Genomic DNA, 252,436 nt, shown 5'->3' on the forward strand with positions numbered 1-252,436 from the left:
ATGACCAGGGGCCTAAATCACAAAATCATGTTTCTTACTTGGCCAGATAAGTTGTCGGATTTAAGATACCCCTGTTTAAATGGACTATGGGTGGGTTTCCCAAAGCCTTCTTAACACTACATCGTTCATAAGTTAAAAGACAGAACTCACGAACAACATAGCATTAAGAAGGCTTTGGGAAATTCACCCTATGTTTTTATTCAATTATATTTAGCCCAGACTACCTTAAATCTGACAAGTTACCCGGCTAAGCAAGAAATCCTGTTTCATGTAGGGCGCTTTTCCACCGTACCGGGTACCGTACTTTTAGTACTTCAAGAAAATACTGAAAGTGCGGTATTTCAAGGTGTTGGTTTTCCATTGCCGTAATAACTGGTACCAGTGCAGAATGACATCACAACATGAAGTGGGGTATTTCATACTGAATTCAAAAAATGGCTGTTGTATATTATAGGTCTAGATGATGTGCAATATTAATACCAACATCACATGTTATGCATATGCAATTCTTTACAATGCTAGTCAGCTAGATTAAGATGAGGCTTGTTCATACCTTCATACTGTACGGACATTATAATGGAGGGGATTTAAGTTTTGCAAAAATTTTTGATGATTATTCCTTTTGAAGATTATCTAGTATATGTTTAAGAAATCAAAGTCTACCTCCACTGTTTTCGCATGAGCGCCGTATGTGTTCTCCAAGAAAATCATAATAATTTTCATCCTTGCTGTTTAAATGTTTGTGAGAAATTTGTTGAACTTCTTTTTTGCTTTATAACTACCCCAATATTTATTACAACAAAATCACATTGCGATATTTGGGCATTTCCACATACAAAATACATTTTATTTCTTGTCATGCCATCCCGATATGTTCTTCCAACCAGATCACAATTAAAGCTTGAATCTCTTCATTTGTCTACACATTATTACTATCTTTCTTAAAAAAAAAACATTTATCATTATTTTCTAAGTAACTTTTTATCAAGATGGCAGTTGTATTGTGTTTAGAGGCATACTATTTGCATAACCAACTGATGAAAAAAGCATTTGCAAGTCCCACCCCAAAGTACCGAAGCACCAAAAAAGGACCCCAGCTGGTTTGGTATTTTGGGTGCTGGAACGTTTGGTACTGGCACTCAACCAGAAATCAATGGAAAATGGAAAAAAGCAAAAGCACCGTACCATTAGGTAATGGTGGTGGAGAAGCAGCCACGCAGGGCTTGGGTGTAACTGGAACTTCTGCCCTGTTCTCCTGGCCATACCTTGAAAATGGCCTCACAAGAACCTTTTATTATACATAATTTTGTCGTTTTATTATTATTGGAAGTGACTCACACCCCAAATGCACCTGGATTCCCTGTCCATGATCACGGTGCTGCAGACTCAGTCTATGAAGGACTGCAGCCTCTGTTCTCAGACTGTGAAGCCTCTGACCTGTCTTCCCTTGTTTGTTTCCTTGCTTATCTTCATTAGCTCATTCTCTAAGTGCTTAATAACTAACTTTAATTACTGCAACCAGTTTACACTTCTTGAATTTTCTTTAACACATTTTTGAGCTAGACAGTGACACACAATATCGAATTATATAACAGGTCCCCATCAGGAATCCTAACGGATCCTCAGGACCAGCTTACCATGGACTGAGGGGGAAACAGAGCAGAGGCGATGGGGGGGGGGGGTGGTCAGCCCTGCGTGTTACCTTGGAAAGCGATTCCCAGCCCTGGGCCTGCAGATAGCACCGTTAATCAAACACAGCTGAGTCTTTCTGGCTTCAGTGTCTCTGCAGGGTTACATATAGGGTCAGGTGAATAGATGAAGGGAGAGAAGTAGAGCAGGTTTGGGGAGCAGCTTTTCCATACGATCAGAGTCTGGCACTCTGGTGAGGGCTTTCCATTCTTAATGTGATATCCCGGGCTTTTGTCAGGCCTTACGGTAGCTTTTCACCCAGAAACCAAACACCTAAATCAAGAACTCCTCCCCGTGTTCCCTACACGTCCTCTCTATCCCCTAAGACTCCCTTAATGTTTTATTTCCACTCCTCTCACAGACTGATATCCTTTATGTTTCTGACATGCTGTGCTGCTCCCTTTATTACTTTCTGCCGTGCGGCATCCTTGTTCCACAATCCACTTCCTTACCTTGTTTGTGCTACCCTGCACCCCACCTCCCTGCACCCCGCCTCCCTGCACCCCGCATCCCTGCACCCCGCCTCCCTCCACTCCGCCTCCCCGCACCCCGCCTCCCCGCACCCCGCCTGCCCGCACCCCGCCTCCCCGTACCCCGCCTCCCTCCACTCCGCCTCCCTCCACTCCGCATCCCCGCACCCCGCCTCCCTCCACTCCGCCTCCCCGCACCCCGCCTCCCTCCACCCCGCCTCCCCGTACCCCGCCTCCCCCCACCTCGCCTCCCCGCACCCCGCCTCCCTCCACCCCGCACCCCGCCTCCCTCCACCCCGCCTCCCTGTACCCCACCTCCCTGCACCCCGCCTCCCTCCACCCCGCCTCCCCGCACCCCGCCGCCCCGCACCCTGCCTCCCCGCACCCCGCCTCCCTCCACCCCGCACCCCGCCTCCCTCCAACCCGCCTCCCCGCACCCCGCCTCCCTCCACCTCGCCTCCCTCCACCTCGCCTCCCTCCACCCCGCCTCCCTGTACCCCGCCTCCCCGCACCCCGCCTCCCCGTACCCCACCTCCCTCCACCCCGCATCCCCGCACCCCGCCTCCCCGCACCCCGCCTCCCTCCACCCCACCTATCGATTCACGGGGCCAGCGGGCTCCGCTACACATCGCCTTCCATGGGCGCAAGGCTGTCCACACTCACCCTGCCTGCTTCTATTTTGCAGTGTGTATAATCGCTTAATGTAAGTTTAATGTTCGCTGGTGATGTTTGGTAACAAAGCAAAATAATAATCTCAGATGGGAAAAGAAAGCTCCAAAAACAGTAAATATAAAGTAATAATAAAGGTTATATGAGGCATACTGAGAAAAAAATAATCAAAACACAATCCCAATCCTAGTCCATCCCAACTCACCATAAATATGCTCATATAGGAGCCTTGGAAGAGCATGTATTTTTGGGAGATATATACAGTGTATAGGAGTGTAAGGGGTTATGATGTTGCCTCATGCCTCTAGAGCTGGAGGTGCAAATCCCACCCTGTGTGTTTCCATGCTGTTGGTTGAGTTTCCTCTGGTTTCTTTCCTCACAAAAATGTGCAGTTCGGTGAACTGTTGCCTCTAAGTCGCCCTCAGTGTGTGAATGTCTTTCTGACCTGCGATAGACTGGCTTCTCTTCCAGGGAGTACCCATGATGCAGTCTGGGATCGGCTCCAGGCCCTGCCTGGGACTCTTAACTTGTGTATAATGAGCAGTTTAAAATATTTCTGTAGATGAGACCTTGCTTGGATAGCAGATAGCACTTCTGCCGAGGGGTATTTGCCATGGCCTCCCGATGACCCAGCGTGTTAGACATACAGCAGATTTTAAATGAAGAATTAACAAGAATATTAATTATTTAACAAAAAGCTAATTACACCAAAAAAACAAATATCCTAATGGGTCAAATATTTAAAGGCATGACATAATAAATGTATAAAAGGAAGATTTCCAGAAACGCCATGGGCAGAATGAATGCAATATGTAATATCAGAATGTTAGAGTCCACATCACCGTTGATGGTGCAATAGGATGGTAATGGGGGTGTCTACTCAGTTTGCCTGTTACAAAATCACTCACTATTCAGTACAGGGTTACAGGGGGCCTGCAGCTGATCTTAGGCAGCAAGGGGCACAAGGAAGCGGAGCACCCTGGAAGGGATGCTAGTGCATTGTAAGGTATACAGACAGACACAGACACACATAAGGGCCAATTTAGAGATACCTAACTGTATGCATTTCGACTGCAGAAGGAAACTGCAACACAGGGGGAACACGCAAACCACAAATATACATCAGAATGTATATATCAGGTACCGGCTCACATCAGTAACCCCTAGAACTTTACTGATGCCAGATTTCTCATCATAATTAGGTTCTCATCATAAACAATACTTAGAGCAAGAGGAAAAACAGAACTATTAATCGATAAAAGAAATGACATTTCAATGAAAAGAAAGATCATTGTAGGTGGTACTAACTATTACCCTGTATTATCACAACCCTTGTCATATATATTCTTTTAGATTAAAGGCTTTTTAAAATGATTCAAAAATCTCCAGCAGGTTTTCTCTTTCTGGTACAACAGCAGAAGAAGAGACCTTTGTCCTTTCAAATGGTTTCTCAAAGGTTTTCTTTTTGATTGGGCTCAGGGCGGTTGGGTGCCGTGTTGCAGGGTGATGCTGAATATTGTTTATAGTACGGAGTAGAATATCCTGGAACATCGCCGAAACACATCGATTCAGTCAGTGTGAGAGGTTCCTGTCAGACTCCGTGTCGCTTTCAGTGTGGCTTCAGCGTGGTGTTCGTCTTTTCAAAGAGGGTGAAACGGCCCCCGCGATAAACGGAGCACATGGGAAAACAAGACGCTTTGAATGACTGCACCCAGTGAAGGTGCCGGTAAATCCAGCCGCAGTTTAAACGTGGTACTTATTGTGCGTGAAAATGCCTGGGGATTCTTCGCACATGCAATCACGGCATATTGTTTAAGGTCGGACCCGTGCAAAAACCTGCTTGTCTTAAACTCACAGACAGCCTGTGATCTTATGCGTTGGCTAAAGAAAGATGGGTGGGTGGAGGGAGTGAGGGACCTGGGAGAGAAAGAAAGAGTGAAAGACAGAGACTCAGGGCAGCTTGGGGAGATAGAGAAGCGAACCCAGAGCCCACTTGTATGAATCACGGAGGAGAGGGCAGAAAAAGATGAACATGTATTCTTTTCATTAGGTAGCAGCCGACTCTGAAATCTCCTCCGGTGAACTGTAGCGTGCCGGAGCTGTAATCATCCATGCTGTACGCTGTGGTCTGCTCTCCATCAAAGGAAGCTGCTGTGAAATATTAGTCTTTGAACTACCTCAGATACAAGAAAGAAGAAAAAAAAAAACGCTCACAAATATATATATAAAACCAAGGCTAACCAGGGTTACTCATCACAGATTCTCTGTGTACTTACCAGACTTATATACACAATAAAAATGCGATGTATTACTGGCTGGTTATGTGCTTAGTGACAGTATATGGAGGTTGATGCGATTTCATTTTAATGAGTTTGATTAAGGCTACAGTACGTTGCTAACCCCACGATGATTAAAGTGTTTTTTTTTTTTTTTGGTTTTGTTGGGAAACACTGCACAGCCGTATCCCAGCGCTAAGACGTCCAATTTAAAGAAACCGACAAAATTAGCACAAATTTCAAGTGAACATACTGTGTATGTCAGTAGAAGGCAATTAGAAGGCAAAAGCAGTAATTAAATATGGAGTAGAGAGCATACGTGAGGCAAATATCATGTTCGCAGCATCAAATTGAAATGCTGTTGACTGCGCCTAAGCTATGTGTTTATTTCTGACTGTTTGGCATAACGACCAGATCTGGGAGGATCTCCAGGACACATCTGTGCAATCGGCACCCTTAGTGGAAGGATTAGCTCTATAAGGAGCAAAAACCAGACCACTAAGATTAAAAAAGATAGCGGAGCTGAAGATGTTACCCCTGGAAAGGATGTGAGTGTGAAAAGCAGAGATGTGTGTTTCTGGTATAGCAGTCACTTAACCCCAGGGTTGGGAAGAGGTAGTAAGCGAATTGAAGTCGCATTACCTGCGGATTGTGGTCAGCGGGAGGTCTGTGAAGCCGCAGGCTTGATATGGAAATTGTCCACACTAGTCTGTGAAGTACGTACATTGCAGTGTTATATATATATAAACAACAAATAAAAAAGGCTCCCTCTTTAAGCTGCGCTGACACCATGTTTTCACAAAGCACAAACATACATGTTTTTTGGTTCTCCGAGCTGCGGAATGGAGACAAAAATGAGTAACTGAAGCAGAGATCCACCTGCCTGCGCTTCTCAAGCTGCTGTTGAAAACTCAGCCAAAAAAAAAAAAAAAACACATAACAAAATGCACATCCAACTGTCCAAATGGAGTTTCCCTCTTGGGCTTTTCGTTAATCAACATCCCCCTATTACTTTTTACTGAAGGTCCCCTGTGACATCACAGGCTGATTAAAATTTACCTGCGGTGTCTGTCTGAGAAACCGGGTGGTCAGAATTTGGTCTGTAAGGAAAACACAGTGCCCTTTTGCTTTTACTGCTGTTAATTAAAAATCAAGCCAAATGAGATTTTCGCTCTGCTAAAAATGATAATAGGTCATTTCACAGTAGTTATAGTAAGAAGACTTAATCTCACTCATTTATAATGTGAGTGCAGCTTTGTTAATGGATAATTCTGTCACTGTTCATCTCATTATGAACACTGGAGCAGTATTTTTCACACTGCTAATGACCGCAGTGTGTAGTGTCCTCAGGAACCCAACCAAACACTTCCACTCATTTGTGCTGCTTTTTTCATGGGGCAAACATGCAGCTGTGAGCACTGCATTTAGGCAGTATCTCCTGTGAGATGTTTTGTGCTGGACCTTGTCAAGATAGCAATTTTGTTTAAAAAAAAAATGTCAGATAATTTGTAAAAGCCCGACACAGCCCGAATCCGCAACAGGCCATGGGGGATGAGTATTGAGTGTCCCTGGTTAAACATAATAATTAAAAAAATTCTTTTCATTTGCAATTAAGCACCTTGCGGCTGTGCGGCGGCTAAAATGGACTCAGCGATTTCACCAGAAGATTTGTTTGGTAGTACTTCTGGAGTTGCATTCTGAAAAACGCTTCTTGTCACCCACAGCTGTCACTTCAGCACTGAAAGATGCCACACAATTATGGAACAATAACAGAATAATGCACGTACTCAAAGTTTTGTCACAGTCATTTCTGACAATGGATCCTGGGACGACAGGAAATTAACATTACGGTTGATTTTATAGGGCGTGGTGATTGAAAAAGGCAGGTTTTTGCACACCGTCCTGGTTGTACCCCACCTGATGCCCTATGCTCCCTAGGATAGGCTACAGCCCCCCCCAGTTGAAAGATAGATCCGGCCACTCCATGACTCATCCATACTTACCTAAACCTGAGGGTGGATTATGGTGAGGTAACTGAAGATTCCTCCTGAAAAAGTCACATATGTCTAAATTATCCCTAAATATCATTGACCAAATTAAAGAAGCTCATTACCGCCACTTATTATTTGACTAAGACTAAATGATTAATCATTGTAGTTTAGGTGAAGAAAAATATTTTCAAATAATAACAGAATTTGCTGTTGTCCTCGTCTGTTGACTGCAATAAAATCAGCACATGAGAGGAGGAAACTGGAAATGTACTTTGCAGTAAACAATTTTTTTGTGCCAGTTAACAGTGCTATTAAGGACGCTTATTTGTGCTTGTCAGCGGCCCCTCACTGCGTGTATGTACATATCTGACAGCAAAACCTAAACGCGGGGAATATCATCACAGCACCAATGCCTTTTCATGATAATTTTATCTACTTAAAAAATAAACATAGTAAACTTTCTGTACTGTAACAGCGTTCATTTACTTCTGAACTTTGGTTGTTTGGGAATTAGTGATTGTTAATCCCCCCCCCCCACCCCCCGAATTTGTTACAGGGACTTTTTAAAAATTATTTTAACACCTCTCCCACTCTCACTATTGTCTTTTTTTTTTGGTACAGGGTCTGCACTGGAACGGAACAATTAAAAGCAACGTGCTGTTCGACACTGCATGCGGGTAAAGGATGGTTTAGAATAAAATGTTTTACCGTCGTCGCTCTCCTCTCACAGAATAAGTGACGAGCGATTAACCGAGAGGCGGGGGGGGGGGCACGCGGTGACATCCCGGTTACCTGTGCCTCGCCGAAGGTAACACAGCCCTTAATACAGTCCATAAAGGTGACATACTTCACAGAAACATAAAGAGCTTTTCTAGCTGTGAGGATTTCCGATTTCAAGGGGGGGGGGGGGAGAGAATTAGACTGAGGAGAGGAATGGGGTACATTAGAAATTACGCCCATTCCCATCACGCCAGGCATTCCTTTGAGTTAGGCTCAAAGGCAGACCGTTTAACCACATGGGTCTCAGGTAAACACAGCCTTCTTTATAAATAGTCACTTAACGAGTGTTTTGAATCAGACTGACTTCAGAGCTGCATTTTTTTCGTTTCACAGTTCAGGTTAGGTATGTCACTCAAAAGTATAACAGAAATGATCTCCTACTGTAATTAACAATAATAGGTTTTGTACACCTGGTAGAGTAACAATTTAAATGTAGCTAAATCCATCCATCCATTTTCTGAAACCGCTTATCCTGTTCAGGGTCACAGGGGGTCTGGAGCCTATCCCGGAGGCTACGGGTGCAAGGCAGGGAACAGCCCAGGATGGGGTGCCGACACATTGTGGTCAAACCTTTAGATAGATGGATGGATGGATGGATGGATGGATGGATAATCTACCAGAATAGCAAATAACTAAGTGCAAGGAGAGCAGAAACCAGTGCTTTTATATATATATATATAACATGACACATGAGTCATTGCTGTATGCACAGCACAGAAAGACAGGCTGGTAGCTCAGATGACAGAAGCAGACCCGGAGCCCATTTCGGTGAATGGCGATGGGACACTCTTTGGGAGGATGATCACTCTAAAGCCTGTACCTCCCATGTGTCATTTTTACAGGTCTTGAACCAGTATGCCACCCAAAAACCACAACGTCAAAATAACATCTAAAGAATTACACCCCCACCCCCACATCACCATCACTGGTCATAAAATGGCATTTCTCACCATATAGACACAAACTCATTTATATTATATCTGACTGCAATGCCTGCCATCTTCTTGCATGACTTTGGTTTGTTTACTTTTATACATGAAAACTGTCGGAATGCATAAAGAACGGGCATTCTTAACCTAGTTAAGGTTACATTCTACAGAGGGTTCTCCTTGAATAAGAGGCTTTGTGCGCAGTAACTGAGATAACGGATGGTCTGTAAACAACAGAGGAGGAGAACATAACTCACAGGGGTGAGCAGAGAGGCAGGACACCCTGTGGGAATTAGCACGCAATTCATTCTCAAGGAAAGAGATTAAACTAGGGAACACGCAAAGCATACACAGGCTGAGGGGGTGGCGAAAGGCTCTGTTTCATGAATTTATTCTGTGATAACAGTGTAAGAGACTGAGACGGAAAGGAGACATGATATCTGAATAAAGGTATCGATGATGGGTGCCACGTATCAGAACTGCTGCAATTATTCCTTTGTTCTGTGTCCTTCCAGAACGTCTATAGACGAGTCACCATCCCGCCAAGTAGCTGACATGGTGGCACTCGTGTCATAGACACTGACGGCTTTCGCGGTGATCCGGTGAACGTGATGTCCCATGGTGACCCTCAGCCTCGATTCCGTGACCTGTGCTAGGAGCTCCTCATTAACCAGAGGGTCACATGACCGACAGGACTGGGCGCCGAAGTCCAAAAAGATGGGCGGCTGAAACCGAAGCGGTGTCATACCTGATAAATCAGCCGATAAAAGAAACCGAATGTGAAAATGTAACACATGCTGTTATGACAGCTTGGAAAAAAAGGGGGGAAGATGAAAAAGAAAAAACAAAAACAAAACACAGATGTGCAAATAGAAAACTAGCAAACAGTGGGTAATAAAAATAAGAGAATCAAAATAAGATCACAGAAAGATAATAGAGCCATATAAGAAGAATATGGCAGAGGGACAAACCCATTTCAATCTAAATGAAAGGACTAAGTAAGACCAATGCAGGACAATATCAAAGGAATCGCACAGCAGAAGCTTAATATTCCACCCATATACTTAATCTGTGTAATTTTGTTTAGTATTAACAAATACACAAACAAAACCCAGTTATCTGAAGGCGCAGTAATAAAGTATGATTACATTTCTTGGGCCAGGTTTTGTATTAATGGACTATAAAAGAGTCCAGAAAGGTCACAGTAATGGCACCATTTTGGGAAATGTTAGTCAGAGCCAGGTATCCATAAAGCCGCTTCAAAGCAGCCGGGGGACATATAAGGGAATACAATTTGGTTAAGATGCTTGAATCGGCTGCCTGGGATGAGCCAGGCTGATCCAAATCTCTAGCATATAGGGAATGAGAGCAAACAGATGATATATACACCCGAAATGAGCCATGTTTCTGGTGCCAGAATGACACGTTATAGAGGGGACCTCTTCTTGATCAGTACGGATCGATATTTACCGGGTCTGGCTGTGCAGCAGGCTCACGGAGCAGTAATGGATGGAGCCAGGCCTGGCTGGGCACATGTGGTTCATTAGATTTGTCCCAGCGAAAGCCCTCCAGATGTGGGGCTGTGACTAACTGGCACAGCAGAAAGCCATCTGTGTTCTGTCCTGTACCTGCCCTGGCAGCGGAGCCAGATCTCATTTAAAATCTGGGGGGCACCAAACACCTTGACCAGGTTTTGCATTTCGACCATGACGCATTCCAGTATTAAGCTAGTTTCAGATATTTATTAGACACTATGTTACTGCTAGATTCTCTCAATAAGTAGCAGCACCTGGGTGTAACTTTCTTCCATTCATTTACTTGTCATTTACTGGATGAGGAAAAACAATAACAGTTGTTTCATAGAACAGTGTCAGCAGCTTGCAGAAGCTTTCAGCTAAATAGTGTCATAGTTAAGACCTACCAATAATACACAGCGATTTATTTCTTCATTTTAAAAACTGTACTGTGCAGATGACAGGAAAATGAAATTTTAATATGCAAAGAAAAGGCTTTCAAATTCAGCACTGGTGTAGCAGTGATTCATCCTCCCACACCAGTGTGTTAAAGACGTCCAGGCTTGATTTTTCTTGGATGGCTCCCCGTCAGCAGTAATTGCTGTATGTTTTTCATGACAGCTTGCTGGTGGCTTGTTGTGAGATTGTTGTCTTCCCATGAAATTCCCACTCTGAGCTATAACTGAAGCCTTCCTGTCAGTGCCACCCTAAGCGCTCCTGATGAGAGCAGGCCTGTTTTTCCTGTTCACTGGGGTCTGTTTCTAACACAGTATTATACGCTAAGTACCGAAAGCTAAATTTTCACCCTATCTGACCACATCATCCTTGATCACACTCATACTGCTTTGCTTACATGCCATGCTTTCACTTTCTATTGACCATGTAGGCCAGCATTGCTATTAAGGTATGGATCCCATAAGGAAGATAAAATCTTTATAAGTCATCAAGTCATTGCTGTCTACACTGGGTACCTCACACAACCATTAGCTCCCAGTCCAGGGGCTGCATCCTTCTACGGCTGCATTCGAAGACCGGATGCGTCACAGTGGCATGTCAAGGCTGCCCCATTTTGAAGGCTCCTTCAAATGCAGCCACGAAATGCTTCCTTCCTTACCCAGGCCACTAAGGATGCACCCAATGGATCCTCCGCAGCCCAACATATCCCAAGATTCACTGCACAGATTTTCAGAAGGACGTAGCCTACAAGGGCTACATAGATAGCGTCCTATGAATGATGCAGTCTCTGAATTGGGACGCAGCTAGCATTTCCCCTGCCCCATCCGGAACTGGAACTTGTCTAAGCTGATTCTGGGTGGCACGTAGCACATTGTGTTTTGCCAGGAGCCACACAGCTGGGATAATTAGCAGCTCTGAAAAGTTCTGGTAACCCTCTCCCGGTCCGCCGTTTCTCCAGACACGTTTCCAGTCTGTTCCGCGGGCGCTGTGATCACTGAGGCTGATTAGCATTTTGCTCCGAAGGCAACTTCTTTATGTACAGAGAGAAATTATTTTAAATAAATTGTGTGACCTTTTAAGATAATCATTTTCACCTGATCTGATTTGAAGTTGTTAGGGATGGAATTTTTAATAAAACTAAGGGCTTTATATTTAGAATCTGCTGTAATCAAGTCTGCCACAATTATGATCTCAGAAAATCTGAAGACTTTGAAGGTTGGGGGCGATGAGCACATCTCCCAGACACTATCGGCAACATTATTACAATACTATGATAAGGCATAACCTTTGAAGTTTTTTTGGTTTTGAGTGTTGCACCCTAAGTTGGGTCCTTACCTGAAATAGCCTAGTAATTCTACTGTATCAGACTATAACTTTCACAACCACATCTATCCCCAAACAAGAAGTTTGACAAAACCAAAGCAAAAAAACAGAAGCAATACTATTGTTCAAAGCTGATTAATTGTGATCTATTGATTCCTTGACTCTATAGACACTGGGTTGACTCTAGGTATCGGATGTATAACCTAATTCACAACAATGCAATGCTTGCAATATGAAAGTTTAGTGTCTGATTTGCAAAAACAGGTATCTTTTTTTTTCAAAGAAATAATGTGTTATTATATTACATTGTACATTTTATTATTGCTATAAGAAACACTATAATAATAATCAGCCATGTAATGAAACAGAATAAAGAGCAGAAAAAATGCCTCAAGCCTTGATTTCTATGGCCATTGTTGTAGCCAGAATAATTAATCTTTTACATGCTGTGCTCTGCTGCAGTGTAATCAATTAGCAGATGACAACTTGGGCTCCTCCAGTGTCCCTCCCTGCTTCTGTAAACCAGCATGAGGGACCCCCCCGTCCGCTGCTCCCATATAGCATGTGGAGAAGGGGGGGGGAGGGGGTACATGCATTTGAAACACAATAACCAACAGCGTTCTGGGCCACAGGTGATAACAAACATCACGGCGGTAACAAATTACCCTTCCCTCCGTCTGATCTCAGTTGCTGCCTCTCTGCTTCCCCTGAAGGCCGTCCAGGGAAGTGCAGGGCGGCAGGCCAGTCCACCGCTGCGTGTTTGCATGCGCACCTACAAACACACACAGCCACGTATTATGGGGTCGTTTCTGTGGGGAAATGTCCCCACAAGGAACATACACATTCATAAAACAGACCTCATGAAGAGATTCCCACAATTTTTCCTTTTTAAAATTTTATTTACATTATTTAGCAGACGCTTTTATCCAAAGTGACATACATTTTTTGTTTTTTGAGAAAGTATGGTCAGCCAGTCCCTGGAGCCAGTGGGGGTTAAGGGCCTCGCTCAGGGGCCCAACAGCAAATCCACTCTGCCACCCCTGGGATTTGAACCAGCAACCTTCCAACCATAGGCAGAATGCCCTAACCCATTGCATCACAAACCATTTACCAGCCTTGCTTTAAGCGAAAAGTTACAAAACTGAATTTTCTTATGAGGTTTTATTTCTTTGTTTGGATTTGTTGCTGGAGTTAAGGCAAGTTAATACACTGAATTAAAGTGAAATCTCCCCAAAGACAGCCAAACAGGTGGGCATGCGCATGTATGTGTGTGTGTAAGCGTGACTGTGTGTGTGCGTGTGCGCGTGAGTGTGTCCCTCCTCACATGTTCTCCTTCCAGATCTCGACAACCCTACACATCATAAAAGTTTTTATTAGTTATAAGTGTTGCAGTTAATATACATATTATTACTATATTGTTGCTGCTGCTTTTATGGCTGCCTTTTTATATTTTTTATGCTCTCGTTTTTCTCCCTGTGTCTAGAGACGATACAGTCTGCTGTTTTCCTTGCCTTGGATAAATGCCTGAATTCGAGGAAGCCTTAGGGTCTGGCCCGTAAGTAGCTATTTATTAGTGGGGAAGACAGAAAAGGCCCGACTCCGAAAATGAAGAAATTGAAATCGGCGCACTGATTAAATGTCAGCTGAGCTCATCTATACGAGACGCGAGCCGTAAATATTGCAGCCCAGATTGTGTTTCACTCGATGATCCCACCATGACATTCCCGTAATAGCTTGCACATTTATCTGTTTGCCACCCCAACCCCCCCCATCCCCCACCCCCAATTTTTGCCTTATTCCCAATTTAGGCAAAGTATTTCACCTTCCCTCAGGGGGCCCAAAAACATTCGAGTTAATCAGAGTGCTGCAAGTAATTATCAGAATAGATTTTCATCTGATATTATTTTGTTACGGTGCTTCACAGGATTTACATTTTTTTTCCTTCTGTACTTTTCTATTTAATGTTATCGATCTGACTCACGCTGGTAGCTGAGGGACAGGAATTCCCGTGGCGTGTCGGGGAGGTGGATGGAGAGAGAGAGAGAGAAAGAGAGAGAGAAGAGAGAGACAGATTTAGAGAGAGAGTGAGCGCATGGATAAGTAAAGGACAGGGGCACGGCGGCAGGGAAAGGGGTCATAGTTATATTCTATAAAAACTATAATAAAAGTACAGAGACAATTAAATTAACAAAAAAACAAGTAGGCCTATATCACTTAAATGGATAACTGGTTCCACTGTGACCCTAAGATTTTTTTACACAGCAAAGTTGTCTGCAGCAGCGAGACACAGGCAGAGCCTGTGATCAGAATATTGAAGGTCAGATGATGGTCGGTACCAGTCATGCCAGTGACGTGTGCTCCGTTTCGAACACGTTAGGCCTAGGGAGGAGTGCTGCCACTGAGCTGCCGCCCCCCCGGAGGTACGGGGGGGGGGGGGGGGGGCTCTTTGGGGTGGATAATGACCTTCCCTTGTACTCCTTCATTAAGATCTCAGGCACTTTCTCTCTGTTCTTGGCTTGGCGTTAAGTGCTTCAATCAGATGTAATCTCTGTCTCTCAATGCCCTCCTGACATAGCGTTCACTAAAAAAATATAAAGAAAAAATGCCAGGGTTGGTGAGAGCACAACTGGACACATCTACCCCTCAATTACCCGCCCCCCAGTGCTCACAGATACGGACACAAAACTCTCTGACTCCATCAGACAGGAAGGACGACATCCAAGGCAAATGCCTCCTCACCACGCAGCCAAGCTTCTCACGGGTCCGACTCCAGCATCCCCGAGGCTTTTGGGCGTGGTTTTCCAACTCCGCATCTGAGAAATCCCACTTTGGCGCCCCAGCTGGCGGTCAAGCCAATCAGCAGCCCCCCAAGAAAAACTCACTGTACACAGTGTCGTGCCATTGGCCGGTTTTGATGCAGGATGGCACAAAGGGCCTCTGTGTCTGTCACCCGTGCACTACCCGGGGGGCAGGATTGGGGTTTATTTTGGGAGTGGCCCTTTGTTATTGTCTCTGGAAACCTCTTTATCGCCTCCAAGTGCCTGGTGGCCTTCGCGATCACGGCGCGCCTTTCGGGGGACACGGTACCCGTCACACACGCCAGGGCACACCGCCACGATCCCTGCGGAGCCCCTCTCACTTCCCCTGCTCCCCCCAGTCAAAGTTTATGCCAGGATTAAAATGTGTCACTGCCCAGTTTGCTGGAGGCAGGAAGGAACCCTTATTGCATCTTACTTAAAAAAAAAAATCAGTGTGGTTGTTACAGACAAAGCAACTGGCACTAGACCCCACATTCTAAGAAGAAAAGCGTGCAGATGGTTTTATTATTAGGTAACTGGGGGGGGGGGGGGCTGTCTGGCTAATTACATGGGAAAGTTTCCTTTTTTATTCTATTTTCTACTTTATTTTTTATTCAGCTGTGTTCAAGATAAAACATCTTGCAAATATATGGACTTTATTTTTATCTCCTTTCATACCCAAACGCTGCATGGAAAAGGAGAGGCCTGCTTTGCACTTCACAGGACGGTGACTAAAGCGGGTTTATCTCGCGCTGTGTTCCGGCCCATTCTCTGTGAGCGTCCGTCCTTGGAAATGCGAATTTGTCCACACAAGTGACGCTGCAGTCAGTATCAATAGCCGTCACCTGGCACTCGGCCGCTGCGGTTCTGCGTCGCCGTTCGCTGGCCATCACAGGAAACGGTGGCGTTAAGAGGAAGGAGAGTGAATAAAGTGCATCCTGAAGGAGCTGCTTGGGGGGGAATGTCTACTGCATTTGCATTATAAAGTGTTCAACCGGAAGACATACAGGGAAAGAACAAAGAAAAGTAGAATTATATGAAACAGCGACTTCAGTCAAAAAGACATTAAAAAAAGCAAAAATTGGTTGGAAGTCTTACCAGCACATTTTGGGCTTGATGACCCTCATCCACCATGTGCTGACTATCAGCACTGGTCACTGTACTGTCGCAGTGCATGCATACTTCATTAGACTCATAATATTATTTACAGGTAAACAAACATAATTCCAGATAAACAGTCCATACCAATGGGAGCATACTGGATTAATAACTGTTAGCCATAGAGTCATTCTGGATTAATGATGGGTACCTGCACAGTCATTCTGGACTAATGACGGGTACCAGCATATTCTTCCTGGATTAATGATGGGTACCCGCACAGTCATTCTGGATTAATGATGGGTACCTGCACAGTCATTCTGGACTAATGACGGGTACCAGCATATTCTTCCTGGATTAATGATGGGTACCCGCACAGTCATTCTGGATTAATGATGGGTACCTGCACAGTCATTCTGGACTAATGACGGGTACCATCATATTCTTCCTGGATTAATGATGGGTACCTGCACAGTCATTCTGGACTAATGACGGGTACCAGCATATTCTTCCTAGATTAATGATGGGTACCCGCACAGTCATTCTGGATTAATGATGGGTACCCGCACAGTCATTCTGGATTAATGATGGGTACCCGCACAGTCATTCTGGATTAATGATGGGAACCTGCACAGTCATTCTGGACTAATGACGGGTACCAGCATATTCTTCCTGGATTAATGATGGGTACCCAAACGGTCATTCTGGATTAATGATGGATACCTGCAAAGTCATTCTGGATTACTGATGGGTACCAGCATGTTCCTCCTGGATTAATGACAGGTACCCGCACAGTCATTCTGGATTAATGATGGGTACCCGCACATACTTTCTGGATTAATGATGGGTACCTGCACAGTCATTCTGGACTAATGACGGGTACCAGCATATTCTTCCTGAATTAATGATGGGTACCCGCACAGTCATTCTGGATTAATGATGGGTACCCGCACATACTTTCTGGATTAATGATGGGTACCTGCACAGTCATTCTGGACTAATGACGGGTACCAGCATATTCTTCCTGAATTAATGATGGGTACCCGCACAGTCATTCTGGATTAATGATGGGTACCCGCACAGTCATTCTGGATTAATGATGGGTACCTGCACAGTCATTCTAGACTAATGACAGGTACCAGCATATTCTTCCTGGATTAATGATGGGTACCCAAACGGTCATTCTGGATTAATGATGGATACCCGCAAAGTCATTCTGGATTACTGATGGGTACCAGCATGTTCCTCCTGGATTAATGACGGGTACCCAAACAGTCTTTCTGGATTAATGATGGATACCCGCAAAGTCATTCTGGATTACTGATGGGTACCAGCATGTTCCTCCTGGATTAATGACGGGTACCCAAACAGTCATTCTGGATTAATGATGGATACCCGCACAGTCATTCTGGATTAATGATGGGTACCAGCATGTTCCTCCTGGATTAATGATGGGTACCCAAACGGTCATTCTGGATTAATGATGGATACCCGCAAAGTCATTCTGGATTACTGATGGGTACCAGCATGTTCCTCCTGGATTAATGACGGGTACCCAAACGGTCATTCTGGATTAATGATGGATACCCGCACAGTCATTCTGGATTAATGATGGGTACCAGCATGTTCTTCCTGGATTAATGATGGGTACCGGCACAGTCATTCTGGACTAATGACGGGTACCAGCATATTCTTCCTGGATTAATGATGGGTACCCACACGGTCATTCTGGATTAATGATGGATACCCGCACAGTCATTCTGGATTAATGATGGGTACCAGCATATTCTTCCTGGATTAATGATGGGTACCGGCACAGTCATTCTGGATTAATGATGGGTACCGGCACAGTCATTCTGGACTAATGACGGGTACCCGCACGGTCATTCTGGATTAATGATGGGTACCTGCACATTCTTTCTGGATTAATGACTGGTTCCCATGGAGTCATTCTGGATTGATAACTAGTGGCCAGAGAGTTATTCTGGATTAAGACCCGTAGATAAAGAGTCATTGTGGATTAATACCTGGTAGCTACAGAGTCAATGTGGACTAATATCTGGTAGCTGCAGCACCATTCTGGATTAATCACTGGAAACCACAGAGTCATTCCAGATTAATGACTGGGATCCACAGAATCATTCTAGATTTAAAAACTGTTAGCTACAGAACAATTCAGGATCAATAATGGGGAGTCACAGAGTCACTCCAAATTAACGACTGGAAGTCACGCAGGCTTCCCAGATTGCATGCTAATTCCACTATTCCCCCAAGGTTACTTAATGCCCCCTGGGACTGTGCAGTGGAGACCATGTGTCGAGACCTCTGCTCAATGTGCTGTTAGCATGATTGCTTAGAGCCCAGATGCTCAATAAGTGCTGGATTAGGCTGTGTAAATAAAGAGTTGATGGGTTCCTGCAAGTCCCACGGGGCTAGTGTGAGCTCACATCACAATATACCTCACAGGAACATGGAAACAGATAAAGCCAATAAAGCAGATTTTTTACATGTTAAATGCTTTCTTCCCGAAACAGATCTGTATTCCAGTGCTAATATACTTGTGGGAAAGTCCTCTCCAAGTTTTACTACAGTGACAGCTCGCGATGCGGCCCAGCGGCCCAAAACCACAGAGCCAGGAAAATAAGCAATTATGTTGTGCTTAGCATTTCTGGTTGGAAAGGCACTGACAGCATTGCGTCGAACTTGGCCGGGACCACACTGTGCTTCGTATACGTGGGGAGGGGGGTCTAAGGTCACTGAGTCACGGAGACAGAGGGGTAATGGATCGTCAGCTGATTCATATGCAATATTGCCTTTGGATCAAGTGCAACCATAATCCATACCGTAGCACAAATGCCCCCCCATCCCATTGTTGCCAACTCCTCAGCAAGGAAACTCGCTATTGGCCATCCCAAAAGTCGCTAGAAGTCGCTAAATGACGCCATCGCCTCATTTGCATAATGTGAATGTAATTGTAATGGACACTGTAGGAGAGAAGAATAATGTTGTGGGAGAGACAAAAAGTGTTTTTCCATAGATACGTTTATATCACCGGCAAAAGTGACCCCAAAGAGACACTCTGGCAGAGTTACTTTTTTAGGTTTGCTTAAGTGTACAAGTCACAGTAAACAAGTGAACCGTTAACATTTTTAACCATAACATTTTTTGTATAAAATCTACATTAACAATCTAAACCGATCAAAAAAGGACAAATGAAAAAATGGCAACGTGAGAAAATGATGCACATCTCCTGCTGTGAGCCTGTGACTGCAGCTGGGCGGGGCTGCTGCACGCGGACTGGCCACCTGTGAGTGCTTTGGGACGGGAGCCCACGGCAGCACCCGCTGCCCGGTGAGAAGAGTAAGGATGATACGTGCTTTCACGTCAGAGTCTCCAGTAACACCAGAAAAAGTCGCTAGATTTGTCGCTAGTCGCTTTTTTGAAAACGAGTCGCTAGAGGGGTCTAAAATCTCGCTAACTATAGCGACAAAATCGCTAAGTTGGCAACACTGCCCCATCCACGATGCACGCGTCATGTGACACGGTTCAGCCAATTATTGCCGGCACAGAACATAATTTCATTGGTCTGGTCATATGGTACTATGGCTATGTTGTCTTTAACTGGTCTAAATTATAACATTTCTATAGGAATAAAAAAATAACTAGTTTACAGGAAACATTTCTTTCACAGATGAGAACGAACTGTAAAACTGATGATGATGTTGCACTAACGAGGCAGTTTAAACTGGTGAGTAAACCATAGAGCTCTCATGACGATTACCGAAGTAGTACCCCAAAGCCCACAGAATCAGCTATCACAAAAAAAGCTAACAGATTTAGCACTGCTACCCTACCGGGTTGTCAAGTCACATGTCTTTAAGCCATTGATTTCTATAAATACTTTGGAGATCCTTGACATACAACACATACTTATTAACTGATATTACCAACTGAGTAATAAACAAATTAATTTATGATATCTATAATAACTTTTTCTGCCCAGTTAATGATCAATGATTCATATATATCTTGAAATAAATGCGAATCCATTTTCAACCACACAGAAATTTACACAACTTTATCTGCATCACGAACAGCAGAAATTAGTTACAGTAACAGTTGGAATTCATTTATTTACTTAGTTAAACTTATTATAAAGCTTAAACTGAAGTTTTCTTTAAAATGAATAACTAAAACAAATAAGCATTTTAAGAAAATTATCTTAATAAAAATTAAAATCTTAACTTCTGTTCAAAATCGGCAGCGGTAATCAGCATCTAGAAGCTTAGTAGTTAACGCTTGTTTTATTCTTATTGTTGACAGAAAGACAATGATTCTAAATTGCACGATGAGTTCTTACACATTTCCACTGAGTACTAGCGACTTCTTTGAACCCACAACGTGAACCGGGATACCGCTGCCGCTTCACTGTGCGCCAGCAACCGGCGTTAAAATTAGAATGTAAAATAAAAAGGAAGGGGAATTAACCTGTTAACCGTCCGTACCACCGCTCGCGGGACATCTGTTTAGAAATAATTATTATCACAGTAATGACAAAAACTCTGGATGTGCTGCTTTCCCTGCAGGTTACATGACGCCGAACACGCAGCGTGGGCGCCGTCCCCGACGAGCGGCGTAATTGGGATCCGCTCTCGCCGATAGCCCTGCGCTTTGGGCTGCTGGGGGAGGCGGTGAGATTAAAAACGGTCCCCGCAGGACCGTGACCAGTCACACCACGTGCTTGTTTAATAACCCCCAGCCCCAGTGCTGCTGACACCCACTCCATAGCCGCTTCGCTCTTTGCATTAATTACGGCAAGACAAACAAAGGACTGACTGCGAACGGCGGAAACCGCGCAGCGCCTGCATGCTCACAGCTCCGGATTCATATCGCAGTTTGCTGGACCAAATCAGTTACCATCAATGGACGTCTATCTTAATAAATACCATTATTACTGTTGACGATGGTTGCAACAACAACAACAACAATAATAATAATAATAATAATAATAATAATAATAATAATAATAATAATAATAGGCTATGCACCCAGCCGTAAACCCGACTAGGATACCCAATCAGAAGGCAGTAAAGGCGAGCCAGAATTCTGAGACGCCCCTGAGCACTGGGATATCATTATACTGTAGTTGTAAAATACAAAACAGTATTGCATAACCAGCTGAAGGGTGGATGGGCCACACAATGGGTCTCCATGCCTGGTGTCTGTTAGTATTCAAAGAACAGGATTTGAACATGATATCAAATATCTTTTGCTTCTTTTGTAAGATTGCTAATTAGTTAATAAATATTCATTGACTCAGCCATCAGAGCAAGGTGTGCATCTGGCAGACACTACTGTAACCAGAGCTACAGGGCTAGCTGATACGTCACAGGAATGGTGTGAGAGTGGAGAAGACAATCAAAGCCTTCCTCCTCATTATCCTCATCACCATTAGCATCATTCGTAAGTGTCCACACCAGGGGCAATTCTAAGATTCGGCCCTTAGAGGGCCTCAGTCGTCAGTAGGGCTCCACTTTCTAAGGCAGGGGTGTCAAACTGCAGTCCTGGAGGGCCGGAGCCCTGCGCATTTTTTGGGTTTCTCCTCATTTAACACACCTGATTCAGCACCTTCTGCTAATTACCACACAGCTCTTGAGCTGAATCCTTTGTGGTGGAACAGGGAAAGAACTAAGCTACACAGGGCTCCGGCCCCCCAGGACTGGAGTCTGACACCCCTGTTCTAAGGAGTATGGGACGCTGCCCACAATAAAATTTTTCAAGCACAAGGGCTATGAAATCTATACAAAAATATGGGACAACTGATTTAATGGATTGATACTAATCATTTTTGAGGAGGGTTGAGACAAAAATAGTGTCTAGAAGTGCCTATGGTCCACACTACCAGGTGGCAGAGGGCAACAGAGAGCCGACCCCTAACTTACAGTAACAGGTGGCAGCGGTGCCTGCTGATTCAGTGTGGCATACACACCCTCTGAGAAGTTGCCCCCTGTCACACTGGGGACAAACAGAGCCACACACCCCTGGCAACAATGCAGTCAGCGCTGAGTGGCAGCTTCAGATTACATTTACATTTCGCACATTTACGTTCTGCATAGCTGACACTTCCAACGCGGCTTCATGCACATATCCGCAGGAAATCTACAGGAGTAGTTCAGTTTATGCCACTGCTCTCTAATATATAGAGAAGTGACCGTCCTGGGAGCCCAGCCCCTGTCATGAACCAGAGGTAATGGACTACACTACCCAGAATGCCACGCTATCACCTTCCTGTCCCTAGAGGTTTACAGCGATTCATAATTATGCAATTATGCTGCTTTCTATTTCCCTCTGAGGTCAGAACTTGGTACTGAGAATGACATCACACCTGTTCCAGTACAGAAAGTCAGAATGCCATTTAGCAATACCGGGGACCTCTTTCAAATTTGTCAGATTTAATTTAGCCCAGTTTCAATCATTGTTCACTTACATTTCACTCAGACTACCTTAAATCTGTCAAGTTATCCAGCTAAGCAAGAAATCCTGCCTTCTGAAACAGGTCACAGTTCTAGCCAGGTTCATTGTTAGCCATTGTTACCAATATCAGTTGATAACACATTATGTGGTAGTTTGTGCATAAAAACACCGCACCAACACGTCCACAGATAGCGATTGGACAGTACTGTGTGTACGACTGATTTAATGAGAAACAAATAAGACGTAAGTGCTAATAAACAGTATAAAACTACAGCTCTAAATTCTGTTGACAAAGGGCACAGCCATCTTGCATTCTGAGCTCGGTGGTGTTCCGAACTTCCGACTTCAGGAGGTTGATCCAGTTGAAATTTTTGACTAGGAACTCGGAATTTCCGAGTCACAAGTTCAAATTGAATACAGAATTACCCTGTTCACTGAATCATTATCCACCTTTTTATATTGACCTGTTTCGCCTGCTTCTGTTGGGGATACCGATAGCTTTGTCTGGCTCGAGGTTTCGTGATTCTGGTCTTGTGATCGGGTTTTGGTTACAGATTGGCCTTTTTTGGATCTTTTGCCTGTTTCTCTGACAACTAACATGTTTTTGCCTGCCGCCTCTTCAACAACGACCACAGCCTCCCACCCCTATGATCATCTACCAGCTCTTGTTGCTGTCCATCACATTGTTCAATAAACTGACTAACGGTCAGCTTGCATGTAGCTCCCTCTTTTCTGCTATGACATGTATCCATTATTCTTACAGTATAGACACTTCCATGACCGTTTTGCTACGCTCCATTCCCATTAAGGTTTATCCTATTCCCTGAGACTTAATTAAAGCTAATTGTGGCGACATATTTGAAGATGTGTTCAGTAGATATATATTAAGGTTTTGGTACGGTAACTGAAGGTACAATACTGAATTAGCTTAAAAGTCATTCATTAGACTCAATTGACATCTATTTCATACTTCGCTCCTAATGAATCTGTCCACTTAAGCTGTAGTCGAATAGCCACTTTCATTTAGCTTAATTTTGCTTAGTAAAAACGAGACGGTTGGTTTCCTAAATTTTTCAAGTATAGCTGCCCCCCATTTAACGTCCTTTCGCGTTATCGGCCGTGGCCTGAAAAATGTAAAATATATATCTATCTTTTAATGCCGGACGTAGCGGCAGCTGTTTTTTAAAACGCGCGGGCAGGATGTATACCTCTGAGGGTAATAACTGAATAAAAATGTGTTGTCTGTATGTTAGTGTTAAATAGCACAAGATGTACGGAAGAGGATTAGGGCCACCATGAAAATATTATTTGAATTCTGACTTTAATCTCAGAATTCTGACTTTTTTCTCAGAATTCTGAGATTAAAGTCAGAATTCTGAGTTTAGAAAAAAAAGTCAGAATTCTGAGATTAAAGTCAGAATTCTGAGATTAAATCAGAATTCTGTGAAAAAAGTCAGAATTCTGATTTTAAACTCAGAATTCTGACTTTTTTCTCAGAATTCTGACTTTAATCTCAGAAGTCTGACTTTTTTTTCTAAACTCAGAATTCTGAGATTAAAGTCAGAATTCTGAGAAAAAAGTCAGAATTCTGAGAAAAAAGTCAGAATTCTGAGATTAAAATCAGAATTCTGAGATTAAAGTCAGAATTCAAATAATATTTTCATGGTGGCCCTAATCCTCTTCCGTACAAGATGTACCAAGGATGTTTTATATATTTTTAAAGAAAAAGCTTGTTATACAAAAATTAATGTTCTATTTCATATATAAAAAAAAAATCTTTCAATTCGAAACATTAAAATTGGCAAGCTACTACACACAATATGTGTTTGCTTTGCACAGTAAGGGTTTCATGTTTACTATGTACGGTGTTTTATAAAACATAGAAAATAATTATGGTGTTTAATTAGTTTCAAAGCTCACGCACATAAAAACCAGGAGGACATTAAACGCCATAGATAATTATTGTGCTTCACTATACTAAATGTTTTCATATTGTGCTTTAATAATCCATAAAAGTTTAAAATACAGCACTACCTGCAAAGTATCTAAACTACTTAGTACATTAATTAAATCCATTTCGCAGTACGACAGTGGAGAATAGCCTAAACTTTCTAAGTGTCCATGGTAATATTCGAGCAATTTCCAAATCGCTTAACATCCTGTTTTACTGAACTTAATGCGGATGTTAAACGAGGGTCTTTAAATCAAACATAAAATAATTAATTGTATGAGTCTGTTTATTGTACACCTTTTATAGACCGAAAAACCTGGCATTATTGGTAGACTGTCTTCATTGAGGTGTGCTGTCTTATACTTTGTCAGTTGTGGAAGGCAATAAAATGGATTTCGATCACTGATTTCCCCAAGTCCAGTGGATGACTTTTTGTCCAACTGAACAATCAAATGTCGCTGCTGTACCAGCTCTCCCCAGGTCAAAATGTAAAAAACCAAAGTAACTGACAAACCATATTCTATTTCTAACTCTCTTTATTTTTAAGGGCACAATGGTAGTGCTCCTGTAGGAAATTGAGTTACGATTGGAAGACATCCACATAATCTTCTTTGGTACAGTTTGGGTTCTGGTAGATGCTCATGTCCTTCAAGAAGACACCAGTCAAGAAGTAAAATAGCTGCTCCTAAGGATGGGACACAAAAAGTGTTCCAACCTTATATGATATGAGGGCTGAAATAAAATAACTTAGCTGTAAGTTTTGGGATGAGACATTACTATGACTATGAATATTTATTCTTTCTGCGATATTAGGATTTAAAAAAATCTAATTAATTCCATAGCTCTATTGCAGGGGTATTCAACTAAAGAGGTCCAGTTAGAGAAAATTTCTTGAAGCAAAGGTCCAGAAGATCATAATGTCTAACTATTTAGTGTGATGTATATTTAAGTAGCCTATTAGTTGTATCGACATTGCATTACAATACCTGACTGTCAAATCAAATTAATTCAGTACAATTCAAAAACTTTTTGACAATATTGACAGAGAACTTCAGCCAGCTGGCTTCGTGACTTACCCATGCCGTTAGTTGACCAATCACAGTGTGATTGTCAGAAGAGATGTATATTCAGTGAGTTTAATGATTAATTTATTAAGAAGCGGCGAGAGAGTGACTAAAAAAAACGGATGCTGAAAAAAAGTGAAGAATTTGATTAGTAGAAGCAAAAATACAAAGAAAAGGGAAGAATTGAAATCAAACTCCAGGGGGAACCCTGTATTTGTACACTGCCCGTGCAAAACTGCATGTCGGCTCCGAATCCAAAAACCTTCAAATTGACCTAAATTATATTAGATAGACTTTTGTGGATTGTTTAAGAATAAGAACAATGAGACATTTGTTAATTTAGCAAAAACACCAAAAGCGTTGTCTACGCCACTTAATTTAATTTGCATTCCTTGACATTGCATGTCCTGCGATGTGACTATTGAACGTGCCTACATCGTGATGACGATGCCGAAACGATATATCGTGCAGCCCTAACACATACGAGAAGAGTTGAATGTCTGACAGATCTTACCTTCAACAGCAGGTCATCAGAACAACGGACTCTAATCACCACTCTCCAACTGGGATTATTCAAATCTAACCTCCACCCAAATTATAAGAGCATCAGGGTCCTCTAGGAAGTCAGGGTCCAGTTGATCTGAAACAGAACATTTAATTTAAGGACTCTATTGACTCCTGGCTTCTCTTACCAGCGTTAAGGATTGCAGTGACATTAACTGTCATGTCAGCTGATGTTCTTTGTGAAACAGCTTTGGTCCAAGTTGTGGGAACCTACATGAAATATCAAATTTAATTGACCTGGAGGGATAATGGTGCGCAAATCTGTATGCACAATGGTTCTCTGAGACTTAAAAATGTTCCACAAATCTAATATGAAATTAAAGTGATGATACTTTATTGATCACCGGGGTAGAAAATTCTCTTTTAACCTACCCCATGTTGCCTTCCATGACACACGGACACGTATGTAGGTGAGAGCAACAAATATATACATATTGTGACAGGGCGTTATAAGTATATTGCATACATATTCAAATACAGCTATTAGAGGCGTTAGATATTTAATACATATTAGAGAGACTATAACTATCGAGGTACCGTCTTCCTGCATTGCCGATTCGTAGAGGTTCCAGGCGTAGTATGCCGTAGTGGCAGCTGCACACAGAGTACCGCCTAAGAGGAGACAATCGACTACGTCGAGATTTTTGAAGTAATTCAGAAACTCCATTCTCCAACTCCTCGAGTATTGCGAAATGAGCGTCTTCTTCTCGGTTGTCGTATTTATACGTTCTAAACGACGTCACTTTGCGACTCTGACGAATCAGTGCAACAGCTCAAGTATAGTTCTAGATTCTAGAACGGCGCTTTCATTTCCGAATTTTTTAAATACGGGGCAAAATACGTGTGAATATAATGTGATTATTCGAAACTGAAAAAAGGTCTGAAGAGATTAAACTCTGCGTGAAAGCTTGAAATATAGCCTAATAATAAAAAGTCTTTCAAGATCGAAACTAATCTTTGATGTTTTGGTAGTGTTAGGAAATTCAATGTGCAGTATTTTATAAAGGTAAGATTACATTTTGTGTTAACCAATGTTAACCATATTTCTGACAAAGTCTGACCATTTATAATTAGCTTACAGGCTACAGTAATTTTTCAGTCAGTACGAGCGAGGCAGGCTGTGTTGTGAGGGCCAAGTCATTTCGCTCATTGTGAAAAAATGACACCCCCTACAAAACACATGTATTTGGGTAAAAGACAAATAAGTTGATGAAAATGGTTGCCGATGTCGTGGTAAACTACGGGGAAAAAATCTTGCCAGTTATATTGCTGTTTCAGTTTGTTTCCAGGTTGTGTATCAGTACTTAGCGAACATTTGCAGCACATTTTAACTATACCGCGATAATACCGATAACCGTTACAATTCAATAACACGATTTTTGTGATCAACATTTTCATACCGTTTCACCTCTGCAAATAAGTGCCCACGTGAAAGTTCATCCTGCTCAGTTTTGCACGAATTTGCTTGCAAAACGTTATGACCTTAAGCATCCATTTCCAACTTGACTTACTATAGGCATCCCATGGTTTGTATTGCTTTGCTCTGCCATGAAAACTGTCTCCCAGGAAGCAAGGTGTCATTGGGCAGCATACAGGTAAAGGCATTTATTTCTATAGGCCTTTCCTGATCAGCAGAATTAGCCTTGTGTTCTGGTTTTGGGACATAACAGATGTATGGAATGGCTGGAGGTCTCAGAGAAGGTATTAGAGGACCACGACAATCCACTGAAGCATTTATAGAACTGTGTGGTCCATTACCTACAGCAGGCAATGCTCTCCCTGTCAACCTGGGCCAGACTAGAGGAATTTGTTGTGGACGAATGAAAATGGAGTCCCTGGCTGACTTCTCGGTCTCCTAATGTCCAGTGCATATAGAACAACGGAGCTGAGAGAGAGACATGCTTGTGAAGGAAAAAGGAGAATGCCAAACAGACAAATGCTCAGAAATCTGAGAGTGTTGAGAGGGCACTTGCCACAAAGCTAGTGTGATGTGAAATGAAAATAGATGACTGAGAAACGGCATTATGGGTTTTTTAGAGCTTGTGGCCGGAACACATTTATAATCCACTCCCTCTATGGATCATAAGTTATTTTGACAGGGAACAAGGAACAGTTCAGGAAACACAGGGTTTAATGATGTATTTAACCTGCGAGTCATTGACCTCAGAGCTAGAAAGAGGGTAGGGAGAAACTTCAAATCTCTGAATAACACAGGTGTACAGTACGGTTCCCCGGTCTGTTACACCTCACATTACTTTGGATCAGAGTAGAGCCAGGAAATTGCAAAAAATAAATAAATGCATAAATATAAGAACACATTTCATAGATGGAAATTGATGAGCTGTCAATTTATAAGTGCCTTTCAAAACTCATGCTAATTACTGGCCTGCACCAGACGACGAGGTTTGCTCACGGTCTAATGAGGATTGACTGGCGAGGAGCTCCTCCGATTCGCATCACATATGCACGTATATTATATAAAGCATCACGTTCATTTATAATTCAGTGCAGGGGGATGAGGATAAAGACAGGAGGGGTGAAGGCACGTACTCAGCTGGAGAGGATTCACCCCAGCCTGCAGGAACACGGATCACAGAGTGCTTGTTTCACTATAATTAGACTGGTGCATTGAGGATTGCTGTTTAACTGGGGGGGAGGGGGAGTAGAGTGAAGCAAGACAGGATGTCTGCCATATGCCTGATTTGGGTGAAACCTCAAAATTGAATTCTCTACTTGGGTAACTTGGCCAATAAGTGGGAATATCTATTGTGTTGTGTGGGTTATGTTTATATTACATTGTGAGGATCAAATGTCCCCTCAGGGTGATAAAAACCTGTTATTTTGATGTTGTGGGGATCGTTTATCAAAAAACTAAAAATGCCAAAAGTCTTGTATTTAGTTTTATTACTTATTGTTATGGTTAGGGGTTAAGGTTGTCATAGCTGGGATTATGTTTATGCCCATAGAAATGAATGAAGAGTCCCCACAAAGATATACAAGGATTGGGCAATGAAATTGAAACACTGCCCAAAATAGTGTTTGAGGTTTCACTCCTATAATTACAAATTGGCGGTGTGCATCTCACTAGGACGTCTGTGACCAGGACAGCAAGTCTTTGTGGTGTATCAAGGGCCACGGTGTCCAGGGTAATGTCAGTGTAGCGCCATGAAGGACGGACCACATCCAATAGGAGTAACTGTGGATGCTAGAGGAAGCCGTCTGAAAGGGAGGTCCGGGCACTAACCTGGATTATATCCAAAACACATAAGACCACAGCTGCCCAAGTCACTGCAGAATTAAATGTGCACCTCAACTCTCCTTTTATCACCAAAACTGTTCGTTGAGATCTGCACAGGGTCAATATTCATGGTCGGGCTGCTATAGCCAAACCTTTGGTCACTGGTGCCAATGCCAAACGTCGGTTTGAATGGTGCCAGCAGCGCAAATCTTGGGCTGTGGACAATGTGAAACGTATTGTTCTCTGATGAGTCCACCTTCACTGTCTTTCCCACATCTGGGAGAGCTATGGTGTGGAGAAGCCCCGAAGAGGCTTACCACCTGGAGTGCAGTCTGGGGGTGGATCAGTGATGGTTTGGGTTGTAATATCATGGCATTCCCTAGGCCAGCTACCTGTTCTAGATGGGCGCATCACTGCCTAGGACTACCAAACCATTCTGGAGGACCCCTCATTCACCCAACGGTTCAAACATTGTACCCTGAAGGTGGTGCCATGTATCAGGATGATAATGCACCAATACACACAGCAAGACGGGTGACAGAATTGTTTGATGGACATAAAAGTGAAGCTGACCATCTCCGATGGCCTGCACAGTCACCAGATATGAATATTATTGAGGGGTGTTTTAGAGGAATGAGTCAGGAAACATTTTCCTCCACCAGCATCGCAAAGTGACCTGGCCACTGTTCTGTGAGAGGGATGGCTCAAAATCCCTCTGTCCACTGTGCAGGACTGTCATATGTCATTTCCAAGACGAACTGATGCTGTATTGGCTGCAAAAGGAGGCCCTACCCCATACTAATAAATTATTGTGGTCTAACCCCTGAAGATACCTGTGTGTGTGTGTGTGTGTGCATGTCACAACACACTCCGTAAAGATACCCTAACATATCTTAGGGTGCGATGGCATGTCTTGAGCCTGAATATGAAGGTAGATCATTTGCACCTCCATTGGGGAAGAGGTGCACCCTGGGAAATGAGACATGATTAGTCCATTGTGGTAATAGCCCAGTGTTACAGTACTAAAGACGCCCCATGTCATCCAGTCTGTCTATCTGTCACACAATATCATGACCAGAAACTGTCACAGGTTGGTAAAGTTTTCTGTTGTTGAATGAAAACAGCAGTAAAAAAAATCATTTAATCCACAAACTATAATTTTAGATCATATTTGCAAGAAAATCTGGTAACTGGATCAGTATTTGAAGTATTACACACAGCATTAATCGTGAAACATACTTTTCTTCATATTAACAACCCATTAAGGTGATTTAAACCAGTCAGAACATTACTGGGTAGAATGAAGTGTATCATTGTCATTGATTAACTGTGTTTCAGCAACAAATGGAGACCATTAATAAACTCTGGAGAATTGTGTGTGGCTAGAGGGCTTTGAGACTAATTTTCTTACTTATTTGTCTTGTCTGCAGGGCCAGTCAGCCACTGAGGCGACATAGGCAGCTGCTTAGAGCGCCATCTTCTGTGGGTTGCCAACTTAACTTTCGATTTCAGTTGAACCTCCAGAAGTACTCGCACCCTTTGAACTGCGGGCACATCTGGGCAATTAATCACATACAAGCAGCTCATTCAATTCAATTCAATTCAATTCAATTATTTTATTGTCATGTGTACAAGTATGAGTACCATGTACAATTAAATGATTGCTTGTATATGCTCCTGCAGACAATGAACATAGACAACAGGACGACAAGTGAATGTGAAGGTAAGTCCGATTTACGTAAAATTTGTCTTACGTAAGGGTTTAGTGGAACAGATTGCTTATATAAAGAACTGCCTGTACAGTCATGTTGCAATACCATCAAAAAAAAGATTTTATAGTCTGTATATTAAGTATAGAAATTAACCTCTACTAAAAATCTTTGCTCATACTGTCAGTTTCACCATGCAGCTGTGTTTACAGAAGGGTTTGTAAAATGTTGTGGGTTTTGGTATGTGGAAAAAAATTTATATCGTTATTAAGAGAGTGAACGCCTTGAGGGAGCAGAGGTATGGTGCTTTAAATAGCAGCTCTTCCTAAAATGGTCTCGGATTTGTGTGTCAAGCTTTGGAGCCTTACAATCCCAGGACCCACGAAGCTGAACTGCCCAGTAGCCTCAAATTAGCTGCTGGTTTTAAGCTTTCTATCACACATCACCATTCTGTTAAAACGAGTTTCAGGCCAAAACAATCCTGCCAGTATGTGTTAGCAGTAGGGGAAGGCTAGAACTTAGTTTATGTTTTATGTGGCAGTCCATGATCGTAAGGTCACTGGTTCAAATTCCATGGTTTGTCGTTGGGGCTCTGAGCAAGGCCCCTACCCCTCTTGTGCTCCAGGGCCAAGCTGACTTCCTCAAAAATGCACATCGCTTGGGATAAAAGTGTCTGTTAAATAATGAATTAATATAAATGTAATGTAATATAGAATGTCTTCTCTGACCAGCACAGGTCTCAAATAAGCTCTCATAACCAGTTCATTCTGTGCATCCCACACTGGCCATGATGCTGCAGGGGTGTCAATTAAAAAGGTAACAAGGTATCTGTGTGACAGTCAATCTGGGTACTGTCCCTTTAAGAGCAATCGAGTCCACATTAGCACTCGAGCCGTGTCGCTCTGCCTGCTGGGAGTGGGAAGAAGATGGCGGGCAGTGTCTTACATGTTTGTGAGCCTGTTGATGTATATATTGGTAACGCTTGGAGCTTGGATCGGTGCATACTTCTCTTCATGTGTAAAATGCTATACGACGCGATTTTGATTGTACGGCCAGCAGAGTGTAACCATTAAACGGCATTCTTGTATGGACACCGTCAAAGTGTGTATGCGCCGCTCTGTGCCATTCGGGGTTTGCTTGCCAGACTGCATGCATGCATCAGGCATACAAGTGTCACATACGCAGAAATGCAGTTTGATCATAATCTGTTTGCAAGTGGTAGGCTGAAGGCCGCTTGGCCATTTTCGGTCTGCAAAGTCTCGTTTCTTGTTCTTCTGAATGGCATTTCATTCTTATGCACAAGATAAGTTACATCTACAATGCTACTATATGTGCAGTTGCAATATAGCCCTGCGGTGCAGGAAGCCTCAAGCTCCATGGGACATCTGAGGTGGAAAGGGCACTATGCACGTATCAGTCGGACTTAGATTGATGTACTTCCCGGCAGATGTGAACTTTGAGTCTGTTAATTAATGTAGAAAACATGTGTCAGCTTTTCTGCAATACTGTTGACATCTGCCAATCACCAGATTACTCAAAGCCATTGGTTGGCTGCTTGGCCACACCTCCTGCTCTCTCTGATCAGTGGCCTCCAGTTCCCAGAAAGCTTTGCTCTAGTATGTAGCTGAAAGGTGGTCCAGCAAAGTTAGCAGCAAGTGACCAGCCTACCTCCACCTGGCCACCCCCATGTACACCCCCCCCCCCCCCCCCCCGAACCGCTTAATCCCATGTCCCAGGTCCGCTGCTTCTATCTCCTCAGTTGTCCCTTTTCTCATCTACGGCTGTTTACCTAACCGGAGGATGCCAGTGATTATCTGCTTAACAGGCAGCGGCCTCAGCTTCCACCAGCATGTTGTTTTTCACCCAAGAGAAGAAAAGAACCGTAGGAGTCGTTCATTGTCAGTGGATCTTATACAATCCTCTGGTCCACCAGGAGCAGGGCCAGATTTGCCTTAGGTGTGAAGAATAATTACCACAAGCCAGGAACCCGGCGCGGACGGCGCATTCAGGAGATCTGGTAATTTTTTGTGCTTGACGCCACCATGTGTTTGGCAGGGGGGGATCCACAGACCAAGCCGCATTAATTAATTTAGCACGTCTAGCCATGAGAACTGGAACCGGCCGGCTCCGGCTGTGAGTTAGTCCTGAATTTCTCCTGCATACCCAAGCACAATGTGAGCCTTGTCAGTGCCGACGGCAGCCGGCTACAAGCTAATGGTGAGGATTGTTCTCGTTCCTTTTTTCCTTTTCTTTGAGTGTCTTTTAGTCCATTCCCTCTGCAGAGAACATTTCAAAACAAAGGGGGGAGCACAAAGCAATGATTCAGATGTTTTGTAAAGGCCCGCACAAATCTGAGGAAATTCCAGATAGGGTGAAATTATCTGAAATGACTGAACCACCAGAGATGGATTCATTATAAACTCAAACTAAGGCGTCCTACTGGATTATCAATATCCATTCAACCCAGCATTTTTTTTGTCTATATATTTGCATGTGAATCCTGTTTCGGACACTGTCCTGCAGGGTGAAACAGCAAAATGAATGCAATTATCAGGTTAGGAGATTAATAACATTCGCATTTAAGGATTTCTTTACTGATACACGTGAAGTAAGCGACAGCCACGTAAATGAATTTGTGCTGGCTAACTCGGTTCATCCTTTTTAAGCCTTGTGCGCTTTAGCCCAAATTGTTCCTTAAACCTTCTGTCAAGGGCAGAATAAAAAGGTTCCTGGGAAGCAGAGTGGATCGTCGGCAAGCGGAAAGTCCTTTCCGATCCGAGGCGGACTTATTTCCCCGAACGCGGGTTACCCATGCGTAAACCCACTCTGGAAGAAGACGGCGTACTAAAGGCTAGGGGGGTGGGGGGGGGTCTAAGTGAGGGTGTCCACCATACAAATTGGTGGAGGTGCTCCAGTCTGGGACTCAGCAAAAAGAACAGACTGTTAGAAATCTCTGAATAAAACCCAATATGTCAACGGTGCTCCCCCCCCCCCCAAACACACACCTTATTTGACATCCCATAATCAGCTTTCCCGGGCATCAGTGGGGCTCTGTTTCCATGAGCTCACACCTGGCTGATGGGAGAAGGCCGGCTCAGCCTCCGACTGCGGGCGGAGATACCAGCGGAGGCACGGTGAAGCCGGGACACGCTGCGATCCAGGCGGGGGGGGGGCTTGAGGAAGAGGCGCTTGGATGGCCACCTACGCCTTCAGCCCCAAGGGGGCGAGGAAGTGTGAGCCAGGAAGCGATCTGGGAGTCCGCTGGGAGGGGGAAAAGGCTCAGGGACTGCAGCTGTCTATCTCCGGCAAAACCAGCAGCAATCGCGGCAGGAATCCCACCGGCACGCCTGCAGACGGCCGATGGCTGGGAACTAGCAGAGCCGCTTCTGCGGTGGCCGGCACAGCCTTCCGCGCGGCGCTCCGGCGCGACTCCTCACTCCGACAGCCATTTAACGCAGCAGCGGCTAAACTGGGGACGTGTGCACTGCTCGGAAAACTCTGCGTCATTCCGGGAGAAGCAGCAACCTTGAACCCAGAGAGCAAGACCATAAATTAAAAGCACCACTAATCACAGACGTCATCTAGGGGGTGTCAGGAGGGTCAGTACATACTGAAGAGGACAGCTGTGCTGCTAAATATGAGTAAAAATGCATGGAAATGTGCAGGGAGCCCAGGATGTATCAAGAGGTAGAGTCAGATGAGCAGGTCTGAGTTGCCCCAGTCCGTTTTGCTTTAGAAACCCTTTACACATGGGTAGGAAACCCCGTACCCCAGTAAGCTGGTCCTTCCTTATGTATCACATGGTTTTCATCACCATAGTGACCAGAGCGCTTCTCACAAGGCAGGAAACAGAAACACTCTGAGTATTAATAGGAAATGAAAGAGAAACGTTATGTAAAGCAGGACAACATTTACACTTAAAATTGAAAAGTGTCTAGGGCATATTTACATGCAACACTAATTTGAGTTATGAAAAATAAGATATTTTAAAATATAGTTTGGCATGACCATTTAATTCCATCTACACCATTCAAGAATCATGACATAAATTCGGCATATGTTCCCCATTTTTTTCATATGATAATATTTCATTTCATTCTTTTTTTCTGCACATTTGTACATTTCACTGGAGCAAATCAGGTTAAGTACTTCAGCTCAAGGGTAAAACAGCAGAGCACATTCCTAGGGTTATAAACAGCAATGTATAGGTCTATGTCCTTAACCGCTGTACCAGAAAAGAAGCAGCTTTCCTGCATTCCCTAGGGGGGGGGGGGGGGGTTCACATGGCCCACTCCCACCCTGGCCATCAGGTTCAGCTGTGGAGGTTGAGTTCTGAAACCACCATCCCACATCCCAAGTCCATCCTGGCACGCCATCCATCCTGGGCCCCACCGGACTGTCATCTCCGGCGCCTTAATGAACAGCACTGGGGGGGTGGGCTGGGGGGGCGGCAACTCTGCCCCAGCTACAGCACGTCTGCACAGGCCTCGTCACCCTACCCCCACCCTGAAAACGCTGTTCCCGACTCAAGGTGACTGTGCCAGTAAGAAAAATTGCCAGCGAACTGACATCCGGGTTCCTAGACTGTGTATAGTGATCAATCTTACAGGTTAAGTAAACAAAAGCGTTTTTGGTCACGCCCCATCTAAAATGGTTTATTCGAAGAGGAAAGCCTTTGCCTACCTGGAATCTGGTTTATTTTTAACCGCTGGGCCTGGTATGCAGTAGTCGCGGTGATGTTTGCGGGACTGCAGTGCTCTCTGAATGCACCGGCGTGTAGCTCAGAGCGCAGCCAAAGATAGTGACTCTGTAGTACAGACTCCGAGAGTGACAGAGCAGGAGATTAACATCAGTATGAGCGAAAGGTTATCCATCATGGAGGAGGGGATGGGACCAGCACTGGGAGAGTCTTGGGGGCCACGAAACTCAGAGCAGGGCCTCCTGGATGCTAGTGGCTTTGCCCTCCTCTACATCGACACCCTCCTCTTCCTCTCTACTGGCTTCCTGCTGGACTATCTTCATCGCTACACATATTCTAGCAAGTACCTAAAGCAGCCGTAACAAACAGGCCTTCCCAAGCGCCATGGCAACCGTCCCTTATGTCTCTAATTTACAAATACAGAAAACACTGACATTTAAGAAAAAAAAATTTTTTTTCCTCTGCTTAATGTAATTTTAATTAACAGGACATGATCAAACATTACCATTAATAAAAAAAAAAAAAAACAGGATTAGGGCATAAACAAATACTTGTAATTAAATGCTCATGATTACAAAGCGACTGTTAAAAAAAAACCAAGAATTCAGCAGAAAGGAGGTTCCAGCTCTCAGCACCCTGAAGGCACCAGTGGCTACACTGGACCTCCTTACGGTGGCCCGGTGAAGGGAGCCAGCCTAACGAGGCCGCGGATCTCATTAGACTGTCCTAACGACACTGTTTCACAAGGTCACATCATATTTTGCCAGGACATAATGAGCAGTGATGTCATCACTGTTTATTTTTCGTTGTTTTGTTTTATACTTTAGCTTGTCAGGAGGTCAAGTGGCACACAGAGGATTTTGGATCAATCTGCAAACAACTTAATTAATGCCAAAAATGTGTTTTACACAGTGTTTTTTTACCCTTTAATTCTGGTATTCCATCAGAAGGGAGCTTTTTTTCTCTCCCTGAATTGGTTTCTGTAGATTTGCTAAAGTGTGTCTCTCTATCGCAAAATGAATTGAAACTAAATTTAGCTTTATTTGTCACTTGCACAAGTACAAAAACAGATACGTTGGGATCCATTTTTCACATATGCCATCTTGCTCTCTCTCTCTTTTTTGCTCTTAGTTGTACATGTCTTATACTGTATTTACATTTAACTGATGGAGTTATGTAACAGCTTACAATTATAGCTGTTTAGAGTGCTGGATATTATAAATTATGGTTATTGGCAGACTGCAAATATTTCACGCCACGGCATCTGCCGTCCAGCGCTTGGTGTTAAAGTCCTTGCTTAAAATGGTGTTAAAAGGGTTAAAATACTGCCAGCGAGCCAAAGAAGTGGAGACAAGACAGAGGTACGCTGCATATTTTAACGGCCTAATCAAAAATTCGGAAACCTTTTCGAGGACAATCGATAGGTCATTCACCGTGAAGGGTTGTGGGCAGCGTCTGAAAAATGGCCTTTAAAAAAAATCTCAAAAATGACTTTCCTTCCCTCGCATTACTTAAAAATAAATCATAGCAGGAAAAACAAAATGTACAATTAATTTGTGGGCTGAACATGATCGTTTGTCTTGTGTAGGGGGCCTTTGATTTTGAATGGATGAATAAGAGCCGCAGTAAAATTCCCAGCATTCCCGAACCGCTGCCAGGAATGTGAGCTTGGATGTACATTTCATGGTCTCCTGGTCACATGCCTTCCAGTACTGCTTGTAGGTTTGGGGCCAAATGCCCAGTATGCCAGTGAAGGTGGGCACATGTGCAAGCCAGTCTGATAGATTAGCTGTAACAGAAGAAGATAATGGCTAAAGTAATCTGCAGAAAGATCTCCACTTTCAGAGACGGAGGTGGCAGAAGAGAGGAGCAAAAGGAAAGAGAGTCCCCAAGAAATGTGAAGAGGAAGCAAGAAAAGTGAATGGAGGGAATGGAGAAAAAAAATGAAGAAAAGCCCCCCAACGGCATTTCAGCTTCTGCCCTCCATGTCCTTATCAGTCCGACACTCGCTTTCATCCCATTTTCCACGCTACAGAACTGAGGTTTTGACGGCAAAAGAAAAAAAAAATCTCACCCAGAAGGCCTGATTTAGGGGAACAAAGAGCACCGGGGGTTTTGCTGGAAATGCTGGTGGTGTCTCTGTCGTCAGGAGGAGTTCAGGGCAACGATGGAAAGATGTCCTTTTCGGGCCCCTCTCTCTGCCCCAAACGTGGGCTCCAGCCACCGCGAGAGGTAGAATTCCCTTCTAATCCTGTATTCCAGCACGTGGGATTATAATGATTTGCTGAGATTTATGACAGCAGAGCAAGTTCAGATGGGCTTACTGGTGTAATTCATTGGGCAAGAGTTTTTTTTTTATATAATGAAAACCCAACGAGTGTGGTCACTTAAGCTTGTCAAGTATTTAAAGGATCCACATTCTTCTTTGAACATTTTTAATAATTAGAAGCATATTTTCACGTTCCTCTGTATAGGATAATGAGCCAAACGAACACAGTTCAGGTTGCAGGCCAGCAGAGACAGCACTTGACAATGACCTTCTGACCCTAAGGGGTCAGAGGTCAAAGTAGGAGGATACACCCATGGAGTCAAGGGAGTCCCATTGACAGGAACCAAACCAGCAGCCTCTAAAGAAGTAACAACCTACAAGCTGGCATGGTGCTGCCCTCTTCCTGTCTGAAATCCCCCTTGGAACCAAGCAGAAGCAGGTCAGGAAGCAGGTTAGAAAAACAAAGCTGTAGATCAGCCAGCAGGCTTTTTTATTATTGAAGTTTGTGGGATATGCCAAAGATCACAGCAGGGGTGTCGGAGGGGCATGAATACCCTGGCAGATTCAGGGGCCCCAAAATCTACTGTCGGGGGCCCCCACCTCAGCAAAATCTATCTACTGTGGGACCCATATTTCTTCAGACTGAAAGTTGAAAGTGCCAACCCAAGCAATTGGCCCAAGGATTTGGTCTGGGGGGCCCACAATGTCTTGCTACTCCCCCTGGTCACACTGCTCAGAACATCAGCCTTGCGGGGACGTGCAGCTGTGAGGGGGGGCTCAGGCCAGCCCCACCATGCCTGACTTAATGACCGTGTCTTATGGCCCATATCAGGAAATGTTTGCAATATTTAGCTGGATGCCACCTTTCTCAGGCGACACCCGTGACTAACAACAGTCTTTATCTATTCAAATGATCTGGGTATCTTTCATCCCACAACCAAGACCTGAAACGACAAGGAAGGTTATTCCGGGTTCGCATCACACCGCCAGTGCGTCGACCCGGATGTGCCCCCCCCCCCCCATCCTCGAGCCCCCCGGTGCTGTGATCAAACGGGTGCCATCCTCAGATGTACCGCGGCCCCACAGATGACCCGAGGCCCCCCGCCTTATCTGCGGCAGACACACGGACACTGGCGGGAAGGGGGGGCTACCTCGGCGGCCCTGCATGCGGACGGCGCGCGCATGCTAACGCGCATCCCTGAAGGCCGCTTCCAAGCTGCGCCGTCCTTCATGTTAACCGAGGATCAAATGATTCCTTCCCCCAACCCCCCCCCCCCCCACACCCGACCTCGTTCTTTTCATTTTCATTGTTTTTGCCTCCAGCCTTGTGGGCCTTGCATCATTCTCAGAAGGACGAAGCCAGTCACCTCAGACTCGCTCGGTGGCGCAACAAAAGGCAGAGAATTAAAAAATACTTACCCTCCAAAGACGTCAGACTACAGTCACACATTTATGACCCCTCGACTTCCAGGATTATTGCAATGTTTTTGATGATCGGGGCAAGCAGAACTCAGAAAGCATGCGTGTGCGATACTGATCATCAGGGTCATAGGAACCAATGAGTGTGGGGGACACCTATACCCCTAATACTTTAATTTTTGGATTAATTCGCGCCCCCCCCCCCATAAATTGACATTTGCTTTTATATTATTAAGTTGCCCGCCTCCAATATCAAACTCTCCTACGCTGTTGCTGTTTCCGCATTTGTGAATAACAGGAAGACTATCATCCGGCTGACTCCAGGAGAGCAGAATCGTGGTGGGTGTTCATTTCCGAAGGGCAGCCAATCAGCCGCTTTACTCCTGCCCAGGCGCCTCCCCCAGGCCGCTTCGTACGGGAATGTCATTCTCTCCCGCCATCATCCTCGCTCTAATAGCCAGGAGGATCATAATCATCGCCGTCACCTCCGCCACTCGCACCCACCCGTCACCTCCGTCGCTGGCAGCTCTCCCCACCCTTTCTGGCGAAGTCGCCGGGATTCAGACGCTCTTTGGGTGGATGCGGGTCAGCCGTCACGTCATAAAAAGCCCTCACGTATTCCGCGCCGCATTAACGCCTTGCCTGATCCCAAGGTCAAGTTAGCTGAAAAAAACACGTCACCCACAACTCCAAGCTGAGCAAAATTTCAAATTAAAACAGAAAACATGGATCCATACCCGGGTTATTATAAACTAATACATGCATTCAGTTGCCACTTTAAATACACTGGCTCATTAAGGCATTAAAGCCGGCTTCTCCAAACTGCAAATCATATGGCTGCGGCTGAATACATACAACAGGCAGACAGGGCCAGGAGGTTCACTTACTGCGCAGCTAAGAATCAGGGCAGCGAAGATCCCTGATCAAAGCCATTTTGAAGGTGGTGTGGCTGTTGGTGCCAGACGTGGTGGTTCCAGCATCTTAGAAGCAGCCACCCCCCCCTGGGTTTTCACGCATGACAGCGTCTGCAGAGAATGGCGAACAAAAAATATCCAGTCAGCAGCTGTTCTAAGGGCAAAAACACCTTGTTAATGAGAGAGGTCAGAGGAGAATGGCCATTCATTAAAACTAACAGGAAGGTCACAAGTGCAAAAATAACAGCTCAGTACAGCAGTGGTGTACAAAAGGACACAGCGTATATACCCTTGCAGTGGTGTACAAAAGGACACAGCGTATATACCCTTGCAGTGGTGTACAAAAGGACACAGCGTATATACCCTTGCAGTGGTGTACAAAAGGACACAGCGTATATACCCTTGCAGTGGTGTACAAAAGGACACAGCGTATATACCCTTGCAGTGGTGTACAAAAGGACACAGCGTATATACCCTTGCAGTGGTGTACAAAAGGACACAGCGTATATACCCTTGCAGTGGTTCTAAAGGGGAAAAGCGGGTCTATTAGGTACTCGTTAACTGTACCTAATAAAGTGTCCATGAGTTCATGTAATATATTTAAAAAAACATGCCAATGGAGTCTAAGGATCCCCGCATGATGAAACTGACATAGACACTGTCCACCACACCCCCTCACCCATCTACACACATACCCCCCCACCCACCCCCACATAGACACAGACACACACCCACCCCTGACACACAGATACAGACAGACAGAGAGAGACACACACACACAGGTTTGTAATTATCTTTGTGGGGATTCCATCCATTTCTATGGCCAAAAATCCCTAATCCCAACACGACGACCTCTACCCAGCCCTAACCTTACACATAAGTAACCAAATGAAATGCAAGACTTTAGTCATTTTTAGTTTTTTGATTGCAGTGAGATTTTTTAGAAAATTCAGTTGACTGAAAAAAATGTCCCCACCATGTAATCTGCACATGACAACGCACACACAATTATTTAGCATAATGTAATTAATGTCACTTATAGACATATACAGCTTTTGTGAGAGAGTCGTTATTGAACAATAAAGTTTAGGATTCCTTGCAAATTAAAACGCTGTGAATTTGAAAGCATGCAATTAGGGATCTTTAAAATGTTACTTTTTTTGTGTGGAAGAGAAGCCTGCTACAAGCAGCCAGGGGCCGTAAGGGCCGAGTCAGCGAGGAGAGGCGCTGCGGGAGATGTAACTGAAGACCCACTGCAAAGCTTAATCAGTGCAGCCATTCCCTTTCAGCCACTGATTGCTAAAAAATAAGCCAGACGGAAGTGCTGGCAGCCGTAATGTTCGTAATACGCGTTGCTCCATCGTTTCCAAGCGCGGCATTAACGGAAATCGAATTGGCGAGGGCAGAATAGCAATGAGTACCAAAGTGAGCTCGCCATTTAGCAACCCCCCCCCCCCCCCCCACACCCTCGACAGGTCACCAAACATCTGCACGAGGCGTGAAATACAAAAAGAAGCTGATTATGAATTCACATAGGAATTGATGTAAAATGAACATGCAAGTGGGTTTTAAGTACTGTGGTGAAAAGCACTGCGTCGGTCCTACAAATGCCTTCTGGGGCACCCATCTTCTGCCCAAAATGGGCACCTCCTTCCATGCTATGAACGTGACCGGATCCTTCTGTGCTCTGGTAAAAATCAGAGGCAGAGAGTAAAATAACAGGCTGAAATGACCCCTGATTTAAACATCTTGTGTGCTGCTTCTATCGTAGTCAAACACAGTCACTCCGTCACATATGACTTAATGATCAACCAAAACTTATGTGCAAAAAAAATGTTTTTTTTATTTTTCCAAAGTGTTGACTAGACAGCCTAGACCTATTTCGACTTGTTACTTAGAACAAAAAGGTATTCTATAAATGGTAGCTTCAATGCTGTTGGGAGGGCAATTTTTAAATGGAAGTTAAAGATATACCACAGCGACAATACCTTTCAGAAACAAACACTTGGCTTTTCAAGGAATGTCTTTTCAAAGTTGCATTTCAAATGCATTAAGCAGCCCAGCAACCAGATGAAAACCAGATTTCACAGACAAAGTCAGAAGAAAGCAAGCCTTCTGTCAGTCGCTCTCTTTGGAGCAAGAACGTCGCTGCAAGTCTGAATCTTTCTACCTGTCATCAGGTTACAACGCTGCGCTGATGCTACTTCTGATTTTGGTTATTAAGGCTGCATGAGGGGTCGCTCTTCCAGGAGAATGCCGCTCGCACTGGCGGATGGCCTTCGGAGATCTTCCAGACAGTCTTGACGTTCCTGCAAAAGTCACACCGGCTTGTCATTTCGCACGAGCAGGCTTGGGAGCAGCACACGGGCCCAAAGTGAGCTGAAGAAAGTGTGCCGAACACGACCGGAATGCAAACTCATGGCTTCAGAATTAGAAGTTAAAAAAAAAAAAAAGTGGAATTTCCAGGCATCCCTTTTCCCGTTTTAGAAATGTGCTGTCCCTGTGCTTTCTGGGTCGTCTCCGCGTCAAGCTCGGGTTGCCATCGCCTCCCTCGGTACGCTCCGCTATTGATAACGAATGCAGGAGGCCCTTGGATACGAGGAGCAGCTGTCTATAAAAAATTGATTCCTCTCAGCTACCGTCGCCACGGTGATGGACAGCTTAGTCGGCAGGCCTGCTCCCGCGAGGTTCTGCATGAAGGTTTCGGGAGCAGGTGGGGAGGAAGCCCAGTGACCAGTGCGGCGGCTCCTCCCAGTGCGGGGGGGCCTCGCTGTAAAGCCGGATTGCAGGTGGCTCATTGTTGCAGCGTCCTGATCCGTCTATGGCTGTAGCTATTCCCAGGCCTCCTCGGAACGGCCCGACTTGCCCATATGCTGCTGGCTCCCCCCTGGCAATTTCTTAATAAATCCATCTTGTTGCAGTAGATCCAAAGCTCATTTCGTGACAGATCTAGAATGCCAAATATATTGGAAAAATAAGGCGGGTCCAGCAGGTGTTACTAGAGCGTCACTGCCGTCCAAATGTCCGAAAGTCTGCGCCCAAAGCCAGCTCGATAACACAGGTGTGATCTGGAGATACAACCATATCAATTATACTGGTTCAGACACCCTGTGCTTCCTCTGAAATGAAATCACTTATAAGAACTCATGATCATTCCAGAGAAATGACACAGACTACACTGTCAATTCTGCTGTTAACAGGAACATCCATTTGCCGTTGTACAGGCCAGCAACCACAGCGCACAGAGCCTCTATGTCCCCCGTGTTTCCATCTCACATTCATGCTTAGTCCAACTGCATTTTTGCACTTTTGTCTATCGTCATTTTTTATTGTTTTAATTGTATTTAAATGTCCCTAGCTGCCAATTTCCCTCCAGAGATGAATAAAGTCTATCCATCCATCCATCCATATCACATGCCTTATTTTAGCACAGGTAGAGGCACACATATTAAGATAACAGGAATATGAGGAATGAACGAAAGCCATTCCTTGGAATGGCACCTTTAAACAAAGGAATGAGACTGAGATTCTAAAACTATAAAAACAGCAAACCAGAATTATTCAGTTACAGGCCTAACACTCTGCCTGGGGGTAATTTTTCCTTATTAACTGTGACTAGGTGTCTCGGACAGCCCAGGATCTCAGATACCGGAGCTTCACCTCAGCACAGACACACACCTGCTAGCTGCAGAACTCACCTGCATGACATTGGATTTGTTCTTTCAATGATCTGCATCAAACTTTTTGAAGCAAATGCAAAAACGATTAAACATCTGGGTTCTATGAAGGACTGATTTTTAAAAAATATAGATAAAGAAATCATATATTTGGAAAAGACATTTGCAAGTTAGAAATCATCCGTACATCAAAACGTTTGTGGTTCAAATAGTCTCTGCTTTCTTGGTTGCTTGACAATGATTGTTTTACTATAAGATGCTTGCAGGGTGACACAAGTCCTTTCATGCTAACACTCTTAAGGACCATTGGAAGCATCCTGAAAGCATGAAGTACACAAACTAAGCCCAACCATAACCATGCTTGTTGCTCACTTATGCTTCATGCCATCAAGCTGTCTAAAATAAAATGACAATAAATGTTTTTATTTGCCGGTACATTGCAATGCTTTTCTTGACTGAGACCATCTTACTCTCCATAGCTTGGGGGTCACTGAGCAGGGTCAGCCAGTGTGCAACACCCCAGGAGTTGGGGGTTAAGGGCCTTGCTCACGGACCCATGGACATGTGACTGTTCTGCCAAAGTCAGGCTCCCACTGGCAATCTTCTGATCATGGGTACAGAGAACCTGCTGAGTCACTCGCCTCCTCCTAATAGGAACATTGTTCACAAACGGACAACCCAATGCAGAGCTTCAAAAGCCCAACAGCACAGAGGTGGTTCTCATGAGTGCTGTGAACCATCAGAGATGTAGCGACTCAGGTAAAGAAGGTGGATGTGGAAGGCAGACGGACAGATGAACGGATAGATGGATGGATGGAATGATGGATGGATTAGATGAGCTTTGGCTCTTCCTTCTCCAACTGTCCCACCCAGTTGGCCACACAATGGTGCCAAGAACCTGTCACAGGTTTCACCCCAGAGTAAATAAGACCTCGAACACAAGCACAGATCTCGCTTGAGTACATCTGCTGGCTGAAGTCCCAGGGGCCGGAGCCAGCAGAAGCCAATGAATAAGTCATGAACCCGACCTCCCTCCTCGTCTGATCCTCCATGAGATCTCTCAGGACGTGGGCACCACTACAGCATTTCTCCACGTTAAAATGTAATGGAAATATAAATATCTCCCATTTAAAAAAGTATCGATACATTTAATTTAATTTTGCCAGCATGTTCCTGAATCGGTGTTTGAAGAATGTCTCTCAGACATTTTATTTTCTTTTGATTTACCTTAAATGGCATAAAAATGTACAAATCATGGTGTAACAAACTTTTTTTGTAGAGATTAATTTTTTAAAAAGGCATTTTTAAAGAGGTCTAAATCAACTGTAATACAATAGTTTTGTTGCTTGGGGAGATCAGCCTTTTTACTAAAAGTAGTTATTCCTGCAATTCATTTAGGTTTTAATGTATATTTACAATTAATAATTAATATAATAATAATAATAATTAATACCCCCAAGGCCAAGCTTCAGGATAACCAAGAAATGAAGGGTTCTACACTTACGACACAACAATCTTAAATATCAAAAACACAGATTTTCCGCCAGCATGTAATTCATCACTCCTCACGTGTGAAAGAAGGGGGGAAAAGATCTGATAATTATGCTACTGAAATTGTCACGTGCGCTTGTGAGTGCACATTTACAGTCATGAAAAGCAATGGAATCAAAGGCTGAACAGATTCTTTACCAACATCACACTGAAACGGGCTCAGGAAAATTTTTAAACTTCACGGCTGAAAGGAATTCATGGAAAAAATGAGAATATTTGTGAACAGCACAGCAAGGGTGGCTCTCTGCGTGTAGTTGGCATGTTCAACCATGTTTGTGTGAATCATTTTTTTTTTTTAATCTTCCATTTGTCCAAATGTCTCTGAACTGTTTGATCTTATGAGTATGTCTCTCTGCTGTGGGCCAGCTTTCCTCCCTCCACTCCCTGGTAAAGAGCTTTGGAGATGAGGTCAGATGGAGAAATTAAATACAGCCTGAAATGGATATGGATACATGCTTTGATTAGAAGTGACATTTGTAATCAAAAAAGATCTGGATTCTTCACAGTAAGTACTCCCCAAGTGTGCTGAAGTTCGAAAGACGCTCATCGCAGGTCCTAACTGTCCAGGTGACTGCAGGGTAAATGTGACGTGACCATTATCCTGACAAAGATGGAAGACTGCAGAGGCATGGCGATTCCAGAAAGGTTATGGGACAATTGCGGGAACAATAATGACCATTTTTGCATCGAATGGCACTTAGGATTGCAAAGCTCTTCTCTCATCTAAAGGCTGACACAAGGAGAAAATAAAACAGGAAAGACAAGGAAATGGGATCACAGCACTAAGAACCAGCCTTCAGACAGAAAATGAATCTTATTCTGAAAACTGAACCTCATTAAAATTTCATACAGTAGCTTCTTTTAACACTCACATTTGGTCTAGCTACATTAGCAGGAAGCCTCGCGCTCAGTTGCTCTCACTGAGCATGAGGTTCCCCGCATCTCGCATTTATACTCTCCTTATTGCCGTTCTGAATTTCTCTCAAAGCGGGATGACTCTTCATTTCTGGTGTCTCCTGGCTTAGGGGCGAGTGTCAGGTTCAAAACAATTTTTGTTCCACCAGCTCGAGGGAATAATGGAAGTATTGTCGAATGCTCGTCGGGGAAAAAAAGCACGATCTCACATGCCCTTTAATTGCAGGTTTGCCTGTCAGACACACGGAAGAGCTTATGTCCGAGGACAACTGTACAGGCAGCTTGGATGTTTTAACACCGAGAGTTCAGAAGCAACACTTACAACAGACATCAGCCATCAGACAAGGGCTGCATAACAGTGGTTCCTTCATATTCCTCGTGATTTCCTTTACAGAGATTTACATATTTTTTTATTTGCGAAAGAGAGTCCACCACTTCTACGGATATGGTAATGTGACCCCCAGCCCTGGAAATATCCAAACAGATTTCACTGGGGAGTACCCAGGTTTTCGGTAGGACTGTTTTCCAGTGACAGACGTTTGCTAATAAATGAGTGTTTTCTGGAGCTGTGACAAGCAAAGGAAGGGATGCAGGCAGCCCAGCACGTTTGCCTCGCCAGGCAGCAGTGCGATTTGCAAGCGACTCTGGGCATCGCTGGCCCTCCCGACTCGCCGCCCCTCCCGACTCGCCGCTGAAGAGGAGGAGGGTGTTGTGAGCCTCTGGGTACTGCGAATGCTGCTCAGAGCCAAAGGAAGGGGCTGACAAATGCAAACTAGCAGGGTAAATGAAACTGCGGCCCTTTGTTGTGTGTAATGAATGCGGGGGACACAAAGACACACATGCGTATGTCTGAGATCCCCTTTCATTCGCTTCCACCCCTGTCTCTCTCCCAGCCTTCCAGACAAAAGCATACGGCAGACCCCTTTAATACGTGATCACCACAGCTGATGCTAAGAACCGAGGCATCTGACAGCAACAAGCTCGTGTTATATACGACCCAAATAACACTCGGTTTTATGTATGTATAAAACATAACACGAACTTGCGTGGTGATTGCAGTTCATAAAATATAAATCTGCTAAGTGGCAAACTCCAGAGGCCAATAAAAACAAGCCTAATATGGATACAATGCACGGCTGGCATAAGACATACTTAAGGCATACATTAAACTGTATGAATCATGTTTGTAACCAAAATATGCAAATAGCTAAATAAACGGAACTATGCAAATAACAGACTACGAACTAAATGACACAATGATTAAGCAATTGCACATGTTAATAAGGTTAATGTTATAGCAGCAAGTTAAATTTGTGTTTGTTTGTTTTTACGCCTTTTATTATTATTATTATTATTATTATTATTATTATTATTATTATTATTATTATATAAAATACCTGCGGCTAATTTGGCGAGAGTTCCGTGACCGACACCCACGCGCATATTTTAATTAATGGTTTTAAAAGGAGCAGCAAATCCATTGTTTCGGGAAAGAGTGCGTTAAGCCTGAAAAGAAAATGTTCCCAAAAATACGAACATGAATGAATGAGAATGAATTTCCCCTGCTCTTTACAGAACTTGTATAGCATGTTATTTTCATGCCGGCAAAAGAGACATTGTTATATTCTAATTTTAAAAAGCATTTTACGAGATGACGAGACAGCCTGCTAAATATACAGTGCTAGACTGCGGTTATTTTCATGCCCATCTGGGAGTCCCGGCTCTGTGCGCTAAATGATGGATAGTTGGATTACTGAAAATGAGCGTCCCTATTTGGAAGACAAAATTAAGTAATGTATCGCAGGGTTTGCGCTACTGCCATGCAAGAATGGGCTAATAACCCATCTACGGTGTACCAAACCCCATGCCGTCGTATATGGGTAGGGTCCCCCTGGCCACGATATAGTAATGGATGGGTTATTTATTTTTGCATTCCCACAATCCCGGTCCACTAACAATGACAAAAACAACGACAGCTCGAGCGTAGCCTAGCCAAAGGCTAGCTAAATATGAAGATGTTTAAACAATGACGTTCCTTACGTATCGTATGCAGCATTTTTAACGTTATAATCCAATGTATGAACGTCAGACCCCGACTACCACACCGTTTAAGTTTCTGCATGCGGACCAGCTGATCTTGGAAATGTACCCCTGTTGGTGATAATATGTAACCATTTAAATAAACCCACAGCAATAATAATAATAATAACATTAAATCAGCATCATATATTAACAGCCCGTTTCCAAAACTTCATTTTGCATATTAAGTGGTGGGTAACTAGTCTGTGCATGTCTTCTCTGATTTTTGGATGACTGGAAAGGATCAAACTTCAAACAATCTGTTTTAAGAAGTAATTATTTTCCAGCAGCAGGGGGCGGTGTTTTACATTCTAGTGACAAGGCAAAAGCAAGACGTAATAAAGTGTAATAGAGTTTACCCCTATTCGTTAGAGCACAACATCGCATGTCACATAGTTTTTATTTTAAACCAAAGTATCGTTGTACCATTTGCAACTAAATTGTTGTATGACATTCCTAATGACTAAAACTGTCCATAATCATATCCATGACAAACCTTAGCCATATTTTAGCGCTGTTCAGCACCTATAAGAAGGTCAAGATAGTCAAAAACAAACAAAGAGGTAACCTACAGACTAGCAGATGAGTTGTTCTGATGATGTAGGGTGAATTTGTGCACCAATTTCTGCAGCAGTGACATCACATCTACACTGCGATGCCCAACAACGCCAGTGTGGCTGAAACAGAGATTACACAAGAGTGCACAAATGAAGAAAATGCAGTGTTTACTTATTATTACAGAGAGGGCAAAATCAATCCACAGGGAATTTTCAGATCAAGAAGCGTGTTACAACTTTTGGAGTGACAGCAACCTGAGCTCTGGTTGTAGATCAAACCAGTATGTCTCTGATGAACGTGGCAAAAAAGTGAGAGATAGAGGGACTGAATTTGATCCAGACCACCTAAGCAGCAACATCTCCACAGGGTTTACTGTGAGCTTTGATGCTAGAGGGCAATAACGCAAGCAGTCCAGATGTCGGAACAAGCAATTACACCAGGCTGTGGAGTAAGGAAACACTTTAATAGACCATTTGCTAAAGGGCCTTTTTCAGCCCATGTGAGAAGGAAACCAGGGAAACTGCAGAATGAAGGAAAAGCCAGCAATCTAGCAGTATCAGGTGGTAGAGCGGAAGAGGAAGACCAAGGAAGATCACAGCCAAAGCAGAGTAAAGTCATGGAGGATAATCACTTCACTTCAACTGGAAGCCTATTCACAAGGAATCCTGTTGACATCCAGGGTGTCTCCTGTCTGATGCCTAGTGCTTTCTGTGACAGGTTCACTGCAATCCTCTACTGCAGTGTTTTCCAATCCGGACTTTGAGGACTCAAAGACTGTCCATGTTTTCGCTCCCTCCCAGATCCCGGTAGGGTAAAAATGTGGACTGTCTGACAGGGAGCTCGGAGGGAACAAAAACGTGGACCGGCTGTTGAGAAACACTGCTCTACTGGATAAGTAGCTATCGCAGAGGGTGTGTGGATGCATGCAGATTTATTAATAGCTTTTAACGTACATGGCCACCCAACACCATGTTAATTAAGTTAACTAATCATACAGCAGGTCATTAATTGTTTTATCATTCATTTAATTTAGCAGTAACAAGGTGGGAAAACAACAAATATGTCAGGTGTAAATTGTGTGTAATAGTTATATGTTAAATACAACTTCACCTACAGCAAAAGGAAAAAAGATGCCAGGTGACAGAGGTATTACACACTTGTATTATGGAAAGTATTAAGTGTCACAAGGCCACCTGGAGTGGTGAAAAAGAAATGACCCCAGTACAGAAGGCCACTGGTCTTTGGATGTGTACAGGTAAGTGCATAAGACAGAATAATACTGTGTGTAATGCAACTGCAGCCTTAAAACAAAGTCCGGTCTTAGAGGTCCAATTATAACAACAGTCATTCCTCAGCAACATCACTTTCTAACACCCCCACCAACAATTTCATTTCCCCTTTTTAGCAGAAACGCAATCCCTCTCTAATTCAAGCACCCCCGCCCAACTCCAGAGGGATGGCGCAGACTAACGTGACGATCCCATCCTGACAGCGTGTCAATACAAAGCAATTTACAAGCACATGGAAAATCGACCCCTGGATAAGAGGCAATTTCTCTGGTCCGCCGGTTCAGATGGAGAACGGGCCAAAGGGGGAAATGGGGCAACGGAACTGGCCCGGCCCGATCGGGGCAGACTGTCAGGCGGGAGATACCGTGGGGCGTGGGGGTGAGGCCGTGTCATGGATGTGAGAGGCAACAAGAGACGAGCCATAACGAAGAACGATGGGGGTTAGTGTCCTGGCAGCTGATAGCGCATGATAACATCACACAAAACGCAAACATCCCTGGGGCAAAAATGTGAAGTATGAGCTCAAGATGTGGGAACGGGGGCAAGAAGCTGGGGTATGTTAGGGCTATTAAATTTGAAATACAGACTTTTAGGCAGTTTTTGTCAAAAAATGGCACATGCAGAGGGAAAAATAAAGAGGCAGCATTCCTTCAAAATTTTTTAAAGAAACGATCTGGATCAAGTTTTACTTGCGTTGTCGCCAACAGGCACCAGGAAGCACGAGTGAGCGCACAGGTTAGAGAAAAGATAACGACCTCATTTCTTTCTTCCTGCGCAGATACCCTTCCTTGGTCGCAGCCATTCATCACACTCTCCTCTTGCATCACCAGGTCATGCCCGAAAGCCGGCTCTCTCGCACATGGGCGCCGAGATTACCGCTGGAGTAAGCCTACATGCTGAAACGACCACGCAGCACCTCAGAGATGTGTCAGACCCTGATCAAGCCCTAAATCAAAAAAGAATTCACCGAATGAATAGCGGGGTCATTCATTTTGTAGCTTGGTGTTAACTTCCAACAAGCAATAAGTTTCTCTACTCTGAATACATATAAAAGATTATCTGGAAATCTCCTCTGTCGTTGAGGAGATGAAGGGTGTGGGAGTTTAACTTACACAAAAACGTTCTGAGGGCAAAACGAAAAATGATTGGTTCAGAGAGATAACCAATCAGATTGTACAGGAGACATCTGACTGGTTGGTCCCGCCTCCTCAAGTTGTTTAGTCCCACCTTCTCCACAATCTGATTGTTTCTCTCGTTGAACCAATGACTTTTCATTCTGCCCTCAGAATAATTTTGTGTAAGTAAAACTCCTATGAACGGAAAAGAAAGGCAGTGACCTGCAGGCTATATTTGGTGGAGGATCTGCAGAGAGGATGACAGAATGACTGGAACGGAGTAAAACAATAAAAAAAACATGAATTCTGCCTCCATCACACATTAATTGTCAATGTGAATTTGTTACATTTTATTAGCCAGAATTCATATTACAGAGAATCCCAAAAACAGCACAGCATAGGAACAAGGCTTCATAAGACGCCGTGAGACTCTGCTGATGCCACTCAGACATCGACAGAATGTCTCTCTGTAAGGCCAGCAGCGACAATGAGCAAAGCCCCCCCCCCACCTCGTTATTAATCAGCGTCGTTCTCACTTCCCTGCCAAGATCGAATGCTGCGCATCTCGTTATGATAGAAGTCGGAATGTATGCGGCGTGAAAGTAGCTTAATGAGTGATACTTTTCCTGCTTTCTAGGGCAAATCTGTGCCGTGTCACGACACAAGGCTTGAGGTTGTCGTCGTTGTCGTCTTTCTCCGACCGCATTTAGCCTCCGTGGACACATTTCCGGAATGTCCTTCCAGGATGTGGCGCCGAAAGGCAGCTTGGTGATGGATAGTGCAGCCTGTACAAGCACGGAAAAGGCCCATTCAACTTCAGGCTTGCTTAAGGGGCCACACCTGCCTGTGCAATCACACTGTTCCTGTACGGATTTAACAAACAGGAAGCAGAGGTGGAGATGGCATACAGATGTCGAGTGAACGGGCCAGAGAGGTTCGTAGATTTTGCAGGGTATTAGCTACAAACGGGTTCATCCTGGTTTAGCTGCATGCACGTGAATCACCCTTCTGGAAACGTCTTCATGCTGCTAGGATCCCCTCGTCACATGCTCCGCCCAGAAAGCGACCTCTGTGTTAGTTATCTAAACGTACCTACACAGCTCATTAGTCTGCAGCAGTAGCTGCATGAGCAAAAACCTGATGCTTCATTGTCTTTCACCCTTCAGCTCTTGCTGATATTTCCAATCATTTCTGGACCATCTGTGGAGCAATTTTTTTTCCCCAGGTTGCCCAATGAGCTGGAAATGATGTCTTATCTGAAGGGGGGGAAAAACATTCAATTAAGAGCTTAATGAACAGTATTTAATTAGGAGGTCACTTGAAGCACAGCTGACAGGCACAAACCGTGAATTTAGTCTTTGTTTTCATATGTAATAAATTTTATCAGCATAAAATTTTATCTCTTCATAAATGGTTGGTGCTTTTGAGGAGAATGGTTAAGATTAAGAATTTAGTCATTTCTTATTACTCGAGTGTTCTGGCTCTGAAGGTCTGGTTCAGAGATGTTCCTTCCCAAAATGAAGAATAGACAGAGAGTTTTGATGATTGCTGTTGTGTGGGTGTTGGTAGACGGCAGAGGAGAGCAGGTGACGTGTCACGGAGCTGTCCAGGGGTCCCTCTCTGTCATTACGTGACCTCCTTCCTGCTGGTGTCTTGAGAAACTGCTGCAGAAGGAGAACATCAGCACTTTTTTTGAGAACAATAGTAAGGTCAAGATGGGACATCGCATTAAGCATACTGGGTTTGTGCTGATTTGATATGTGTACCCACCTGGGGGCCTGGAGAGAACATTACTCAGAGAAATGTTCTGCTGCGCTGGAGGACGGAGTTTGGACATCCATCATCACTCGGATAATGTAATGTAGCACACAGTGCTTAAGCATTCACCCTTAATATCTTAATTAACAGCCAAAGGACTCTGTAAATAAGACAAAGTGGTTTACGGTGGCCAGTAGGAAATCCCACAATATGATCTGTTGTCCCATTGCCACATAAACTCCAAAGGCCATCTGAGGCATCACTTTACCCAAAATGCACCTGTATTCAAATGTCTCAGGCAAACCCCCCCCCCCCAGACAGGGAAACGTTGGTGACAGGGGCCAAGGGTTGAGGGCCTTCCTCTTCCTGAAGGACATCATGTCCTCTCTTTCACGGCCAATTGGCCCCTCCGGGCAGAGATGGTGCCACGCTGTGATGGATTGACAACGCGGCGTAGTCAGGAAGCAGGATGAGGGTCGGCACCATGGGGGGGTGCGGTGGGGGGGGGGGCTCGGTGCAGGGGGGGCTGCGACTCTGTGGGACGTGGGAGCCGCGGGGGCTGTACAGGAGGAACGCTGCCCATGGCGCATCCCCCTCCATTTGTCCCCCAGCAGCAAAAATGATCCACCCTTAAAAGAAAAAAACCAACGTGGCAGTACCTGTGCCCCCCCCCCACTGCCCCCCCCCAGCACACCTGAGATATTTCACAGGTAGCTCTGATGTGGTGATTCATTCACACTCTGGCTTCAGGTGCTGCCTGTAAATACAGTATGTGTGTGTGTGTGTGTGTGTGTGTGTGTGTGTGTGTGTCTGTGTGTGTGTGTCTGTGTGTGTGTGTGTGTGTGTGTGTCTGTGTGTGTGTGTGTGTGTGTCTGTGTGTGTGTGTGTGTGTGTCTGTGTGTGTGTGTATGTGTGTGTGTGTGTGTGTCTGTGTGTGTGTGTGTCTGTGTGTGTGTGTGTGTGTCTGAGGGATAGAGACGTGGGGGGGTTGGGGGTGGGGGGGCTCTGTGTCATTAATTCAAAGCCTGCATGTGTCACTCAGACAAAAGTCAGAATTCTCAAGCTGTAGCTTCTGGAGATATTAATAAGTAATTTAGCTGAAAAGTTTCTCATTTTTTTCAATTTTATTCTCAGCCTCCTCATGAAGTTCTTTCTCTTATTTCTAATTCCATCTGAAAATCGTAACGAGGCCCTTTGATGAGAAGTTTGGGACTCCCTCAAAATGCGGCCCCACACACCATCAAGACTTTCTCTCTTCTATCCTTCTTCCTCCTTCTTCTGTGCATTTCCCTCCATCCCTTTGTTTTCCTTCATCTCTGCCTCTGTTCCCCTCTTCCCTGCCCCTATTCTGAACCCCTCTCCATTCCTGCCCTCCTCCCACTCATTTCCTTTTCTTCTCTTGCCTCTTACTCCTTCCCTCCTTCCTGGGGAGGTTCCCCCGTCGCTGCCAGTCCCCTCCGCTTTCATGCTCTGGTGCAGCTGCGTTCCCCTCATTCTGAGATTATCACGCCCCAGCAGCGTCAGACACGAGGCCCCCGCCACAGCCGCGACGGCAGCGCCAGCCGCCCCCTTCATCAATGGCATCGTCATCCCATTTTCACTCTTCCGCCGTTCTTATGCAACACGGAGCGAAACTTTGCTCCCCATTAACAAGACTGAATGTTCAAGCCAGACATTCCTGGAGGGCCGAGGAGGGGAAAGGCTGCATATCCTGGTTAGAAAGTAAGAAGCGGTGCCTATGGGGAAAGACTGAAGTCATACTACAAACGCTAGACAGGATCTGAACTCAAGAAACCGCTGTGATTGGTGCAGGAGCGAGAGAGAGGTTCCACCTAAACACGGCTTACATTTTCAGCGTTACGTCACCTAACAAAACACAATATAATCCTTCAAGTGAACAATTCTCCTTGCATGTGTTTTCACTTCAAACTACTTTTTACCTTAATGTGTAACAGTCATCCTTTCGAGAGGCAGTCGTGACTTTTCACTTTAACGCTTTCTGTCCCCATCGCTTGGCTTGCCTTAAGATGCTTTTAATGTGGGCTCTCATCAGGAATATAAATCACGTGGGCATGAACTCAAAGAACAAACATCCAGGGATTTCAAGGGATTTCTGTTGTTTGTTCTTTATTTAGAAAACATAAGAATCTGTAAATCTCCACACCGGTAAGTCAAAGACAAAAACTATGCAGTTACAGTGCTTATATGTTTATAATGTTTAGATTAACCTGGGAATTATATTTAGATTTGTAGTGAGACAGAAATGTTTTTAGATTGTGGGAGGAAATTGGAGTACTTGGAGGAAATCTGTACGAAACAGAGAACGTGCCAGCGATGTACACAATGGAGATGGCATTCGAACCCTGGCCCAGGAAGCATAAGCTAACTGCTAGCCACTGAGCCAACATGCCACCCAAGATCTCAGAATCAGCTCATCGAAACAGTTGTTGTTCTTTTTCCATTTCCCAGTCTTGTAGGTGAAAACGTTACATTACATTAGCTGAACAGAAAGACAAACATGTGCGTTAATTACTCAGTATGCACACATAATTATACCACTCTGTTGTCTGAAATCCAGACAGGCCCCTCTTCTACAGTATGGGGCAATTTTCCACCAGGGTGTGGGCAAAGGGCACAGGGATCGCAGCTATGACCTGCTCCAGCACACTGCCCCGGAAGGACCCGGAAACAACAGGAACAACTGGACAGTAATGATCACCTTAGTGCAGCACGTGCTGAAAGCCCATCTGCATCCTCCTCCCAGGCTCATAGTCACTGCCCCAGACTGAGAAACAGGTACAGTACTCCGTCGATGCCCATTGCACCCCATGATACACACAGGGTTGCCAACTCTTGCATCTGGCGTGACACTTACACTTTCAGACTATCACGCTCACATAAGGAATCTTATGGCAAATCTATATTACTTCATTATAAACCTACCATTTGCTACATCAAATGTGTTGGGGTAGTTTGCAAACCATACAGGCCATTTACCAGGTAATAAACCTGTTACATGGATGTAAATATGCGAGCAGACTTGCCTTGAATTGAAAATCTCACGCCAGCCAGTCAACCAGAGTTGGCCACCCTGCACACACGACAGTTCACCTCCAGCAGCAAGGACACACTGTGCTGACACCTTTGCTGCGCTGGGGCATCGATCTGAGGATGCTGAAAGGTGTCTCCCCCCCCCCCCCCCAAAATTAGCTGTACCATACCTCCAAGTCTGAACTGAACCCAGATGGCTGCCTAATAATGACACCTGCTCATTTGAGATGTTTAAAGAATACTTTCATTAAAATTATTAATGTAATTAATTCTTTATCAGGGTAACACCATTCAGAGAGGGACGAACGATGCAACAGCTGGGCCGCAACCGCGACTCAGAAAGACTCACGCAGATACACTGCCGTCTCCTGCGAGTGGAGGAACGTGGAGGAGCACATGACCACCGGCAGACGCAGAGCCGCACCCTCAGCCTCCCTCCCCAAGCTGCTGATCGATGCCCGTCTCCGCACGCTGCCCTCTTCTCTTCCGCGCACCTTGCCAGTCGCTGCCCATGACCCGTCATCCGCCCAAGCGTAGTGGATTTTCCGCGCCCGACGCTGTCCTCTCCGCGCCCTGGGATTAATTAGGAGGAAAAAGTCATCTTGGGCATGGGCGCCCCAGCTGACAACAAGAAGGATGGAAACTCTGAGCTCCTGAAGTGCCTTCAAATAAACTGTCACCGCGGCGCTTACAGCATTATAAGGTCTGAAAATGTGTCCGGGCTTAAAAAAAAAAAAATCGGGAAGGAGGATTTTTTACCTCACCAACTTAAAATTGCCAGCATAAGATTTGAACCATTGTTTGACATTTTCTCACAATCCATCAATTTTTAAAAATAATAAATTTCCCAATATTTTATATAGGCCTAGTTTATGCCTCTCGACATCAGCGTTGGGGAGACTTTGGTCAGTTTTTGAATGGACTTTCATCACACTTCAACAACTAACCACAGCTACACATTCCTCTACTTCTGCTAACGTACAACCCCTAGCGACAACGCAGACGTTTATAAAATATGTAATTTTGAAAGCACACAATTGAATGACTGAATAGATACCTGATTCAATTCAACCATTTGTCCCCGATCTCCAGTAATGTGTCTGTATGTGTCTTGGACTAATACCCAAGTAAATGCGGAGACTGTCTCTCAGAAGGCGAATTGGCCATAGGTTGCTTTTGCGAGGTCGTAACCCTGGTGAGAAGGACTGTGAATAAAGCCTCTAGTGACTCTAATTTTATCGGTTTGGCCCAGTCCCTCAGGCGAGGTACATCACTAAAACACTTAAAACTAGGGATGTCCCTTAACCAGTCACCCAGAAAGTCAAGCTGAAAGGGACGATCCGATTCAAATCGAAATCGCACAAAGCCCATTGTACTGTGAACCTACGCATTGGTTCTTTTTTGCACAAATACATCATTGTGGCAGAAATATAATCCGTATGGGGAATTGCATGACATTATGCAAGCAGAAATTTCCTCCCTTTAACTCTTAATTTTGTGCTTTGCTACATTTAAGCAAACAATACGAATCTGAATCAGATTCCAGGCAAATGAATAACTCGTGCTTTCACTGACTAATTTGAACAAAATATATTAACTTTTTTCTTGATAAATTGTATTAAAAACTTGTGCATATTTAATGCGTATATTTAACCAAAACATACATTTGCGCCTAACTGGGTTCGAGTCTCTGCCGTGGCTCTGTGTGTGGAGTTTGCATGTTCTTCCCGTGTCGTCATGAGGTTTCTTCCAGGTACTCTGGTTTCCCCCCACAGTCCAAAAACATGCTGAGGTTAATTGGAGTTACCAAATTGCCCATAGGTGGCCATGTGTGAGTGACTGGTGTGTGAGTGACTGGTGTGTGAGTGTGCCCTGTGATGTGTTGGCGCCCCATCCAGGGTTGTTCCCTGCCTTGTGTCCGAAGCCTCTGGGATAGGCTCTGGATCCCCTGTGACAAGCTGTTACAGTAAATGGATGGATGGATGGATTTTTACAACTATGACTGTCTGTAGAGGGAAAGTTTTTGAATTTTGCTGTTTATAATGATGGATGCTCAGGTTTACATTAGCCTGACCACCCCCATGCATCGCACCTGTTATGTGGATAACTCATCTGCTGGTGTCGGCAATATTAATAACTCCAAAATGCTGATAATTTTTCAAAAACACTATTTTGGAATTATAACTGTGTAGCATCAGTAACCCTGTGTTTAGTTTGAAGATAGCATCATTAAATGCCAAGGTTTGCTGTTGAGAGACCTGCTCTGTTTTCCCTAGCACTGTGCTTATTTAATCAAAATGCCGTCTGAATAAAACTGGGCTTTGCAATAAATGTAATTAATTTCATTCTTGTCTATTTTGTGCACTGTCCATTAACAGAATTATTACGTTGGACCCGCTGAGGGCAAATAATTATTATCCAGTAATTATTATTTGTTATTTAAACAGCATTTTAGAAACAAGTCATTTGTTTAAGCACACTATCTGTGTTAGCTGAGTCTCACATTCTTAATTTCCTGCTTGCGGTGGTGACATTTCGGAACAAATTATAATACATTCAACAAAAAGTGTGGTTCCTTTTGCAAAGTTTATGCCACTTTCTTTGCCTGGAACGAACAATGGGCAATATTTTATGATTAAAAAGGAATAATATATTTATTAAGTGTAAATAACACTATTACATATACCATTTTTTGTTATTTTTAACAATTGTATATAAAAAGGTTGTGTACATGGTATATAGATAGAGTGCTGTGATGCTGGATATCTTGGCTTCAGTGTCGTTGTCACAGACAACTAACCTTGCATCTGCCGGCTTCCTCGCCTCCGCTGTCACCCCTATCTGTGCTCTTCTCCAGGTGGAGCAGACCGATCCTGTGGGTTTTCCCAAGTGTCTGTCAGCCAGGACAGTTTTCTGCTCCAGCTCTTCATTACCACCCATCACCCTAAGCCATATCACCAGATCAGCATCCGAGTGAACCTTAGGTCTTTCGAAACGGATGCTGGGGCGCAGAATTAAATCGTTTTGTGAGATGCACAAAAGAAATCATCCTTTAAATATCACAAAATGCTTAGCTGGATCTAAAAAAACTATTCTCGGTGGGGCTTTTATTCCCAGTCCAAACAACTCAAATAACATCTTGAAATGTTTCAAGGATATCTTCTGCTGACTTGCCTAAAATATCCATCTTGCATGAGATTTGCTGACTTATCTCATTTTTGGATTCATTTTTTAGGGCAATTTCTTTAATAGGAAATTCTGGAGGAATAATTTAGCCAATAACGATACATTACTGAATAAAAAGATTTTTTTGTGTGATTTATTTTTCGATACTGTTGAGAGGGTTCCCCCCAGGACCAATAAGGTATATCTATCTAAGTGTGTGATTACTAGGAATGGGCGATACCACAGATTTTCAATCTGATCGAAGGCTGGTATCACCGATACCGATATTTGATGCCCATATGGCCAGGTCTGCAAGGTATTAGTTCATGTTTCAGATTTCCAGCTTCATTCAGCTGGCTGGCATAAGATTTTCAATTCAAGACAATTCTGCACACACATACACATGCATTTACAGGTAAGTAAACACCTTGAAAATAGTCTGTAGCGTTTGCAAACTACCCCACTGCTTTTGATGCAGTTAATTTAACATTTATTATGGAATAATATAAATTAGCCGTAAGATTTCTTGTGCAAGCCTGAGAGTCTACAAGCTTCAGTGTCACGCCAGGTGCCAGATGCATGAGAGTTGGCAACCCTGTAATATAAACTCTTACATTAACTGTTTAAAATAGATACTTTTACATTAGAATTGATTCTCAAAATTAAAACATTCAGATCAAAAGAATCAATATACCAGAATTAATCCACACATTCCTGGTGATTACAGCCCATTCCCAAGTGGAGTTACACTGGTCTTTCAGGAACCAAACCAAATTGCATCACCAAAAAACATCTGCAAAAATTCAACCGGACTTGACTGTCATTTATGAGTGAGTGATTACAAATAAATCCCCTACTGTCCCACAGTCTCTTAGAACAGGAAGTCAAAGCTATGGCAGTAGAATTGTGAGATTATTGGCTTTGCTTAACCTGAAGTGGAACCACAGACAGTGACATCATTCCAAGGTGAGAACCACACAGTGAAAGCTGGGTACATGTTGTTTTCTTACACTTCTCCCGACGTGAACAGAAATATCACTGCATTTTCGAAAAGACAAGGCTTAAAGGTGACTTTTTTTTGGTGGGCTAGAACACCGCTGGGGCGACAAAGCAGGATGTGGAACAGAGCTGACAGAAAAACACCTTGCAAAAATGTTGTGTCAGGTTTGCTTACAAAAAAGGAGAGTTGACCTTGAACTACCAACATATGTACCCTGAACGTAATGCTGCAATTTTAATTCTGAACTTAACCTTAAATGTTAACTTCAAGTTTTCCTGCATGAAGCCTCTGTACGGCTTTAACTGGGTTAAACTATGAAGGACAAACGGATCGATGAGCCAAAACCACTTCTTCCAGGACAGGGAGTTTTAAAATGTGCATCATCCTTGATGCAGTCAACCAGGCCTGTCACCTGCCCAGTCCAGAGACACAGGAAGGGAGCGAGTGTCACGTACAGAGACGGATGACCAGCCTCACTCCCCCCGCCTGTCAGGAACCAGGATGGGTCAGAATTTCCCAAACCGCAAAATCCAAAAGTAGGACGAGCAGTGCTGCTTGTTGGAGGTTCTTCTGCTGCATTTCTAATGATGTTCTAGGCATAATTCAGGAGGCACCAATGCAGATACCATGAAAGCAGACGGAGACCAGTGATACATTCACTCAGTTAAATGTGATGCTCCTCCACACACAAGTATGAGTGAAGGATTCCTTCCCCTAACAGTCGGAGGAGCTTCTGATAGGTTGCCTGAGCTTGTTGTTGTTTCACGTGGCCCATGTAACACGTCATACCAACACGAAGAAAGTTACAATGTAAATACAACATAACAAGAATCACTTCTAGTAAATCATAATTCTATGCTGAAATCCCGTTTTTATCTCCCATTTCCTAAATGGTCCTCTGCTCCACTGTAACATAGTGGACATTTAATTTTGCAGCGAACAATACCTTTCACGAAATGCCAATTACCTCCCCGAAGGCAGAAAGTAAAGATGAAAGAAAAAATATGCCCCTCAATAAACAGATAAAAACAGATTATTTTAAATCTATTTTAGAGAACTCTCTATAAATATCACGGGACAACTTACTGCCTTCCCACAGTGAACTGGGTAAGTGCTTCCGACAAGCTGCCTGAAATCTTTCATGTGACATTATCTTCTCTGGTCAGTCTGGTCCACATGTACAGCCGAGCCCAGCGTCCTCAGCCTGAAACACCCCAGAAGGAAGCTGTTTTGCCTCCTGATAAGTCCTTTGGCAATATTTTTTAGTTGCACACTTGCCAGTTGTAAGGCTAAGAATGGTCTTGTCATTAATAAGGCATACAGTGCAACCGCGACACAGTGACAAGACTTAATGGATGTTACATGTACGACATTATCAATGAATGACGACTCTGTCGACATACCTAACCCTTATTCTTTGAGAAGCCTTTATCTCCCTTTGATAGGGCAGCTTTTTGCTGCAGAGAAACGCTGCATCATTTCCTGGTATTCAAAAACGTCGTCCCTCCCTTTTTTAGTTATTAATTTGGCTAATTTAATCTGCACTTCAGCTCCATCACCAGTAGTATCTGTGTCATATCTTTGGCTCGTGATACAGTTAATTGGGTTGCCCTGTAACAGCAAATTAATTAAGGATAAGTGACAAGCAGGATGTGGCTCACTAGCGGGCGACCAAAGAGTGGGAGCGCCGCCCTGCTGGCTGACGTTTGCCAATCAGCCGGAAAGTCCATTGCCAAGGCTGTTTCTGAGACAGCCTTGGGAAAAGAAGCAGGTCGCTGCAGTGGGGCCTAACAATACAAATGTCTCTCGCAATGTTCAAAATCAGCGTTTTATACAATGGAGTCGTGATGTGAAGCAGGAGAGAGAAAGCTCACATATGTAAGACAATTTAGGCTGGAGAAAAGTCTTATGCAAATTGCTGTTAATTCTCTATAGATCTGTCTTTATTGATAAGTTCTTTTTTTTTTCATTTGACAATGTATGGATCCCAGACGACTTCTGTGCAGCAATTTGCTTCAGTGTCTTCACACAAAGGCCCTATTGATCGCTGGCGTATTTAGTAGAAAATGGCTTAATAGCAGTAGCAATCGAAACACTTTCCCATAGCCAAAACAAAACAGCTTTGTTAAAGCGCGACTGCATGACGGAAGTGTTGCAGAACCGTGAATTATTATTCCAGTGTGGTGAGCTGACCTGAAGTACTCCTAAAATATGGTGCCACGTCATCACTTGGCAATCATCGCGAGCTTAACGTGAACGGTATGTTGGCCGATTAAGTGTTGCGGCCACAACTCAACCAGCTAAATAACAGTAGTTCATTTGATGATATTTATAACATTAATGCAAATTATGTCTTCTAAGGCCTGGGAACATATTTGTTTCAGATGGGGTGTGTGGATTGACTGCTGGCTAATGGGTCTTTTGACAAAATGGTCCTAGATCAGTGGGTTCTCAATCCTGTTCCTTGGAACCCCCCCCCCATGCCAGAATGTTTTCATTCCAACCCTACCTTAATCAGGTTTATATAGTCCTTAACAGGCTAATAATGAATGTGGCAGGTTGAAAGCAGTGTGGGTTGGAATGAAAACATTCTGGTAGGGGGGCGTGGTGCCAGGAACAGGATTGAGAAACACTGTCCTAGTTTAAGTGTTGCTGTTGCCCCTCAGCTCTTTAGCGTGAGTTGCTCCAGTGAATGGTGAGCTGCATTAAAAGGCTAATGGGTGTAATGGAATGGAAGAGAAGACGCGGCGGCACTTTAGCGTTTAAGATTTTCCAAACAATTCCGACAGTCGGCGACGGGCAGGGTGCGCTCTTTAGCCCACTGAAAAGCCGGCACCGCTTTTCCGTCTGACGTCCCGGGGGAGGTGCTGGATGGCGATGGGTCCGCGTTTGAGGCACCGCAATCCCGCTGCCAAGTCGTGCGGAAGCGGAGGCCAGCGGGAGGCCGGCGTGGATGACCTTCTGCTCTCCGAACTGAGAGCAAACGCCTCAGCTGCTTAAAAGTCCTATTAAAACACACATTGGGCTAATTTGGGTAAAGCTCTGGGGAAAGGAGATGTGCAATTACCACCCAAATGTGTCTTTCTCTAATTTACATCCAAACCTACGCCACAGAAACAATACTGCTACCCAAATGTCAATCTACTTGCATGTGCCTTATCATAATATAAACTAGTGTTTAAAGAATCACATCTCAAAATCAGTTGTGTTTTTCCCACAAATGCTGATTCGCTCTCCCATAAACATTGTTCCCCGTAAGCATCTACAGATTCTACGGATATGAGAGCTTCCTGGTCAGCTAGGCCCATAAACAGCAACATGGGTGTCCCTTATCCTGCAGTGAAGTGAGACTTGCAATCGGACTTTCTCTGGCTCGCAAACCCAGCTTAGCGGAACAAACTGGAATTGTGGTCTGCGGGAAACTTCTCACCAGAAAGAATGAGAGATGGAGGATAAGAACGTGAAGATCATGAGGGTGTCTCCCTGGTCACTGGTTCTCTGCAGTCTGTCAAAGACAGGAGAAAAATTACTTTTCGAGGAGATAGATCACAGGGCATTAGCAAAGACACTGCTGATCAAGAGGTCTAGAAAAACTGACATTTTCAGTTAAAAGATGGAAAAACACATCCAGCCACATGACCTTTGACTTTCCTTTCTTTCATCAGTCCTTCAGCAGGGTTTAATGTTCACAAAAACAAAGTAAATGTTTCTTTTGAGGCTACAGAAGAATCAAAAATATTCAAGTTTCAAAAGTCAACTGGAAAACAGATACAAGCTTGACACTTGTTTCTCCAATCTAATCTAAACTGATGACCTCATCTTCGTCACTGACTTATGTTCTAAGTTGAGAGACACGCACAGCGTATCTGTCAAAGTGCTTCTTTATGTGCTCCACAAAAACCAGGGCATTATAAAACATTAAGGGCTCTTTGTTACAACTTTATCGCCCTTGTATCTCTCACTATCATCATTGTTAAGGGCAGGTCAACCCAACTGTTTTGCTGACATAATCCCACAATATAATTGAATGAGTGCTTCTTGCAGATAAAAGGTAAAAATATTATTGGAGAGAAGCCTGCAATGATTTATTGTGAAGGAGTCACTCTCGTTTAACCTGAGAAGGCATGTGTCCCCCAAGATTTTTCCTGATCTAGTGCAGAAAAGTGGACATTTAAGTTAATTGCCAATTAGTTTGGATCGCTTGTTCTTTCCAGTATTGATTTTTTTTTCCTGCCAGTTAAAAGAAAGGGCACTGGTACAGCACCAAGTCTAGCGAGCAGTGAGGGGCAGTGTGATAAATATCGGTCTTGCCCCGATTCCCTACGAATGGCTAGATGCCCTTAAAAAGAAAGGCTGAGGCGACTTATACTTCCGTCTATCGGAAGGCCGGAGTGATGCCGGTGTGCAGGACAGCAGAGAAAGGAGCCCTTTCCTGACAGCTTCTCATTCTGAGACACGAATCTAGGCTGTGCAGTAGAACGAAATGACAATGTTGTTACGCTTCTTCATCGACAGGCACCATGCCCAGCTAGCTCAATAATGCAGGCTTCAGTTTGTGCTTAGCTAACTCAGCTAAGCTAATACTCATCAAAAAAATGTCATTACTGTGTGTATTTGTAACAGACGTTTAACTGTTAAATAATTGGAAATGAGATGCAACGAGCAGTTATTATAGCTGGCCCTGGAAATTACTTGGTCCATGAAGCCTCCTGCTAATTTCAGAGCTTATTAATGAAGGTCCAAGGTTCAATTACAGAGGCAGATTTATTCTGTGCTCCAGAGGCCTGTTGTCTTTAATGTCAGTGACCATTTAAATGAAAAAATTTAAAAACCATTCAAGTGAAATACACTAATACTCTTGTTCTAGTGAGATGCACAATGAAACCTTTATGTTGGTGCCAGGACTGAGGAGGCATTCAGTATGTGCAACATACGAAATGAATGAAGAGCTCTTACCTATAATGCAACATCCATCCATCCATCCTAAGGTGTTTCTCGATTCCAAGAATGCAAAGAATGTACTGGTGTACTTGGGAAGAGCGGTCCAGTTAAACTTGGGATGCAGTGAATCATGGGATTGCTCTAGCTGGCAAGGATGCATCCGATGTATACTTGATAGCTGAGGATTTTTACCATTATCTGTGTTATCTGCATTATCTGTTCTTGAGTATTTGAACTGTACTTTGGCAATGGAAGGTGACATCAAACGGATAAGTGAGAACATAAGAATGGTCAAGTACGGATATTGGTAAACACCCCTGCTCAGTGTTGCTGAGGGGCATCGAGCCAATCCTACGCGGCACAGGCATGGGATGCCAGTCCATCACTGGGCACATACAGACACACTCTATGGGCAATTTAGAGATACCAATTACCCAAACAGCGTGTCTTTGGAAGGAACCCACACATCATGGGGAGAACATGCAAACACCACACATGCACAGTGGAGGTGGAATCCAAACCCCCGACCTCTCATAAATACACCCACCTTGGGATGATTACACAACAGATTTCACTCTGGGGGGAAGTTTAATTAAATTTACCTGCATGATTGGGGGGCGGAGATAAGATCACAAAACCATGCAGGAAAAACAATGCTCCTTCCACCTTGGTGGTTTTCACATTTCACATGCAAAAGTTGCCATGGAAATAAGATTTATGAAGGGGATAAACTGCCAAGTAAATAAGCGAAGCGAGCATATGACTACAGACTGAACACAGACAAGGCGAATTGACCATGAATAAATTGCGTGCAAAAATATCTAGTCATCCAGACTACAAATGATGCAGCTTAACATTAAGTCAATGAGCAAAACTACACACAGAGTAGGACTGGAAAAAATTGGGAAAAGGCAGCAATATTTAGCAAAAAATGTTTAATCTCTTCTTGATGTGTGTTTATTTACATGTAATAAATCAGCAAAATAGGAAATAGCAGAATATTTACACAATGAGCGTTTCGCAGCCAACTCGTCACATTTGCATCAAGTCTGAAACTCTTACAAATGCATCAGAATTACTATAGTAATAAAATTGCTTGGATGTCAAACATGTTGAACTGACCCCCTCCTCCACCCGACACTCTTTTTGTCCCCATGTATAAATGACGGCTCCTCATTTTGGCATAACAATAAAACAAAACAAAACAGGGGCGGGGCCAGGGAAGCCTACGACAACAAGATTGGATGTTGGCAATTCTGGAAAGTTCTATGGGCAGCCATGAGCCTGTGGTCTTCAGGAAGAGAACATGGCAGGGGGTAGATTTATATGGGGGGGGGGGGGGGGGGGGCAGGAGCTGGCAAGGCACAGTGTGCAAAGCGAGAGCTCTTGGTAGTAAGAGGATGAGAACATCTGGCCATTGTTCTTCCATCAGTCGTGTCAGAGCCGACACCGACACCTCCCCCCATCCGAGTGGGGGAATGTTGCACCATTTCAAAGAAATGAGCTGTACAGTTAAATTACTGTCTACCTCTATACAAGTGGCAAAACACAAGGCTGAGGGGATGGTCAGAAGCATATATATCCAATGAGTCACTTGATCTACACACTTTAGAGCAGTCATGCAAACAACTACACAGGCCTTTCCTCACCTCACCCCGGCAGCCCTAACAAACCAGGCTTACCGTCGTCCCGCCCCTAGATAACCTACACAGAACAGCAAAAACAACATTCAAGCAAGAAAAGGGTAAAGATACAAATCCTGAGACTATGGAAGTCAACCAACCAAAATTCAAATCCTGACCAGCACAGCCACGGGGTGGCCCACGCCAAGAGGCCCACCCAGTAGAGCTGTTGTAAGGAAGTGAGGTCTACATTCGCCGGTAACATCCGTGGAGGTGGTCCTAAGCAGTCTGCTGGAAGATGACACGGATGCAGTCTTGATGTGTGGCTGCCGGACACCATCAAGGCCAGCAGCATAAAGCTCCAGTTTGGCAAGGCTCTGGTTCAGAGCCGACCCTGTGGAGTTTCTTTGCCGGGGGGGGGGGGAGGGGGATGTTAATTTTGACCAAGTTTTAGGGAAATAACGACGATCCAGAGGGATCTAAAAGCAAAGAACCCTGTGGCACCTGGCAATGCAGCCCCTCAGTCCGGTTTATCCCCATCGTAAGTGTCCGTGAAAGACAAACATGAAGTTCACGTTGCTCGATGATTTTTCCCCCAAAGGGAACAGGCCAAAATACAATTATGGAGTTCATTATTCCTGTCATGGAGACCTGTTATTAAATATACACACATGGGAGTAGAGAACTGCCTAATGAATACAATGATCAGAACTTAAGGATTCATCATCAGTCGGACGCTGGCAAAGAAACTGAGATTTAGAGAGAAGACTCTTCATAACACAAACATTAAGAATATTCAGAATTTTTCACCAAGATGCAAATAGCAAGTACTGAAAATAGAGGCACATAAAATATAGAAATGTTTTTGTTATATGGGACAAAGTTAGATCTTACAACTTTTGTTTTGCCCTAAATTTTAACAAGAGAACAAAAACTTTGAGATGACTGTCACATCTCTTACCGAGGAGGAATAGGGGATCAAAACCCTCTTGATCCAGTTTAAACCAGATATACTGTATTTCATTTTTCAAATTTCCAAACCTGTATTACTCTCGAAGGATTTGGTAAAAAGAAGACAGACTTTTCATCTGTTTTTGAGGAAGCAGGCAGACAGTGACAAAAAAAAACACACACTAGGTAACAGTTTAACAAATCAGGTAAACGGAAATCCTTAATCCACTTAGAGATGTAGTAATTTACTGTCACGAATACAAACACGTTATTTGAATGCCTTAATATTATGTCAAAAGCTTAGGTCTTAAAAAGAGGTAAACAAACAAAAGGGGTCATATGTTTATCTATGGACTAGACAACCTAACCAGTAAATGAAAAAGCAACAAAAACAAACTAGCTACATTTCACTGCACTCCACTTCAGGATGGAAACATCTACAGCCCCATAAAACGTATGGTGGGTGGGGGGGTGGGGGGGGGGGGATAGTTAGGGTTGGAGCATAAGTTAAAAAAGGTAAAGAAAAAACAGACTTAGAAGCATGGAAAGCTTCTGCAGTTTACAGTTGTCCATAACAATTTAGCATTTGCCTGCAGCTCCTTCTTAGGATCGTTTGGTCCAAATTGTGATTTTAAGGGCACCTCCACTGCTGACATATGCATTAAAAAGCTAAAATAAAAGAAATAATAAATAATTTAAAAAAAGGAAAAAAAAAAAAAAAAACAGAAAAGGGCTGTGGGTGGCAAAAGGAACGACAGTGCTTTGTTCCAGCCAGCATCCGCTGACCCAGCTGACCTCATTACAGAGTTCCATAAAGAGGAGGACAAAAATCACACTAAGCGGCATTTAATTCCACTGGCGAGGCTTAGCCAAGGAGATAAGGGCTACAGAAAGAGGAAGGCGAACTCAATTCCACATACAGCATTTTCAGAGGTGGGAATCTCGATGTGCATTATGAAGTTAAAAGCTACCTCACTCCCAGAATGAAGGGATTTACCAGAGAGGTTAGGAGTGTCAAATTATGCAGTGGTGTTCATCCTAGATTAAAAAAAAAGAAAGAATAAAACATTGGTCGGACACCAGGGTTTTGGGGAGTGGGCACTAATGCGATTTTCTTCAAGTAATGCGACATTCTTCATGTGACACCAGCAAAGACCGCAATCTTCAGAGGATGTAAACAAACACAGGTCTCGGAGACGGACGACAGCTGGGAGGTGGCCCCATCCTTATCCAGGCTCCAGCTGAAGTGAACCCGCTCATAACTAGGCTGAACACAGCTTTTTCTCAGGTTAAAACCAACAAAGTCGTTTCTACCAGTTTTGTACAGACCCCAACATCATCATAATTTGTCCATCCAGTCTTCAATACTTTTGTTCCTTCCCATTCTGTTGTATATTTGACTGATTTCATCCTTCCAGTCCTTAAGCATGGTCATTTTTAAATTAAAGCACATTTTATTTTACAAAATGCTTTTGCACTAAACAACATTCAAATAAATCATGGCACAGGACAAGTTTTCGTTCGTTTCTCCTTGTTTTGCTCGGAAATATCAAAACCGTTTTCAGTGACGTCCGTTGTTCCGATAAAATGGGCCAAATGATTTTTTCCCCCCCACTTGTCTCTTTAAAAATGTATCCATACATCTATAGTTTTATTTCCTGTAAATTGTGCAAATTCAGCAGTAACACACTTGGCAGGAGACCGGAGGAGTGGGCAGTTGTGTAAAGTTATTGGGGGGGGGGGGGGGAGAAAAAAAAAAACGCACGCGCACACACACACAAAGGTTTACAAATAAAATAATCCCAGAAGACAGATGTCCAGTTCAAGGTCTGTCACATGGTGTCATGTGGCCCACAAGGTCTTCTCCAAAAGAACATCTCCCTAAGCCTATACCATTTTTCGTTCCTCCTTCATGGTTCGAAGACCAACACAGCTTATTCCAGTCCTGTCTGTGTAGGACATGATTTAATACACAGACAAACACGGGGCGGGGGGGGGATCAAAAATAAAACCACAATAAGAACAAGCAAACACGTTCCATGATGTGACTCTTGCATGAACCGAGACCGACCCCCCCGGGCCCAGCTCCACGGGTTCTCCGGTGCACTGCTTCTGTCCTCGCAGTCCCAAAGTCTGTCGGGTTTCAGAACCACGCCATTAATGGTCCTCAGCTGGCCAGCGCCATGGTGTCGATGACCTGCTCCAGCCTGCTGCGTAGCCTCTGCCTCCGGGCCTGCTCATCCTTCTCCAGAGCCGACAGGATCTGCGCGGGGGCGAGAGAGTGGGCCGGTGATGGCGCGGCGTCAGGGAAGACGGTGTGATGATGGTGCGGACGCAAACTCGGGCATTGAGATCACGCCGCTGACTTCAGCCACATGACAGAGGCGGTTAAATTCAAGCATTTAAATTAGCATGAGCTGGTGATAGCTTCGGAAAGCCATCTACGATTGTGCCGTCATTCCATGCAAGCTCATAACACGCGGTTCCCTTCGCGTTCCGTCCTGGGAAACAATGTAACGAACCAGGCGGGATGCCAGGCCACACCCACTCAGGTAAATACGCATAACAAGGGAGACACTCTGCTAAGTGGAGGCAGCTGGGGTGCATTAAGTAGCGGCTGGACGGTATTCAAAGAGCACGCGGCACTGTGTAATACTCTGCAGCGATCTCTAATTGTGGGCCATTTTTCCAGCCTCCCTCCCCCCCCACAGTGCTTTGGAACAAAGATGGAAGCCAACCGGGAACGTTAAAACAGCAGCTCATCGCTATTTCTACGTCGGCTTGAATGCTAAAAGTGTTTCGCCGTTGTCAGCGAGTCGCTGGGGAGTCTGCTCCCCGCTGCGTCCATTGCGGGGGCCGGACGGAAGGCTCTGGCCCCCACTCTGAGCTGCTGGCTTGTTTTCACAGGCGGCATCATGGGAACTCGCTCAAAGTGCAGGATAAATAGACTTTACAGGCGTACTCAGAGCCCAATTTATTTCATGGTAGCTACATATAGCTATTTCTGGCCACATAAGTGACACGCATCACTCTATGACGCACAAAAACACACCCTTTGCGTCGATATCCAAGCCTTTAGGCACACCGGTGTCGAACAACAATGATAAAGCTGCACACGCCAACTACTTTATTCCTAGGCAATGAACGGACGCACTCTTATTTCTCGATTTAAAAGCTGAGCGAAACCTGAGGGCGGTGAAGGTGGCCGGCTCACCTCGTCCTTGTACTTGACGATGTAGGAGTAGATCTCGTGCAGGGCGCTCATGCTGTTGAACTGGTTGAGGTGAAGGCGGGATTGCTCCGCCAGGTACGCGCTCATGTCCTGGTCGCTGATCGCCGGCATCCGTGAAATGTCCGAGTAGTACCTGTGCGGGGGCGGACGGGGAGGGGACCATGCTGGTCAACCGATGGAGCTCAGAAAAACCTGCCGTTGAGACTAACGAGGATTCACACTTCAGTTTGGGTTTTGAACCCATGCTGGTCAAAGACTTGTACACTGCATCCAATTAATTAGTTTCTTTATTTAGTAGATCCTTTTATCCAAAGCAACATACAATTGAAAGCAGGGCAAACCAGTCCGTGGGGCAACTGGGGGTTCATAGCTTCGCTTAAGGGCCCAATGGTGAAATCCCTCTGCTGACTCTGAGATTTGAACTGACAGCCTCCTGATCACAGGCACAGTGTTCTAGCCCCCGACTAAATTCAACCAAGCCAGCTGAATTTTAATAGAGGTTTGGCCTCGTAATTAATGTGGGGAACAGCTGGGGGGGTGGGAGGCGGGGGTTTCAATACCTTTCCACCCAGTTCTTGTAGTTGGGGATGTCTTTCGCGTAGAGCAGCTTGTTGGAGGGCGAGTCCTTGCCCAGCTTGTGCTCGGAGGTGGAGCAGGAGTCCATGAAGGTCTGGGCCACCACGGAGAGACAGGCGTCCGTGATGCTGTTCTTGTGGATGTCGAAGACGAACTGCGGATTCTTGATCACGTTCACCCAGAAACGCAGCGGGAGGCTGAGCGGCGCAATAAGATGGGCGTAAAAACAGAAAATGCCCATTGAAAATCATAACAGTCATAACACAGCTGCTCTGTAGGTCCCTAATCAAGCCCATTCTTCAGCAAAAGTAGCGGAGAATAAGAGCTAACAGAACCCCAGGAGCAGAACCAACACCACAGCGTTAATGGGGAGGATCCAGTTAAACCAGTATACATACAGGGCACATTAAAGAAACAGCCTGACACAAGCACACCTGACTGCTATTAATATCAGTATTAAAACATAATTATACTGCAATTAATGGTAAGCTCATGTGAAATGCATGTCGCATTATACGAAAACCAAAGCAGGGAAAAATGCTATAATAGAATATTAAATGTTAACCTCTCACAGAGGATTGGGGGAAAATGTAGGCAGCCCAAGGAAACAAGGAGAGGGTTGTGCCAAGCTGAAGGCACCACATGGACCCAGCGGCCAGATGGGAGACACGTTGCCCTCTTCCCTGTTTAGAGTACATCCCACTGGCCGGCAGACTCACCAGTTGCTCTTCCAGGTGTGGCGCACGTCAGGGTCCGAGATCTGGTGCTTGTCGGCCTGCTCGTCCAGGAAGTCAAACATGTACTTGATGGCGAGGGGCAGGGCGCTGCCACGGTGAGCCGTGCTGAAGATGGTCTCAAACAGGTCGTCCACGAACTTCTGCAGTGTTCCCTGGGGGGACAAGGCGCCCTGGTGACTGATCACGGCCACTTAGCGTCTAAGGTCTGATTCCCCGTGAAGAGCCGAAGCTGTAACAGTCACTTGGTTTGGTACATCCTCCCTCTCGGACACAAAATGTCCTCTGACTAACAGTAATAGTAACACTAGCTCATGCTACAGTTGGCTATACAGCCTGGCTCCATAAAAGCTCACAGACACGCAGAATGGTTGACGTCTAATGGCCAAAAAGGCTTTGAAGGCACCACCATAAATTAAGCACGGAGTTGGGGGGTTGGAACCAGGGGAATATGTACCCCTTAATTAATTTGGTTTCATTTATCCCTCCCCCCAAGAAAATAGGCCTTCATATTGAAATTATTGAGTCCCCCCCCCCCCACCCGATATCAAATGCTCTCCTATGACCTTTCATGGAGTGACTTAACCTCCACGTTGACATCTGCCAACGTTTGTCAGCGTCACAGAATGGACTCATTAACAATGTCATTTTTGTCGATCAAGGTTTACACGCCCATTTTCTGTACTCCCTTAACACCTGACGTGTTGAGTAAGTGCGACTTAACGCCACTAACCCTACCCATCACCTGGAATGCAGCTGGATCCTGTCTACCTATCCAAGAGCAGCAAAGATGGCGTTTTTGGATCTGAACCCATAAACACTAGCTACGCTTTAGCGAGCGTAAGCCTACCTGCCTGCCTGCACTCCGGCCACACCTGCATCTCCTCGTTCTGTTTTCGGTCTGCGTTTTGCTCACTGACACGTGCGCTCATCGGGGGAACAAACTCAGGCGGCCAGAGCAGCGGGACGCAATGGATTAACTGCAATGACGACGAGCGGCGAGCTAACGGCGGCAGCGCTAATGCTAAATCACAGAGCATTAGTGGATTAGCGGCGAACGCGTCGGGGGGTGGGGCATTAACGATGCAGGGTCCTTCCCAGTTTAGGGGCAGGTGGCCACATTCTGTGAGCAGAGATGCGTTTTAACGAGGTTCTCCTATTAAAGGAGGCCGTTCTCAGCAAAGTCACCTTCAGTTTGGCTTTTGTTTCACTCATAAAATGAAGTGCGTTTCCCCTTAATGTCTGGATAGATTAATACAGCTTCTCAAGTCAGGTTTTACGGCACTCGCACACACACGCTGAGTGAATTTTGGGGATGGGCACACTTTAATAGTCTGCTTTCCCTTTCAAATCGTAACAGCAAGCCATCCCATTAGAAAGGCAGCTACGGCTAACTGGCAATCTTCCCGTCTGTCATGGGAGGACAGGGAGGTTCTGCAGTTACCTTGGTGGCCAGCAGGCGGGTCAGGTAGATCTCGGACACCATCTTGCTGCCGCGGTCACCCTCCCGCTGGTCGGCGTGGTCGTGGTTCTTCACCAGGTGCCACAGCTTGGTGCCGCTCTCCAGGTCGGGCGTGATCATGGGTGTGCGGGAGCGCAGGCTGTCGGGGCTGCTGGCCGTCCGGAGCATGCTCTCTGTGTCCAGCAGGGGGCAGGAGTGGGAGAGATCTCATTCAGGCAAATCAAAAGCAAAATGATTTTCAGGAAGCGAAGGACGAGGACACAATCACCCCCCCCCCCCCCCCCCCAAAAAAAGAAGAAAAAAAAATGGAAGCACAGCATGAATTGTGGGAGCCGTCTGAACATCTGTTTGGGTGGGGGTAGGACGGCAACCAGACACACAAAACATCAGAAGCCATTTTTAACGAGAAAATAAAAGGATTCCCAAGGATGCCATTTTAGGGGAAATGTTCATTAAATAGTCGCTCATTCTGATTACTCTCATTTCCGACATCGCGCTAATTGGCGAAGTGGAAAGAGCACGCAGCACGAGCTACACATGCGATTAACCATCAGCGGCTGGAACCAAACTTCATTCCCAATGATTTGATTTTGAATTTATTGATTTTATTTCCCCCTCCACAATTATGTATCAGCTGTAGAAATAAAACAATTTAGCATGGCATAAAAACGGTAAACACTGAGCATATGAATATCATAACACGATAAACAGGAACACAGCCAACAAGGCACAGTTGTCAGGCCACTGCATAGGGTGTGTATACAGGGGTGGGGCCACAGAAGCCCTGGCACAAGCTAAAACCTGATTGGCCCCTGAAGTGCCCCCCCCCCCATTCACCAATAAAAAAAAGATATCATTGGTTAATGATTAGGATGGTCCCTCATCATGAATTACGGTTCCTCTTACGCCCCGCACCTTAGAATCGCTCACGCGCCTTTGATCTGGTGAAGTGCATGACCAGCGGTAAGGAAATCCAATCCTATTGCACGAGGTCGAGGAGTTTATCGACACAGTGGGTGTGTTGACAGGAGGAGCACGACGCCCCATGAGAAGGGGGCACTGCCAGGCCCAGGGCGCCTTATTCCAGGAACACTTATGTAACACAATCAATGCTGCAAAAAGTAACCAACTGCGCCCCCCCCCCCCCCCGGTCACCCCCTGCTTCGGAAATGTGAGCAGGATCATAACGCACAGGAGGAGATTAAAACACACAGACTGCTCCGTCGACCTCAAGCGTTCTCACCCCAACCGGCCGCCCCCGGTGGACATGTATCGGAAAAAGGGGATCAAGAGAAATTATGCTGCCTAAGTGCAGTTAGCAGCAAAATCATCCTCAAGAGGTGGGTACAAATAAGACTGCAACTGAATGAGCACCGAAACTGGGGGCTGCTACTGAATGAGCACCGAAACTGGGGGCTGCTACTGAAAAAACGACCTTAGAGGAACAGGAAGTGAGAGTGGTGAAGGGCTGTCCGCACACTCACACTCCCTAACAGGCAACGTCCTCGCACCTCCAAACATGTAACATAAAAGCCTGCTGTGAGGCGGCCTGCCGGGGTTTCCATAGAAACCCCTCATTGATGCAAGATGCCCTGAGGTTTAATGAAATGGAGATCATGTGACGCCAACTTGGCCAACCATTGCCAGGAAGCGGGCTCGTAACACGTGGCACCTACATTGCGTCAGACCACACACAGACTCAAAGGGGCTACGGAGAGGGCGGGCACTGGCGCAAATAGCAGGCTTTACAGTGCCTCCTCCGAAACTCCACAAAGAAGCATTTGACACTGATTATTTTAGGAACACTGGTGAGAAAAGATAGCCACAATCACTGTTCTGAGGATCATAATGTAAGGTGTGATTGTCTTGCAGTGCTGACAGAGACCTGTGCAGAAAGGGCATGGTCCTTCACTGGATATGGGGGACCTGTGAAATGTGTGACGCAACGTGAGTACTATCTGCTTTTCGCTGTGCCAGGCTGGGGTCAGATGTGACATCTAACCACCAGGTTTTGCCGACAATATGTGAAAAGACGGAACACTTAAAGGACCGATGGCGACACTGGATGGAAGGCAGAGTGGAGAAGATGGAGACCTCACCGTATCTGCTGAGGGATTTGGTAAACGTCGACGAATTTGAGATGTTGTAGGCAGAGTTCTGTTTGGGCACGAGGGCGATCACTGAGCCATCTGTCACCTGCGGGGGAAGGACCTCATCATCAGGAACAGTCACCATACATTGATGTGCCAGTCAAAGTGTGGATGTTTCTCAATAAGAGTACTTGACCGTACTTGTGTACCTGTTTTACTTCCATTGCCAAAGACTGGTTCCAATACTCAAGAACAGGAGTACAGAGGATGGTAAAAATCCCTGGATGTTGTTCTTACCCCACCCCAAATATTAAGGATATATCAGTTGTATCCTCACCTAACAAGATCAATCCCATGATTCATTGTGCCTCAAGTTTGTTCTTGGAAGGCAAGTTTGCAAAACCAGTCTTGCCAAGACCACAAGTACACCCTGTGTCTTAAGCCCACCGGATTCCTAGTTCTGGAGCAAGCCTCCTGTTGGACGCACCTGGTAATGCGCAAGCGTATTGAGGCGCTTCCAGTCATTATCGATCTTGGTAGTGACATCTTCGTCCTGAAGGATGATTCGGGCCATCCGACCCTGACGCCATTCTGCACAGCAGGGTGGACATGAGACAGAGTTAGTCGCAGTTATGGGCTGGTACTGAAGCACGGGACAGCACAGCGTGTTTGTGTCCTTACCCAGGTCCATGTCGCTAGCCTTGGGCCTCTGGGAATAAGGGGTTCCTTTGTACACAGCATCCAGAAGCTTCTCCTTCACCTGGGTGATGGTGTCGCAGTTCAGGCCCTTCACCGTCACCTCTGGGGCGTTTTCATTCTCGGGGTTCACGCAGTGCAGTGTCTGCGGGGCACGGCGGCACCACACACCAGGTCAGACAGGGACAGGTGTACTACTAAGTCCAATCATTCTTTACCACCGCTAGCTGCTAAATAACGCTAATCGCCGCTCACCCTGCACTTTCAAGTCAAAGGATTACAGACATGATCATGGCCAATGGCCATTTTGGGCTCCACTGACCAGGGTCTTGTAGTCGATCTGCTGCCGGATGAGCTTGTCCTCGCTCAGGGAGTAGCGGGCCTCGCCGGTGATGGCATCGATGGGACCCTTCTCCATCTGCTGCTTCATGGCGCAGTAGAGCATGAACAAGGGCTCGCCGGCGCACTCCTAAGGGAAGCAGAGGCCACGGAGGAGGCGGTGAGCGGCACGGCCCAACCGAACAAAGGACAAGAGCACCCCCGCAGAGCACTTGGAGACTGGAGCTAGCAGAGGGCTTCTCAAATGCGTGTGTGGAATGCCGCAACTTCACAAATGCGCAGTGCAGAATGTCGCAACTTCGCAAATGCACAGTGCAGAATGCCACAGCTCTTGAAACCGCACTGCGAGTGAGTGTGCTTCTGGAACGCACATCTCTACGGCAATGCCACTTAAGCAAAACGACAAGACCTCCCCCCATTCAGTGTGTGTAGGACAGTTGATGATATCTCAAGTCAGACTTGTGAGGATTAATTCTGCACGTGTGTAGGAAATTCCCACAGAAAATGACATTCCCGTCCATTTTATTGTGCCTGCTATAAAGCCCCATTCTTCTCGAGTCATGTCCCCGGTGGGCTCCGTGCTGATGCTCAGTGGTGGCCATTCAAAGAGTCCCCGAAAAGCATGATTTAAGGGACCCAACAGACTGGCCCCCTTACATTGGGGGGAGGGAATAACTGGTACTTACGGGAGGTCACGGTTCTAATAACAGCAGCTCAACAATTCCCAGCAACAGAGGCACTTAAACACATTAATCGTATGTCAATGATGCCATTGGGTAGGGAGGACTGAGCATGCACGCGTGCACACACACACACACACACACACACACACACACACACACACACACACACACACACACACACACACACACAAGGGTTTGTAATTATATCTTTGTGGGGACTCTCCATTCATTTCTATGGGGAAAACTAATCCCAGCATGACGAGCTTAACCCCTACCAAGCCCTAACCACAGGTAACCAAACAAAATACAAGAAAGACTTTTGGCATTTTTATTTTTTTGATTGCATTCACAGATCTTTGTGGGGGACCTTAAAAAGGTCCACACAACGTTAAAATAACAGGTTTTTAAGTACATTGTGGGGAACATTTGGTCCCCACAATGTAATATAAACATAATCCACACACACACACACACACACACACAAACAGCTGACGGCAGAGGCAGACTGAACTTAATCCTCTAATCCCAGAATCCACCATGAAGCCGAGCCTCTCCCACTGTCACCATATGCTGTTCGCATCTCGTTAGCATCTGCCGTAATTAGACAGCTGCTAACAAGTGGGGGAACACATATATTAATATATTAATTGTGTATGTATAATAAACTGAGGCCCTCTGATAAAGCGGCAGCCTGAAAATACTGCTGATTTAGGGTTTCGGTGCCACGTATGGGCAACTTCTCAGCGGACTCTAGCTGGGGAGAGGCCAGGAACTGGCTTACGCTTAGAGCCAACGGGATGCCCCATGGGGCACGGGGGAGGGGGGACTCACGACTGCGGAAGAACCAGCATGTGGCCCCCCCAACCTACAGAAATCACGTCAGAGCAAGGGGGGCTAACGTGCTAATGCTGCCAGGATGCTAACACTGACATCCATCGGTAGTCCTCGGTAGCTCGCTATACGACCTCAGCAGATGGGGGCTTCTTCGACAGCAACGTGAGGCCAAAGTCAGCAGTGGGGTAGGAGTAGCCCACCCCCCCCCCCAACAAACCTCCGCAGAAAGCCGATGGCCCTCGCAGAGCATGGCGCAAAGCTAAAGCTAATCAGGCTTAATTAGCACTAAATTGATATCCAGAGGGCTGTGGGAGCGAAGCCAAAAACAAGTGGTGAAACACAACGGGAAAGGGCTAATTGAGTAGCTAGCTCTGGCTGGGCTTTCCCCAGCTCGGCTACACGTGCGGGGAAGGGTGCGGGGGTGGGCGCGGAGGAGAGTGGGGTGAGGGTTGGGGGGACGGGGGGTAAAGCCACAGGAAGACTGGGGAGCTGAGGGATGAGTCACGACGCATCCGCAAGTCAATTCATCCTCCATCACGGGCGCTTCAGACGAGGCGAAACATGCCATTCAGGGTAATTCAGTCTAAATGTCAAGATGGGGCTTCCGTAAATGGAGTACGACCTCTCCTAATCGCACCGACATCACTTCCATTTCAAAACAACGGCCCTTTTTGCGTGCCGAGGTGACGAGAGAGACCGCAGAGACATGAAGACCCAGGCAACCTCGACTGGCGGACGGCGGCAGTTAAAAGCTCCCCTGCCGTAATGGGATGGACACAGCGACAATTCGGTGCCCTTTACGCTCGGAGCTTTACCGTGGCCCAAACACACAGCCTGGACTCGCCATCTCTTCCCCTCCTGCCATCCTTAGCGACCGTGAAGCAAAGCCGATTCGCTCTCCTCGGCACGTCGCGGGCTTACCTTCAGGAACTTGTAGAGCAGGAAGGTGAACCAATTCGTCAGCATCTTCTCCGCCACGGACTCCGTCCTGAGAGCGAGAGGACGAGAGGCAGAGAAAGGCTTCAGCAGCACATCCCGGGAGCGGGCAGCAAGCGTAACCCCACGATACGTGTGGGCGGCAAACACCACGCCTTGCCGTTTTCACCACCGCAGGGCGTGATGGACCCCTTCCTGATAGCTTTCAAACTTTTGCCCTACTTTAACTTAACAGACAAATCACATGAGTCGAGGAACGCTTCACAAACCATTTCCAAATAAACACAAGGAACATTATCGAAATGGACTTCCAATCTTCTGGAAACAATCAAATCTGCGTAATTTAGCATTCTATCATAATTAAACAAAGACAAACTATGACCCCTGAAAAAGTCTGCTGGAAAGTAATTAACAGCTATTGTAATTAATGTACTTTATTACTCCTAATTTGTTAACAGCTCGAAGAAAGTGCACAGGAGATGTGTGATCAGAGGGGATTTGGGAAAACCATTTGTTTTTCCCCATTCCTCCCACTGCGTCCAATAGCCAGCCTTCTGGATTAATTATACATTCTCTGACACTCTGTTTACAGGCGAGAGATGAAATGAGTGTCTTTCTGAATCGGAAAGACGAGCCAAGAGCTGGTTCTGTTGGGGGGGGGGGGGGGAGCAGGAAGACCGTGCGGCCCAAAGACGCCCATCTGGCCCAGATCAGATTTCACGTTCAGCACAAACACGTCCACCTAGGAGAAGGATTCCCAGCGCTGGAGCCCCAAACGCGCAGCACATGATGGGCTGACTACGCCGTGCGAATGGCGCCGCGACAGAAGCACGTAGGTGTGAAACTGCACGCGTGTTCAGTACGTGATGCCTTAAGTGCCATGAACGTTCCAACCCAACTGGGGCTGCACTTTGACAAGTGTATAAACACTCAACCAAGGAAGGCAGCCCTATTGCTCACACTTTAAAAAACAAAAATAAAAAACCACAGCGTTAACAGAGTTGCAGTAACACGGATACGTCAAACAAATGAGCGGACAGGGCATTGTAAAACTGCTTAACGTTTCAAAAAAAAAAATAACACTTTCTGAGAAGAATTTACCTTATTTCAGCATTGCCTGTCAAAACATGGAAATAAGGCATTTAAAAACAGTAGCGAGTGTTATTTTTACTTATACTTTTACGGGGAGCCGGACCGTGACGGAGCAAGGCCACGCGGCATAAATGCTGCCTGCTGAAGCTGAATGCTCAGATTAAGAAACAAGACTCTGGTGTTTGAGACAGGAAGCTGATCAGCAGTCATAAAGGGTCTCCTAATATGTGCCAGCAGCGGATGCAGCGGTTCTATTTTGTTGGTGAGGCCGCTTATCTATCTCCGCCTCTCTATCTTCGCCTCTCTCTCGGGGGATGGCCTGTGTGTTCAGCAGTGTAATCCGCTCTGACGCTGACAGGAGGTGACATCGGGGGCAAAAACTGACTGCGGTCAGGGGCTGGCCGGCCGAAGGCGTGACCACTGACCGACGCAGCAGCAGCTTGGGGTGGTTCTTGCTCTCCAGGTTCTTGTCGATGAGGTCGGAGAGCAGCTGCTTGAGGACGCCGGTGGCGTACTCCATCTCCCCCTGCAGGGCGGTCATGATCAGCGAGGCCACGTTGCCGCGGTCGCGCATGGAGAAGGAGCGCTGCGCCTCCAGGGTGCGGATGAAGGTCAGCAGGAAGTGCTTCTTGTTGAGGAGCTGGCCGAACAAGGTGAGGGCCTTCTCCACGTTGGCCTGCACCTAGGGACAGGATGAGATTGGGTGTCAGTGGGAAAGGAATGCAGAGAGATAAGCACATGATTGGTGTTTTAATGATGCAATGCAGCAGCGGACAGCATGACAGTAGAACATCATTGTCCTATTCTGCTCCTTTAGATGTTCAAGTTCAAACGCCATGTCGGGAGTCTGGAATAACTGATTTCTAGATTAATGGGCAGCAGACTCAGCTCTCTACGGCTTCATTTGACAAAGGGAAGCAAATGTGGATTTCCTTTACAGAAACGAAGAAAATAAACGTCTCCATCCCTCCTGGACCCCTAAACCTGACAGCGTCCTGGTGCACGGCTTCATCCCAGCCCCAGCTAACATGACGCACACATTTTCCAATATACTTATAAACCATCAAATAACCAGATAAATGCAATATTAACTTCCAGATCTACAGTAAGGACACAGCCACTGCTTTGAGGGTCATGTGACAGACTTAATGACTGTCTAGGACAAAATGAAGACAGTTTTAATATATTAAATGTTAATGTATTAATAATATTTATTTTAATGTATTAATAAAGCAGTGCCTGCCTACATTTCTTAAGAGTGTCCATCCTGCCTTGCATTCACACACGTCCCTCTTCAGGGCAGTTAAAGTATTTTATGGCACCAAGCAGGACTTATGTATGTAAAAACAAACCCCCCCTCATTCAGCAAATGCCGTTGTTGGGTTCACTAAAGAAGAACGATCAAATCACGGTCAAATTCAACTCGAAGTTCAGATGTCCTCACTATAACGGTGTTTGAGAAATCAGAAAACTAAAAATTAAATGGAAAGCATAAGTGTCAGAATAACCTAATCCTGACAGCAACAATGCAGTCGTACTGTATACCTACTGAACTGCAAACCTCCTGTTGAGGCACCACGTACACACTATAAACACACACGTATCTGGCTGGGGTTGAGTTTCACACACCCACCGAGAAGATGAACACCAGCCGCATGTACGTGTGAAATGGTAACAGTGAGATGAGTTCCAGAGACCACCCACAGCGTCCCCAAACCGCCCCCACCTCCATTTCTTTCAGCACAGGGTGGTCCTCAATGCCAGGAAACAGGACCCGCATGGCATAGGTACGGTAGTCCAGGAAGGGGATGCCGGCTCCGTCCAGCTCCTGGGTCAGCTCGTGGATGTCCGTCTGCAGCTCGGCAAATGCTGGTTATTGGGACACACACACACACACACACGGTCACCTCACCTCATCTGCATGGCAGGTGCACCACACAAATGGAAAGAGAACAAGCGAAAACCGATTAAGACTCAATCCACCGGAGTCGAGACAAATGAGCTTCGGAAAGTCCACTGCAGGTAGGCGGGCCTTACTGTGCGCTGGCACTCTACGATTGGTGCAATTCATTGAGGATGTACGTTGTGACCAGTGGCAGGTGGATATTGTCAGGTGACAAACAACAATTCCCCCCATCTAGTGGAAGCCCTAACCACCGAATGCACACGTGACGCAGGACACCGAAGGAGCCGCTAACCTGTAGCAGCAAATTAAGGCTTGAAGGACAGCACTGAAAATGGCACCCTCCTAACTGAAGCCGGATAATCCCGATCGGAGGGGAGGGGGCACAACCTTCAGTGCCAAAAACGCCAGACCTCCGGCAGCCTTACTGCTCCTTCAGCTGGCTTTTGATTGGCTGGGGCGTCTCTGTTGGTGCTGGACACCTCATGATCCAGACCTCTCCTCTCATCTTGTGAAAAATGATCCCAGCCCCCCCACATGATTCCTAGCCTTCCGGACTCCACAGGCTTGCACTCATCCTTCCTCCACCGCAAAAAGCGCACACAGAGTTTAAAACTACTATGGGAGCCATTCTGAGGATTATTCACTACTCCCAACCAGGGGATGGAGTCAACTGCGGGTACGAATGCTTCCTGTAAGTCAGTCCCCTGGGACTGGGCTGCCAAGAGCACAAGTATACCCACAAATAAATAGATATTCAAAAAAAACACGCCCTTCCATTATTTGCTTGTTTATTACATCAAGGCAAAATGCAGAGACTGCTCCTGCAGCCAGTGACAGCATGCTGAAGCACAGGGCCAATGGGGTCGTGACCTTTGGACAGACAGCCTTGGTTAATGGCCAATCACCGCGCAGCTTCACTGACGGCCCGGCGGAGAGCACCCGCACCACGCTGACCGTCTGCCCCGTCGAGGGCAACAGGGGACCATGACCTCGCACCGCCGCGGCGCCTGTACCCGCACGCTGTCCCTGCTGGATGAAAGTGGTACAACTCCAGAGACAAGCTGAGTTTTAGGGGTGTCGGGGGGTAGAGACTGCCGTGCAAATCCACTTGGCACCCAGATGGATCGCTGGGTATGGCTTTAGGCAATCTCGCTAACTCTGGACACCTGCCTTAAGGAACCAGCAATCCAACGGGGGAAAAAAAAAATAGCTAAATGCTATTGAAGGGCTCGCCTAGATGACGAACAGCGGCACAGTGATCGGGTGACAGGAGAAAAATAGGATGTGAGGGGTGGGAATTTCATTATAGGAAAGATGGAGACAGGGATAAGGATGGGAATAAGATGGATTACAGCCAGCAAAGGGTGGCGCAGTCGGGGGGCGACCCAGCAGACAGACACACCTTCCTTGCACTCCAGCGCCACCCGGGACTCCAGGTTGTCCATCTGCAGCTGCAGGCGTTTGAGCGTTCGGTCGGCGTCGCGTGACTTGCGCTTGTAGGCGATGAGCACGGCGATGATGACCAGCAGCAGCAGGCCGCCGCCGGCGCCGATGCCGATGATGGCGGGCCGAGTCAGCAGGCTGTCCGAGTAGATCTGCAGTGTGCCCGGCGAGTACTCGAACCCGCCCACCCGGACCTGTGGCACGCGCAACGCACAATCAGGTCTTGGCGCTGCCCGCCCTCTGTTAGCGTTATTTAAGCAAACTTTAAAAGCTGGACTTCTTCATGGATCACACGCGGGCCAGATACCTGCAGCCTTCAACAACGTGCTGAATGGACCTACACTGGAAAATAAGCCATTACTTGCTTTTAACAAATCAGTCACTGGTTTTCTGATCCGGTTTGCTAGCTGTTGTAACCCCCACCTATCCCCCCCCCCCCCCACTTCCTTAGCAAATTGATCCTTTAAGAAGATGCGGTGAGGATTGGGGGGGGGGGAAGCCCTCCAAACAAACAGGGGGCACAGGATGGGGGGAGACATACTGGCAGTGCTCCAAATTCAGATGCAGCATGGTTTTCCCGGGGGGGAGCGGGGAACGAGCTCAGCTGGGCATGGGGGGGGTAGGGGACGTGGTGCCAAGCCCCCAGGCATGGGCTCGACACGCCCCGCCCCACCCCCCGCCGTTCAGCCATATGTAGGTCAGTTTGTTACGGCAGTGCAAACAGCTGTGCCCTTCCCTCACGGTCACACCGCAGAATAAGAACAGACGGCATGGGAACGGAAAGCGGGGGCTATTTTTAAATATGGCTGACGGAGGAATAAAAATGACTGAAGACTGAAGGGGGTCTTTGCATCACCTTCAGATCCCCCCCCCAACCCGGCCACTGACCAACTGGGGGCTCAAAACTCCCTTGTAATATTACCAAAATCCTGCAAAACCTGAGTTTTTGTTTGGGGGGGGGGGGGGGGTGGTGTCACGACTAGGCATAGACTGCACCCGACACAGTGCTAGGATCTCCTGGGAGTCTCCAAACAAGCAGGCGTGTGCAAACGAAATAATTGGAAATAAAAGTATGTGTGTTGCGACCTTGCTGTGAGGGCGTGCGGCGGGAAGGACACGCGCCAGCCCCCCCCCTACGTACCGTGACTTTGTGCTGGCCCGTCAGATTGGGCCACTCGCACAGCAGCTGCGTCTCCGACAGCGTCAGCACGCAGGGCGTCTCGCCGATTAGCACCGTGTAGTTCAGCTTCGAGTTCCCTGGTGCTGATGGAATCAGGTTCCGGCCCTTTAAAACAGAACAACCCCCCCCATCCCGACTCATTAGAGCTTCTCAAAATGCAAAAGAGGAAGAAAAAAAAATGGCACCACCATAGACTACAAATAAAGACCTTTCCTGTTTGCACCCCTTGCCTGTTAAGAATCTATTTAAACAGGACAATCCGTCTGCTGATAATCTGGGCCGTGAAACATCGATTAAGGCGAACTGTGACTCTGTTTTTCAAGGAACGTTAACAAGGACAATGCAAATGAACGACGGACGGCTTCTGCGACAGGAGGGCTGCCGAAGCTGCCCAAACGCGCGACAGCGTCTCCCAACAACACACCAGCAGGGGAATGGAGCAAACGTCAGCATGTCTGCATTATCCACTTAACAGTTTTTTTTTTTTTTTGTCTCCCGAAGAGCTCAGGTCTGGAACCCATTGAGTGTTGAGCTCTTTTGGCATCAATATGTTGAGGAACCAGGGGAATCAATTACATGGGTGAATAACCATTAAAACGTACATCTTAATTTCAAGTGGGTTACAATTTACATTACCCAAGAGATTCTACTATGGAAAAATAATTGGATAAAAAATGTGATGCACACCTAATGTAGCCCTGATTATTTTATGGAATTTCCCCTTTTACTTTGTATTATTTCTCACTAATGCAGTGAGTTTGCTGGCAGAGAAATTTGAAAAAAAAAAGAAAAAAAAGGTTTCATTACTGGCTTCTCATTTTAACAGAGAAATAATGAGTCATATCTCCCCCCCCCTCCATTTCTTTTTAATTTGCTCATAGAAATAAAAGGCTTCTTTTTTCATAAAATAGTATGGTGGTTTTAAGTACAGCTTTGAAGTTCAAAGAGCAGAAGAATGCAGAATTCATAAGAAATATTAGATGCAGCAAGAGACTCAAAAATGGATCCATTAGAAATAAAAATGCAGCGCTAAACATGTTGGAATTTTAATTGACACGGAAGGGAAGTTCACATTCGGAGTTGTGTGGGGAATATGCAAGAGCAGCTGTGTGCAGGGAAATACTGACACTAATACAGAACAGGCGTGGCGGCCAAAACCAGGCCGCTGTCTCCCTTTGAGGGGGACAGGGGAATGCTGGGTATGTCAGCCATATTGAAAATTTCACTGCTTTACAAACAATAGCAGAGATACAAAACCAACTCATTATTCTTTTTGTTGGCGACACACAAAGGGATTGTGACTCTTTGCTAATTTCCAATGCAGTTTGCCCGGCTATTGTGTCCAATCATCCCACTGCTAGTAGTATTTAGCAAATGATACAATTAGCATTGACACCAGGGCTGAGAAATGGAAAGGCCGTTTCACAGCTTCTTCCCAAAGGAGTGTGGGGCTTCTTGTTTAAGCCAATTGGTCAAGTGGACCTCACATGGTGACATGTCCACCCAGAACCAGCCTGAGGGATACAAAAGAATATATCAAGCTGCCCATCATTTAAGACTACTTATTAATGACTTGAGAAAATACAATACTTAACTACATTTTCTATTACAAAAGTGAATGGTCATTGTAATAATTATTAATATTACATATGTATCACTCATGTGATGAAGCTGTATGAATAAGCAAGATGGATGGATCTCTCTGATTGGTGCTGTGATGTTGGTGGGGGTGGGGTTATGTAACCAGTGCACCGATCTGAATGGTTAGTTCTATTCCTAGTTGTACCTTCAGGATTAGTGGGGAGCTGGGTTTCAGCTCCAGGACCCCAGTCGGGCTCAAGGGCTCGAAGACGGGGTCCGGGTAGTAGCTGAACGTCTCGTTGACCACCAGCACGGACTGCACGTTGTCCATGATGAAGCCGATCTCGTCCGGCCCGGTTCCCAGCTCCGAGATGCTCATCTCTGAGTCTGCCACGGAGGGCGCGAGGCACACCATCACCGTGTTGTTGTAGACCGTGCAGTTCTGCGCGAGGAAGGGAAGTGCCATCTCAGTGGGCGTCTCATACTGAGCAAAGTTTTGCATGCTGTAGATTAACGGTCTAACTGCTCCTTGTGGCCGAACCCGGGCTTGAAGAAATTCTGCTTCTGAATCAGTTTGTGGTCAACAGATAATGTTTGAATCCTTAAGTGGTATGTCACTACTACATTATGATTCAGTTGTAGAGAGCGACTCCAAACACAAAGCACATTTTCCAGTAGAAAACAGCAGTTCTTTCAGTCTCCCTCAGGCTCTCTGATTAGGTAAGCCCTGCAGTGCCAGGTACGAACAGATCCATCAGTTTCAAGGGCAGATGACATTTCAAAGTTTAAACAGCCAGGATCTTCAGAGGCCACAAGCTGTTTCATAAACAGACCGCCTGCTATCATGGGTCATGTCATGTGTAGGTAGGTGTCTGGGTTCATACTCACGTGGACTGACTTGGCAGAACCGTGCTTTGCCTGCATCTTGGGCTCCTTGATCGTGGCCAGATTGGTGCCGCTGATGGTCAATGGTGTTCCGCCACTGAGACGACAAACGGCAGAGGAGTCAGTCAACAGACCGCGACGGTTCCTTCGAACCATTAATCGACTGCAAGGTTTCCCAGATGCTGCCTTCTGAGGGAACAAAGAAAGTAGAGATAAGCGCAGAGGAAGAGGCACCCTGGATACAGTCAGCTGAAAGACACTCAACCTCCCCCCCGCCACCCACCCCCCCGCTGCGCTGCCTTGCCGTGTCTCGCCGCACGTATGTGCAACTTAGCAGTTTTTGGACGCATTTCATTTCACGGGTTCCGCAAGTCTTCTAATGTTATTTATGCTGAGTTTCGAGCCTTCGGCCCTCTGCCCGGAATCCGTGCAGAGTCGGGTAAAATAAAAATAATAATAAAAAAACAGCACGGAATAATGAACAGGATTTCCAAAATAGATTTTTCTTCCCTTCGCATCTGCGACAACTACATCTGTGGATCGCATCTCCTGCATCAATACAAACCTTTCTGTGGGAGTGTTGGGGTGGGTCTTATTTATAGCATTGTCAAGGGCAATGGTGAGTAACACTGGCCCATGTGGACCAAATGAAGTCCTCAGACCACTTCAAAACCTATAACTTCAGAAGACAGGACACACGCGAATGCCTGAAGTCATCAATTTAACAGACAGACTATCACCCTTGAGGCCTAAACACAGAAAATGAACGTATCAATAAACACCAATTTCATCACAGTAGACGCTAAACCTACAGAGGTCACCGTATATGTGCTGAGCAACCGTGCCCGTTAAATCCGGGAAATCTGAACCAGAGCGAACCACGGTGACATTTTGAAGGAGACACAGGGGTTGAATCCTCTCTCTCTCGCAAGATGAAGTCAGGACATGGCCATTCCAGACACCAGCCAACTTAATGACGGCAAGTCACTGCGACGAAACGTGCAGAGAACTGGCTTGTCTCGTTGTTAAATCTAAAAATGCAACCATACTGTCAATTCCTGCCACTCTGTAATCTGAGTGCCTATGGGCAAAATCCAAAATCTTCAAAAAATCTCAGCACAAGCAAATAGAGTTGTGTATAACTTGTAGCCTGAAGGGCTGAGCATGTGTCTTGACTGCTGGGGCAGCCTAAACAGGGTAAACGTGTTGCTGGGAATAACCGTCCAAAATTTTCAGGTCAGATTGTTTTGTATTTTTGTTTTTTTTTTCTTCTTCTGGGGAACACGTGACCTTTGATGGTGAGAGATATGTGATCTTGGCTCTGGGCCACCGTTCGGGTCTGCCAGCACCCAGTAATTAACAAAAGCTTCAGCTGTGGAGGAATTATGGTTCTTGAGCAGGACCCTTGGAGGCCTGAAGCCGCGCCAATGGAGATCCAGGGATTTAGAGTCTGCAGGCAGCCAGATGGAGGCCGATATTTAAGCCGAGGTGACAAGCCTGTTTGGGGAACGGCCGTCCGTCCGTGTTCCGTTAATAGGCTGCTCAGCCCAATTCAACCCTGGCACCGGTTGCCATGAAGAAGTGATCCGTGGGACGGCGAAAAGGATGCGACCATCCCTCAACTCAGGACACAGAGAATCAGGAAAATTCTCCTCCTTGTCCCATCATGCTGGGGAAATACCTCCCTGTAGCTGGTAACGTGCATGCTAAATAGCAGTGAGCCTACAGGGAGCAGGGAGAAGAGAAGATCTGAGGAGGACAAAGGAGACAGGCCACTTGATGGTACCGTTTGTCGGTGGGTATCTTCCTTCTGGGGAAAGCAGGTTAAAAGCACCTCATTGCAACACTTAAGAGGAAGCGCTGGCATTGTTGGCCTTTCCCACCCTCACAGATATTTCCAACAACTGGCTCTCTCTGATCTGTCATGGACCCCTTGTATTTTTTTGGTTTGCTGTCCCAGTGGCACTAAAGGGACAAAACGATTGACATGCTGGTTCGGGAAATAGACCTGTTGTCAAATGAGGTCCCATTTAAGCACAACGATGACAGCCGCCGCTGTACCCCGAAGCTAATCGTTTTCATAATGCGTGGAAAGATCTCATGTTCCTCACACAACTACTCAAAAGGAGTCTCCTGGCACACACACACCCCCCCCCCCTCCGTCCCTCCCCCATTTCACACCCCATGGACTCCCAGGTAAGTGCCCGTTTTCACGCCATGGGCCGGTTGGGTGGTTTAGCTCCCCACAGCAGGGCCGATGCCCACCCGGAATACCGGCTTCCTGCTTCCAGGATCCACAACCCTGAAGGAGGACCCAAGAGGAACTCCAGGTATTCAAGAGAAGATAGACCTCAGAACATTGATGCAGATGGAAGAGAGGGGTCAAGCAGTGAGAATTAACACTGGAGGAAACAAGACAACGATAAAGTCATTTTTTTGTATAAGATGCAGTGTTCTTTTGGGGGTCTGAAGTAAACACAACCATCTTACTGCAACTCAGAGCTGTGCCACCCGTGGGAAACGATTCACAGCCTAAATACTAACATTTTACATTACATTTATTTTATTTAGTAGGCACATAGCACATTAGTAGGCACATAGCACATTAGTAAGCAAATAGCACATTACATACAGTATGTGCTGTCAAGAAGTTCAGTAGGCAAAAGTACAGCAAGGCTGAGTTTCCAGTGAACGCCCAGTTACAAGCGTAAGCAGTACTGGAGCAACAGCTACATCTTCCAAAGCAAAGCAGGAACCTAATAAGAGTACAATTCATAAAAGCAGAAAATGCAACATTAAGAGCATTCAGGGAATATGGAGTGGTGTTGGCTAGTAGAGGAGTTCCTGGAACAGATGGGTCTTGAGGCCTTTATTTAAGGGAGAGAGAGAGAGTCTGACGGCCGGATGCTTGGCAGCATCTGGGAACCGCACATGAGAAATGCTGGACTATATTACCTAGCAATGCTCCAGTCAGGGTCGATTCTGAGAATGGTGGGGTCCTCGGTGTAGTTGAATTTGACCTCTGGGTTCCGCAGTTCGGCCCAGTTGATGTCCACCATGACGGGAGCGGCACCAGGACTCTGGCCAGCTGGAGTCACGCACACGATCTCCTTGGCTCTCCTCCTAAACCGCAAAACGACATGTCAGCTGCCGGGAAACACTAAATGGATGAAAACGGGGGCTTGGTGAGACAGGTGCATTAGGGCTCACATCCACCGGCATTTTTATAATCATTCCGCCCCCTCCAAACCAGCTGTGGTCCTGTGACCAGTCCCGGACTCCCTATGTCATGTTTCTCTACCCTACTGACCTCACTGACTCCTCCCAGGCGACATCACCCTGGACCGCAAACCCCACCCCTCATAAGCCAACCATTTCAAGCTCAATCCACAAAGTCACATGGTTTTGTCTGCTGACCTCATTGGAGCAGGTCTGTATTTCACCCTCCAACGAGTCTTTCCATTTATGCCTAGTGAATTGGCATGGATTTGCAAAAAAAGCACATTGGACAGTGCATGAGGGCAAAATTTTGGCTTTCAGTGCGTGCGTGCGTGTGTGTGTGTGTGTGTGTGTGTGTGTGTGAGACATGTGCGTGCCTGTGAGTGTGACAGCCACCTCCAGTGCATCCCTATGCAGCTGTCAGAAAAACGTGGGCCTACATCAAGGCAGCAAATGCCTTCCCTGTTTCCCAACATGCATGCTGCATGTAAATCAATTTGATCCACTGCGTGCTTGAGCGAGGGACTTGGCGTGGCGTACATTTAAGCAAAACAAAAAAGAAACAAAAACTCCTAAGGCTTAATAAATTGGAAATAAATTTTTATTTTCGCATTCATACCCCCGCCATCATGTAAGAGCAATTCTATCTTGCCGGCCCTGACGGGAAAAAGGGAAAAGGCGAGCGCAGTGTTTTCTTTCCCCCTCACCGATTCTCCTCTAGCAGCGTTTCCATGGGAACCTCTTTCATAACGCTGCTTGCAGAAGCCCGGAGAGAGCAGTACATATTTTGACAAGGTGTTTGTCGCAAACAAAGAATGAGGAGAGCGAGAGGGAAGGTGAGAGAAATGGGGGTTTGTAAGCACTGATAAGCTACTGAATTCATTTTCTTCCTTTTTTTTCTTGAAATTTTACGCATGTATGAAAATGACACGTTCTGAAATGAGAAAGTCTCGATCGCTTAAAGATGAGCAGGGGTTGAACACTGAGAGATGAAAGCTCGTCTTAAAAGCTTACTTTAAGCTACCTTGAAACAAAAGGGCATTTCACTCTCCAGTAATACCTACGTAAAGATCACAAAAAAAAATAAATCCGCAAAAACACAAAGTGTATTAAAACAGCATGTCAGAGCTGTCTTCAAAGTAAACAAGCATTCTGTGTTAAAATTCTGAATACTTCATTTTTTTGCCATCTGCAATTACAGAGGGCTCTCAATTTGCAGGAGAGCTGGGTTCTGGAAACACGTGTGTATTTTAAACAGTCTTTCCCTCATTGAAAAACAAATACCAAATGACATGAAATTCATGTTATTTTGATTCATGCCATGTATTTTAAAGAATCCTCGAGCATATATGGTGTTATATCAAAATCACACATTTTATACTTGAGTAAAAAGAGAACCCAATGTAGTGGTGAACGGTATCCAAATTTTAAGCGCTAAATTATTTCCAAATGAGCGCCATAGCCTCAACCTTACAAAGCTTGCATAAAAACTAGAGAAAGCAAATAATAATAATTAGGCTAATCGGTATACTGCCTAGGCTTCAGAGGTGGGCTGCGCCATAGTCAACGACTGGGATGAGAATCCCAGTGCGCTGCGGGTATCAGAAAGATGACGACATGCTCCACACCAAGTCCAGGTTTCAAATGTGGCCAGAGAGCAGGAGATCGAAGTAGAGGCAGTGATCTACACACATCATTACCCTTCGAAAATATCCCCCACCAGGTGAAATTCAGAACCCTAAACCCAAGCATGAGGTAGAGTAAATCTAAGTATTTAACATGCATCGATATTCCATAATGGCTTCGAGTACAGGGCCCTGGTGAGATTGGAGTCTGCAGGGGACACGCTGGACCCCAGCCACACACCCACGCTGTCACTTACTATGGGCAATTCAGACACACCAGTTCATCTAAACTTCAGGCCTGTGAAAGGGTAGGAGGACGTCATGGAGAAAAGCATGTAAACGGCACACATACAGACCCGGGCGCATTCAAACCCGCCTAGAAATGTATTCTAAAAACAAATTAAAAATTCTCAATCTTGGGTCACTCTCCCTCCTCACAGACACATACATATTCTGACGCAAGAGAAGATGTCAGTCGAGTCTATGAATAATATCCGGTGTTTAAAAGCAGTCGTCTCGAATCATTCGAAAAATTACCAATGCGGGATGAAATATCAAGTTTTCGACTGCCAACTTAATTCCTGTATGTTTATTCACGATAATGCAAGAAGCCCTCAGCAGCATTCATCACCATCCTTATCTGACATTTAGCTTCAGAATGCTCTTGCTAAGAATATGCTAATACCCAATCAGAAAGAACAGGCTTCTTTATTAGATTTTTGCGCCAAAGGTACAATGACATTTGGCGTTAGCTGGGAACGCACCACCTTCTCAGAAAAGAGCAGGACAGAGGATATTTCATTGGTCTATTAGGCTGGCTTTGGCCTTGGGTATCATCACACGCACATGTGTACCATTTTCCAGCAAGAGGCAGCAGATGTTCTGGCCTGTTAAGCAGCTGGTGAACCTCCTGAGCTTCAGGCCTTCACATGTTTGTCTTTAGCTGCTAGGCTAACGCGGTTATTTAGAGTCTTGCAGTTTCACCAATTTATATCGCTGGATACTTTAGCAAGGCAACTCAAATCGCTCATAGGTGCTACGGCCCAGGAGTCGAGCCAGAACCCGGCAGATTGACGTGCCCATGTGTTCATGCTCGGCGCCACCTGCTGGCCGTGGCGACGTGAGGTGGCAGGGAGCAGGGAGACCCACCTCTCGAAGCGGCACGGGTGCAGGCCGATTTTGACCGACACTGCGCTACCAGCGTTGAGGTGGTTGCCCTCGATGGTGATCCTGGTGCCCCCAGACAGCGGACCGTGGGACGGCTGCACGCGGGTGAAGAAGGGGGTCTGCGGGCAAACAATGGCGGGACCAGTTTCAGAAAACAGTGGGAACAGTGTGAGAGGTGTGAGCATGTCACTCATGCAGTGAGAAAGAGATTCTGGAACAGCGATGCCCGCAAAATGTGATTTAGCGTCGTTCATAAGGAATAACACAATAACTTGCAAATTAAGGTTAATCAATTTTTAGGATGTGAGGAAAAAAGACGCAAAGAATGGAACTGAACAGCAGCATTCAGTGCTGGCAAAGATTTTGGGCCCCATGAAAGCATGTCATACTGGGCCCCCACCAATCCAACTTTGTTCTAAATTTTTTGGGCCCCTTGTAATTGCCCATACTTTCCTTCCTCTTTACGGCCCCTTTGCCCACTGTCATGCAATCCCATCACCTTATGAACGGGCTACAATCCCGCAGTCCTGAGCTTATTGCCCTGACGCTTACTCACCACAAAGGTGAAGGCCTTGTGGGACAGGGTGCGGTACTCGGGCTGACAGTCCCGCACGCACACCTCCACTGGGGCATCCTGCACCCGGTACCCCGTGGCGTCCGTCAGCTCACACACGATCCTGGGGGAGACATTTCACATTTAAAAATTCCTTAGTGTGTTAGTCGGTTCTGGAAGTAGCCAGCGAATCAATGCAGGGGGATGAACAAACAGCAGCAGATGCACGGAACGTTTATGCGATTCGTGAACCATAGCAAAGCACTGATCAGCACAGTGGTGGACTTCTGTACCCCATATTTTTGACACACCGAGTGTCCAGATTAAGACCTAACGGCACGGGCCAAAGGTTAACGCCTCAGGGCTTCGTCTCACTCTGCCAGTCGCACCCGGCCCGCTGTTCACGTGGCCCCCTCCCGCAGCGACCCGGTCACACTCTGCTGATCACATGCAGGAGTACAAGGGCAGCCTACTCCAGGGACTAGAGCCAGCAGCCTTTGTGTCTAGAACAGTGGATGTGGGTCCCCCCCCCTCTAAGGTGGACATGTCAAACTGGCACTTTGGAAAACGGACGAGAGATCAAACTTCCCCGACGAAAACTGCATCCGTGCTACAGACCAGGTCCTATTCTTCTTGATAGCACAAGGAGATTTTCAGCACAGAACTGACACCTTTTAGAAACAAAAGATCTTGCCTGATTTGTATCTGGAGTGAATGTAAAGCCTGATTTAAGCACTCCCAATTGACTTTATTAAGAGGGCAAACGGCCTTTCCCGCTTTTAAGAGAAGCTGGGTGAACACAGGAGACCCACTGATGACTCTCTTGATGTATGGGATGCTTTCAGTCAGCCAAATTAACAGCTGTTTCCTGGCAATGCAGAGCCACGGTACAGAAGACAGGGTCCCTTTGCTATTGACGCCCAGCGCACGTTTCTCGGCCGTCATTTGTCAGGTGCTGTGTGCAGAAAAAAAAGAGAGTGACTATGTTCACTGGGAGGTGCCAAACTCCCAGCCTTCCCAGAATTCCTGCCACTAAAGTGGAGCCACAAAGAACACCTATAATCAATCGCCATTTGAAACTGACATCTATACTTTAGACATGTTGAGTCTGCAGACCACAAAATGTGAAAACGCTCACTTTATTATTGTTTACGCAGAGAGAATTGTGGACCCAGAACGATCAAAGGGACCTGAAACTATCAAATTTCAGCAGATTTTAAGGCCTCTTTCAATCATTATCGTTAGATTGACGAGTGAGACGAGATGAATACATGGTGAAAATCAATGACAAGAGACGTAAAGAGCAAGTGCGCAACTCTGCCTGGGGGTCTGCTAAGGAAGTAAGAATGATGGTGGATGAGAGACGGGCATGTGACGTCGCCCGCTGCCCCCGCCATGCACAGGAGTGCCGCTTTAACCTGTGGGGCCACTTGATTAAATGGATGAGCTCACATCCTTTTCGTTTCACCCGCTGCCAGGCCCCACCCCCTTCCTCCATCGTGAATTATTAACTCCCACCTCCCACCCTCTGCTAGTCCCGTGCACTGCTGGACGGCAAAGGGCAACGCAATCTTCCCGGATACCGTGAATACAGTATATCACTGGCATAACAGGTCAACATGAGACTACAGGAAAACTAAAAGCTGGACGCAGTTACAGCACCTGGGGTACATGCTTCCCGACGAGCACAGAGAGGGGGGGTAATCAGCCTGGACTGTTCCCCCCCAAGATGCATCACCTTTAATCAGCACCAGCATACGTCCGCAAAGCCAAAGAGTGCCATACCAACGAGCGGGGGGCAGGGGTGGGGGGTGGTTAGAATGAGTTACGCGGCCAGTGAGCCGCAGCAATGCAGCCAAAGAGGAGCGAAAAATAAAACTTCACAGCAAATAAAACCATCGAAGCCCCGTTATGGTTGGTGCCGGAGCGCATCGTGCTGTGGGGTTGGACCAAGCTCCGTGTCAGTTAATCTTTGCCTGGTCTATTTCGGCTGGTACCATCTGAAGACACTCGCAAATCGACACCGTGCACGAGCCAAATATTCACCGAGAGCAACCATGAGGCTGGAGGAGCTCAGTGTAAGGGGATAGGGGGGTGGAGACCTGGGGAGGAGGATGAGAAGGGGGTGATTAACGCTGAAGGGTATGGAGAGAGAGGTCAGAGAAGGCAGGGAGGGAAGCGCACAGGAGTTCTGCTGAAAGATGACAGAGGAGCAGAAAGTGGCAGGGGTCACCCAGACGCGGAAACTCACTGCTCAGCGCTGATGTACTCCTCTTCTATGGGTTGGCAGAGCACCTTGCCAAGCCGGACCCCGTTCTGGATGTCCCGGAAGTGCAGGCCAAGGTTCTCCCCCGTGATGGTCAGCCGGGTTCCACCCTGTCTCGGCCCCGTCTCTGGGAAGAGCTGTGAGGAAGAGGAAGAAGACTGGCATTAGGGGACAAAGAAAGAGACAGAAAATCACGAATAGAGCAGGGGGCCATACAAGGCTGTAGGTTTAGTCCAAATCAGGCAAATATGTGCCCAAATTCTCCGTACTGCGAGGGAAACGTCTGTGGCAGAACCCGCCAGAAAAGAGAACAAAAACAAACCATGCCAAGCTCTAAATCTACCGGCTTTCATTTTAATAGAGAAAAATGGCTCCCGTCCGCTCTGGACTCCACCAAACGCGCTGCCTTAATCTAAACGCATTACCCCCGCGCCCACCTCCCCGGGCCGCAGGGGCCGGCTAATGCGATTTGTTTAGGGGAATTATTCCCCGTGAATTGGACAGGTGTGGTATGACAAAGCAGACATTGTGAGTGATGTGTGGTGCAGAGCAGGGCCGTAATGAAGTAATTATAGGTAATTTCTGGGCCCTGGCTCGTTCTGCTCACCGGAGCCCGTCCACATCCCGGAAACAGAGCCCAGCTGGACTTCTGCAGTGGAACCAACAACTGAGAGTCTGTTACCGCAGTTTGTGCGAGTTCACCAGGGTGGGGGTGGATATAGTGAAGTGATCAGAGAGCATGAACATCAGGGGCTGTATAAAAGGCATGGGGTGAAAATATATGGCCTATGGCCTTCCAGAAGCTTTCACTGCGCTCAGTTTACGGTCACTTTACTCAGGTGTGCGGCTTTAACCGGACTGCATGGCGCTCTGTGGAGCGGCAGCAGCAAGGAGCTATTACACAAGGAACAGAAACACACTCGTGTCACACAGGGGTGCTGCATTCAGAGGACACCTGAAATGCCGGGGGTGTGTGTGTGTGTGTGTGTCTGTCTACAGTTACAGGGGGCTTCAGACAGCGACGTTGCCCCCAGCCCAATGAGCCACGCAAGCCCCAAGCGAGTGGGGGGCAACAGACAGACCTCTATAATTGGTTTCAGAGGGGTCGTCAGGGATGGAAGCTCACCCCGGTCGTGGGGGATTTGGGGGGCAGGAGTGTAGGGAGAGCGGGTACACGGATGCCGAAATGAGATGATCTTACTGAGGTGGATCCTTCACGATTGCATCTGCTGACGGTTCAAAACTGGAGACTGAATAGAGGCAGAACCGTGTGGGGCGGTTCTGCCAGAGGATAACGCACGAAGGGCGCGTTAGGGCGTCACACCGTGTGGCGTTCGGGCGTCACACCGTGTGGCGGCAAAGGGCGTTAGGGCGTCACACCGTGTGGGGCGTAGGGCGTCACACTGTGAGGGGGCGATGGGCACGTTAGGGCGTCACACCGTGTGGGGCGAAGGGCACGTTAGGGCGTCACACCGTGTGGTGGCAAAGGGCGTTAGGGCGTCACACCGTGTGGTGGCAAAGGGCGTTAGGGCGTCACACCGTGTGGTGGCAAAGGGCGTTAGGGCGTCACACCGTGTGGTGGCAAAGGGCGTTAGGGCGTCACACCGTGTGGTGGCAAAGGGCGTTAGGGCGTCACACCGTGTGGTGGCAAAGGGCGTTAAGGCGTCACACCGTGTGGTGGCAAAGGGCGTCACACCATGTGGGGGCGTTAGGGCATCACACCATGTGGGGGCGTTAGGGCGTCACACCGTGTGGGGGCGAAGGGCGCGTTAGGGTGTCACACCGAGTGGGGGCGAAGGGCGCGTTAGGGTGTCACACCGAGTGGGGGCGAAGGGCGCGTTAGGGTGTCACACCGAGTGGGGGCGAAGGGCGCGTTAGGGTGTCACACCGAGTGGGGGCGAAGGGCGCGTTAGGGTGTCACACCGAGTGGGGGCGAAGGGCGCGTTAGGGTGTCACACCGAGTGGGGGCGAAGGGCGCGTTAGGGTGTCACACCGAGTGGGGGCGAAGGGCGCATTAGGGCGTCACACCGTGTGGGGGCGAAGGGTGTTAGGGTGTCACACCGAGTGGGGGCGAAGGGTGTTAGGGTGTCACACCGAGTGGGGGCGAAGGGCGTTAGGGTGTCACACCGAGTGGGGGCGAAGGGCGCGTTAGGGCGTCACACCGTGTGGGGGCGAAGGGTGTTAGGGTGTCACACCGAGTGGGGGCGAAGGGTGTTAGGGTGTCACACCGAGTGGGGGCGAAGGGCGTGTTGGGGCGTCACACCGTGTGGGGCGAAAGGCCTGCTAAATACACAGAAAAGAGTAATGCCATACGACCCAGTGAATAAACCGGTTATTAAACCAATGAATCAATTAGGGAGGGGTCAGGTAGCGGGGAGGGGTGGGGGAGGGCGGCCCTGTTTTATTTCCTACAACACATGGGGGCGAAGGCTGTGTAATTATAATTTGTCTTTGAAGGATGAACAGACAGTAAGCAGCTCATCAGGTGAGGAGCAGATGGGCAGCCGGGAGAGTCGGGTGCCAGGGCAGACAGGGCAGCACATGGGCAGCACATGGGCGGCTTCTGCGGCCGTCATACGAGAGCAGACTGATGGGGGGCAAGGCGATACTGCGGGTTCGAGACACTCCCCTGGGGAAGCCATTATCACCGGGAAAACAAAGATGAGCGACTGCATGTCAGCCTAACGTAGATAAAATAATAGTAGTAATAATAGTAATAATAACAATAATAACAAAAAAAACAAACAATGTGATTAAGTCATCATTAATAACGAAACAGAACAAAACTGGACAAAACAATGTTCTTCTTAGTAGTAGTAGTATTAATAATAATAATAATAATAATAATAATAATAATAATAATAAACTAGCCTTCCCAGGAGAGTGTGCCTGCAACAAAAAAGGAAGTTTTTTAGTCAGTTAAGGAAGAATAAATATGAGAATATGATGTTGAAAGATCATAAAAACCCTCCAATCCAAATGGAATGGTCTAATAACGCTCATCTCCACATTTAGGTGTCAGGCTGAGAGGAGCCTGTCCTCAGCAGCGAACCCGGCGTGCCCGTACCCGTTCCTATGGGCTACCAGAGCAGAAGAACCCGGCGTGCCCGTACCCGTACCTATGGGCTACCAGAGCAGAAGAACCCGGCGTGCCTGTACCCGTACCTATGGGCTACCAGAGCAGAAGAACCCGGCGTGCCCGTACCCGTACCTATGGGCTACCAGTGCAGAAGAACCCGGCGTGCCCGTACCCGTTCCTATGGGCTACCAGAGCAGAAGAACCCGGCGTGCCCGTACCCGTACCTATGGGCTACCAGAGCAGAAGAACCCGGCGTGCCTGTACCCGTACCTATGGGCTACCAGAGCAGAAGAACCCGGCGTGCCCGTACCCGTACCTATGGGCTACCAGTGCAGAAGAACCCGGCGTGCCCGTACCCGTACCTATGGGCTACCAGTGCAGAAGAACCCGGCGTGCCTGTACCTATGGGCTACCAGTGCAGAAGAACCCGGCGTGCCTGTACCCGTACCTATGGACTACCAGAGCAGAACCTGCCGCTTACTGCTCAGCATAATGAATACTGGCCATTCGACTCTCCGCTGCAGGAAACACAAAGCTCATCTCTGGTTAACTGACAGGAAGCAGCGAGTAGTTATTAAAGGCACAACGTCACAGTGGGCCTGCGTTCATAGTGGGGTACCGCAGAAATTAGCGGGAGAACATTTTAAAACAAATTTGAGGACGCACTTCTTCACACAGAGTGTAGATAGAGTATGGAATAGTCTTCCTGCTAGTGTAGCGGAAGCTAAAACCCTGGGTTCCTTTAAATCAGAGCTAGATAAGATTTTAACAACTCTGAGCTATTAGTTAAGTTCTCCCCAAACGAGCTTGATGGGTCGAATGGCCTCTCGTTTGTAAATTTCTTATGTTCTTATATTGGCGAAGGGACACTCCCACTACCTGGCTGAGCTTCTGCTAAAGTGCAGCTGCCATTTCAGACGCAGGGCTGATAAATCAGGCCAGCGTTTGTCCCTGAATGTCCCCCCCTTGTCACCTGACGAGGTCAGCACGTGTGAGTAATGGGACTACGCCTGCAGAGCCACCGTGTCCTTCATTAGTCATTAAAACGAGGCGAGGAAGCAGGTCTCCGGACTAGCGGGGTGTCCCTGTGCACGTACTGGGCCACGCTTACAGCATGCGGGAGGGCGGAGGGCGAGTAAGCGGAGAACCAATACCATGGGACAGCCAGAGAGGGGAGGGGAGTGGAGGAGAGAACAGTGGAAGGGAGGACAGGAGAGCGGTGGAGAGAAGAGAAAAAGAGCGGACAGTAGGACGCACCTCCCCCCCAGTCAGTCACCCAATCCTGATGCACCTCACCCCAGTCAGTCACCCCACCCTGACGTACCTCACCCCAGTCAGTCACCCCACCCTGACGTACCTCCGCCCAGTCACCCCACCCTGACGTACCTCCGCCCAGTCAGTCACCCCACCCTGACGCACCTCCGCCCAGTCAGTCACCCCACCCTGACGCACCTCACCCCAGTCAGTCACCCCACCCTGACGTACCTCCGCCCAATCAGTCACCCCACCCCAGTCAGTCACCCCACCCTGACGCACCTCACCCTAGTCAGTCACCCCACCCTGACGTACCTCACCCCAGTCAGTCACCCCACCCTGATGCCCCTCACCCCAGTCAGTCACCCCACCCTGATGCCCCTCACCCCAGTCAGTCACCCCACCCTGACGCACCTCCGCCCAGTCAGTCACCCCACCCTGACGCACCTCACCCCAGTCAGTCACCCCACCCTGACGTACCCCACCCTGACGCACCTCACCCTAGTCAGTCACCCCACCCTGATGCCCCTCACCCCAGTCAGTCACCCCAGTCAGTCACCCCACCCTGATGCCCCTCACCCCATTCAGTCACCCCACCCTGACGCACCTCCGCCCAGTCAGTCACCCCACCCTGACGCACCTCCGCCCAGTCAGTCACCCCACCCTGACGCACCTCACCCCAGTCAGTCACCCCACCCTGACGTACCTCCGCCCAATCAGTCACCCCACCCCAGTCAGTCACCCCACCCTGACGCACCTCACCCTAGTCAGTCACCCCACCCTGATGCCCCTCACCCCAGTCAGTCACCCCACCCTGACGTACCTCACCCCAGTCAGTCACCCCACCCTGATGCCCCTCACCCCAGTCAGTCACCCCACCCTGACGCACCTCCGCCCAGTCAGTCACCCCACCCTGACGCACCTCACCCCAGTCAGTCACCCCACCCTGACGTACCTCCGCCCAATCAGTCACCCCACCCCAGTCAGTCACCCCACCCTGACGCACCTCACCCTAGTCAGTCACCCCACCCTGATGCCCCTCACCCCAGTCAGTCACCCCACCCTGACGCACCTCACCCCAGTCAGTCACCCCACCCTGATGCCCCTCACCCCAGTCAGTCACCCCACCCTGACGCACCTCACCCCAGTCAGTCACCCCACCCTGACGCCCCTCACCCCAGTCAGTCACCCCATCCTGACACACAGCTTCTTCTCCAAGCCTTTCGCTCTGACATGGCACGTTCCGCTCACCTTGGTAATCTTGGGGTGTGTGCAACGGCTATTGCCGGTGGCGGCATGCATCCAGCTGGCCTCTGGGGCGGCGCACTCCTGTCGTAAGGAGCACTTCTTCTCCTGGACACACCAGCCGCACTCGAAGCGTGGGTCGGCCTTCAGGCACAGACCGCAGCTGTCCCGCTGCGCGTAGCACTTGTACAGATGAGCTGGGGTGGGGGCGCAGATGAACCTCAGTTAGTCATCGTGAGTAGAAGAGGGGGCACCTCCCGTCTGAGGAACATCTAGGAGGTGCTGTGTGCCGAAGTACGAGCACCAGCATGGGTCCTACCAATCACATTATACACCTGTTAAGTGTAGGGGGTAAAGAGTCTCACCTTAATGCCGGTAAGAATCCCCAAACTGACCTCGACACCCAAAAACAAATGAGAACTGAAAAGGTGAGACCTTTGCTCCCTGCGCACAGCACATGCAGAGTTACTGTTGATCCCATAACCTGTTTAAAACCAATCCCAACCCAATTAACGGGACTGGGCTTAGTCCCTCGGCTGCGGACAGGCATCACGTGGGCACTACAGGGGCCGCAACTGGCCGGTGCTCATCTGCCGTCTCTCGCAGGCGCTTAGAAACCCGTCGAACGCTAAAGCGTCAGGGGTGGCTGACACTCTCATTGGCTGACAGATATCGAGCGGAAGCCCCTCGACCGGCCTGTGGGGGGCGACCCCCAGCTCATGCCTCTCCCTGGGCGGCACCGTGGTGTGAACACACAGGGGCCTGAACCCAATACCGTGACAGCACCGGGAAATCAATAGCCAATCCATTGGCAGGTAGAGATAGAGCTTAATAATACAGATTAAAGGCCCTTTCTGAATCAAGCCTTTCAGGCAAAGAAAATCCCACACAGACAGTATCGCTGAAACGGCTGCAAAATTAAGGCGGTATTAGCATTTACAGAGCGAGCAGCGTGCTGCGCAGCCAGGCATTATGTAACCGGCGGCCTCTGACAAAGCCGCGTTCAGAAGCGACTCGGTGCCGGAGCCTGTATCTCCCATCTGCCGCGGCACTCCCCAGACCACGGCGTCTTAAGTCTGAGGGGTTTAGAGTTACCTTTCTGTTAGCGATCGACTTACTGGGTTTACAAGTCCGCTTCCTGTACAAACAGCCTCCCCAGAAAGCATAAAGCAAGCAGAGGAATGAAGGGGGAAAGGGAGCAGACGGTGGATTAAGTTTAGGAGGGATGGGGTGGGGGGGGGGGGGGGCAGATGGTTACCTTGGATGTTGAAGGGGTTGTCGATGACGAAGTTGCCGTTCCACACCACAGACAGGTCCACTGGCAGGTCGCTGATGTCATTGCCCTCGTAGTCATACTGCGAACACACAGAACCGGTCAGGTTCTCACTGGGTCTGCCGGTAGCTTGCCTTACACGGCGACCCGATGTGCTCAGATGTCGGGGAATGCAGTAATTAGAGCAGATCGCCGTTCCCACCTGTTATGAGACGTCTGATAATGTCCCCCCCCCACCCCCCAACCGGAAATCACCTAACTCGACTAGTCCTCTGTCACCAAGGCAACCATTCTCCACCAAACCCCCCCCCCCCAACATCAGATCACATGCCTTGTGCCAACTAAGTACGCCCCCCCCCCCAGTGGCCGAGTGCGTTCTGGGAAATCAGCAGCATGTCCTGGAGTAAGTGGTGCAGGGTATGTGATCAATACTTTTCCTTTTTCCCACTCAGCAAATGAAAGCATATCCATTTTGAGCAGGAAACCAACTGGAACTCAGAAAACAGGGTTTAAGACAAATGCGAGGCTCGCAACGCACATACTAATTAGCCTAGATCGCAAGCAACATAAACAGAACTACTGTAACAATTACTTTGGCCAGTCCCACTGAATTATTAGGTCCAGAAAGAGGGATTCTGTCCTGAACATGGACCGAACTCCCACAATCCTTCCAGAACCCCCCCTCCCCCCCACATTCACCAATGACATATGAGGAGATCAGGAATCACCAGTAAAGCCTGGGCACCAGTGGTCCAGTGTGATGTGACACACTCACGACTCGCCTCTCGAAAGGGCCTGATTACCAACTAACCTAAGCCCTAACACTCAATCACACGCCCAAACGGGGCCTAACCTTCACCAACTGGTCATTACAAACAATGCAGATTTTTGAAGCCTAGATGAAGACACTTTGTTCGTTACATTCAGTGGCCCAAAATAGCTGAATTACACAATGTCAGAGTGGCCTGCCCCACCCAGTCACCTCCCCCTGTCTTTTTATAAACACTTTAGATAATGTTAATGTGTAAGAACAAACACAACGGCAGGGTGAAGCCGGCCAAGTTGGAGAGAAACCACAGACGTCCCACAGGCACGCAGGCAGACGGGGAGCCGTTCCCGAGTTATTAACCTCCAACAGGCTGACGTGGTGGGGGGGGGGAGCGGACAAGACGGCTGGCAGAGCCAAATTACCAAGTGGAGGTCATTAATTTACAGGCGGAATAAGTGACGGAATGGAGGCGCGGCGGCGACAGCGAGCCCTAAATGAAACTGGCGGTTCCAGTTTGTTCTCTGACACGTCTCATTTGGACCCTGGTGATCCCCCCCCCGCACCCCCCCCCCGAGCTATCCTGGTGTTTATTAGCAGCATGGCCAGTGACTCTAAAACCTCCCCCTTCACTTTCCAATCTTCCCACCTTTTGGCGAGGAAAAACACAGACAAGCGTGATTTTACCCGCCCTGCCCTAATGTCGCTCCCCACTTCCAATTCCTAGCCGCTGGGTATGCAGAAATTCCTCTGCCCGCCCCCCCGCTATCAAAAGCTGCCCCCACATCACACGAGCATCACACGAGCAGACTGTAGGGCACGCTCACAGCACAATCATCAATCACCATCCACCACTCTTAAACAACCACTCCCCAGGGGCTGGACCACCCAAGGGGATTGGGAATGTCAACCCAGTCTTGGGCTGGTGCATGTGTAGCGGCGGGCGGGGGGGGGGGGGCGGGATTTTGTGTGTGGGGGTGGGGCCCTATGCGGCCTCTGATAACTAAAGCTTTTCCATTCCTCTGAGCGAGTCTGGTATTTAAGTGCCTGCTCCCATGATGCATCACTGCACCTGGGAAGAGACCTACATATGAACACCTATGTTAGACTAATAAAAAAAAAGAAAAAGGGGGGGGTTGGCTACAATGATCAAAGCTGTGTTATGGAGAAGGAAGGCTGCTGAACACTATGGAGATCACCTCCCTGAGATGTTTCATGTTTCGCATGTATGAAACGTCAGATATTACCGCCAGGCTGGCAGCTCCAAACCGCCGCATCTTTTCTGAGTGAGTTTGGAACATCTCGGTTTTCAGATTCTCACACTGCGCTCAACCCCTCCCAGCGGCAGCAGCGGCGGCTGATTAAACTTTAACACGCTCGGCGTAACTGCCCATGGTGCAGATCCAGCCCTACAACAGAGAAGTCCTGTTTTCCCGATGCGGAGTCGCGTTAAATATTTATCACCGCGATTGTTAAATGACAGAAAGGGCTCACGACGGGAGCAGTTTGCTTGCCGGGGTTTGCAGCACGCGGGGGGGGGCTGCCGGCTCGTGCCCCTGGCTTTCAGACGCGGGAGGGATGCAAGTCATGGATTTCTGCAGAATTAATATTAAGCAGCAAACAGTAAACACATTTTTTGGGAAAGGCTCATATTTATGACTCACGCAGAATTTGTCCTCAATTCTTAAAGATTATTATGCATTTATTTTCTGTTACTTGCTATTCCCACCTCCTATGACAACATACCACGCTACAGATGTTTTATTTACAGGTTTTGGGTGAAGCTGGGCGCTGCAATGCGAACTCGCAAACCGGCCGAACCCCTTCCCAACCGTCAAAACCAGGGAAGCTACATCCATGAAGAATGAGGCGTCTACAGATACGAAATCAGCACGTTCTCCCGTGACATTTCCTCATGTTATTCTAATGACCAGCTGCCCCCCCCCCCCAACATGGAAGCGCTCCATTTTGTGTGTCATGGAACAATCTAACTTCATCCATCAAAATTACTTGCAGCACAGATCATAAAGTCTTAACTTATTTTCGAAGTTCAGAAATAAATTCTAAGCTAAAGAATTCAACTGGAATTAAAAAGGTCAGAGAGCGTATAAAACAGAGCCTGTTCACAAATCAATTAAACAACGGAACCCAGTGGAGCATCCCCATTGTTCTGAACAGGCCAGACTGAGGACATTTTTCAGCCCAAATGCCATACTCTTGGACCCAGACTGATGATCCATTCGCAATCCTGTCTGCAACAACCGGCCGGACTCACGCTGACTGGCCTGGAAATAGCGGACCTGACAGCGGACCTGACAGAGGTCACGTACGCGGCGTGGTGGCACGGGGACATCGCGACACAGGCCGGTGACACGCAGAAACATGGGCGAGGGATTAGTGAACCCAGTGGGGCAGACCTCTGAAGTAAAGGAAACTGCAGCTCAAGGAGACTAAGAATTATTTGGGGCGAGGGGCGGTGGGGGGGGGGGGGATACGGACAGCGAAAAAGAAATAAGCGGAGCAGAGCCTCAGACAAAAAGTGCTGATGCTTACAGAATCAGCCAGCTGCTGTTTTTTTTTTTTTGGAGGGGGGTAAAGGTAATTAGTCATTTCTGATGGCGTACCTGAACAGACGTCTAAAAATAGGGCCCGGCCAAGGGGCAGACTTGCTGGAGAGCAGCTTCCTGATTCCCGGCCCCCCATCTGCGCGAGACAGCAGCCGCTCACACAGGATTATTTATCCAAATGCTTCACCGTCTCGCCTTCGCCGCCCTCCTCCCCCGTCCCACCGGACTCGCCCAGCACTGCGGCGTCAGGAATTTTGTTTATCCCCATAGATGAGGGACCTGGAATTCTTCACAGATAAATCAGGCTCCACGAACCTATGGAAAAACGTGGATCTGACACCCTCCCTCTTTAAGTGGGACCCGGCATGTGCTGCAGTACCGGAACTAGCAAGAACTTCTCCGCCACTTCACTATGGGAATCAGGGATTGACGAGGAATTGCAACCAATCCCAGGCATGGACCGTTGCTGGGGCCCCATCACAATGTGACCGATGTGGGACTCGGAGCGTGACGCCCTTACATAGGTGTGCATGAGGCAACAGGAAGTTGCTGTCCCCCGACACGCTGTCGGCGCCACCTCATTCTCAGAGATGAGACCGAGCACCGGTCCTCAGTGGGCCCCCACGCCCCAGGATCTGCTCGTAACGGCATCACATTATTAGGCAGGCAACAGCTGGATCCCATTACTGGAGAAAAAAAAGTGAAATTAATAACAGCTCACCCCCACCCTAAAAAAAAGAAGGGCATAAGAGGCTGAATCAAGCTTCACCTCACACGCTCACACTGCTGTCTATAGCATTTTTTTGGGGGGGGGCTGGACTTGACCATGGAGCAGCAAACAGGATCGCTCTCTCCCCTCCTAACTCCTGACAACTTGTCATCTTTTAACTTGTGCATGATCCAGCTAATTAGACTGGGAACCACAGGGGAAATTTACATAAACCTGACGAGAGGTGTTTTCTTTTTCTTTTTTTTGCGAGCGAGTTGGGGGGGAGGGGAGGGGGGGGCTAGCAGCAATGCTGCCATATGCTGATAGCCTGGCTGCAATTAATTCTTATTTAGCTGGGGTCCACAGCGCTGGGGAGATGAGGGGAGAGCTGAAGGGTGGTGGAAGCAGGAAGATGACATGAAGGAGCATGCAGGAGTGGAGGGAAAGGAAACAGGCCCCCCCCCCCCCCCACGCCGGGACCAACTCCCTCCAGCCCTCATGATCTCATACCATTCCTACAGACTGGTCCCCAACTGGGACATGCAGCCACTACACCCAGTATGGCCAGTGGAACAACTAATATGAAGAGTAAGCAAAACGGTTAAGGACACGGAGCGCCATTACAGACCGCCCACTGGGTCCTGAACACCACGGGGAACAGGGGTGACCTCTGCCTGATGACACAGGACCAGGACCAGGACCAGGACCAGGACCAGGACCAGGACCAGGACCAGGCTCATTGGCCACGCGAGTTCGCACTCAAGGAAATGTGCTGGCATGTCAGAAAACAACTAGGAAACAGTCCAGATAAGAGAACAGAGAAACACCACATCTCATTGCCAGCAGCAACGTAGAGGCACATTAAATAGTAAATAAGTTGGAGTAAATAAATGTGCACAGCTGCATAACTGCAGTAATAGTACACTTCTGTCTTAGCGGGAACGCACTGCCAGCTGCTCAAGGCCACTGTTCCTCATTGAAGAAGCTCCCTTTTTGTGTTGCAGTCCTGGTTTAAGTGACTGGGATCTCAAGCCAGAGGTGGGAGGCGCTGAAATATGCTGTAGGCAGGGTTAAGGGGCCAGCGATGGTCCTGCTCGTGAAGGTCCCAGCCGGCACCTTCCATGAGGCTCTGGAGTTTGGTCACGTCTCATTACTGCGCTGCACCCAACCTGAACCAGGTGATGATGTGAGGATGGACTCTGAGATGGAGCAGTAGACAGGACTGGGGGTGTCTTCTGCAGTCTAGAGTCATCTTTATGGTCTTCAGAGCATTAAGCTCCACATCATGACGAATCCGCCAAAATGACCCACTTATGTACTTCCTATCTATATGCAGACTCGTAACCATCGCTTATAAGCCTGATTGTCATAGCAAATTTCAGGGCCTTACTGGTTGTCACTAGAGACACCGTGATTTGTATAAACATAGCAGAGCAGGAGGGGGGCACACAGTCCTGTCTGACACCAGTGCTAAGGGACAGAGCCTCACGTGCTGCTTCCTGTCGGTCAGGAAGTAGCTGACCCAGCAACAGAATGTCGGTATAGCTGAAGGCGTTCCGGATGTACTGTACTGAACACAGAGCTGAGCAGTAAGGCACGGCTGCGCGTCCCTGCTGCTACAGGACGTTACACGGGTGCAGAAAGCCAAGGCGCTGCTATTGCCCCCCCCATCAGTCAGCGGGGTCTAACACGGAGGCTACCGCTAACACAACACATGGGAGGCGGGAATAACCGGCCAGCGACACACATGAAAAAATAAAACGATTGAAGGTTTCGAGGCCTTGGTCAGCCCGTGACTATCGGCAAGATAGCATGTCACGCTGTAAGGGCTGGGGTCAGACCCGCCGGACCGGAACCGGGGAGAACTGCGGATAAAGTGGTCTCTTCAGGTGTCCAATTAAAACAAACAGTGTGCTGAGAAACTTTCTCTATTTTCCCAGCGATGGATTGGGAGTGGGCTTGTTTATCTCTAATTAAGGGTGCTCCTCGCACGGCTTGCCACGATGATTCTGCGACGGGCGACGCAGCCAATCACAGTCATCCCTCTGCCTTAAAGTCTGACGGCATGTGGAGACGATCTGCTCTCGTTAATCTCGTAGTTAAGGGAGAGGTTTTTTTTTTTTTTTTACCTTCTTAAAGGGGAAAGCAGAGTTGTGTCCTGTGTGTGAGGGAGACTGAAGGTGCCCGAGAGACACGGCCCTCACTGCGGCGAGTTGGTTTTATGGGGAGGGGGGGGGGGTTTACTACGAAGAATAAAACGCAACTTAAACGGCGGGAACATATTCACTCTAAGGACCCAGCAGCGAGCACCACGGCCACGTCCGTCCGATGCAGGTGAGGGTTGACGTCACTTAGCCACAGAGATGAGGAAGAGGACTCCTCCTGTCTGCCATCGTCACACCGGGGGGGTAGCAGATGGTGCCACGGTGACTGTCTGGCAGGACAGCGCACATCTTTGTGGCGCCCCGTGGATCTCACCTTGGTGACGGCGCTGCCCGCTGGTGGAGCGGCTGGGGTGCAGCACACGGGGCCCAGCGGAGGCTCAGAGACAGCGACAGGACGGAACTTTCTGGAAATGCGGCCCGACGCAGTGACCTTTCCCCAGCCCACCCCCCACTGCGTTTAGCGTAGAGAGACGCTGCTTCACTGGGAAGAAGGACCCCGAGAGTGAGCTTCCCTGCAGGAGAGCTCATCGCTGTAAGACCTGCACAGCCGGTATCACCCACAGGCCTGTAGGTGCGTTTCGATCAGCTGCAGCCGTGTCCTACCCCCACCCCCCCCCCCCCCCCCCCGTCCTTCCCACCAGCCCCCCCCAGTCAATAAGCGTGTCCTCATTTTCTCCTCTTATTTGATGACCCCCAACTTTTCCCTCTCCTTGCCTGCCTCCTCTTAGCCCCCCCCCCCCCATCTCTTCTGGGGCCCGGGGACTGCAGCGTATCTGCCGGGCCCGTCTTCTTCATGCCGAGCTGCAATTCATCATCATTTTATCTGCGTTCCCTTTAATTGGATCCCATCAAATTCTCCTGATAGTCGGCGTTTCGGGTTTTAAAACAGCTGCTGTGAAGATAGACGCAGAAGATCCTGTACCCTGTACGAGATCCCTCACCCCCCAACACACACGCACGCACACACACACACACACACTTTGCTCTTACTTGCTTCCATTCCTTCTTTTCTGGGAAATTGAAGGAAACCCAGCAATGGTGGGGGGGCAGTATTTTATCACTGCAGAACTAATGGCGTATCACAGCCCTCAATATTATCCAATCCCACTTGGTCGCATAAACCAGGGTCAGACTTCCAAATGCCACGCGAGTTTCTCCCACAAATTAACATGCATTCAAAAGACCACACACACACACACACACACACACACACACACACACACACACGCACACACACACACACACACACACACACACACACACACACAGTCACTTGAGCCACTCATTCCTCCATTCTTAACTGTCTACTGCTGCTCACCCAGGATGTCGTCACAATGGTGACCTTAGCCCACCTTCAAGGCCTGGGCGCCAAGGTCCTCGGGAAGGGGAGTGGGAGTTATCCGGTTATGGCTACCTCTGACTAACCGGCTACCTGACTAACCGGGCTAGCTCCGGGATAACTGCGGGATAACTCCAGGCTAGCTCCGGGATAACTGCGGGATAACTCCAGGCGCGGACCCCACGCTCTTGGCATCACACGAACTGGAGCCTGACCCACTGCCCCGCACGCCGACAATTCCTCACCCCTTGAGGGGGGAGCGGGTGTCATTACAGCAATGCCAGCCCACTGGGAATGGGTCCATGGCAAAGTACAATGCGGGTCCGGCTGGCAGGGTCCCATTCAGGCCAGCGCCAGGAAGTGCTTGGGGGGTGGGGTGATACGCGTTGGGCGTGAAGCCGCGAAGAGTGGGGGTTCCAAAGCGCGTCAGAGCCGACGTAAGGAGAGCTGGGATATTTTCCATTCGCATCCCATCATTTCCTCCATGTGCCAGATCGATGCACGGAGCCCAGGGCGGGGCTGCATGTTTACGGCGGGCCGAAGGTGCGAGAGACGCCGAGGTGGCAGTGAGGAAAACGCCTCGCAAGCTCACGGCATGCAGCAGGCGTGTGGTGCCACCCCCCCGCTAAGCCGGCCCATTGTAAACAGACTGGGCCCCCGCCTCACCGCCCCTGCGCTGTGAAGTACACCCGCTCCACCGGGTCCCAGAGGTCACGCGGGCTAAATGCCGGCTTAGTGCCTGTCTGTCCGTTCGATACGCAAATCGGCGCGCTCTCCTCTGAAGCGCTAACACAGAAGCTTAGCCACCACAGCTCCAAACCCCAGCCAGAAAGCCATCGCCAGCCAGGAAACCAACAGCATTTATCCATCCCATAATTCTCTGGCAGGTTACATATTGCATCTCTATTGCTTAAGACCGCTAATGCTACAGTGGGCTGGGATCACCATGCACCCAGATTAATGCAGCAGGAGCCAATCAGAATCACTAAACTGGCTCCTGACAGAGAGAGGGGGAGGAGCATGGGAGAGAGGCAGGGGCCTTATGACTGGTCTCAAACAAACAAGCAAACAAACAAACCAAAACAAAAGACAAGTCACGGTACTGCATTTATACTGATGTAGAATCAATCTATTGACATTTATGCCTTCATAGTATTAATACTAAAACATATACTTTATTATACATTCAAAATCAATATTAATATTATAGTACTATCGATAATGTATCCACAGCTGATACAACAGTCAAAAGCAGAATGTTTTTTTTTTTTTATTTTTATTAACTCCACTTTAATGGGCAAACATAGCACGATTGCCCAGTACAGAAACACTTGAATTGACCCAGCCCACCCCCCACACTAGCAAGAAGCTGATTTCACGCCGCCTGCATTTCAGAGGAAAACAGGAGCACATGTGCAGTGTTTCTCTGTGCGACATGTATATCTGAAGGGCCGTGTGCAGAAACGGCAAGCCGGCGATCTCACCTCACCCCGGCCTCAGACCACAGCTCAGTTTTCAAATTCTCATGTGCTTTTGTTTCTTTAAATATTCAAGATCCAAACGAGGTTGAACTCGATCAGACATCTGTCAAAGCAGGCAGTGTGTGCTGAGACCACGTAGTGTTGCATTACAACATGGGTCCTCTGTGCGCTGGAGGGGGGACTGATGTTACACAGCATTTCATCACAGAAGTTCAATATGTATGCCTTTATATATTTACTTGGTTTTACCATTTCCACATATTTTCGTTTAAAGTCAGAGTCGGTGTTCATTTGCACAAACAAACGTCGCCTTCCTCTTATTGGAGCATCTCGCGACTCGGAAAAGCCACTGATTATCAGATGACGTCGCTTTTTCTTTTTAATTACAGACTGCGGCTAATTATACAGCAATGGCCTCCCCGCTGTGTCCTTTTAGGGCCACCGTAGTGGCCTGGAGAATCGGGGAGGGGAAGGGGGCGGCAGCACAGAGAGAGTCTGCTTGGAGAATCCAAAGCCTTAAGCACATTATAAGTGCAATTAGCAATATAGACTAATTAACATATTATGTACATAGCTAACTGAGTATGCAGTTTACAGTGCATCTGCAATGTGATATTTACATTTAATCTATTTAGTCAGCCAGGGTCAGCCAGTCCCTGCAGCAAATGCAGGTTAAGGGCCTCGCTAAGGTGTCCAATGGTGGCATCATTCTGCCAACCCTGGAATTCGAACCAGCGACCTTCCAGTCACGGGCACAGGGTCCCAAGCTGCTGAGCCACACGACTTTGCCAGTATCGCCTCTTATGCCTCAGCGTGCAGTTTAACACCATCACATGGCAACACCCGGCTACGATACTCTCTGTACTGCTTGGAAGGGACACAGATATGATTAAGTGGCACTGACCAAAGCCCCCTTTAAGGGCGATGACCGCGTTGGTGACAGAAAACACCCAGACAAAACAAAATCAAATACAGCAGCAAGAACAATCTGTCGCATTCTTAAAACGACATCGCCACCTTGTTCATTCTGTCACGGCACAACCCTAGAGGGTACGGAAAGTTTCCAGTGTAGCAGCCCCACATACAGAGCAGAAACAGACTGTGGAGTGCGCGAGTCATTTTAATACAGGGGATGACAGCTCATTTAAAATGGAAGCTGCCATCTTTATTAACAAGCTACTATCGGTTTAATACTAGTAGCGGAACAAACAGGGAAGCCAACAATTTAATTGACACTCACTGCTACAACAAAACATCCATTCCAAGACAAAAATTACATGGTTTTGACATTTATAAATATACAAATACATATATTAATTTGCACTATTGAGCAATACGCACGGTGCGGTGCAGTGCAGAGCATGCTGGTGACTGCATAATTAGTCCCGCTGACCAACCCAATGGCACCACATTATGGCGGCCAATTGTGGACAGTGGGTGGGATCAGAACCAATGACCCTGCACAAGTGGTGCGTGTGAACGGTGATTACAGTGGTGATTACAGCTCTTATGATACCGTACTGCAAAATCGACGTCAATTCCATCAATTTCGTTTGAAGTACATGACCACCTTTAATGGCCAGCAGATACTAGGAACCCCGCCCGGCCTCCCCGTCCCGCCCGTCCCGCCCGGCCTCCCCGTCCCGCCCAGTGTGCGTAAATATACTAGACTCCCATTTAGATCAGAGTTTTCAGACACGAGCTCTACAGGAACAGGACCATTTACTCCCTCATAACAGGGCGGCATCTTTACATGTGACTGATCTGAAAATCCTGGGGGATTAAAAAAAAAAAATCAAAATTAGTAAACATTTAAGGGAAAATTTAAAGAAGCCCTTTGGCTTTGGGGGGGGGATAATGGAGGATGAAAGGGGGAGACCAAAGCAGTGCAGGTCTGCAATCAAACGACATCCTGCTGCGAGTGTCAGAAGCATCTCGAGGAATCAAAGAACGATGGGGGGGGGGGAGCAAAGGTGGGGAAATAAAAGGAAGGAGGGACAACTTCTGGGGAGGGGGGGGTGGATTCAAATCCATACTTGTCAAGGAGGTTGTGTGTCACCCGCAGTGACACACAAAAAGAGAAAGTAAAGCACCCCCCCCCGACCCCCCCCAACCACAAAGGAGGCCCAATCCATCATCCACCCTGAGCCTGCAGTTGAGGAAGGATAAACCCTGATGTTGCAGGGATGAGAGCCATCACCCCCCCCCCACACACACCCCTACATCTGCAGCCCTTGTGAAGTGAAGCAGCGAGTTCAACCCCCCACCCATTCAGTGCACGTGAGAAATCAAAGGAAGAAAATATTTCATGGGCTTTATCCCCGTGCTTCCCCACATCAGCAGCAGCAGGCTGACTTCAAACACCAGGCGAGGTGAATCAGGGCACCGTCCACAGTGGGACTCCAGGTGGCCGGTAACACATCACCGAAAATTTAAACAGAAAATTGACTGAACTCGAACTCCGTATTTACTTTACTGATAAAAATAAATGAAGGAATGAACTAGATCACAGATATGTCTGCTGCTGGCCACCTGCTCTGTGTTCCCTAAACAGCAGCATCATCTGACATCATGACTTACAGCTTAGAGCTGAGTGAGAAATATTACCCCTCCCCAAACTTACCAAGACCTCAGTATGAAGACTACCCCTCCCCAAACTTACCAAGACCCTCCTTACTCTCATCATAACCCCCATATGAAGACTATCCCTCCTCACTCTCATCATAACCCCCATATGAAGACTATCCCTCCTCACTCTCATCATGACCCCCATATAAAGACTATCCCTCCTCACTCTCATCATGACCCCCATATGAAGACTATCCCTCCTCACTCTCATCATGACCCCCATATAAAGACTATCCCTCCTTACTCTCATCATGACCCCCATATGAAGACTATCCCTCCTCACTCTCATCATGACCCCCATATGAAGACTATCCCTCCTTACTCTCATCATGACCCCCATATGAAGACTATCCCTCCTCACTCTCATCATGACCCCCATATGAAGACTATCCCTCCTCACTCTCATCATGACCCCCATATGAAGACTATCCCTCCTCACTCTCATCATGACCCCCATATGAAGACTATCCCTCTTCACTCTCATCATGACCCCTGCATGAAGACAACTCCTTCCTACACTTACCAAAAGCCCTGTATGAAAAGTATTCCTCTTCACACTCACCAAGACCCCTGTATGAAGACTACCCCTCCCTACTCTCACCCAGACCTCTGCATGAACTGTTCCATACACAAACAGTGTAGTGCAAAGACCTCTCATGTTCAGCCCAGATAATGAAGACCCCCTTGCCATGGCACTGCACTCACCGAGGTCTTCTGGCACTGGATGCTGGTGCTGTTGAAGCGCAGGGCGGTGACACTGTGCACTGCTCCTTGGATGCGGAAGATGCACTCATAGTTTCGCTGACCAGACTGCGGCTGCGGCAGGTTGCGGGCCGACAGAGTGATGGGCTTGGTGACCCCCACGGGGATGTAGATCTCCGTAGATGGCAGGATCTGAGGACAGTCCTGCAGGGGAAACGAGAAGAGGGTCTTTGCTCAGAATGGCATATATACAGTTCAAGGCACCTGCACATCACCTGGGCAGAATGAACCAGTGGCCTTTCAACCTCAGTTAGGATCAATGGCGTTTCCTGGAATGACCAGAGGCACGGAGTAAAAAGTGGGGGAAGGTGTGATTCAGAGTGGGCTGTCGGGTATCAGACCCAGCTCAGCAAAAACGGCAGCCTGTTACTCACTCATTGTGATAACTGTCGACAAAACGAGAGTTTTAATCAGCCCAGTGTTTGGACACAGTGAAATCACCCAGGACCTTCAGGCTGTACTTGTGCTAGCCGATCTGTACCGTGCCCAAACACGTTTGACCCCCCCCCAAAGTCCAGTTCATTTGACTAGTGTGATCGCTCCTTATTGGCATGGTTAAGTGGCCTATTTGAAGAGGTAGAGGCCCCAGCACAGTTAGTGGGACAGACACCAGCATACTCACATGTACACTCTACAAAAACAGGCCGGAAGGGATGCAGATCAGGTAGGCTGTAGATCGGGTAGATTGTGTCATTTTTTTTATTTAATTTTTTTTTTTGCAAAACTGTATTGCAAAAAATAGTGTGTATGGAGAGTTTTGGGGGTTGGCGGGAGAGGGGGATCAGTATGAATATGATTTGTTACATGGATTTTGAGAGTGCGCCGACGAATAAAGAAAGAAAAAAAAAAACACAAGCACGCCAAACGGTAAAACATTTATACTGTGATCAAACTCATCACCACCATTACTTTCCACTGTAAAAAAAAAATATAGAAATACAGAAATAATAGCAAACAGATCATTTAAGCACCCATAAAGGTTACAGCGGTTTCTTCTGCATTGTTCTGTTCATCTGCTCAATAAACATAACATTTGCTGTGCAGGGCATTATGCTTATCTAACTGCATAAAGCACAGCATAGCATGATAACCTGTAGATGCAGCCGCTAGTTCGATGATGTTAATGCAGCCTGTGTGCTGTATTGTAAGATTTTGTTATATCAAATGATCCCTTACATCTGTGACTTGAAGCTCGGGAGATAATTTTCAATTAGCTGACATTTTTGTGTTCTATATAATATGACATAGGGCATGCAATTCTGACATGGGGTATAATTGAGCTTGCGGTGGTTCAGATACTATGAGTTTATGGTTCTGATACGATGGTTAGCGTTATATAGCATTAGCTATACATGTAATTAGTACCGGTACTACAGAAATGTAATACTGAATAGTTTTCAAAAATGTGTTACCACAGTACCTTTTCAGTACTGGTATCCTGCGCAAGTCTTCATAAACTCAGATATTTGGTGAAAAGAAGGACTCTCTTATTGGTACAGCATGAATAAATAAAAATCGTTGCATTTCATACTTAAACCTGTGTGTCATCGTGCCCAAAATGACTCCAAATAAGCCACAAAATAAGGACATTAATCTTGAATTCCATTCTGCTATATGATACTGCTCTCCTTCCTGTGTTTTGTTCGCGACAAAAATGTCGCATGACTATGACAGAAGTGTACTCGGGCCAGGATCGGCAAGCGCTAAGTGAGCACAGACCGGGGGGGGGGGCATGGGGAGTGGGGCAATTATGCTTGGGCATGGTACAAAGGAACCGGGGCAAGTGTGAGTATGCCCTTACCCTCTGATCATTTGGAATCGAAAAACAAATAGATAAACGAGTAAATAGATTAATAAATGCAGCAAATAAATCGCTGACCAGGGTGCAAACAGTGCAAGCCGCATGTGGCTGCAGAGAGACGACTCTGCTCAGTAGCTGTCAGGTGACCCTAACCCCACATCGCTTCGACTTTGTATGGATGCTGAGAGCAGGATGCTTCAGGCGACGCTTATTTGAAATCCTCACAGTGCAGAACCCTAGACTGTAGGTTTTGCTGGGGAGTGGGACAACTGTACAACAAGAGAGGGGCCTAAAAATCAACTCAGCCATCCTGAGTATCCATCTCAGCACCAGCTCAATTAATTAACTTAATTAGATAAATAAGTCAATGTTATTGATTAGCCAAACAAGATGGGGTAGTGGTCGAATCAAAAAATACAGTGATAAACTCAACAGTGGTTACAAATCCTGGGGTAATTTTAGGAGAGTTTAGTAAATGGCTGACACTTAGAGATATCATCATAGTTTCACACCAAATAAAGATCATTTAAACATTTTCTTTGACTGCCTAAGACTTTTGCACAGTGCTGCATAAAACAGGTTCTTCTGCTGAACTAATGAGATTGCTGTAATGAATAGCCTGCATCATCATTTATGTGTGTGTGGGGGGGGGGGGGTGCCAATGTAAAACAATGATTTCCACATTTGTGTTTCCACATGGAGAAGCTGGGGAAAGAAATCAGGGGCAGCGTAAGTCATGCCTGGCTGGCAGGTCCCAAAATCCGGCTCTTTATCGAATGCTTGCCAACTTCCCGTCTAAATGAAAACCTCAAATGATTGTCGCCATGAATACCGAAGTTCCAGGACCACTGTGGGAGCTGCAGCCAATGAAAACACATTAAGAAGGCGTGGCTGATGAGGCTCCACCCTCGGGCTAATCCTGACCAACCAGCAGCCATTGCGGCATCCAGAGTCACTCCATACTGCCATTCCAGCATCACGGCAGACGATGCAGCGCGATGGGCGGGGCCAGGACGAAGGGAGGAGCCCCTCGCTGCCCGGCTGGCCTTTCTGCTACCCTGCTGGCCTTTCTGCTACCCTGCTGGCCTTTCTGCTACCCTGCTGGCCTTTCTGCTACCCTGCTGGCCTTTCTGCTACCCTGCTGGCCTTTCTGCTACCCTGCTGGCCTTTCTGCTACCCTGCTTACCGCAGGACGCACATAGAGCCGTCAGACGAGGGCGGGCAGCGCGCGACACGTACGGGCGAGAGAACGGGCGTCAGGGTGAGACTGGCGTCAGCCAAGCGGAGACCCCGCAGCTATAAATAGGGCAAAGGAATGCACAGAAACGCAAGGCTGCAGCTTAATCGCTAATCGGGGTGGTGACCAGAAAATATATATATATATTTGAGAGAAAGAAAAAAAAAGCAGCACAGTGGTTCATGAATAAATAATGACAAGCCTGGACACTGCAGGCTTTACGACCGATTCATCAAAAATTAATTGCAGAACAGATAAACAGAGCATATTTAAGAAAAAAACGTATTTTTAAAAAACCAAGAGGAAGGGAGGGAGAGGGGAAGGGGGGGGGGCACTGGGTAAACAGCGGGGGGGAACCTCTCAGGTCCACTGGATGAGTTAAATACATTTTTCCTTTCAGAGTTTGGTCAGGAGAAGGAAACAGAATCAGTATTGTTAATGCCCTATTTAAAGCGAGTCTCCCTGCTTATGCGCTTAGGGTCCGGCTCACCTCCATGCCCAGCCGTCAGAGCGCAGGAGGGGCAGCCAGCACCCTCCTCTAAAGCCCGGCCCATGGCCATGTTTGATTGGCTACCGGCCGCCTTGTTAAAAGGTCCAGCAGTGTGAGCGTGACTGGAACAGGGGAGCGAGGCTGAGCCACATGGAAGGCTGTCTGCATGGCGCCGGGGACCCCACGTGACTGTAGCCTTTTGATCAGCCACAGATCCGTCTCCAAGGTTGGTTCCATATGCAGCCCCCACCCCCGGGGGGTCTCTGAACCTCACAGCGCATGTCTGGGGCAGGTGTTTTATAAAAGGGCAGGAATGTCAGAACGGGGGCCCAAAAAAACTGGAACATAATTGCCTGTGGTCAGATCTACCAGGGTTTACTTGAGCAAAATGGATCAAAAGTTCCTTAAAGTCATATCTCTCAGCCCAGCCCGTTAATGGTCCAGATTCGCCGGTCCACAGGAGGAGGCCACGAGGAGAAACAACTGAAGGAGGATCCGACATCCAGAGGAGGCCAGAGTTTAAAAATAAGAAAAGGCGGCTCAGAATCACGTCTATCTTCTCCAGGATAAACGTCCCTCAGAAGGCAGGAGGCACCGTCCTGAGCAACGATCCGCTGTTCCCTTCATGTCATTGTTCACACAGCCCCCATTAGAGGCTCGATGAGCTGGATTTTCTCCGCCTGGATGTCAGGGTGACCACGAGCCGAGTCCCACGTTTGTGCGATTTCAGCTCACCGGGAACGCCTAGCGGGCCTCTATTCCCAAGCGCGGGAACCTCTGGGATCACGGAGCCCTGCCCCACAGCGATAATGTTTCCGTTTACACGAGCAGAGCTTGCCATAGTGACCCCCCTCCCCCCCCAACACATAGAAAAAGATTTCTTCAGCCCCCATTAAGCAGACAGATGCTAAGGCATCTGGAAATTAAGACTTAATATGTTTTGAATAATTAAAGGCAACAGCGACTGGCAGCTTCTGATTCCCACATTCTGACCACCCTAGGGATGGGGGAGTGGGAGGGGGGTTCAGCAGCAGGCAGGAACCCGGCAGCCCCAGCAGGGAGACACGCATCAGATACGGAAAGGTGAGAGACTACGGCCAGGCTCTTGTTGACTAATTAACTCATAAATCAATCAATTAAGAACCTCAGGCACCCCGACCCTTTGCAGGAGCAGCAACTTTGGGAACCAGGGCCAGTCAAACCACTGGGTAGGGGGCCTGCCTCCCTTTGGCACAGGGGCAGGACTCAACAGCGCCCCCCTGGTTCAAGTAACAGTCTGCCACCCACCCTGAAACACCGGGGCTGGACCTGGGGGAGACCCAGCCCCATCTGGGGGGCGTATGGTTCTGAGTTGTGTTAATCAGGCAGCCCGCTTCTCGTTACGGAACTCAGACTGGAACGGACACGTGATAAACAGAACATCGGAGAGAAATTTCTGGGTACGTTTTAGGCGTCTCACTCAGCAAACGCCTTCATCTGGAATTAGTTAAACAAACCCACACAGATTCTCTACAATAAAAGGAATTGGAAAAAAAAATTAAAATCAAACGCAGTGGGGAATCCCAGAAGGGCTGACGAACGAGCTGAACTTCGAGAGGCTCCGTCTTCTTCCTGTGACGGAGCTCATCATTTATTTAAGCTCTCCGGCATCATCCCAGCCCCCCCCGCGCCGTAACGACAGGATCGGGCCAAGAGGGATTCCGGGCTGCTTTGATCCATCGCCTAATTAGCGCCAATAGGATCGATTTCACCCGGAGACCGGCGCATTATCATCTCCAGAACAAAAGCAGATTTAATGGTTATAAATTACACACAGCACACCTTCCCCCCCCCCCCCCCACATCCTGCCCAGCTGGACTTAACAGACGTGCAGGTTCACGTGGCGGCCGTCTGCAGTCTGATGAAGCCCCGCCGTCCATCCTCGATAGTGGCCCTTTTAACTGGCGAGTAGAACATTCCAGATATTTCTCTATACCCACAGTCGGCTGGAATATCACATTCCTTCAGGTGAAATACTTCTTCAGATGTTATATCCTTTCTGACCATATGAGGAGGAAGAAGCAGTATGCTAATCTGATAAGGCCTGACATTTGGGGCAATTAATTTCAATCTGTCAGTGGTCTGCTGTGACGGCGGACCCCACCAAGCCAGGCGAAGGGGGCGGACAGAATGGTAGGACCGTTTCTGCCCCCATGCCGACAGAGACAGGTGCCTCTCCACATCTATCCTGCCCCGGGATGTTGTTTGAGCCCCGGTGTGAACGCCCACTGTCTGCTTCAGCGCTCATTATAGCAGGTCACACAAACCTGGAGACAAGGTTTCCTCATTTCACCAGGAAGGGGGGGGGGTAGGCTTGTGACCCAAAGCAGGATAGGAAACACATTTTAATGCAGAGGAGGTTGCACCTTAATCTTGAACCTCTGAAGCTGACGCGTAGGTGAATGTTTGCCATACGCTGTCAGTCGTCGCTTGGTTAAATCCCACTGGACACTGATAATATAACCAGTGGTTAGAGGATAAACTGACCAGACGTCTACAGCTCATAATTCCAGCAACCAAGACTCTTCAGGCTTTGCTTTCCGCGCTTTGCTATTTATTTGGGTCCCTTCCAGTCCTTTGTGAAATTTTCTTGGAACCAACGATTAAAATTCAGTCTAAGTTTTAACGCAGCTCTTTGTACGCATTGGCGATTGAAGAGCCCTGAAGCTGCCAGCCTGCCACCGATCCCCAGTCCCCTTCTGCCGGACAACCCCAGAACTGCCCTAATGCGGAGCCAGCCTGCGGGGGTCCGATGGGGCAGGTAGCCCATGACAGACGGCGGGGGCCCCTTTCGGAGCACAAAAGATTTACTTTTTCCTCCCGATGGGTTTCTGAAGTGAGGATTACTCAGGCAATTTTCTGCCTGGTCGCATTTAATGCACCTCTTTGTTTATACCGACTGTCACAGTGGGATGTTGATTTATATATATTTGATTTGTGAAATGTTCCTCATTACATTCTGTGACTTTCTGTTGTTTTTTTTTTCCTGCTGGTTTGTTTTGCCGCAGATGCAGACGTTCAGAAATAAACAGGAGCGGCCAGGTGCTCGGGACGATGGGATGGAAGGGAAGAGTGTCTGTTACCGCGGCAACGGCATGGCGGGGGGACCGCGGCGGTGATGGGGTTGGCCGGCCGCGGCGAGTGAAACTCGGGCCACCGACAGCCCCCCCCCCCCCCACCCCCTAACAGCAGTATGGCCATGGCAGGGCCAAACCGCAGCGACACTGACAGCTGCGGATGGGGAAGATGGGAGGGGGAAGCGGATCAAACAGGAATGTAGGGGATCCATTTTTAGCCCGGCCAAAAAAAGGCGGCACAGGCTGACTGAACGACTGATGGCACGGACCCTCGTGGCCCCCCTCAGAGCCCCCAACCGCCGGCCCCGCGATACTGACGCTAGTCACAAGGCTTCCCCGCCACCCTCAGGTACGGACGTGCTAATCCGCGTCATTTGCTCTCCGAGGCGAGACGCAGATGCAAAAGGCCACGCTTGATTGGATGGGGCCGCGTCACCCTGTGACCAGTGAGGGCCTCGTGTAAATAAACAGGAATAGGGGGGGGGGGGACCTGCTTGTGGAAGGTGAACGGGAGATAAACAATCTGTCAGCAGCTTGAAGCCCAGCAGACAAGGTTGGGGGGTGGGGGGGTTTGCTTCAGCACGTAATCGCTGTAATGCTTACATCATCCAAGCAGCTCAGCACTGCGAAGCCAGCAGTCACACTGTATGGATTCTGACTCAGAGCAAGAAAAAAGGTCCCAGCGTGGTGGTGGTGGTGGGGGGGGGGGGGGGGGGGGACGACAACAACAAAGGACAGCGAACGAACACGTGACACACCCCCAACTTCCTCTACACTTCCCTCCAGTCACAGGGTGCGTTTTAATGGTCTTTATGCTAATGTAGCATTTGGGTATGTAGAACAAGATCTCATTTGCATAGACATTCGGCAGGACCGATTCGAAAGACGCGGAAATCGCCGGATGCTTTGAAAGAGCCGGGCCGAACTGGGCCAGACCTGACCCAACGGGACACGGCGAGAGCAGCCCTGATGACAAAAAAGAAGCGGATTAGAGCCGCGTTGCGTGTCTGTGTGTGTCTGCATGCGGCGTACTGAGGGCAGCGACAGCCACACAGCGTCAGACAGGGGGCGCTGTGTCTCTCTGGGTGCACTGACCTCTGAGATGTTGACGCGGCCTTCCTGGAAGGAGCAGTCATTGGCGTTCTGGGTGCACACATGCCGGTACTTGCACCAGTGGCAGGGAAAGGAACCGTTGACACATGACAGACACCTGTAAGAAAGGGAGAGGGAGTCACACACAGCAATGCAAGACATCCCCTAATAATCAGCCCCTCCCCCTCCTCAGCATCGCTCTGCATCATCACCTCTTCCTTCCACGTGTTCACTAGGAGCTGACGCAGTTGAGGAGGAGAGTGGGAAAGGGTGGAAGGAAAAGACGAGTGACAGACAGCGATCAAATGTGTAGGGGGGGCATTCTCCTGAGATGCACAGCAGGTAGGATGGAGGAGGGTGGAGAGTGCCCCCGCTCAGGAAGGGGTCACGCACCCGTCCACATGAACACGCCGCGGGGGGAGCAGCTGAGGGGTAGTGTTACTGGGATTATCGTGACAGGCGGGATGAAGCAGAGCCCTTTATCCTGCAACACAGCGAGCGCACAGAACCGCCTCTGCAGCCGCGGCTCCAGCCTCCGGGCTCCAGATCGACGCACAGACCTGCACGGACTCCCCGTCAAGCCGACGCATTTACCCATGCAGCCACACGCGTCACAAATATGGCTGTATATGGGGCTTCAGTAGTCGATGACCAGCGGGCAGCAAACCGATCAATAAAAACAAGTCAGTTAAAACTGCAAGTCATTTAATGGTGGGTGGCGCAGCGGGTCAGGTCTCAGTGCCTGGGAGGTCACCGGTTCCAGTCTGGGTTACGAATAGTCATTGGGCCTATGAGCAAGATCCTTAACCCCCCCTCCCCCCAAATGCCACATAATAATACAGGGTCAGGACGCACCCTGGCTGGTATGTCAGTCGATCACAGGGCTCTCTCACATATGCAGAGAGACAGACAGTCAGTGCACCAATCGAACCCATAACCCTGGGGGCATGAAGTCACAGTGTTTTCCACAGAGCCATCACTCCAATTACATACAGTATATGCCCCTTTTTAATCGGTTGGTATTTTTATAAGTGAGGAGAGCCCAGGCGCTCAGGAATGCGCGTTAAACTGGCAGGATCTGTGCCCTGAAGGAATAAACACAATGCTTAAAAAAAAGCGCTGATTTATGAATGCAGCTCGGCAGCAGGAGCGAGATGAATTAATGCGAATGACAAAGTTCACCACCGAGGGTTAATGACAGTCACTTGTTTCACTCGCAGACTTCAAAACGCTACACGTTCCATTTTGCAGTTCATATAAAGGGTAGCCGACTTAACAGCCTAAACTAATAACATACATTTCATTTACATTTCAGTTGTTTTAATACTTTGTGCTAGGGAGAGCTTATTTTTCACAGAGCTGGATGTTTTCCTTGATAATTCTGGGTTAAGTACCTCGCTGAAGGGCGTGATAGGCATAGTCCCTGCTGGCGTTTCGGACAATGCCCTCCGGGCTATGAGCTTCCGGAGCGTGCAGATCCTAACCCTACGCCTATTACCAATAAACAGACACCGTCAACACAAGCTCAACAGGACTGAGAGGGTTCGAATTAAAACCTCTGCTCTTGGTCTCTGGCCAAAATAACCTGAATAATTGAATTGAATAAAGCAAACTAAAGCGTCGAAACAGCAGGTCGGGGAAGCCGTGTGTCATATGGAATCCCCGCAGTGTCACACGGCATTCCAGTTCCGAAGCACCGGTATCAATCCCAGGTTTAATGCATTCGGAGCCTTCGAAAGCACCATCTTTCAAGGGTGTAAATGCTGCAAATCACTCATTTCAGTGGTACGCCCCCCCCTCCCCGCCCGCCCGGGACCATGCCAATGTCTTTGGCGAGCAGCCCGATGAAGGATTGGATCTCAGCGTGCACCGGGATGTGGGGCGAGCTGCAGGACAGCGTTCCGGGAAAGGGAGGAGGAGATAAGATGAGGGCGGCGTGTGGTGAACATCCGACACGGGAGCGTCAGGGAGCACGAGGCCATCCATCTCCGCGGAGTGGAATAAGGCAGGCCGCTCCTGAAGAGTTATTCCGAAACGCTTCATGCGGATCTTCACCAGAATTATACCAGTGCTCTGGTGCCACGGGGTGAGACCCGGGACAAGGCTGTGGCGGGATTTGCCGTCTGCCACAGAGAGAGGGGTCACACGATGTCACCCCTCTGCACTTGGAGTCGCCGCTGCATGTCGACGTTAATCCAAAAGCGGCCGGGGCAGCAGAGATGCCCCCTTCTCCACCCCGCGGCTCCCAGTTCCACTGAATCCGCAGTCAGGCGACAGTCTCCGTTCACCTGGCTGAGGTGGCTCGAAAAATCTGGGCAGCTGTGACCTCCACCGACACACTAGACCAACGATCAGAGTCGGAGTCCCCAAAGAGTCTCACGGCTAAGCCCACGAGTCTGCACCGTTATATCCGGGCAAAAGAGGGAAAAGGAGACGATTAGAACATTAGAATCAATCAAAGGACAAAGCAAAAGCTTTCAAGTTATCATATAAAGATTTGCCAAAGTGTCACATGGGACTCACTCCCATCTCCAGCTGCAGGCCGGCAAAGCGGGGGCCATTAAAAGCCGATTCCTAAATAACTCTCCATCCGCACAGCGCCGTTCTGAGCTCTAAAACAGCCCTGATTTAATTATTTTGTATTTGTACCATAATTGTGCCACATCTGCGAGCCGAGCCAGATCACCCCCGGCGCAGTAATGGCCACTGCGAGCCGGAGCTCACGCCAAACCCAGCCGTTTCAAATTCGCGCTCTCAGGACCTCGGTGGCTTGGAAGATCTCTTGGTTTGAAGCCTCAGAGAAGCTGAAGCAGAGCCCAGGTCGTCTCAGGGTGGGGAGAGCAAGCAATACACACAGAGCCTGCTTATGACCCAGGCCGGCTGGCTGGCTGCTCAGATACAGTCAGCCTAAGATGATGGGGAGTTTCTCTCAACTGCAGGGAGCATTTTCAGTTGATTGCAGAGTGTGGGGTTTAAATAAATAAATAAACCCCCCCACCAAGTCAACAAATTTTCAGGGCCATTACTTAATATCCAGATATGTGGGTCTTGACATAAAAACCCAAAAATCTGGGTGTTGAGGCTAAACCATTTGAGAGCCACTTCCCTAGACCGTCCAGACCCGGCGTCCGCCAGGCAGGCTTTCAGATCCAGTGACGCAGTTACTCCCGCCGCTTCCGGGGACTGTTCCGCGACATTCCTGGCCTGCCTACGGTGTGCCGGCTGCCGGAATTCCACGCGCGTTTGTTTGCCGCGCTTAACTCACTCGCAGAGGAGAGTCACCATCCCACTGAAGGCAAATCCCAACTGTAAACCGCGACCCGAACCAAATGGTACTGACAATCAGGGGCTCGATTTGCACGAGGGACCGACATGAAACAACAGCACGCAGCAGCGATCGCACAGACACACTCACCACGTGCACTCTGATAAATCATTATACGGGGAAGGGGGTGGAAATATTTAATTAAGCCATAATCATAGCTCCAAGTGCTTTTGCGTTTCCATTTCCCCTCCCCCCCCCCCCACAACCTTAAATGGAACAGTTGGATTCTTAATTAGATTAACGCTGCTATGCAAATGTATGCCATTTCAGGAGGCACGGCGAGACACTGATGAAACGGGGGGGGGGGGGGCAGCTTTCTGTGGACCTTTGAGGAGACTCCTCTGTTAAACAGGACAGTCCAGGGTGGGGACACAAAGTTCGACATCACATTCGTGTCACTGCTGGTGTGTGCGTGTGCGTGCGTGTATGTGTGTGTGTGTGTGTGTGTGTGTGTGTTTAAAGACAGAAGCTCCACTTCCAAAGAATATAAGACAGACTAAACATGCAGATTGTAGCAGCACTGTCCCCACCAAGCGCCCCTCATAAGTCCTGCAGTTCACGGGCACAAGAAGGGCTGCAGTGGGACCCGGGGGCAGTGAGACCCAGGGGCAGTGGGACCCGGGGGTTGCGGGTCTCAGAAGCGCCGAGTCATTGGGGGAATCACATTTGGAGGCTGGTCCCCATGAGGTGCTTAGCATGATGCAACACACTTCCTGTTCAGTGTGATTAGCAGCTTTACTTTTTAGTGGGGGGGGGGGGGTGGTCGCTAATGCAGAGGGTACTGAACAGGAAAGACAGAGGGTAAACTTACGACTGGTGGACGCTGCAGTTGTAAAAAACAAAATCTACGCTGGCAAACTTCTTCCCTGTCTCCTTGGACTTCAGGTACAGCTTTACTACCCTCTGGTCCCCTGTGCATGGGGGGGGGGGGGGGGGGTGCATTAGATAGAAACAGAAAGAGGTGTTAGTCTCCACTTATCTTCACCGTTACAGCACTAAGGCCATATAGTGCGTTTCCCTGAGGGTGACCCAGCTCCAGACCAGGCTGAGGGGACATCCACGTAACGCCTGGCTGCCGCAGATGGATGGCCATTTCCGGGGGGTGGGACTGGACTGTGTGTCTGCCCGGGGTGGGTGCATTAGTGCATGCTCCCCAACCTGACCTGACCCGATGCTCATCAAAATTCTAAACCCTTGTTGGCAGCGAGGGGCAGGGCCACTCCAATGCGCAACTCGGATCAGTCTACATCGGCCAGAATTGTGTAAGGCTCAGAAAACGTAAAGGTGGGTCAGACACCCTCGCTGCCAGGATGTGATTAACAGCGGCAGAGAGAGCTGGCAGCCGCAGAGCCGGTCATGCGAAGAGCCAATCGGGCTTTGCGACCCCCCTGCCCCCCACTAGATCCGAACGGGGCAGCTATTTACCGGACACCTGCAGTGGGACTTCCAATAAGCGGCAATAATGACACTGATCACTTTGATCCATCAACGTCACGAATGGGGGGGGGGGGGCTCACCCTGGCCGCGGGTGATGGGCGCCACGTTGCGGGCGGCTGGGGACAGGCAGTAGATGAGCCCGTCCTCAATGCGGCCCTCACTCTCTGTGAAGTCGTCGAAGGAGCAGTTGACGCCGGCGGAAAGATCCGGAACGTTGTGAGCGTGCAGCACCAGCTGGGAGGGGGTAGGGGCAGAGGGGAGTTAAAGTGGGCGGGGCGAGGCGGCGTGTGGGCGGGGCGAGGCGGCGTGTGGGCGGGGCGAGGCGAGGTGGGCGGGGCGAGGTCAGGTGGGAGGGGAGAGGTGGGCGGGGCGAGGCGAGGTGGGAGGGGAGAGGTGGGCGGGGCGAGGCGAGGTGGGCGGGGCGAGGTCAGGTGGGAGGGGAGAGGTGGGCGGGGCGAGGGGGGCTTACCTGGACCTTGGACATGGTGACGGACACGTTCCCGGGCTGCACGCTGAGCTGCACGCACTGCGTCGGGCTGGAGGTAAAGCGCTCTGCTTCCCTGGCCCTCTCGCAGCGGTCCTTCCGGGAGCACCTGGGGGCGACGGTGGGGGGGGGGGGAGGGTTAAAAAGGCTGTGTGCAGGGCCGGGGTCTCACCTGCTACCTGGGAACGCCATACCCCCACTGAGAACTCAGCCGAACACCGTATTCCCCACGCTGCCAGCCGCAGACACGGCTATAAGGGCGAAGGAGCTAAATTATCCCACGTCTCATTCCAGGATTTTTCCCAGTCAGCGGAACGCATTCCAAACCACTCCAGTGACATTTTATTTTCTTATCGCTATGGTGATAAATCTGACGGGCTCCGTGAGCCGGGTGACAAGCACCATCAGTCAGGTAGCCTGACAACGGACCAAACTTATACCCCAATAACAAAAGCACAGCAAGCTGGAGGTTAGGAATCCAGCTTTTAGGATATTATTATTTTTAATGGGACAGTTCTGCAGTAATAAAGAATTATGGGCACTGTGTGTAAATATGTAGCTCTCAATGCAATCAAGAAACTCTGAGAGATGATTGGACCACCTGCAGCTGATCATAAGCACCGCCTCCATCTCAGCCCAATATCTAAAAAAAAATTTTTTTAATTATCAGTCAGCTGACCTTGTGGCTCAAACAGTCTTACTGAGGAGAAAAGGCCCTGAACTATATATACCACCACCACCCCCCCCCCCACACACACACAGTGCATTTCAGCTGGGGGTTCCGTACATGAGGTCCCATTGTTCGGCTGAAAACTCTGGAAAGTTTTTAAAAAAAAGACACCCAAAAATTCTGAAGTGTCCCTTTTAATGACACATGGAAACTTTCTTCCAAAACATATCTACCGCCACGTCACAGCAGCAGGATGTCATTGAACGCCGGTGTGTGGTGGGTTTGAGGACACACTTACATGTTGTGCAGGACGCACCAGCCGCAGTGGGGGTCCTTAGAGCCCAGGCAGTCGCCGCAGCTGGTGTACTGCTCACAGCTCTCCACTGGCACCCGGCTCACCTGCGGTGGGGGGTGGGGGACAGGAGAGAAGGGGGGGCAGGTTACAGGATGGTGCTGGGGGCTCCACGGGTACCACAGCTCTATCAAGGACGTGACAGCTAGAGGCTGGGCCGACCCCGCCCTGAGGGACCCTTCCTCACGCTCCCCGGTGCCCTGTGTTGTGCCTGAGCTCCACGACGGTTGACAGTCTGAAGGGGGTCTCCAGATGGGCAGGGATACCCCCCCCCCCCCCCCCAGGAAAGCCCACCCGGACCACCCCCACAGGCTCTCCTGGAGGCCTCTTTGACGGCGCTCTGAACAAGCTACAGCTTGCTGGAGTCCTGTAGCTCCACAAGTAGGGCACTGCACTAATAAACAAATGCAAAGGTTGTGGGTTCAATTTCCAGAACACACAAATTGCAACCCTTCCCTGGAATGCAAGTGGCTTTGGCTAAAAGTGTCAGTTAGAAATGTAAAATGTGTGTACAGCTTCTGCACAGCGACGTGAGCCAGCAGGACCCACCTAGGTTTCAGCACCACCTGTCCGTTGTCAGAAACCACCAATTACGGGTGGAGTCTGGGTGCCGTATCACATGACAGAGCTGCTGGGGATTTGTATACAACAAAGGTCCCAATTCTCAAAAACAACAACAAAAAAACCTGTCTAAAATATAGGTTCAGTGAGATGGGGGGGGGGGATGTGCTAATAGTCACTGGCAGCCCCACCCAACCCAATCACCACACCTGAAAGGAATGTAATAATACAGTGTGGAGAGAGGCTGAGGAAGTGGGTATTTGCACTGTGCCCCCCCCCCCCCCCCACGGATTAAAACGTGACGACTGGGAAGGCAGCCAACAGCAGAAAGATAAGGATCTCACTTTACAGGTGGAGATAAAAGAAGATAGATGCAGGAGAAGGTAAGGAGTTAGCAGGACAGCCTGAGACCACAGGCGTGCGTGTGTGTGTGTGTGTGTGTGTGTTTCACAGCTGTCGGGGTACCTGGGATCTCGGGGAGGGGGGGTGAAAAACCCAGGCAAGCTCAAGTTACGCATTTCCAGCCGCTAACCCCACCCGCACCCCTCCCCCATCAACCCTGTACATCCTTCACCCACCCAATAAAAAAACGTGAGAGTAATGCTCACACAGGAGCGGAGTGCTGCGGGGCACATTAGCATAATTATCTTTACTATCGGAATCGAACTGTCGGCCAGAAATAACAGCAGCGGCACGGCGGCGGCATCCAGGCCGCCATCATTATCCACATACAACAAGCAGCAGAATATTCAAGCTTAACTGGACCGCCGACCGCCAATGAGAAGCTCCCTCTACCCAGAATTCCATGGGAACAAAGACTCAGTTTAGTCAGTCTTTCACCAGAGTTGGTATGTGTATGTGCGCGTGTGCGTATTATATATAAATAAGCGGCAAACAGGATATGACAGAAGATTTAATGGAACGTTATTCCATCTTTAATAAGATGCAGTGACAGCTTTCAGATGTGATGCCACGTTTGCGGGAGGAGTGGAGACATTCATCATATGAGCACTGCAACCAAGGAAGAGCCTCTTATCTGGGTCATGGAGGGTGTCTCTATACCAAAAAAAAAAAAAACAAAGGGGTTGGGGGGGGCGCACAAAAAAAAATGTTATTCTGGAAATGAATATTTTTGCTCATAAACAGGCCATGTGCACTGGATCGATTTACACGGGCTTTCTGTGAATGGCCCAGCTGTGCATCATGATACCACCAAAGCATGACAGATAGGCTATACTGAGTTCCACAACACACAATGGGACGATTCCTCCCCCCCCTGATTCTTGGCCTAAGGTTTTTAAATTTGTCCAGGCTGAAGAAAGGCGAATTACCCCATATATCAAAGAGTCATCCTTGGGAGCCATTACCGGTCGCCCAACCTGTCCTGTCCAACCCGGGGCGGGACATGAGGAGGTAAAGTAACATGTAATGAAATACCCAGCTGTGCCTGTAACAGGAGGCCCTTCAAGAAGCAACTGAACTTCCTTCCCTCGCCTGAAGGGAAAAGCTCTGGAGCTGCCCGAACGTCTCACTCGTGAGCCTGACGTACGTCGAGGGGGGGGGGGGGGGATCATGGCAGAGACTGATTTATATGTAGGTAGCTGCATCAATAAGGCAGGATGGTGAGAGGAGCTGGCAGGGCTGTCCAGAGGATTTAACACGCTCACGCTCTCAGGCGTAGCGGAGCGAGGAGGACGATCCGCACGGACACGAGTCCGGCCCGGCGCCAAGGCCCACGCAGAGCCTCCTTGTTAGAGCTTACGGGAAAACCCCACATTATTCACTGGTTAATGAAACCTGGGAGAATAATACAGCCCATAAATTTCAACGTGAGCTCAATCATAGCCAGGTCACATGGTATGGGTCAGTAAGAAAGAAACTAGTCAAGGCGGCCATATTTGCACTTGATGGCCCACCGAGAAACTTCTCGATAGCAGAATCCACACAGCCAAAGCTGAACGTTGAAGTCGAGGTTGAAACTCAAGTTACTCATTGGCTTCAGTTATGAAAGTCTGAGCATGACGATGGCCTAAAACGTCTCAGACCACTAGCCCCTTCACCCACGACTCCACAGAACCAGAAGCCCCCTTTGCTCATCAAAACCTTCAATTACTTTCCAAGCCAGGTGAGGCTGAAACTGTTACAGTGTTTGAGGTGCTCTTCATTCAAGCTCAACAAATACGGCAAGCCTCGCTGGAAGCTCTCCTGGGGGGGTCCCAGGCACTCCTACAGAGCCCCTCCCATCTGTTTCCCTCCATAACAGAATCCTGCCTAAGGGGCTGCGGCTTTATAGCCCCTCAATCAGAGGGGAGGACCCACAGAGGAGTTTCTGTGCTTTTGTTATGGGACAGAGGAAGGTCTAACCAGCCTGCTTCTCTCCAAACTTGATCGGCAAGTTTAAAGATGCTTTCAGTCCTCCAGTGAGTCTCTACCTGTCAGAACTGCTAAACTGCCTTCCAAAGCCAGAGCTACTCAACATCAGCGTGATAGCTTAGCTGTACTCTACAGAAGCGGATGAACACAGAGGTACATGATAAAGAGCATGCGCCTGGATTACCAGCGACAGACCTCAAGGGCGCTGATCTGTTTACTAGATGCAATTCAATGACCCAGGCAGCCAAATTACTGTAAGTGCATGTCTGAATCACCAAATGACAACTGAGTCTACTGGAGACCATGCGCTCTTAGCCAGACAAGATTTGTTGTTTTTTTTTTTTTTAAACCACGAGAGAAAATGTCAGTCAGTAACAAGGCTGACGATCTTGGACACTGGGCGCCTTCACATCTTAGAGAAAGAGAATGTTAACTTTAGGAGCTGCTGTAAAAACAACGGCCCGGCTTGTGCTCTTCACGGTATAAAAGAATCACCTTCAACAAGGACGACTTACGGCGTCAAATTCACTTTTAAAGGAGTTGACAAACTGACCAACTTCATTATGCTAGTTAATTTGCTCATGGTCCTTTTATTTCTTTTTTTGGAAGCCAGCCCTCTGCGTTGAACTTCAGCCACAAAAGCAACCAAGGATAAAGGATCCCTCCCAGCCAGAGCCCATAATTCCAATGTGCACAAACCAGAACCTCTATTCCTTCAGCTAAACGCTCAGCGTGGCGCCCTCCAAAGGACCATTGTTTGTGGCGGATAGGTATACATCTGGCAATCAGGAACTTTTAATTAAACGGCAGAGAACATGTGGAATGGTAAATTACACTGTCAGTGTTGTAAATGGGAATTCTGAAGTATTCCGCATGCTGGCATTTTCCATTATCCAGTGGAATAAAAGGCGGTGGGAAAACAACACGGAGAAACACAAACTGCCTGTCTCATCTGCCTTAAATATATCTTCACATCACACCTGTCAGCACTGGCAGTTAATACAAAAGTCGACTGTTTCTTTTCTTTTTTTTTTTTTTTTGGTGGGGCGCCTTAAAATCCAAACGGCGCCAGATTACACTCGAGCGGAATTACGGCTAAGGAAAGATAAGCGAAGGGACGAATCGGCGGCGCGGTGACGGAATTTAAAGTGTCCTTTACTGGTTTTTATTACCTATTTTATTTTGTGTAATCGTAGATGTGGAAAGATAGACCCCTATCCACAGAGAAACAGATACATTTCAAATGCCTGCACCCCCCCCAGCCCCCGCCACCCCCAGCCCTCACCCCCCTCACTCCTATCAACAAAAACCCGTGCTTCAAAAAACTATTCCGCCGTACAGCCAGAGATAGGAGAGGGACAGAGATAGAGGAGCTGATTCCTGAGATTAGGGGCCCGCGCGGAAACCAGCCGTGCCGGCAAATTATCCCATCTGACTGTATCTCCTTCACCGGCTGTCACTTTCAAAAGGGATTACAATCTTTTACTCCCTGTACCTCGGCCTCATTCTCCGCAGTGGAAAAAGCTCCTCCATTTCAAAATGGATGACCTGGGGATTATATCCCATTAACTCCCATACTGAAAGGGAGTTTTAAAAGAAGGGGCAAGGGGAACATATCACTTCAAAGCAATTCATTTCTATTCCATTTCAGACCTGCCAGATTGTAATGAAAGCCAGTCTGAAGTAACGGGCGAGATCTCTTTTTTTTTTTTGTTTCTTAAAAAAAGCCTGTCCGGTTCAGGATCATCGACAGGCGTTTGGATTCTCGTATCTGGAGGAAGAGTCAGCCTCATTTAAGATTCCAGGGGCACATGATCCATTGGCAGGTCTCTGCATGCCCATTGCAGGGGTGTAAATACAAGACCAAGTCAGCACTGAAAAGTGGTGATGGGTAAAATGAGCGTCCAAAAAGTGGGTGGGATTATATTGTGCAGTCTGTGTCTGATTGGTTTAAGTCACCCATTGTGTTAAACTAGGCAGTGATTGGCAGCACAGGGTAATCCAATGCCAAGCTTAAAGTTTCCTATCAGAACTGAAAAAGACCCTGCTCCATATTTATGGGCCCCCAGGCATTTGATCCAAGGACCTGTGGCCTTTTAAACCAGTGGTCTGAACACAATCTCTTAATACAACTGCCAGTGTGATTCCAGACAGATACTGTCCCAGTTTCCATTAGAGGCAAAGACCCCGAGTGAATTTTAATAATAACAATCGCTGTGAATCTCTGGGCTCGGCCTCAGTTCACAGTGGACCAGATTTTTTTGAACTGCCACAGTTTCTTTAATGTGTGACCAGTTAGATCAAGTGTGACAATTCAAATTTGACGACCACAGCTCTTACAGCCATGTATATTAAATTTATAATCACTCTGACGGTGCTTTGAGGAGGTGGCGAAGAACAGGGCTGGTGTTATTTAGACCAATCGGACTAGAAAAGCCAGCCAGGATGCAGAGCGACTTCCGAAATCCCTGCTCGAAATTCAAAACACACAAATTATTAGCCACAGCAAAGGACTTGTCTGCACGTGAACGAAATCAGTTTGCAGATACGGACAGGACCTCAGGCCGGACGCCCAGCCCTGCCGCTTACTGAGCAGACAGGAATGTTGGGCGGTTCTGAGGGTGTCAACACCACAAAGCATGACCTGACAGGGGTGGGCGTGGTCCTGATGAGACTCCACCCACCGGAAGGACAAGTGGCTGCACAGCTTCTACAGCATCACACAGAAACACATCTCCATCGTTTGTCCTTCGCTTGGGAAAGAAACATTGCAGTAGTATTCTTCCCTACTTCTGCAACAAAAAAACTTTTAGCTGCAAATAACTTTTGTTTTCCAAAGTGACTTGATATACTGTCAGTTTATTAACCTCTCAGTTTAATACAAGTCTCAGTTTATTAACCTGGAGACACTCAGGATAAGTATCTAGCTCAAGTGAGCTATTCCAGAGCCATGGGATCAACCTTCCAGGTTGCAACAGCCCCAACAACTCATGCTCTCCACTGTACCCCTCCCAGCCAAACAAAAACGTACTAAACAAACTAAGCAGAAACTAGTGCGTGAACATGAATGTGGGAATTTGGGAAATTCACATGGAAAATACCACTGGTAAATGATCCATACCGGACAGACAGAGGATTCCCAGCACAGCCTCGCCAGCGACAAACGGCATGCCACCCAGGGGGGTGAGGTCCCCCACTATGGCGCTTGCCTCACTCTCGGGCGCGGATTAGCCGCAGCTCGGAGGAGTAATGAGCACAGTACAGCGAACAAGCACTCTAAATAATTACAATTCAATTAGTGTCCAACTACAGACTACGAGCGAGAATGAGCCTATCAGCATTTTTAATCAATCTGTATAAATCAATAAAGGCTTCTTTTTTTCAGAACAGCCCCTGATTGATTAGAGGAGATTAAGACTAATCTATAGAGGACAACAGTGCGTTCGCGTGAGTTCTGCGTGTTTGGATTAGGGGTATCACAGGATGAAGCCATTACGATAAGGATGAAGACTAACAGTGTAAACAGCACTCACACTCATTATAGAGCAAGACACCCAGCGTGTCGTGTGGGGAATGTGGAATGTAATACAGGCCGATAAGCCGGCGATTCAGCAGGACGGCGCGGCCGATGTGGGCAACATGGCGGCCAGGAGGTGTTTACAAACCGGCCCGCGGGGCTTGGGCTCAGATCGACAGCCTTGAATAAACGCAGCAGTCACAGGGGGACGGTTCCGTAGCAGGGCCCGGCATCGGCCCGGAGCGGCGCACCGCTTCAGCAGGACATTTCATTACTCTTGCTGCTAAGCCGCTGTTGACTGGGATTTTTTTTAAAATACGTTCCCTATTTTTAATGGTAACCACAGGATGGAGGAAAGGCAAGCAGGGAAAGCGCCGGCCTGGTGACCACCCTGGGCCTGTGGCAGGTCTGGCGTCAAAGCAGCGTCGCCCATGTGCAGGTTCCAGAACCTTCCGTGTGCTCGACTCATCTCCAGCTGCCCACCAGCTGCCTGAATCTAAGGCAGGGAGGAAGATCGCTTGGTTGACGGCCATGGTGTCAATATACAGAAACAGGAGATCACAGTCACACTGAAAGTCTTCAGAGGACGCAGCTTATCCCAGATCTGTGGGAAAGAGGGGAAGGAGCTCACCATGTCGGCGGCCAGCCAATCACAATCGTGCATCATTACCCGGGGGTCCCCGAGACGACAACACTGACAAATCCAAGACGGCGGTGCCTGCCTCCCTATGCCAGACCCCCTCCTGCGCGCTCCTGATGAGAGGCCCTGGGCTACAGGAGCAGGGGCACGACCTTGGGGGGGGGGGGGGGGGGGTCGATGCTACGGTGGCAGACAATCAAAACAAGGGGCTTCCCGTGAAATGGGCAACAGGTGGGTAGGCCATTTTCATCACCCGCCCCCCCCCAAAAAAGAACGAAAGAGCAGTGGCGAAGCTGTTTACATACGCTCACATGGTTGTGGCAAGAAAAACAGCTTGAACACAAAAATCAATTATCTTTGACCTTTTCTTGGGTAGGACGGGTATGCATCCCAGCTGTGAGCAAATTGGGGGGGGGGGGGGGAGCGGGCGGGGGTGCTGGCTGCAGAGCAGGCTTTGGATGGAAGGTAATTGAAATAACGGAAGCCGCTGGATGCAGGGTAACACCCCCCCCCCCAAACACCTGTGAGGGATTTATACAGAGACCAAACCAGGAGGACTACAATGGTCAGACACTTAAGCCACACAGTGCGACTGACCCAGGGAAGACACAGTCTAGTTGTATTCATCAGAAGTGTCTTCACAGAGGAACAGCAGGTGGGGAAAGTGGGTTAATTCATAGCAGTAGAAATTAAAGGGTCATTTCTTAGCACAGTACAGTAGCACAGGCAACAAACTCACAACAAAAGACAAGCAGACAGACCGACAGCCTAATGCAGAACAGCAGACACACACAGAGTGACTTCTTATGATGAGAAGAAGGTCCTGGGTCAGACACGGCTCATCCGACACGCCTCACGCCTGAACTGAAGCGAGACAGGAAGTCCGCAGCCGTTCCCCACATGGAGAGCGAGGCCCCAGCAGACGTGGGGCGGGTGGGGCGGGTGTAGCGTACCTGCTTCTCAGTGAGGGTGTAGACGTACTCCTGGTCCGGGCTGAAGAGCAAGTCACGCAGGACGCCGTCGCTGACCGGCACGTCCTCGTACGGCAGGGCTGGCTGGCTCACGGAGTTCACCAGGATCTGAAACAGAGCCGTCGTCACAGGTCAGCCGGGAATCCGTACGCAAGCCGGCATCGGTAATGGGCGGCTCTTAACCATTATTCAGGACAGCGACATTCAAAAAAAAAAAAAAAAAAACACACGTGTCACATTTGACGAATGGAGACAGGGAGTGGAGTGGATCAGGCACACAGACTGACTGAGCGCAGATGGAAAAAAGAGAGCAAATGAACCAAAAGGGGATGATGAGGACCGCACTGCTCACGTTCTCAGTACCGGTTCACCCCTGTCCAAAGGCCGCGCCTGGGGGGGAAATCAGATGACAATGGCAGAATGGGTCAACGGTGTGAAGGAAACTGACATCACAGCAACCGCAATGAAGCACAGTGTCCCCTCTAATGACCCACGGAAAGGCCTGGCACAAGCCTAATGCACCACGGCACCGGGATTCGGCTAAATCGGCAGGCTGCTCACTGGCAAAGCGGCATGCAGGTCAGTGCAGGGAGTTGGCGGGTTTAGGGACGGGCAGAGCGTGGGACGGGCAGGAGGTCAGGCCTGGCGCAGCCACCAAACCGGGATCCCCAAGTACCCCTCTGACATGGAGGGCACCACAGCCACCAGCGAGGCCAGAAAGAAACATCCAGCACCAAACTGGGACACTACCCTGGCCTAGGAGGTCAGGCACTCAGACAGTCAATCATAAGCAGAGGTCCTCTGGAAATCAGGAGGCAAACTCCTCAAAATTCTGAGATCGGCACAGCACAGCAAGCAAGCAGGAAGGTCAGGAGGCCGTAATGGATTCCCATTACTAAGCGACGCAATCAAAACCATCAAATTCCGAAGAATGGCGGGCAGAACCGAGGGGAATCCGGCACCCGAAGTCACACCCCTCTCACGTCAGGTGGTTCCCTTTCACGCGTCTCTGGGCAGAGCGATTGGGTCCGTGCACTCTCCACGGAGCACCAAGGAGGCGCTGGCCAGGAGACCAAGTCGCGCGTGACCCAGCGGGCTGCCGCTCGAGAACAACGCTGGAACCTCAGGAGCCCAGGGCCCCAATTAGAACCCACAGAAATCAGGATGAGGGGCTCTTCTGTCTGAGCCACACACCTGTATCTTGGGGTTTAAGAGCATATGCACAACAGGTGATTAATGTCCATCCTTCTCCCTGCATGCCAGGGGGTGGGGGGGGGGGGGCGAGGGGGGGGTTTCAAGGATCCAGATGGCCACATTCCTCCAAGAGGGAAGAGGAAGGGCGAACTCCAGGAGCTACAGAGCCCAGAGGCGCGGCTCACTGACCCACTTTCGCAATTGGGACAGTCGCATGGAAAAAAAAAAACAAAACATGCAAGCCAAAGGCACACATGGAAGCAGAGACGGCGGGAAGAAAGGAACAGTCAGTGTAAGACGAGGCTTATTAACGGACGTCAGGGAGAGGAGGCTAACAAGGAGGTGACATCACACCTGCTCCAGGGACCATGGAGGACCATGAAGTGAACAGGAACAGTCTCACGCCCTCACGCGCTGACATGTTTCCACGCCTACACTCCCATACGGCCCATTTGAGGATTCTAGATTTTAAAATCATTTTAGATTTAGGCAAATTCCCACTAGGGATGTCAGTAACCCTTGTCTGGCGAAGGCCTTTCTCTGCTCCTGAACCGCACGGGATCCAACGTGGGGAGTACCTGCTGTTCTAATTACCGAAATGTTTTCATACTCTAAACTGCTGGCTGCAGCCCTCCTCGCTCACGCTACATTACGGCAGCGATCTGTTTAAAGATTACTCTCACAGCCAGCCCGCTCCCTGGCTCGCAGCCCACGGCTCAGCGGGAAGAAGCCGATCCCGGTTCGGCATGCCGGGCCTGGCACCGGCAGAAGATGAAAGCCTGCGAGTCTGACCGCCGCAAAGCGAATTAAAATCCCCAATGGGCGGCTGCTGTGTGGCGACACGGGGCTGCTGCGCCGGTATCCCTGCGACAGACACCACACTACAGCAACACGAACAGGTGCCCATCACCAGGACATGTTCAAACCCGTCACAGATCCCTCGGAATGTCGGCCGGGCCGAGGCGCCACGGGAATCCACTCCCTCCTCCCAGATCGTACGCGTATGTTTAAAAGAAAATAATGCATACATAAATAATCCAGTTCTGAGTATTTTTCTACAGAAGTTGTGCCATCTATGTTGCCGAGATCCACCAATAATTAACCCCCCACGGCTCTGAGCCCGATGAGTCAACAAAGAAAAGATCAGACAGAGAGGGAGGGGGGCAGGCAGAGTGTCTAGACTGCTGCTCACTGGTGTCCCCATTCGCGGGTCCTTCCGCAGTGCAGGGGGTGTTCCGGCATGTGGAAGCGAGGCGGGACAGAAAATGGACCGTGACCGCAGGTCAGCGATGCTCAGGTACCAGAATCTCACGTTCAAGACAAACAGAGGAGCAGGCATGACGAGGAAGGCAGGGTAGGCCTAACCAGCTAACCAGGCCTGGGGCAACATCAGCGGGAAAAACATAGAAATAAGTCAGGGACGGGGGGAGGAGGGGGGGCATTATAAGACTTTAAAAATTAATAGAAAATGAAAGGTCCCTGCTTTTGGATTCATGTGTTGCTGCTAGTGAGCCCATGAACTCCAATCAAATCCCAGTTCTTGAAAATCAATTTATTCAGAGGGGGATAGAAACATTTGGCTAATTAAATCAAACAGGGTATTTTCCTGACAAGACATGAACCAATTTAATTAGGCTGCCAGAACCGGGGATAACACAGAAGCAATGCCCCTCTCTTTCCATGTTTCGTCTGTGGCCCCCCCACCCCGCACATTCCACGCATAAGGCGGCCAATGGCGGGAGCTGGGTCGATAAGGCGGCCGGGCTGTGGACGCGCCGTGTCCAATATCACTCCCTTCCTCTTCGCCTTTTTCTCTCGGCAATTACCATCCGTTAACTTCAGAAGGGGCGCGTTTGATTTATACGCGCGTCACTTGGCAAACGGCAATAACGAGCTTCGGGCCCGACGGAGAGGATCGATCGATTTCTGCAAGGCTCCATCCCGGAGCTGCTGAAGTCCAGCCCGGAGTGGCAATGGCTGGCAGTGGGATAGTCTACAGACACGGCAAGGGGAGAACTGGGATGCCAAAACCAAGGCAGCAGCACATGGAGCTCGTTAAATGACTTTAAACTCATACCAACAAACGATAATGTGTGTGATATGAGTAGTTACCAAGGCCACTCATACTATTAAGACTCTCCTCTTAGGTTATTGTTGTTTTCAAATAAACAAGGAGACTGACCACACCCCCTGGCCAGCACAGACTGCTCCGGAGCAGTGAGGCCATCTGCAGGTCACACACAACCCTGCAGGGGAAGAATCAGTGAGTACTCAGGCAACTGTGGCGAGTATTCAGGCAACTGTGGCGAGTACTCAGGCAACTGTGGCGAGTACTCAGGCAACTGTGGCGAGTACTCAGGCAACTGTGGCGAGTACTCAGGCAACTGTGGCGAATACTGCGCAGCACAAACCAAGCCATTACTAAATCAGGCGTCTTGAGAACCCAGGAAAAACCAAACCCCTGCCACAATGAAACGATGCCCTGACCCGCCCCTCCCAAAGGGGCCCACTGGTCAACAGGAGGTGACACATCTGGGCCCTCCAGAGGGAGAATCCCCAAGACGGCCCCCCGACAGCGTTCGGATGCGTCAAGCAGGCATTCAGGCTAGGCGGCTTCTGCACGATAATCAAGCCGACGGCGGACATCAATAAATATGTGGGCCTGATGGGGCTCCTCAGCACTGCATCTGTTTGGCCACGGAGAACCAGAACACACTTCAGAATGCGAGCAAGGCGGCCCTCGTGACGTCACCCCGAGTCCAGGGGCTGCCCGCCATGCCGCTGCCGAAACCCTTTAATCCTAGCAGGGGCTTATGGGTAAGGATTTTCCAATTGCCCAACCACCCCCCCCATCTCCCCCCCGGACCTGCCGCTTCCACAGAGCGCACTCCCCTTGCACTTGACATAACTAGGCCTCTCCATGCATAATGAAAACAGCAGATCCGCTCCTTTGATGTGCGACCCATTGAAGTGGAGATTCGCGTCTGCGCTGGAACAATCGAGACGGATGATTAATGAGGCCAGAGGCCCATCCGTGGCAGCCACCAGCTCCTTCTCCACAGGGGCCAAAGCAGTCCTGTCACACAACGGCTGCCCCCCTCCCCACTCTGGCTCTGTGCACAGATCTATCCTCTGCCACATGCACAACTGTCGAGACCTTAGGCCAAGGCTAGATGGCTGCAAAAAAAAAAAATTATAAAAATTGCAGGAGGGTAAATTAACAATTCCTGGGAAGAGGCCTTCAGCGCACCAGGAAGACGACGCATTCAAAAACCAACACAAGGTAACGGTTCCTGTGAATAACCACAATGGAATATTTAAGGCTTTAATCCCCCAAATAACACAAAAGCACCTTTAAACATTGTTCCAATTCAAATCATTCAAGTTCTTTCCCAGCGAGCGCAAACACAGACACAGCTGAGAATCCTTTACTTAATTTGAAACCAAACGTGTTGAAAAGCAACAGAGAAACTCCACAGACCATGTAAGACTATTTGCTGAGATCGTGTTGAAGTTGCGGCTTCGTGGCATGGGAGATAAGACAAATCAACTGCCACTTGTACAAGGACAAGACAGAAGATGGTATCTGACATCAAAGGATAAGCAGAAGTTCACCAGAAGCTCCGGCGGAGCTCCACTGTGCGCCTCCCCGTCAAACCAGACTGCGCCGGCCCCTTTATTAGCACTGGCCGCTGACCACAAAGAGTAAGTGGCATCATCTTTTGTTCTCTTCCATTTCTTTTTTTTATCTCCCATGAAAGACGAGGAAGGTTTTATGATTCCGCTCATAATTCACTCCTTCAATACACTGAGCAGTTTGAGACTTGAAGTATAAACATGGTATTCGACAGAGCATCGAGGGTAAAAGAACATCATGTTTGGAGCTACGGATAATCAGCGGAGGATGTTTTCAGCAAGCAGTGAAGGACGAGGATGCTAAATGTCTGGGTAGACAGGAGTCACGGGTCCTGCCACCAGCGCTAGGGTTGGTGGGAGATGGTGCTCCCTCTCCAGGGAGCCCGGAATCCATCTCTCACACCACAGGTACCGAGTCCGATTCCACAACTCGTATCAGTGGAGTGCAAACAGCTTCCATTTTGAGCTTGGAATCATTTAATGCTTCAGATACCAGATAAATCTGACAGATCTTTGAATCTCCAGCTCCGTGGAGATAAATAAATTCCGTATTTCCTCATGCTGCTCGTACCACACCGAATCTGATTCCCACCCCTGTGCACTCCTCTGCCCGCTCTTCAACATACCTGTCAGATGCAGACCTTCGTTCAATATTCAAGGGAAAAAAATACATAAAAGACAAATGAAGCCAACCAACCGAAGGCAATTTGATATCTAAGACGCTGCAAAACAGTCTGCTTGCCGTTACATGCTTACTCTTACCTTGGAAAACCACATCGAACAATGGTCACAAAATAATCAGCAGTGCAGTAAAACGCATAGGCTTCAGTCTTGTGGAGGCCAACGTAAAGCGATGAGAACCATCACACAGAAGACATAGCTGACCGAAAGGTCATGCTAATACCCAGAATCCTCCTCTTCTCCTTTTTCTCCCAGCAGGAGGGACACAGCAGGTATTAGCTTTTTCTCACCTACAGTTTCATCCGAAACTCCACTTCAGAGAAGCGAGAGATTCAACCCTTGTCGAAATACCAGCAGCTCCTAGGAGTTTAAAAATTAAAATCTACCTTCCTCTTGTTGACTAGCCAAGCTCTTCTATGCTTGCCGAGCGTGAGCCATGCACATCATTGAGATCTGTATTCTTTGACAAGGCTCAGTTCTGAATGTTTTGTGAAGCTGAGGCAGCAGGACATTTACCGTGACCTTATACCGAGGGCAAAATCAAAGCGGCCAGACTGAGTCACGGCGTCCAAAGCACACGGCCTTCAACAGGAGCACGGGAAACCGGGAGCAGCTATTGATCGCCTCTTCATAAAACGAAAAAACCTTTTGCTACTTTTGTTTATTTAGTTGTTGCCCCCTCCCCCAGCCATCTCCCCAAGGGCTATGATGCATGCGGTGTCTAAGTCAACTATGTCAAAAAAAATGACTTTCCTAGTCTTTGCTGGTGGGAGAAGCAATGAGGCGGGGAGACCGGTCACCTGTGTCCCTGAGAGCTTCCGTAGGATGGGACAGCATGCTGGAGCACCGCCCCCCCCCCCCCCGAGGGACATGTCCGTCGCGGTTAGAGAATGTAGGCCGCACAGTGCAGCTATGCTTATTAGGACACCGAGCCGGTAGAGAGGTGACACTTCCGCCCCCTAACAAGCACCACCAATCACTTCTGGCTTCAGCCTGGACATTCAGGCAAACAAAAGGGTTTAACATCTTAGGAGCTAATCTCAGCAGCTCATACCAAAAACCCGCAGCCACACCAGATCTCCACGGATCAGATTCGCCACCCCTGCAATATGCCATATAAGTCTAAGGAGAGATGATAGAACTGTTACACAAGATATGACAGAAACTTCATGTGTGTGATAGGAATGCTGCTCCATCTGAGAGCCAGAAGATACACTTTGCAATAACAATGAGATCTTCAACAGAGAAGACCATCTTGGCTGAGATTTGACCCCCCCCCCCAATGACGGGGAAACATAAATGACAAATACTGATGCTTTATCTGAAGGCAGTAACACAAGAATTTTCCATTTTTATCTGCAATAATCACACTAATGAAGTCCGCAGCCAACACATGTTGCTCTTCAGTAAGTCTGGTTTCAAACGGCATCTTTTGCTCCTACAGCTATCTCTGGCGTCTCTAAAGCCGGCGATGCTGGTAGCTTCAGATATCTTCTGTTTTTATAGCTTAGACCAAAAAGCCAGGCAGCTTCACACGTTCCCCAGGCGGCTGGTCTGCGATTAGACGCGGCCTTCGCAGGTCTGAGGCCCTCATAACAAACGCCCACCGCCGGCGTCGTCTCCCCAGCCCCCGGCCCTGCAGGTGGGGGCCCCCGGCCCGGCAATCACATGCTCATTTTAACGTGTCTCACTGGCATTTCTTCCTCCTGGCTTCCCGGGGTCAGAGCGCTCCTAAAGTCAGCCCAGCGGCACACTTGGCTCTTTCGGTGACACAGCTGCACCGGCGCATGTGTTTGGGGGCCCAGAGACACTAAACCTTATGTTGTCACGTGGGCTCCGCAGTGAATTGACACGGGCAGGTGAAAGCCTGCACCACTCTCACTGGGACCTATGGTGCTGGCCAAAGAAAACGTATGAGTCAGCGTCCAGACTAAGGTGTGACACAGCAAGCCGTGCCAACTAGGGTGAGATCAGTACAATCAACAGTGTAAGGAGAGACGGGCTGGTCACTGACACCCTCCCGCCATCTTTTAGCGGCAAAAGCTTCCGGTGAGACAACTGGGGCGGGAGCACAACCGAATAACCAGGGGGCCAAAAGTGCACGTGGCTGATAATATTCCAAGCGCTGAAGCAGCTATTTAAATGCAGCGCTGCGCCCAGACGGCCCAACAATAGCCTTGTTATTTCAGCATTGACAAAAGACAGTTGTCGGAGGATCGGCTCGGCACGCCTTGGGGCCCGGCTGGGCATGCTGGGCACGCTGGGCACGTGCACAAGCAAACGCCGCAGTAACCAGCCACAGCTACACTTGACGGCCGCGGTAAAAAAAAAATTATAAATTATACAAGAGCAGATGTGGGGGGGTGGGGGGTGGATGTGGAATGTGTGAGAAGCGGGAGCTGGGGGCTTGAATGTGACGGGACAAGAGTCCCCCATTGAGCGGGTGATAAATTCTGCCCACTGCCTATGGCTTTTTATTTTTTTGCTCCTTACTTTTTTTGGTGTTGTTACGCCGCACCCTTATCGGCCCGGCGAGGTGATTAATTCCCGCGCGTCTCACGGAGGTGCTGAGAGCGAGGTTTACGCCGGAGACGCCATACTTCAAAGGCGGAGGACTTATCTCCGAAAAACACCCGGCCTCCTCCACCCGGATACCTTAACCCATTGCGACCATTGGCGGCACCCCCCCCCCCCCAATCGCCAAACACTACTCATTCCTTCACACACAGACACCCCCCCCCCCACCACCACCCTGAGGAACCCTTAACACTTCAGGGACCGGCTCTGCTGGTGTTTAAGTCTGAAATTATCATGGAGATGCTAAGACCTCATCTTAGGTAGCAGTTTAACAGAGATTCAGGATGCTGTGTGCCAGCCCCCCATGGCTGACGGGGGGGGGGGAATGGGGGGAGTCCAGTTCACAGAACATGATACCCGACAGCATACAGGTCAGGCGTGGTCTCCCAGGGACTCGGACTGTGTGTGTGTATATAATGCATAATTTATGCTGAAGTTAGCAATACATTACTCACAGCACCTCAGAATCAATTAAAATTTTATTAACATCCCCCTGCATTTTGTGGCAAAGGTCAAAAGCATAAACATCTATGGCGAAGCACCTGTGATTTTAACGGCATCGACGAAAGGAGGGAGCGATCGTGACTTGGGGGAGAGGGCTGTGCGCTTATGACCCGAGTCTGCCGAGGTCGGGGTCCAGGAGCAGCTGCAGGCCACACGGCCGGGCCACACACCACTGGAATGTCTGGGGAGTCCAGCTGCTTCTAGAGGGTGGGGGGTGGGCAACTGCTGGATGAACTCAGTCTCGAATGCCATGATCAGCAGCTCTTTCAGTCCGTGCCATCATTTAATTTCCAACGGTATTATTATGGTCGTCATTATGACTGAGCAGAGCCGACGCTGCTTTGCTGACCCTATCTATGGAAAAGGAATGCGATAGAAAAGGGACTATATCTCCAAAATATGGTGAGGGGAGGAGTACTGCAGAAGAGAAAGGTCAGACTGAAATTAGCAGACGTTAATAATATTTCATTAGATCCCCACTCAGACCCACAGAGGTCACACCTCCCAAACTACACAGCCACCACCATGCGAGGAAGGCATTTCTTAAACAAAGCCACAGAAATTAATCTGTCCCCCCCTGTAGTATCATTCTGTGACTAAAGCATTTCGAAAACAATTAATCAGATGGTGATTAGTTAGATGGGGAGGCCGCAATGACCGGCCTGACCAGCAGAGGGAGCAGGAACGATCCGGAGACCCGCATGCTGCACAGCTGCAGCCCGGACTGGTGAGACAAATTAAAACTATCCATCAACATTACAGAGCGTAATCTGCACGTTCCCGGCAAACACCTTTTTATTACACCGTGTAGCACTCTCCTCTTTCAGGCAGTTTTCAACCTCTCCCGCTCTGCCTAAATTGAACGTATTGGATGGCTAATAAATTATATTGACACTGATTTGCCTGACAGAGTGCTTTCTTACAATTTTGGAGAGCACTTAATCTGAATAAAAAAAAAATAAAATAATGCCTCAAAAGCCATCCCGGAGAATTACGCATGCACCTTGCAGGTAGCCGGTGTGGAGCACACTTGCCGTCTGACAGGGGCCATACCTCAAACGCGCACGGTCGATAGTTATAATAGTGTATATAAAGGCTAATCTAGATAAGATGAAGCAAAAGGGGAAAAATGCAGTGCTAATTAAAGGTGCCTCACACTCCATAAAGCCGTCACGCAGCTTGGGCACCGGCTGCGAAGCAGAAGAGGCCGGCGCTGGGGGAGGCGTCCTGCTGCCACGGCGACTCCCATGTGCAGGATCACGGCAGACCGCGGCGTTCGGTATAACAAGCGTCCTTGTGGAAAACACCCCCCACTCGCGGCCATAAACAAACACAAGACACTGGAGGCGCATGGGAATAGAACTGCGCCAAAACTTGCAGGTAACCCGAGTAAGATATTTGGCAGTGTTTCGCGAGACGGTTTCTCTCGTGAGCGGAGCGGGCGGGTCCCTCCGAGAGCGGCGCCCGCCTCCGCCTGTCCCTGCAGCTCAACTCGGGCAGGTCGTTCCCTGGGTAAGAACTCGTCCCACCCATGCCCCGTCCCGTATACGAAAATCTGACCACCCAGATGTCTGCAGTGCCCCCCTCGTCCCTGCTCCCGCACCTTGTCCCACATGTGCCCCCCGCCCCGGCGTAAATCCACCAACTGCCCCTAGACGCGATTCCGGAGACGCTTAAGTCCGCCCTCCGGCGCTGAGCCTCCACAGCCTGTGTAAACCTCATCAGCGGGGCTGGCCGAGGCAGCGAAGCACGCAGAACCAACCCCCACGCCACACAAACTAAACAAACAGCTCCCCTCCACAGCAGTGGCTGTACTTTACATCCGTTTGCTGTTCTTCTGGACAAATGTTTTGAGAAGGATGTTATACTACCAAACAAAGACAGACAGACAGGCATGCATGCATGCAGACAGACAGAGACAGACAGATGACAAAGAAAAAAAATAAATGTCCAGGCAAGGCAAATCAAACACTGCAGCCAAGCTCCTTAAAAAGATAAAGAATCTAGTAAACAGTGTCTTACAATGTTGCATTTGCCTAATACCAGCTTTTCTGGGTAGTTAAGCAAAGCATTATCTCCTCATCTTAACATTAGTTTCATTCAGAAATTACACCGTGGGGGGAGTGGGCTCTCTCTCTCTCTCTCTCTCTCTCACACACACAGACAAAGCGTAAAGTAACAGCACACACCCAGAAGACCCCCCCCGCCCCGACCCTCTGCCATCCTGCCCCCTAAGGCTACCGTGCCACTGATTAGTGGGGAAGTTAAACTGCTACTTGGCTTCCTGTCAACTGGTGAATTTCACACTGTCATTAGGGGTCATAACTAACTTACCCCATAAAGCACCCTTCCCCAACTTGAGTGCCCTGTACGGCTTAAAGGGCTCTCGGGGGGGGGGGGCTAAGCGTAATTTTAGGAGGGAAAAACCAGTTTGGATACAGGGCCCAGCTAGTTGTCCAACCCCCTGTAGACAGTAACCTTAAACAGGTTAGACAGAAAGAGGAATCCAAGCGGCACTGGCTCAGAAGTTACCAGGGTTACCGTCCTGCATCCTGATTGGACGAAAGATACCTGTGCATTGCACACTAATTGGACATGCAGTTCGCACTGAGAGAACCAGGCAGACTAGGAGCAGAAGGGGAGCTCACAGTATCCCATTCCCAGGATTGCAGCCCTTGCTAGCCAGACCTTTGCTGCATTGGTTACTTCTCACTGCATTGGTACAGAATTGGAGAATTTCCCCGACACCTGGGAGTGTCTTTACTGGGCAGCACAGCAAACGGCTGAAGCTCGTGTGGGACATGGGAAGCCCATTCTGCCTGGATGGGGAGCCAAAGCATGAATCCATCTCCAAAAAACCGCCCCGCGCTTCCACTGCTGCATCTACAGCTGTCCGGCTCTCGCTCTGGGGCTCTGTCCTCAGCGAACCAGAACACCAGACACTTAATCCTCAGGAGGCCGCTGCCCGTGCTAACCAGACATGCTGACGACACGACGCACAGCTTCCATTTGCGGGGAAATAACCTCAGAAGCTCATTCATTTTCTCACTCCGCTTGTCATGTTTACCCCTAGTGGGGAAGAGCCCCCCCCCCCCCCCCCCCGCCAAAAAAAAATAAAATATGCGCACACAAACACACACCACAGAGAACCAGATTCATTCCTGTACATCATAAAATGAGCGATTTCATGTTGTCCCCGTCCACCCCGGCGCACGCATCACAGCGCAGTTGGCCATTACCCACAATTCCCGGTGAGCCACCTGCATTAATCGTCACTCACAGTCACAGGGAACTGAAGAAAGAAGAAAGTGGACACGGTACAGGGACACAGACATAAGGGAAAAACACGCCGCTGTCGGTGGTGGGGGGTGTGCGGCTCAGGGGGTTAGGACCCTGTGTCTGAGATCAGGAGGTCGCAGGGTTAAATCCCAGGGGCAGTAGAGTGATGTCACCGTGTACAGAAATTGGGCGTCTCCTGGCTTATGATAAAGTGTATGAGTGTATGAGGAGGGAACAGCATTTCACAACCCCTCCTTGTCCAGACACTATGATCAGGGGGGTGGGAGCCCTCAGTACCCCCCCCCCCCCCCCCCCCGCGCCTCACCCACTTTTGAGCAGACTGCTCCTCAGTCGAGATTTATTCCGAGGGGGAGCAGGGAAGGAGCAAGTGTCCCAGGCCCAGACAGCTTGATTAATCACTCAGAATTCCTCGGCATCTCCACGTGGGCCATGGAGAAGCGGTCTGGGGGTGCCCAGCGGGGGGGTGGGGGAATCCAAAAGGACCCTCAATAGCTCAAGTCTGACAAGGGGATTAAGTAGGTCACTAGTTAGCACAGCGATGGAACAAAATAAGCAAAGAGACAGGACGAGTGAGTCCAGGCAAACTGGATCATTAGCTTCTCCAGCTGACCGCTTAACCATTCAAATACAATTTCACATAAAATGTTCATAAAGAAATCAATGTCCACTGAATTAATACCATTTAAAAAATTGTTTGATCACTGGGGACTGATTAATATGCCATAGTACACTACCTTAATTACACAATCATTTAGCTGGAGACTAACCCTTACGTAACTGCCACCATTATTTCTGTAGCCGGATTTAAACCAACGGGGGCTGCCTGAGAACAGCAGCCCGATCAGGTAAGGCTGCCATCTAAACGGGGGTCTCGCTGCAGAGGGAGGCCTGGGGCAGGCGGGTGGGGCGTATGCGTCTGATCTGACCCTTCCGGCTGCGTCTGAGGACTGCGTGGGCTGCGGCGAGCAAAGTTAAACCGTCAGTCTGGATGCGGCATGCAGCTCTCTAATTACAAAAAAGAGTGATAGGGCCCTCCGCTGGGACGGCAAGGCTGATTACAGATGCTCCGATGCCTCAAATTGCTATTTAAAGGAAGCCGTACGTAATTAAACAATGCCACATTCCTGCCCGCCCCCCCCCACCCACCCACCACTTTACGCACTGAACGCAACTCGCCCTTTCTCAGCCTGCTGACAGAAGCCACACGCACCCCCATCGCGGGGAGCAGCACCTGGACACAGGCGCAGAGGTCAGAGACGGGCCTGCTTTCAGCATGCCCAGGGTCTGGAAGGTGTGGAGCAGCATTCTGTAGCTGTACTGTAGCTAGAGTCCAATCCCACTGGACCTCAGCCAAGTGCAAGGCCTGGTCCGAAACGGACCAGGATACACAGCTTGGGCGGCAGAAACAATAGGGGCTCACAGTCAGAACAAACATATAATATGAACGACCTGTAATCACAAACCTGATGACCAGTGACAGAACAAACAAATGAGCAAACAAACAAACAAACAAACAAACAAACAAACAAACAAACAAACGGTCCCTGACACTTAGGGGCAGCAGCCTCATTTCTGGACCGGCGCTGCCCGAGTCAACCGTGTGCCGGCCCATTTTACAGCGTCCCTCCAGGAGTCTGTGAGCAGACAGCCGACCCGAGGCGGCTCAGGACTCACCCCCGGGGGAGCGGGAGGGGGAGGGGGAGTCTCGTCCGATTAGCCCGAGCGATAAGCCAGCGTCTGAGCCGACCCTCAGCCACTTCATTTACAAAGTAAGACGAGACCATATACAGTTACGCGTATATCTAATCAATCAAGGGGCAGAGCGAACCCCTCGCATTAATTTCAATTTGCTCTTAGTGGTAACCCGACCACTGCCGTGTCAGTAACTGAAACCACAAGACCTCCGCTGCCAGGAGATACTTTTTTTTTTAACGCTTGTCTTTCTCTCACTTCCTCCCCAGGGTTCCAGGAATATAACGAGGCATTAATAAAATGCCTCCTTGCTTTATGAGCTCTTTAATTAAATTTTTAGCACAATCAGACAGCAGAAAGCACAGCGATGGCGAAAGCCAATCCGGATGAGGGCGGGGGGGGGGGGGGGGGGGGGGGGGCATTCAGGAAGTGATGTTATGATCCATGGGCTAACACCACCTGGTACAGTTGTCCCATTTTTTTCAGCCCCACCCAGCATAAAAATGCACCGTGGTGGGCCCCCGCCCACTGTACGCCGCCGAAGCCCACTCGTTCGTTCTCGCCGGTAGGTGTGAACAAAGCTCGTGATCTACTCGTGAGCACATGGGGGGAGGGCAGGGTAAGAAGAGAGTCACCGTGCTGAGGGATTAATGGGAGGGTGTACATTTCTGGTGGGTGGGGCTCAGCCAGGAAGACACACAAAAGAAACATCTGTGACCCAGTCACTCTAATCCTTGAATCCGGCTGGCTTTGTGTGTGAGAACCACAGGTGAGGTATTTAAAGTGTGTGTGACAGACAGGCAGAGACAGACAGACAGGCAGAGACAGACAGACAGAATCAAAGAGACAGACAGACACAGACCAACCAATTGAGATAAACCCCACCCTAGCAATTGGTGGTGTGTGGCTCAGTGGGTTATGACAGCACAACTGTGATCGGAAGGTCGTCAGGTCAAATCCCACGGCTGGCAGTATGATGTTCCCCTTAGTCCCTTGGACAGGACCTTTAACCCCCAATAGCTCCAGGGACTGTCTGACCCCACTCACTTATAAAAAATAATAAAAGTACATCACTTTCGATAAAAGTGCCTGATATATAAATGTAGAAACATGCATGATGTTGCCCGAGGAGGACGTGTCCAAGCCGGGAGCAGGAGACCCCAGGCTGTAAACGGATATGGGGGGGGTCTGTGGCAATGAAAGATCGCTCAGCATTAGTCTTGGCAAGGCGACGTCTGGGAATAACCTTAAACACATCTGAATGGGCGGGTGAGGAAAGAAAATTTCATTTGTCATCGCAGCAGCGAGTGTCTGCTGATTCTGCGTGGAGGAGTAATCTGAAACTGGCCGCTTCGCTTTGACATTTATTCCATTTTCCCTTCGCTGTGCTCATATGCCCTTTCGCAAAATGCATCTCCCCTCTAAAAGAAGGAAAAAAAACACACATATCATATACATTAAAAGAAAGTTACATAAAGAAACAAAAGGAATATTTAACATTTAGCATAACATATTCAGAGTAACCTTACTTTCAAAGCTTCTGAAAATGGTATTAAATCACCAATGATATAAAGCTGTGATCAGCGCGACTGCTTTTTTCAGTTAACAATTAAGGGGCCTGTCTGGCATGCATCACAGATAAAAGGCTGTGGGGATGGGGGGGGGGGGGGTCTTTATTTGAAAACTCTGCTCAAACTTAACAGGCCAAAAGGACCTGCCTGATTGTGAGGCGCCAGCCAACAGAAACGGTCTCTGGCAGCCAGGCTGAACTGCAGAGCCAGAGGGGTGCTGGACTGACCCCCGAGGAGGAGGTGAGGTTCCGGGGGCTCAGGGGACCGCCGGAGGAGGCGGAGGACCCGCCAGGGAGGCCCTGGAGCTACATGACTAGCGATTAGGGATTTCCTCCTAGCGATTTCAAGGATTTAAGTAAACAAACCTTTCAGGTAAAACTTCCTGGGGCTCTGAGTAAATAAAGCGACAGTCACAAACAGGCCAAGGACTGTTTTTCCATAAAGGCCACGAGAAAGGAAAGGGGGACAGGCGTTTAAAAATATCCCCCGCTCCAGTTTCACATAGATAAAGTCACTGGTAGATTATGGGGAACTTGGGGAACAAAACAAAACTTGGGTCTTCACATAGAGGAATCATACCTACAGGTTCTCTGTCAGGGGTTTCCCTGCTGTTTCCACAGTCTGCCACCGAGCTGTGCAAAGGCCAGACATACATGGAGGATACCCCCCCCCCCCCAAACTGCAGGCAACACCATTAGCAATTCAGGGTGAACAACATTCACACACCCCCTCGGAACACAGCGGAACAAGACAAAGCACCACGAACTCTCCAAGACATGGTGACACAGCTGGAAACGCCCACTCTGTGTCCAACCATGTTCCAATCCATCTCTGCACCCACAGAGAGCAGCCAGTTTGCCAGCATTTAGCTGAATCAGATATGCAGCTCTTTAAAACAGCTTCTCCTGGCACATACACTAACATCAGCCACGACTGAGCCGCAATAAAATGTGACATTTCCCTGGTGGGAATAATTCCCAAATTTACAAACTGAAATTTCAGCAACTGAAGCCCATTGGTTTAACACGCTGCCACTCGAATGGCTGCATCCAATCACTGTGAAGTACCACACTGTCCACTAGGCGGCTTAACGGCCGGTGACCTCTTAGCACACAAGAGCAAGCAAGGCAGCTGCCACTCCGCAGGCTGGACGAAGAGGCTGACCACCAGCATTCAGCTTCGTCTAACACGAGGGCTGGCACATTGCAAGGAGTCTCATTCTGTTTTTTCCCCCCAATTCCAAAACCCTGATTAGTCACAACATAAACAGAGTAGGGCTTTCCAAAGAGGGTGGGAGGGGGGCGCTTGCATTTAAACAGTGGAGCTGAGTAATGCGAATGGCAGGAGGCCCATTCAAAGACCATCTCCTTAAAAACATGAGAACTAGTAGGAAAAGCAGCTGCATTTCAATACAAACAGTGACAAAATGTCATCCCGAGGGTCAGAGCTGCATCTGCAAGCTGTTTTTAACCCATTTGTAACCCATCGGGGAAACTTAAAAACTTTAAATACTGACCTAGCAAACATGCAGAAAGCTCATTTTAACTGTCCCCATTTGAGGTGTTCTGATGGGGCCGGGCAGGATCGTAGTTCAGCGTGATTACAGGGGCTTGAACGGGGCGTGGGGGGGGGGCACGTTTCAGATGGGACCATGTTTATAACCCATAAAGGGTGGTTTGTTCCAAAAGGAAAGAGATGTTTTTGTTTTTGTAGAATGCCACACCATAGGCGCGAGGATGACTTTGGCTGTAAAACGCTACATCGATGCTCCCTTTAAGAAGTAATAAAAGAAACAGACATGGTACAAAGGAGGGGAACTTGCAAAAAGAACGGAACAACATACCAAAATTAACTATATTTGATTTCATTTTGTACAGACAACCAGCTGGACAGCAATGAGATGTAAACACATGGTCTTTAATTAATCTCACCCGGAGACGACAGCTGACACACTTTACCAAACAACAAGAACACAGTCCCATATAAGTAGATATGATGACAGAGGGGCCAGTCTGATTGATGGACCCCCCCACCCCCAACTCCCCTCTGATTGCATGGTGGAGGTCCACAACAAGCCGCCACCCCCTTCAGTCCATCTCAGCTCTCTGCATCTGACACGAGCTCTCGGCCTCTTCGAGAGCTGCATGACGAGCCCAGGAATGCCGGGAATTTCGTCCCAGGCAAGGAGACCTGCCAATTGCGTGGGACGAGCTCCTCAATCACTCATTTGGGAAGCACTTTACGGTTTTTATTTATTTTTTATTTTTTTAAAGGACTGCCACAGACTGAAAGACATTTACCGCACAGGAAAAACAGATCACATCTTAGAGGACTCTAGGGACTTTTCCCTCTCCTCCTCTCTGTCAAGCAGATCAAGACCATAAACACCCAGACATCAAGATTCAGGGACAGTTTTTATCCAAAGGTCATAAGGCTTCAGCAGACACTGATTTATGTTGTGCTTTAGCACCAATCCTGCTGTACCTTCACATAATCCTGCTACTGCGGCAGTCACTCACCACGCTGTCTTACCTAATCTGGTGATGTTGCACATCATACAGAGCTGTACTGTACTTAATGTCTACTGTATTATCTCTCTCCGTACTTCTGATATTAAAAGTCCGAAGGTTAAAACACAAGTAAGAATTTCACTGTATAAGTGGAAAAACTTTGAATCCTTAACTCCATGTCAAAAGAACGGCATTCAAACTTTAAAAGGTTTCCAACGACTGTTTGCTCAGTACGATACTCATGAGATTTCTTGCTTAATCACAATGAGCAGCACGCCATACCTTCTCACGTTTTATGCTCAGCTAATAAATGGCAGAAAGGTGACAAACATTCTCAATCCGCAGATGATACTTAATCTCCCAAGACACAACAGTGAGAGATCGGGGGGAGGGGGGGGTTAATACGGCCTGGCTTTTATGATAGATGGAATAAATGAAACTATGATGAGGATGACAGTCAGAAATTATCCGTGAAATGGTCTATGGGTCACCTGAGCTATAACAGCTGCTTTCAGTTCAATTTGATTATCTCATTACTATAAAAATGTAAATACTGAAATGACATATTTGGATCATTAAGGCCAGGTTTACAAGATGGCGGTCTTGCACCTCTATCACATGAACATTCTCATTTGCCTGTCCTTGGATTGACGGGAAATAGCAGCGATGACAGCAGTGATGGAAACTACAACTCTGACAGAAAAACAAGCCTGGGCTTCTGACAAAGTTCGGTTTAATCTGCTCCCGGCCTACCAAACTTCTGAGCGCGCGCGCAAGCAGAATCGCTAACTCCCACACTTACACTGCTCACAGAGAGCAGAGCTCGGGTTACACGCGGGTGCACCCAAGGATTACTCGATTTCCTGTGATTTCGCAGGACTTTGACTTTTTTTCTGAGCCAAGAACTAAAGACTCGTGGTGAAAACAGGAAGCCAAACACTCGGGGGCAAAGGTCACCTTAAAGGAGCCTCTTTTAAAGGAAACCATTTTGTCGGCCGGCCTAGACCAAAGGACCAGCATCGCTGCCATAGCAGCACTTCATGCGGCCGATGAAGTGTGTCACTGTCTGCACGAGAGCCCTGTGTCTCCAACGCTGCTGGACACAATCCTCCCTTCCAAGGAGTCGGACTCATGTGGAAAACCTCTAACTGGACTGTATAAACGTTTGACCCTCCCTCCCTAGAGTCCTGACATCGAGTTAACAGCCTTGTCCTTCAGCATCAGGTCTCCTTATTCCCATTGTCACAGTCGCTTTACTTCGTTCCCCATTGTCTCCTCTTTCTCTGCACACTCACTGAATTCAAATCCAAAATTACCCACAAGTCTCGCACATCGGCGTGGCCGCAACCACGAGGCCCTGAGGGCGACCGGCAAAAGAGCCACAGCTTTATCAGATACACGGACAGGACAATGCGTCACCAGGCCGTCGCCTGGACGACAGGGCCGCCTCCGGTTCTGCTCGGGTGAATGCGAATCGAGTGCCATTCAGTGCAGTGTCAGCAATTTAAAAGGGGCAATAAATGCAAACGCTGAGCTTAAATAAACGTTATCAGGCACCTTTGTATAGCGTGATATTTAATGTTGAGTGTGGCAGCGTTAAACCTTTAATACTGATGAATAAGGGAGAAAAATGGACCTTAAGTTATAATTCAGTTTACAAAGTGAATTAAAGATAAAATTCAAACTAGAGAAAACCATGCCTTGAAATGCTAATTACTCCTCCCAGTCAGAGCGGCTCAATTCCCATGTCTCATATCCCCCCCCGGAGACCATGAGGTGATGGGGAATGAAGCTCAGGTGTCCAAGGGGGCACGCCCAATCCTCCCACCCGTCCTCAGACCCGCCTCCTCGGCAGGGTCCCCGCCTCACAAACCCCGCCTTCTTCCTGAAGCCCCACCCCATCCAGGGGCCTGCTTACATACTTAATTTACTTAGCCGGTGGCCTATTTACCAGTAAGACAGGGTGATTTACAGCACTGGCTGTTTGACGTATTGCTCGTTCAAAAACCCATTTATACTAGATGGATAGTGTTGGAGTTTAAACCGCAGAGTCCAGCCCTCGGTTACTGGCCTTGAAACCCCCCAGTTCAGGGCCCATCAGCTGTGCTGCCACCCCCAGGGTGCTCAGCCAACGCATGCCAGACCCACGGCTTGGCGGTCGCCATACGCCTCGCGGTCGGAAGAAAATGAACACCAAACCCAAATGAAGCCACCACATCCAGGCCATGGGTGCAGGACCTCCATACTTTGGGGGGGTGTGGGGCAATGCATGTGGTCCAGACCATCTGGGCGACACTCACTGAGGGAGGAAGGGTAATGCGGGTTGAGTCGGAATACAAAGAAAGGCAAACGCTCTACATTACTGCTACGCTTTCCATCATTTAGGGGCTGCAGCTGAAAGCGAGATCTGTAGGAGAGACAGGAGTGCGGAGCAAAGGCTGCCAGAAACACCCCGATAAAAACATCGCACTACGGAAACGGGTCAGCTGTGTCATACGTGTTTATGAACTGATATACACAGTGTAGGTAATCAATACAAGGACGCAACGTAACTGACCACCATTTTCCTGTCTTCCTGTCCACAGCTCTTCACAAAAACAGATACACTTCCTTTTATGTGGAAGGGAAAATTCGTAATACTACACCCCACGCGTTAAGGGGAAAAAAATCCCCAATTAGCTAATTAAAAGCCAGCTACCAGCAGCTCAAGCCAACCAGCTCTGACAGGCAGGAAGAAGATCTGAACACGAAAGTTTCACTTGGCCATATTTGATATACTTCTTCTTAAAAAATGTTTTAATTAACACCTCAAGAAAGTCTTAAAATATCTTCTGGCCTCCAGTAACTTTCTAGCAAGATGGTTTTCCCTTCAAGAAATGCCAAACTTGGCAAAATCGTGCCAATAGTGAATCTTAAATAGACAGAAAACACCTTTAGAAGGCTGTGTATTAATCTCCTGTTAATTAAACCAAAAAGCCAGAACGCAGAATCCATCCAGCTTGCCGGTCTTTTCTCATCTCTTTTCTCTAAGCGTTTTATTTTTAATTATTTTAAACTTCCTGAGGAGAAACAAAAGCCATTTCATTAGCACCAGGCAGACAGCAGAATGAACAAAATGAGTGTTTCTCTCTCTTCCAGCTGACCATTAGTTCGTGTAGAGGACAGCACTTTCTAGAAGATTCTTCCATGTCACCTGATGGAAAAGTTTTCTGAAGTTGAATTAAGTTGAAGAAGAATTAACAAGCCGTGACAAAAGGGCCACACTCTGTGTTTTACACCCCCAGGGGGCTGGAGGATGTGGAACAGTCCTCAGAGGCCCCCCAAATAAATCTGGGAGTCATTCCTGGGATCAGCAAAACCCAGTTCTTTGTGAAGGTGGCTTATATGTCTCGTTCAGGTCCATAATGCGCTAAGGCCCTCCAGCCTCAAAGGCATTACCCCCCCACCCACCCACACAAAAACTGGCAAAACAGTCTGTCTGTATGCTCACAGCAGACACACCAGAAATCTTAAAAACCCTGGGGTTCAAACGGACGTCGTAATCACGGAGCACAGATACAGGCTGACAGTGGTGGGGGGGGTTGCTGGACGCCGCCCTCGCAGATGGCCTAGCAGAAACCCCTCCGACTCCCCCTCATTGTCGAACGCAATCTCTCGGGGCAGACGCGCAGCTCTGCTAATTGCGATTAGCACAGTACTGCTGCCATTTGCCCGTCTGTCTGGTCAGCCACCGCCACGACCCCTCAGAGCCGGGGGGCTTCACCGAACGCCGGGATACCGAGGGGCCCCGACGGCTCTCCGTGCACGAGCGGAACCGAAACCAACGCCACAGATGGCAGGCGAGCGGACGCGGCTCGCGGGGACAGGACGGATCCAGCGAGTCTGTCACGGCACAAAGGCCTGGTTTAGTAGTAACGATATAGAGCGCGCCTCCAATACCCAACACCATGCTGTGACAGTAATTGTGCAACATCTTGCCAGAGTCTTTTTGAGCTTTCACAAAGAAGAGGGGATTTATACACACTCTACCACATAGACTGCTGTCAAAAGCACTTTTTAACACTCCTCTACAGCAAAATGAGAACCCTGCCTCTTACCCGAATACTCCTTTATGAGACCAAGACATGAGTGTTCTTGGTGTTAATCTTGACTAAACGTCAGTGTTGGTAGTCAATCCCTGTGTGTCATGATTCCCTAAGACGGCACCCCTAGCCCCATTGTCTTTCTGTATCTGTTTGATCTGTATCTGTTTGGGGTGGTGGGGGGGATCCCACATAATCAGCCTATTGTTGAGACATACTGTTAAGAAGCGGCCATCAGGAAGTCAAAGAGAAAATGTAGCAACGATTCCCCTACCCCGACCCCCTCCATCAGACCAAGGGGGGCAAGGGTGGATTTACTCAGACGTGAAGCCAATCGCCCTTCATAATTACTGCCAGCAGACACTTGGTCCCCCCGAAAGCGGAAAGAAGAAGTGTTGGGACCGAAAACATCTTGGAGTTGGATTTCTCAGAGTGCAGCGTTTTGTCCCGCAGCGATCTGTAATCGATGGGGCCTTGGCAAACACAGGCACCGAAACGAGCGCCTGGAGACTCCAGACAATAACGCCCCTTCACAACTTTCAGGTCGGAATCATTTCCCTATAAGATCTGTGAGGTTCAGGTGCTGTAGGTGAAGAGAATCTTTGGAGATTCTTCCAAATATCTTTTTCCAATGATGTCAGGCATTCTTTTAGTAAATGCACACAAGCATGGCACGGTGGTTTAACTGAAATGTTATTCAACCATGGCTGATTGGCAGATTCCCTAAGTGGCGACTGAAACTCCTTTAAACGTCCAGGCTAATGTGTGTCCTTAGGAAGGCATTTGACATTTAGCTCTGTAGTGAAACGAAATATAAAGGAGACAAAAACAAATATCTGCAAAGTAAGAGACAACGCAAACTTAAAAGGAGACAAGCAACCCAATTTTAAAACGAATCTGAAGACTAAGCAGCACAGGCCAGCTCCTGCCCTACCTTTGTGGTCCTTCAGCATGATGCATTGCGGTTAACAGACTGTGCCATAGCGCTCATGGCAGTTTTACTTTGATGAAAATGTTCTGAGGGCAGAAGGGAAAATGATTGGCTCAGAGAGATGACCAATAAAACTGTAGAGGAGGTGGGTCCAAGCAACTACAAGAGGCGGGGCCAGCCAATCAGATGTCTCAGTCTCACCTCTTCTAGTTGTTTGGACCCACCACCTAATTGGTTATCTCTCTAAACTAATCATTTTTCCTTCTGCCCTCAGAACATTGTTGCGTAAGTAAAACTGCCATGAGCTGCTGCAGCACCAACCTCATACCCCCATGTGCCCGTCTCTCTCCTCCCATTTAAATAGTAAACTGGGGCGTGGGGGGGTACCCTTACAGGCCTTGTTTGGGACAGCTCAGGAAGAAAGAGGGGTATAATCCCATAACTGTGTACACTTAATTAACAGGAGATGGTTTTGTGAGCATGGTGTAAAACAACATATTAAAGAAAGTGCTAATTAGGACACCAGCCCATGAGGGGGGGGGGGGGGTACTTTTACCCGACCCACAGAGACTGTGCCAGCAGCTGGGGCCGTACAGCAGCCCATCCCGAAGGAAACGCATACCACTTTCATTATCTTTAAAAATAACACAGCAGTCTTCAGTCCGACCTCCGCCGGTCTCCAGACGCCCTTTTGTTTAATAAATCAAGCCTAAGAAGCCCCTGTCAATCAGAGGGAACCCCCCCCCCCCCACCCCCAAGTTCGTTTGGCTTGCCGAGGAAGATAATGCATTAGAGGAATGATGCAACAGCAGGCAAAAATCAACAGCAATCAACGGGATTAAAGGTCGCAGCTCCTCTCTCATCCCAGTGCCATCCCTGCTGCTGCCCACATCCACCCGGGTTCCTTCCTCAGAATTCACAATTATTCTTAAACACATTCCAGAAAAGACGGCTATATATATAAATATAAATATAAATCAATCTTCTGCAAACTGAGTGCTCGTAAATAGCAAGCGCATGGAAAATTGATGCCGAGTCTGGGGTAACAGGCCAGAAAGGTGCGGTGGGTTCGGTCAGCTTCCGGTGGAGCCGACTCGGCCCAGGTGTACGTGTAAGTTGATCCCCAAGGGTTTGCTTCTTATGAACCCCCCCCCCCCCCCCCACCACCACTGTCAACCGGACAAATGGCCACTGACAGGACAAGAGCACGACTTGCTTTGTCACACGGAAGCAGGTGTCACTCGAGCCTTGAAGACACCTCCCGGTCCCCGTCACCCTTTTTTTTTTTTTTTTTTACTTCCTTTGAAACAGGTTTCCGAAGCACGACAGTCTCTCTGGCATAGAAGAGGAGGAAAAAACTAATTTATGTGGCCACGCAGCGCCACCAAATCATAACCTCATTCTGCCCCAAGTTGTAACACGCTCTACAAACTGCTCCCTGACTCTTCTGCCCCCACCAGGCCATGTCCCTCATCTACGTCAACATGATGGTTCCTTGACCCTTGACCCCCAGGGCATCCATATTACACAGCCAACATGAACACTGGCCCTTTAATGAAACCACAGATTTCCGCGTTCACTCAGTGACAGGAGTGTCTTCCGCGAAGCCGACGCAGTTAACCTGCCCCTGTGCCAGGCCACGACCGATAGAGCGGCGGGAATATGGAGAAAATAAAAGGGAACATCGCCAACAACAGGGAAATTGGGGGAAATTCAACACAGCATAAATCAAGTCATGAGCCAAGGCATTAATTAGGCCTGAGGACGACATAATAAATGAGAGGAGGGCGAAGAGACAGAGTCACTAAGTCTAGGTCTATGGAGAGATCGCAGCCAATTGCAAGAAGCTAGGGGCGTTTTATGAAGGGTGCCAGTCTTGAGACCGTGGTACCCGATCCTGTGCTCGGCCCTGAGAGACGCATTCCGGCCCAAAGGCCTGGTGACGCAACACACACGCGTTACCCGAGAAACTTCACGGGCCGAGGCTGTGAAAAAATATGTTGAAAAAATCAGATCTTTTACACACACAGGCACACACACCCATAAGTCTTTGCCTCATCAACTTCGGCTCTCACAAAAGTCATCCCTCGTGCATTTAAACTAGTGCAGGACCACTGAGCAATGCATCCAGCATATCACAAATTACCTCATTAAAGTTCATCGCATTAAGCCACTTTTATGAATTTACCTCAGTCCCTGGACTATTGTTCACCAGGAAATTAGATTAGAACAACATTTGATTCCCCCCCCCCACCCACCCCCATACCGAATATGTGCTTTCCAATTATTTCTGGAAGAGTACAACACAACAACTGCAATGAAAAATGACATTTTCTCTCCTCTCATTCAAATCCAGAAGAAAACAAAAAAATAGTCTCAGTGCTAATCAACATAATTAGCCAGCATTTGAGAATATAAGCTACCAAACGGCTCGCAGGAATGATATTTCTCTGCTGACGCCCCTTGCAACACTGAGACAACACACACACACACACACACACACACACACACACACACACACACACACACACACACACACACACACACAGGGCTGCAAGCCGGACAAATCGCTCATGCAGCAGTTGAAGGAACCTTCTTCCAACATTTAATCAATGTTGTGAGAGGCAGACGGTCCAGTTCCAACATACGGCGGCGCTTTTTGAGAACCCCCCCCCCCCACCTCCATCCCCCTCATACGGGCCCGCAAATTAAGCCAATGGTAGCAGACACCCGCAGACTGCAGGAACACAAGACACAGAAGTGATTGCACAAACACAGCCCCCTACTTTACTGGTTAAAGATGAACATCGGCGGCGTGTAATTATGCAAATCTCCCTTTACAGGGCTGCGATCACCGCGGGCAACAAAATTGACATGGCGTGAGGTTCTGCTCCATCTCCCTCAGTCGCTCCCTTCCCCTCTCCTCTCCTCTCCTCTTTCACGGCCCATGCAGACGAGCGCCCTGCATGCACGTGTCTGCTGCACGCCCGTACATACGAGCGCCTCCGCGATGCTGGGCGACCGTGGGTTTTTTGGTTTTCTTTTGGAGCGCCGTGCCTTTAAGAGCAGGCCTGCAGGCATGGCGCCGATCCCTGAGGTTAGAACACAAATTGGCTGTCATTGTACTCAGCGCTTTGTAGGGGAAAGTCAAGCCTAACTGCTGTTGCCTATCTGCCCCGCGGGACCCATGCGATGAAAGCCGCAGTAGCAGCAAAACGGCAGACGCAAACTCAGGCCTCAAAGAAACAAAAAACACCCCCCCCCCCCACAGAAACACTTGCACTGTGGTGATTCTTAGCTCTGTCGGAAGTTTCGCTCAACAACAAGCTTATTTAAATTTATTTATTTATTGGGGGGGGCATGGGTGTCGAATCAGCCTGCGTGTGCCATACCGACAGCCCCCCACCCACTGGTCCACCTTCTTACAAGCTGCACCTGCATTCCCACCTCGGCTCTGTCTATGGTTACCATGGAGATGCCGGGGCAGGTATTAGGGGTCCCGGTGGCTAATGTATTAACTGACATGGCTAAGGGTGTGGCTCTGCCTGCCAGAGGGGTCCGGGAAAGGTTCTAGGAGGGTTCAGGACCCCACCAGGACCTATTTCCTCACATTAACCACAAGCTTAATGTGGGGGGGGAATGAAAGGGGTTTTTCCTTGTCACAGGCCAATGTCACAATTCATGCTGCAGATAAAATGGTATGGAGTGATTACAGTTGGGGGGGGGCGGGGGGGGGGCACTGCCTGACCTTCACCCCAGTCAGGGGGGTTTGAAAGAGAAATCAGGCTTCAAATCAACCCAGTGCTCATCAAACCCCACAAAGAGAAGAGTGTGGATGAACAGCGACTCGCAGTGATTAATGCCAGGAGTCGTTTTGCCGTTTCATAGGTGTGGTACTGATCCGGACACCCAAGAGACGGCCATCACTGCCACACGGAGAAGGGGGGCGTAGGGGACACTGACTGCGGCCGACACACCGACAGTCTGCAGGAGAGGAGCAGCGCCAACTGCACGTCCAGCCAGTCCAGCTCTAATGCGCTCCTCAAATTTCCTGGATTCAGCTGCTCAGAATATTCCCGGGAGGATACTGCCACTCACCCGGCTCGTGCTGGACTGGGAACCATTCAGTGTAGGAAAGAAAGGGCAGAAAAGCCCTTGAATCCACAGAAGGAGAACATAAACAGCATATTTCCCTGCCTGACCTTTGACATGCAAAACCCTCCTCAGGCTGCAGAAAACTTCAGGGAGCAGAAAAAGTGACAAGAAACAGGGCCGTAATGAAAGGGAGCAGCTATTAAAGCACAGGCAGCAAACCGCGGAGGTAGCTGGCACATTGACGGGTCACCGCTATATGCTCTGGACAGCATGCCCAGTCTGGCCACCCAATGCAGAGTCTTAATTGGCTTAATAAGGACCCACAATGAGGCTTGGGAGGGGAACACATGTCAACAGCCATGGAATCCCTTACCCAGAAGCCTCCAGGGTGGGGGGAGGAGGACGACCCACCCATATGGCTCCCAGGACAGAATTAAGCCTGAAATCCAGGGTTGCACATTTTCATCCCAGTCCAAGCTCGGGCTAGGTTCCTCGAGAGCACCTCCCACCCCCGACACCCAGGATGGCCCCGGACGCGGGAAAGGGCCCTTGAAACTCTCAGCCCTCACCTGATGAAGCATGGCACCCTAGACACTAACCCCGCACACGCCAAGCGCAGGGTGACCCAAAGCAGCCATTACGCTCAAGACAGCTATGGCATCAACAACAGCAGCCGTCCACCGATGAGAGGCAAAGCTCTTTAAAAATACCCCAGAATCGATGGAGGGACCTCGGTGCTGCTCTCAAGGGCAGACGGCAGCTGCCGATTCCCCGTGAAGGCGGCCGCCCCCCTTCCTAATCCCGCTAACGCTCAGCTCCGCCAGGTCACTGCTCCAAAGGGCAGCCTAACAAACACCACAGGACCTTTCCCAGCAGGCTTCACACCCCGTACCAGAGGGGGACCAGGGGGCGGGTTTTCAGAAGCGGCGCAGCATTCTTTCACCACCTCCCCCAAAGACGACAAAGCGGCCTGACAAGAGACTTAAACCTTGGCACCAAAGGGGAACAGCAGCATGAGCCTGTACACGACCGCGTCCGGTTAAGAATGGGGACGACCCTCTTCCTGACATACGGACGCTCCAAATACCATGGCCCTCCATCTGCCCATCGCAAGCACAAAACGTCATGTTGTTAAGGGTGCCGACTGCCTCCTCGCTGGGAGCACGCTGCCATAACTGGCTACAAGCCAGAGAGAGAGGGAGGGAGGGAGTGGGGAAGGATACAAATAAGACCAGAGGGGAGACAGGCAGAGGTCAAGGGAGCTTGCCGCTTTAAAGACATCAAACAGAAGAGGGAAGCATTACTGTTTATATCTACAGAGTTTATTATGTCTCTGTGGCAGCATTACGAGGTCAGCGTGGCTACATTTTCCAGTTATAACGGACTTGAACTTCATCGCCTCTAGCGAATAGTGCGAGCCATCCAGCGGACACACTTGCAGTGGCGGAGAACCGGAAAGCTGGCGTCCGGCACGTGGGCTGCAACGGTGAAGCGGGGACTGGGGGAGCAAAGATGCGTGCGTCGTGGTGAGCGCCGGCGTGCGTCGTGGTGAGCGCCGGCGTGAGACGTTCTCACATGCGGCACCTGGCAGTGAAAGGTCAGGTCCAGATAGGATATCCAAGGCAAGGGCCGGGGGCGCTGTGAGGTTTAAGGGTGCAGCCAGAACACAGTGGAACCACACCCCCCACCTCCATCTCACATCGCCCCAACCGATTAATTAAAACAAACTCGAACCATGTAAAGTGAGCTGTGTAGAAGAATGCAGAGTGCTTCATGTTTTGGCTGACTTGTATGGGAGCATCTTTCAAGCTCTGCTCACACACACACACACACACACACACACAAGACAAGACACATCAAAGCTGCGCACAGGACTCAAAGGCAGGAAAGGATGGAAAAGGAGAACAAAAATAATACCGAATTCAACGTGAAAGCAGGCAGGAAGGAAACTACAGAAATGCCATTAGGAGGGAGGGAGGGAGAGAGAGAGCACAGAGACGGAGGGAGGGATAATCACTCACTCTGCTTTCTGTTGGGACAAACCCAGTTAATTCAGAAACCTACAGATGAAATGAAGACAGAAAGAGGGTTCAAACACGCCGACTGCTATATAACACCCGGGAGGGGGACAGGAAACTCAGGCATCTGAGTAAAATGAACAAACAACCACAAACGAGCGACGTAATGAAAATAATAAATGTCCATATGAATCAGGAAATAGTCGCTTCACAGTCAGATGCATTTTTACTTCACTGTGAAACGAGAGCCAGGTTTTGAGGTTAAAAGCAAAGATGCCGCGCTTCCACTCTCCCATCTTTCATCTCGCTGCTGAGCGACCGCTGTCGTAAGGCTGCTCGGTTAATGGGTCAGACTGCAGTTCCACGGCGAGCAACAGAATCATGCTAATGCTGCTAACGGAACAGAGGGCAAGAAAAGAAAAAAAGGGGGGGGGCGGGGCATCAGCTGGCTTTTGGAGGGGTGGGATGGTGGTCTGAGGCTGGCATTTGCGACCTCATGCTGATTCAGGCCACAACGGGCACGAGGGACACAGCTGTCAAGCAAGCAGGGCATCAGAGGCAGCCCACCCCCGTCCCTAAGAATAATTTTTAAGGGATTAAGTAGGATGGTTCCGACACCCCCGGTAAATGGTACAAACCTGCAAGTTCCAGAAGCAGGAGGATGAAGGTTAGGGAAGTTCTCACCCCCTGCCACCTATATCTAATATGTGCCACCAAAAAAATATTCAGCATCACATAAGGATGTAAATCAAACGGTCGAACTCTGAGCCGTGACACGTGTCAACTGGGATCTAACTCCTCGTAGATCTCCCCCCCACCCCGGCAGAGACTTAGGGCGTCAGGGGGCAAGACCGCCAGAAAGTCAGCGCAGCACCGGCTGCCCCGATTCCTCACAGCCGGGGGCTAATAAAGCCCCCCAGCAGCAGCCTGACTGATGCCAATTAAACTCCCCGAAAAAGGTGGCAGAGAGAGGTGACTACAAGACACATGCAGGCTTCCCTAAAGACAGCTACCTGTGAGAGGACCCTCACTGCCAGAACCCAGTCCAGAACCAACCAGCACCTGGGAGCACCATGACCCAACTGTGAACATCGCCCCCACCCTGTGCCTCCCAAGGACACACATTTTCCCCGGTGGTGAATTTTCCCAAATTTTATTTTGGTAATTCAGTGCCTCACACATGGGCCAGCACCCCCTAGCCCAGTGTTTCCCAATACAATTCTCAGACATCCACAGACAACCCAAATTTTTTTTTTGCTACCCTATCAGGAGCTCGGAGGGAGCAAAAATGTGGACCGGCTGTGGGTCCCCGAGGCCCGGATTAGGAAAAACTGCACTATTTTATCTTCTGTCTCTTCTGGCATCACAACATAGACGCGGGACACCTGAAGGCGTGCTGTCACACGGAGGTCCTGCTGGCACTCTCAGCTGCCTTCCTGCATTCTTCAATGCCCAACACCCTCTCTTCACCACGGAAACCGCTGGCAAAACAGAAATCAAACAATAGTCCCAGACAGGTGGGTAGTTGATAGGCACCCAGGCCAGCGGACAGTCAGGGGGTCACGCACGGCACAGCAGCACCAAAGCATAAGTGGTCATATTTACGTAACTGTACACCGTGTTTGGTTTGCATTCATTTGAGGCAGACTTCAGTTACGGCAGCCAGTCAAGCGGAAGACTGGCCTCCCGTCAGTGAGGCCCGAGTCTGGGAACAGGCGTATCATGAGAACGGGCCGGGCACATATCTGGAGGACCAGGAGTGAGCCAGAAGGTAATCTGCCACCTCAGGTCTGGCAGCGTGGGAGCCTGTGGCTCACGCAGCTGGTGTGCATGTTTGCCCGGGGGGGGGGGGGCTGGCACTCAGACAATCACATGGCATGTTGCATGGCTTCTCCCCCGTGGAAAATATTTTGCGACATGCTCATCAAGGAAGAGAGGAGGAGTGCTTGGATTTTACCAATCACACGTGCATGTTTAAGTCATCGAAACGAATTCATAAATACATTAAATGCCCCCCCCCCCCCCCCAACTGCTATCATTGTTGTCAGGATGGATAAATTACGGACTGGCAATGAATCACAACAAAGGGCTTGTGGTGGGGGGGGGGCATATTTTAAAAGAAGCTCAACCAGGCCAGAGTGCCCAGGGGGACTGGGGCCCAGGCTCACAGGCAGGACCCAGCTTTCGGGGAGCCAACACCAGCACACACATTCATTATTCATGACCTTGGAGGCCGAATACCTTTGGGACGGATCTCTGCAGACTGGGGGGGCATAAGAAGCCCCCTTTTGAAGGTTTGGCAGAGGCTGGGTTTAACGAGGCCCCCGTCAGACAGAACGGGAGGCCCACAGCCGGCCTCGCTACATTGGATCCCTTCCAGATCAGCCCCCATTCCTCCCCCCCACCCCCAGAGCACACGATCTCCAACACCACCTTAATGAGGGCAGGAATAAATGAGGAAGAGGAAGCTCCAGTGATCCACAAAGGCAGAAAAACTAGCAGCATCTTTGATCACAAACAAGAGGAGAGAAGGTGGGGGGGGGGGGCTGGCAAAGTCTGGAGAAGACGTTTCAGTTAGCCCCCCCCGGGAGAGAAAGACAGGAGGGGCGCTGTGTTCACATTACTACTAAACCAGCCGGGGGGTGGAGCTGCCACCGAGCCGGGCCTCATGGAGAAGGAGCCATGCAGAAAGTCCCCCCCCCCCCAGTCTCTGCTGGTTAGGGAGATGGATCGACACCCTCCACGCCGTAGCATAACGGCAAGCTGCAGCACAGACGTATTAACATGTGGGAAACGACATGTTTGCAGGAAACGGATCGCTCACATTAAAACCATATGCTTCAGTGCCACACATGATTGATGCGTCATAACGAGGAGGAATTTGAGCATTTTTCTACAAAGCTCGAGGTGCCGCTTACCGCCTAAAGCGCCTAACATCGCCCTGGAACTAAAGATTTACGCTGTCTCAGATTGATCATATTTATACTCTGCAAAATCACTTGCGCACCATTTTCAGGCTGGGTGGCTCACGGTCCCATTACTCTCTTTAATGGGGGAGTTCCAGTGATTACATCATTGCTTCCAGGGTGAAAGGTGAAGTCGAAAGCACACAGGGCACAGCAGGATTAACTACACAACAGAAATGCATCCTCTATGCGCAATGAAGGTTTCTCTGTTGGCAAATAGATTTTTTTTCCCCCCACCTACTGCAATGCCCCTTTTAGACTAACAAGCCACGGAAGTCGATTTCTGAAGAGATTTGACTGCGGAGATGCATGGGCAAAAATGCTTCGATGGCGGGCACAGGCAGCTGCACGCCATACCGTTTGACCTTGTGTCTCATGTTCCCGAGTTCCCAGACATTTCATAGGATCAGATCCGGAGAACCGGAGCCAAAGCGCTGACTACAATCTCGCAAAAGTGAACTCCCACAATGCACTGCAGCCCCCACACAGTGCTCTGGCTCCAATTTGGGTCCCCATACGGCCATTCGAAAGGATCAGGGCTTTTCACGGAGCGATGCCGAATGCAGAGGAACGTGTAACTACTGGGAAAGTATTTGTTTGGAAGAATGTTTTATAACAATAATCAGTTGTACTCGAAAACAATAAGAGGCAGAAATGTATGCAAGTTACGCGACTGAAAAGATAAACACGCGGCAAAAAAATGTTACGCGTTGTAAACCAGACTATTTCGGGAGAGTAACTGCTTGGAACAAAATGGCATGTGTTACGGGAAACAGCTGACGAGAATCCAAATTACCATCTACAGAAGCAAGCAAACAGAACGAAAATATATGAAAATGGGGAAATAAAGTTTTATGGCGAGGACTGTAGAGGTGAAATTAGCAAATGATGGTAAAGAGGAAATTAGCAAGGACAGTAATGAACAGCGAAGTCTCTGCTGCGGTGCCTCAACATGTCAACTCACATGATCCCATCCCCAGGGTACTTCGAGAACTTAACCCACTTTGCACTTTGAAGTAGATGTACTTAGGCAACTGCAAGGTATAACGAACCCCCCCCCATCACCATATTATACACAGACACATACATGGACAGAAATGCGGTGCTTAGAAATGTCATTAATTAAACTCATTATTAAATTATTAGCGATAATCACAGCAGCAAGAAAAACACAGAAGACTGAGATTAGGGGAGGTCCATTATAAGAACTGCAAGCTAATTAATGAGGAAATGAGACTTATTGTGCATTAACCGCCAGTCTATCATAGGTGGGGGGGGGGGGGGGGAATCCCAGAATTCCCTGTTCCATTCTTCTATGCCCAGCTTGGAGGGACCTCTCAACGTTACACCCAGGGGGGAGCCCATTTCAGGAGGAGGAGATCGCACTGCTCTGTGGTAAATCTAGGACTTGCTGGAATAGGATGAACTGCAGCCCAATATGCACGTGTCCAAAGATCACCAGCACAGTGCAGGGAAACGTTCTAAAGCCTCACAAGGAACGCTACACTACCACAGCAGCCTGTAGACGGTGTCTTTGAACATTGATTCTTGGTATTGGAGAGGAAAGTAGGCCGGTTCATTAAAAGTCCAGAAGGCCAGCCAAGTAGAGGAGTCCCACTTTGAGGAAGAGTACCTGACTCAGGCATGCAGAGAGGCTCCGGGATAAAGGACAGCGTGGGGAAGAAAGGACCCCAGCCCTGGCCAACAGGAGGCGGCCCGCCATCGCTTTTAGTGTCTTTTGTGTTCAAGTGCCCTTGTTGGCTGATTGCAGAATCCTCTGGAAGATCATAAAGGCCACTTGACAATCAGGAGCCCGCAGAGCCGAGCAGAACCACAGGTTCCGGGGCCTCGAGGTGCCCCAATTCCCCACCCCTCCCATCCCAACCCCTCCCCTCTGAGAGGGAACCTTTCTGCCACGAGGCAGAAGAACAGGCCTGTCTCTAAAGACTGCGGGAGATCAAATGAACGAAGGCTCATAGCGGGCCTAAAGAGTCTTCACCTCTGGAGCCGTCGGCACACAAAAGCCACAAAGTGAGTCGCATACCCTGCCACATTCTCAACCTCAAGGCTAGCCCCGGTCTCCCACCGTGTCACACTTCTCCCACCCCCACACCAAAAATCTAGGCAATCACAGCAGAAAGTGATGGCCAGGCAGGCCTCTTCCGTCAGGAAGGACTCGAACGTCAGGAGACGGGAATTTACTCTGGAGGACACAAACCTGACAGGTAAGATGTCACCGCAGTTCAGGATCACCAAGTTCACGTATATCACAGCTTGCACCCACTAGCACATCGTCAGGACACTGAGGAGAATATAACCTTGCCCTGGGGTACCCCGGGAGACGACGGTAAAGAACCTGGCGCACACGCCGTTCAGAGGTGACCCTGCCACTTACGGAAATGGAAGAGAATGTAGGCCTGTCCGCAGACGCAGACAGAGCGCCTCGATGCCGGGGTACGGTTGGAAATTCCTGGAGATTTTGGCAGGGCAGAACAATAACATGCTTCCATAAATAGGCATAAAGGAACACAAAACAGCCGCAAGCAAACCTTGCACTCTGACTCCTTGTGTGAAACGTGAATCTCCGGGACAGATCGAACTCCCGCCGCGTAGCCGTCCCACGTTTTAACACAGGTGGGGAGATGCAGTTGTGACCGAGGTCAAAGGTTAAGTGACAGCTGAGCCAAGAGGACGTCAGCTGTTCCCTGGGTGTAAAGAACACGGCCCACAAAGCCCTGGTGTTCTCCAACGCCCCCCACACGTGCATTTCTGCCTCTGTGGGATCGATGTGCTTCACAATTCCCTAATCCAACCCCAAGCAGTAATGCGACAGAAAGTGCTGGAACCTCGAGGGCATGTTTTTTGGCCTACAAAAAAAAACAAAAAACTTTTTTTCAGGAGCTACTATCTTCAGGAGGTCATTTCATCAGAGGTTATCCCCACAAAGTCAAATCTCTCTCTATCTCTCCCTCCCTCTCTCTCTCTCTCTCTCTCACACACACAGACACAAAGGCAGTGACTGAAAAGTGAGCCATCAGCTGCCACTCAGAGGTGACGATCACATCTTCATGCTCCCACTGCTGTCACTAAAAGTTCCATCTTCAACAAGCTGCTAAAGCTCTGAGTCAAACCTCACCGAGCAGCGCCAGGAGGATGCGTCACGACTGCACGACAGGCTTCTGCGTCAGATGGCCGCAACGGCAAAATCAGCTCGATTTTTAGACGATACCTAAACCCAGTTAGCTTAAACACAAGTAACCACACATAACCTTCGATCCCAACGGCACAGAAATAGAGTCAGCGGGGCAAGGAGTCACAGCGATGCCCCAGACTGAGCCTTTTCTGTACCATGAAGGAGACTCACCAAGGAAAGGAAGTGGGAGCAAAATTAAATCAAAGCGCTGCTTCTGATCACCTCATTGCCTCTGAGCTGTTTGCTTTCCCTTTGTAGAAAATTCCCAACCAGAGGGGAACAAACCAAGGGGCCGCACAGGAGTCCTCGGGGTCTAAAGTAACCCCGGCAACAGGGTACAGCTCGCACCCTCGTGGGACATGAAAGCGTCTCAGAAATTAGTTTAAAAGAAAGTTTGATTTGCTCCCCCAGTCACACATAACATCCACCAAACATGTGCTTAAAGCGCCCAAAACAACATGCCTCTCATATGGATTACGGCCATGTTTACAGCCCAGCACTGAGAAACCCATAACCTGACTGGCAGAGACAATGTCTCAGAAGAAAGAAAGAGCACAGTGACACAAACCGCAACATCTGCGAGAAACAGCCACAGCCTTAGCCAGCAAAAGCGCCCTGCATCGCCGTGACCTTAATCAGCAGCGATGCTGAGCGAGCGGCGATACCATCTCACCAGGCTTCTCTTCATGCAGCATTAGCATCTGTGCCCTTATCAGGCAGCCTTAAAACTGCCAGCTCCGAGTCCATCTCCTCCGTTTAAGTGGCTCAGCATTTGATAAACTGCGTTACCAGGATACTTTTCAACGTTATCAAACTCTACAATTAAACTCCCGTGGGGGGACCTTTCCCAACACCGGATGACACATTAGGTCCCAACGTGAAATGGCTTTCAAGTCCGCACGTGGAGGGTCAAAGGTCAAGCTTACAGGCTACACAGAGACGAAGCAAAAGCATTTCTAACCGTGACTGCCATGATGTGCCATATTTATCACAGCCGCATTACATTCTTTCATTTTGCAGACGCTTTTTATCCAAAATGACTTACAATTAAGAAAGCAGGGTCAGTCAGTCCCTGAAACAGCTGGGGTTTAAGAGCCTCGCTCAAGGAGGGGGGGGGGGGGGGGGGGGCAACAGTGACATCACTCCGCCATCCATGGGATATGAACCAGCAACTTTTTGATCACGGACACGGAGTCCTAACTCACGGTGCCACGCATCGACTACTTCATTATTAATAAGTATAATAGCATACAATAATTATATTACACAATTAGTATAAAAAAAATTCATGTATCATCATTGTTAGTAGTATATTTTTATTGCAGTAGCCCCCCCCATATCAATGGATGATACATTTCAAGAGCAACCACAGATAGGGGGGAGCCATCCACAGACCCCATATATACAGTGGTACCTCGGTTCTCGAACTCACTAGAACTGGAATTTCTTGAAAGTCGAACAAACCAGTTTGACCTAGAACTCTATCTGAATATCAGAAGTCGAACCGTGAACGTTGACCTAATATAAATTGTACGCGCCAGGAAATGAGTCATACTACAATGCAATTCTTACTTGAATGCCTTCTTCACAGACTGGACGATTAACCAAATAAAGCAGCGCAACATTACAGTAACTAACAATAAATATACTTCTAACTTACGTGTACTATTAGAGCATTTATGTCATTTATTTAAACTTTATTTTACCAGGTAAATTAACTGAAAACCAGTTCTCACTGCTTTACGTGATATTCGGGAGAAATAGCAGATTACGCATCGGAATTGCCTTGGATACAAACGTCATGCGTGTAACTAAACTCTTCAGTCAATAAGGGCAAAGGTGTGTCGTCACGGAGGCGGTTCCAGTTTGTGCAGCCGGGTGAGAGGTCGCAATGCATCTAACCGTAATGCATTGCGTCAGGATCAGAATGCGTTGCTTTAAGCCAGCGCTGTAAGCAAGTCGAACGCACCCAATGACCGGACTGGGGAAACAAACTGAAACGCGGACTTAATACAGAGGACTAATGAAAACAACCAGAAACAGCTGATCACATGGGGATCCCACACGAGGTTAACGAGGGGGCGTGGCACACGGATGGAGCGGACGATAGGACAGGGGTAATGTTGAGTTAAGATCTTTATCGTTTTGGACGACATTAAGAAAAAAATGCTGCTCTTGTTTTATCCTGTTCATTTTGTGTTTAAATGCTAAAAAAAAAAAAAAAAAAAAAAATACAAAAAAAAACATATTTAGGTGTAATTTTGGGGGGCCGGGAACCAATTAATTGGTTTTCCATTATTTATTATGGGAAAAATTCAATCAGAACTCGAACTTTTTAGGATTCGATCCGGAGTTCGGAACGGATTAAGTTCGAGAACCGAGGTACCACTGTAATGTGATTTTCGTGTACATAAAGTTTAATGAATAAATTACACATAGTAAGACATTACCAACATTAAAAACAGTAATACTAAAGGACATTGTACACTATTATGCAGCATTGTACAGTATAATCCTCTCAAAAGAAATTCTGACGTTAGCATAATTCAAGAGATAATAAACCAATCAAAAATATGCATATAGGGATGACTGAGCAATGAATATTATGCTTTACACATTTTTATAACACAGACACTATGATATCATGGCAACAAATGTGATCAGTAAGAACACTAGTGGCAGCCTGGATGAGTTCTGCGGGAAACATGGATGGCAAGAATGGCAAAACACGCCCATTCTCTATTCTTCTAGGCAATGATCCCAAGCTAGCCAATCAGAACACAAGTGCGACACAGCACAACGATACGGGAAGTTATGATGCGTTCCATTTGCCCTCGGAACTCAGATTCCAAGTCGGATTCTGATTTTTGAAGCCGTAAGTGACAACATGCACGCTCAACAGTGGACATGTTGCTATTTTATACATAAAGCATCGCGCGTAATGTGCTATCAACTGGTATTGCTAACAATGGCTAACAATCAACCGGGCTAGAATTGGATTTCATGATTAGTCAGATTATTTGTCGGATTTAAGTTAGTTCGGGCTAATGTAAGTGAACGAAGATAAAAGCCCATTTAAACTGAGGCACCTTAAATCCGGCAAGTTGTCTGGCTAAGCAAAAAATTGATATGGGACCATGGTATTGCTACTTCTATGGCAAATGGAACGCATCAGACTTGGTTTTCCCAAGTTTTTAGCAGATGAGACGTAATCTCGGCAACCGAAACTTGGATCTGAAGGCAAATGGAACGCACCATTAGCACGCCCCCTCCCTACGGCCAGAGATCGTGGCCACGCCCCCCCCCCGGCCAGAGATCGTGCCCACGCCCCCCCCCGGCCAGAGATCGTGGCCACGCCCCCCCCCCACGCCCCTCCAGCCACTCATAATAGGAAGGAATCGATAAGGCTGCCGTGGCCTGTATGAGACAGGCCTGCAGCAAGGCCGGAAACTGCCGCGTCAATAGACATAAGCTTAACATTTCATTAGGACGTGGCAGGCAGTTTAATGCACAAGAACAAGCAATAAAAACACTGAGTGACAGAGAAAGCACAGCGGTCAATATCTCAATACCCCCCCCCCCCCCCCCCACCTACGCAAGCCCCCTGCTCCCGGGTGACGCTTCTCATACATGCACAGAGCTGACAATACCCAGAAATCACTGCTGGCACCACAGTTCCCAATGGCTCCGCTGTGTCCATCCGCTCAGCCAAAGAACACACAGAGTGTGCAGCGAGTGAGTGAGTGTGTGTGTGTGTGTGTGTGTGTGTGTGTGTGTGTGCCTGACTATAGAGGAATGGCGTCCCATTGCACATCCTCCCCCGTCTCCTCAGACCGCCCCTCATCTTACAGCGAGCGGCCACAGAAATGGGATGTACGGATGAATGGAGGAAACGGTAAACCGGTGTCTGGCTGCAGCATCACTTGAAATGCAGTGTCATTATATAAAATGCTACAGCGTTCCAGTTCTGCTAAGAACTAAACACCAAAACCCAGGCAGACTGCAGCCAGACATCATGCCACTGCAACGGAAGTGACGGGGGGGGGGGGGTTGGGGTGACAGCAGTGTACCATTTCTGCTCTGTCACCACCCCCCCCCCCCTCCACACACACACACACAGCCCTGCAGCGTTTGCACGAATATCACTGCCATTCCACCGCAAGGAATGAGCAACCCATTTCAGTTTGGGGGGGGTGGAGGAGGGCATCTTGTGCATGTTGTGTGAGCCCCAGTTAGGGCTCACCTCTCCACTCAGAAAAGCATTCTGAACAGTCACACATACACATAAAAAATTAAATTTAACTGAAAGAAAAAACACCCCCCCCCCTCCCAAAAAAAAAAAAAAAAAAACATGCTTTCAAAAAAGAACATTTTCACATTGGGCAGTAATAATGACATACTGCTCAGCTATTTTATCTTCAAAACTGCCTACTTTAACAGCAGCATTGGGGACTAAAGCAAGGACTGGCATGGTAAGAAAAGCTGAATGAATGAATGAATGAATGAATGAATGGTCCGGTTCAAATTCTTACCTTCCTCATCCTCCCGCCACGGGTGCCGGCGAAGACCACAGTGTTGCCGCGGTAATTGTAGGCTGCCACCGAACTCATGCCTTCCTCCCGGTCTACGAAGAGGGGGATGCCCTCGATGGTGCTGGTGCCCCCCAGGGGCTGGTTGAAGTCGTGCCCGCAGAAGTTGTCGTCGATGCGCAAGGGCTGTGGAGCGGCGAAGAGAATGAGACGTCAGCGGGCCGGCAGATCCAACCATGCAGAAACCACATCGCAAGGAAGCGTGGAGTATGTCGGCTCAGCTAGCAGGCTGCAATCCTGCGAATAAAACCTCACAGGCTTTCGGATTTCTGTGATTCATTCAGGAGAAAGTGCACTCTGGGAACACACGCAAACACCAGCGAGATGGAGATTTGGATGTTGGAGTTTCAAGCTATTAAACCAAGTTGTGGTGGGGGAGGGGGGGGTGGTATTGAATCCACCCTGAAGGGGCTGCGATTTCCAGAAAGGGCACTAAGTACCTGACCGTGTGAAAAGTGCAAATAATGAATCATTTAATTGCACACAAACCAGGAATTCATTTAGGCAGCATCAGTAATACACACCAAAGGATGCTTTCCTTTCCCGAGGCTGTTTGAGGTCCCCTCCCCCTTTGGACTGGGCCAAGTGTTAACGACTCAACTTTAAAGGGCGAGGAAAACCTGTGTTGTTCACAGACGCCTGCTAAGCACTGACTCACACACAGCAAACGCTGTTAACTTGCTTTATTTTTGTGAAAAAGGCCACCCGCAGTAAACACAGAAAGAAAAATATGTACGATATCCCGCTAGATTTCCTGTTCCGCTGCCATTGTAAAAGATCTTTCACTTTCCCCAGCGGCCCCATTCAGGTTGGGAAGCATCAGTCACCATGGCGATGCCCATTTCTCCCCCTCTGGTCGGAAGAGGCACCTCCGCGTTTCCTAGTGTCCTCCTCCCAGGTCCCCCATGCCAACGCTAACCCTAACCCTTGAACAGGAAGGAGAACAAGCAGGACATAGCACCTCTGAGGGATCCAGCTGGGCTATAGATGCTGGGCAGAGTGGAGTAGAATTGGGAGTGAGATCGCCCATCGATGACCTTGTGGGCAATGTATTAGCATTAGCTGCTAGCCTTTCCTAGTTAGCAGCCTGGATCACAGCACAGCCGCTCGAGTAAACAGAAGCCGCTGCTGTCGTTCTGCTCCCTGCCAGCAGCCCCCACAGAGCCGGTGCCCCTGCCCCCCCCAGAGACACAGGACAGAGTGCGCCTGGAAAGAGAGAAGCTTCTGAAACTGGCTGCAAATGACACGGCAGCCGCCCTGGGACTGGCGGGCTGATTATGGTAATGGTGCACACATCGGCCACGCCGCTCCTTCTCCTAAAAATACCGAATTATTCACGTCTGTCTCTCCGTCAAACAGTCTGCCTCTTTCAAAAGTGCCGGGAGCCACTGCATCACTAACAGCCAAGAAAACGTCCTAAAAATGAATCTGAGCACTAAGGTAAATTGGATCGGGCGTGTAGCCGCCCATGCCGGCCCCCAAGACACAAGGAACGGGGGGTGGGTGGCAGTTAAAGAATAAAGCGGCGAAAACCAGAGCGTCTGGCTATCGGCAAATCCATTACCGTAAACTTCATTTAGCCGCGTCTCGCAGAGCCACACCACGGCACCGCCGATGTCGAGCTCAGCGGCTCGAGACTAATGACACGCGTCTCGAAAAGTAATAAGAGCAAAAGGACAGAGTGGCTAATCAGGGAGGGGGGGTTAACATGTGGGTGCATTTCAAGGATCACGCTGGTGATCAGGTAAACCAGCATGGCCCATTCGCTAGTAGTAAATATGACGGGGAAGGTCATAATGTCACCGGGTTCTGACAGCTCAGCCCCCCCCCCGCACCTGTGCGATCCGCGAACTGCGGGGGAAGCGATTCCCCTGTTTCACTCTCACGGCAACCGCCCCCCCCCCCCCCCCCACAGCCCCCCCATAATCTTTCACTTCCCCTCCTCAACTAAACCCAAGACTCTCAGTTTTGCTACTAGGGGGAGGAAATCAGAGAGATTAAACGGAAGAAGGAAAAACGAAAATAATCCAAAGCCTTACAGTCATTAGGCTGCACGTGTCACTTATCACCCCGAAGATGACGAGCCCATGTCACCGTGAGAAAAAGAGCCGTCACCCTGCCAGCCGCCCCCCCCCCGCATCCCCAACGCCCAACCACCAAATCCTTGGACAGCACCAGCTGGTGATACTATCTGGGTAGGAATCGGTAAATCAGTGCCCACACGGAGAGGCACAGCTAGAGGTCAGCCTGCGGCCCAGCGTGGAGGCGGGTATCGGCCAACCAGCTGAGTGCTCTCGGCGCCCCCCCCCCCCCCCAAGAAATCTGTGCCAGGCTCCTGCTCGCATCAGCCTGCCAGTCATCTAAGCGCCACGGGCTTGTGACAAAATGGAGCATATCAGCGGCGCAAAGGGATGGGGAGGGGAGGCGCGGGGCTCTCTGAGGGTTAATTCGTCTCTCGGGTTGTTTGAGACGGTTAAACACCCCTTTGGGTTGAGCTCTCGGGAGGAGGCATTAATAATACGTGGCGATACGATCCACGGGCCTCGCCTCGCCACGGCTGGCCAAACGGCGCCATCGCCCCAGGAACCAGGGACCGGTGGATGCGGGGGGAATGTGAAACAGGGGGACATGCACGCACACACATGCACGCACACACATGCACGCACACACATGCACGCAAACATGCAGAGAGCGGCTTACATTCTGCTGTCAAAGCTAAAAGCACAGAAGGCTAGTACAGGTAGCAGACAAAACACGCTCCCCCAGCCAAGAGACAAACCACACTGACGGTAGAATTTTTTTCATGGGGGGGTGGGGGGTGGGTTGCCAACTTGCAACTTGAAATGGTAACACTCGTCAGCCACCCAAAGCCGTGTTTTAAAGAGCCGTTTATATCAAACGACGTGGGCTGCTCGTGTTTGACTCCGTATCCCCTTGATGGGAATTTTATGCCACCATCTGCCACAATAACTTTTACAATCTACACAAAAAAGAGCAGAAACAAAGCCAGGTAATTCTGCAGCTGCCCCACCCCCGAGCTCCCGAACCACAAGCTCCCTTCCCTGCTGATATTCATTTACAATGTTAGATCCCACCTAAGACTGTTCCCTGACACCATGACGACTGCTGCAGGCCCTGAATCCCAGCTGCATCCCCGCTGAGACGAAGCCCCGCTTCGAGGCTGGCGTAGGAAGTGCTTGGCACACATGGAGATCCTGCGTGCAGCTTCAGAAGACCTGTCTAGGCCCTAGAACTCGGGTTCCATTACAGCTCCTTCCTCCACTGCTCTTTGGTGGCCCCATTTTCCCTGCCTTATACCACAAATTTTGGGCCGGGGGGCGGGGAATGGAGGGGTTCACCCCTCAAGCCATCAGCACACCTCGTGTCTCCCCACTCCCGTCACATCCACCCCCTATTCTGCATTCACCACCATTTACGCACATCTCCACACGCACACGCAGTTTATTATCATGGAGATGAAGGTTGCATTCACTTTCAAGAGACTACAAAATACGGCAGAGAGGTCTCCGTAATAGCTGTCTGTTCTCGATTCCAGACTGTTTAATGGTGCTTAGAGAACAGTCCTGCCAGGGGCAATTAGCTCAGTCCAAACAAGCAAACAAGAGACATGACCTTTAATGAGAAGCTAATGAGTAGACAGAAGGGATGGTCGCCCCCAAGGGACAGACCCCTGGGGCTTTCGTCTCAATCCCCGCACGCTCCGCTAATCAGATCCGGATCCGCTAGACGCTCGCCGAGAGGCCCGTCGACGGCACGGCCGCGGTTTCCGGAAACCGAGTGCCACACTCGTCTCCCATTTTCCTTGCCATCACACATCTGACATAGAGAGAGAATCTCTCCCACGCACAGGAAACAGAGGCTTGACATTCACTGGCTACTCAATCAAATGTCCTGGTATCAGACACAAGCGGCGTTTGTGATGTTTAAACTCCAGTGTCCGCGAGTTGTAACTGGGCAAAGGGGTCCGGGCCACATATCACAATGGGGGTGGGGGGGTTGGGTGTGTATTCAGAGGAACACCTCTGGAGAAGCAGCAGACATAGAGCTTTCCACATCACTATCCCCAAAGCGATAAAAGTGATATTTAAGCTCCAGTGTCTAGGAGAACAGCACTGCGGGCTCAACTGCAGAAAGGGGGAGGAGCCACGCATCACAGTAGTGAAGGGGGGGGGGGGGGGGGGTTGACGGAGCAACTCCAGAGAAGCAGCAGACAGAGCGATTTCCACATGTGGGGGGTTGACCCAGTGATGCAAGTGCCTGAGCTGGGACCCACAGACACGCCACGAATCGCAACGGCGTGTCATTCCAACGAGTTAAATAAGATGCTTGTGATTACACGCAAAATAGAAAATAAAAAAAATGTGACGGCTGCCAGCTGGACACATTCACAGGAAAACTGCGATGTTGCGTCTAACACACGCGCCAGTGTTGAAAATAAGGAGGTTGGTGCGCTACGGCACGAAGTGCGTAGTGTCACAGGACAAGACAGCCGTGTGTCGGTGGAAAGAGGCGGCCGGTGCAATCGGCTAGGATGCAGGGGTGAGGCCGCGTCACCACAGCGGCAGGACCACCGACACAGTCACGCAGCCCGGCCCAACGCGCAAGCAGAGACGTACCAGTCGTAACATGTCTGAAAAATGACACTCTCTGTGACTGTAACCGTGACAACAGATTTCATAGGCAGTCAAAGTCCCACCTCTGGCACCTGGGCCCCCCCAGGATGGCTCCTACCGCGTGAAACCCACTTTGCACACTCCCACAAGCCCCCCCCCAAGCTTTACTACACATAACCAATTACAGCCGGCTAGCAAAGGGACCACGTTCAGCACTTGTTTACCACTTGCAACCATTACCAGTCCCAAGGCACCATAGGAACAAAGAGGGGAGGGGGGGTGTTTTGCATATCGACCCCACAAACTTCAACTGGGATTCACCCAATATCACAGGCAGCACTGCCTCTCTGCTATAAAAGAGCAAATTATGTTTTAGGTTTTTTTTTTTTTTTTTTGCAAAAATGGGACAGGCTGTATATTTAAATTTACCTGAACAAAGACAGCATCTGCAAAGCATCCAAGGGGGGAGGGGGCACACAAAAGCCTAATCGAAATCAAACTGCATTTCGACGGAAAGAAAGCCAGACGATGCTGCCTTTAGAATCAGCATGGCACAAGCGTTTTTCAGAGGGATTTTGACACACACAAAAAAAAAAAACATACATAAAGATTAGCTTAGAAAACGGAAGCATGCAATCAGCGCAAACCAGCTGTGCTCATTCCGTGCCCCCCCCCTCCCCTTCAGAATCGATTTTATTTGTAACTGCTGTTCACTCTCACTCCCTCTTTGGGGACGGGGGGGGGATTGCATGGACGTGAGGAATTTGCAGGTTTGTCCTTGAGGGTTTCAGCTGCAGCATGAATGAGATATGCCCTGGTGATTTCCAGAACGTTCCAGAAGAAAGCACCGACTTAACACGCGGCATCAGTCAGCAGTTCCCCAAAAACACGAGAGTAAACGGAGCAATCCTAACCAGGGGCCACAGCCTGGTGCGGTGCGGAAACTACTGGGGAGAGACCCACAAGGGACTGAAATTTCCCCAAATAGCAGTTGGGGGGGGGGGGGGGGGTGCATGTACAGCTGCATGCCTGACTGAAAAGGGGGAGATAAGGAACAAATTAACAGAGCAGCACCACCATTTGATCACAACCCACACGGCAAAGCTCTGGAAATCGATAAATAATTACAGAGGCAATTAGCATCATTAGCATCATAACCGCCTTGTTAGGGCTCCGCGAGTTGAATGCTTTTCACAGAGAGGAGATAAGAGGTCAGGCAAGGCATTTTCACCCATGATGCAACACCCACGCGGAACTGTATTGATTCGGCATCTTGCCTTCCCGGAAAGAGCCACTTTTCATTTTTATTTATTTATTTTTGTAAGTCTGCGAGGCCTCACTCAAATGCCTTTGATCCAGGCAATGAGAGCGGAAAGCAGACGCAGGAGGACACAAGGCACGTTCGACCCCATATATCCAAATTAGATAAATACCAAAAGAAAAATGACTGAGCTGCAAAATCTGTGATGACTGAGCGCCAAGCCAAACACACCTACAATCAACGGGGAGCCAATCAGCTGCCCCCGTTTCCCCACAAACCACCTCACATCTGTAGAGCTAGCAAGTGGCACTTACGGGGGACGGAGGAATTAAGCATTTTCAAATAACCCCGTGTGCGGAGAGGGGCCCCCACTCTGCCATGAGACCCCAAGTCATACTTGGAGAGATGACTGATAAGAGATTAAACAGCTTAAGCTGAGATCACCACACGATCGCATCAGAGAGGCCCGGTTAACAGGAGCTGCTCACATCCACTCCAGGACATTAACAGTTTTAAGTGGATGGTATTAAAAGCAAAGCCATTTTTCAGATAACGAGACCTTTTTAAGCGTTTATAGTTTTTTTAATGCATATAGTTTTACAGATGCTCTAAATGCAAGATGATACAAATCAAATAGAAAATTGATGACGATCGCCATTGCACTTCACCCGAAAGGCATCATCCCTACCCACAGCACCTGTACTTACCCCCTCCCCACTGTCAAATTCACGCCTGTAGAGCCCACCCACTTCACACCAAGTTCATGGCACATGCCCCCCCCAGGCCAGAACGCCACCCCGCACACGACACGCAACACACAGCATCGGCCCGCCAAACAAATGTGGCACTCCACTTTCGCCCCCCTACCTGCGGCTCCTGCCAACTAGTTAAGATTAATACTTATTCTGTCTAGCTGTGTTACTGTGCAATGTAAACCATTAGTATGATGGCGCCATGTACGTAACAGGATGCCCCCTAATCACCAATGTGACAGGTTCAGGGGCTCACCATTTCGCCTCAGTGCCTATCAAGGAGTTTCCTAAACTAGGGACTCCATCTTCAGATGAGGCTTATGAAAAAACTCCTCACAGTTCTACCTATTAAGGGTGAAACAGAAAAGCCTTCCATGGGCATGGACCCAGCAAACTTCAGGTTGTGTGTGTGTGTGTGTGTGTCTTTAATAACCCTGTTACTCTGAATGGATAAATAGATACTAATTTGACTGGCACAAATACTGTAATGGATGCTGTGGAAATACAATGGATTTTAAGCTTCTAAGCTCCTCGGTCCTCAATTCAATTCATGAGGAATTCCACATGTTCATGGATAATTGAAACAAATCATTTCCTATTTCCCCCATAACAGTACTATGCTGAACACGCACACTCAATGGCTAATTTATTAGGCAGACCTGCTTGGAAATGCAGATATCCTACACCTCCAAAAAGCAAATCACATGGCTGCAACTGAATACATGCAGCATACAAACAAGGTCAAGAGGTTCAGTTATGGTTTGAGTGATGCAAGTAATTTTAAACGTGGTGTGATTGTTGGCAGGAGACATGACAGTTCCAGCATCTCAGAAACAACTAATCAGGGATTTTCATGTGCTACAGCGTCAAGAGTTTACAGAAAAATCAACATCCAGTCAATGACTCCTCAATGAGAGAGGTCAATGGAGAATGGGCAAATTCCTTAAAGTTAACAGGAAGGCCACAAATGCAAACAGCTTTGTTGGCATGCAAAAAAACTGCACTGAACACAGAAAACCTCTACCTTCGAAGCAGGTTCGAAGGAGTCCAACCAGCTACTAGTGAGGCATACCTAATAAAGCAGGGCACTGAGTATATGAAAAGCTTTTGAAAATGCATGCAAAACACACAAAAAAAATAAAAGAATACAAAAAAATAGGATATGAGGCCCAGTTTTGTAAGCAAGCCACTGCTCGAAGGCTTGGCATCGAGTCCAAATCTTAGACACTTGGCCTGCTGTCAGTACACATTACCCACAAGCACCCAGCTGTGGTCGACGAGCCGAATGCGACAGAAGCACAGTCTGGGTGGCGGCAAAGCGTTTCATCACACAGGAAGCAGGCTGCTGCCCGCGTCTAGCATTCAAAACATCAAAACCGCACACGGCGTGGCAATCGCAAGCGATTACTCACAACTGTCGGGAGGGGGAGAGACTGCTAAAGGGAGGGGCGAGGCGTGGAAATCAGCTGCGGGAGGGATTACCGCACATAGTCAAATGCCCGGTTTAACCTGATGGGAACCGATTAAACAACCAAAGGGAAGTTAGAAAAACTAGCCCATAACTTGTGGCCCAGACAGTTTGAAAGGTTCATCTGCATCAGGGTTGTGGCTGGGGAGGAGGCCTGTGCCCAAGGTGTAGACTGGACCAGCTGCTCCATACCTCAGAAGTCACTTAGAGAGATGAAGTGGGGTGCATTTTACACAAGGGACCAAAAGAATGTGAAATGGCAGAGTTAAAAACCAGTTCTCCCCTGGTGACAAGCCAACCCTCCATGCAGCATCTATCAACATTCTAGTTCCACAGCTGCCGAACCATCCTCAGATCTCACCTGCAGCCGCCGGTGCTTCAAAACCCAGGAAAATTACACTAAACGAGTCCCAGGGAGGAGCCAAACACCATTTAGGTAATAATGGTCTCATTAAAAAATTTGACCTTCGTATGAGCAGCCAAGGCGGTTTTTAGAGCATGAATCATAGTGCTCGACGTAGACGTGAACTGACTGCTAGGTCGTTATGTGCCAGGCAGAAAGGCTGGCAGCGAGACAAGGATCATGGCTCCCTTCCCATATAGAGCCACCCATCATGTTTGTTTGGTCAGATGTGCGCCGTTGCCTTGGAAGCGCCGTCTCACAGGTCTACATTCCCTGCATTCCCCCAAGGTCCCGGCCCAGTCCGCAAGTACCTGCAGCACTGCAGTACCTGCCTATCACGTACCTAGGATATAAGTCAGAAAGAACAACAGGGACGGATACTGGGACTCCGCAGCAGAGATGCACCCTCAAAAGAACATAGTATGACGCACCCTGCTGCCCCCTCAAGGCCTGTGGAACATCATCAAGAACACCACTGTTTAGTTAAATTGCTTTAACCTAAGGTCTCACAGAGCTAATCTCTGTCATCTAAAGCCTCCAGGCACCCAAGATCTCTGGTACTAGAGAATGACAGGAATGTTGGGGTTGAGCAGACAGCATCTCTGGGGGGCTTGCAGCTTGCACGGACTCACCGAGTTGATGCAGGACAGCTCTTTGTTGAGAAGCCAGGGAAGAGACAGCTTGCCCTCGCCCTTGTAGCAAGACTGGATGCGCTCCTTGATCTTCTCCTTGATGCGGCGCAGGGTGAAGAGGCAGAGTACTGACTCCCTGGGTGGCTTGGCCCGGTTCTTCTGACCTTGCGAAAAGACTGTGAACAGGACGTCCTCATCCTCTGACACACTCAGAGAAGCAGCGAGCTGTTTGCCTGGCCGTCCAAGATAGGCATCCTGGATCAGCCGGTACTCAACGCCATCCTTCGTGCACCCAATGGGGAACTCGACGTAGGAGTAGAACCGAGGATCATCCACGCAAAGCCGGACGATCTTGGAGGTAAAGAACTGCTCACCGCTGGCATCGGCGGACGTAAGCTGGGTGTCTAGCTGCAGCGTGAGATAATAGACAAACTGCTCGCTGCTGAAGCTGTAGATGTAGTAGATGTCAAAGGCTGGGAACTTTGACAGTGTGTCCGAGGGGATCTTAACCTGCGAGGAAACAAACTCATCCTGGTAGACAAAACTGAACATGTCGGCGTTCTCCTCGTTGGCCATCAACTTGCGGCTGGAGAGGGTGGGGAAGTACTCGGACTTGCCGTCAATGGGCGTGCCAATAAAGAGCATGCCATTGAGCCCTCCATGGCCCTCGATAATGACTCCTGACATGGTGCCCGACTCTTTCACACTGGAGAGGTAATGTTCCTTACGGTGGTGTGGCTCGCCTAGCTTGAACAGGTCATCGAGCCGCAGGAACTGGCAGATTCCCTGGGAGGTGCTCCCGCAGGCAATGAGGCGGTTCTGAGCATAGTCCACCAGCAGCAGCTTGTTGACATTGCTGGTTTGCGCCAGCTCATGTGGGCAGGACTGCACGCTGGGCGGTGGGTAGCACTTTTCATTGTCCACCACCGGCCCCGTCATGTGGCTGCGAAGCTTGGTCAGGTTGCTGGACAGCTTGAAGATCCAGTTGACCGCCCCAACGTAGACCTCCCCTGTCTTGTTGTGGATCACCATGTTCGTCAGGCCCAGCTCAGGGGGTGAGAAGGTTTTAAATGGTGTTGATGCAACTTGGGACAGCACCAGTGTGACCAGAGTCCCCATGACCAAAAAGTGCAGGCTGAGGTACGGAGACCCCCAGCATAGTCGCATGATTGCGTCGCTTCAGAAAGTCGTCGCCCGACAGACCTCTCTTTCCACTTGCTCTTTTCTTACTAGCCTATGTTAGCGGTTATCAAAGAAAAAAATAGGGGTGGGGGTGGGGCGCTCAATGATCCAACGTCCTCCTCTCTCTGTGTGGAGTTGTCATCTATGACATCTGCAGCAGCACGGTTGAAAGCCCTGAAAGACAGAACACAATAGATTAAAAAAAAAATTCAACAAGACATTTGATGGAACATTCCCTTATCGATTAGACATCGTCGAGACTGAAACGCCAAGGAAACCCTGCTGGATATTCTGAAGAAAGAGGGGAATTTTAAATCGGAACAAACAAAACACGACAAAGGAACCCGAGGGTGAATTCTTGACAACATTTAATTATCAGGGTAGACAGCAAGAGAGACCAGCAGATTATTATTATTTTTTTTTTTAAAACAACTTTGCTCAAAATCATAACAGAATAGCAGGTTTAACCATGCAGGCGGCGGCACCCCCCCCCACATTAGCTCGAAAGTTGGAGAGTAGCCGGCGGAGACGGCGGCGAGGAACACAAGATGCTACATGAAGCCAGCAGCTCTGCCAACTCCCTCAGAGCAGAGCCTCCGCCAGTGGATGCCGTATTAATAAACGGCCCTTTTCCTCCTCCTAATTAGCACAGTGTTCCGAAAAGGATTTGGGCGAAGCGCCGAGTGCGGTGTTTTTTTTCCCCCCTTGGTGTGGGAATTTCTGGCACCACAGTGACTGGCTCAGGTACGAGGGTTCAAAAAAAGTCCTCCTTTGTAAAGATGCTTTTTGGTGCCGGTAAGGGACAGCCTCGCTTATGGGAAGTGGACGAACAAACGCTGCCACCTTCCTAATCTTAGAAAGAAAGCCTTCGTGAGGGTCTCCCATGCAGAGTGTCTCACACCTCAGCCAAAAACTTCCCTCTACCCTGCCCCGGCACTAATATGCTAATCGCCTGGTGCGCCAACCTAGCACTGACAGCCAGAAGCAGAACAAAACAAAATCTGAGCCAACGTTTACCACGAGACAACTCCAGGGGATCAGGGACTCCACGAGTCCAGCTGCACTTCATCCCAGTTCTTTCACCACAGAGAGGACAGCTACTACTGACAAAAAAAAAAAAAAACTCAGAAGAGAAAACGTAAGCAGAACATCACTATCTGTCAAGGCTGCGCTTTAGCAGACTGATATCAACTGAACTAAGATAACTAAAAGTGCATACCAACAGGAAGACTCCAGAACAACCATCACTGCCAAAATGACATCATACAGATCAAACATCACGGCTTCTTTCGCCACATTTAGGTATAAATGGATTGGTGTTACTGTAAATGCTGAGTCAGCACAAGGAATTGACGGTTCTAATAAACTCAGCTCAATTTAACCTTGGATTAAGATACAGATATAGAAACTCTATGGGGAGCTGTTTCGAGGGGAAAAAAGGCCAAAACAAAAAATTGAAGATGGAAATGTAAATTAAACACCAGCAACCGTAGACTAGGGGTAGTCCCTCTCCTCTTACAGACAATTATATAACACAAGCAAAAGAAAGAAAATTTTCACACTATTTAGAAATGCTACTCAACCAATCATGGCTCAGAGGAAACATACACTCCCACAATTCCACAGGCTAATGTCAGTTGATTGAGACTTACATCAGCTTAATTTTTATTCTGGAACAGAAATAGCCAATCTGTGTTGATTAGAAATGTGCTCTCCAGTCTGCAGTATGGGGCAAGGAGCCTCTTTCAATCCACTCGCACAGTAGAGAACATCCTCACATGATAACTCCTCTACTGCCACAATCTCTTACTTGAGAGGAGGATCCTTAATGCAACCAACTGGAGAACGACACCCTTACCATGGACTCTAGCCTACTAAAGTCTGACGAGCTGCCACTGGCAAGGTGGCTGAGTAATGTTATTGAAAAAAATAACATTAGCTGTCAACGTGCACTGCCCAGGTAACGCTACAAAAAAAAATTACATAAATTTGAGCAAGAATGAGAAAACTGAAGAGCAGTATTGCGTGGTTAAAGAAGGTAGAAAAATTATGGGATGTTTGCAGTTTGTAAATCCATTCCCCATCCTAAAGATTTAATTCCCTTTTCTATTCATAACCACAGTACATCCAGAACCTTAATATCTAGAGTAAGAGATTTCAACAAACCGTGGCTGCTTTGGTTACATAAGGAGAAAAACGTCACCTGTGGAATGTGGGCAAAAACACTTTGTAAAATAGGTATTCCACGATCTAAAGAAACATTCTTCATATATACAGTGCAACATGCTCTTCTCATGAGCAGAGACCATAATAAGTCGGTCTACAGTCAGCACTACACTGCAGACAACAAAAACACACGGATAGAGGGACACTGGAGCCAGGGAAAGGGGCTTTAATTAGTCCAACAATTAATTAATTAATATGTTTTGGAATTAAATGCTAAGGCCCAATCACACTTGAAGACTGTTGAAGTTATTTTGAGTGGTGGGTTCTCCAAACAATGAGTCATAAATATAATTAATCTCAGAATGTTTATAATTAGCTATTCACAAGTTTATTATTTATCACGAACACACGGCGTGCGCTCAGAATCAAAAATCGACAGAGCATAACTTCCTCTGACAAATTCCAATATAAGTAAACGAAAAACATGAAGCCAGCTTGGAGTGAAAATCTCTTTAGATGCGTGGGAAACAGTCCGATAACGACCGGGATAAAGTCAGCATCATTTATAGGCGAAAACCCACTTCCACTATAAGCGGCTGATACACCAACAGTCGGCCGTCGGCTGCAGGTTAAAAGTGAGTGGCTATTTACCGCCGCTAATTCCCTGTAAAATGGTGATCTATTTTGCTTTGCACACTCGCGCACTAAATAGAAAAATGACTGTCTTGTGGAATTATTTTAATGTTAGCGAAAACAACATTAAACGCAAACATTGCTAAAATTTCAGGAGGAGGAACGAATTACTAACATTCCAACAAAACAAATTTGACTGCTCAGTGAAGAGTATGAAGAGTTTCTGAAAAACAAATCCGTAAGGCTGAGGTACTGCCAAATAACGATAGTCTGTCGTTATCGCAAGAATTTGATAGCAAAATAGAACTCAGTACAGACAATGTAAAATCAAAAGATTACTCGGAAAATCAATGAGTTATTCACACTTGATGATCAGCCATTCTCTGTTATGTTATAATTACATAAGATGTATACAGTTATAAAATATAGTATCGCATGCCAGAGATGGTGTTTTACCAAAAAATAAATACGTTTTCTTATTTTTTAACATCAATTATTAATTTATAATTTATTTGTGTGGAGTGTCCCTTTAAACTTACTTAAGCAGAACCTCCCATACAATCGGTATCGGTGTCAGTTTTCGAAATAATCGGTATCGGCCAGTAATCGGTGCCTCACTACTAGCAACGTACGTAAATTACTGTAAGCATAAAAGACACAGCGACGTAACTGCACAAAAAAAAATATTAAATAAAAGGCAAAGCGGGGATTGAGGGATATGGCACGCTGATTGGACTTCTTAGAAATCTGTAGTAACACAGCTAAAGTCAATCCCACCCCCACTGCTCCGGCCCCCGAAAGGGGAAATAAATAAATGAGAATGCATGGAGTCACAGATTCTCGACAGCGCCGGTAAACCCGTCTTCCCAGATAATAGCCAGAGAGCCACAGTGCACCGGTGATTTATTGCTTTTGGCATATCAATTACGGCGCCCTGCACAAGAAAGAGCGACTGGCACTCAAACGGAATTTCTACACGCTGCATTTTTAACACGTAGGTCGCATATTGCCTGTACCACACGTCCCCCCCCCCACTCCCAGCACCGCGCGCGCGCCCGCCACGCCCCGCTTCTGAGGAAACTCGTGCTACCCATTCAGGGCACACGGGTTGAATTTGGGCGTAGCGGCTGGAACGAGGCGCTTCTGGTTTGGAAACGTTAACGACGACGGGTCCCCGAGGCAGGTGCCATCCTGTAATTATCAGTAAAGACAGCAGCATACCTGCGCCTTGCCGGTTTGGCGTAAAAAGACTGTAAAGTGACACCAGGGAGGGGAAAAAAACGACTTCAGAGCTGGGGAATGCTGTGTTTAGTTAGGGTTGGCGGCAGCAAATCAAATCCATACGACGACGCCGACAAAACGACTCCGTTTTTAAACAATTTTCCTATATAGCTCTCTTTTAGAAAAGGAAAAATTATGTTCACACGGCTTCCAGAGAACCTGTGCAACAGATATATTAGCGGCGTTAATGACCGTTACAGGCGCTGCCCGCACTAATATTGTGTGAAGAAAAAGCTGACATTGACAAAGCCAGCCCTGAAAATGAAGGAACTGCACAAAAAGGCGATTCAATACGAGAGTCACTTTTACTGACAATATAAATCAAGTCTGGACTGCAAGCTTTGGAGCCCTACCAAGGGAGGGAAGGCAGCCAAACTAAACCACAGGGCAGCTGGAATATCAGGGCCAGGAGGATGCCTTTCTCGGAGCGTGGTGGGAGTGTGCGTCTGGCAGGTGCCTGGGAGACTGCCCCCTCCCAAATAGGGTTACATGCCACGCGGCAGGTGATGGACCATCCCTTTGCGCAGCCCGTTTATGCACTTGTGTTGCAAATCAGAAAGAAAAAAAATAATTCTAAGATTTACACCTGGTATTCAGGGCAGTTGAAGGGGGAGGGGGTTGGAACAAAAAAGGAGAAAAAAAAAACCACAGTTTTGCTGCACCTCTAACCTTTACCCCTAATTACATCTTACTTAGCTGCCCAGGGGCAGGCCACTGAGGCAGAACAAGGGGTAAGTAGATTCAATGCTAACAATCTTGTTAGCAAGCCAGACTGCCTGACAGTAACAGATATTTATTAAATACATATCATTGTCTAGATAATGAACAAAGGGTGTAAAAGTGTGTGGGGGGGAAGGGGGCTCTAGAGAACTTTTAGCCTGCTGGGTTTGTCATCACAACCCATTCCCAAGGCTTAAACTGCCCAATTAGCGATTAATTATCTATACTGGATACACCTTAAGATTCCCCCACAGATGCAAAACGTCACATCCAACCAGCATCTGTTCCACGGGACACCAGAGGAGTGGCCGCTAAACATGCACTTAACTGGAGTGGAGACGCATAACATGCAGTAAGCAGCTGCCAATTGATGTGAAAATATCACAAAGACGGAGATAATGAGGTAAGTAAGAGGCGAGCCTGGGAGACGAGGCCCTTCAGGAATTCAGCTCAACACCCCAGTATTAAATCTATGACAAATTTATTTTGAGACTCTCTCTCCTCTCACGCCAAAACGTTCCCAGGAGCCTCTGCTTATTATGCATTTGCTCGACTGGCGTGAAAATTTGACGTTTAGGAAACATCTGCACCCGACTAAAGAAACTCCATCTATGACCCTCGGCTCTCTGGCTGCAGGTAGGATAACAAATCTGACATACACGCTGTCGCTAGAGTTTTTTTCTTGGGGGATAAATTTACCGGCCACAACAAGGTGACTGCTGGGTTAGGCTTATTCTTCTAAAAGTAGAGAGAACAGAGACACCATGTATTAACTACGTGGGTTATATATACTTACACTTTATATAGTTTAAATAAAATGTCATATAAATGACATATAAAAGCCACTACTGCATGATAACAGTAAGGGGTAACTATAATGATGATGAATACTGAGTGACAGCATGATGATGAAGATGATGATGATGGGAAACATTCGGGATTTACCTGCATGAAAACCATTTTGAGTGATACATTGATATACTTTCAACATTGCAATCCTGCTACCGGGATAAGAAGTCAATAGGTGGATGGATGAATCACCATTAAAGTTTTTAATCAAATGACATCTATTCTCTGGGATGGAAAGGGCAGCAGATAATAAACAGTTAAAATCCTGAAAACTAAGGACAGCATTGAGTTTCACATGTCAAACATTAATTTGCTTATTTAGCAGACATTTTTTTGTCCAAAGTGATGTACAAGTGAGGATCATACAGCTGGGTCAGACACAATCCCAGGGGCAACAGGGGTTAACAGCCTTACTCAAGGGCCCAAGAGTGACATCACTCAGCCAGACATGGGATTTGAACCAGCAACCTTTCAATTACCAGAACTGAGTGCTAACCTGCAGTCAGGCACCACCCCATGTGCCTGCCAGACTGCTGTGTTAGATAAGACTCGTGCCCTCCAGGCCTGTCCCACTAAACTCTGCTCTCCGATCTTACTACTTAGATGCCTTTTTGAACAAAAATGGCAAAAAAGGCGGGCCTATCACAGTTACATACCACCACAGAAAGCAGCTGCTGAAATTAACGACGATCATTTGAGCTGAGCAGTTTTCCAGACTTGTGCCATTGCTTTAAGAGTCACCAAATTGAGCATGAGTCACAAAGTGTGCCAAGTGTCACTTGAAATCTCACGATAAGATCAGATACGCAAGAACTGGGTGGGGTCATTAAATGTACCTCAATTGCTTATCATTTCTCTCTGTGTTTTTGGCACAAAAAAATCAGTCGTGACTGCAGCTCCTCTGCCCATCCTGACACATCCATGTGAATACCAATATTTAGCTCATTTGTGTGTTCACTGCAAACATTTACCACAGGAGAAACAAATTATACAGTGAGCAGCCTATCAACACACTCTGTAATTATCAAAAGGTCAAATCTGGGGGGGGGGGGGGGGGGTTATGATTGTACTGCTTTGCTTCTTACAATTTGCTACTTTAATAACCACCTGTGTGCACCCCTGAGGTCAATGAAGTGTGTGTGTAAAAAAGGAATGGATATAAAATTTTAACAAGGACATTTCTAGTATTATCCCTACTGGCATCGTAAATTGTCACAAATGTTGGTAAGACTGAAACAAGGGCCATAGGACAAACGCGCTATACTGAGAATCCATGTGTTCGCAAGAAGCATTTAAGGCAAGCTAGCTGACAGAATTGACATTAACCCTCAACCTACCTTATGAGCTGGCCACCACAATTCAAGTGGGGCTATTAAGGACATGAGTTTGGGACCTTATACCTTACAGCTCTATGAACAAGCATACCAGGAACAAAAAGAGTTACCTCACAGTGGGAAAACAGCTAGAGTCATGCAATGAGAAGGGACCTTTGGCCCCTTAAAGGCTATTTGTTCCAACCCATATCATTCCCCTTCTGGAGGTGGATGCTGAAGAAATATGATACTGCAGACCAGGGGCACAGGAGCAGACAACAGGGAAATCAAATAGAGAGGAAAATAGTTTCCGTCTTCCACCAAGAAAGGGCTCAATCCTGTCAACCCAAGCAATTAAGCTACACAATACTGAAAACCAGACCTATTTAGAGTTCTCTCAGTAAGTGTGCCGTGGTAATCAGCAGAGCAATTAGCTCTGCACAACAGTAAGTGTGGTCACCACGTGAGGGATTGGGGCCTGTGGGAGACCAGCATATTTGCACCAACCCCGGATGGCTAAAGACATGTCCACACCCACAAACATGTAAATTTTGCTTCCTCTGATCATGAAACACACGCACGAAACCCAAGGCATCAATGGGTAACGCCAATCGCCAGTGTGTCCAAAACCAAGCCCATATATCATGACAGGGAGAGGAAGCAGTCAGCATTCACTTGCTGTAAATGATCAGAATCACCAAAGAACTCCACCCCTTCCCATAAAGCCAGGGGCACTCTGGGGCTTCTTCACCAATGACTCACATGCAAATTCCTCACCAACGGCATTATCTGAACTCCCATCTAATTGTGAAAGTCATACTTACAGTATAGTGCCGGAACCCGTGTGTGTGTGTATATACGTACATACATACATACACACACACACACACACACACAATATATATATATATATATATATATATACACACACATATATATATATATACATACACATATATACTACATATATATACATATTTACATACACACATATATATATATATATACACACACACACACACACACACACACACATACATACATACTGTATATATACACACAAACACAGTTCACTAGCAGGATCCCACACAGGATGGCTGACTGGCAGGATCCTAGCAAACCCACAATCCTGAAGTTAGTGGCCCAGCTGTGACCACCACACCATCCCACAGAAGCTGAAAGCACTACTCAAGTTTGAGAACCTGCACCAACATCCTGGCCAAAAAGAACCCCAGAAGAAACAGGGTTGTTTGCAGATATAATGCAAACTACTGGCAAAAATACATTTATAAAGTCAGAATCCTTTTATTCACCAAGCACAAGAAGTACAATGAGTTTAGGAGGAGGTTCATTCATTTTTTATTTATACACACACACACACACACACACATATATATATACACACATATATACATATAAATACACATATGTATATATATGTACATATATATATGTGTATATGCATGCAAGTTAGTAGGATAGTAAAAGTGGTGTGTGGTAAAAGAAAAAACACACACACTGAAGTACTACTGTTTGCTTTCCAAATCTGAACAAATACAAAACCCTACCATGGCACTTTGTACAGCAGCTGTAATGAGACAACTGCGTACCATTTTAAGTGCAACAACATCATGTGTTAATTTTGATTCAGGTATCAAACAGGTTCTAAATGTAGGGGGGCCTCTTCCTGCAAGCCCACACAACAATATACAGTCTCTTGTAAAATGCCTCCAACTCTGTCCCAACTAAAATGACTCAGTAGATTGGGGTGGGGGGGATGGGGGGTAGTTTACACTTTGGTGACAGACATTCCGAATAGAGGCTGAGCTGAAAGGAATGGGGTTAGAAAAAGCACCAGGGCCCCAAGATGGGAACTAGTAATCTGGATCTTTAACTGCTGAACTGGCTGTATTTTCAAGACTTCACACCAGCATTGTGCAAATCGAAAGGATCAAACAAGGACAGGATATTCAAGACACACATCGGTCCTCATTTCTGCAACCTTGGTGGGACAGCCAGCCACTGATGGCCTTCAGTATACAGCGGCAACCCCAGCTTAAACGCTGATGGCTCAGGTCGCAGAAGACACTTAGCTATTGAGCAGCAGACTGAACCTGAACTGCTCCAGCAAAAAACTGCAGGAAAAGTAAGACTGCAACCATTGAATATTTTGATATATAATTTTTCAATCAGACCTGGATTATTACATCATAATACTGTCTTTATAAACTCATAATTCACTAACATCATAAAGTGTGAAAATGTTGAATATATTAATGAACAGCATACAGTTTTCCACAGAACAGCACAAACAAGCTGAATGATTTTATTACAAAAGTTACCATCAGTTAAATCATTCAAGAGATATCTTTAACCAAAACCTGGCACCTCCGAAAAAAACATCAAGATGCCTCATAGCTGTTTCACAAAGCATACTGCTGAAAAGAAGGCTGTCATTCCAATTTATTTTTTGCATATTTTACTGCATACAGAACCACTGTGTGAAAAAACTGTTTTTGCCGTTACTGGCCAGCTTGATTTTCTTGCTTTCCCTCTGCCTTTTTCTTCCTCTCAGTTTTAACAGACGTGCCACAAACGTCTTCACCACCACTCTGCTTTATAAAGTGAAATTGGAATGTTCTGTGATTGTCCTATTTGCAGAAATGCCAAAGTAACTGCTATAGATCAACATTACACATAATGTATGTTAGTCTTTTTTATTTGTAACATTCTCATGATTTATCAAAATGATCAAGTTGTAGTTGCAGGGCATGGAGAGGGCACTTAGAAGCAAGCATGGTCACTAGCTTGAGCAAGCAATTCAGAAGATACTTTAGAGCGATAGTCATTGAGGAGAGAAGGGGCAATGATGCTTTATAGAAGGAAGGAATGGAGATGCTGACCAGAATTCTAGGGCTCTGACTGAGCAGACGGTGCAAAGGTTCAAGGGACAGTTGGCAGTTTCACTACATATGACTGCCGGAGAATTAACAGCTTTGGAAACAGGCTGTCTGGCTTCATGTGCCCCTTCCGAAACTCTTACAGTTGCAGAGCAGCAGCTGTTTATAGCTGCTAGAGAACACAGTAGACCACCATACGTCTGTTTTAATCCTATTACCAGATGCCGGCTCCCATCAGAATCCCCTCCCGTACTCGATTCTAGAGTAGGCTGTAATTACCACGTCTGGATGGAACCAGAGGGTAACAGCGTTGCGATTCTCCTGGGTGCAGAAGTATTAACCGTGGTGTTCCACAATTCTCGTGGCTCGCCGAAGTCTGGCATGAGGTGAAACTATCTTCCTTCAGTTGCCCCTTGTCCCCCACCCCCAAGTTATCAGATGAACCTTGAGCCTAACTTCTATTCATTCTTAGCTTTTGGATGCTCTGTTGCTTTAATTTGTCCATCTCCAAAAAAAAGGGCCAGAACGTGAAAGCTTGGTCACAGACTAGGCCAACACTTGGACCAGTCCTGATCTGCATCGGAGTGCCAAATCTGAAATGGCCTAGTGCCGTGCAAACATCGAAATGGACTCAGGGAAATCAATCAATTTCTGAAAACATTATGGCATTTTTGGCAAAATTAAGCAGGAAAATATAAGTTTTGCAGCTGGTTGGCTGCATAGTGGTCCTAGATTCACAGCTCGGTACTGACCTTTGCAGTGAAAGCCTTTCATTTATTCCAGTGCTATTTGTGCCAACACAATTACACCAGACTAATGAACAACCAGCAGAGATGGGGATAGGGGGGTGGCTGTAGAAATTTGCTTCTCCTAGCCTTTTAAATCTAAAGGCTAGATTTGCATCTGAGATATAAACTAAAGTCTTAATTAAAACCCAGATGCACAAGCTAATAACGCTGGCTTACAAAATAAAAATCTACACGATTCACTGCTGATGTGACCTTTGACGTGATCCATGGCACACACATTTCAAAAGGGACAGATTACCAGATGGCGCTGCGACTCTCAAATGCATAAACAGAGCAGTGAACGGACGCACAAGAGGATGGGAATCACCAGAAGGAAAAAAACAAAAAACTTGAAGCTATTCCAGCTTGGACAGTAACATCTGGTTCGCTTCTGGACTGCGTCATGCTCTGATTGGCTGAATCACATCACATGGCAGGCCACAGAGGTTCAGACCCAAGCAAGTGACCACTCAGTAAAGGGGACAAATAAAAGCAGCGTGAAAACCCTCATCATATGGTGTGCACTGCGGCTTGCATGAGTGCGTGTGCACATGCATGTGTGCTGGCAGCAGACATTGTGCTCAGTGCAGAGCCAGCTGAAGATGTGGTCTTCATTAGCTGAGCAACGGCAAACTATTCCAGTTATGTTTTCTCAACACCACGGGTAGAGATATAGCCACCAGGGAGTTCAAAAATCAAATGAAATCTCATGTGGAAAGTGAGCCCTCTTCCCACCCCTAGACTCAAAAAACAAATCTGCAAAGGCTTAAATTTAAACACTTAGGACCATTAGCAGTCATACGATGCCTGAAAATGCAGCAGAAAGATGTGGTCAAATTATACAGGGGGAAAGTAGCCCAGACCTGTATCCACTACATTTAAATCTATGCCGATGACAATGAAATCTATCCACCCCAACACCTGTACTGGGAAACTGTCATCATACATCATAAATATTCATTATCATTTCCATTGCTAGTCAGTGAAAAAATAACCAGCATTTTTTCCAGCTGCATTCTAGTCAATTCAGATTACAAACTCCTGCAATGGTTAAACAGTTAACACAGAAATTTTAAGCTAGGCATTTTTCATACTGTCATACCATCCAGACATTATACCACAGCATGCAGTATTTTGACTGCATTTTATTTTCAAAAGCAACACTATTCTGGTACCGTGAAATATCTGCAAGAAAATTTGCAGAGCGCCCCATCCTGCAAGGGGTGGGTATTGTTTGGGGTTTTTTCCAGATACCGGTGTTAGAACAACACCTTTAAAATAGTGCTGGTGCAAAAACAGTGCCTGAACCAGTCATTTTAAGGGAGGGGGGAAGCACAAAACAAAGGTCGATGACAGCAAAGAATGGCTTTTTATTTCTAAGGCAAATTTGTACTTAAAAATGAACAACAGGCCCATATTAACTTAACACCTTAAATACATAAATACAAAACATTTAAATTCATGGTAAATAAACCCTAACACTACAATAATTCAACAATAAATAACTCAACACTAACTCATGTGCTCGTGGGACTTTCAGGAAACACTATTACATACTTTTGGTCTTTAGCACATATTAGACACATACACAAATTATTCATACATGCATACACACACATACATACAGCAGAACTGGAGGTACCAGTCAGACAGCATAGCATATTGGACCAGTGCCAGCCCTTTAAATAATATATTTGTCATGTCTTGTGGGGTAATTGTACTGTATGTAATGTCATGTGTAGTGTTAATGTTAATTGTTATAAATAGTGGTGTGTGCGCGTGCCGCCGTGTGTTTTCTGGAGTGGTCAGGACGGCCAGCACAGTGGGCAGTGAGTGTCAGGACCAGTTGGTGCTTAGTATATGGTCCTTTTAAGGGCTGCAAATACAGAGCATTCCTGCTAAACGAAACTGCTTCATCTTCTTCCTGCTGCCGTGATGCCTGGGTCTGCCGGTTATTACACTGGTGCGAGAAGTAGGATGCCAGAAGCGGCCCCACTGGCTATACTGGAGCAGATCCTCCTGGACATCACTCTGACAGCTCGCTCCAGCCTGGCAGACCGGTGGGCGTCTGTGGAACGGTGGAGTGGGAGAAGAAGCGGCAGCCGTTTCGCGTCGAGGCCGGCTCAGGACTGCAAGCTCCAAGAAAGGAAGCTTGTCTGCTGGTGCTACTGGGAGAGGGGACATCAGGGAGTTTTGCCCTGAAGCACAGGCCAAATTTGCCAGGAGATAAGCGGGGGGGTGGACGACACATTGAGGGAGGTGCCTCCTCATCCTCTGAAAATGCCCCGAGCCCATGCAGCACGGTTTCAAAACGCCCCTGCCAGACTGCCATACCACCAAAGCACTCCATGACCATGCAGCACGCCCTTAAGCCACACCTGCCAGCCTGCTAGGTCTCTGTCTGAGAAGACGTCATAGACTAAGGAAGGCGACAGTTCTCAGGGAGTATGACCGCTCACCGGCCAGTGAGGGCTCTCAACTCGCCAGTGACTAAGAAACTACTAGCAATACTAGCTTCAAGCACAACCACCAGAGGCAGCAGGCTGAGGCTGCAGAGGTGGTACTGCTCACCTATGAAGAGGCGAGGCGTGCCGCACCATGGAGGTCCAGCTAGACCGGAAGTACCACAAGCTGGATGATAGGCATGACCAGAGCTGAACAGTTGGTGTTCAGTGTTTGTCCATTTAGGGGTTGCAGATAAAGTTGGCTCTTGCTAAACAAAACTGCCTCGTCTGCTTCCTGCGGTGAGGCCTACATCTGCCAGTTTCTACAATGTACACAGACATACGTGCATCGTGTATATATACATACATACACACACACATATCTCCCATAATATGGAATGATATTGAAGGAAAACATTTGTTATAATGAATTAAAAGTATTTCAGAAGACGTAATTTCATTAAATTATTATTATTTTTTTAAATACGTCAATTTAAAATATTGATGTCAACTCTCATGGACATTGTTGACTAATCACAGCAGCCCTAATCAAAATTCATTATTGCTCTTTACCCACAGGCTTTTACATTGCTAAATTACTACTACATTACTACCACTAGATAATTCTCTATTCACACCTTGCAGTTTAGGGATAAAGAGTGGAAGTGGGAGTAACATGGGGGGGGGGGGGAAAGAGGTTAATATAAGCAAACTTCTAATGATTTTCACTTTATTTCAGTGATTAAGTAATTCTGACTCGTGAAGATGAAATTATGGGGAAAAAAGCAAGTTTTTTTCAAACACGGATTACAAACACAAGCAACACTACTTTTTTACCAAATGACCATAAAACATTGATTTTTAAACTATTTTGCCATAAATTATTTTGTAGCAAATTGATGCGGATGAAAAGTATGTGATATACCCTGGGAACAGCCTCCACACTGAATCATATGACCCCAGAAGAGCTGTCAACATTCTGGTTGCTAGTGACCTGAGGTACTTCCACAAAGATTAAAGATATGAATATAACTAAAAACAAAACACTTAAATTCACTTAACAACGTCCTGGTGTCAGAATCCTTTTGAGTGAAACACAGCCACGCTTCAAACAATTTAGTCTTAGGCATTTTAACCATGTTTAAGGTAGCTACTAGCGTGCAAGTATAATGTTAACTAGTGATGGCACATGAAGTGCGGTAATGCTTCAGTTGCTTGAGCACCAGAGGGCAAATATTTAAAATCGACAGCTCAGGCGGGTAAGTGGCACCGAAATCTGCATTACAGTATGATGCAGTACGTACCAATCGTATAGGAACCAGTGTCATATTGGCACCGTGTTTCACTACTCATCCCTACTTCCCGCGCTATAAAAATTTGGCTAATTATGTCACCAAGATTTCAAAATGCCACGGGTGTTCCAAAATACGGTACATCGAAAATACCTCAGCATATCGTATTACTGTGCATGCCTACACAAATTTGCCGCCATCAGGTTACAAGCCCACAAAACGTGTATATAAACAGTGCGACCCCCACTAAATAGTTAGCATGCTATCTTGGGTAAAGGCCTATTAACTGAAGTAATAATCATTAGAACAGAGGAAGCCACCCTCTCCAGTCATTTCCATAAGCGTTTATCATTTTCCCATCATTCTCTAACCTTCTACAAAGCGATAACTGATAGGAGGGGGGGGGCAGCTTGGGACAGATTCAGCTGTACTCCAATTGATGACCACAGTTAATGAAATAGATCTTAACTGTGAGAAAAAAGGAGTTAAGGCAGCTCTGACATCACACCCAGCTCTGGGCCTCGAGGGCAGAAGCGACGCATTTTTGTCTGCGAAACCGGGGGTGGGGCACCACTTAGCTGCGTCACGCGTGTTCAAACAGCACCCTACTTGTTCGTTCGGAGCCAACTTTCACGTCTCTCCGGCTTTTCCGCTGCCGAGCCGCCTCGCACGCCCAGCACCGCCGACAGTTCGACAGAAAAGCATCCGCTAACTTTGGAGAGTGAGAGTGAGCAATGGGATTAGGGCGGCCCTGCTTGCCGGTGACGCCCTCATTCACTTCCTGGGTGAATAACAGCCTGAACAGTACTGAGCTACCTGCCAAGCGGGAGGCTTCATTTTAGCCTCTGGTGTTATTTTGGGTCCCTTCGCATGTACAGAAGTCCATCTGCTGCAGTGCTGCCTGGGGAAGGTGGAGAGCTGCAGGCCCAGTAACACAACCCTGATCCTCCCCACCAGTAGAAGTGAGGGGTCAAGGTTAAGGATCCAGCCCTTAACGGAACAGGCTGCTGTGAAGAGGAGCAGAGAACGGGAGCAGCCCAGGGGCTCCTTAAGCGAATATGAAAGAATAGACCCCTGGGACAGAGGGAGGTAGGAATAAAGGGAGGAGGAACCCAGGCCTCACTGCCTGACTCAGAAGATGCGCCCTCAGCCTATCAAAGGACAAATTCTCCCCGCTAGTGTTGTGCCGGCCTGCTAGCGCCCCTTCAGGATGATGCAAAGCCCATTATGAGGTCCGGTAATGGATAAGCTGAGCCTTGCCGATGGCAGGAAATTGTCTGGGCCTTGGAGGAAGCAGCACCGTGATGCGCTTGCAAAAAAGGCAGCTTATCTTGTCAGAGCCACAGAGCGTATCGGGGATGAACACGGGGACCAGTTCAGACCAGCCTCTCCCCCCGGCAGGCGCAGAAAGAGCTGCTTGAGGAGGGATGCTTTGGGGCAGACTACCTAAAACCCCCTCTCCTGTCCTGCCACCACCCAGGAGGGTTCAAGGGCACAAAGGTACACGACAGGCCCCCGTGGAACAGACTCAAACAGAAGTCAGACCACAGAGCAAAAAGACAAACAATTCATTATATCACACATGCTATATCGATAAATATTGGGAGACCTGGATGTTACACCAACAGGAACTTTTATGACACCCCATTCTAAATCCAAATGCATCAATATGGAGTTGGTCCCCACTTTGCTGGTAAAACAGCTGCCACTCTTCTGGGAAGACTTTAGGGAAGAAGTCTCATACGCACACACACACACAAAAAAATACATACACACACACACACACAGTGACAAAAAAAAAGTTAAGCACCCAGACAGAATGGTGGAAATAACATCAGTGTTATTAGTGCTATATAGAAAATAAAATGAAATAAAATTAACTCCCTGAAGGGGAGGCAGGAGGTGACTTTAGGGGGACGGGGCACCCCCCTGATATAATGGTAGGGGAAACACTGGACATGAATCTACACCATGTGAAAGTTCATGTGACTGTATTGCAACCATTATAATATCAGAACAAATGGACAACAGAGTTGGCAGTATGAGCCCTCTAGATTGGAACTGGGTTTGAATTGACGCCCGACCTGATCCCACACATGTTCGATTGGGGAATGATTCGGGGACCTGGCTGGCCACGAGAAGACCTCAACATATCTATGTCGTCATCATAGACACACATGCCATGTGGGGACAGGTGTTGTCTTGTTTAAAGACACCAGGGTGCTGTCTCAGGAGGGGTAAGACATGCGGACGCAGGATGTCACTGACGTGCCGTCAGGGTCCCCCGAATCACTACCAGAGATGACCTAAAGTCATACCCTATGGCTCCCCACACCTAGGATGTTAGGAATAACACCAGTGTGTCCAATTGACAGAATTGGTCCTCTCCCCTCCATGCTGCTATACGCGCACACAATGGTCATATGTGGCAATGTAGAACATGATCACTGAACATGATACGATGTCATTCATCATCAGTCCATGCCTCCTGGTTACGGCACTACTCCACTGTATATTATACAAAACAAACAAACAAACACACACACACACACACACACACACACACAGTGTGTCCGTATGTACGGACACACGCAGACACACACACACAGGCTTTGAACCCCCAGCTACCTATTTTTCTCCCCTCAAAATTGTTCCCACATTCAGTTATCCAAAACTGAATCTATCCAACATGCAAATATCAAGTAGATACCTTTGGGGGGGGGGGGGGGTGTAATTAAAGAGAGTCAGGTTTCCCGTCACCACCCAGTCCGCCCAATAACACGCTCATGTAACGGCGAGACTGGAAACACTGCAACGATGCTGCCAAGCTCCCGCCCATTCCTCTCTGGCCCAAACCCATGGAAAAATATTAGGGGGGGCAGGCTTAAAAATCTGCTTTCCAAATCCAAATCACCATTGCTGGGGAAAAACATCTCACATCTGGCACTGTGGCAGTGGGAGGGAGCCACTGCAACAGCTACATTAGAGCAGGAACAAACCACTTATCTATCCGTTCTTCAAAAGCGCTTCCAGAATGGACTGACTGACAGCCCACGTGCCCTCAGACTTTAGGCTTTCCAACTCTCGTTAAAGGCGTGAACAAGAATGAGGCCCAACTGTGCAGCCTGTACGAGTCGCCCTTTCTTGTGGTTTCTGTTGCCTACCTGATAAATACACCCGTCTTCAACCTCCTCTACAGTAATTTAGCTCAGCAATAAGCCAGAATATCAAGATAAAGGCACAGAAAAAAAATTAGGTTCTTGAAACAAGAGCAGCACACCATAGCCTTTGTGAGGAAAGTATGAGAGAGAGACCCTGGGTCCCTGAATTCGCTCTGCCTGCACTTTGCACCCACGAACCTTTTATGCCCAGTCCCTTTTCTCAAAGAACATGTTTAAACACTTAATGGCAACCAGAATGTTTCACCTGAGATTCAACTTTCAACTGCTAAGCAGGGCAGGAAGATGTGTACTACAAATGATCAACATAAAATGAGAGATTAACCATTATCAGGACACTCAAAAACAGGCATTCATTTGGGTGGGAGCATCCTATAACTTTTTGTTTTTGGACAGATCAATCGGCCTCAGAGTGCGGACCCTCTCCCTTTCATCAACGCTCTCCCCCCATCCCACAGATCCGATACCCTTCAGACACTAGGCTGCAGTTTCCCTCCTTTTGGCAATACAACATGGAGTGGCTACATCCAGCAGGGGAAACGGCAATCTACTGGCACCACACAAGTCAGACCAGTTTCTCCCCCCCACCTAAACTGTGCGTTGTGGGTTGGGGGGTGGGGGGGGTTAGGGTCCATGTACACACAAGGTGAACCCCCTCCAAGCAAAGGAGTGGCGAGCGTCATGAACAGAAAAGAATAGGTATGAGCACCCCCCAAAACCAGACTGCCGCCGCACCCCCAGGTCAAATCCAGAAAATATTTTACATGACACAAGGGACACAGGAAAAAAAAGGAAAAATGTAAAAATTAAGATCGCTTGTTTGGGTTGAACAATAGCATTATGACTTATGGCAGGGCAGTGAGAAGCTGGGTGGAAGACCCCCCCCCCCCCACAGCTCCAGCAAATAACTCAGGGTTTGTCAGGCATGTTGATGCCTCTTTGGATCGGATGGTATTTCGCACGCTGGGACAAGAGCAAAGGTCACAGAGCGCCGTCAGGACCATAATGTCGGTGAAGCCAAGCGTACATTGGCCCTATGCCCCCCCCCTTGACTAGAGCACCCTGTGACCTCCCCACTCCCCGCTACCCACCCAACCTCACAGACCCCTCCCAACTCCCCAGAGTCTCGCATTGTCTGTGCTGGCTAATTATTCCCAGACCGGCCCGGTCAAACCCCACCCCTGGGGCAGTGGGGGGGCACTTGAAAGGCTAGATGTGAGCTCCCTGCTGGTCCATGCTGAAGGAATTCCTCTGCCAACAAGTTTTCTGTTGCTTGCTTTTTATGATTTTTTTTTTAAACACACACACACACACACACACACACACATTACACATTTAATGGGAATTAGGATTTTAGCCTCAAACTTATTTGTTAAATAAAAAGTTAACATTTTTATCACATTTCCCTTGGCTCTGCATTTGCTTTCCCGATGTTTCCATGGCAACAGGTATGCCTTAACCCTTCCATGCATTAGAATAGCTAAAAATGGCGTGTCGCGCTACACACCAAGTCACAATGATAACCGGGGCTGCTGTAAGAACGACACACGGGACTGTTTAACCCCTGAGCCACACACAATGGGCCACCACTGAGGCCCCTATGATTCAGGGGTCCCACACGGGACGGAGGAAAAAAACAGAGAGGAGGAGGAAGTGAGAAAGAGAGAAGCAGGTTAGTGTAGGCCCTACGCCATTTCACACTCTCCCCACCAAAGTATATTCCTCTGTGTGTCTTGAATTATGGGCCCCGTCGGACGCCTTCCAGCAAACAAACTGTGACCCTCCTGAACACAAAGCCAGGGGTTTCCAAAGACACAATGATGACAGCAAGATGAAGAGCCACGGCACATGGGCCAAGGGAGCAGTCTACCAGCGTGCAGGAATTCCTCCAAACTTTGGGAGGGGAGAAACGTAACTGGGTGGGGTACACTGGTGTGAAATCAGGGAATTTTTTCCTCGGGATGTAATGAAGTATTGTACCTACACACACACATCAGACTCAGAAAGAAACAAAAACACTTTGATGGTTCTTAATTAGACAGTTACTGCACAAACATGGGCTTTTTACTTTGCAGTTAGAGTGTAAAGACTGTAAGGAATAAACAGACAGCAAAGGCCAGGAAGACTGGAGGAGAAATGAATCTCAGCCCCTATACATGAGGCCACCTCCACAAAAGCACAAGCCATTTCACTTTGCGCCCCCCCCCCCCCCCCCCGGCAGACAGCACAGCATGGTAGGCTGGAGGGGGGGAGGGGGGAGACGAGCTCAACATATTTCTGTGCTTATCTAAGCCAGCGCTGTCCAGGTCTGGTTCTAGAGGTCCAGAGTTCAGCAGCTTCAGTCAGACCCTCCATTCTGCACTCTCACATAATTACTGGCCCTGTGAGTCACCTTGCCAATTATTTCAAGTGTCATACAGGCTACAGTCAAAATATAAGCCAAAAGATACGAGCTTCTCTGTGGGTCAGGCTTGGATAATTTTGTGGCAGGCTTTTGCAGGCAGCCCCCAACCCCCAACCCACAAAACCACCACACTTGAGCTTTCCTCATGGGGGCCAGGTTTATCAGTGCATCTCACAGAGTTGCTTCGCTTTTCCCTCAGGCAAGAGCCTTCCTTAAATGCTGTTTTCGATCGTTTTTATTTACAGGCAGGTGCTTGGACTCCTGAATTATTTAAATTCCCCTCGATAAAAACCAAAAAAAAAAAAACCTGCAGAGGCAGAGAGATCACAATATACTCTGAGTCAGGGGATGAAGGGATTCTTGAGTCGCTCATCAAAGGCAGCGCACGACCAACAAGTCCAACTGCTAAAACACCTCAACGGCGCATGTAAAGGGGCTTGCGGATCTTCGTGATCCACGTGCACAATGCGAAATCGCATGCTGGGTAGCAAAGCATCATGATCGTGCCGGAGGCAAAAGATTCTTCTACCCCCTGCTCTGAACCATAAAATATTTTTTTCAAAATGCATTTCAGAAATTAAAAAAAAAGAGATAACACTTTACTTGACAGGGCAGAAATACTTAGTAATAACTCTTATTACTGAAGTATCAATTATAAACAAATCATGAACAAATATAGTTGCTACTTGGGATTAAAGATGCATCATGATTCATTAATGATGAACAAACATGAGATCAGTATTTTGCTCGTGCTATTCTTTACTTGTTCCTACAGTAGTTCCTTCAGTAGCTTGCAGAGGTTTACAGAATTAAATGCAGTAACAAATATAGTAGCTCCTGTGGATGAAAGATGCATCGTGATTCATTAACGATGTACAAACAGGAGATCAGTATTTTGCTTGTGTTATTTTTTACTTGTTCCTACAGTAGTTCCTTAGTAGTTCACAAAGATTTACAGAATTAATAGATAGTAACAAATACAGTAGCTGCATGAGATAAAACATGGGTCACGATTAAATAATGATGTATTAGCATGAGATCAGCATGTAACTAAGACTTAGGTTTGTGATTAATTAATACATAATCGTGTAAGACTATTATTTGTGCCCCATCAAGTAAAGTGTTACCAAAAAAAATTTATATTGAGTATACTTTGGCACACAGAACAATGCATCTCACTGGTCCACATAGCATCGAAGACTGAGAAGACCAACGTGAAAGTCAACATTAAACCAAACTCTTACCCTCAGATAGATAAAACATTGTCTAAGCAGGTGAGGCTTTATGGGAGAGGGGGGGGGCGCACAAGCTCATGCCGACTGCTCATTTATCACAGTCTAGTATAAAAGCTGACTCTCATGCTTTAATGCTGAGGGGGAGGAACCGGGACCAGATCAAGCCTTTAATTCGCACCAAGACAACAGAATGTCCATATGCAAGCAAGTAAACTATCATATGCGCGGAGGTGGGGCCAAACATCACCTGCCATGTCTCCGTAGGTCACGGCTAGAGGTTGGCATCCAGATGTGGGAGAAGATTCGGCAGAGGCGAGAGCACACCGCACACTCCTATGCAAGAAAACACAGGAAGCCCTTCACACCTCCAAGACACTGCGAAAAGGGGAGATCTGTGCTATCCAAAGCCTTTTCCAGCTCTTTCCAACTTCCAACTCATTACTTCCACACAAGGCAAGGAAAATGGCGGCGGAGAAGACAGATCTGTCTCACAGAAGTATGCAAGGGAGGGCCAGGACACAGCAGAGTCTCGAGTTGGCCCAGACCCAGGGCTAAAAATATGACCTGAATAGTAAAGTGTGCAAACCATGGGGTTGGGGGGGGGACTCTGCAGTGTAGAACAAAACCAGTACTGCAGTGACACTGTGCTTCTACAGGGCAGGAGAACATAGACACATTTCCCACCTCCAGGCTCAAGCAGGCCTGTGTCCTAACGGGAGGACGCTCTGCTGAAATGCTGCATGTATTCGGGGGCACCGATCTCAAAATGAGCTTTCAGAGAACAAAGACTACCCAAATAAATAAATACGCTTGTTATACTCACAAAGGCCCGACCACAATCAAGCATGTTTTAACTACATGTTGTTGTGTTTATTTTCTGTTCTTCTCCGAGACAGGGAGGCAGGTAACATCTGACATTTTACTGATCTGGATGCCCTTCAAAGTGCCACCTCCATGAAAAAGTCAGCGGTTTAAAATGAAGAAAAAAAAACTCCTCACTCATGCAGAAAGTGGGGGAATCTTCACCAAATGTTAAAAAGAAACAAATAAGTCGAAAGAAACATATTAAAATGAATGACATTACACAAAACTCCCTTATAATTCCATTATTTTTTATTTGCAATGACAGGCATCAAAACCACCTTATGTACTGTACTGTTTTCAGCAAATACAACATAATTGCTCATATATTCCAACCCCTGCAAAAATATTATATATATAAAAAAAAAAACTTTTTCTAAGGATGTGGTACTTGATTGAGCATGCAGCCACAGCCAGCAGCCACGGCCACGAGCTCGGCGTGTGCAAATGCAGCAGTGACATTCCCGGGCAGCTGAGAAAATGCCACAGACGCATGTGAACATGTCCCATAGAGCAAGCCTACTGCACGGGGGGGTGGTCCACCACGAAAAGGACATGTACCAACAGGTCTCGCCGGCAAGCACAAGCCCTGGGAGCAAGTCAGCCCTACAGGCAAAATAGGTAGCCACCTATGGGACGGACACACGCACACCATTCCCTCAACCAGGCACCATCCAGAGTAAAAATGTTCAACAGACAGTTAAACCTGAAGAATTCACTTTCACATTTGGCTGTAAGTGGGTAGGGGTTCATGATGAAATATATGAACTGCGGAGGGGGGACGGGGGGCGGTAACTTTTGGAGCATCATTAAAAATGTGATGAACAATTACGAAAAATTACCTACAAATAATTTGATGCAAACAGCAAACCTTTATTAATAAAATCCTTTAGTATATGCCTATCTGCTTTAACAAAAGGTTACATCTGTTTTTCAAAAGCAGACAAATTCACATGACTTTATACCCCCCTCTTGCGCAGATGCGTTCCGGGCACCATGAATAAATATCAATACCATGAAGAGCAATTTATATAACCGACGACCATAAAACCCCCAACCACACACACACACACAAACCAGCTGGTTATTTGAGGCCGTAATCAAAGCAGTAGTTACCGCCAGATTCTGGAGCCTTCACCTAATGAGGCGGTGGGGGAGGGAAGGGAAAAAACCGCAATTAGGAGCAGCTAACCCGCAGTACGAAAAGGCAAGTCCAGAGTCGCAGCAACGAGACAGCGCCGGGCAAGGGAGACGAGTGCTGAGAAGCGAGGGTAGGGTAGGGACTGTCCCAGGGCCAAATTACAGGTGCTTTACAGGAGCCACCTGGTCAGGTAGCTCGGACCGCACAGCCCGCCGCTTAACGAGACGTTGTACAGGTGTTTGTGTTTACAGTGCAAACGACGGCAAGCCCCGCTTCTGGCTGCCGCCGCCTCTCATAACATGCGACGCCGGGCATTAGTAACAGCAACGCAAACACTGACTGCGGCGATTAATTAAACCAGTGTAAACGGCGCTATCGCAGCTGCCATGGGAGCTTATCAGCAGCAAATAAACTGTTCACCGCACGGAAAGTGACCGCAGATTTCACATCACCGCATCCAAGCCCTTCCTACTCGTTGTGTAATATTACTCATCCACCTTCAAAATTCTTTACATAAGTGCACGACATACTTTATTTTAAATTAAGTCTTCAGTTTTCCAGATGTTGATAGGCGAAGAGTTCAGCAATAAACTTTGATTTCAAAACTCTTGGGAACGACGAAAGATTACAGGGACTTGACTAACGTACGGACAGAATATAAACTACAGCCACTGCATGCGTATTTAAGTCGTCTGTCCAAAATCATTTACCACAAAGCAGCGGGAAAGTCTACCATCTAAACAATGCCGTTTCGCTTTCACAGTCCATCCAGCTGCAGAGGTTTAAATCAAACATCCACAGGGGATCTTAGACAATACTGGATCCAGCGTCTTTAATACCGAAATGATGGATAGCACTTTTCATCTCAGTATGCTAATACAGTATCTTGACTGAAGTAATTTCATCATCTGCTTATGTTCCGCTTTAAAACGGTAGCCACGTTCATACCCACAGCTGCAGAAAGTCATTTATCAAGCCTAAAATAGTGCATATCATCACACAACTCAATGGGTTCTTAATATCCTGGAGAGATAAGTGCAATTAGTGACTTACTTTAATATTGGCCAAAAGATTCACTGTTGATGTGCAAGGGTTATTTACAAAACCACATGCATTTAATACTATATCTGTACTTGCTACAAAACCAATAACTCAACCAGGCCATTAAGTATCTGTGTGTACACATTAATTTAATTTAAATCGTTGGACAGATGCTGTCCCACATGGTTAAACCGCTAGTCGTCAGTTTAATCCCTTTTGTAACTCGACTTTGTTTTTAACGAGCGCCTTATCGGTACGACTTCGAGTTCCACCTGGGATTAATGTAGAAAATCTTCCCCGTGTTTGGCCATTTATTCATTGCATGTAATATAGCCTATAGTAATTTTAATGCGCATAACCTACAAGTCGTAGGTAAAGTTTCATAACACTGATATTTATCTAAATGGGGGTGGAGCGCTGCCTTTGTCTTCCAATACAAGACGATCAGTCTTCGATTAGGTCAATAAACCAGTCAGTTTTGCTTTGCCCTACTAAGTCATTCTCCAGGAACAGGGAAGACTCCGCCGATGGCAGAACTGGGAGAGACATGCATAGATAAAATAGTTTTTACTTGACCCAAATCCAAATGTTCACAAAGATGTGGGTCCGATCTTCCAGAGGGACCGCATGCATCGCCCCAGCAAACGCGTTGCTTTTAGTCTATTAAAATGTATGAGACTCCAAACACTGGCACTTAACGCAGTCGGATTCAGCTCTCCAGTTCAGCGACAGTGTCGGCGCAGTGGCCCCTGTCCAAATTCTATACACATAGATCCGCCACTTTGCGCTCATATCTGTGCAACCTCATTTTTCCAACTGCATCAGTTCGGGACGCAAAGGCTTAACATCAGAAAAAATAGACACCGGGATTAACTTTTTCTGGTGTCTTCTGCTGTAATGCGGGTTTATCTTGTACAACATATAGGCTAATATATGTGATCCATCGCAGAGGTCACAAATTTAAAATGCACAATTAAGCAAAAGTAAATTAAATATTCTCTTCTCTTGCACCGTACAGAAATCCTTAATAGACGGTATCCGCTGCAAGGTATGCGTTGAAAACGTACGCAAACATTTGAAGACCTATCTAAATGTATATTTACTTAAAGAGCAGAGACTACCTGGAAATCAACACAACAACTTTATGATCTGTAAATAACCAATATGCTCGTTGTGAATAACCGCAGGATTTCATCAAACCCGAAACCACTTACAGCTACATTTATATAAACCTTAGTCAACCGAGCGGTATGCCAATCATAACACTTGGTAGGCAAATTAACCAAGACGACAGCAGACAAAAAGAAATAAGGCAGGCAGCGGATGCACGATCTGCGCACGGACACGATCGCCACGGAATCACTAATATGCTAGAGAGATTTAGCAAGTAACTCGATCGATACTGCTTAAGTCGGACAAGTGATTAACAGCAAATTCAAAAAATTACGGCCACTGCTGGCTATAATAAGGCTATAATAATAGAGTAATAAGGTCATTGATTGGGGGGAAAAATCAAAACGATCAAGAGGTCCCGTGAGAAACCAGTCACTCCCCCGGTACATAAAAATAAATAGTTTGTAGTCTAACCTGGGGCGATGGAACAAAAACACTGATTTCAGGCCTATCCAAAACCGCATCCTGTTTATTCTGCAATAGTTTATAACATTGCGATAGAAATGCAACCAGGAGTTAACGCTGAAGCCGGCAGTACAGCCGAGGAAGATGCCGAATTGGGCAGCGGGTGTTCAGTCTTTGGACACGCCAGACTCCGCATGCCATCATGTTCTTACAAATCATAAAACACTGACACCTCTACAGTTTTCAATTAATCCACACGTAAACTGCATTTAGGTGCAAATATATTAAATGCCGTTTTAACTGTTAAAAAACACACCCCGTTGTTTTTAACTATATCCAAAATAAATGGGTTTGGGGACAGCGGCATGCTTGGAATTGTTTTAAAGCAAATAAACCTCATGTTGGTTAACTATTGCTGCCGCGTTTTATTTTAGGTTTACGGAAAACAGATTAGCTCTAAGCGAACAAATAATCAAATAAGCGAGTGCCGATCGGGATCGGCGGCGGTTCTCCGGGTTTCCGCAGTGAAATGATTGCATTCCTTGGGAGTCGTGGAGGCAGAGACCCTGCGCGCAGTAACGCGGCGACCCGCGGCTGCCGAAACGCCAACTCCCGCAAACAGTTTTAGGGAAAAGCGGAGACCGCGGACACCGGATCAAACTGCGGCACGATGAGCGCGGAATGCAAAGTTTACTGCTCCGGGTTAAGGGCTGCATTGATTGTGAAACATTCTCCCCCGAAACAATTTCTCACACGTACAACCACATACAAAATATACACGTACGTACTGCCCGTTCCCAAAACATTCCGAAGCCCCTAACAAAAAAAAAAAAAAAAAAAAAAGCCTTCAAGATTGGGGAATATCATCAATTCCGAAACTGAATATTTTTTTCAATCCAAACCAACTTAACATTCTAAACCAAAACAGCGTTAAGGAACGGCAGAAGAATCCATGTAATACTTACAGAATCACGTACTTATGTCAGATATCCTTGCATCCATAGATAAATTCCCAAACTTGCAAACATTCCCAGTGCCGTACCCGGCGCACCCTCGCGGAGCTCCGCTACCGTCTGCGACCAGACTGCAACGCGAACGGAGCGCTGTGTGCTGCCGGCTTCCAATGCAAAGGCAGCCTCTCTCTGAGCGGCCAACGCTGCGCCGCCGCACTGCCCTCTTTCGCCTGTAGGCGGCGTTGCCCAAAATACTCCGAGAGGTCCTGCGTAAAAAGGCGACGGATAGGCTTAAAAGGGCAATGGCATCATGCTATTGAACATTATTGCAGTGCGACCCCACAGCTCTAGGTAGAGTGTAATTATTTTATTGCTATGTGGATAACTTGAATGTTGAATTTATAACTCAATGTATAGGCATATTAATAAACTGTATATGCCTGTAGTTGTAATGCACCAACTTATGAGGTACTTTTCTGGTTTAAAAAATAATTCTTCGTAAAACTAAATTATTACATTATTACACACATATTTATGTATATATTTATATATTCATTGCATAGGCTACATAATATTTATACTAACAGGAGATTCAACATCGCCCGGTTTGATTAAGATGGCTTTACAAATTGCCGATATTTAAAAATGAAATCTGATTTTCCAGCATCAGTTTAAGGCCATAATTAAAGCACCGCATATGAACTGTCATAACCTGGACATAAAGGACATGTGCTTTTACTCCAGGATGTAAAAGTGTGCGGTGTTACGGTCTGCCCTGAAGTACTGACTGACTGCTGGCTTGACGCACTCATATGCTCCGCGGAGTCTCTGCTCATCACTTAAAAGGGCAATTTTAAGTTTGCGGTTATATGGAGGTCCGCATTTACCTGACAACCCACTTAGAATAATCGTTTCAAAATCCGTCTATCCATTCATCCATCTTCCGACCGCTTATACTGATCAGGTATGTGGTGATCATTTAAAATTCGATCAAATAAGTGCAGACTGAAAATATATGCTCAAATAGAAAGGCTGGATACATTAAAGCCAATGAGTGAACAACGCCGAAAAAGTGGATGAATACCTTTTGTATGTTGTTCATGCGTGAAGATGTTAACAGGTAATACCGGCGTTTAATTAGAACCAATGAGAAAAATGTCATGTTCTTTACAAAGAAATGTCTAAAATTGCCATTATGTTAATATGCATTGTACGTGCAGAAATGAAAAGACTGAACTTGGGGCACCGAGATAAATGAAACATGGACATAAAACACCGGCCAAGCGGGACGGAATTGCTACGGGGGCTTTGCGTTCACACTGCGTTCACATTCAAGTGCCCCCATATAGTGGCGGTGGGAGGACAGCTAAGCTGTTGTTCCCTTCCGTCACAGTTTATACTTACTGGCAATGCCGTGTTTTGTAAAGAAGCTCTTGATAAGCGAACCCGATAAGTTGCTAAGTGACGAACAGTAAGGTGACCCATTTGCGCGGATGGCTCTCTTCGGGCACAATAGTATGTAGGTGTTAGGTGACAGTGAATGAGGGGAATAGCGCCCTACATCGAGCTTCTCTGATAAGCTTAACTTTCAGCATTAATATATAGGCCTACTATTTTATATATGGTGCCTAGCCGTAATTTAGTGATTTTCACAAGCATATTAAAATGATTTTTCACAGGAAGGTATCAAGAACGTTAATATCCGAGAAAGAGGATTTTCCAAGTGTCATTTTCAATATGCCCGTAAATCATGTACTTGTCCTTCAAAATAATGCTAACTTCAATCATGAGTGTGAAAAATAAAACTGACACGTTAAGGGCTTATAGGAAAACATTACGCATTAAGAATTGTCCCAAATTCCCATCTGTCACACGTGCCCCTCCCCGCGGCTGCCTCTCTATCTCGTCTCCCTCGCTGAAATCAGACTCCAAAGTAATGCTCCACCTTGTGCTTGAGCTGCTTACAGCAATTATCCTAGTGATGCATCTACGAACATCTGAACGAAGCCGCGCCGCTCTGTGAAACTGGCACCTCAGTGCGTCAGTATCCCTGTAACCCTGTCAGAAGGCTCCTCCAACGTTACCTGCCCTGGTAACACCTATGCCTCTCTATAAACCTCACAAGACAAACTGGATTTGCCAGCTGCCAGTGAACATAAACGGGGATAAAATATAATGAAATAAGGCTAAGTAAAATTAAATAAATAGCTTCGATAGGGATAGTTCTTCTATTACCATAAAAGATACATAAATAGTAAACTATAATATATTATAAATAATTCAAGTGCTGTATACTTACAATATCCTGTCATATTATATGATATTCATTTGTAGTTACTTCTTTAATAGCTTTGGCTGCTCCAAGTCTTCCACTCCATAATTTAGTTAAAAAAAAAGGTAGTTTTTATGAGAAAAGCAATACCGCTCGTTTACCTGGGTTAGGTTGTCTTTTAGTGTACAGTTGTGAGAGTGAGCCCTGCGATGGACCGGCATCCCATCCTGGGTGTTCCCCAGCCTTGTGTCCTGTGCTGTCTGGGCTGGGCTCCAGGCTGACTATAAGTGGTTATGTAAAATGGATAGATGTATTACAATGATAAGCGTAGGCCAGCAAACAGCTACAATCGTATCATACCACTCTCATGATGGTAAGTGTTACAAGGCATAGAAGAACATTTTGCAGCTGTAAAGGCTTTAGTGAACCATACTGGCACTCAGTCAGCCCACCTGGACTCATGTGCCCCCTGCTGGCACATCAGTGTCACTGGCAACCTCACTGAGGCCAATGCAGGTGTATCACTCAGTTCACTTATGGATCTCAGTAATCACTTGTTGTGACAAGCTTTACACGCCCCTTTCACGCCTGGCAAAATGATTAGTTGGCCTGTGTGTTTGTTTGGAAGATGTTTCCATACGGAGATTTTTTAATGCCAGTTATGCCAATGCATTTGCCAAGAAGACACCCAGAGCCTCTGAAAGTATCTGAGTAAGTCTTAGTGTCAAATCAGAGGAAGTAGACCCACTAGTTTGACTTTTGTTTTGAACCTGTGGGACACTATCAATCAACAAGTCAATAAATCCCGATTAAGTAAATGTGCAGTTGGCACAGAAAGCTGCTTACTCTTTGTCTCATGAGACCTTTGAAGGTCCATTTCTGGAATATCGCATGTATTTATTTATTCTGAATGAAATGAGGTAGTGATGAAAAAATAAGTCAAACAGATATGTTTTTATTTTTGAAAATTAAAATGCATTCCTCTGGATACTTTTACAGAACTGACAGATTATTTCATAGACATCACCACAGTCAGCCACATTCGGCAGAGCTGGAGCTTATCTGAATAAAAATAAACTCATATAGATCCGACTTTTGCTGTGACGGGCATCTTCCGTAGCCGTCCCAGGCATGACGCAGCGCCGCTTTGTTCCTGACAAAGGAGCCTGTAGCATAAGGAAGCGGCACGTCACGATCCCAAGACAGATCAGAGAGGCCGGCGTAACAGCATAGCTGCCCTAAAGAGGTACCCCAGCAAAAAAAAGAATTAATTAAACAAAACATCATACATTACTCACTGGCAAAGTTTTTCAGGCGTCAGTTGAAATGGTGCATTTGTTTGGTTATTAAGCTCACCCACATGGTTAGCAAAGAAAGAGGGGGATATATATATATATATATATATATAGAGAGAGAGAGAGAGAGAGAGAGAGAGAGAGAGGAGAAAAAAAGGAGACAAGACAGTGAGAAAAAGAAAGAGGAAAAGTAAGAGAGAGAAAGGAGGTGGAGAAGGGGTAGTCTGAATGGTTTTAGAACATGCCATTGCCACAGTCCATTGGAAACTGATGGTGGGAGAAATTATTCATGGGCAAATAGGGGAAGATATAAGATGTCCATCGCTCCTTGAAAAGCAAGAGAGGACGTTCGTCAAAAGCGTGTATTACAGTCCTGGGGAGAGCGTTGTAGACTTTAAAAAAGCATTTATCAGTCCTGGGCTTAATGTAGTGGGCTTCTGGGTGAGCATCCATCTGACTGTAAAGACTGAAAACAGATATGTCTTTGCAGGAATACTTTAGTTAAATAGATAAATAATTAAGTCACAGAGGGATGAATGAACGCCTAGATTAATTGATTGGTTGATGAGTTACTGGGAAGGTGTAATTATGCGGATTAAATACCCTTAAATCTTCCGAATTCCACACTGGCTTTCTTCCCACTCAGTGTGTGTACTCTGTAACTCTGTGCTTTGTGTGTTTATATATTGTTATGTTAGCTGTGGCCTCCCACTGCCGTAGCCATCTGTTGCAGTCCTGCTCACCCATCGAACCGTCGTGCTTGAGTCCCTCTCTCTCTTTCTCTCACGTGCACACATGCTCAGATGTATACAGACATAAATCAACACACCAGTTGGCAAGTAATCAGGCGATGAGTCTTTCCTTGAGACTAGAAGATCCTTCATGTGATTCTGGCAAGAAAAATAAATACAAAACACAGACCTAAACTTTAGTATGAAGAAAGTGTGAGCCCACCAAAGACCTCTCCTGTGTCACCTGGTCACCACATACCTGGAGACCTGGGTGACAGTCAGGGCAGGTCACCACACTGTGGGCTACTGAAGCAGCTGGGAGGGTGACCAGTGCAGACGCCTTCCAGGAGAAGTGACTACCTTGAGATCCCATCACAGTTAGAATCTGAGGAGCCTGGTGGAGAGTGTTTTGGCATTCTCTGTTTTACTGGCCTCCTTTCTGATCAGTATCAGAGAAGCAGTTGCTTCAAATCATTCAGATCTTTAACCAATTATATATGTTTGATCTCCAGTGACCTAGACCAGGATAAGTGCTTTGAAGAGGGATGGGTGGATGACATCCAATTAGAGGGATGGAGAAAAAGACAGAAATAAAGTCCATTTTGATGTACTGGTATGTCTAAGACATTTTCAAGGTTGTTTCTGCCCTCTGAACAGAACCCAAAGCTCAGATTGTGCATCTGGGTCCAAAGGCTTAGAAGCAGGAGAGCCTTTCGGAGCTGCAAAGTGAACATGACATACAGCAGTAATGATGTCACTCAGCTCACTGCCACCTGTCAGCCAAAGAGCAGATGCCTGGGCCAAACCGCCAAAGCGTGTCCTAATACCCGCTCGCACGGTCACTCGCCTCCCAGCAAGTATCGGGCCCTGTTTTGGTGGTGTGGTGCCTTCCCTTTCAGTGAAACGTCCTTTGATGTTAAGGGCAATCCAGTGTGACTGATGGTGCATCCTCACCACCTGACCAAGGACAGTGCACGATGTTAAAGGAGTTAGCGTTTTGGATGTTATTAATGACTAACATCTTCTGAAATGTTATTGTGTCGCATACCTACACCAAAAAGCCTGACTTTGTCCAGTAACCCTTGCTTTACCAATATTTTACTACGGTACAATTTAATACTGCCACAGCCCCATCCAACAAGTATTTCCCATATCCACTATACATTTAACTGCACAGTTTTCCACAGTTTAAATGATATAATATAAAGCAGTCTTTATATATTGGTATTATGAAATCCTCGGGGCCTGGGGGACTTACCGTTCATGCTGGAGAAACAATTTCATGCATGTTTAAGGCCACCATAGGCATTTGCAGTGCGGCTCACCATGGCTACACAGCACCTTTCCCGACATCAGGAGCATCAGCCCCCCCCCCCCCCCCAGGAACCCGCGCCTGAGCGTGCTGTCGTCCAGCTCTGGAATGTGGCTTTCTCCCCTGTCAGAGACCAGCGCTCACCTTAGTCTGCTTCATAGCTATGAGCCATCATATAATCATATATAATCTAATTAAAAGTCGGTCGCAGGTGGGAAAAAAATCAGCTTTAATTCAAGCAAGCGTGCATCAAAAAAAAAAAACGATCTAATGGCCGAAAGGGAATAACGTGAAGCTGCCACAAAGACCATTGGCTGTGCAGGGAAGGACGCTGTGTTATTTGGCATTAGTATTAGTGTGCCATTTGGTGATGGTGAGGAACCGGAAGTGCGCAGACATCTCCCGTGGTGAGGTGAGGACGTGCTAACACATGTGTGTGACACAGGGATGGGCGCAAGGATCATGGCCTTAGTTTCGGTGTGAGAGCAGATGAAAGTGGGGGGAGGAACGAAAAAACACATCCACAAAACGCGAAACAACATGGCTATAGGGTCTTGAGAAAGGACCAAAGGTACATGTGGTGTACTAAGCATTTTCTAATATGTGGGATGATCATAGGAACCTCCCCCTATTCTTGGCTCCTAAAGTCCAGTGCTGATTTCCAACCCCGCATGAATCTTACATTTATTTTCAGCAAACACTTCTATCCAAAGTAACTTACAATTGAGAATGTTGAGTCAGCCAGTCCCTGGAGCAGTTAAGAGAGGGTTTGCTCAGGGCCCAATGGTGAAATCACTCTGCTGACCACAGGATTCAAATGTGTGACCTTCTGATCACAGGCGCTGTGGCCTGACCAACTAAGCCATATACCACCCACCCCCCGTCTTCAGGGACTGACTGTGTGTCCTGGGGACCAAGAGTGAAAACAAGAAGCAGTTATTTTTGACCAGTAGGGAGGTGCAGGTGGAGCAGTTTAGTTTAGCCCTTGTCACTGTCTCTGCTCCACCGTGACACTCTTAACCCCTCCCAGTTTTGCAACAAGGAATCAGCAATTTATCAAGCAGTAATTACAAGCAATAATTAAAATTCAACCCCCACTGTGTATGTTACTATTCACACAAAAAGTAGCTCTCTGCTTGAACCCGAAAACAAGCATAATAGGAGTCTGATATGGTTTGTTGGGTGTTTTCCAAGGTCACTTATCTATTTATTTAATCACTTTGTCTTCAAATGTTGTCTGGGTTGCCGTACCAACCACCATAAATGCCCTTATTACAAGCAAGCAAGTTGCAGTCACTGAGATAATTGGATGATAATGAGGAGCACTCGAACACCATCGCGGTTTGAGGGGAGAACTGGTTGAACAAGATGAATCTGTCACCTTGATAAGATGTACCTGATCCCTATGGCATTCAGATAAAAAAGATTTGTGGAGGAAGACAAGGATGTTGTGATCATTTCAATGCTGTCCTTTTCTCCCATAATGCAATGGGGGTATTATTTAATGAGTAGTCCCATTCCCTGCTGCTGCTGCTGCTCTAATGGTCTGGCTCCTGTTGCCTAGCAGTGGATGTTTTCAGCATTTTTTTTCTCCATACAGTTTCTCAGATTACTTGTGCAACTGCCTGTCACAAGGTCAAACTCACTTCTGGCCAGAGACGCACACTGGCTGGAGCCTCCACATCAAACCTCCTGCTTAAGGAGGCAATTCTGTGGATAGGATAGAACACCCCCCTCGCCCCCCCATCCAAAACTCCCACTCAGTTGGATGGGAATTCTCCTGTGAACCTGCAGCTTCATCCTGAGTTGGGAGAATTGAATAGGTTCCAGTTGGACCCGTTGGATGATGGACTAGACAAAAGCAAACGATCTCAGTTACTCTATACCAAAAGTTAACATAAACTCTGGACAAGGTACCGTATAGTTGCCACTAGCTTTGGTGAGCTTGACCTATCTTTCCCCCTCCACTTCCTTCTTTTAATATTGTTCCTTGCTTGTTTCTCTTTCTAAAGCTTCTTTACTTCAGTTCAGAGAAGGAAATGTTTTTGTTCAGAGACCACGATGCATAACTGAATGGGTCCAGTCATTTCCGGCGATGGATAAAAGATGTTCACATCTGTTTAAAATAGTGTAAAACGGTGTGATTCTGACACATTAATCACTGGAGCGCGGCACAGGACTGGGTCGCCCGCCAGCCAACCTGCCCCCAAACACAGATCAGATTTTTGACTACGCTGCAGAAACACAACACGAGAACAGACCAAGGGCAGCACTGAAAACGGCGATCCCCACCCCCTACCATGAGCCTGCCACACGACCGCTGAGGTGGGGGTATGAAGACTAAGGGATTCTTCCCCTGCGCACAGAGTTGGGGGGGGTAACAAGACCAAGGGATTCTTCCCCTGTGCACGTCCGTGTGACAAACCGGACTGTGCTTTCCTGGTTTGCAGACATTTTTGTTATAACTCTACATGACTCTGCTGGTGGCCTGGTGGCCTCACATCTCAAGGGATGTGGGTTCGATTCCTACCCCCGGCTCGGTGTGTGCAGAGGTTTGCGTGGGATTCCTTTGAGTACTCCGGTTTCCTCTTGCATTCCAAGGACATGTGGTTTAACTGAATTGAAAATAGCACATAACTCCGAGCATGTGTGCTCTGCAGTGGACTGGCATTCCACTCAAGGTGTCCCCTGCCTCATATCCAGCCACTGGCTCTAGACTCCCCGTGACACTGTACTGCGTGAGTAGTTATGGAAGTTGGGTGGATGTAACTGTATCAAACCTGCATCATTAGCAGTCTACCAATCTAAAGATCGAAGTATGTAGCTCAGGGAAGCTGTCCAGCTTAGGCCTCAAGAACAAGAGGCAAACCCACTGATGATCTCAACAACATGTATTTACCATTTGTGTCCTAGAAGGTCACCCAAAAAGTCATGGATCTATGAAAATGGTCCAAGTGGTTAATCTCATAGAGCTCTCTCTGTCAAGCACATGAAGACATCGAGTTTCTGATGATTTTGTGAGGTGCAGTTAGGTCTCCAGACAGGACACAGGTTGCTCCTGTGGGCAGCAAAGGGCCATATTCCTGAGAAGAGAATCAGCTCTTCTGTTATAAAGCGATCCAGACAGGTGATGGAGTATAGACAATATGGCTGCTTACCTTTTTATCTTAGTCTCACATAAAGGAAGGATGACGGGAGGGAATTAACCTGTACATGTGTCCCTGAAGGAAGGAGAGAATGGCAGAATGTAGCCTACAGGGGTCATCCGTGAGTCGCCATCTCTCACTGTTGATATATTTAGAGCTTGACTTTGTGGAGTGTGATAGCAAACAGTGATGGACGCTGAACATTGACCCAGGGCGGTCACGTTAGGAAGGCAGTGCCGTCGTCCTGCCTTCCCGTGTCAGATTAACCTGGGAGAGAATATCTGCCTCAGAATCACTGGCCTGGGGGCCCCCGGAAGACGATGCTATTGCTTTCTTCCTGGCGACAGCTTAACCTTTTCTTAAATAAGGCTTCAATAAACAGACAGGGCTGGGATATTGCTATGGATCGCCTCCGTTATTAGTTAAAAGGTCTTAGGACTTCTTGTCGAGTGAGGGCACCTCCCTTTGACTCGTTAATGGGCAGACGTGTCAAGCCGTGCTTCGGTCTTAAGAAATCACATTTAGGGCATCGATCCCCCGCCCCCCTCCATGGAAACGTATTGCTTAATCACGCCGATGCTGCTGTTTGGAAACCACAATGGAGTCTGACTCCAGTGAAGGATTGTTGTCAGCACTGGATGCGTGAACATCTGCCCTGGAGATTCTCTCTCTCTCTCATTCTCTCTGTTTCTCTCTACCTCTCCCTCTTTGTCTCTATCTCTATCACTCTGTCTGTTGCCCTTATTGCAGGAGGAGTTTCACTGAGATGTTAAGCATCCCGGCAGCCGAAACCTCTGACTGTGATAAAATCACAAATGCGTGTCAGTTGTTGTAGGGTAGCTGTCTTTAAAAGCACGCCCAGATTTGCTTTACAGGAACACACCGCGTGAACATGGCCAGACCTCATACCTCATGCTAATGTCCCCCCCACCCCATGCTGTGCCCCCCCCACCCCCATGCCCCTACTCACACCTCAGCTCGCCCCGACCACGTCTCACACAGCGTCCTCATTAACGCCCCATCCGCCGCTCTCAACACATCAGCTCCCCAATGAGCCGGCAAACAGGCTTTGCGTGTGATTCATCCCCCCCCCCCACCCCCCCACAACACACACGCACACACCTACACGCTCTCAATCTTCCCTTTACGCTCTTCCACTTCAGTCTTCAGCTCTCTTTAAACCTTCTCCCTTCTTGATGAGCCGCCTTTTCCGGCGCTCCGCTCCTCAGTCCTTTTTGTCCCTCCCTGCTGCGTCTCTGTCTCTGCGATCTCCGTGGCAGGGAGGGAGCGTGGAGGCCAAGGCCACGGTGACAAAGCGCAGGGAGCCTCTGGAGATCTGAATGTCGTCTTTTAACTCAAACACCCACGGCTTATAAAAAAACAGGAACCTGGCAATGCAGTAGTGGGGGCTCTCTCTCGGGGGGGGGGGGGGCATCTCTCTCATTCTGAGCTGCCTTTTGAGAAAGGCAAAGGTAATCGCTGGTAAGATGTAAAACCATGTTTAAATGACCGCAAACCTCCTTTGGCTTTTAGTGATGAACAGAGAGATAGTGACAGGAAATATATTAAGACACTCAACCACGCCCAAAATTCCACGTGTCACCTGATCCAAGATCAGATCACTCAGTCTGAAACGTCACGCTCCGAATGATATCCCTGGCATCCAACACGGGCTCATACACAAACAATGTGGAATTTTTTGTTGCCAGTGAGCAAGGCAGTTGTAGAGGTGAGAAAATGTTTTTGGTTTCTGGTCAGGCTTCAGGTTGGACAGAAGGATGTGTCACAGAAGGCCTTTCTCGTGCCCTCCGAGGGCCGCACTGTTTTGGCCCAGGTTTTGTCGTCTAGGACAATCCAGGGCAGTTATGGGATCATGACCTCTGGTTTTCCGTCTCCCAGTGTCATCCTTCCTCTCAGCTGCTCCTTGGAAGTTACCAGGCAGAATATCCTTAGCTATCATTCCAAGCAGTCGGCATTCCTGCAAAAGTCCCTCACTGACTCATCCTTCTGCTCAAAGCTATGCTTTCATGTTCATTTTTCTATTTGCTGTAATAGAGCTGAAGAGCCAAGTATTTTCTCCCTGCTTAATGAGCTTTGTTTTCATTCGGGCTTGACACATTCAGATGGAAGATGAAACTATCTCCAGAACAACAGGCACAAGAGGTAAAGGGCTGAATTACACACTAAAAGCTGCGGGCCTGGGACGATGAATCTTATGTACCTCTGAATGAGGGACTTAGGGCTGGTTTTTCACTTCATGCGGACGTGGTGATTGTGCTGATGAATTCTCGTCATGGGGCCGGCCTTGAGCGTGGTGTAGGGGTGCTGCGTGAGAGGCTGGGCAATACTAAAAAATTATTACTATGCGCCAGCTCCGTTTAGTGATGCAAGCGAACCTCGATCATTCAGGTCAGGCCAGCGGAAAAGTAACAGGAAGAAACCAAAGATTGTATATAAACACCTTTTCTACCCTCAGTGATCTGAATGATAACAGAAACGGCTAGCGGATTTGAAGAATGGATGACTGAGAAAGTCCGGAAATACCGGCATTTATTTGATTTCGCGCTACATGATTATAAAGACTCCCAAGATGGCTACGAACAAAAATAAAATGCGTTTGTCCTACAACGTCCCGTGTACGTTTTTGTGTTTTATTATCATTTTGATCTTTTAATTTACTTTTTATATTTTTGTGCATTTTCATTCTAAATGTAGTTTAGCTTTCAGTGTGCTTTAATTAGTTTTTATTTTAACCATGTATCTATTTAATTGTCATATTTACTTTAGGTTTTAGTGATTTTATTTTTAGGGATTGAGGGAAAATTGTAGGAGTTTTTTGGCTTCTACAAAGTGTCACGATGTACTGTCATCGGCTATTTCTGTGGTTAAAGTGCATTACACCAAAGGGAAAAGGGTATTCAAATCATAACTTTAGCTAAATAGTTTAAAAATGGTAACAGGAAGTATTAGACATTGCGTTTTATTTTATTTCAGTTTGTTTCAGAAGCAATATTAATAGTTCTCGTTCAGTTTTTTTAATTTAAATTTTCATTTTATTTTAGTTTATGGAAATGTTTTTCTTAATGATAATAAGCCAGCCTTACATGCTGTAAGTACATAGTACACGGTTTGTTTAGCTGAAAGTAATTCTTATATCATCCATTCCACACGTCATAAATGTGTCTTTTAACAGCGGCTTTGCTCTAGGGTGCCGCCCCAGGCGTAGTGTCAAAGTACACGAGAAGGGTCCAGCTGCAGACGCCTGTAGAGTGGAGCTCCACCGGAAATACGTCACCTCCACAGGAAACACGTGGCCTCAACTCTGTGTCACAGCGAATAAACCCTAACCTTAACCCTAACCCTAAACCTAACCCTAACCGGAGCTCCACTTTACGTCCTTAAAGATCACGTGTTTCCTGTGGAGGTGACGTATTTCCGGTGGAGCTCCACTCTACAGGCGTCTGCAGCTAGACCCTCTTGAAGTACACGGCTGCCTGGCGCATTGGCACTAGCAGCAAGAACGTTAAAGATGATGGCCGATCCGACCGCGGGGCGCCGCTTTCATGGGAGGTAAAACCCAGTGCTTAACCAAAATTCCTTCTGTTAAAAACCCTGCTGTTTAAGTGGGTAGTAATTTGCCTGGGCATGAATAGCCCCTCACTAGCTTTCTGTGTTTCACTCCACATTTTCGACCATCTTATCAATGTCACCCTTCAATCTTTCAGCGTTTGATATGATGTATTTTTGGGAGCTGCTGGTGCACAGACTCCATTCTCAGGAGAGTTGAAGTCCCGCCTGATCCCAATGGTGCACATTTCTCGCATGGCAGGGGAGACACCTGCACCTCCACCACCATCCGGCACGCTCACGGCGGGACTGCCGCTTGCACTCGTTTGAGGAGGGAAGACTTTCCTCCTCCCAGGATCTCCACCCTGACTCCTCTCCAGAAAGGAAAAGCACGTGCCGGCGGCCCCTGAGATTAGAAGTCAACCGTCTGACAAACTCTCCATTGAGCTCGACGTAAGTCAGGAAGTCGGCTGTTTTTGGAGGGTTTCATATCAGCCACTGCCACGCCCGGCCCAAACAAGGGCCCGTCCCCCTTATTCTGGCTCAGGAGTCAGATTGAAAACAGCAACCCCTCAACTCCCCTTAGAAACCACCAGACAGATAAAGTTAAGTCAAGACCGCTTGGATTTCGCAAGGAAGATACTGAATTTTCTCATTCCTCCCCAGCATCAAAACAGAGCCTTTCAAAGAAAATGAAAGCACCCCCCCCGCAACAAAAAAAGGCAACAGTAGGATTAATTCAGCAGAGGCGTTGGGTGTATACACCGGCCTGGTGTGCGGACTGCTGGTGCATCAAACACTCACTCTCTCAGACACAGAAATCTTCAGGTTGGCTGCTCCACTTCTCGAATTCAGAAAGGGAATGCAGTGTCAAGCCATCCAAGTATGAAATTCAATTCCAACGCAGAGGCTGTGTTATTATTAAAGGCCACTATCGCACAAAGCAGACCAGACTGGCTCTCTGGATTGGACCTCTGAATGTAAACAGGGTGTGTGCATTGGGTTGTGCAGTGAGTGTAGGGGAAGGTGGGGGTCATCACTGCCATAGCTGTCCCAAGTTGATTGGTCAGACTACAGCACCTGGACTTATTCACACTGTGGCTGGGGGATGGGAGGGATAGGAGGGGAGCTTCTGTCGGCGTTTAAACCCTATGCTTAACATGGAGGCCTTTAATGGATGCCCAGCAATGCCCAGAGAGAAAGGCAAAAGCTAATGAATCAGTTATGGTCCAGAGTAGCTCCAAAGTAGCTTGGCTGTGTGATTCTCTCAAAACATACTGTTGTTCGTTGCACCTTCTCCTACATGTTTGTTCTTGGTTTCTTTACTCTTTGTGGAAAAAGCCATTTAGCGGAATATTCCCAGGTCAATATCCCAGCCTGGCTAAAAAGCCAAACACTCTGGAAAGTGCTTATTTGATGTGAAACAAACATGTGTTTTGTGTTTTGTGCTTTTTATTTCTGAATGCAGTATTGTGCTGAGATATTGCCAAGGGGGATTTTTTTTCTAGCACATTAAGGATTTTATGGCTATTCCACACAAGGCTTATTTGCGGTCACTTCCAAAAGGAGTGTCCTGTGTCCTGAAACCTGATTACCTTCTGATGTAAACACACCCTGCTGCTCCAGATCTCATCAGGACTACAGAAATTCATCTTTCTCAAAACGGATCCTGCGGGGAGCGAATGCATTCACGCCATATTTGGAGTATTTTGTTTGCATCACGGGTGTTTTAAACAAGCAAACAAAACAAAACGAGAAATGTAAACAAAATTCTGCCCAATTTCAGTCACAAAAATAGCTTTAATTAAGTCATTTCTTTTCACCAGCAGCAGAAGACCTGTCCTGTCCAAAAATAAACATCTATAAACTCTTCTGACAAGCCTGCCCTTTCCAAATGGAAAGAAACGTTAAATATCACATGACGGACTCACAAGAAGTTCTGCTTGTGTGTTTACTATTCACTCTCTGATGTGGGTCTATGCCAGGGCCAGAAAACAGCAGAATTCTGCACTGTGGGGGGGGGGGGGGCACTGTTACTGTGGGGAGCTGGGGGTTGTGTAGCAGAGTGATAGCAAGACGGAGAGAAAGGAAAACTGAGAAGGAGAAAGAGACTGAGAGAAGATAGGGAAGAAAGGGAAAGAGGAGTCAGGGAGATGTGGAAAGACATGGAGAAATGGGAAAGAAAAAAGGAATGAAAAGAAAATGCAGAAGGAGCGAGAATAGACTGAGAGAAGAGAGGGAAGAAACGGAAAGGGAAAGAGATATGAAATGAGCAGGAAAGAGGAGAGAAGGAGACAAGCAAGAGATGGGGAGCGAACAGAATGTATAAGAATAATTCCACATTTGTAACTTTTCATTTCAGTGTAATATTGTTGTTAGTTTTGACAGTTGAATTGTAATACTTTTGGCAGTAATACCTGTACTTGTACTCTGCCAATATAGCTTGTAGAACTGAATTGAAACTGAATTTAGAGAGAGAGAGAGAAACATCCTGTTTGTATAAAGAAGAACAGCCAGTAATACATGCAGTGCAGGATTAGGCAGAAAGCCGCTGCTCATTCCAGTCCAGAGAGGAGCCGGAAAATTCTGGATGCACATGCTGTCAAGGCCCATAGACACACAGTGAAACACAGCCTTAAGAAATCCCAACATCCCAGGATGAAGCGGGAGAATTCTGGATTTATGAGCTGTGGAAACACACTCTGTAACTCACAGTCCTAAAAACTCAACAGCTCTGGACAGAAGAGCTAGTCATCATTGTCTCACAGTTAGTAACAATGTTAACCAACTGCAAAACATTGGGTAAAACTGCAAAACATTGGGTAAAGCCCTATGAAATATACAGTTAGCAGGATTATAGGGCAATAAACGTGTTGGATAATGAACAAGAAATAGACACCAACAAGGCATCATCACAGCAGAGAAAGATCCTGGCCAAGCACAGGCTGAATGATCACAGGCCCTCTATGGACACAATCAGACACAGGTAGTCCAGGCTACAAATAGAGGACAGACTTACTGTTCACATGTTCTCTGCAGACACAGGCAGATGAGATTATACAAAGAGGACAAGCTCACTGTCCACAGGCTTCCACAGACACAGGCTGACAAAAAAAAACAGACAAAGCTACATAGAGAGGACAGGCTCAATGAACACAGGTCCTCCACAGAGAGAGGCAGACACAGTCAGTCCTGGCTACACAGAGGGGACAGGCTCAATGAGCACAGGTCCTCCACAGAGAGAGGCAGACACAGTCAGTCCTGGCTACACAGAGAGGACAGGCTCAATGAACACAGGTCCTCCACGGACAAGGCAGACACAGACAGACCAGGTTACACAGAGAGGACAGACGCTGTATCTGCAGATAGAGACCCTGCAGACCAGGCAATACAGAGAAGACAGGCTCTGCTATCACAGAGACAGGAGCTGTGGAAACAGAGAAAAGCACAGAGCCAGAGGAACTGGCTGTCCCTCTGGGTGAGGAATGTGCTGTTGCGTAATGCATACGTACCTGTCACTGGCTTGGGGAGCGGGGGGACACCGGCAGCGGGCTCACAGATAGCCGGAACATAAGCCCATTTTTCACGAGCATTATATAAGAATGCGTCAGTAATATCACGTTTATAATGTGCCCATTTTACATTACACTATTATTTTGAAACTTTTACACATTTATTATAATGCTCTGGCAGTACGACTTCATGTCACCCCAATTAAGCTGGCGGAATTGGAAAAAAATATTGAATTGGAAGACGTGCAGTTTAAGTGGATTGTTCTGTGTAAGTGGTGCTCAGCGTGTGATTGTGTTTGATTGTGAGCCCTGTGATGGACTGGCATCTCATCCACAGTGTCCCCTGCCTTGTGCCCTGCACAAAGATGATCACTGAAGGGTACCACACAATTTATATATTTTTATTTATATCCAGTTCTAACTATTTTCATTTTTATCAAGGCTGTCTTATCCTCCTGTTTGTTTTATGTAATGTAGTTAAGGTAATATATGCATTCAGTGACTCTTAGTTCTATTGTTAGACTAAAAATACCTCTTGGACCTCGACCAAGAAGAGGGTTTGTTCCAGAAAGTCACCTCCTGGGCTGGACTTCAGGGAATGTGAGAGACACACAGTCAGGTGTCTCCAGCCGGCTTCTAGCCGGGCTCCTAGCGTGCTGCGGCTAAGAGGCTGCGCTGAGCAGGCTTTTCACCTGCATATCCCAAGCAAGAAGCTAATAGGCAGGGACAGGCAGGATGTCTACCAGCTCCGTTTAAAATAGACATCTTCTTCACAAAATATTTGCTCTTCCTCTGTGTCTGGATCTTTCGTAATTAGTTTTGTTCCAGCTCTGCCTTGTGCTGTTTCTGAGTTAGTGTTTTTTCTCCCAGTGTTCACGAGGGTTTTTTTTTTTCTGCATTTCCTCCTGCAGTTCAAAACCCTGTGGTATAGGTGAACTGATTTCTCAAAATAGCCCAGCGTGTGATTGTGTTTATGCCCTGTGATGGACGGGCATCTGGCGTAAGGTGTCCCCCCGCCTCATGCCCTGTGATGGACGGGCATCCGGCGTAAGGTGTCCCCCCGCCTCATGCCCTGTGATGGACGGGCATCCGACGTAAGGTGTCCCCCCGCCTCATGCCCTGTGATGGACGGGCATCCGACGTAAGGTGTCCCCCCGCCTCATGCCCTGTGATGGACGGGCATCCGACGTAAGGTGTCCCCCCGCCTCATGCCCTGTGATGGACGGGCATCCGACGTAAGGTGTCCCCCCGCCTCATGCCCTGTGATGGACGGGCATCCGGCGTAAGGTATCCCCCCGCCTCATGCCCTGTGATGAAATGTTCAAAATACATCCCTCTTGAAGGCTAGAATTTCTCATTTCAGATGATAGAGGCATGAATCCCTTTCACTGTTTGCATTCTGTTTGCGTCTCCATGCCTGAATCTTTTCATAACTAGCTAATACCCTGTTGGAATCACTGAACGTCCCTTAACTCATAATAACACAACCACATACATACACACTGATCTGAGTGTGTAACCACGCAAAACCAGTGCGGTCTGCACTACAGTGCTTTGCCAGAGGACCTCGGCCCGCTTGAGCTTGATGGAAGCGGAAAAGCTCTTCAGGGCTCTCCCATAGACCGCTGTTTGGGTGCAGATGTGGTGACTGAGGCATGTGACATGTGGAGAACCTCAGCGTTGAGTTCGACCACCCGGGCACCCTCGCGCACGCTGCGGATGGAATTCCCAGCCTTGAACAAAGCACACACCACTCCAAGCAGGAAAAGAAGGCCGTTCCATGGGAATACTGATTACCCGGGGCTGTTATTAAATCATTTAATAGTAATTAGTGCTAACCTTGCCTTTTAAGGGAGCAACACTGGCCAAAGCAGGATTACAAGAAGCCTCCATCAGCAGAAGGGACACACCATCTCTTCGGGTCAGTGCGGCCAGCTGACACATCTGTGCGGCGATTCAAGTGAGCGCGATGCATCGGCCGGCGGCCCCCTCACCCGTGCTCTTCACACCCCTGGACCTGCCAAGAGGAGCAGTTAGTGCAGTTCCCCGGGGAGTCTTGGCATGTTGTGTCTCTCATTCTGGGATTTCGCCTCGTGTTTCGAACGAGACTGTGTTCCGTGTCTTAATGAAAATCACATAGTCTAGTTAGCATTGCTCTTGGCCAGTGGTGACTTTTCCTAACGCGCCGAAACGTTCAGAAAGTGACCCACCTTGGCCCAACGAAGGTCCTGCTATAAGGGGGTCCAGTCTGCAAAACCCCTGCTCAGAATTCCCAGCCTGGTCTGTAATGGTACTTTTAAGCACGACCCTATAAGCATGCATTTGCCTATATATAGAAAATCAATCCAATCCACCATCGTCCAACTGCTAAACTATTATTGGATCATATCACAGCTCGGAATCCATCCCAATCCATAGGCAACGTAGGTCACATGGCACACCCCTTGGATGGGATGCCAGTCAATCAAAGGGCACACATACGCACGTGCCAACTGCTGATTTAGAAACACCAAATGCGTGTCTTTGGACTGCATGTAGAAATTGGCATGACATGGGGAAAACTTGCAAACTTCACACACACGGAGCGGCAGGGTTTAAACGCCCCAACCTTGGTGGTGTGAGGTAACAGTGACACCCCCTGGGCCGCTACGCCTCCTTTATATAGATGATGACTATGGTGAATGAGGAAGACCCACTTTATGTATCATAATTCTAGTGCCCCGAGGCTAAAAATTGCTTTTACATTACATTCTTCTGCCTCTATCTCTCCGATATCAATATTGTCGCGGCTTAACTTGATGCATCGCTGTTGAGATATACAGCTTTATGCACTTGACCCGTCTCGCCGACACTGTCCCCCCCTCACCGCATAACCTCATCATAGCTGTGACAAAACCGGACCGGCTGTGAATGCAAAAAGCGGCAGGCCGGCGGCTGCAGCCACAGCGTGTTTAACGAGAGGTTCTGCGGCACGTCGACGGCCAGTCCAGACAGAGTGCCGGTGGATTGCTTTTAAAGCAGCTCCGGGCTTTATCCCTCCCGTTCCCCCTGCCTGCCCGCTCTGGCACAAGCACCTCAGTGAAAAGGTTGCTTATTGAACTCACCTCTGCTGTCTGTCAGGGATGCAGGGTCGAGGATGAAAAGGGAAGGAGATGAAAAGACCGGCAGGAAGCTGGGGTACTGGACTCTGAATCTAAATACCCTGCCCCAGTACACGAGAAACGACGCCTGCTAAACATGCCCAAGTCGTTTTTTTATTTTTATCCACACTTTTCTTGCAGTGGAAAGTTTGTTCAGTTAAAGTTCTGGGCAGACACCCCTTAACTTCAAGTTTCTCCAGTAAAAAACACTGTAATACAGGGAAAAGCCTGCAAACATATTATGTGATTGTACCTGGTTGTGTTTCTCCTTCTCTTTGAATCCTGTTTTTTTCTTTACCTTTTCTCATGAATTTAAGGTCAACGGTTTTCATGACAACACACAGAATCCATCAGCAGCCAGAAGAACTGGTAGGAGGTTCTCTGATGCCTTTTAGATACGACGTCTGTCATACTTAATTTGACGTTCTCCCCCATTTCAGCTGAGATTCGGACAGACACCGGGGATTCTGGGAAGAGGAACACGTCAATGCAAACACGTCGATTCGCCACGCTCCCAAAATAACCTGGGCCCGAAGGCCCCCTCCCACAAGGTCAATGGTCACAGCCTCTGACAGATGCGAAACCTCTAGAGCAGAGAGGATTTTCAACTGAATCAATTGGTTAACAGATTAGCGCTCGGCCGGCCTGCACCGACACGCTTCTTACACAGGAGCTGATATCTTCACGAGGAAGGTCAAGGTGCACTGTGTCAAACTGTGCTTCGACCGGTTTATTCCGCGCAGTAATCTCCTCATCCTCCATAACACCTCTGAAGTTACTGTTTTTGGAGAATCAATTTCAGACGAAACGAGGCCGAAGTGAGCCACCGTTCCCAGAGGCGATTTCGGAAGCCCTGCTCTCTGAAGGGGACAGTTTTGTGGTGATTAAGGGGATGCAGGGACCCAGGGGACCTTGAGCAGGATTCGCTTCCACCTGCATTCTGCCAAGGAGCCTACATTTGTGGGAATGAATTAATCCCATAATTACTTCCTTGAGACGGTCATTACATCCGGTGTCCTGGTTGAGAGAATGGAATCTGTGAGACAAGCTCAGCCCTGGGGCTGTGTGTGTGTGTGTGTGTGTGTGTGTGTGTGTGTGAGGGGGGGAAGGGGCGGTATAATAGCATCCTTGCATGAGATAAGTGACCTAGACAGCACAATCCAGGGCGTGCCAAGGAGAAGGATTTTATAGCTCCCAGATCCATATTGCAAAAAGCTCAATTCTGATGTACATATGGAGTTAGAGTACAGAAGTTTGGTAATGATGTCCCTGGACATTTGGAGGCCGCTATAGACGGTTAAAGACTTACAGTCACTTGGCTACACCGTGGTAGGCAAGACAGAACGATGATTGATTCAGGTGTTCCGTCAGCTGTGGAATAAGGCAAAATTGGGCGATAAAATCATCACGGCTCGTCACGGCGAGATGAATGGCCCAGGCCTGATGTCAAGCAGCCACGGGAATGTTTTTTAATGGGCTTTAGCAGTGTCGCCGGCGAGCCGCGCGTCTCATTGTGCCGCGAGCTCGCCACGAGGGCAGAACCGCGTTAACGAGCGACAGTCGTGCGTTGCATCACAGCGCCCGGACGTGTGACACATTTTTGTCAGCAGACCCCACCCTCGACGAATGGGAGGCAGCGTCCCCTAGGCGGCGACGGACGCAGTTTGGCCCCAGGATGACTACCCAGAAGTCCTGGGGCAATTTCACAGAGATGGCAAAGGTAGAACAGGAGCATATAGATGGAAATGGCTTAGTTACGGGGGATAACATGGGGTACGGATCTAACGAGTTTAAGTGGAGCAGAGCACAGGGGAGGGGCTGCACGTGACGGCCGTGAAGCAGGATGTGGCCATGGTACAGTCAACGTTAGCTCAAGTCCCGGGGAGGCCGTTGCCGTGTGCCGGTGCAGTGCAGGAAGGGGAGTTCCCCGGTAGGACCGTAATTAATTTGCCGAAGCTGAATCGTAACGACCAGAGGGAAGCCTGACTAATGCAGCCTCAGCTGACAATACTTCGGAAGGCCGAGCAATTAGACTGCACCTTCCCCACCCCCACACACGCCAGTCCCAGTCCACCTACCAAAAGCAGTGCCATCTGGAGCTGAGCGCTAACAGGTGACGTCCCCAGATCTCAGGAAGGAGGCGCCCATCCGAGGAGCTTCGCAAGTGCGTGACTGTAGACCATCAAGAGCTTATGAAAAACAAACACTTAGGATCGGGGGATGTCACTGGGACCACACTATGCCGTGTTTCCCCTAGCGAGTGGCACAAGGAGGTCAGCCCATCCTCGTGGCGGAGGACCGGAAGCGTGACGATGACGTTTCATCGACGCATTTAGCCGAATCCCGGAGTCACCCACGTGAAGCCCAACGCAGGCCGGTGCCAAGTTCATCGGCCAGGAGACAGATATCAAGCGAAACGGGCCAGAACCGGGGCACAGATGAACAGATGGGTCTTGCCGCACAGCGGCTATAGCTCCCAAGGCCACTGCCAAAGTCCCCGGCTCAGGGTCTCTGTTGATGGGACCCACCAGCCGTACGCTGACTCACGGAGAGTCTGCGCCAGTGCTCCGGAATGTTCCAGGTCACATGAGGGTAAGCTTGAGCCCGTGAGTCATCTGCTGCTTCCGGCGTCATTGGAACAGCGGGCGGCGAGGAGGTGGGACAGCCAGGAGCTGTACGAGCTTTCGTAATGATATACCGTGTGGGCCTTATGTAAAGCATTTCAGATCCTGCAAAACCCCGATGAGAAAGCGTCAAATTCCACTGTGTGGACGCCTCTCATTACCTACCATTTGTCAAAGCGAATGTAAAGCTGGCCGGTCTGAGATCATCCCAGTGACACGGCTGCCAGTGACATGTGACCAACTGGAGAACAGAGGGGTCAAGGTGTCCCAAGGCAATGTTTTCCAGGAAAGGCATAGCCAGCGCTGAGAGCCAGCTAGTTAAGTTTCACGCTAATTAGCACCTAGCTAACAGGGTCAAAGAGATAACTGGGCAGTTAATAATAATGATAATAATAAATCTTGTTGTGCCAGGTATTAATTTTAAAGCCCGTCTATGTTGTGTAACTGAGTCATTTTAAACGAAGAATAATGCTGAAAAAAATGGCTGTTTACAAAAGAATGTTTTAGATAAAGCATTTCATTCTTTGAGTGCCTATGATTTTAGTATTTTTTAGTAAAACTTTCAGATTGGTTATGCAAGATCTTTCACACAAAACACTCTGGCTTCCCTGAGCTGCCGCAGCATGCCAGCTTGGAGACATGCAGACAGTATGTGGACAGAATGTGCACATAAGGCATCTTCTTCCTGCATGTGCTTCACGTGACCTTCTTCTGTCCTGAGAGGCATAAGCATAGCGAATCCTTGAAGCTCATCTGTACAGAAACCCGAACTCAAGCTGCAAGCAGGACAGGGGGTGTGATTCTCGTGGAGCCCCTGGGATGCTGATGAGATGGACACCTGCATTTTTTTTGTATGGAGTTTCCTGTTGCAGGAACCTGCCAGAACCTTCTTTCATCTTGAGCGGGTGCCGGAGCCCCCCGGAGGGGTGTGGGTACTGGCGACCGCAGAGGTACCTGTCTCCCTGTCTCCTGGATGCAAAGCCAGTGGAGAACAAGGCTATGCAGCCATAATGTGGTCTTGGTGCCTTAGACTAGTCTTTCCCAACCCAGCCCTTGGGAAACCCAGATAGTTCACAGTGTATGGGTTATCTGGTAGTCCAGGTTGGAAACATGGACCCTGAATTCACAACATCACCCGCCATGGGAGGACCCAGCTGTCACACTGTCCAGCAGAAGCCACCTAGATCATTCACATGTAAGCTACTTAGCAGATGCTTTGATCCAAAGTGACATGTGTTTTTTTTTTTTTTTGAGAAGCAGGGTCAGCCAGCTCCTGGAGCAACTGGGGGTTAAGGGCCTCGCTCAAGGGCCCAAGGGTGAATTCACGCTGCCAAACCCGGGATTTGAACCAGTGACCTTCCCATCACAAGCACAGCATCCTAACCCACTGGGTCACACACTGCCCCCCAAGCTGTCAGGAACAGCATCAGACCAACTCTACAGACAGACCAGCGTTGTGATGAAACTTACCCTGACATCCCTTTGACAACAATCCTGAAAGGACGAGAAGCTTTAATAAAATGTGTTCCCAATGAAGGAAACAAAGCGGGAAAAACTGGGAAAACCCCCAACATTAGACGTACCAGTAAGCCAGACTGGATGCGCTGGGACTCTTGGCAGAACCTGTGCCCTCATCTCGGCACATGGCAGCCATGGCGTCAGAAGGCCGCACTTGGCCGAAACGGGCATAATTCGGCCGCTGAGCCTGCCATGGCACGCATGCCAAGATGCAGGGGTGGATTATTTAGCCCGGCCTGTCACCGGCTCTGTGGAGCTCATGCCTCCCGTTTAAGGCTTCATATTTATAGCCGGTGCTGGTCAGGTAGATCATTCGGTGAAGTCTGAGGTCACTGGGGCAGACAAGGAGAGGCGGACGGGCACTCAAGCTCTTTAAACTGAGTCACACACACACACACACACAGCTACTCACATACACACACACAGCTAGTCACACACACACACAGCTAGTCACACACACACACACGCACACAGCTACTCACACACACACACACAGCTACTCACACGCACACAGCTAGTCACATACACACACACAGCTACTCTATCACACACACACACACACAGCTAGTCACACACACACACACACACACACACACAGCTAGTCACACACACACACACAGCTACTCACACACACACAGCTACACACACATTATTATATCTTTGTGGGGACTGTCTATTTCTATTCATTTCAATGGGGAAAACTCTAACTAATCCCAACATGACGACCTTAACTCCTACTCAGTCCTAACCTTAACCATAAGTAACCCAACAAAATATGAGACTTTTGGCATTTTTAGTTTTTTGATTGCATTCACAGATCCTTGTGGGGACCTGAAAAATGGTCCCCACAATGTAAAAATAACAGATTTTTATTACATTATGGGGAACATTTGGTCACAATGTAATATAAACCTAATACACACACACACACACACACACAGTACCTGCTTTGCTGCATGGTGGCCCCATTGTCTCCCTTGGCCATCTGGTACCTGTTGCCCCCCAACCCTAATCAACCCCCCACATCACCATACAGTACATAAAGAGTAGCACACCTGTCTGAGTAGCTGTGTGTGTGTGTGTGTGTGTGTGTGTGTGTGACTGGGGCCAGTCAGCAGGGTCTGAGGTGGCAAAGTGTGGGTCGGGGGGGGGGGTGGGCGGATTGTGCAAGACAGTCAGCGCCAGATACAGACAGACATGATGCAGCACAGTCCTCAGCTTTGGGAGCCGTCAGCAGCAACGCCACAGGCAAATGGATGGAGTCTGTCTAGCGGTCTTAGGCTAACGTGTCTGAGAGCTCACACCGAGACCCGTGAAATTCATATGGAAATGTCTGCAGGTACATGCCTGGCAGTGCCTTGCTGTTTTATGTATGCATATGTAAATATACCACGTTACAGGTGGCAGCCAGAGCGACGTGCATGTAAATGATTCTTGTGAAAGAGTCTCTAGTGAAATGGCCACCTGTGGAAAAAACCACGGTGGACAAAAGCATTAGTAACTTAATAATGACCATAATAATATTTCAACTAATTGTCATTAACAAGTGAAAGCCTCCTGGGTGAGTTGAAATCTGTTTAACAGGGATCGTCCACTGGGAGCCAGGCTTCTTACCTCCGTACTAAATACACTTGACATCCAGACTGACTCCCACTTCCCTGCTCCACAGGTTCCAGTCCAGCCCACTGTCGGTGCTCCCAGTTTCCCCGAGGACTCCTCTCCCTTGTAGAGGCGTTCCAGGTGGGGCTCCCCCCCCCCCCCCGTCCTCATAGCGAGATGTATATGACAGTGGAGTTGGGGGGAGGGGGCACCCCAGGCATCTCAGTGAGCTGGTTTCCATGGCAATGGACACACCAGTGAAGGTGGAAAGGGGTTCTAATGGAGACTCTCTTTCATCTAGGTAAAGTAAGCAAGGAGGTCCCGCGAGGGTGAGTGTCAGTACAAGTCGGCCTTCTTGGGCCTTTGAAGGTTAGATGATCAGTTAAGACCAGTGGCCTGTACTACGAAGCGGGTTCCTGGCTTATTGGGGTAACTTGTCGGATTTAAGGTACCACAGTTTAAATGGACTTCGTATTCGTTCACTTACATTTTGCCCAGACTACCTTAAATCCGACAAGCCAGTAACCCCGCTTCGTGGTACAGGCCCCAGACCGCGTGAGGTGGGGTTAGCCACAGTGGTCCTCAAACCTGTTCCTGGCGTGCCCCCCCACTCCTGCCAGAATGTTTTCATTCCAACCCTACCTTAATCAGGCTTATATGGTCCTTAATCAGCTAATAATGAATGTGGCAGGTTGAAAGCAGTGTGGGCTGGAATGTAAACATTCTGCCATTGGGGGCGTCAGGAACAAGACTGAGAACCACTGGGTTACTGGGACCACTGGGTTACCCACAGCTTTTCAAGCCCGTGTCCAAATATCTTAAAGATCAAAAAGCTTTGCTGGTAAAGTCAAATAAGCCTAAGTGAGAATTGTGTGGCATCTCCACTTCCTTCCAGAAGAAAACCAAAGGCCACCAAGAGTAGAAGCAGCGCACATAGAGCAGCCAGGAAGCCTTGATGATTGGTAGTCACATTAAGGCCGCGTCTACATCAGGGGTGGACAAAGGGCCGGTGTGTATGCAGGTTCTCACTTCAACCCCCTAATTAGATTACTAATTAGAGGACTGATTGGCTGAGGAGTCCTCATACCTTTGTTTGATCAGCTGACCTACAGGTTACCCCAAAAACCTGCATAGACACCGGCCCTTTGCAGATAAGATTGCCCACCCCTAGTCTACATTGTCCCCACAGTCACGGGACCCTCATCCTGTCTCTGCCTCCACCCTCCACAGAGTGACTCAAACCGGGACAAACACGCCGAAGGTCTACTTAGCTCGTTTTTCAATTCACTCCTTCTGCACAGCCTCACATCGATAACGCACCGAGTTAAGCTGCTAATTTGGTAGCTTAACGGCGTGGCGCGCTGCGTATTAGCGACATGTCCGTGCACAAGGGCCAGCGTGCAAGTGAGCGAGCGAGGGAGGGAGGGAGTGGGCACGTGTGGGTGGCTGTTGGCGCTGTTTGTCCAGGCTCCAAAGATATAATGAAGCCATTGTTCTGCTGTTTAAAAGGGATTACCGGTTAGCAAGCGGCCACAGCCACCGTTTCTCATACGAAAATTGGCCGGGGCATCTCACCCTCTGCCCCGGTAAGCTTATTAACAATGGAATTCCAGCGAATGAATTTCTGGGATAAGCCAAGTGTAAAAGAATCCAAGCGTGAAGATCCCTTCTGAAAAAAAGCAAGTTGAATGTGGGGGCTTAGAAAAAGGAAAGAAAAAAATGGGCAGAATCCACATCCACAGACAAATCTTGTGACAGTCTGATAGATTAAGCCACTTGAAGTCACATTACTCTCGCCAGCCTTTGACACGTATTGTGCGGGGGAACGAAAAAAATAGAAAGAGGGGAGGATCCAACAAGTAGCTCTTAACAAGTGGCACTAAGAAATAGTGCTAGCCCACGGTCACCGAATCAGCTTCGGTGCCCATAAGCCGAGCGATGCGAGCAGGTGTACGAGCGGCCATTACCGCCAGTAAGTACATTAGGGCCAACAGCGGGGGGGGGAGACGCATTTCGCAATTAAGCAGATCATTGCGTCACCGTCTCTGATTTTTTATTTTTTTTTTGCTGCATTTTTAAAGGCAGACCGTGAGACTAATGAGCGCCGATTCCTGCGCAGGAATACCAATGAGCTCCAATAAACGAAAAAAGCAAAGACCCCCGGACCAGATTAGCCGAGCGGAAAATGGACAGACGGGCAGATTTAACGAACACTGCCGCCTAAGACGCGGCCAGCAGCCCCGGAGACTGTGAGGGATGAGGTTCCCTCTGTGTAAGCAGACGCGGGCAGCAGCCTGGCAACGGGGCTCTTCATCCGCAGGCGGACTCTCCGCGCATCCCGATGATTTGTTATCGCCGTCCTCTGAAGCGCTTATTACACACTGGATGGGTAACGAGCGTTTTACAGAATGAGCCTTTGCCAGCTTCCCGTAGATTAGCACAAATAATGGTGGGGGGTGTTTTTCTGGGGAGGGGGGGGGGGGGACATTATCTGGTCTCTGCATGTCATTAATAAAAAAGAGGGGAGAATTTGATCCCAGGTGAAAAGAGCTTGGGACCCGGCATCTGTGCACAGGGCATTTTCAGCGCAAAGAGTCCAAAGACTGCACTCACCACCAAAACCCCACAGGCGGACTAAGAACATCACTAGAAGGAGACAGAGGTGTTTAATAACACATCATTTTAAATTAAACATTACATAAATTGTGTGATTCACATCATAAAGCTTACAGCACGCACTGCATATCGACTAATCAAAAATCCCATAAATATGTATTATAACTGCACATGAATAGTCTGGTCCCATTGTTTGATACAAGCGTTACCACATCTTAAACCTGTGGATTAGCAGAGTAGAACTAAGACTAAATGCACCAATTACATACTTGCATCACACAGAGGGGAAGAACATGGAGGCATCGCGGTTTAGCTATGTAAGGAACAGCTAGCAGGGTTATGCTGCGAACAGGCCAAGTGCCAGAAAATCAGTACGGAGGAAAGGAGTGGTCCACGTTAGCGGAATATGGATACGATACTGCCATCTGTTGGAGAAAAGGGGCACAGCAGAGCTTCTATTTAGAATGACATTGATTTTTAATTTCTGAGATTTACGTCTGGAAATTAGTTTATTATTGATTATGCATGAAAGGCCTGCAAATAAAAGTTTCACGGAGAAGCAATACAGTCTTCTGTTCTGGATGCTGCAAAATGCAACTATTCTGCCTGTGAAGGTACACAGAGTTTTGGAAGAAGCCTTTGTGGAGTAATGCTGGTGTGGGGGTTTGTGGAGTGGAAGACATTCCTGTCGTCTTCATTTCAGTTTGCAATTAATTCTGTAAGTGACATTCTCTTTTCAGTGTGCCCTGAGATATGAAAACCAGAACACTTTGTTGTTTGAGCCGTGACTAAGAAAAAATAAAAAACGACAGTGATGATTCGCCTTGATTCATATTCATTTCTGTTGGATGGAAATAAATACGCATTTTAAGTGCAACTGCTGAAAATCTCGCCATATTTGAAGGCAGTTTCTACAATTCAATTAGTTGATCCATCCCCATGACCCTGACCCAGACAAATGATTGGCAGATGGATGGACAGTCGGATGGATGGATGCATGAAGTTGATTTGTAAAAAAAATATCTTTTTATAGAGGTTTTAATCATCTCTGTTCCTTTACATATTGACTAATGCAGCAGCAGGAACATTCATGTGCACTTTGCACAGGACGGTGGCTGGATGGTCACGTGAGCCTGCATGTGCCCTCTGATGGATTGCCATCCCGCCCATGGTGTCCCCTGCCTTGTGCCCTCTACTTCCCCCACTCCCCCCCCCCCACCCTACACTGGATAAGCAGTCATGGACGATGCGCATGTCGGCATGCTGAGACTCCAGCTTATGAAACGAAGCTCCAGTTTACTCGTCCCGTTCAGCGCCCTGGATTCCTCGCGAACGCCATCGCCGTGTGACGCCTCGCCTGTCAGCAGCCCCAGCTGGCCTACGCCTGCACCGCGGCCAGATAATCGCCGTCAACGGCAGATGCCTGGCAGAAGGGCACGGGCCGACTGACACCGCTCCCCTTCCCCAGCCCGGCACGTTAATTAACAATAAATATATCCTGTCAACAAGGCGGCAACTCATTTTAATTTAAATTTAGCTTCTTCTCTATTGCCTGGTCACTCAGTGCGAAAGCAGTGGTGGAGGTTAACATGATTATCGGTTTGCCCAGAAGTTTATGCTCCTGGGAAGTATTCTCCACAGTGTTGTCCTGACCTGGCAATATTTTGGTTTCGATATTTACATGGCCAGCTGACCACCACGCCCCACCCCCTTTGCTATTTTTGACATCCGATTGGCCCTTATATCAGTAGGCTTCCGTGTGAGAACCAATCAGGAAGGAGCCTGCAAGTGCTGCTTGTTACTGATAAGCCAGGCAAGGTGCAAAGCCATTTTATTCTCCCAGCTGGGCAGCTCAGTTCTGCAGGCCTGACTTCCCAAAGAAGAGCTGGCAAATAACAAAAGAAGGGATGTTAAATTCCAAGAGGAGCTTCAGGAGGGTATGAAGAGCCACTAGCAGGCCATGGACCTGAATGTTATCATGTTACATGTCTTCACGAGGGGATTTGAGCTTTGAGAAAAGCATTTAATCTGAATCGCTCTAGTGAAAAATCCAGCTGTATACATTGGTAGAAAAAAATTAAGTTGCTTTGAATAAAAGTTTCAGCTACTGACATAAAGTATAATATTAATATTTTGTTGCTGAATGCCAAACCATTTCCCCTTTGAAGAACGTAACACATGTTCATAGAAAGTCCTTCACGTTGATCAGATGAGCTCTGTAATTTCAGGTAACTTCAACAGCAAATAAAGTAGCAGCTGTTTTTTATTGAAAAATGGCTGCTATACATAAAGCTGAAAAATCTCAGGTGTCACAAGTGTAGCAAGGCGGATTTCTGGGGTAGGAGTCTCCCCACCAGTGTGGGTTCTTGAAGCATGGCTTGCTGGATTTGATAAATTCACACTTCCTTTAGAATGAATACGCGCTTAATTAGTCATAGCATTAGCCAATATGAATTAAGTGTTGGATGGTGAGAGCCGAAGAATAATTAGGCTGAACTGATGAGCGGTAATTGGAAATTAGTCAGAATCATGCTGCTTGTCAGAAGGAAAACTTCCACTCAGTATCTTCAGCGTTTATAGGAGATGTTCTATGGCCATGCAGGGCAGGACACTTTGCAGAAGACTGTGCTTGGTAGGTGAGTGGCTTTATGAAAGATCACTGGATCCAACAGTCACCCTCAGCTATAAAAACTCCCTCGTCTGCTGCCTCTTCTCCTCAACAGCTGATATGTTCCCGGGCTTTTTCACATCCTCCTCAACTATTCTGACAAGCAAGGGCTTAACTTTGGGTTGAGCATTGGGGTGGTTGTGGTCTCCACCCATTTAAGGGGGTCCTAGGGGTTGTGTTGGCGGGGTATGATTATTAAGGGGGTTACAACCCCCCTCCATCTCCCCCCATAATTTCCACCCATGCTGACAAGTGTCACAGGTCCATTGCGAGCAGCTTTGCCTCCCAGTCGAAAACATCCGTCTACAAAGACTCACATTGCTATTAACCTATTTTAACAGATCTAATTTCATCGTAAACCAGGATCTAATTTCACTATAAACCATAAGCATTCACTGAATAAAGTGATGTGTAGAAAGGAAAGTTTTATGAAATGTACCAAGTGGCAAAAAATGTGAAAATGCTCGCTGGGTTTGCATTTTCCTTAAGTATTACATTTTTCTTTTAACAGAACATCGGTTGTTTTGGAAATGCGCTGATACTTGACAGCTAGTAAAAGCTGAACTCTCTCTTAAGTCAGGAGTGTAGATGTAGATGTGGATGGTAGATGAATGTGACGGGCGGAGCCACAGAAGTCAGAGAGGGGCCCCAAGAGAACAGGGAAGGGACGTGTACCTATCTATACTGAGGGACTACTGTGTGTCTTTAAGGGGGCAGGATTTGGGGCTGATTTGGTCCCTATCAGTGTGAAAACCAAGCCTATGTCCTTGCTCTAAACTGAACTTTGCTGGCTTGAGGTTACGCCAGTGCCCTGGAGTCACCACGTCGGTTACAATTCAGAGCGCAAGGTATGTGTCTTTCGAGAGGTGTTTGGATGTGGGGGTTGTGTGTGTTTTTGATGTCACATGAGCTTCATGCCAGGCCTGAGTACATTCTCACATGGTGCATGGGTCCTTCAGGGCTGCACTCCTCCTGGTCACACTGACCCACAACCCAAGATTTGTTTGGTGGAAGCTCATGTTCACACCAAAATGTTACATGAATCCTATGAGCCATGGGGCTCAGTGCTCCATGTGATGTAAAATAAAGACCCCCCCTTCAACAACACCCAACCCCTAGGCTTCTCCTCCACACTCTGCAATTCTTCCTTTACTTAAAACCAGCAAAGCCAGCACCCCACAGTCTGTTGAGTTTTATGGTAGACCAGTGTTTCCCAATCTGGTCCTGTTTCAGGTCAGTGTTATCCAGCTCAGTCCTCAGGGACCCACAGTCAGACCTTGTTTTTGCTCCCTCCCAGCTCCCTGCCAGACAGTCCACATTTTTGCTCCCTCCCAGCTCCCTGCCAGACAGTCCACATTTTTGCTCCCTCTGGGCTCAAGCAAAAACTTGGACCCTCTGCAGGTCCGTGAAGACTGGATTGGGAAATACTGGACTAGGCCAACCATCACCATGAAACTACAGCTTGAACTATAAACGATTGCACATAATACTTGGAAAAAACACAAAAGCATCAGTGCAAGAATTTAATGGAAGAATGTGACAGACAGACAGACAGACAGACATGCTGAAGGCCTGACTGAATAGCGCGTCTCCTTCCGCTGCCCAGGAATAAACGCGACTCTTACTGCGGGCTGAAGGTACGGTGTGACACACAGAAGGAGAATCAGGGTTGAGTAAAACCACGTGGATTCTCCAGCTAAACCACCTGACCAAAGTTTCATGTAAACTACCTTTGAAATCCTCACTCACAGCCACCACCACTGCCCATAAACATGCAGTACGATATATTTTGGGAGCTCAGAGCCAGTGATTTTCCTCTTTTACATTCTGGAGACCTGGGGACAAGCCAACAGGACTCAGTGAACCACAGGTTTCAATAAGATTTTTGATAAGGCTGCTGAGGGCATGCGCTGTGTTAATAAGAATGCTGATAAGACTACAGAACATGGACTATTATGGGACAACTCAAGGTTGCTATGCAACAGTTGGCTGGAGATGAAAGGCAGCTGGGGCAAATGGGGGGAGGGTTAATTATGAGAGAAAATCCTTGTCCTTTTCCTCCTGCCTGCCCAAGATTAGTATATCTCTTATTAACTATCGCGAAATTCGCCGCAGCCGCCGCCGCCGCGTGGGAGAGAGTCTGGGTGGCGGGAATTTCACAGGGATGTTTTTCGTAAATACAGATTAAGCTTTTTTTTTATGAAGGGCTTTGCGATGTGCGGCAGGTGAACCGCCGCGTGCTTGAAGGATGGACGAGATGCAGCTTTCAGAAGGAAACCACGGCCGGGCAGGGCGGCCCGGGGCTGGGGGGGGGCAGCAAACACCCCTAGAGGAGCGAGGTTTATTTAGGGTGGTGGTGACAAAGAGGCCAGAGGTGCACCATCTCCCCCAAATGGACGGGCCCCCCAGGAGCCAGCAGTCCCTTCGGGGCAGCCGCCCGCCAAACCGCCGATTCACAGGGACACAGAAAGCAGGTGCCATTTACTGGCACTGCCCGCTTCTCCCTCACCCTTCCCTGGTCGCCTCCTGTTCTCACTCCTCACAGCCTACTGCCAGGAAACAAGCGCCACCCTCGCCCTGTATGATGCTGATCGCCCCCTGCTGGCGGGTGGCGGATTCCCAGTGGACTGTCACATCGCATCTTGTTCAACCACAGGCTTCCAAACAGGTAGACATATTCACATATGACATTATCATATTACACAGGCACATAGCCACATAGTTAAATAAGTCAGTAAAATTGTGAGCCTGAACAACTCTCAGAATTCTCCAAAAACTTTGAGGGGGTTCCCCTTTTTCTGACTAGGTGCCAGATGTCATGGTATAGATACAACGCCTTTAAATACTTCTGTATTAATTCCTGTAGATAATAGGACGGGGATCTCACAGTCTCACAGCACAGAAAATCGTAGCCTGGGTTGAGTGTGGCGGGGTGCTCAGTCACGGGTCGTGTGAGCTGGGAACGGGAAACGTGCTGATAAAAATGGGACGGATAACAGCTGAAGAGTACTGGGGGGGGGGGGGTGTTTGGGGGTGAAAAGGACAATGATGTCCAAAGAAAAGAAGAAAAAGAGATAACAGTATTAAATCCCAGCTACTAGTCGGGTGGGGGGGGGGGCACACTCATAAAGTCCCACAAATGCACGTGTAAGGGGGCCCTGCCCGCCTGGAATCCCTGTTATTCCGCCTTAATAATATTACCGGCTGGTGGGGGCCGTTATCTGGAAGCATAATGTCATAAGGGAGACACAGAAGTGGTTTCCTGGGCTGGCACGGGTCGGCTGTGCGGTGCCCCCGCGTCCACGCCATGCCGGAAGCCAGATTTTCTCAGGAGGCGGCACCGTCGCCCGCCAGACCCTGAGGCCGCCGGCTGCGGCACGACGGTGGCTTGAAACAGGCAGAACCCGGCGGAGCGGACCTACAGGAATCCGGGGCCGTCCGGGGCCGTCCGGGGGGTGGACCTTATCCCGTTTCCATGACGAAGGGAGGTCTGATGCGGGGCCCCGGATTTGTAAGCCGGGTATCAAAGGACAGCCGGGGGGGCGGGGGGGCATTTAGGTGGGGGCTGAAGGAAATCAAACAAGGTTATCTCCCATTTGTGATCCGAGATTGTTTTATCCTGTCTCTAAAAAGGAAATCGCACCTCGAAAAAGAAATACTGATTCTCTAGGGCAGGCTTTTGTGTGGTGGTTTCCATTACCGTCGGATAATCCAAAACACATAAAGGTCAAAAAGTATATATCTGAAAAAGACACAAAAAAACTCCACACGAGAGAGCTGAATAAAATGTCATCAGAACAAAATAAAGATCTAAACGAGATCAGCTTGTGGCACTTAATGCCAGCGGGGACTTTGATAGGGACCCACATATACTCCAAGTCTTTTACCGTTTCATTAGATGCTAAATTGCTGGAGTTTTGACAACTGAATGGTGGAGGAACCTTCTGGAAGTCTAAATGAGTTGTTTGGCTTGATGAGTGCCTGGTGTTAGTGTAGTGTAAGGCTGGGTTGTCTTGTTTTACAAATGCTTACAGTAAGTCACTGAGCGTTAAGTAACTTCATGAGTTATAAAATATTTATGGACTCATATTATTTGTGGTTCTTCCCCTTATTCAGCTGTATTTTTCCAAATAAACTTAAATGTCCGAATAATTTGAAGTAACATTCCTTCTTCAAGAGTACATCCACACATTGTTTTAACACGAGAAAATATTTTTAGTGAGTTTACAATTCAGTGCAAATAAAACCAAGCAACAGGAAAAATATAATCAACATACAACAAAAATGCTTATTATTCAAAATATTCAACTGCATGTACTATTTTCAGAAATGTATTTTTCGTATTATGTATTATTAAATGTATTATTAATATTGCATAGGGCCTCAGTGCCTCAGTGGACGGCGCTATAGCCTAACATCTCCAGGGCTGAGGGTTCAAATCTTGCCCCTGGCTGTGTGCGTGTGTGTGTGTGTGTGTGTGTGTGTGTGTGTGTGTGTGTGTGTGTGTGTGTGTGTGTGTGTGTGTGTGTGTGTGTGGGGGGGGGGTTAGGGTATATATATCTCCACCTGTTATTCTGACCTTGTGAGACCATTTTGCTCAGTCCTCACAATGGTAAACTAATTTTTATAAAGATCTGTGAATGCAATCAGAACTAAGAATTCCAGGAGGCTTGTATTTTGTTTGGTTACTAAAGGTTAGGATTAGGGCTGGGTTAGGGTTAGGGTTAGGGCTGGGTAGGGGTTGAGGCTGTCATTGTTGGGATTAGGGCTGGGTAGGGGTTGAGGCTGTCATTGTTGGGATTAGGGCTATGCCCGTAGAAATGAATGGACGGTCCCCACAAAGATATGTGTACAGGTCTGTGTATGTATGTGTGTGTCTGTGTGTTTTCTCTCTGTGGTTGTGTGTGTCTTCTCTGAATACTTAGCTTTCCTTCCACAGTCTAAAGACATTCAGTTAAGCGAACTGGCATCTCTAAAGTGCCTATCGCACAGCACTGTGTGCTTGGGTATGTCGTGCAACGGACCAGCACCCTCTCATATGCGCCCCAAGCCCTCGCAAGCCTGTGCTGGATCAAAGAGGGTCTGCTGGCACATGTAATAGAACTTAAATTGTTTTAGTCAATAATTATTTCTACTCAAAGCTAAGTAAAAGCCAAGTAAGTGCACAACGTTTGCGTTTTAACCGACGTTAATAGATTCATCGTCATGTTAAGTCACTAACAGTAAGAGAGGGGTTTCCTTCTTTGGTGGGATGGGTCACTCCCACTCCGTCCCTACGAGTGCTTTGCTTAAGTCTTCCACGCACATCCAGGACCCAAACGAGGACAAGCTGAGGCTAATCTCATTAGTGCTCCGGCCATTTCCGGTCCGGACCAAAACAAATTCAATCCCAGGGAATGAAATCAGATGAGCCAGCAGGACGCAGAGCACGGGCTGTCGTAAGCAGGGCACACAGCGCTAATTAGGCCTCGTGAGCGTTTGGGGGGGCGGCGGGGGGAGGTGGAAGATTGTGGGCCGGTGTCATTTAGAGCTGCTTAAGCCACAAACTGGCGGCAAAAACTCGGCGTGGTAGCCCTTGTGCTCCAGGGGGGCCTGCGGAGATCTGGCGGTGCTGACCCGAGTTCTCCACCTTCCCTCTCCACCTGCTAAACGCAGATTATTAGTCGAGCTATCAAGGCCTCCGTCTGTCCCAGAAGTCCTGCTCGCTGACGAGCCCCTGCAGCAAAGCCACTTTAATGCCTTAACCTACCTTGTTTGTTTGTTTAATTTACAGTCAGAAAGAGGTGGCCATATTTTCTATGTGAGCACTCAGCACATTTTTCCGTGTCCTAAGCCTTTTTTTAACAACTTCTGATCCACTTTGGGGTCCGGCCTGGTTTACTTCTCGCATGTGGACACAGTGAAGCTGGTTATATATTACAATATATGCTTTGTCCCATGTAGTCGGACTCCCATCATGCAACAGCACAGAAATACACCCCCCCCCCTTCTGTTTCCTTAATCAAGCACTTCACGTAAATGAGCAACAGTCAAGGTGGGGGGGCAACATTGGACTTGCATGCTCCACGAGGCTCCCAGACAGCTGGGCCCTTCCTAATGGTGCCTGGAAAGACCTGCGGGGTCATTTAAAGTGGGGGCTAATCCCCTGCCATCCTTTCTGCTCATTCTCTTGGATTTCCCCAGCTTTTGGAGATAACAGAGCAGACGGGAAGTTTTTCAAAGAGGTGCTTTGGGTAATGCATTCTGCAGTGACTGAGTGTCCTCTGTATCTTTGACATTATCTCGACTCTCGAGACATTCTACCAAGACATCTCGCCGATTTATCATTTTGGCCGGCGGTGAGCTAAGAGGAGGGGGTGCCCTTTGACCCCACAGTGCAGAAGGGAGCGGGGCTGCATCCAGAGTAGCTGTGCCTCCTGATGCCGGCTTACTCAGATATCGCACTTTATTACATTTGGATCACGCATACGCTCTTGTGCAGGATGCGGACCCGGCGACGTTCATAGCAGCCCTGCGCGTATCAGATCGCAACAGAAAAACAAACCGTGAGTTGAACACGCTCGGCGAAACGTGCATGTGCACCCTTCTTTATTAGATGCATTGGTTCAGATTTAGTGACAAGAGTCGACATAGTTTTGATGCCAGTCTGGGATCAATTAAACAGCCTCCTATAGCTCAACAAGTTGAGCATTATGTTAACAATGGTCTTGGGTTCGAATGACAGAGTGCACACATAATATGCAACCTTACCCACTACTGTAAACTGCTTTGGTTAAACATGTCAGATAAACACAATGCTATACTCATATTTCATTTTTAACAATTTGGCTCCTATGCATATATTTGTCTTGAGTTTTCAAATAGTAAAATATGGCATATGACATCAAGTAATCAGCATAGTCACTAGTTTGGCAATAGCTACTTTCCATCCATCCATCCTACTGCTTACCCAGTACAGATTCAGTCAGCACGGGGCTAAATTTCTGCCAAGGAAGCATTAGCAACTGTAAAAATGCATTGGAGTTTCAAAGGAGGTCCTTGGCACGCATGTCCCAGCGTTCCTAAGCTAATCTGACCTGATGTGGGATCAATACAGATGCATCTGAATGCACGGCGTAATTTTCTAACCTGAACCCTTCCAGCTCTCCTATTCATCCACTTCACGAGAGCCGTTGCCATGGAGACCCCCAGGAGGCCGTCGAATTTTTCCCTTCGTTTTCTTCCACTCTTTCATAAAAACATTGGAAACAGAAAACCGAAGGACCCTCAACTTTCCCTTTCATTTCACGTTAACTGTAGCAAAGTCCACTATTAAAGACAATAGACTGTGCTCTATGACTCTGACAGACACAAAAATTGGGGAATTAACAAAATATCTTAAAGGGCATTCTCTTGAAATGAGAATTTTAGCGTAAAGACTACCTGGCCATTAAATCACAAAGATTTTAATTTTCATCTTGTTTTTAATCTTCCTTTTTTACCCCTCAGTACTGAGTCATAAAGTACAACAGGTGAGACAATTGACATTCAAATTTTCCATCATTAAACATTAAAGCCCCAGACATGATTAGAGTCTCAGTCGTGAATTGACACAGTGGAGACGCCCCCACACCCCCGGGCCAGTTTTGTCAGAGAGTAGCCCCCCAGGAAGACAGCGGCTCCGCCTGCAACGTGCCCTTGTAGAAACGAATGCAGACTATAGCCATGTAATGTAAAACCCACGCCCTGCCTCACTGGGCCACAAAGTCATCTGAATTTCAATAAAAGGTTTACACAGAAGAAAGACAAAACCATAAAACTATAAGGTTTTTCTCGCAGAGGAGAATGAATCAATTTTAATACATTTGTGAATAGTTTCAGTACATCTGCTCGAGTACACCAATACATATGTCTTAAACTGCATACGTACCTATTAACAGGAGTGAAAGATCATTTTGGGGCAGTGTGATGGTTCGCTGGGCAGCGTGGCTGCCTCACGCCTTAAGGAC

General features: G+C 47.7%; 1 protein-coding gene and 3 long non-coding RNA genes across 7 annotated transcripts; 2 read left to right on the forward strand and 2 right to left on the reverse strand.

Annotated features, from left to right (window-relative positions):
• Nucleotides 1-24,936: 24,936 nt before the first annotated feature.
• Nucleotides 24,937-26,748, reverse strand: LOC111851713 (uncharacterized). The gene is made up of 4 exons (XR_002840086.1): nt 26,584-26,748; nt 25,997-26,122; nt 25,495-25,607; nt 24,937-25,150 (listed from the first exon to the last, which is right to left on the reverse strand). It is a non-coding gene; the product is annotated as an uncharacterized lncRNA (long non-coding RNA).
• Nucleotides 26,749-26,904: 156 nt separating this feature from the next.
• LOC111851706 (uncharacterized) lies at nt 26,905-39,103 on the forward strand. Of its 3 annotated transcripts, XR_002840082.2 has the most exons (6): nt 26,905-27,052; nt 30,715-30,766; nt 30,968-31,007; nt 32,753-33,010; nt 37,538-37,924; nt 38,167-39,103. It is a non-coding gene; the product is annotated as an uncharacterized lncRNA (long non-coding RNA). The 3 variants fall into 3 exon arrangements; XR_002840081.2 differs by having other exon boundaries at nt 30,715-31,007; XR_002840083.2 differs by lacking the exon at nt 32,753-33,010 and having other exon boundaries at nt 30,715-31,007.
• A 29,693-nt stretch (nt 39,104-68,796) lies between these two features.
• LOC111851714 (plexin-A1-like) lies at nt 68,797-214,641 on the reverse strand. Of its 2 annotated transcripts, none has more exons than XM_072715431.1 (32): nt 214,473-214,641; nt 186,489-187,844; nt 177,282-177,464; nt 137,782-137,907; nt 129,684-129,784; nt 128,701-128,824; nt 128,312-128,465; nt 127,606-127,705; nt 123,473-123,587; nt 115,677-115,877; nt 103,302-103,398; nt 102,050-102,240; nt 96,451-96,602; nt 94,203-94,323; nt 93,629-93,765; nt 90,591-90,758; nt 87,639-87,732; nt 86,956-87,192; nt 85,131-85,274; nt 83,949-84,183; nt 82,367-82,509; nt 81,066-81,322; nt 79,534-79,600; nt 77,079-77,225; nt 76,742-76,901; nt 76,548-76,651; nt 76,070-76,166; nt 73,953-74,143; nt 72,494-72,663; nt 71,759-71,971; nt 71,181-71,331; nt 68,797-70,229 (listed from the first exon to the last, which is right to left on the reverse strand). In XM_072715431.1, the coding sequence occupies exons 2-32, from the start codon at nt 187,653-187,655 to the stop codon at nt 70,134-70,136; spliced, it is 5,643 nt and encodes a 1,880-aa protein (XP_072571532.1). In that variant the 5' UTR covers nt 187,656-187,844; nt 214,473-214,641; the 3' UTR covers nt 68,797-70,133. The 2 variants fall into 2 exon arrangements, with proteins under 2 accessions (XP_072571532.1, XP_072571531.1); XM_072715430.1 differs by having other exon boundaries at nt 214,461-214,641.
• On the forward strand, nt 191,578-201,120 carry LOC140592283 (uncharacterized). Its single transcript, XR_011992626.1, has 3 exons — nt 191,578-192,873; nt 192,995-193,106; nt 200,294-201,120. It is a non-coding gene; the product is annotated as an uncharacterized lncRNA (long non-coding RNA).
• Nucleotides 214,642-252,436: the final 37,795 nt, after the last annotated feature.

The sequence above is a fragment of the Paramormyrops kingsleyae genome, chromosome 8 (genome assembly GCF_048594095.1).
Source record: "Paramormyrops kingsleyae isolate MSU_618 chromosome 8, PKINGS_0.4, whole genome shotgun sequence".
NCBI classification, from domain to species: domain Eukaryota; kingdom Metazoa; phylum Chordata; class Actinopteri; order Osteoglossiformes; family Mormyridae; genus Paramormyrops; species Paramormyrops kingsleyae.

What these genes read in the sequence shown, in the direction of transcription:
- LOC111851714 (XM_072715431.1), bottom strand. Translation starts at nt 187,655, where the DNA reads ATGCGACTATGCTGGGGGTCTCCGTACCTCAGCCTGCACTTTTTGGTC. An exon ending in ACAAGGCCTTCACCTTTGTG is followed by an intron (nt 93,766 to 94,202) that starts GTGAGTAAGCGT and finishes GTTTGCCCGCAG; the next exon opens with ACCCCCTTCTTCACCCGCGT. An exon ending in CCTGACTGGAGCATTGCTAG is followed by an intron (nt 87,733 to 90,590) that starts GTAATATAGTCC and finishes TTGTCGTCTCAG; the next exon opens with TGGCGGAACACCATTGACCA.